Below are 228,592 nucleotides of genomic sequence, written 5' to 3'. Positions count from 1 at the left end.
GCACGGGATAAAAATGGCACAAGCGACGTCAAGGGCACGAGAGGTTGGCACCCCTACAAGCAGCTCGGTGGCGGCGTGAGAGCCTCCGGGACTTGCTCTACCAGCAGAGATAGGGCTTCCATAGCTGGGGGCTGCGATCAGACCTACAGAGGCACCCCACAGTCTTTTGTCTGTATTGTCACATCGGACATGGCGTGGTGCCGGAATTTATTACCATACCTCACGTAGTGCCTTTCAAAGACGCTGCACGAGGTCACATGGTTGTTAGTAGGGCACACGAATAAGCCCCCCATCCTCGACATACGCCAGTGCTATTCGTGTAATAGCTTGAGAATATGAGACCTGAGCATAGTCAGGATCATCAGCTGGAATTTGGATTCTTCTGTAGACAGTAGAGGTACACCCTGGTTGAAATTGAGTCTCTGGCTCATCGAGTCTTGAATGCTTAGTTCTGCTTACATACGAGTAGTTTTAGGCAGGAGCACCAAGCAACCAAAATGTGCATTAGTATTATTTTTGTAGTGTCAGTTTCTGATGTTAGAGTGAAAACAATCTCAGTGCATCACGAGGAATCTGACTAGCGTGTCCATAATATTTTCATAAATCTTGGAAGAACAGTATCTCTTGAATGATAGAGTCATGATCTGGATCCATCAGTAGATGAAACATGATGCCAGCATTAACGGGTTCAAGCAGTAGTAGACCTTATATTTGTAACTGCTCGCAAACTGCACCCATTCCTGTAATCTCTGCGTCATCTTATCTGATGGGTGCACTAGGACCCAAAAAAAATAGTGGCTTTGTGTCCGTCATCAGGTGGAGTTTACCAGTGTAAAAAATGTTTTTATTTTGTTTTGTAAATAATAGCCAATACATCCTTTTCTCCGATTGTAATGGACGTTTGTCATTGTCAGTGTTTTAGACAAATACGCAATAGTTGTTCTGAGCTATTTGACAACTTCTGTGACAGAACAGCGCCAGTCACCAGTTATGAAGTACCTGTCGTCAGCACAGTAAGGTGGCCAGGCAGGGAGCAGACATAAAAAATAAGTTTAGCTTCAAGAAAACATTGTGATATATTGTTGACCTCTGAAATCTGACGCCCCTTTTTAGGATTGATTGAGGCCAACGGTATCTGCACAAAATTCTGTGACAGAACAGCGCCAGTCACCAGTTATGAAGTACCTGTCGTCAGCACAGTAAGGTGGCCAGGCAGGGAGCAGACATAAAAAATAAGTTTAGCTTCAAGAAAACATTGTGATAAATTGTTGACCTCTGAAATCTGACGCCCCTTTTTAGGATTGATTGAGGCCAACGGTATCTGCACAAAATTCGGTAAAAATTCATCATAATGACAGATCTTCCTTAAGAACGAATGGCGATCCAAGTTTCTGTACGCCAGGGAGATTGTCAATTGCACAGACGTGTTCAGCCACAGGCCTGAGATCATTTTGGCTCAGTACGTAGCGAAGGAACTGAACACTTAAGGGAAAAGCTACACTTACTGAATTCGTATTTGAACCAACAACCACGATTAAATAGCTGAACTGATGAAGTGTTCTAACATTCTGCGTGGTGTCTGTTTGTTCTATATCGTGTCTCCCTACCACTTTCGCGCAACGATGCTCTGAGCGTGTTTTTTTTAGGGAATTCACTAGTTTGAACCTGGGACCTTGTGCTGGTAAGGAGACGCCAGACCACACATGACATGTAGAGTTCAGAAGAGTTCAGTGAGACTAGCGATGATATAACCAAATACTTAATGATTTCAGCGTCAGCTCCACTGCACTCCCTGTAAAAGAATCTTAATACTAACTAAATCTAGTGGAAGGGGTTCAAGGCTTTCCTATTTTTAGTTAGCTGGTAAAATAACGTCGAAAAAGCAGTTAAGTTTACCATTGGAAACTTTATTCTACTCACAAAACATTGTTTATAAATTGCACTATTGATAAAAGGAAATGTTTTAATACAGGATGGTAAAAACCAACTGCGTTCAACAAAAATGTGAACGAATATTCCCTGAATGGGTTTCCAAGTTCTACAATGGATCGAAGGATGACCTATGCGATATCACATCTATAATCTAGGTTTAAATTAAGTTTCACAAAAGAGAAAACTATCATAATGGTCTACAGTGACCCTCAGTTATCTTTAATTACTTATCTAACTTGTCGTAAATTACAGTGGCTGACGTGGCTTCTCAATAACTATATAACAGAAAAATCATCGCGTTCAGATTTTTACTTCAAGTGGCAAATGTGAACACCATGAGCTTTAATTGACGATCGACACTAGTATTACGCAAAAAGGGGGTGTACCAGATGAGACTTCTGCAGTTCTGAGTGAAACTTTATGCGCTGTTATGCGGCATTGCGTGCGTGTATTACCTTGTTGGTGTTCGTCAGGGGGTGGCGGACAGCACAGCTCCGCTCAAAAAAAAAAAATGGTTCAAATGGCTCTGAGCACTATGGGACTTAACAGCTGTGGTCATCAGTCCCCTAGAACTTAGACTACTTAAACCTAACTAACCTAAGGACATCACACACATCCATACCCGAGGCAGGATTCGAACCTGCGACCATAGCAGTCGCGTGGTTCCGGACTGCGCGCCTAGAACTGCGAGACCACCGCGGCCGGCACAGCTCCGCTCACTTCGCCGTCTCGGAAGCAACTCTCCCCTAACTTCTCCTTACTATAATTTACTAAAGTTGGTTTAAAAAAAGCTATCTGGCTGTGTTTTCATCTGACCAATCAGGGTCTCAATGTTAACCTTAAGCTCCATCTACAAAAATTCTGTCTATCCAATGAGAAACGTTATACTTTTCGTGATGGGGCAATGTTTTTAAAGTTTGCAACGTAACAGAGACGCGAAAAAGTCTCACGCTAAAGCTTGCAGCTGGTGTGGTCCTTTTTTTTGTGATCGTAAGATCTATACTGTTCTTCTGGAGGGCTCTATCTTTTAACATGGGCTGGGGGGGTGGTCCTGACGTAACAGAGACGCGAAAAAGTCTCACGCTAAAACTTGCGACTGGGGTGGTCCTAGCGGTTAGCTGGAGACGTGGGTGTCCGTCCCTTATCGTAGAGCATTCCATCTTAACACGGTTCTGCTCTCGGCTTCTGTTCTCGTTTCTCCCCTCGGAACTGCGTCTGTCTCACGGTGGGAAGGTATGACATGCATTTAGGCATTCTTGTGTTAGTCTGTGGTATTCCATTTGCTCACTCGTTACTCGTATTACTTTGGTTAATTTAATGTTACGATTTATTCGGAGCTATGTGACATACTACTGGATTTGCGTATCATGTCAAGGTTTTCATGGAAGGTGTTGGATCTGCCTGACACATTACAGTGTTGCTCCAAAGTAGATCTACTGAGTATAACGACCTCTAAAAAGCTTGTAGTTTGTACTAACCACTCTATAAATTTTACCAGAACAGTCGCAACGCCAGAAGGTAATCAGTTATACTGATTACAACGAAACTTTTAAATTCTGCATCTACGTATAATTACAGGCAACTGTCAGCTAAATCTAAAAATGAAATTCATTAATCATCTGGCTGAGGAACTGAATAGACATCTACTTCAGGACCTCATTTATAAATGCTTTAAAATGATAAAAAATCCGGATTTCTACTCACTAAAATGGGTGTCGCCCACTGACTAGATCCAATTAGTTTTACATAAACAATCGAGGAGTACCATAAGCACTAGGTCGCACCCCCCACCACCCCAACGACCACACCCGCCATGACCCATGGACCTGGAGTGTTTCTGAGATACAGGTAGCCTTATCGCAGGTGTAATTACAACGGAAGATACATGTGGACAGACCAGTCTGTGATTCCTGAAGAGGAACAACAGCCTGTTCAGTAATTGCAGGAGCAACGATCTAGAAGACTGACTGATCAGACCTTCTACCATTAACCTACATAGCAATGCTAAGTCTTCTTTTTTTCACGAATTCCTCTCCTGTGCTAACTTCTTGCACAAGGTAGCACTTGCAACCTATGTCCTCAATTATTTTCTGGATGTATTCCAGTATCTATCTTCCTCTACAGTTTTTGCTCTCTACAGTTTTTGCTCTCTACAGATGTCCTATCATCCTGTCCTTTCTCCTTATCAGTGCTTTCCACATGTTTCTTTCCTCTCCGATTCTGCGCAGAACCTCCTCATTCCGTACCTTATCAGTCCACCTAATTTTCAACATTCGTCTGTAGAACAACATTTCAAATGCTTCGATTCTCTTCTGTTGTGGTTTTCCCACAGTCCATGTTCCACTACCATAAAATGCTGTACGCCAGACGTACATCCTCAGAAATTTCTTCCTCAAATTAAGGCCGATATTTGATATTAGTAGACTTCTCTTGGCCAGGAATGCACTTTTTTCCATTGCTGCCATGCTTCTGATGTCCTCCTTGCTCCGTCCGTCATTGGATATTTCACTGTCTAGCTAGCAGAATTCCTGAACTGCATCTACTTCGTGACGATCAGTCCTAATGTTAAGTTTCTCGCTGTTCTCATTTCTACTGCTTCTCATTACCTTCATCTTTGTTCGATTTACTCTCAATCCATACTTTGTACAAATTAGACCGTTTCGTTCAGAAGATAATGTAATTCTTCTTCACTTTCACTCAAGATAGAAATTTCATCAGTGAATCATATCATTGATATCCTTTCACCTTGAATTTTAATTCCACTCCTGAACCTTTCTTTTATTTCTATCACTGCTTCCTCGATGTACAGATTGAACAGTAGAGGTGAAAGGCTACATCCTTGTCTTACACCCATTTTAATACGAGCACTTCGTTCTTGGTCGTCCACTCTAATTATTACATCTTGGCTGTTGTATATATTGTATATGACCCGTCTTCCCCTTTAGCTTACCCATACTTCTTCAGAATTTCGAACATCTTGCACCACTTTACATTATCGAACGCTTTTTCCAGGTCGACAAATCCTATGAACGTGTTTTGATTTTTCATTAGTCACTACCATTGTTAACCGGAATTGCCTCTCTCGTACCTATACGTTTCCTAAAGCCAAACTGATAGTCATTTAGCTCATCCTCAGTTTTCTTTTCCATTCTTCTGTATATTATTCTCGTAAGCAACTTGGATGCATGAGCTGTTAAGTTGATTGTGCGATAATTCTCGCACTTAGCTCTTGCTGTCTTCGGAATTGTGTGGATGATGCTTTTCGGAAAGTCAGATCGTATGTCGCCGGACTCATACATTCTACACACCAGCGTGAATAGTCAAAATGGTTCAAATGGCTCTGAGCACTATGGGCCTTAACTGCTGAGGTCATCAGTCCCCTAGAACTTAGAACTACTTAAACCTAACTAACCTAAGGACATCACACACATCCATGCCCGAGGCAGGATTCGAACCTGCGACCGTAGCGGTCGCGCGGTTTCAGACTGTAGCGCCTAGAACCGCTCGGCCACTTCGGCCGGCCGTGAATAGTCGTCACTTTGTTGCCACTTACCCTAATGATTTTAAAAATTCTGATGGAATGTTATATATCCCTTCGGCCTTATTTGATTTTAAGTCCTTCAAAGCTCTTTTAAATATTGATTCTAATACTAAATCCCTTATCTCTTCTAAATCGAATCCTGTTTCTTCTTCTATCACATCAGACAAATCTCGTAGAGGCTTTCAATGTATTCTTTCCACCTATACGCTCTCTCCTCTGCATTTAACAGTGGAATTGCCGTTGCACTCTTAAAGTTATCACCCTTGCTTTTAATGTCACCGAAGGGTTTTTTTTTTTTTTTTACTTTCTTGTATGCTGAGTCTGTACTTCCAATAATCATTTCATTTTCGATGTCTTCACATTTTTCCTGCAGCCATTTCGTCTTAGCTCCCTGGACTTCTAATTTATTTGATTCCTCAGCGACTTGTATTTCTGTACTCCTGAGTTTCCCGGAACATTTTTGTACTTCCTCCTTCCATCGGCCAATTGAAGTATTTCATGCGTTACCCATGGTTTCTTCTTTGTACCTACGTTTTCCTTCCCAACTTCTGTGATGACCTTTCGTAGAGATGGTCATTTCTCTCCAACTGTACTGCCTACTGAGCTATTCCTTATTGCTCTATCTATAGCCTCAGAAAACATCAACCGTATCTCGTCATTCCTTAGTACTTCCGTATCCCACTTCTTTGCGTGTTGATTCTTCCTGGCCAATGTCTGAAACTTCAGCGTACTCTTAATCACTACTATATTGTAATCTGAGTCTATATCTGATGCTGGGTACGCCTTACAATCCAGTATCTAATTTCGGAATCTCTGTCTGACCATGATGTAATCTAACTGAAATCTTCCCGTATCACGCCTTTTCCAAGTATACCTCCTCCCCTTGCGATTCTTGAACAGAGTGTTCGCTATTACTAGCTGAAACTGGATACAGAACTCAATTAGTCTTTCTCTTCTCTCAGTCCTTGTCCCAAGCCCATATTCTCCCGTAACCTTTTCTTCTACTCCTTCCCCTGCAACTGCATTCCAGTCCCACGTTACTATTAGATTTTCATCCCCCTTTACATACCGTATTACCCTTTCAATATCCACATACACTTTTTCTCTTCATCTTCTGTTTGCGACGTCGGCATGTATACTTGAACTATCGTTTCACTCGTAGAACGCTATCCTTTAGTTGATTATTCAATCTTTTTCTCATGGTAACCTCCCCCTTGGAAGACCTCTCCCGGAGATCCGAATGGGGGACTCTTTTGCCAATGGAGAGATCATCATGGCACTTCGTCAGTTACGGGTCACATGTCCTGTGGATACACGTTACTTGTCTTTAATGCAGTGGTTTTCATTGCCTTCTGCATCCTCATGCTGTTGATCGTTGCTGCTTCTTCCGCCTTTAGGGGCAGTTTCCCACCCCTAGGACAAGAGAGTGCCCTGAATCTCTGTCCGCTCCTTCAGCCTCTTTGACAAGGCTGTTGGCAGAATGAGGGTTTCTTCTTGTGCCGGAAGTCTTGAAAGTTTACCGTCCAATCTCCTTGCCTAGGGACGCCAGACGAAAGTTGATGTCAAGCCCCGAATCAAAATTGCGCAACGGATAACTGGGGAGAGGAGCTTGAGGGCGCTACCTAGAGAGCGTGTTCTTTCTGTACGTTACTAGGCAAGGGGCTGGAGGTCGCACACGCTGATGTGTGGGTCCCTGCATTCTATAACTTTTATTTTAAAAAAATTCCTTTAACTTGACTTCTTTGTGATTTTTAAGGTATGTTAAAGATTGATGACGGTTGATTTCCTATTTATTTTAAGCATTATCACACGCCTTTACACCGATAGCAGCAATTGTTTCAGTTTACAGATATTACAAATTTTCAACTTATAGCTCGGGTATATTATAGACTAATCTGCTCGCATATTTCTACAGGTAAGACGGAATTGCGTTGGCCAAATGTATATCAGCAAAGTCTCCCAACATTTTACATAGGGCATCCACTATGTGAGGAGGATAACGGGCAAACTGGGGACCAGATACACTAACACAGGGGTCAAATTTCCTAAATTAAAGAGATCATTCATTTCCTTACACAATCCGAAGCTGGAAATAAAAGAATTAGTACAAACATTCAAATACCTCTCTTCCATGCGTGAACATTGAGACAGACGCACTGAGGGCACGTCTGCTCACTTACCCGTCTTCTGTAACACTCTTAGAATATCGCGGGCACCCGGAGGTCTTCCTGGGCCCCGGTGGAGGGGGTGGTCGAACCACTTGGCCGTGACCAACCTCTCCACCCGAAATCTTATGACACTGGAAAGTCTTTGACTTTTACCTGCCTGTGCTGTCTCTCTGATCCCCTAGCCAGGAGTAAGGTTGGCACTACTATGCTACAGAACTACCTCCCAACAAAGATTTGGCCACGCTTTACGGAAATGTGTGAGGAGGATTAGTAAAGTTCAAGTGCAGATTCACATTCACGTACAAGAAATGCATAATACACGACACATATAAATACGTATTACGAAGCCTGACACATTTCTTTCCACCCGTCCACATGGGTTCTGTTGTACTCACGGCCGGCCGCGTCGTATAATAAAATTGGCTGCGAGCGAGCAGCGAAACCTACTGCTTATAGAGCGGAAACTACTGTACCGTTTCAGTCTTCGGCGAGGTTCGAACCCGGGACCGAAGTCGTTTTTTTTATTATTAATGAAAGACTTTTTTTTGGTTATTAATCACAGACGCTACGCCTAGACCACGGGTCTCTTGGACAAAGTATTCTGGGGGTAAACAGTGGGAACTACTCAGGAGAATCTTATCATCAGGATAATATTCTATGGATCGGATTGTGGAGCGGTAGAACCCTTAAGCGTGTAGGTATGATAGAGAATTTAAAATGGGTACTGGATAAGTTGAAAACACATACAGTCGAAATCAGTGGAGTTGGGTACGGGAAGTTCAAATGGCTCTGAGCACTATGGGACTTAACAGCTATGGTCATCAGTCCCCTAGAACTTACAACTACTTAAACCTAACTAACCTAAGGATATCACACAACACCCAGTCATCACGAGGCAGAGAAGGTTCGGGAAGAACAGAACCTCCAGTCACGTGAGTAGAGTGACATAAATACGAAATCAAATAGGGATATTGAAGGATTGGGTCTAGTAATGAATGAGGAACTGAGAATGCGGGAAAGCTACTACGAACAGCATATTGACCACATTATAGTAGGCAAAGTGACCAAAATAGACATGAAACCAACACCCAACAGAGTGGCAAAAATGTCTATCATTAAGAAGCTGAAAGAATGTATGATGAGACAGAATTCTACATGGAGTAAAGGGGACGATATTTAATTGTGAAGGTCAATTGATTTCGATAGTAGGAAAAGAAAGAGAAGGATAAACAGTAGGAGAATATGGACTGAGGTAAAGTAATGAGAGGGGAAGACATCCGGCAGAATTTTTAACAGACTGTATTTTAATAATCGCTGACTCTTGGTTGAAGAATCATGAACAAATGTTGGATACAATGGAAAAGACCCGTAGACAACGGAAGGTTCCAGACAACTTATGTATTGGTAAGACAAAAATTTTGAAGCGATTCTACAGTGCGAAACATCTCCAGGGGTAGATATGGATACCGACCATAATTTAATGGTTATGAACAGCAAGTTAAAACTAAATAAAATGAAGAAAGGTAAGAAACTAAAGAGACGGGATTAGAAAAAATCAAAAGAACTAGAATTTGTTCTGGTACATTCAGTTTATTCTGCTACCATTCCCCAAATTGTTGTTAAGAACTTTAAGTGGAGAATTGGGCATCGATTGACGGAAATAGAGAAAAGGAATTAAGTAAAAGACCTTGGGTAGCTTTCTACACGAAATAGTGAAAGCAGCAGAAGATCGAACAGGTAAAAAGGTAAAACCCAGCAGTAATCGTAGGATAATTCCGAGTAACCTTCTTCCTTTGTTGAACTAGCAACACCAGTCGGATATCAAAGAAAATATGCTGCCTCACAGGACTACACAAGAAAAACGTCAGGATAGTTCTGATACCGCTTAGTACCTCGATCCCCAAAGGTTTCTGCTACTATTAAACATCCATATGCAACTGTGACCAAATGGCCATCTGCCATTCTCTATCACCTACCACAACACTACATATGCAGTAAGGTACCAAGCGTAGTCCTACCTAGTTATTGCAACAGTCAAAAATATAAGCATTAAATATCAATCAAAGTCACTTTCGAATCACGTGTCCGTAGCTATATCTCACGAAATTCAAGTGAAACAACAAAAAAAGCCTACTGGGTCAATGACGTTGAAGAATCAACTACAGGATGGTCTTCAACCAGGACACGTAACTTCTTGAGAGACTGTGACAATGGACACATGACTTCTCCTAATATGAGCTCCAAACTCGTAACTAATGCGGAAACACACTCGGAACCCGTCTTTTAACAATTTTGTGATCGTTCTGTTCAGCTCTTCGATACCAGGGACAAATTCCTCCGACTGAGGCTAAGGGGTGTCTCCCCATTAAAACTGCATCTCACTTTGCAGTTTGACAGAAGTATTCCTGTGCCAAGTTTCCAGAGCATTCTAGGCGTCTCGCTTTAGCCCGGCATCGGGAGGGGGGATCTCAGAAATATGGGCACATACGGTATGTAACTGATGTGTGAATAGTTGATCCCCAAACTCTCATGTGGTGCACACACATTTTTCATTACAAATCTCACAAGTATTCTCATAAGTGTTGAAAATTCAGAATCACAAATTTTCAGAATTATCTGTATGGACTATTAGTAATTTTTTTATTTTTTAGTCCGCTTTAAAAACCTGTTACACTAAAAATGTATTTGCACTCACATAATTATTTTCCACTTTTTAGTCTTCTTTTTTTGTTGCAAACCATTGTGATCTAACAAGGACTGGTAACCACTCGAAGAATAGGTGGAGACTGGTAGACCAGCCAGGGACCGTGAATAGCGGTTAGCTGAGCGTGAATAGGCCGGCAAGACGGCAGTGGTCGCGCAAGTCCAGCTCTGTAGAGGCGATACTGGCTCTAGCAGATGTAGCAGTACCGTGTAACGGCTGTCATCAGGTTCCACACAGGCTGTGTGGAACGTTTTTCCGTACTACCCGTTGCAGGGCTGCCCAATACCAGGATTTTCAACGTTTTTCACCCCCATCACTATGCCAGCTAGGTGGATCAGACAGACAGTAAAGCGAGTTAATTGTCATCCAGTTCTGAGCTACGTTTAAAATTTCGGGTCTCTAGCTAGGCGAGAAGACAGTTTTATATCAATTGGAAAATTTATACCAAAACCACAGGCAGACAAGAAAGGTACTTAATAAAAAAAGTATTAAAATTGTATTCGTCTACATATGTTTTTATACGTAGTATCAGCAACAGGCTTTCGATCAAATGACGTTAAGTTGCCCTCAAAGTCAGTGAGGTGGTTCAGCAGTACGTTTCAGCGTTAATCAGGGACATCGAAGCTCCTGTACCCATTCGGAAATCTAGCCCATGTTCCTGATAACCAGTGAGATCATCACTTTGAGCAAAATTGAGGCATAGGCTCACGATGTGAAATGCGGTACTGAGCGTTAGCGTATGCTATCGTCAGCGGTCACAGAAAGCTGTCACATGCCCACGTTTTTTCCAAGCAAAACACGTAGCGTCGCACTGTGGGCAACTCGACGGCAGAGACTGCAGAAAGTGTCGGATTTCCCGATTTTTGCTACTCTTTGCAAACTATTACTATGCTGGGTAAATTACCGCCACTACTACTACTGAAAGTGCAATTTGTGCGAACATGATATCAAATTTTTATTTACCGTACATGGAGGAGAAACCTGTAATTACGTTACCAATCGCTTCATTCGCGCTTTTGTGTTACAATGTTCCGCGACTCCTGATCTCAATTACAGTATGCCTTGGCGAATTATTTAATAGATAAGGACTGTTATATATAGTGTAACTGCTCAAGTGGCCAATTATCGCCACGCGGCAGGTGCAAATCATAGTCTAACCAGGAACTAGACGAACCAACAACAATCCTCATCCAGTTGAAAAGTTCTTGTATTAAATACTATTTTTCAGTAGCAGATCCTTTTCGTTAACAAGGAGACTCAAGGATCATTGTGCATATCGAATATCGAATTCCGTTCGTGGGAAGAAGTTAGTAATTTTAGGGAAAAAGAAATGGTTCAAATGGCTCTGAGCACTATGGGACTTAACATCTATGGTCATCAGTCCCCTAGAACTTAGAACTACTTAAACCTAACTAACCTAAGGACATCACACAACACCCAGCCATCACGAGGCAGAGAAAATCCCTGACCCCGCCGGGAACCGAACCCGGGAACCCGGGCGCGGGAAGCGAGAACTCTACCGCACGACCACGAGCTGCGGGCTTTTAGGAAAAAAAAAAAAAAAAAAAAAGGAAATATCAGTAATCGACATTGTTGGGTAATCTCTGATGGCAAAGTCTTCTTTCATGTAAATTTACAATGAAAATTTCTTCCTAGAAGCCTTTTCCCAATCCATAAGCGTCTAACCAACGGCCCGCAGTTTTAGATCATTGTCTGAACTTCATTAATATAGGTTAAATACCTATGCTCACTGTAGATATGAACCTGTCAGAGATAACACTCACACTAAGAATCGGGTTGATGCACGCTAAAATATCACCTCGATACTTGTTATAGCGAGCTTGAAAGGTGACAATAAACTTCTGTCACAGTTCGGTCGTACAAATTCTTTACCAAAGTCTGACTGTCGTTAACAAGTAAATTCAGATCACTCAGCAGTTCCATGCATTGAATTCGTAAATTCCGTAAAATAATTCTTTGAGGCCTTTTAACTAGTAATTCACTATTAATGATAGTTACATGAGCCTCTGTAGCTCAGAAAACGTTAAAGATCATTGCGTGATGACAAACTGACGTGTTACATAATTCCTAGTGTGTTCTCACTATTAACCGATATTATTTTCAGTTCCCAGCATACGCAATGCGTAATTACATTCCTTGTCATTAAATTTCCATTTAGTTTCTTTAAGATTTCATACGAGCTATGACAATTTCCATTTAAGTTGTTTAGGGAATCTTCCTTCAACCGGAAGCCCTTAAAATTAAATGTCCTCGTATTTCGTATCTCTCCTATCCGAGACAACCGCCATACTTCTTCTGAGGAATTCTTGCGAACATGGAATCGCCATAAGACAAATATTTGATAGAACATAACTTTTCAATTATCACCGTCAGACTTCAGGTGCAACAGTGGTTACAGTTTCATCATTCCATTTATTTACCAAGACATTTCAGTAATTAAAATAAGACTCGGAAATGTCTTCCAAGTCGTCTGCCGCCCGGTAGCCATCGGTTGGACTCCAAACGCTCTCGGTTGGCTTCCACATTGCCGCGTCGTGAGAATAGCGCTGGAACACCTTACCTGGAATCGATCGTAGAGTATGAAATACGGAACAATCTTAGCATTTTTAGTACTATAATTCGCGTAACATCTATAATACAAAATTGTAACACCTTAGGATTGCCAAGCGTCGCTTAAGGGAACATATCAGTGCTTACGAGGATTTATCGCAGACACTACAGTGTCATGGTGTCATGGAATGTACAGATGATGTCGTCCTGCGGTCAGTTGACTTTAGGGAACGGTGTTGTATAGGGTGCGTTTTTGCGACGACAAACTCAGGTTTCAGGTAACTGTGTGAAGAGTCGTGCATAAACTAGACTCAAACTTCCTTGTTGGGAGCTAGACTCGCAACCACATCCCGAAATGAAAATTCCCAGTATAGAATATCGCATCATTGACTAACATCCTGTGCGATGGCTAATTAATAGTCATACAAAGATCTCGGCTTTATCAGTGGTTGTTTTGAGAAATTTCATAGTCAAGTTTTAGTTTATTCTCCTTAATAAGATATTTCAAGTACAAGTACATCCATTTTATTCCGAGAAGTCATTATTTCCAGATATTTCTAGAGAAATAGCGCATTTTTTAAACTATAAATTCCGTCCAAAATTTAATCCTTAAAAATGCATCAGTGGTTATAAAACAGTATTTACTTACAAATTGTCCTCCCCAGTAGCTGGGTGGTAAGTGCGACAGAATGTTAATCCTAAAGGTCCGGGTTCGATTCCCGGCTGGGTCGGAGATTTTCTCTGCTCAGGGACTGGCTGTTGTGTTGTCCTAATCATCATCATTTCATCCCCATAGACGCGCAAGTCGCCGAAGTGACGTCAAATCGAAAGACTTGCACCCGGCGAATGGTCTACCCGTCGGGAGGCCCTAGTCACACGACATTTACATTTTTTTTTACTTAGAAACTGAGTGCACTTAACACAATTTGCCATTGACTTAGCACTGTTCATCTACTGGGCGAGTTAACGAAACATTACAGTGAAACCTCTCAAAAAAATTAAATTGGATGTGAAAGGTTTCTCATACAAAGATTTGATTTGCCAGTTTTTGAAATAATGAAGTATAACAACCTCAAAAATTTATTCAATCTTCGTTGATCCATTATGGACCATGGGACAACCGCTTGCATGTATTTCTTGATGCAGTAATTTACCAACAGCCGTATGTATTGTAGAAATTTATTTTATGAACTTCTTATATGCTACCAGTTTCAGCATTACATTGATGCCATCTTCAGGCCCCACACGTCGTAGTCGTAAAATCGCCATACACGGAAGGAGCCATATAACTGGATCCGTGAACCAAATTGTTATGCTTGGTGGCCATGAGTATCACTTAAATTCACCAAAACAATGGCTAGGGATACAACTTAAGATTTTTTACTTGCTTAAATAATTATTCGCATTTACCTGATTAGCGACAACTTTTGAAGCACATTTGCCTTCAGGATCACGTGTAGGATCGTTATCTGAGTCGTAGCTTTCCACACCATTCTGAGGCTTGTACAAATCGTCCTTGAAAAGCATTTTTCTGACACTAACGGCGCGACGTTACTATTTCTACCAGCCATGTTTATCACACTTACCATTGTTTACGTGGGCACATCCTGACAAATTTGTCATTAGCGAGAACCCGAAATTACCGATAGAACTGGTGTTTTTCGGTTTATCGTAGAACGATCAACTAATACGACTAAAACACACCAAGTACCATGTTTTACGTGTTTTACTGTGTCTTGCCATTGTTTACAGCTGACGTCTTCATATCTCTGGTTTACTTACCCTGACACCGACTGGCAGCCAAGTACGATTGCGCCTCGAAATGAGCGAACAACGAACTACACAAGACGTCGAAGGACAAACTGATCGTTTCTATGAGTGGTCTTAATTTGCGAACCAGTTAGTAAATTTGATTAAGAGAAGACAACAACAAAAGAAAATTAATGTGAGAGTCAGGCGTGTTACTAGCCTTGCAGTGTAGTAGAACATATTTCTCATGTTAAAATCACTTGATAGTGTTGACTGTTTTTCCAAATTCACTTGAAGAACACACTTGACACAGTTATCTCACAGTAGTCATGATCCTTGTCAGGTAGCTAAGTATCATTTTCGGGTATTTATACATGCGTTCTACTCTATTTTTCAGAGGCAAATTCACCTCAGATTGGTAAGAGGGTGCTGATTGACGGTTAGTATTCCTGGGGGAAGCGTCCTGCCTCCCTTTCGCGAAAGTCAAGGAAGAAATATTTTATGTGAGGTTTCTTGAGGGGTGGTACTGTTATAGTATAGTTCGGCTTCCTGTCGTTAGTACTTTGAGATAAATCATTACATTAAACTTCTAGTACATTTATTAAAATGTTAAAAAGTACTTCTGAAAATGCTCTCAATTGATACGTTGCAAAGGATAATGTAGAAATTTATGTTGTGTTAAGTGCCTGTTTTCATTTACGTATCTCGAACCAAGAAGCACGCTTACAGTAGTTTTACGAGCGCTGAAAGCTAATAACTCCATATTTTTCGTACTGTTCTCAGCGTCGGTTGAGGTATTATATGTCATGAACATTACTCGGTCGACTTTTCTGCTTCGCTGATGCAAGTTGAACAATCTGTCGCAAGAGGGCTGGTACTTGTAGCGTGTAACATGGCGGTGTGTAGCGTAAGTAGTGCGGTATGTGAGAAACAGTGCGCTGTAATCGAGTTTGAAACCGCGTAAAACGTGCCTCCGATAGAAATCTATAAAAGAATTAAATTTGTGTGCGGTGATGATTCTATCGACATCAATACTGTGAGATGTTGGGTTGTTTGCGCTCGTAATGAAGGAAACGTTGGTGCTAACGTCAACAGGTTTGACAGGGCTTTGAGTGTTTCGAAAACTTGAAGAACTCTTTCGTGGATTTCACTTTCATAGCGATGAATCGGTGCAGGTTGTGGCTCAGACAACAAAATCGAATATTCTACAGTGACGGTAGGCCTATTAACAAACTGGTCTCTTGTTGGAAGAAACGTATTCGTCGCCAGGGCGATTATGTTGAGAAGTAAATATGTAGACATGAAGAATAAAGATGTAGAATGTTAATAATGTTTGTTTTATTTAAAAAGTTTTAAGAGTTTTCACATAAGAAGTTCAGAGTCATTACGTTTCAGTACGGCCTTGTATTCGTGTAAGCTGTAGTACAGGAAGGATTTCTGCAAACTTCCGAAGAGTTGCCAACAAAGGAAGAGATTTTCATGGACATTCACTGACTTGTTGTTGTTAAGAGAGATGCGCAAAGGTCTTTAAAGTTGCTGTTATTACAACCGCGTGCCCAGAAGCTGTGATTTCCAAACACCCTCGACTGCTCTAGAGGTAATCTTCCCGGTTATATTATTACCATGTGTTACTTCACTTAAGGTGATTTCTTCAGTGAGAAATGATTTCTGATATATATATATATATATATATATATATATATATATATATATATATATATATATATATATATATATATTACGTGCCTGAGATCGTTAGTTGTTACTAGAGACAGATGACGTGGTAAAAACAGGTTGCATGCTCCATGTCAACAACGCAGTATAGCTTGAAAGTCAAAACATTTATTATGTGTTCTCTTTAAACGTACACCAAAACCACGTGACTTGTACAATGCGCACCCATACACAGCATACAAACAGACTGGTAGAAGTCAAGCTCCACTGTATAACGCTACTGGTTATTGCACATTATAGTGATAATGTGAGTTAACATTTATTTCGTTCAACTTGTCTGTCTATTTGGAATCTTGATCTCCCTCCTGGGCATATTGCCTAACCACTTACGGTTAACATGAGTGTAAATAAGCAATGCGTTCATATAATCAAGTATCCAATAACAACTGCAAAAGATCGTCAGAATGAAAAGGTGAGCGTATTTCTAGTGTACTTGAAATTTAAAAGCTAATTGTCATCTTGTAACTCTAGTAGGACAAATTAATTTTTCTAGAAGTCTAGAATCAACTCTAAACCATACTGGTGTAATTTTGTTTGTAGATTTTATAACTGTGCATTCTAATGCACATTAACGATCTGTTTCTTGGTCATTGATTGTGTTCTAATACACCCAAAAGATCTCCAGGCTGACTGCCAAACACAGGCAATTTAGGCTCAACGTAATCAGTAAATACTGAAACGTTACATGCTCTGTAAGTGTGGGTTCTATGACAGTTTGGAGGCGTTGTACGGCGCACAGTCTTACGGTTTGTTTGGACGTCAGTCTGCACACCATTTCGCTGTTTTGACGGTTTATGAATCGCCGCGCCGCCACTGTCACTTCTCTGCGAGTGAGGCTGTTGCTCATACGTGTGCTGTATCAAGGTGGGTGTTTGTAAGAGGCCCTCAAAGCTTACAAAACTAATGCACTGGCAATGAAATTATTCTCCTCATTTAATGTATTGCCAGGCTCCTGTAATCAGTGTATAGAATCGTCAGTTTCTTCCGGTATTGTCAAGAGGTGTCCCTTAGGTTCATTTTGTAGCACTTTTAAATGCATATCAATAGCTGCAACACAATACTTCGATGTTCATCAAACGCGTGCTTTTTGGAATGTATTTCACATTTCCTGCCTATTTGTTTTACAATATTATAACAATAATTTTTACACAATTTTCTTCTTATAATTTTCGCATATAATTCTCTCTTACTATGAGGGTAATCCCACAAGTATAATGTTTTAGCGAGTGTTAATCTGTTAAACTCACGATCACCCCCCTACGCTCCCTTGCAGCTCAAGTCGTCTGTTTAAAACATGGATACACCGATGCACACCACAGTATTCTGATGTGTAGTTCTGATACTGACTCAATGGGTTACTCATACTAGTACATATCTAAATTCAACGTTTATTGACAACATTCTCCTATTTTTGTAAAATAATAGAAAGACATGTTTTACTTAATTTAAAAACAAAAGTAGCAGCTCCCCTTGTTCTTCACAAATATGATGTATTTTCTGTCTATTATATTTATCGACGCAGATTGAATATTAAGTCCTTATATGATACCTAAATTTAGTAATTTTTCTCTCTAAACGTTAATGTGCTTGACTTTTTTATCATTAACTGACAGGGTAGCGAATTTGTGACTTTATGTATTTTCCAGTTTATATTTTAGGTTATTATGAACTTTTTCCTCTTGTTATATTTCTGATATATATCTTGTTAATGGTAGCACGAACTGGTCTGTAAATGTACCATGGTAGCTACAGCTAGATTTAGCTCTCCTCAATTAAGGATTCGCCTAATTTGAATGCCTAACTCCAATTTTACGCATGCTCTTTGTTCACAACAAATTCGAATAAAAAGCCAAATATTTGTTACAAGGAAGAATACAAATGTCATTAATCGTTTGAGATTGCCACGAAGTGGTTCCTTCATCTTCAGAATCAAATCAAAGGCACAAGGACTTAAGTCCAGGGAGTCTGCATATTATGGTATTTCTTCTGTATGATACTATTTTGTAATGTTTTATGCACTATAAATTTAACTACATCTGTCGCTAATCATATGGTAAAACTGAAGTAATTAATATTATATCTGATCTTTACGTTTTTGTGTATTGAATATTGTTATTATTCCATGACGATGAATGCTAGTTAATAGTAATTCCTGTGGCTATCCTCTTTTAAGCGATACATATTTTTCACCCATGTAGTTTTACATGCATTTTGGCCAAAACTGTGGATTTAATAACACGTTAACTGCCTAACATCAAGTCCAGTGATCATGACTGTTTTTCTAGTATCCCTTACCTGTATGTCTTACAGTGTCTTCGTTGTACCTTACGTTATATACAGCTAGCATGCCTGACAGTTTTGTTTATTTCGTTCCATATGGATTTGGATGTGTTTCTGTTTTTAACAGAAATATTTTTCCCTTACATTTTATGTTCTGTTATGAATATTATTTTATGTAATCCATTCCAAATCGTCTCAAAATACACACACTCGACAACCTTCAGTGTCGATACTCATGATCGTTGCCTCAATATTAGGCTCGAATCCGCACATTGAGGTATGCCCTCCAGATGTGTCTGTCATTGTTCGACGTACATTAATTTAGTTTTGTGATTTATGGTAACTTTTATATTTCATTAGTCATGGCTTATTTTGGTATCGCCGTAAGTTTGCTTCATCTTTTATTTCTCTGTTACCACCTCGTTTTGATTCGTCGTCAAAAGAGGAAGAAGAATACAAGAAAAGAAGATAAAAAAGTTTATAAATATGTTTGTAGTTAGAAGTGAGACTGGAAAGATTATGTCCTACGTCTTTGTAAGGATCTATGTAACAAAACGCCTGTCGGCTTCTGTCTCATGTTCTTTGGCTGATGTTTGATGATTTTTCTGATATTTCACTACTATGAGTGGCTGGCATTCCCCCCACACACACAAAAACATTGATAATTGTAATAAAAAAGTATAATTACACAAGTATCATTAATATCTCTACGAAAATTTCAGCTTTGCAGCGAAATAAAACTGTATTATTTCTCAAAATATGCAAGCCATCCAGTCCTCCAAATGTTTTCCATATCCGAATTTCCTATATAACTTATTCATATACAAACAAATCACTTAATCACACTACATAAATAGATTATGGGTTAGCAGACAACAGTAGTTCAGTCTTCGTGCCACACATTAAATTAATCTAAATCGATTGCTAAACAGACGCACATGTGCACTACTGCAGATCTATCTTACAGCCTGAAGTTCGCCGAGAATTGCCAGTGATATATCCACGTCAAAAACTTGTCTAATATCAAAATCAGCCAAAAAAACTGACCCCCACTCCAACCTGAGGTGTTAATTTCATCTTGTAGTTCAAAAGGTTAGTCATATTCTGCTGGCACGAAACGGTACCACAAGCTACTTCGATGAAATAGTACACTGAACAGTCATAACACACATTTGTGTAGGAAGGAAATGATGGTTTCTAAGCTGTGAAAGTCTGTGAAACATTATAATGACTCCAAGCTAGGGCATTAAGTTTATCTTGCAATACAGAGTTTATAATCATCCGCAATTTCACAATGGAGAGTACTTCACGATTCACGCTCCATACAGTACTATGTTACAGTGAAACGTACACCCATGAACTGCCACGTTAAGTGGAACTGTACAAACTGATCGAAAATTGTTACAATACCACGTTAGGTGGAACTGTGCAAACTGACCCACAATTGTAACAAAGTGCCCCAAAATTATTACAAATTGCCTCAGAACTGGGCAACCCATAATTGTAACAGGCATAACAAGTGATCCACATTACAGCGGACAATTGCAACAACTGTTGGTTAATAATTAATCCATCTTATAAAAAACCTGTAAAAATTACCCCAAAATTGTAAGAAATTGACCCAAAATTGAGACAAACTAGAAAATCTGAAAAAGGAAATGCTAAGGCTCAGTCTAAAGTTATAGGTGAAGTGAAATAGAGAGAAGAATAGTGTAACAGGAGTAGGATGCATTCTAAATATGAATATGGGGTGGAGGGCAGGTTACTATGATAGGGATTTCCTCATCAGACTCGACAGTTCACCAGTACTGACAATGATATGTCACATGTACATGTAAAAGTCACGAGCAGCAGATGAAAAGAGAGTGGACGTGTACGAGGATACTGAAGCGTTAATTCAGTGCGTAAAGGGACATGAACATCTTATAGTCATGGGGGCTTTTAACGTTGTTGTAGGGAAAGGAAGAGGAGGAAGGATCATGGGACAATATGGGGTTGGGTTTGGAGAGAGGATAAGACTGAGTTCCGCAATAAATTTAAAATGGTAACAGCGAACAATCTGCATGAAAATCACAAGAGATGTACTGGGGAGGTGCTAGGTGTGTTGCATCTTGGTCAGACAGCGATTTCAAAATCAGAAATTCGAATGTAAGGCGTATCCATGTGGCCTATAGACTCAGATCGCAATTTAGTAATAGTGAAGAGTAGACTGAAGATTAAGAGTATCGTCAGAAAGAATCAATATGTAAGCAAGTGGGATACTCAAGTACTGAGAAATGATGAGATGCGTTTGAAGTTCGATAAGGATGTGGATAAAGAACATCAGAGCAGCAGATCAGTTGAAGAGGAGTGGGCATCTCTGAAAAGGGCAATCACAGATCTTGAAGAGACAAACATTAGTACAAGGAGGGTAGCTCCGAAGAAATCTTGGGTAACAGATGGAATCGATTGACAAAAGAAGATCGTACAGAAATTTTCAGTGAAAGACAGGAACACGGAAATATAAATCACTTAGGGACCAAATAAATTGTAAGTACAGAGCATTCAGGGTGAAAGGGCTGCAGGTACGATGCGAAGAAATCGAAAAAGTAAAGATGGTCGGAAGGACTGTCTCATTTTACTTAATTTTATCCATTGACTGTCTCAGCTTACAGAAAAGTCGAAACAACCTACAGAGAAATTAAAATCAAGGGTGGTAACATTAAGAGTACAATGGGAATACCAGTGATAAACGCAGAGGAGAGAGCGGATAGGTGGTTGAATGCCTCTGTGAGGGGAGTAGTTGTCTGACGATGCGACAGAAGAATTGGGAATACAGTATCCATCGACAAAGTAGTTGAGGGAAGTGGCAACCAAACAGTTGTTCAAGTTGTCGTGTGGATTTATGAGACTGGTGAGGTACCGTCAGAATCTCAGAAATATATCACTCACACAGTTCCGAGCGCAGTAAGACCATATAAGTGCAAAAACTATCGTACAATCAGCTTAACAGCTCATAAACCCTAGCTGCTGACAAGAATAATATACAGAAGAATGGAAAAGAAAACTGAGGTTCAGTTAGATGACGATCTGTATGACTTCAGGAAAGGTAAAGGCTTGAGGGAGGCAGTTCTGATGTTCCGAAGATGTTCCGAACACGCCTCGGAAGGTCCAACGGTACTGACCGACCTCTGTGACATCCTCAGCGCATGCATATATGGTGAGGCTTGTGGTCAGCACACTGCTCTCCCAGCTGTTGTCAGATTTCGTGACCAGAACCGCAACTTCTCAATCAGATAGCTCCTTAATTGGCCTCACAAGGACTGCTTGCACCCCGCTTGCCAAAAGCGCTCGGCAGACCTGTACGGTTACCCATCCAAGATCTAGCCAGGCCCGACAGCACTTAACTTCGGTGACCTGTTGGGAACCGGTGTTACCGCTGTGGCGAGGCTGTTAGCTGACAATGGTAAAAAGGCTGGAGGAAAATCAAGACACGCTCACAGTATTCGTTGACCAAGAAAAAGCGTTCGACAACGTAAAAATGTGAGAAAAATAGGAGTAAGCTATAGAGAAAAAATCAGAACCAAGAGGGAGCAACGAGACTGGAAGATCAATATCGAAGTGCTCGGTTGAAAAAGAGTGTAAGACAGGGATGCAGTCTTTCGCCCCAAATGTTCACTCTATATATAGAAGAAGCAGTGACACAAATAAAAGAAAAGTTCAAGAACGGAATTAAAATTCAGGGTGAAAGGATATTAACGATAAGATTCGCTAATGACGTTTCTATCCTGAGTGAAAGTGAAGAAGAATTAGAGGATCTATTGAATGTTTCAAATGGATCTAAGCACTATGGGACTTAACATCTGAGGTCATCAGTCCCCTAGACCTAGAACTACTTAAGCCTAACCAACCTAAGGACATCACACACATCCATGCCAGAGGCAGGATTCGAATCTGCGACCGTAGCAGCAGCGCGGTTCCGAACTGAAGCGTCTAAAACCTCTCGGCCGCAGCGGCCGGCTCTGTTGAATGGAATGGTCAGTCTAGTGCGTACACAATATGGACTGAGAGTAAACTGGAAAACAACATAGGTAATGAGATGTAGCAGAAATGTGAATAGCGAGAAACTTAGCATCATAATTTGTCGTCACGAAGTAGATGACGTTAAGAAATTCTCCTGCCTTCTAAGCAAAATTACTCATGATAGACTAACCAAGGAGAACATTAAATGAAGAATAGCACATGCAAAGAGGGCTTTCCTGTCTAAGAGAATTTCATTGATATCGAAGATAGATCTTAATTTCAAGAAGAAATTTCTGAAGATGTACGTTTTGAACACAACACTGTATGACAATGAATCATGGACTGTGGGAATTAGGCAGACCCATAACGTAAAGAATGAGGAGGTTCACCGCAGAACTCGCGATGAAAGGAACATATGAAAAACACTGACAGGATAAGGGACAGGATATATGTTACGACACCAGGGAATAACCTCCACGGTACTAGATGGACTGTAGAGGGAAAAACTATAGGAGAACACAGAGATTTGAATACATCCAACAAATAATTGAGGATGTAGGGTGCAAGTGCTACTTTGAGGTGCAGAAGTTAGCGAAGAATAGGAATTTATGATGGGTGCATCAAACCAATAAGAAGACTGCTGACTGAAAGAAAAAAAAGAAAAATAATATCGATCAGTTTCTTTTCTTTAATAGTAACTCATTCCAGTTGTTTAAACAGTAACCTATTCCATTTTTTCCAAAGGTGACCCAGTCTGGTTTCTAAATAGTGACCTACTCCATTTCTTTGACTGGAGGTCTATTAAATGGTCTGTTTCTTGTGTTAACGAATTCCATTTCTGTAAACTTTGACCCATTCAGTTTTCTTACATGGTGACTAGTTCTATTTCCTTTAAACGGCGACGACCAATTCTTTTCATAGTAACCCTTTCTGTTTTCTTAAATTATGACCCATTTCATATTTTAAACGTTGGGCCGTTCTGTTTCTTTCATAACCAGGGGAATGGTATTCATCCTGCAATAGGACTATTATTAGTCACTGATCATCACAGACCATCGACCATCTTGTTTCCACTGACCATCATTGTCCACTTACCATCATTGTCCACTGACCGTCATTGTCCACTGACCATCATTCTCCATCGACCTTCATTCTCCAATGAACATTATTCTCTCCACTGATCGCCTTTCTCCACTGACCCTCATCGCGCACCTGTTAGTATGCAGAGGAATAGCAGTCAGATATTTCCACATCTGCGTTATATACTGTACCATCTCCTCATTAATTTTCATCTTACGTATGCACACATCAAAAAATTGTATGCAGTATTTCTACAACTCCACTGTCATCATTTCTTTGATTTTTACACCGGTAATCTTTCTCTCTCTTTCTGTAATGCTTACTTTAATGAGGCAACAACTTTCAAATATAAGCTGACGAAAACAAAGTTGCAATACCAAAAACATAAGTAATGCAGAATAAAGAAATTTCGAGAATACATTTTTCTAGGTAACATATTTAAGTGATTAACAGTATAAGATCGCAGGTTACTGTAAGCGCGAGGTAAGCCACTGCAGATGCGAAATGCTGGTACATGAATAACAGGTGTAACGACCAGAATATTGAATGCCAGCACGGTATGCATTGTGTTCTACAAGTGCCGCATGTCAGTTTGTGGGCTAGAGCTCCATGCCTGTTGTGCTTGGTTGGTCGATACAGGGACGGTTAATGTTGTTTATGGATGACGGTGGAGTGGCCGTCTGATGTGTCCCATTTATGCTCAACTGGAGACAGATCTGGTGATCGAGCAGGCTAAGACAACAGGAGTGTTGACACTCTATAGAGCACATTGGGTTGCAACAACGGTGTGTGGGCGAGCGTTATCGTGTCGGAAGACACCACCTGGAATGCTGTTTATGAATGACAGAACAACAGGTCGAATAATCAGATTGTCGTACAAATTTGTAGTACTGGTTGCGTGGGATAATTTAGAGAGTGTTGCTGCTGTCATACGAAATCGCATCCCAGACCATAACTCAATCAAGGTTCAGTATGTCTAGCACGCAGATAAGTTGATTGCAGGTCCTCAACTCGCCTCCTTCTAACCAACACACGGCCATAACTGACAGAGAGGCAGAACCAGCTTTCATCAGAAAACACAACTGGCTGGCTCACGTCATGCCGTGTTTTTTTTTTTTTTTATCATTGGTTGCAGTCCGGTGGTGTCTTATTTCTTCTTCGGTAACCGCCATAATGTTGCTGTCTTCTCTCCATGAGCGACGGCAGCAGCGTGTATCGATACTAGTACTGCTGTACTATCTTTTGTGTCGCGGATATACACTCTTGGAAATGGAAAAAAGAACACATTGACACCGGTGTGTCAGACCCACCATACTTGCTCCGGACACTGCGAGAGGGCTGTACAAGCAATGATCACACGCACGGCACAGCGGACACACCAGGAACCACGGTGTTGGCCGTCGAATGGCGCTAGCTGCGCAGCATTTGTGCACCGCCGCCGTCAGTGTCAGCCAGTTTGCCGTGGCATACGGAGCTCCATCGCAGTCTTTAACACTGGTAGCATGCCGCGACAGCGTGGACGTGAACCGTATGTGCAGTTGACGGACTTTGAGCGAGGGCGTATAGTGGGCATGTGGGAGGCCGGGTGGACGTACCGCCGAATTGCTCAACACGTGGGGCGTGAGGTCTCCACAGTACATCGATGTTGTCGCCAGTGGTCGGCGGAAGGTGCACGTGCCCGTCGACCTGGGACCGGACCGCAGCGACGCACGGATGCACGCCAAGACCGTAAGATCCTACGCAGTGCCGTAGGGGACCGCACCGCCACTTCCCAGCAAATTAGGGACACTGTTGCTCCTGGGGTATCGGCGAGGACCATTCGCAACCGTCTCCATGAAGCTGGGCTACGGTCCCGCACACCGTTAGGCCGTCTTCCGCTCACGCCCCAACATCGTGCAGCCCGCCTCCAGTGGTGTCGCGACAGGCGTGAATGGAGGGACGAATGGAGACGTGTCGTCTTCAGCGATGAGAGTCGCTTCTGCCTTGGTGCCAATGATGGTCGTATGCGTGTTTGGCGCCGTGCAGGTGAGCGCCACAATCAGGACTGCATACGACCGAGGCACACAGGGCCAACACCCGGCATCATGGTGTGGGGAGCGATCTCCTACACTGGCCGTACACCACTGGTGATCGTCGAGGGGACACTGAATAGTGCACGGTACATCCAAACCGTCATCGAACCCATCGTTCTACCATTCCTAGACCGGCAAGGGAACTTGCTGTTCCAACAGGACAATGCACGTCCGCATGTATCCCGTGCCACCCAACGTGCTCTAGAAGGTGTAAGTCAACTACCCTGGCCAGCAAGATCTCCGGATCTGTCCCCCATTGAGCATGTTTGGGACTGGATGAAGCGTCGTCTCACGCGGTCTGCACGTCCAGCACGAACGCTGGTCCAACTGAGGCGCCAGGTGGAAATGGCATGGCAAGCCGTTCCACAGGACTACATCCAGCATCTCTACGATCGTCTCCACGGGAGAATAGCAGCCTGCATTGCTGCGAAAGGTGGATATACACTGTACTAGTGCCGACATTGTGCATGCTCTGTTGCCTGTGTCTATGTGCCTGTGGTTCTGTCAGTGTGATCATGTGATGTATCTGACCCCAGGAATGTGTCAATAAAGTTTCCCCTTCCTGGGACAATGAATTCACAGTGTTCTTATTTCAATTTCCAGGAGTGTATTTTCTGGGTGTGCTATGTGTAGCAGTCGGTCGGTTGGGGCAGAGCAGCGAGGAAGTCTCCGTGGCGCGTAGTCAGGCCAGAGACGCTGTCAGCGTGCACGCGCGGTTGGAGTTTGTGAGGCGCTTCTTGCGAGGGTTGCGAAGTTCGTCGCCCACCGATCCTGGACACTAAAATTGAGTGCTCACTTAACCTACTATCAAGCCTCAACTGCTATCACATCTCTTCGTTTGATCCTGGTTGCCGCTTTCTGGGAGTTTCCCGCGAGCAACAATGTGTGTGCATTGAAGTCGTCAAGAATTGCAGCTGTCTTCTTGTGTGGTGTTTAACTTAATTTAATTCATTCCTTCATTAATGATGGGTACCAGCGGCATCTACTGCCTTGTTGCCGTTGACGTTCCGGTTACCAGACCTGGTCGTTGACGTAGTTTTCGGCTCTGTATTTTGCTCGTCGTGCTGATGCTGTCCAACACGGCGTGTAGTTCGACAGCTGAGGTATTGTTGGTAGTTTTGGGCGTTTATTCTGACTTGGCTAGGTTGCGTACCGCCGGCCGCTGTGACAGAGCGGTTCTAGGCGATTTAGTTCAGAACCGCGCTGCTGCTATGTTCGCAGGTTCGAATCCTGCCACGGGCATGGACGTGTGTGATGTTCTTAGGTTAGTTAGGTTTAAGTAGCTATAAGTCTAGGGGGCTGATGACCTCAGATGTTAAGTCCCATAGTGCTTCGAGTTATTTGAACCATTTGATTGGGTACCAGCATACATAACGTTGTACTATTGACATCTTGTTGTCGTTTTGCTGGTCGGGCGGACCAGAACTGATCTTGTTGGTTGGTTCGTTGGCTGGCTTGCGTTTGGGTTGCCTTCCGATTAAGAGGTTGTCGGTGTGGCTGCCTGTCTCACCTAAACGTGTGTTAGTGTTATCTTCCCAGGCCGCTCGTTGGAACCTTCTGATTGCCGCTCCTTGTGTTACATAGTGATTTCCGTTTTAGTCTTAAGTATTCTGTGTGGCCTTCAGCCGAGTTTCAGCCTTTCAAAATTAAAACTGAAAATTCCTTGTGCCTACGCCTTAAGCAGTAAATTGGTTTCAAGTTGGTATGTGAGCTTCAGCCGAGTTTACAGCCTTTTCAAACCAAAAGTTGAAAAATTGTTTCTAGGCATTAATCTTTAAGAAATATTTTCTAGTTTTTATGTGGCCTTCAGCCGACTTTTCCAGCTTAAATTAAAAATTGGAAGTTTGTCAGGGCTTTAAGCCGTGAGACTGTTTCGGTTTCGTATGTGACTTAGGCGAGAGTTATGTGAAGCATTTTAGGATAAAGACTTTAGCCTATTGTATTTGAAATTTAGAAGCTCTTCACTTTAGGCCTTAGGCCGTAAAATTGTTTTCTACATGGTGTGTGACCTTCAGCAGAGTTTCAATGTCTCTTAAATTAAAAATTCAAAATCCTTATCTTGACCAGAAGTCATAATGTTGTTATTCTTTAGTATGAGGCACTCAGCCTTTTCAAATTGAAAGCTCATCTTCCTAGGCCTTAAGCCGTTAAATTGTTTTGTTGATATCCGGCCTTCAGCCGAGTTTTCAGCCTATTTGGATTAAACATTGAAAATCTTTGTCTCGGCCTTAAGCCGTAAAACTGTTCTTGATTAATGCGAGACAGTTCTATGGGAAAAAATTAAGCTAAGGCTTTCAGCCTATTTATATTGAAGATAAAAAAAAGTTCTAAAGAAGTAATACCTCCAGAAGAACTTCCTTGCTTAGGCCTTGTGCCTTGGATTTTCGATGTGGCCTTCAGCCGATCTAAATTAAATCAGAGGAGGTCTTTCGTTAAAACGTTGAGAGATTTTGATTCTTGCTTGTGTGATTGTGTGTCTTAAGAAATGAAGTTTATAATTGACAGTAACTTATTTTGGCCCCTTTCCACAAATATAACCTCATTCGCTCTGTCCTGATAGGCCAGGGATTTCAACAACAGACCTTCACACTGCCCTCCAATGAACATCCGCTTGACACCACTGAATTCGCAAATGGCGGTGGTTGGGGGTCAGTGGAGAACATGCTACAGGTCGTCTGGCTCGGAGCTCTCCTTGAAGTAACCGATTTGTAATAGTTAGTTGTGTCACTGTAATGCCAACAGACGCTGAGGTTGCTGTTGCAGATGCAGTACGATGCACCAGAGCCCGGTCTTCTTGCGACAGTACAGTCTCGCGACTATCGCTGCGAGCAATCATGTGCGGTGACTACATTTCTGCCAAATATTTCTGCGGTATTGCAGAAGGAACAACCAGCTTCTCGTAGCCCTATTACACGCCCTCGTTCAAACTCAACAAGGTGTTGGTAATGGCGTCTTTGTCGCCATAAAGGCATTCATGACTAACAGCAACTCACCACATGCAATCTCAGAAGTAACTAATCCTCACGACCGTTACAGCTCGTGTTAAGCAAACCTCATAGTGGCACTGCTAGCGCCACTCTTATGTGACTGGCGCGAAATTTGAATAGACATCACCTTTTGCAAGTAGAAACACGTCTACAAACTCTAGTTTGTGTTGCACAACTCTTTCTTGGTGCCGAAATTTTTTTCCGCCAGTGTTTATTACAGAGAGAAAGGAAGTCTGTAGTGTTTACTTTAATAAGGAAACAACATCATGACCTAGTGCAGTGGGAGTACAGTTATCACCTTAAGTATCTAATGTATAGCAGCAGAAAATAATGTTTTACATTTGTACTGTGCTGGTAGTAAATATTTTGATCACATTGCTATGCTAAATGAATTCCAAGATGTATGGCGAACTGCTTTTTGCAATGTTGTCCTGCTTTGTTTCGCTAATTCTTGGTGTAAGCTAGGCTGTAAGTTAGAGCTGTAGTGGCATTCATGTTTGCTTTCCAACCAATATTTATGTATTTAAGTGATCGTAATGTTAATACGTAAGCGGAATGGCTTTTAATAAGTCATACAGACAATTTATGTGTGGAGAAATTTGATTTGAAGGTCCATTGGGTTTGCGAAGTGTTGTAGGTATTTCGAAATTTCGGTTTTTCAGACGTTTTTCAGATTGGAGGACAACATTATTTACTTTGCTAATCCTCACCGAGAAGCACATCATAAGCCACAGGTTAGGTCTGCAGTAGCGTTGATGTGACTGATTTACAATCAGTTAACACTCACTTAATGTCTGGTACAAAGATCGAACAACAGTCAACTACTAACCTGTATTTACGTAGTGTCAATAAGAGATCTACATGTATTTTAACAAGTTATACAGACAATTTAAATGTGTAAATATTTAATTTGAACATCCATTCTGTTTGCATAGTGTTTTGATCTTTAAATCTTGGATATTATACGAAATAATTCAGTTTTGTTTTGCTGCGAAGTTCCAATTTTCATAGAGATATGTAATTATATTGGTGTATTATGATAAGCAACCTGCACATGTGTGTGTGTGTGTGTGTGTACGTGTCTGCGTGCGTGGCTTGTGTGTAGGTGTACTGTACTTGATAAATGAACAAAGATTTTTATATTCGAGATATCAACTCTATCGTCGTCTTTGGAGATCTTACGTCTGAGTCAACGTCTTTGATCGTGTTGTGTGTTTGTAAACATAGAAGCTGTCCAGTTCAATGTGAAAGGGATCTGTTAGAGCTCTTTCATATAAAATTTCTCGTTATCGAGTTGTTTCACTGTTTGAGACTGTAGCTACCCAGAGGGAAGGAAAGTAGTCTTCTTCTTTATTTCAGTGTCTATAAAGAGCACCAACATCCATATCCTAGCCCTGCGTTTCACGCTTAATGCATGATAAATTTAAGTGGAATGTATTTCTCACCGGTGACGAGCATTAGTAGTCTGTTAGGCCAGATTCGCCAATCTCTGGTATGCAGCGAATAACCAGATAAGTTTACCTGTGCCAGCAGGGCAGGCTGCTCTCTCCCTCCCATTTGTTCAGGTGAACAGCTGACGTTAGGCTGTTGGGCGGTATGCTTCTTCTTCTGGGTGACAGGAGAGGCAGGTGTGTTTGTAGTTCACCCTGCAGTGCTACGACTTAGGTATTGGAATGCAATTTAATGAGTTAATGTTACAATTAATAATTTTCTTTTTTATCACTGGGATCTAGGTAACGAATTCAGTAGTCAGTTTGAGCACAATTATGTGTATGCACGAATTATTGAGACTTCTGACGGAGATGCTTTGTGGACAAGTTTCAACCGTGTGCCCCTGTAGTGCAAATGGGGAACCATGCCTTTGTTTAATGGTTTTGAGGCCGCGCAGGGTAGCCGCACGGTCTAGGGCACCTTGCAGCGGATCGCACGGTTCTCCCCGTCGGAGGTTCGAGTTCTCCCTCGGGCATGGGTGTGTGTGTGTTTGCGTGTTGTCCTTAGCGTAAGGTAGTTTAAGTTAGATTAAGTAGTGTGTAAGCCTAGGGACCGATGACCTCAGCGGTCTGGTCCCAGTTTTTAATGATTTTGAAAGTAACTTTACTATATATTCATGAATTAAGGAACTTAAAACAGTGTGTCTTTGTGTCGATCTCATGTTCACGCCAACAGTGTTAGAGATCGTATTGTGTGTTCTTAAATCAGTCATAAGTGGATGTATTTTTCATCTTGTGTATTTCGATTTTAATCTAATTTTGTGCTGAAACTGTTAGCATCTCTGTTTCTCAGTTTGCTTATGTCTCTCTGCATGTCCACCAAAATGCGAGTAGGCTTTAATAGTTTTGTTAAATGCAAAGAACTCAACATTCTGAGCCTGGCTAATACCTGGATGCAAGATCAGTTTTTATTCCATCCTAAGATATGAAATTAACTGTTTTTTGCTGAGTTTGTCTATTCCACCATAGTGGATGTAATCGTCAACAGTGTTTCTTAATGAATAGGACTTAACTTTCTGAGTCTATTTAATACCAACTTCCATAGCCAACTTTATTAAAAAATCTTGATTTTTTTGAATTAATTAAATTTCTAGTGGTCTTGGCACCTACCTGAAAATGCAGTCCAGCTTCTCTGTTGAGTATATTGTAGTGTTGTTCTGAGTCCTATTTGTAAAAGAAAACACCCCTTTTTTAGCTCCATTTGTTGAATACAAGTAAGAAAGACAGTTCTTCTTCTGCCAACAGGTATTACATGTGTGCCTATCCTGAGACCCCAGGAGCACTGTGGTAGTGTGAATGATTATGCATAACTAAGAGGTGCAAGTGACCATTGTTACGGAACAGTTGATTATTTCATTCCACGTAGGGACCAATTCAAATTTATATTAACGGCTGTGGTTCGAGTTTCACATTATCTACCTTGTATTCCTTCATACATCTTGTATGGAATATCTCGAATATCTGTCTGTCTTCATGATCCCATACCAGATAGTCTTAAAACGCATTGATTTTACACGCTAGGTGTTCCTAGAAAAGAATGCCAATTCACTGGATGTTGATCAGCGTAGGTCAAAATAAAATGTTTTAGGGCAACACCTTGTCGATGTAAGGTTACTGTGTATGTCGTTATCCATTCTCACTTTTAAATTCGTTAAACATTTATCCTATTAACTGAACTAGGGCGCCCTGTTACTAGTGAACTTGAATTTCGGATATTACAGTCAACCTGTTTGAAGAATTTGACCGCCCGACGCCTCCTGTCTGCCTGCTACTGTCACACTATTTTACATTATTAATTAAGATTTTGGCTACAACATTACTGCGTGCATTTCTGCTCTCCCACGCACCTTCGGCAGGGAGCCACTAATCCACGCCTTCTTATCGGCAGCCGTTACATTTGGTGTCAGAAGAAATGTCGGAGGTTGTAATGGTGGACCAACGAAAGGCAAAACTGGAAAGTATGCATCAGCGACGGTAATCCGCGAAATACTTCAAGTAAATGCCAACTTTAAGTTTTTTAGACCTGTCTGGTTGTGTTTCTTCCTTTCCTTTCTTTTCCATTCGGGTGTAGTGTATGTTTGTAGTGATAGTAGTAAGCAAAATATCTGTTGGTACAAGAGCACCAACCCAGGAGACGATTCAGTATTTGTTTGATGTAGCTGAAGTACAAGATGGTAATAAAGACTTGCATAGGAAAATCATTCATTAAAATGATGAAAGAATGGAACAGTCAACTTCTAGTGTGCCTCCACCCAAACGTTATGCTTGTAATGCTCACTGATAGTCCCATTTTCTGGTTAATCTGGGGAAGATGTTTCTGTCTTTTTTAGTTTGCATACGGCCGCGAAATTATGCAAGTGTAGTAGCGAGCAGCTGTTAAGTGTTGGGTGAATAAAATTTGCGAGGGATGCTAGAACATATTTAATGTGCAGTGGGAAGTTGCAGGATGATCAGTCATTTGCAGACTATCAGAAAGTGTTAGTGGATCGTTACAAAAGAGAGAATACTTCTAGGTATTATCAGGAACAATTTAATGGTATAGTTCAAAAACAAGGGGAATCGGTAGTAAGTTTGTAGATCACATCTGGAAAATCAGTGTTGCTGCATGTGAATTAGTAAAGGATGATCGTACCAACAAGGTCACTTTTCAAAAACCGAACCAAAGGCAGTTTATACGTTTTTGCGGCATCTACAGTCTGAAATGTAGCGTAAAGTGCGCATTTAATCCCCGAAAACCTTTGACAAAGCAGTAGTAAATGTGACTAGGCCGAGTTAGAGGAAAGTAGTTTTTAATACACGGGTTTTGTAGGAAACCAAAGTGTCAGAGGTGAAAACAGATGCGGTACTCTTTTCTATAATGTCCGCAGGCGTGTGGAAGGTGAAATAATGGTAACACTCCGTTCAACGGGACTGGGGGCGATGTAACCATTAGGCATGAGCTACGACTTCATTCTTGGGCTAGACTTCCTGGTTGAATATCGCACCACAGTCGATCTACGACAGTGCGTAGTGGAGCTAGGTGGGAGACTGTTCTGTCTCGGTTAAACTCCATAAAGAACCATCATGTAACCTAGTTATACTGTGCACACGGACTCTTAGACTCGACTTGCCGGATATAACACATGCAGGCTGCTCTGGATGAACAAAGGAGCTGATCCCCAATTCATGCTTTATGCATTGTAGAGTCCTTCCCAAGAACCGAGGAACTGGATCAGACACAATATTTCATATGGAGTAGTTTATCCTTCGTGCAGGAAATTGACACACCCAGGGTAGTGCTCACAGTGTATACAATGTAGGTGCAGAAAATATGAAGCTGTCAAGAGGTGCACCGATAACTAACTTGGAACATCAAGGGGACAGGCGCCGCATCTGACTGATGTGATAGAGTGGATATGGACAGGTTATTGGAGGAATACGCTGAATTATTTAACCTGCCTGGACCCCGTTACTATTGTAGTACAGAATTCCGACTGGGTACAATCTGCCTGTATTCAAAAAATCTTAAGAAGTCCCACACCATTTACAACCAGTAATGGAGCAGCTTATTGATCAACAGCTCCAGGATGGAACTGTAGAAGGAAGCGCTAGTCCCTGGACGGCATCCATAGTCATTGTTCCAAAGAAGTCGCAAATTGTGAGAAGACTTATAGATTGTACTGCGACTATGGATTTTTAGACTAATGGACAGTTACGGATGCTTACTTAACGTGCACAGTACGGAATCCTTGGACAGTCGGAAGCAATGCTGTTATTTTATCACCATGGACTAACGAAGTGGGTACCACCAATTAGATGCAGCACTGGAGGATCGACCTAAAACAGGGTTTTTGGTTCAATTTTGTCATTACCAGTATTTTCGGAGGCCATTCACGGTTAAAAAATGTATTCCAAAAATTTTCAGAGATAGCAAGACCCCTTAAGCATTTATTAAAGAAAGGAACCAAATTCGAATGGACTACAGATTGCGAAGCACTATTTGACTCATCACATTTATTGACCACCGGTCCTGTCCTCACTTCCACTATCAGAAACAGATTATAGTGTCATCTGACTCGAGCAATTATGGTCTAGGCTGTGTTTTCAGCCAAGAAGTAGAAAGAAAAGAATATGCAATAGCCTAGGCTTCCAGACGACTTAATGAGACGAAGAAAAACGATTCAGCTACTGCAAATGATATGCTCTTGCTAATTTTTGGCATAACCTATTTCTGTTGTTATCTGTATGTTTGACATTTTAAGGTCATAGCAGGCCACACAGCTCTGAAATGAGACTAAAAGATCCAACTGGTTGTTTGATGCAATGGTTTTATGGGTACTGGGGTTGTACACCATCCACGGAAATCTCATAGTAACACAGATGGACTTAGTTGAAAAATACACTACATAGAATGTATTGGGGTGAGTACCGAAGAATGGTCCAAAGCTCAAGCTGCTGTCCAGCCTGTCAGCAGTTTGTGAGACAAGCGCAGTTCAATCTGAAGATGTTGTGCTGTACAAGCAGACAAGGAACGTCCACCACTGAGCTGTTCCAGCACATTTACAGAACAAAGTATTGAGGCAGGCTCAAGATTCCATTTTGGCCAAGTATAGTGCGTGATGAGACACCGAGTGCCACGTAGCAGCAAGTTAATGGTGACCAGTGAGGAAGCAAGATGAAGAGCATTTCTTGTGCTCAAAAAGCTGAGCTGAGTCGCCAACGAATGGCATTACAAAGGTTATCTAAAGTGGATGGACCAGTTCAGATTATCACTATAGTCATTCTCGGTCCCTTTGCACGAACACAAGCAGGAAATCGATATATGTTAGTCCTAATTGATTATTTCTCACGTTTCTTGTCCAAGACTGCCATACCAAATCAACAGGCAGAAACGGTGCACAGCTATGGTTGACCAAAAGATAATGAATTTCCTGTCACCAGAGACCATAATAACCGATTAAGGCACGAACTGTATTGCGGAGTTACTGAAGCAGTAGTGTCGACTTTTACTCATAAATAAGTTATTAACTAGTGCACTATGCCCACAAACAAAAGGCAGGGCTGAAAGGATACACCAAACGAAAGGAAAAATGCTATTACATAAACAGCAGCCAAAAGCATTGAGATGCTCAACTACCACATTTAGCACGTGTAGTAGCAGTGTATAATTCGAAGATTCGTGAAAGTATAGGGCTGTCAACAGACAAGGTTGCTTTGGTCCAAAAATGTTCTCCTCTTTCGAATTACTCAAACGTAGCCCAAGAGACGATATTTCCTCCAGATCATTCGTAGATATTTCCTCCATTAGAAATGTTGTCGTAAGGTTAAAAAGTAACTGGTGCCTGGTAAAAATACGAATATAGAAGCTCTAGAATTGCTAGAGGGCACCCACAATAAGAAGGCAAAATTGCCTTTGTACAGTGTCAGGCAGTGGGTAATGTTATATAAGCCTTATTTGCTCAAAGGGAGTCAAGTGGGCAACATGATGTCTACAGTGAACATCAAACTGTAATTTCCGACCCGAAGGATAATGACACGTGTAGAAAGAATTCGTCCGTTTCAGGGTAAACCAGATGCTCTGTCTCAATTGCTGGGAGTTCCAGAGACAGAAGGGAAGTGGTGGGAGACAACACGAGATAGAAATTTAAAACTAAGCAAGTGAAGCAGGATGTACCTGCGGTTATTCTGACCCATCCCTGGACCGTTAGGGCACGAAAAGAACAGGTAAAACTACCAAGGAATTTCCAGTTGGGCGTGGCCCAGACCCAACCCAGGACCGGTTCACAGAGATCAGGAGATGGCCGCTCAAAGTGAGTGCGTGATGATGGAGCACCGGCTCGGTCATGTGAAAAAGACAATGGTCAGAGCATCACCACAGACTCATCATCATAGGAATATCCACATCAATTGCTTGTCTGATTCTGGCAATAATAAGTATTGTCTAAGGGTGTAGAATTTCGAAAGTCCTTTCCTTATCTTCCTTTAACCTCCAGGATGATATTAATCAGTCGGCAACAGTGAAGGATAGAAACTCACTGTGAGAATTAAAGCTTTGCAAGAAGGAAAAAATAGGATCGTAGGTAGAAATTCGGTGAAACTTCCTGGCAGATTAAAACTGTGTTCCGGACCGAGACTGGAACTCGGGACCTTTGCCCTTCGCGGGCAAGTGCTCTACCGACTGAGCTACCCAAGCACGACTCACGCCCCGTCCTCACAGCTTTAATTCCGCCAGTACCTCGTCTGGGGGATGTTTCTAGAATGAAATTTGGAAGGTAGGAGACGAGGTACTGGTGGAATTAGAGCTGTGAGGACAGGGCGTGAGTCGTGCTTGGGTAGCTCAGTCGGTAGAGCACTTGCCCGCGAAAGGCAAAGGTCCCGAGTTTTAGTCTCGGTCCGGCACACAGTTTTAATCTGCCAGCAAGTTTCATATCAACGCACACTCCGCTGTAGAGTGAAAATTTCATTTTAGAAATTCGGTGTTAGAACATTGCAATAGTGGGTTAGTATATATAATGTAATATAAAAAGAGAAGAAAGACACACCAAGAAGAAAATTCATGCAAGAAGTGTTAACTCCGAATTCGTACAGGAGAATGTAAAATAATAGATTTACCAATATCTCTGTTACAGCTAGACTCTTATAAAGTAATCCGGTGAGCCACATTCATCTTACGACAGAATAAATATAGTGGCAGTCCAGATTCATAACTAGAGCGATGTCACAGGAAGACTGTGTCAACGCAACCCTTTGCTGTTGGGCCACTTTCACGTTGACCTCCTTTCTAGCGACAATACTCAGACCTAGAACACCGGCCCATTTCCGGACGTTTCGATGTGACGCAAAAAACCCAGATTCCCTCACATCATCAGTACCAGGTAACTGTACCTCCACCACCAGAGCCAGCTAGAATGACGCTCATCCTGTGCCACTCACTGCTGGACTCACGACACAGCCCCCACTGATTTCTCCAGGATGCAAACAACGAAGTGCTGGCTGATTGCCTGAGATTCTGGTACCCAGCCCTTAGCCATCGCCGCACGGTCCAAGACACGCAATCAGTTCCGGCCTGCTCGCCACTACGCAAGCGTGCAGGGCCCATGTTCAACTTGCGGGGCAGTCCCACCGGGCAAGCCTGCCTATCCCTGGCCACCGGTCGCCGCTCTGCCTTCCTGACATAGCCAGCAGCCACCCAAAACAAAGCAGCGGTGACAAAAGCTGTAGGCTGCCGTCGTCGAGGAACATCTGCGTCAGTGCGTCCGCGTTAGTATCCTCGGATCCGAGTGTTACACCCGCCACCTCCTGCCTGCCTGCTGCAGACATACTGATTTTCATTTGTGTATGAGTGTTAACAGAGGGTTTTAGCAACAAGTCGGCTGTTCATATCATGTTGTTGTTGTTGTGGTCTTCAGTCCTGAGACTGGTTTGATGCATCTCTCCATGCTGCTCTATCCTGTGCAAGCTGCTTCATCTCCCAGTACGTACTGCAGCCTACATCCTTCTGAATCTGCTTAGTGTATTCATCTCTTGGTCTCCCTCTAAGATTTTTACCCTCCACGCTGCCCTCCAATACTAAATTGGTGATCCCTTGATGCCTCAAAACATGTCCTACCAACCGATCCCTTCTTCTAGTTACGTTGTGCCACAAGCCCCTCTTCTCCCCAATTCTATTCAATACCTCCTCATTAGTTATGTGATCTATCCATCTAATCTTCAGCATTCTTCTGTGGCACCACATTTCGAAAGCTTCTATTCTCTTCTTGTCCAAACTACTTATCGTCCATGTTTCACTTCCATACATGGCTACACTCCATACAAATACTTTCAAAATCGACTTCCTGACACTTAAATCTATACTCAATGTTAACAAATTTATCTTCTTCAGAAATGCTTCCTTGCCATTGCCAGTCTACATTTTATATCCTCTCTACTTCGACCATCATCAGTTATTTTGCTCCCCAAATAGCAAAACTCCTTTACTACTTTAAGTGTCTCATTTCCTAATCTAATTCCCTCAGCATCACCCGAGCTAACTCGACTACATTCCATTATCCTCGTTTTGCTTTTGTTGATGTTCATCTTATATCCTCCTTTCAAGACACTGTCCATTCCGTTCAATTGCTCTTCCAAGTCCATTGCTGTCTCTGACAGAATTACAATGTCATCGGCGAACCTTAAAGTTTTTATTTCTTCTCCATGGATTTTAATACCTACTCCGAATTTTTCTTTTGTTTCCTTTACTGCTTGCTCAATATACAGATTGAATAACATCGGGGAGAGGCTACAGCCGTGTCTCACTCCCTTCCCAACCACTGCTTCCTTTTCATGTCCCTCGACTCTGGTAATTACCATTTGGTTTCTGTACGAATTGTAAATAGCCTTTCGCTCCCTGTATTTCACCCCTGCCACCTTCAGAATTTGAAAGAGAGTATTCCAGTCAACATTGTCAAAAGCTTTCTCTAAGTCTACAAATGCTAGAAACGTAGTTTCCCTTTCCTTAATCTAGCTTCTAAGATAAGCCTTAGGGTCAGTACTGCCTCATGTGTTCCAATCCAAACTGATCTTCCCCGAGGTTGGCTTCTAGCAGTTGTTCCATTCGTCTGTTCATATCATAAGCACCTCCATCCACCTCCAGCAGGGAGCCAGTAGCCCACACCTTCCTGTTAACAGCCATAGATGTGAAAAATTCTGAATACATGATTATTAAACCAAGAGATGTCCTAAATAATTACATTCAGAATGTTCATTTATATGTGTTTTTGCGCTATATTTTAGCTAACATTTGTTTTCAGCACGATTAGGTTAGTTTCGATATTTTTTGCTTAATTTGGAACGTCAACTGTCTGTTTCCGTTTTCTTTTGCCTCGTGTGTTTAGACACGAAAATAACATTCAGACATACACTTTAGAGTTCAGAATGATGTTTTAGAACCAATTTTGCATATATGTATGTGGAATATATGTTTGTGATACTTGACATGAACATTGCACTTTTTTCATCACTGACGTATTTTTGCAGGCATTTTAAACGTTGAATTAACATTGCGACATTTGACAAGTATCACAAACCTGGAAAATAATTCACGTGAAGGTCCATTGTGCTAGTAGGGTGTGGCACAGAATCGAACTTTGGGTGTTTACAACTGCATCCATCTGTTGATGACGACAAGTAACAGTAACATAATCTAGCAGCTGACTTTATTTCACGTCTCTGAAATTTCTATGAATTTTGTTTAAGTAAAATTCTTCATTGCCAACAATATATAACTAATTTGTTGATTACATCAGATAATAAAATGTTGGTTTTAATCTATTTATGGATAGCATATTTTACATTCGTGCTAATATTCGATAGTAAATTATACATAGTTCCAATGAAATTTACAAATGCAGCTGGCGAGACAGTCAGTTTCTTTTTTCAGGGATGAAAATGTAGTTGACAATATTTTTGTAATATGGCACCATTTTACACATTTCATTACGTGTTTATAGATAACGAAATGCTGCAACGTAAGTTTCTGATATGTAATTCAGGTCGCTCGGATATTTTTGCGCACAGCCATGATAGGATTACAATGTGATTGTCTGTTTCGCTTTAATGGTGGTTAAAATACTAGGCGCGAATGGAGGTGTGACAAACCACAGCTGGACGAGTTCGACCAAATGCGATTTTGATTTGCTGTTTAATTATAATAGTAGGCTGTGATTCACCAGAGTGCTGAGTGGGAGGATGGAGGGGGAGGATAGAAGGGTGAAGGAGATGGAGGGGGAGGGAAGGGGGAGGGAGAGGGGTGAGTGGTCATGGCTTGACAACACGACTGATAATGATGATGTCACTGATAAGAATGAGTACATCACAAACAAGGAGGGGTTGGACTGTCATGTCATAGTTGTTCATATGATGTTTATGCGATTTCCTTTATGACCTTCACAATATGTTTGAAGTTCAAAGTGGGCGGAAGGCCCCATGGACATATTACTACTGGTATTCTTCATTCCTAATAGCTCATTACATTTTTTATTTTTTTACATCAAAATAACACAGGGTTCTCCATTAGTTCCTCCGACGTTTCAGAAGACAATTACGCAAAAACTTCAAGACAGTCAGGAAACTGCCACATATCAGCGGTCATGGCGTACAATGGTGCGACGCGGAAGGCCCCATGGACATATTACTAGTGGTATTCTTCATTCCTAATAGCTCATTACATTTTTTATTTTTTTCATCCGACGTTTCAGAAGACAATTACGCAAAAACTTCAAGACAGTCAGGAAACTGACACATATCAGCGGTCATGGCGTATAATGGTGCGACGCGTGCGTTTTGCGTCCTTGATTTCGCTAAATGTGAGTCAGTTATAACGGTTCAGCGACGATTTCATACAAAATTATCGGGTAAAAGCCGCAACAGGCAAAACAATCCAAGGGTGGTACAACAAATTCCGTGAAACTGGTTGTTTATTTAGAGTGAAGAAAAGTGGCCGGTTGGGACTGTCAGCAATGAAGGTGGAGCTTAATCCGGAATCGTTCATCAGCTGCACGAGGAAACCGAGGACACTTGTCTGCATTGAGATGCAGATACCGTAGTTAACTCTCTACAGCATCATACGCAAACGTGTGTGTCTAAAACCACACCAGCTGTAGTCGTTATAAACGCAGACTACTAGGGGAAATGAGCTTCGTCCTAACTTTTATAATGACATGCAGTGGCCAAAGGACTTCACAGAAATGGTTTTCAGTGATAAATCCATGTTTCATGTATCTGGAAAAGATAATTGTCATAAGGTGCGTGTTTGGACCACAGAAATTATGGAACGCATCTGTAATTCACTCAAAGTTAATGTATTTCGTGCCATGTTATCTTCAGAATGTAAACGGACCAGTTTTCTTTACAAAGAGAACTGTGACTGGTTTCGTGTACCGATGCTGCTGCGATTGCTTATGCTACAATACAGGAAGACAGTTGATACTCAGTTTTTCATCGAGCTGGTGGTCCATCACAATTTCATTCGGACGTTCGTGATAACTTCAGTGCCGAACTGCCGCAGTGTTGGCTTGCTACCCAGCACGACTCTCCTCACGTCGCGTGGCCCCACCGTCAGCTGTGATGAAGTGACTGCTGCTTACAGCAATATATCTCGGTTCCACTGCCACTGAGTTCCAAGGAAGGATGACTAATGCGGTCGCTGTTGTCGACCATAACGTCTTGGGACGTGTGTGGCAGGGGTTTGACTATCGTACTGACATTCACCGCGTCACAAACGGTGCACATACTGAAGTCTGTAATACGGGTTTACAACTTGGAGACATGCTCTATATGTGTCTGTTCTGAGTATGTGTCGCAGTTACCATGCAGTCATTTTTTGAAGCCACAGTATAACACTGTATACCAAGAGTCATAGACTAAGGGCCATAGGTTACAACTCTGTGTATAACATGAACGTGTAAGGATCATATAGACTCCACCCTAACAAATGAATATACAGTGTTGCTATTTAACTCAGATTGCAGTTCGAATTGAACCCAGCTGTTACACAGTAAACAGCAACCAATAATTATTATTGTATAGTGATTATTATTATTGTATAGTCGCCGGCAGACTACAAAACGACACGGTTGCGCAAAGTCCGTCACATATATGTGGCTCTGGGCTCAAATTATTATTACGGAATTAATATTGTTTAAAGTGTGGTCTGCTGTTTATGTGTATCGTAAGTGAAAGGAAGATATTAATAAATGAAACATCATTGAAGTCTACCTATCATTAACCCCACTCCTGGTCTGAAATTAGCGCCAGTAGCCCAGCGGTGGTGTTACAAAACACCTCTTCACACTTAATGTACACTTCGTGTGGGTAAGTGATTCTGCTTTGTATTAGGACCTCTTGTAGTACGTATACGTAGGCATACTTTGGACATTCACTATCAAATACAGTATTAGGTTATCTGTACGTGCCTGCAGTAACATATACCAGCCATCTGATAGCGAACGCAGCTCCTTAAACGTTAATTACATTTTAAAATTAAAATGCTTCTGTTATTTACCCAACGGAATCTCCTTTTGCAGGTATAATTGGCAAATTATTTTAGAGTTTAAATTAAATTTAAAGAAAGACTTTACCCAATTGTTTCTTGATAGAAATAACAGATAGCCTAAATATTGTGGAACGAGAGTCGATACTCAGTTGCAGTAGTTTAGGCACGAAACGAAGCTCGACATAGAAAACGAAACTTCTGAAACCTGTGAAACAGAAGGAGTAACTCAATTAATTTCATGACATGGTGAATTATGTGGAAGCGAGTTGGTCTAAGGTTCGAGATGCGTAGAGACTCTCATTTTGTGTTATTCGTAGACGAGTACAAGCAGCTGCTTTACGAGTACTCTGAATTGGAAAAAATCGGATTTATAGAAGAATGTTCAACAGTAGAAACTCAAGGATGTCCATATGAAGTGTGGAATGAGTTGACACGTTCAAAGAACTCATCACAAGGTTCCTAACCAAGGTAGGCACAGATAACCACGAATAATACTTTGAATGTGCAGAGATATAAAAGTATCCATCGGGCCTGAAAATTGACTACGATAATAATACAACAGTGTACAAACAACACATTGAAAAGAAAGTACAATTAACTGTGGAATCATAGAACCTGTTGATAAGATTCTGCATTTAGGGCATTTGCAGGCAACTAGATGAACAGGAAAAATAAAGAGAAGAGTTAAAACTGGCAGGCGTGCTTTCTGTAAAGTATGTGGTATGTCTGAGACGGAAAATAAGCAATCAGTCCATGCTTCCATTTCCGACTCACAGCAGAAAGACAAGGACTTTTATTGCGAAAACCATTCAATAAATACATGTTGCTTAGCAGTAGACAGATGTATATATGGGAATAATGGAACAGACAAGGAAATACCGATGGATATTGGAATGGAAGATGTAGTTGTTATTTAAATGAAAATTGCAGCAGCATCGGTACACGAAACCAGTCACAGTTTTCTTTGTAAAGAAAACTGGTCCGTTTACATTCTGAAGATAACATGGCACGAAATACATTAACTTTGAGTGAATTACAGATGCGTTCCATAATTTCTGTGGTCCAAACACGCACCTTATGACAATTATCTTTTCCAGATACATGAAACATGGATTTATCACTGAAAACCATTTCTGTGAAGTCCTTTGGCCACTGCATGTCATTATAAAAGTTAGGACGAAGCTCATTTCCCCTAGTAGTCTGCGTTTATAACGACTACAGCTGGTGTGGTTTTAGACACACACGTTTGCGTATGATGCTGTAGAGAGTTAACTACAGTATCTGCATCTCAATGCAGACAAGTGTCCTCGGTTTCCTCGTGCAGCTGATGAACGATTCTGTTGTTTCAGAATTTTGTGACGTATTTTGGGTTTCATTAATTTGGTAGGTACGTGGGCTGTGCCGATATGGCTTATCTACAGCATTCTCAAACTGAAACGAATGGAATTGACCTCTTCGTCATCATAACATAAATCATCCATCAGGTAGACTCCTTGATTATAAAATCCACAAATCCCAAATTCCATTTCCACCTACTGGGCAAACTCTCTGCCATAGCCTTTGATCACTGTGTCTGCTTGATCCCTCTCGCACCCCATATCCCAGAAAACCTAATCCCACCCACTGCTCTCCGACTCTCACTGGCGTGATCAAAGTGGTTCATCCAAAGATCACTAAAGAGGAATTAGACCGGGAACTGAATTCAGACCCAGACATCTCGACCATAAAATCTCATCGAATCTGCAACCACTTTGCCACCATATTCCTTGCACGCTTTTTCCTGGAAATCCCCTCATCCGTCAGTCACCCATTGCGACCTGATTTTCAGGCTCAGATGCCAAGTAGAACATTCCCAACCCGAAATCTATATTGCTACCAGAATCGTCACATGTGTCTCTCTTCTACAACCAATGACCTTAACCAGGTACATATCCATCTCATTTCCACGTTCTTCGCCACAATTCCTTTCCAAATACTGCTTTACTCATAAATGGGCATAAGATCTCTGAAAACCACCACAAGAACCCTCAATCTTCTTCGCCAGCAGCAAAATAAAAACTTAACGTCAATTCCCACATCAAGGTCACTAGGTTCTGATTAAATCATTTGTTATTATCATTTCTTTGAATATTCTTCTCTCCATGTGTGTCTGAAGAGCAACCATATGGCTGCTGTCAGTCACGCCCCATTGATGAAATGAGATAGTAGTATAGTAAAGAATAATGTGGCAACACAGTCATCAACATACGTAAAATCAGTCATGCCTCCATTGATCTACCAGCCAAAGCACACCTGTCATACGAAGATATGACTATGGTTCTTCTGAAGACGTCAGCAACATAGAGAGCACCGTGGAGCACTGAGGTTTAAGAAAAAATTTCCTTTATAAGCCATGTGTGGTAGCTACAGAGCAAGGCTCCTTGTATAGGTGTTGTCGATGAAACTTTCCTTTACGAGTGGGTATGAGGCTTCCCTTTAAGTAATTCACCATCACAGCCTACACACTGTTGTAAAGTTGTCGGTTAGAGATCTGGAGAGCGACGCTTTGCAACACACTTACCTGCTGCGTGCTTGCAACGACTGTGGGCCCAAGAGCTGATCATTCACTAGTCTGGAAGTCGACTTCACTAATTTCTGAAAGTACTCACATTTTTAAATAATGCTAAGGTGTTTCGGAAGCGTAGAATAACTTTCTGTAAAGCTAAATCATCATTCGTTAATACGAGGTTAATCCCAAAAGTAAGGTCTCCTATTATTTTATAAGTGCATAGACCTGTTTATTTCTACAATAGTTTACATCAGTTTACAGCTTGAACATTTAGCTATTTTTCGACATAATCACCATTTCTGTCAATGCATTTTTGTAGACGCTGTGGCAGTTTTTGTATGCCCATGTCATACCAGCTCGCCGCCATGCTGTTCAGAAAGTTATGAACCTCTTCTTTCACCTCGTCGTCGGAGCTGAATCGCTTTCCGGTCAAATGTGATAGTCACTGGGCGCCAAGTCAGGACTATAGGGTGGGTGGGTGATTATGTCCCACCGAAACTGTTGCAGGAGAGCTATGGTTTGTCGAGCGATGTGTGAGCGAGCGTTGTCATGGAGAATGTGTAGGCCCTTGCTCAATATTACTCTTCTCTGGTTCTAAATTGCCCGTTTGAGTTTCTTCAGAGTCTCACAGTACCTGTCAGCGTTAATTGTGGTTCCAGTGGGGATAAAGTCGACCAACAATACCCCTTTCCGATTCCAAAAAACGGTTGTCATGAGTTTACCGGCAGACTGTGTTTGTCTGAATTTCCGCGACTCTGGCGAAGAAGGATGCCGCCACTGGCGTGATTGTTGCTTTGCCTCAGGTGTAAAGTGGTATGCCCAGGTTTAGTCACCCGTGACAGTTGAGTTGAGAAAGTTGTCCTGTTCGGTTCAATGTTTCCGTTAAAATTCTGTGAGCGGTGCTTCGGGAAACCTCAGGAACCAACTTACAGAGATTATCCAGGGTGATCCGCCGATCTTCACGCATGCTTTGCTCAACCTTCAACACCATCTCCTCATAAACTGACATTCTCCAGCTCCTTTGTTCGTCGTGAATTTCGGTCCGACCAGCTGCAAACTCTCTACATCACTTACGAACATTTTTGACATCCATGCACAACTCACCATACACTTCCGTCAATTGGCGATGGATTTCAATCGGCGACTGCCCGTTGATTTCAGAAACCGAAAAACTGCGCGCAATTCGCACTTGGCGGTAACATCCAACGTGAGCTCCATTCTTAACGGCTGCCGAGCCAAGACTGAGCGCCTCAGCGCAGCGCGCGCATGTTTACACACCGCGCGTGAAGCACTCTTCATAAAAGTGTGACCAACTGCCACACAAACAGCGTTCTGTACTTATAAAAAAAAGTAGGAGACCTTACTTGTGGGATTACCCTCTTACCATTAATAAATGAAATTTTACTTAAATTGGGTTTCATAGAGCTAACTACGTTCTCGGTCATGAATTTCAGTCACTGAGTGCTATAAACATATTTTAATGAAATTAAGCCAACGTGTCTGCTGTATCTTCATGTTCCTATACCATTTTGTCCCTATATCATACAATACTGCATTCAACTTAAATAAATGTTCAACTGATACTTACAAGGAACCCCATTCTGGTTCATTCTCAACTGATACTTACAAGGAACCCCATTCTGGACCATTCTCTATGTGGCTGTCACACAAAAGGGTGTTATATTCCACTTCAACAAGCATTGGCTTCATTTGGCGTTAAGGATTTGTAATTTGTCTGATAATGAATGAATCATTACAGCTCAATTATGACGACAGAAAAGCAATCTCTTCGTTAAATAACTTACTAGGTACGGTCTAGCGATGCCGGCACGGTAGCTCGGCGTGTTCAGTCAGAGGGTTAGTTGCCCTCTGTAATAAAAAAACTGAGTTAAAGGATCGACAATGAACTTGAGCGGGTGTCATAGGACGTTCGCTCCGAACAAATGCAACGAAATTAATGAAAAAATGAGATAAAAAGGTAGCGTTTTTGACTAGTAATCGAAACGTCCTCAGTCACAGGTTCGTACCCCACCACCGCTTAAATTTTGTAAAAAAATAATCAGCAGTGGCACGCGAAGACATCCGTCATAAAAAGTCACCCTCATTCAAAAGGGGGAGGAGTGGACAGAGGTTCAGGGCACCTTCTTGTACTTTGTGTGGGAAACTGCCCCTAAAGGCGGGGAAATCAGCAATGATCAACGAGGCGCAGACATGCAGATGCAGAAGGCAATGGAAACCACTGCATTAAAGACACATAACGCGTATCCACAGGATATGTGGCCTGTAACTAAAAAAAAAATTCGTGATGATCTCTCCATTGGCAAAAGATTCCGGACTAGTCCACCATCTCCGGGAGGGGACTGCCAAGGGGAAGGTGACTATGAGAAATAGACTGAATAACCAACGAATGGATAACGTTCTACGAGTCGGGGAGTGGAATGTCAGATGTTTGAACGCTTAGGAAAGCTAGAAAATATGAAAAGGGAAATGCTGAGGCTCAGTCTGGATACAGTGGGCGTCAGTGAAGTGGAATGGAAAGAAGACAAGGATTTCTGGTCAGATGAGAATAGGGTAATACCAACAGCAGCAGAAAATTGTATAATGTGACTAGGATTCCTTACGAATAGGAAGGCAGGACAAAGTGACTTACAGTGAACAGTTCAGTGATAAAGTTTTTCTCATCAGAACCGAAAGCAAGCAAACACCGCCAGCGATATTTCAGGTATACGTGCCGACGTCGCAGTTTAAGATGAAGAGATGAAGTATATGAGGATACTGAATGGGTTATTGAGTACGTAAATGGAACTCAGAATCTAGTATTCACGCAGGATTGGAATGCGGTTCTAGGGAAGGAATAGGAGAACATGGGCTTGGTACTAAGAATGAGAGACGAGGAAAAGATAATTGAGTTCTGCAGTAAATGTCAGCTCGTAACAGCGAATACACGGTCCAAGAATCACAAGAGGAGGAGGTATACTTGGAGGAGGTATAGTGGGAGAACCGGAAGCTTTCAGTTAGGTTACGTCATGGTCAGGTAGATATTCCTAAATCAGATACTGAATTGCGAGGCATACCCAGGAGCAGACATAGATTCCGATACCAATTTAGTAGTGTTCAAGAGTAGGCTGAAGTTTAAGAGACTAGTCAGAAAGAATCAATACAGAAAGAAGTGGGATACGAAAGTATAGGGAATAAAGTAATATGCCTGAAGTTGTCTAAGGCTATAGATAATGTGGTAATGAATAGCTCGAAAAACATAAGTATAAACAACCTAATTGGTAAGAAATCGTGGATAACACTACAAATACTTCAGTTGATCCATGAAAGAAGGAAGTACATGCATGTTCAGGGAAATTCAGCATTACAGAAATACAAGTCACTTGGGAATGAAATAATTCGGAAGTGCAGAGAAGCTAAAGCGAAATGGCTGAATGTAAAAGAAAAACAAACTGATCGTCGGAACGACTGACCCAACATACAGAAAAGTCAAAACAGCCTTAGGTAAAATTAAAAGCAAGGGAGATAACATTAAGGATGCAACGGGAATTTCACTGTTAAATGCAAAGGAGAGAGCATATAGATGGAATGAGTAGAATGAACGTCTCTCTGAGAGGGCAGACTTGTCTGATGTGACAGTAGAAGAAACAGGAGTCGATTTAGAAGAGGTAGGGGATTCAGTACTAGAATCAGAATGTAAAAGAGGTTTGCAAGACTCGAGATCAAATAAGGCAGAAGGGATAGATAACAGTCAATCGGAATTTCTAAAATCATTGGGGGAAGTGGCAAGGAATTGCAGATTTTATGGGTCTGGTGATATATCTGTGGTGTCACCGCCAGACACCACACTTGCTAGGTGGTAGCCTTTAAATTGGCCGCGGTCCGTTAGTATACGTCGGACCCGCGTGTCGCCACTATCACTGATTGCAGACCGAGCGGCGCCACACGGCAGGTCTAGTCTAGAGAGACTCCCTAGCACTCGCCCCAGTTGTACAGTCGACTTTGCTAGCGATGGTTCACTGTCTACATACGCTCTCATTTCCAGAGACGACAGTTTAGCATAGCCTTCAGCTACGTCATTTGCTACGACCTAGCAAGGCGCCATATTCAGTTACTATGCTTACTATATTCAAGAAAGTATTCTGAACAGATAATGTTGTGAATCATGTACCGTCAAGAGCGACGTTCATCATTAATGGATTAAAGTTAAGTATCAAACTAATTACGTCTGCTTTCTGAATTATCATTCCTTGTCATGTTCCAGACCTCACGTCAGTAGAGTTCTTCCCTCCTCACGCCAGGATGCGTGAGCTAAAACGCGTGCATTTCGGCCTCCACTCGTAACACGGTGTTGGCTCTTCTGCTAACACAAAAATATCATTCACACAAAGAAAAGTTAAACAGTGGGGTAAAATTCAAGGTAAAAGGATATCAGTGATAAGATTTGCTGATAACATTACTATCGTCAGTGAAAGTGAAAAAGAACCTGCTGAATGGAATTAACAACCTAATGAGTACAGAACATGGACTGAGAATAAGCCGAAGAGAGAAGAAAGTAATGAGAAGTAGTGAAATGCAAACAGCGTGAAACTTAATATCACGAAGTAGATGAAGTTACGGAATTCTGCTACCTATGCAGCAAGATAACCCATGACGGACATCAAAAGCAGACTATCAGTGGAAAAAAGGCGTTCTTGGCCAGTAGAAGTCTTCTAGTATCAAACATAGCTCTTAACTTGAGGAAGACATTTCTCAGAATGGAGATGTGGAACAGAACATTGTATGGTAGAGAAACATAGACTGTGGGGAAACCGGAAATGAAGGTGGACTCATAAAGTATGCAATGAGGAGGTTCTCCACTGAATCGGAGGAGAAAGGAATATACGGAGACCAATGATGAGACGAAGGCACATTGCGGTAGGACATTTGTTAAGACGACATGGAATAAGTTCCATCGTACTAGAGGGAGCTGTGGAGAGTAAAAGCTGTAAAGGAAGACAGAGATCGGCATACATCTAGCAAATAACTGAGGTCATAGGTTGCAATTACTACCCTGAGACGAAGAGGTTGGTACAAGAGAGGAACTCGTGGCTGGCCGCATCAAATAAGTCAGAAGACTGATGACTCAAAAAAATAAAAATAAAACGGGACCAAAAAATTATCGTGTTAGATGTAACTTTTTGTAAGCAGTTCCACTGCAGATTTACAAAAAAAACTGTCTTTTTTAGCATAGTGAACAAAATGTAGCGCTGTCAGTTCTAGCTACCCTCTGTTCACACATACATTGATGAATCAAAACATTATAACTACCTGCTTAATAGGTTGTCTGTCCCTCTGTGGAACAAAGTACATCACTGATTCTGCGTATTAGATATCTGACAGTTTGTCGGTAGGTTTGTGGAGGTATGTGGCATTAGATGAGTACGCACAGGTCATGTAATTCGCGTTGGGTCAACATGTGAACACGTAGGGGTAGTCTTCTGCGGAGCTTCATGTTCAACAATATACGATGAACGGTGTGCTCCGAAACACTTGTGCGTGTGCCATTACTGTGCTCTTTCGGCAGAGGTGCCACAGATCACCACTTACCCTACTCTACGAAGCAGACAAACCTTCGAACGCCATGTTCTGTAAAGAGTCGTGGACGTCCAACCATTCATCGCCTAATGGTATTTCACTGTCCTTCTACCTGTCTCCGTAGATGCTCGCGACGGTAGCACGTGAACATTCCACCAGCTCCGCCGTTTTCGATTTTCGTTCACAGGCTCTGCGTAATAATAATCTGCCGTTTGTCAAAGTCGCTTATCTCAGTGGATTTCCTCATTTGCAGCCCATATCTTCTCTAGGTTGACCAACGTCCTTGTGTGCTCCGCTTACGTACTTTCATTACCACGTCACGTGCCCGCAACGTCAACACGTAGCAGCCAATGTTACGGTGGCCAGTGGTCATAGCGTTTTGGCTTATCAGTGTATGCCACCTGCGTGAAACATGACAGATGGTTTCGAGTACATATGGCAATGGAAGGCACACTCTTCCGCACTGTGCGTGACCATGGAACATATTGAAGTATTGTTCTTTCTTCGAAACACACATTTCTAGCTTATTTATTGATCAGAATATGACTGCAAAAATCAAGAAGTACCAGTTAATAAAATAAAATTACGAAACATTGAGTTTTCAGCATTGACACTTTCAAGAATTTTTTGATGGATACATACATTTTTTTATAATTTAGTAAAGTAATTCTAGTGTAATTCACGCTTATTTTATTTGGTAAAGATACAGACGCTCAAAAAAAAATTAAACTAGAGTTGCCGTGCTAGTAGGGGATGAAAGTCTCAAGGATAGACAGTCCTCGATACAAAGTGTCTACCTTCCCTCCTCCTCCTCCTCGTCCCCCGGAATGACATCTGGCCAGATGTGTCCTGTTGCCCTGCAGCACCCCATCACCTTCATGCCCTTCATGGCTCTGATGTCAACCAGCCAGTAACCCTCTGGCGCATTCTCCAGTGGACTTGCATCTAGGAAGGCGTTGTAGCTATGGTATATACCCTGCAACATAAAAAAGGAAGGAATATGAAACTGAGCTACTACTCTAGCGAACACGAGTACCCCCGCTATCCAAAACAAATTATTTCTGAGAGACTAGAAATTTATTTTTAGGCGTTCAAGGGAGATGAAATTTAGCTGTCTAAAGATGCAAATCAAACTCTAGGTCAGAAGCTATTTCACCTTGTCAGAATTATCTTGAAATATGTGCGTACCTAATTGCTAAAGGACACTGAAAGAGCAATTGTTTTCCTGCAGTTGGCTTACTATCATTTGTGATTTTCTGATGAGTTAACAGAAGTAAATGATTGACTTCGAGTCCCTTCATTTTGGCGACTTTCTGCCATCGTTCTTGATGGAACGTACTTTGTGGTCGTCTGTTATAGCATTAGACTCCACCTAAAAAATTTCGAATGTTATTCGGCGATATTTTCTGAGTATTTTGAATTTGATACCAGTGGTCTAGATTGTCACGTTTCATAGCAGTGTACGAGCTCGGCGGTGACCTGGTCAAATTGGCAAGGCTGTGGGCATGTCAATAAATTTAGAAGTGAAATAACTGCTTAGCAATTAACAAAATGGGATATACTGCGTGGTTATAATTAAAGTGTAGTTGCTTACAGAGGTGAAGTGTGGGCTGTAACTATCAGATGGCATTGAAACTTAGTCGATATTCTAATGCGTTAATGCGGAACGGATTTTCACTGGAAGAAAATTATTTCCAATTTTGGTCACCAGGTGTAAATCTGAATCTGTAAACGCAAGAAAGGCTCACAGAAATGTTTTCACATATAATAGATTAGGAAAGGGACGTGGGCAGGAAAGGTCAAACAAGTGAGAAAGGCATAATGTTGATTTTATTATAAACTTCCACTTACACAATTTGTCCAGTATGATCACGCGAGACAGCGACGAGATGTTGCATCCGTAAAGCGAGGTGTTCAACAGTTACTAGCAACAGTTCTGGTGGAATCTGAGCAACGTGCTCCTGTGTATTGCCCTTCAGATCACATACACACTGATCGTCTCCGCGGTGAACGCGTTCTTATAGATACACCAGAGCGAAAATTCACAAGGATACAGATCGGGTGATCTTCCAGACCACCTCTGGATAACCTCTGGAGATAATAGGTTCGTGGAATGTTGCATTAAGCAGATCTTTCATTGAGCGAGCAACATCAGCTGTTGTCCCAACTTGCGTAAAAACAGTGGTTGCGACATAGCAAGGAGGTCACGGTAACGAAAAGACGTAACGGTGCACCTGGCAGCCCCTCTGGGTTTATTCTCTTGAAAGAAGGACGGGCAGAGAATAAAGCTGCTTGTGAATCCAAATCACGCAGCCACATAGAGCGAGTGCAGATGCTCTGTGTGCACAGCACACAGTTTACCGGTACCCAGAATTCTGTTGTTCTTTGTATTCTCTGCACCCTGTAGCGTAAAGTGTGCCCCGTCACTTTGTGCAATATTGGCCGGCCAAATGTCATCAACTTCTATCCGTGCCAGAAACGGAAGAGCAAATTCAGAACTTTGCTGCGGATCTTGAGGTTTCAGTTGCTGCACCGTCTGGATCATGTTCTGGTGCCAGTGTAAAATAGACCGCAAAACTTTCCGTGCTGTTGACGCTGGGACGTGGACAGCTCTCGCGACACGACACGAGCACTAGCACTGCACTCACACGTGCTGCGTTGTCAGTTACAGGAGCAACAACCCATCTAATAACTTCCCATAGCAATAGGACGCCTTCCTCTTACAAGCTCACCCGTGTTTTCGAATTTTATTGTCATCTTCTTTAAACCATTTAACAACAACTGGCCTCTCCTCAGATCTTTCAGTTGACGACTCTCTCAATACTGCGCCGTAATTGCTGCGGTTCACATAAAATACACTACTGGCCATTAAAACAACTACACCACGAAGGCGACGTGCAACAGACGCGAAATTTAACCGACAGGAAGAAGACGCTGTGATATACAAATGATTAGATTTTCAGAGGATTCACTCAAGGTTGGCGCCGGTGCTGACATGAGGAAAGTTTCCAACCGATTTCTCTTACACAAACAGCAGTTAACCGGCGTCGCCTGGTTAAACGTTGTTGTGATGCCTCATGTAAGGAGGAGAAATGCGTACCATCACGTTTCCGACTTTGATAAGGGTCGTATTGTAGCCTATTGCGATTGCGGTTTATCGTATTGCGACACTGCTGCTCGCGTTGGTCGAGATCCAATGATTGTTAGCAGAATATGGAATCGGTAGGTTCAGTCCAGATGACAGGCATCTTATCCGCATAGCTGTAACGGATCGTGCAGCCACGTCTCAATACCTGAGTCAACAGATGGGGACGTTTGCACGACAACAAACATCTGCACGAACAGTTCGATGATGTTTGCAGCAGTATGCACTATCAGCACGGAGACCATGGCTGCGGTTACCCTTGACGCTGCATCACAGACAGGAGCGCCTGCGATGGTGTACTCAACAACGAACCTGGGTGCACGAATAGCAAAACGTCATTTTTTCGGATGAATCCAGGTTCTGTTTACAGCATCATGATGGTCGCATCCATGTTTGGCGGCAAGGCGGTGAACGCACATTGGAAGCGTGTATTCGTCATCGCCATACTGGCTTATCACCCGGCGTGATGGTGTGGGGTGCCATTGGTTACACGTCTCGGTCACCTCTTGTTTGCATTGACAGCACTTGGAACAGTGGACGTTACATTTCAGATGCGTTACGACCCGTGGCTCTACCCTTCATTCGATGCCTACGAAACCCTACATTTCAGCAGGATAATGCACGACCGCATGTTGCAGGTCCTGTACGGGCCTGTCTGGATACAGAAAATGCTCGACTGCTGCCCTAGCCAGCACATTCTCCAGATCTCTCACCAGCTGAAAACGTCTGGTCAATTGTGGCCGAGCAACTGGCTCGTCACAACACGCCAGTCACTACTCTTGATGAACTGTGGTATCGTGTTGAAGCTGCATGGTGTAATGTAATTAACTGTCAGAGATAAACTTTATCTCATGCGAAAAGTACGATGCCCACAGTAGAGAGTTAAGGTAACTTCATTATGTTGCCATACAATGTGTTTAATTTATTTATTTATGAATATTTTCTTTTATGATAAATAATGGATTTGTTTGAGATGTTAAATGTTGTATATTTATACGTATTTATTTATATGTGTCTTTGGAGTGTATTAAGGTCAGAAGACCAAAGAATCTGGAATGCAGGAATGTCTGCAACTTCCGGGCACATGTTCGGTTGCCCGCCACTTCTTTGTCGGTATTGGAGGGAGATGGACGTGTTTAAGTGACCAGTACAGTATAATGCATTTTTAGGGTATCAATGTTCGAAGTGAAAATATTGTAGTTACTAAACAAAGAGTACGAATAAATATTATTTTAGCCGAAAGTAATTCGAATCCGGTAGTGTTTATTTCAAACAAGAAGAAAACCCAGGCCATGCTTGTTAGAGTAATGTTTTGCAGACAAAACCCCTAGACAAACGAGATCTGCAGTGTGTAATCTTTCAGCAGCTACTAATAAATAAGCCTTGCTGAAATTGTGCTGGAACTACTCGTATTATTATCAATTACAAACACGTGGTGCGAATGTGGTCCTACCACAATATACCGCGTAAGTTTCCACATCATTCAGTTATCAAGAAACGAGATAGGTAACAACCAGTACAATATGGGGGCTCGTCCGGGATTATTGAAAATGTTTTCGAAATAAACTACCACCGAGATTGCGAAGAAAACGACAGAATTCGTACATCCTGGATGAAAATGTTAAAGGAAGTCGTATGCTGATACCTTCAAGACAAAGGAAGTCGTATGCTGGTACCTTCAAGACATCGGAATGCAGTTACTGGAGCAAGAATAACGGCGCAATAAGTCAAGAAAGAAGAAAAAAGTGTAAAGTGTTGTGCAACAAAAAAGCAATATTCATATAAGTGTAGTGTTGTGAATTCGATCAAGCACCAATCAACAAAGAAGACCTTATAAGAAAATAAGTAAACTGTGAGTAAGATAGTTGAGTATCCTTTAGAAAAGTTAAATTTGTTGTGCTTTGTTTATTCCTGTGTAAAAAGATGACTGTTGTAAAAGAGGAAGGTATTGACGACGGTGTCGTCAACGCTAGTACAGATGTAAATTTATCATACGAAAGTGAATGCAGCAGTAATAGTCCGAATCCTGTAGACAAAGTTATACGGAAAGACAGAATGAAGTTAAAGACATGCTATCAAAAATAATGAATTATATGGAGGGAAAATTTAAGGCAATTGATGACACTAACAGACAAAACGGACAGTGGTTAGGAAATATTAAAGACAGACTCGATGCTAATGAGATTCGTTTGGATCAAATGGAGCAAAACAACGCTGCTCAGTTAGACCAGACTCTTAAGCTCATGACTGATAAATTTGAAAAACAGTTCAAAGAATATGAAAAGAAAAATGACGATCACTTTCAAAAAGTAGAAGCAAAAATTTCCAGTTTGAGTCGTAATATGGTTAAGATCACTGGTAAGGTCAATTATGTCGGGAGAAAAGTTAAAAATGTAGATGCAAAAGTAAAAAATCTGAAAACTGAAGTTAGTACAGGTAGAGAGAAAATCCATAATGCGTTTAAAGTTGTGCATTCAGATATCAAACATGTAGAAGAAACAGTATCTGAGCGTATTTCTCTTGTAGACGATAAAATTGTTAATGTAGGATGCAAATTTGAACAAAAGATAGGAATTATTACTGAAAAAATAGATGTAAATAATCACATAAACAAAAATGAAGTCAAGAGTTTAGAAAGTAGTATTAATGACATCACTAAGAAACTTGAATGTGTTAGTAACAATATGGTCACCAATAGTTTGCCAAACAATATTGGCACTTTGTGGTACAATATTCCAGTAAAAAACTTTTCAGATGAGAGCAGTATGCATCCGGTAGATTTCCTGCAGCATTGCAAACATAACTTTTTTCCAAATATGAATGATAATTTGAAAATTAAATTTGTGAAAAGATTTCTAGAAGGTGAAGCATTGTCATGGACTAATCATTATTGTATGGAGGGAATGTCTTTTGCAGAGTTCGAGGAGAGGTTCTTAAGTAAATTCTGGTCAGAGACAGAACAGGCAAGAATAAAAAGCGAATTCTTGAATGGACCTGTTTATAAACATGAATTTGGTAGCATGAAGCAATTTTGCAGAAATCAGTTAAGGAAACTCACTCACCTAAGCAAACCTTTTGATGAACTCACTCAAATTGATGCACACAAAAGGAGGCTACCATGTGAACTACAGTGGGAGTTAGCTTATGGTCCAGATGACACAATAGATCAGTTTTTGAAATATGTTGACAAACTAGACAGAATTATTGAGAAAACGGGTAAACCACCACACCATAGTCAAAACCATTTTCAAAAGACAGGGCATACAAATTGGGGAAACACACAACATGATAAAAAGGAAACACACAATTTTGGAAGTAGTGATTCTCATCAGAGAAATCACCAGTACAACTTCAAGGGATCACAAGGACACAATTTCCATTACAAAGGTCAGTATGGAAATAATCATAACCAATTTGGTAACAGACACTTTGGAAATAAACCAAAGGAGTGGAATAGTCATAATGGTATGGGGAGAACTGAACAGGAGTTAAAAAACTGAATGAGGCTCCATTGGCGGTCCGCAAGGTAGGAGCTACTTATACACAAATGGAAAGGGCCAACCCAAAATGTCTAACTAAACAGAAAGATACCTGTGACATAATGAGTAATTATTTTAAAGAGAAGTGTTATCCCATTAATGTAGTATCTGTTACAAACAATATATGTCATACAAATAAACCAGAAACAAAAGGTAAGTTATTTAAAGACACTGATTGCTTAGAAAACTGTGAAGAAGTATACTTAGATTCATTCTATGAGTGGGCTGAGAGGAGCACCTTGCTGGAAAATAGTTGTTCAAATGATCAAAGTGTATTAGGAATTAGAGAACTTATGGAAGAGTCTGGTGGGCTAGGAATGAAAAGAGCACCTAGTAAGGATGATTTAAATGTGTATCTGCATACTGAAGATAAGAGTGCAGAGGATAAAGATGATAATTTTTGTGATGTTGATTGGGAAGAAAAGGAGATTGAGAGTAGTAGTGAAGGTAGAGGTTTTATTGGTGTCAGTGAGGAGTTGGAAGGTTTAGGGATTACTAATATAAAAGAGGATAGTAATGAAATTAGCGAGGTACACATGAACACAGTTGACAATTTGAATGATAAGGATGCCAGAATTTCAGCCAATGAGTTATTTGATCTTGATACCTGGAAGAAAAATGAGAAGGAATTGACAGCAGGTAATCTTAACAGCATTAGGGGAGTAGATGATGAAATGTCAGATAGTGAGCAATTTTTGTTTAACTTATGGTTTAACAGTAGTGCCATTAAGGATGATGAAATTTTCAGAAAGGTAACACTTGATATATGTGAAATTTTGTATCCAGACTGGTGGCATAGAATTAAGTATCACATTGCACAAATGTTAAGAGAGAAATATAAAGGAGAGACACACAATAGCACAAATGAATGTAGTTGGATTAATGAAATATTCAGGAATAGTAATCAGGCCAAAGAAAATGCAATTAGGGTAATAACAGCATATAACTCTGGTAGTAATGATACAGGTAAGGATACTGGAAAGGGATATGGATTCAGTGAAATTGAAGATGACTTATTACATGAGAATATTAACAAAAAATTTGACTTTGATGTAAGCAGTCCGTTTATTGATGTGCAGATAGGATCATGGAAAGGAAAGTGTTTAGTAGACACAGGAAGTCAAGTATCTGGGATATTAGAATCATTAAGTAAAAAACTGAAAACTAATAAGAATTATGTCGAGTTACCTGTGGTAGGAATTAAAATAAGATGTGCTACCGGGAAGCACAGTAAATCAATAAGGATTCAGGCTTTTATTACTTTTGAAATTGAAGGAGTATCATGGTCACATGGGTGTCTCGTCATTCCTGATCTCACAGAGGATTTTATCCTAGGCATGTCTTGGATAACAAAAGTAAGTGCAGCATTTGATTGGGCAGGGCAGAAATTAATGATGACTCTACCAAGTGGTGAAGTCATCACTACGAAACTTCTTCAGTCAAATGTGTTTTGTATGAATAAGACTGTGAACAGTATTGAATTTACAAAAGAAGGTAAGTACATTGAAAGCCATGTCACAGATTTCGATACAGATGAGATAGTGTTTGAAAAGTTAGTAAATGAAAAAGTAGTCGAGGATAGAGAACTAACTGAGAACCAAAAACAAGATTTGAAATCATTTTTGTGGGAATATAGTGATGTATTTAGCAATATACCAGGTAAAGTAATTGGATACCAATGTACCTTACAGTTGAAGCCGCATGAACCTTTCTTTACAAAACCATACAGTATTCCAATTTCGAAAAGGGTAGCAGTGGAGAAAGAATTGCAAAAGATGGAAGTGTGTGAAATCATTGAGAGGAGTATAAGCCCTTATAATAATCCCTTAGTCACTGTAAATAAACCTAATGGACAAGTCAGATTAGTACTAGATTCCAGACAGTTAAACAAATGTTTATACAGAGAAACTGACCATCCAGAGAACATCGATGAGTTGTTATATAAATTTAAAAATATCCAAATTATGTCAAGCCTTGACCTAACTTCAGGTTTTCATCAAGTACCTCTTGCAATTAGTTCTAGAAAGTACACTGCTTTCTTATACAATGGGAGATGTTACCAGTATTGTGTAGTGCCTTTCGGATTAAACTCATCAGTCGCCGAATTTATAAGGGCACTAGACTATGTACTTGGCCAAGAAGTTGTATCAGAATTAACAATTTATGTAGATGATATATTAGTTTCAAATCAAAGTTGGGAGGATCATTTGAAGTCATTGAAAAAGGTGTGTGAGAAACTCAGAAGAGGTGGTATGACATTAAAACTGGAAAAATGTAAATTTGGTGTGTCAGAACTCAAATTTTTAGGTCATGTCATTACTAAGGAAGGGATAAGTGCAGATCCGGAGAAAATAAAATCTATCGTAAACTTTCCATCACCTAGAAACCAGAAACAATTAAAGTCTTTCTACGGACTCTGTGGATTCTATCGAAAATATGTAAATGGACAATGCCTTAATGTAACATGTTTAAGCAACTTACTTAGAAAAAATAGTCCATGGAATTGGTCTGAAGAGTGCCAGAAAGCATTCGATAAAATTAAGAATGAACTTTGTAAGAACAGTCTTTTACACAGACCAGATTTTAGTTTGCCATTTTCTCTTCACACTGACAGTAGTGATTATGGACTAGGAGCAGAACTATTTCAGGAGAAAATTGTGAATGAAAAAAATCTTCATTGTACAATTGCATTTGCCAGCTGAATGTTACTTAAACATGAGAGAACATACACTGTCACAGAAAAAGAATTACTCGCAGTACACTGGGCGTTTACAAAATTTAAAACATACCTGTTAGGACACAAGATAAAAGTCTATTCAGACCACAAAGCTTTAAGTTACTTGCAGGAGTGTAGACTATATCACAGTAGATTAACCAGGTGGGCAATGTTCATGCAACAGTTTGATTACGAAATTGTGTATATTAAGGGATCAGAAAATGTAGTAGCTGATGCTTTATCCAGGTTACCAGTAGGAGGAGATCAGGAAATGTTTGATCAAGAGGAAGAAAAGGAATTTAAAATAAGATACATGAAGGGAATCCAAGATGAAAAGCTCATGAAGACACTTTGTAATAACATCAGGAGGGGACAGAATAACGATCCTAATTGGAAATTGGTTAAGGACTGTTTAGGCAAAAGTGGGTATGATAAACTTGACAAGTACTATAAGGTCTTTGAGGGAACACTCTTTAGAAGAACAGATGTGGACTCTGACAATTGGAAGCTATGTTGGCCAGAGTGCGAGGCAGACAAATTAATAAAGTACACCCATGAGAGTTATGGTCACTGTGGAATACAGAAATGTGTAAAAAAGTTACAAGAAAATATCTACTTTTATAATATGGTAAAGAAGGTGAGGAACGAAATATCAACATGTGACAAATGTCAAAGAGTAAAAGTAAGCAACAGAACATGTCAGGGAGAAATGCAGAACATCATTCCAGATAAGCCATTAGATTTAGTAGCTGTAGACTTTTATGGACCTTTACCTAAAAGCAAAGGTGGCCATTGTTTTATATTCGTCATGGTTGATGTATTTTCCAAACTAATTAAACTTTATTCTGTGCAAAAAGCTGCAAGTAAAGAGATCATTGCAAAAATTGAGAGAGATTACTTCAAGAGTGTAGGGAAACCTAAAGCTATACTATCTGATAATGGTTCACAATTTGTCTCAAAAAACTGGAAAGCATTCATGGAAAAAACTAACACAAAACATATCTTGATATCCGTGTACAACCCATCTTCAAACCCAGCAGAAAGGTACATGAGAGAAATATGGAGACTTTGTAGGACATATTGTAGTCACAAACATCCTAGTTGGTCCGACCATGTAAACAACTTCGAGGATATCATGAACAGCTTGCAGCATAGCTCTACTGGGTTTTCACCATATGAAATTATGTTTCATCTCAGACCAGCAAATCTTATTTCTGAATTAATAGACTTTCCACAACGTAGCTTAATATCAATGAAAGAACGTGAAGAGATTGTAAAGAAAACCATGAAGAAACTAGGTGAAGCTAGGAAAAACAGACATAATAGGAAAATAAAGGCTACCACATTCAGAGCAGGTGACCATGTCTTAGTGAAATCCCATGAACGATCAAAGTTACTAACAGCAGAACTCAAGAAGTTCTTTGACATTTACATTGGGCCATTTGAGATTATTGAGAACCCCCATCCAAATGTGTACCGATTAGTATATCCCAAGTCGAGAAAGCTGTTTGGTCTTAGGAATGTTGTTTCTTTGAAGCCGTATATTGAGAAAAGAGCAAACTGAGCCTAAAAACATGCCTTTAGCTGGAAAGAATTTTACTGGAAGTAAAGAAAGAATGAAAAAAAATACAGTCACCATACTATGCCATGTAACACATCTCATGCAAAACGATGTTGTATCTAGACTGATTGTCACATAATTCTATTATAAGATTAGATTTCATGATTCCTATGTGTTTTTTAAGTAATTTTACAGTATTTAATGAATTGCAAAATATGTAAACTTGATAAATAAGGGATTTTATTTTACTGATGATGCTAGGAGACAAGACATGTCACCCACCCTCACAGTTTGAGAATAGCAAATCTCATAAATTTTGAAATCTTGTTCATTCACTTAAATAGACTATAATGCTAAAAAAATTGTATAGTTAATAGAATATATTTTCTTGTATATGCAAGTGTGCTTTTGTTTTACATCATGCTCACCATAACTGTTTTTATTCAGCTCCGTTTATAACCCCCATAAAGATACTTTGTTGGCTTATTTTGCCTCTTAATTCTGATATCACATAATTTACAAGGCTCATGAGAGAATAGTGTTGTTGAATTGAAATACTTTTGCAAACTCACTGATGATGTAGGAGTTAGTACTATGTTTGTTCTAATATGAGAAAATGTTTTAACTTTAGTATTATTTTATAGTAAATTTCTGGGCAACAAATCGACATATGTATTTATGTTGTGAGACAAAGGAGGAAGTCAATGGTTGATGAAAGAATAAACAGTTTACTACAGTTGTGATAAAAAGTTGTATACAAGCCAAGACAATGATGCAATTTCTGTATCGGACTGACAAGTGGACCAAGGTACACTTGTAAGTCCTGGTGGGCTATTGTAATGTAATTAACTGTCAGAGATAAACTTTATCTCATGCGAAAAGTATGATGCCCACAGTAGAGAGTTAAGGTAACTTCATTATGTTGCCATACAATGTGTTTAATTTATTTATTTATGAATATTTTCTTTTATGATAAATAATGGATTTTTTTGAGATGTTAAATGTTGTATATTTATACGTATTTATTTATATGTGTCTTTGGAGTGTATTAAGGTCAGAAGACCAAAGAATCTGGAATGCAGGAATGTCTGCAACTTCCGGGCACATGTTCGGTTGCCCGCCACTTCTTTGTCGGTATTGGAGGGAGATGGACGTGTTTAAGTGACCAGTACAGTATAATGCATTTTTAGGGTATCAATGTTCGAAGTGAAAATATTGTAGTTACTAAACAAAGAGTACGAATAAATATTATATTAGCCGAAAGTAATTCGAATCCGGTAGTGTTTATTTCAAACAAGAAGAAAACCCAGGCCATGCTTGTTAGAGTAATGTTTTGCAGACAAAACCCCTAGACAAACGAGATCTGCAGTGTGTAATCTTTCAGCAGCTACTAATAAATAAGCCTTGCTGAAATTGTGCTGGAACTACTCGTATTATTATCAATTACAAACACGTGGTGCGAATGTGGTCCTACCACAATATACCGCGTAAGTTTCCACATCATTCAGTTATCAAGAAACGAGATAGGTAACAACCAGTACAATGGGCAGCTGTACCTGTACACGCCATCCAAGCTTTGTTTGACTGAATGCCCAGGCGTATCAAGGCCGTTATTACGGCCAGAGGTGGTTGCTCTGGGTACTGATTTCTCAGGATCTATGCACCGAAATTGCGTGAAAATGTAATCACATGTCAGTTCTAATATAATATATTTGTCCAATGAATAACCGTTTATCATCTGCATTTCTTCTTGGTGTGGCAATTTTAATGGCCAGGGGTGTAGTTTCTCTAACAGCGCACGGTCTCTCTTCTCGATAGCCGTACTGTTCAATCACGTTAAGGCTTGTCAAATGACAGTCTGAATGTCATACTGTCATACAAGCAGTATACAGTTCAAGATTTGCAACTGGAACCAGCTTTCTTCCAGCATAAATCGGTTCCATATTAACGCATTAGCATATCTACAACGTTTTGCTGCCATACGATAATTATATCCCCACACTGCACCTCTGTGATCAGCTGCACTTTAATTAGAACCACCAATTATAATGCGCATGGAATACAGGCGAACTCGCCCACTTCGGTCTGTGAGGCCGTTAACAGTCTTGGCAAGACATGATGTGAGGGGGGTGGTTGTGGTATAGTGTGCATGCCCCTCAGGTGCAAAATTAAAACCCTCGTGATCGCAAAATCGAGTGAAGCTCCCTATTCAATCATGTGAATTTACCTTTAAAAGTTGATGAAGCAAATCGTGCACGGATGGCGTCGTATTAAGTCTCATTTTTACAGGGGTAGGCCCAACTTTCATAAGTTAATAGACATGCTCGAAGTACACAGGTCAGCCACCACACAACATGACATTAAACCTATCAATATGCTATCAGCGGTCGCCGGGCCAAACGGACGACTAGTCCTCCTGTAGGCGCGGCGACTGGAATTACACCAGACTTCGAAAATTTTGCGCTCGGAGATGACGTCACTGATTGACCGCCAAGCGTACATCGAGAACAAGGGGCTCAAGGAGGCAACAGTTCGTGCTATGTAAGTAATGGTTTTGTTAAGAAGGCGTCAGTCTTCGTGCAGCCGCTCGCGCTACAACATTGAACCGCTCACACAGAAGATGCCCCGGTATGTTCATGGCTCCACCAACTTTCTTCGAATTACAAATCTATAAAAGAATTTGGTAGAAATCATCTGCAATGCATTGAAGTCTAATGGAAAAGCACGTGCCTAAAAACCAAGAGAGTGCGGGATCGAATCCCAGTAGGACTCATGAAAACTTATATCTGCCTTTAATGTGTCTTGCACCGTTCAGTGATGTGAGAGGTCGCCATAGAAGACATGTGATTTGGATTCCAAGTTAAACTGTAGCTCCCCTTTCTTTGGTTGGATAATCAGGGAAGATAAGGGGCACGGAAGTCACCGAAGTGGCGTCCAATTGAAAGACTTGCAGCCAGCCATTTACCAAACGCAGTTATTATTACTGCCGACGTACAACTAACACTGCCGGAAAAACAATCCGAAACAGAACCGAACAGTACTGAAAGCAAGTTTTAAATCAAAGGGTAAATTAGATATTACTGTTGTCAACATCAAGTACCGTGACTGAGCAACTTCGATTCCAAGTACACCAAGCAGCCGATACCGTACACATTTGCAATGTCGTTCATGTTGTTTCAGTTCAACACAGATACGAAGATTAATGGGAATAATAAATCAAACACAATGTAAACACTATGTATCACGCTACCAGAGACCACTGTTCCTTATGCCACAGTTTTAAGAAAATATCCCTAATCAAACTCCACAATTTTGTCAGGTAAATTAGGGTTCGTCCTGCACATCTGTGAATTTAATGACTTCATAAACCAGTACATGTTGTCTGTTACACTGTATCTCAAATTCTGAATCTAGACAGGAAAAGTCATCTAAACCGAATATATTGGACATCTAATATTAGCTACGAGAAGTAATATTAACTTGCGATTGCCTTTCTAGAAGATGTCTTAGACAACAATTTCCCCCATTTCCGAAACACTCTAAGGGATAAGCCTACCCTATGACGATAGCATTGTAGCTGTTCACCATTTTTGATGTAACAACTGTACATACAAAAATATGTTACTCACCAGGCTCTTAATGCTTTGCAGATGATTTCCACCAAATTCTTCTGTGGATTTGTAATTCAAAGAAAGCTGGTGGTGCCATGAACAAAGGAAATCAAGGCAAGCTTGATATGTGAGGATATTAATGGGAAGTTTCCACTGCAGTAGTATACGTATCTGCAGACAAACGAAGACCAGCTTCTTACTTTTGGCTGCACTGTGAGACGGTAATTTCTAAAGCAAATACAAAAATCTTTCCTCACTCTTATCCGTGGCTTCAGTAAAACTGTACTTATCAAATGGAGAGCAGGGGATGGAATATTGCAGTAATCTCCAAGTGGTTCGTTCACTGTATTGCTTTTTCCAGACGTTAATGAACCAATCACAGGTCTTTCTGGATATGGTAACACCGTGGCACGGCTGGCCTACAGAATTTCGTGCAGCTCGTAATATGGCAGTGATTTTGAGTCAGTCGCGTTTTTCAGTGATATCTTTCCTTCTTCCCTTACAAGCAATTGCACCCGATGGAATCAAGTTGTTATTTGGCACAATGGTTGCTTTTATGCTTAGATTTTGAAGAATCTACGTGCTAGTCCAGTGTGTGTGTGTGTGTGTGTGTGTGCGTGTGTGTGTGTGTGTGTGTGTGTTTGTGTGTTGTTTGTTGGGGCTTAGGGCGTTCGACGTCGAGGTCAGCAACGCCCTGATACACATTAAAAGAAACGAATGTGGAAAAATTTAGTAGAATAGAAGCATACAAGCAAAGAAAGCGGGAAAAGAAGAAAAATGTTGTATAAAAAAATGAAACGTAAGAAAAATGAGAAAGAAGCGTCAAGGATGCCACAGGAAATTGTCAATGGCTGGCCACTTACGTAAACTATGGGCGAGCCAGTCATCCTGTGAACAAATTAAGACCCTCTCCCTAAAATCTTGGTAAAAACATTGGACAAGTCACAGAACTTTAAATCTTTAGTCCCAAGCATTGAAAGCATTGAAACAATTCGCACTGTTGCCATGTATTCTACCCACTCCTTTCCCCTCCTGCCACCACTTTCACCACTTCTCTATGCCAATTAGGTGAGTCCTATTAGTCACGAAAGCTGGTGTAGCACACATGGTTGCCAGACTAATCTATCTGACGGAGCAACTTCAAGATTTATTGGATAGTATGATTTGTAATTACAGTTACCCTGAGTCTATGACATGTTACACTTTTTCTGTAACTTATTACGCAGTTATTGTCACTATTATCCAAAAATGGCAGGAAATTAAAAAAAGAGTCATCCTATTGCGTAGAGGAGTGAGCGCAACCTACATGGTTGGCAGATAGCTTGCTGATTTTATGTTTTAAAATAAGTCTCTACAGTTACCACTGTCAAACATGAAGCATGTATGCACCAGTATTATGGTACATTACACTCTCAATAATCAAAAATAGTTATTCCAAGTTTTAAACGGCACGAAATTCAAAAACTGCAAGATAGCTAACTGGTTTTATGTTTCTAGAAAAACATGTTTTAGAATGACCACCATCAGACATTGTAACATACCCGTCTACTGGTACTAATGTAAGTGGACATGCATTTTTTGTGTTCAACCCAATCGTGTGATGTATGAAATTTTATAAAATTACAGGGCTGCCACCAACCCAAGCCCTTCTTCATACATTAAAGGTCAGACTGAACTGGAAAGTTTCTTATGATTGGATAATTGGAATTTATATGGTTTAATATAACTCAATCAAACTAAGCAAAATCTGAACATGTAAACACATAATAAAATAAGCAATAAATTAATAAAGTGTGGGCTACGCACTTCAGTGATGAGAGCTCTTTCTCAAATTACGTTTCAGCCGGCTGGGGCGGCCGAGCGGTTCTAGGCGCTTCAGTGTGGAACCGCGCGACCGCTACGGTCGCAGGTTCGAATCCTGCCTCGGGCATGGATGTGTGTGATGTCCTTAGGTTAGTTAGGTTTAAGTAGTTCTAAGTTATAGGGGACTGATGACCTCACATGTTAAGTCCCGTAGTGCTCAGAGCCATTTGAACCATTTTGAAATTACGTTTCATTCCTATCACTGTCCCCTTTATGGAGCTCGGAAAAACAACACTGTAATATCCTGAAGAAACAGTCATTTGCCCAACTGTAGTTTACGATGAAGGTGATGGTGTGGTAAGTTAGAAAGAATACTGCAGTACACGAATTATTAAGTTTTACTGGAAACACATGTTTTTAAATTGAGATAGGATAAATAAGAAAAAGGGGAACATCCTAATCGAAATGTTCGTTGGTGCATGAGCGTTAACAACCCATCAGGACACGTTGAAATAGTACAACTTCGTTCATAGTGACCAGTTATACGAGAAGTGAACGGAGAGAAAGAGGATCGAATAGAGTCATGCACTGAAACTGGACTCAGACATGAAGACAAAGTTATGAAAGAAATTAACCATCACCATAAGAATACAATTCCGGTAAAGAGATTTAGACCCAATGAACAACTGAAACATGTATACGTTACGGAAATTGGGCTCTTCAGTACAGACACGAAAGGGAAAGAACACGTGGGTGAATAAATTACTCACTGAGCGACACCTTGTTGAAAGAGATAAAACTCACGAAATTCAAGAGAAACCAACACACAACTGAGACAGTTAGACTAAATCATGAGGAAACTGCGAACAGATCAATGAGATCAGGAAAGCTGAAGGTCGCACTGATTCATGTAGCACGTGGACCGCACAAACAAAAGAAGTTACTAAAGTCCCACATTATGTAAATTTAGGAGCTCAAGTAGCTGATCATTTAATCTGATTAAGATCACACATTGAAATAACGAAATTCGAACTGAGGGCTCACGGAACGAAGAACATGTGGAAATACGAGGAACAAAGCACATGCGGAAATCGGTACATCTAATCACACATAAAGCTGAGAGACACATAAACTAGAATGGAAAGAAAGACACGCACACGAAGACATAATTACTCTCACATTCACACAAGGTAAAGATCGCTCTAACTCGGCCTAATCATCACTCAGTGGCGAAGATTTCACACCAGAAAGTTCCAAAGAAACAGAGCAAACCTAATTATAGAGTAAATCGATACCTCTAACGTTGGAGAAGCATTCTGTTTTTAATGTAATACAACCTAGCAAGTTTTCGCTTAAGAACTGCGAACCGAACTCACCAACAGCCAGCAGCATAGTGCCTTTCTGGCGATAGCACCCAAAGAATCATCCAGGTGAAACGGAAACACCTTGAGGGGTCGTTTCCGTCATCAACAACAGACAAACAAGACACGTACTGGTTTCAACGTGGTAGCCCTGTACACCACTTCAGACTCACGTGGGCTATCATTAGCAGTAAACAGAAGTTGGGTTTTAGAGGTGGGACTGTATGCATATTAACCCTCCAGTTCACCTTGCTGTCTAAGCGATATTGCTGTTCACGAGTGGTAGAGCTACTAACTCCAAGCTGTAGAACAGTCAAGTTACAACAATAGCGTTACATTTGTGTTTTATACTCAAAATATAATGTAGTTTTTAAAATAACACACACAACTTTTATTTTTGAATGCAGGACTGAATTTCTTTGTATGCAATCAGAGATCTATAATCATAATTACCTGATAGTAGAAGCAATATGTACGGCTGGTTTTTTTTTTTTAACACAGCTTAGCAAGTTTTCGCTTAAGAACTGCGAACCGAACTCACCAACAGCCAGCAGCATAGTGCCTTTCTGGCGGTAGCACCCCTACTGTTTCCAGATTTATCCATAGAATGCATTATTAGCACTTCAACAATTCCAGTATCATTTTATATTCCTCCATTGTGGAAACTGTTTTAGCCGTATATTACAGTTTTCATTTTTTAAGCTGCTTCTATTCCTTTCCCAGTTTTCATTTGGATACACATAAGGCAATCGTCTTTTTTTATTTTTTTTTTTACTTCTAAAGTGATTTGAATGTTCCGTAGCTCAGCCAGTAAGGTAAATGCAGAGGCTTCTACGAAATAGGGTAGTCCCGATACTATCATACCATAGCTGGCTAAGTTTAATGATGTGCATTTTTGATAAGGACTTTAAGAAAGAAAAGAGGGCACATATAATATACTGAGGAAAAATTGTTTCTCTTCTGCCACCTCTACAACCCTCACCGCACAGTTGAAAACAGTTATCTGATAACTGATGATGGGCATTGATCTAACAAGAGAAAATTACGTTTTTTTTTAACAAAAGTGACTTATTTTTCACAGTAACAGTAAAAATAGTACGAAAATATGTATGACATCCTCCATCTCAGTTTAAGTAGTACAGCAAATTGCTGTTATAAAACGCAGTGTTCTCTCTCTGTTCATCTACACTAATATTGCTTACTACGAATGAAAAGTCAAAACTATTTGCCATATTGAATTTATTACTTCATAAATGCTCCCTCTGTTTATGAAACAGGTTTCAAGCAATGGGAGATGCACATTTGATGCAAGAAGCAATATGTCTGCATAGAAGGAACAGCACCCCCACCTCCTCCTGGAAGCAGTTTTTGGACAGTGTCGAAAGCCCTCTGTCACATGCTGTTCTGATGCTGCTTTCGGGATAACAAATTTTTCAGCTTTCAGAAGATGTGATTGAAGATTAATATGTACACCTATATGTTCTGCAAACGTACTTCGCAAGCCACCATGTGGGACATGGCCCAGGACACCGTCGTACCACTATTTGTCATTTCTTCTCCTGTTCATCTCTGATGAACTCTCGCCACTGAGGACAGTATACTGGTTTTTTTTTTTACTTAGGAGATCTGTGAGCCACTCACATATCTGGGAACTTACTCCGTATGCTCGTGCCTTCGTTAACAGTCTGTAGTGGGGCACTGTGTCGAATGTTTTCCGGAAATCTAAGGATGTGGAATCTGCCTGTTGCACTCCATCCATGTTTCACAAAATATCATGTGAGAAAAGGGAAAGCTCAGTTTTGCACGCGTGGTGCTTTCTACCTCTGTAGTGATTTGCAGACTGAAGCTTTTCCCTCTCAAGGACATTTACTATATTCGAACTCAGAGTATGTTACGGAATTCTGCAACAAATCGATGTTAAGGATAGTGGTCTGAAATTTCGCTGGCCATTCTATTACCTTTCTTGTGCACAGGAGTTACGTGCACTTTTTTGCAGTCGCCTGGGAATTTGTGTTAGGGGAGTAGAGATGGGCAAACTCCGTCATCCTTGGGAACTAGTTCACTGCTGATCGTTCTTTTTTGGGAGCCGTTCGTTTTTACTCGTTCACCGTTCATTTGTGCTTGGTATATGGTTCTTATGAAAAACTGGAAACTAGTAGTGTAGGTGACTGAAGGATGGAGGGCACCAAGAGGGGGCACTTGCCTCCCCCCTGGAGTATATTTTATTCATTACAGAATTCTTACACACTTTTAGAAGTAATTTCTGTGATTCTGCAGAACCTCTCGTTAGCCAACTGTAGCCTTGTGTGGCTGATCGCAGGGAAATAATATAGGGTGGCGCACTGAAAAACGGCCCCGAGTACAGACTGCTCGCCAATTATGGACGATGTGTTGCCCGTTACGAGCAGATACAACAAACAGACAAACATGTAATAATTAGGCAGTGAAGAAATAACAAGCTAATGCAAGCAACAATAGCGAAACAATCGATGACGATGTGTAGAGAGCTGGAGAAGAGAACATGAAAATCTCACGCGACGCACATGGGATATAGCTCATGTAGTCTTGTAAACCTGTTGGTGGCTGTTTCCCAACTTAATAGACCACAAGTGTCTTGTATAAAATTCTTGGTTTCGACTTCCACTACATAGCTATGATACGTTGTAAACAATAATTGTTTACACCCTATATATACTTCACGTTGTCTCTGAGTTCGTAGGCGAAGTAGAGACTTTATGGAAGCATAAAATAAAATGTGGATTTCTCATACTTGCGTCACACGCTTAGTAAAAATTAGGTTTTATGTTGCATTATTAAAATTAATGCAGCAATAATAATAATAATTAAGTTCGCAGTAATAAAGTTTTTGGTTTGAAAGCTCCTTCTGAACAAACGTTTTTGAGATAATGAGTAAATACGATTTTATGGCAATCTATCTATTGCCATAAAATCGTATTTACTCATTATCTCAAAAACGTTTGTTCAGAAGGAGCTTTCAAATGGAGAGGCACCGCTTTTCCTACTGAGCCAAAATGACCCACAACCCTCTTTTTTTTTTCAAAGAAACCAAACTAGCAGTAATGCAAATTGGAAACAACCAAACTTCAAAATAATTAGTGCCTTCCTAAATGTAATGTTTTGTATATGAAAGATACATGAAAATCGTTTTATATGAATTTTCTTACACTAAAAATTAAGCAAATTATTTAAAGTTAGCTGCTAAATCAAGTCGATGAAACCAAAAAATATATGAATTACAAAATATCTTGGCTTGTTATAAGTATGTCTTCTGCTGTTCATCGATATAATAAAGTGAGCTGATATGCCCTTTTATTGCCTGAAAAGACGTACTTATTACATACAACGTAATTTCTATGTAATTTACGTAACTATAAAATACAAGTGCAAAAACAGTTTGGAACACTTGTAAAATAGGCGAGCGCAGTGAGCGAAAGGAACAACTGGATACTGAGCTAACTAGGAGCAGTCGGCAGTGGAACTGAGACAGGTGGCGAAGAACGACGAGTGCGGCCGAGGGAGACCGAGACAGACGAGCACGCGACCGAGCCTGGAACGAGAACTGCCGAAGTGACCGCCGCGACCGAAGTGAAGTATGAACCGATCGTTCCTCGTTACCGGGAACTATAAGTAGACCGCCGCGACCGAAGTGAACTATGAACCGATCGTTCCTTGGAATTCGTTCCTCGGTCCTTTCGTTCATCTTGGTGAACCGTTCCTTTGCACCCGTTCGTTCGAGAACTACCAATCTCTTTAGGGGAGGGAGATTTGGGATAAACTCAAGCCAAGTTAGGGCCCAAGTCATAGTGTTTTACGTATTTAGGGTAAGCTAATCCAATATGTCACACATCATGCATTTGACTGCAAAACGGTACTGGCTCAGAAAGTAAATTCAGACGTATTTCCATTCCGTAAGAGCTACAAATGTCATAAAAATATAGTTAGACATGTAACAATTGACTCATCGCAGAACTAATTTCACAGGTTTACTTCCTCACACCTCAGACACCCACTATGTTAGACAGCTCTGCTCTCAAAGCTTCATATATACTGTATAAAGATCGAAGACCATTACGACACTTCGCGTCACATGATCATGACGTTGATTCTGACTATGCCTTCTACATCTACTTGGCTAGTTTCTTTAGCATCCAACCGTGATTCAGGTTCCCCTAGCAGTGTTGGACTCTGTGTTATCGATTTCCGTATAGTTTACAGATAAGTTTTTGACACTTTAGCAAATGAACGATCGTTAAATGAAGTTATTCCATATGTTTTAAACCACTCTTACTGTGGGTTGAAATCAGTTAATTTTGTGTCACAATCAGCGAATTTGAGTCAAAATCATTTATGTTTGTAGATGTTGCTCCATGACCGCCCAATCAAGATGTCATCCAGTTTACTTCCTCACGATCTCATCAGATCTAGAAAAATGGTGATGTGTGGCTTCCTCACACGAAAACAATGCTGCTTCCTTGGCAGTCTCCTCATACACAGAAGGTTTGATTTTAGGTAGGCACACATCGCCATTTTCTTGTTAATAGGACTGAAAGAGATTGCGGGAAAGTAAAATGGATATCACCCCTGTTAAGTGGTCATGGAAGTGTTTCGTGAAAGAATCAATAAGCGTAAAGCTACTTATACAGATGTGAGGAACAGGTAGAAATAATCAAATGAAGCTATAAGGTTCTAAAGACCTTTTCAAGTCTCAAACATTCATGATATGTATAAGCCGAATGTTTGGACCAAGGCTGAGACTCGAACCTGAATCTGGGGGGAATACCAAAGTCGGCTGAAGCGTGAACGGTAATTTGGATTGACGAGAGAGGCGTGCTGCGGCAGTCCGTGTACTTCAGCAAAGCCGTTGTGCCAGGGTACGTAGTGGTTCCCGTATCTGACTAGTCAGAAAGAGACCCGGGCCTGAATCCCGGCTATGGCATAAGTTTTCATTCGTCACTTCAGTCTGCATATATACATCACAGACAGAAAACACAAGACGTCTATCGGATGCGGCGATCAAGACTGCCCTTCGTGTGTGACATCCTTAGATACGCTACAGTATATCATATTGGTCAGACAGTACAGTATGGCGCTGTACCCAAATATGATACACGCGGGCAGTACAGTAAAAAGCATTAGTCAGATGGTGTAGTATAGCGCTGTACACAGATGTGATAACGAGAGAGGATAGTACAGTTCATTAGCCACACAGGATAGTACAATGCATTAGTCGGACTGAATACAGTGCTGTACGCAAATGCGACAGCAGTTTTATGAGTGTGAGAGAGGGTGGGTACTCTCTTACCCTCCCTCCCAAAGACAACTTTCATAGTTCCTCAAACATACCATTTGTTATGTACATCATGTGCTTTTCGAGTATACAAAAAGCTTTGTGCGTACTGAGTCTTACGAAAGTCTCGCTCCGCTAGCACCAAACCAAGGTGACATCCATTTTACTCTCTCACGATCTCTGCCAATACCATTACCAAGAAAAATGGAGATGTATCACTACCTAAGATCAAGCCATGACTTCTGTGTGGAGACTATCAACAGCAGTGTGACTATTCGCCACTGCGAAGACTATCTGAAAGTCTACAAATATCATTGATTTTGACGTAAAATTCGCTGATTTTATCCCGAAAATTCGCTAATTCTGGCGTAAAATTGACTGATGTTGGGCATAAAATTCGACAATTTCGATTACACAGTTCGTTGATTCTGACACAAATCTGATATTTTCCGCATAAAATGTATTGAGTTCAACTCACAATTCGTTGATTTTTGACACAAAATTAGCTGATTTTGAAGAGTAATTGATTGACTTAGACTCAAATTCATTGATTTGGACAAAAAATTTGCTGCTTTCAGCTCGTGGTTTGCGGGTTTAAAACCTATACAATGACTACATTTAACGATCGTGCGTTTGGTGCAGTGTAGAACTTATTTGTAAATTGTATGGAAATCGACAGCATGTACTCCAACGTAACTGTTATACGTATGTGTCACAATGCACTCCTGCGTGACTAGGCTCCAACATATGTATTACACAGAAATGTTACAGCCAGACTTATCTGTAAACGATATGGTAATCGATAACACAAACTAAAACATGCGGCTGGAGTATCTGTATCGTGGTTGGATGACGAAGGAACCTACTAAGCAGACGTACAAAAAGTGGAAACATGGCGAGAAATAAATACTTGCACATAAATACAAATGTTAGCGAGGGCTGTAGGTTGCGCGTCCGCAGCTCTTGGTCGTGCGGTAGCGTTCTTGCTTCCCGCGCCCGGGTTCCCGGGTTCGATTCCCGGTGGGGCCAGGGATTTTCTCTGCCTCGTGATGAGTGGGTGTTGTGTGATGTCCTTAGGTTAGTTAGGTTCGAATCCTGCCTCGGGCATGGACGTACGTGATGTCCTTAGGTTAGTTAGGTTTAAGTAGTTCTAAGTTCTAGGGGAGTGATGACCATAGATGTTAAGTCCCATTTTTTTTTTTTTTTTTTTTTTTTTTTTTTTTTTTTTTTTTTTTTTTTTTTGTAGGTTGCGCTGTTGCATTTGACCACGAACGGCATCTGTCCTCAATACGTTGCAAGAGACAGTCGTGGTCAGGACAAAATGGCTCTGAGCACTATGGGACTTAACATCTGAGGTCATCAGTCCCCTAGAACTTAAAACTACTTAAACCTAACTAACCTAAGGACATCACGCACGTCCATACCCGAGGCAGGATTCGAACCTGCGACCGTAGCGGTCACGCGGTTCCAGACTGAAATGCCTAGAACCGCTCAGCCACACCGGCCGGCAGTGGTCAGGACAGTGTGCTGTGCTGTTGCGAGTGCATTATGTCAGACCTCTTTGTTCGCGTGGGCAAACTGTTGGCGCTCGTACTGTAGGCGCTTCAATAAACAACGTAACCGAACCGTTTAGTGTTTCAAGAACTGGGAAACTGGAAAATCATCATCCACTCAGTAACAAAGTGAACGAAACTGTGTGTTGAGTGATCGTGACAGATGGTCATTGAAGAAGTGATGAAAAAGGAGAGGACGACAGCTGCGAAAGTCACTGCAGAACTGAATGTCGCACTCGCACAAACCCTATCAACAGCAAACAACATTAAGGGAGCTCCACAAGCAGGGAATTTCAGAGTGAGCTGCAATTTCAAAAGCGGCCATCAGTGATGCAAATGCCCGTAACATGACTCCAAACCTGCATTGTGGAACAATGGAAGAATGGCGTCTGGTCGGATGAGCTTTGTTTCATACTGTTCCCAAGTTCTAGCTGAGGTCGCATACGAAGAGTAAAATACGGTGGAGGTTCAGTGATGATTTGGGTAGCCACGTCGTGGTATTTCAAGGGCGCCATGGTTACTCTGCAAGATAATGTTTCTTCCAAAGGTTACGTGACCATTTTGGCTGATCAGGTCCATCCCAACGGTAACGCTGTGTTCGAAAATGAAAGGACGCCTGTTCGTACAGCTCGAATCACCCAGGACTGGTTTTGTGACTACTAGGATGAATTGTTGCGACTTAGCTGGCACCCACAGGCATCAGATCTCAATACTACTGAGCTCTGTGGTCCACCATGGAGAGAAGGGTGCGTGATCCTAAGGCACTTCCATCACCGTTACCTGAACTTGCCACTATTTTGCAGGAATAGTGGTATAAGATGCAAAAACCATGCGATACGTGTTTCCGTTTCTGTCCACACCCTGCAGAAGGCCTAACCAGAGGTGATATCGTGATCAAGTGGACGATTGTGTGTTAGTCATCTTGGCTGTTCAGTGTGTATAAGAAGCTTTGAAAACAGGTCCCTCCAACATCATAGATGTCTAATGTGTGTGGAGATAAACCTAAGAAATTAAGTCTGTTATGAATCAAATGTCAGAATTCCAATTGGTTTTTTTTGTGGAATATTTGCAGTTGGTACAGTAAGGAAAATTGTTTACATTCATCTGCTGAACTAAAACTGTTGTACCGTTCAACGCATAATATGTGAGACATTAGGTTAGCTCATCCTAAGTACAGAACTTTAGCAGTGACGCTAGCATACTTTGATGGCCGATCGTTAGCTATTAAGCAACGTGTTGCCAATTCACGTGAAGCTTGATTCTTTTATAACAGTAACATGATCAGACCGTGTGTTTCTATTGTGCTGATGGGTTGAAGGTTGGGAAGAACCTCTCAATCCAAGGGCTGAACATACTGTGTGGTTCCAAAGTGTGTGTTTGTGATTCTTCCGAAGGGCAAAGATTTTGTAGGAAATATTTGCGAGAGCAAAGATGCAACAATTACTGCAAAAAATGCAGCTAGTATTAAACATCCATTCAGTCTTCGGAAAGCGGAAAAAGTTATTATCCCGAAAGCAGCATCAGAACAGCGTGTGACTGAGAGGGCTTTCGAAAATTCTCGCCTTTGTAAAACTTGCTTTCAGGGAGATATGGGAGTGCTATGCCTTCCATGCAGACATATTGCTGCTTACGTTAAATGTGTACCTCCCCATTCCTTGTACGCTGCGAGTTGGAAACCCGTTTCAGCTAGAGCAGGACCATTTTTGACGTATCGACTATTAGTTTTGATCGGTTGGTTGATTTTGGGGAGGGACCAAACAGAGAGGTCATCGGTACCATCGGATTAGGGAAGGATGAAGAAGGAAGTTGGCTGTGCCCTTTCAAAGGAACTTTGAATTCAGGAATTTTCCTCAAGCTATTTAGGGAAATCACGGAAAACTTAAATCAGGATAGCCGGATCTGGGTTTGAACCGTCATCCTCTCGAATGCGAATCCAGTGTGCTAACATCTGCGCCACCTCGCTCGGTAATAGTTTTGGTAAATGAAATGTTTAGCTGCATTATTAGATTTATTTTCATTTGTATCAAGTAATATTTGTGTACATGAATAAAGTGGAAATTCTACGCTTTGTAGTGGCAGTTTGCTGCATTTCGTAAATTGACTGTGTGTGATAGAGGATGTCATTCGCATTTTTATACTATTTTTATACTGTGTGTTAATACGCATTTTTGATTTTATTAACTGTGAATACGGAGTCACTATTGTTAAATAACAATGTGATTCTCTTTTCGTAAATAGCTCATTATCATTGCTCCATTTTTCAGATATTTATTTTAAACCGTGCTATGAGTGTTGTAGCAGGGGAATAAATAAAATAATTTTTTCTCAATGTGTTGTATGTGTTTTCATCCTTAAAATCCTTACCAAAAATGTGCATTCATTAACTGTAGACAGTTGGAGTATAATACTCCACTTGGTATATGCCTCTGCCTTTACCTTTCTGACTGAGCTACAATGACTGTGCTTCTTTATAAACATTTTTAATGACGCTGGAAGTCAAAAACGACAGTACTATGTTATGCACATGCGAAAGAAAACTGGGAATGGAATAGACTAAGCCGGCCGGAGTGGCCGTGCATTTCTAGGCGCTACAGTCTGGAACCGAGCGACCGCTACGGTCGCAGGTTCGAATCCTGCCTTGGGCATGGATGTGTGTGATGTCCTTAGGTTGGTTAGGTTTAGTTAGTTCTACGTTCTAGGCGACTGATAACTTCAGAAGTTAAGTCGCATAGTGCTCAGAGCCATTTGAACCATTTTTGAATAGACTGAAGAGGAAAAAAATGAAAACTAAAGTATATGGCGAAAACAGTTTCTGCGCTGGAGGAATACAAACTGATACTGGAAAAAGAACAAGCTGTTACACATGTACAAGCAAAGCTTACAAAGCACTTTAAACACACTGTTTGAAATCTGTATACAACAGCATAATACAGAAGATTGCCATTTACTGTAAATAGCAATGGGAAGTGGTCATACGTTTGAGATTCCTCCCCATTTGGGTGTCTTTGTGTGTAGAGTAGCGCTATGTGTTTTTTTAAAAAAATGTTGCTTGTCGTAATAGGTAAACGTCGCTATAAATCCATGACCACAAATGAATAAATGCAATCCTACATCAAAAACTAAAAATGTTCTATATTACATACCAATAATCAGTAATATTTAGAGTATAATACACACATGTGCACTATTGTTGTGATTTAATTGTTCTACAGCAGTAAAAAGATACACACAGCTACAGGTGTAACTTGCAGGTTAAGCAGCACTTGTCCAAAGATTAGTATGTTCTCTCGAGCTGTAATAATAATAATAATGATAGTGTAGAGTTATGTCTCGTATTTAAATGTGCATGGAAATAATATAGTAATATGCGAGATTTTAAATTAAATGTACAGTGTAATTTTTTAAAAAATATTAATTTTAGTACTCTCATATATACAAACCACTTACTAACTGGGCAATGTTCTTTCATCACAACCATTTGCCATGTTGCGATATTTAGCATGTAATTGACTTTGTACATGCTAAATTCTGTGTGTATGTGATAATGCTCACATGCAGCTAAGCAGTCAGGAAATTCAACACCCACACGAACTTTATGTCACATTATGTATTTCATTAGGCTACTGTAGACTTTTTAACACTATCAGGTAATTGGCATAGTCTCTCTCTGATGTGTAATACATGGCATCATATATACTTTGTACATCTGAAACACTTCGCTTTTTTAAACATACGCTATGTGTAGCGTGGCAAACCAGTAGTTTCAGTGCTGTACCACTGAACACTGTTACACTCGAGGCGATAAGATGAGTGCTACTGCTGCTAGTGTTGACGTCTTTGTTGGAGAACACATTGATGTCCACGTAATGTGGGCTGTGGTCTGTGGTGATTTGACGTTCCCTGTATGACAGATTTTCACACATGTACCTCCAGTCTATTTGATCGAGCTGAGAGTTTCTGTGTTGTTGTACACTTTCTAGTTCAGTTACGACAGCAAACTCAAGGTCTGGTGCTATTCCAACATTGATGTTCGCAAGCATTCAAATAAAACTTAACTTGTGATCGCCAACATCGCTTTGAGGGCTAGACGAACTGGTGGGTTTATATACAAACAGTTCCTGTCTACCAGTCATGATTGCCCTCGTCAGCCTATATTGGTGGAGAGGACTACCAAAGTGAAACAAGTCGCTACAGGGCGAACAAGTTGAATGGAGTGCTGTCGAGAGATACTACTTTGAATTTCCTGGGTGTAGGTGCTGTCACAGGAAAGAGACATAAGTCATGTGCTAAAATTATAATTGAAAGTAGGTCATGAATTGTTTTTATATGCAAGGAATCTAGTATTCTGTGGTATGTGTTTCTATAAATGTGCTACGTACTGTTAACATTGTTCTGTAGTCGAAGACTCCACGAAACAAATGTTTTATAACTTGGGTATTTCACCAATCAGTCGATGAACTCTGTGTTGGATCTCAGACATCAAAAAAGTTGCATATAGAGTGGAGTTTTGCAGTTTGTGTCGCTTTACCACGCAAGGAAGCAACACAGCTGTCAGGCTATATTTTAATTCATATACACCTCTAAATCTAATCCATCAGTAAGTGTTGGAGAAGAAAGGATGGAGAAGAAAGGAATGTGTATAAGTCAAACACAGGCTGCTTGTCGTACTATGCAGTGCTGGTCACGGATGGTGCGGCTGCCTGTAAGGAGGTAGTAACACTGGAGGACTATAGCGAATTGCAGAGGTTTGGTGATGAGAGCTGGGGAAAACTGGACGCAGTAAATGTAGGACAAGGAATCCGGTACTGTATAATAGCACTATCGCTGGAGACGGCAATGATCGTAAAAATATCGGAAAGCAACCAACTGGAGGAGCCTAAAGAGGAATGACTACATAAAAAAGAAACAAAATGTATAGAAAGCATCGCTATAAGGGAGGCGTTGTGCGTTATGGGGAGGTTCACTGTTGAAAAATTTGGGGCGTTACGTTTCAGGCTAGATATTACGTCCTCCCCCAAACGCCTTGCAAAATGATCGCGAAAAGAAAGCAGGACTAATAGATAGGTTTACCCGGACATGGATCCAAGTACCCTCCATCACAAACACCGTAAGTTGGCAAGCGGGTGTTATCCATCTAACAGCATCATGTGATAGAGGTAATTTGTAGTGTATTTAACAATTATCTAAATTCTTTTTATGATATCAAGATAAAATTACTATTTTTTCCACGTCGGAACAATGAAGTGACAGTGACAGCTATAGAATATCACTCTACGCTTACTGAAAACGAAGCACGTAAAATGCACAAAATACCATTTTATTGATCAGTTGCCTGCCGGTAAAATTGTTACCAATATATAAAGGAATTTATGTTAATAGGTTTATTTACAAAGCAAATTTCACCACTGGAACCGCATTTAAGTCTCTTTGGAGCTATTACTGATGTAATTTGCAGCTTAAAGTGTGCTTGTCGCTGGAATAATCTGTATAGGTATTTGGACTTGTTGAAATTGGTTTTATGGGTAATATTGAAACTTAGTACTTGAGCCATTCATTGTCCTCTTTCCTGGCCACCAAACGTGTATGATCTGGACACAACTGTGACGCTAGTGAACTTCAACTTTTCGACAAAAATTTGCAGGAATTTTCATAAACATTAGATTCCATATATCTCTTGAAGCTTACCAAAGTTTTGCGTGGTGCAGAACTACCGTATTGTATGCAGACTGTGAATCAACACGCTGTCAAGCACGTCTCGGAGGTTGTCTCCTATGTAACGCCAGAGGATCTAAATACAGTATATTAATATACATGTAAATACATATCGATTAAACGGATATCGCTCTGACTAATTTGGAAACTGCTCTATCGAATAAATACGTAAAATTCCACTTTAAATTTTTTTTTGTTCGTTATGGGAAACAAAGTGAAATTTCCATCGCTTCTGAATCTCGTATCAAAGAAGTGATGAGCAGCATTTGTTGCCCCGAACTACTTACTGCAAAAACTAAACTGCAAATATCTCCCCACACAGCAGGAAAAACGCACTTGGTGATTCTTCAAACAGTGCAATACGTCGTGATATACAAGACTTGTATACATAGTGCTAATATTCAGGTCTGTATGACGTATTTCGGGAAATGAATCCGATTTTCAAAACCGTTTTTCGTGCATTATTCATGATGTTTCCGATGTGTGTTAGGTGCTGCCTGCACATGTATGTCAGAACTCTGTAATAAAATTACACGAATTTATATACGCTTTTAGAAAAAAGTAAACAGAGGAAATAATTGTATTAGCAACGAAAGTGGTGGCGTCATGTATCTGCACTATAATAGAAGTTCACATACGTGTTATACCCGATTGTTTCACAGTTATCAACTGTTCTCACAGTATCATCGGTAGCACATGGGCTGGTGAGCCATCTGGAGCAGCATCGACTATACTGGTGGTGTAGCTAGGTGGAGTCATGTGGTAGCTTCGATTGGATAATGTAGCACTGCGGCGTGGGACGTGAGAGCCTGGAGGCGAAGCGAGTACACGGTCACGCTGTGCGTGATGACAGCGTGTATGGGGATCCCTGGAGTTCCAATCTTAGGTGTTTATAATAAAAGTGTTGTAATTGTTTACAAAAAACATCTCGACGTCCTTCCCTTCCTGTGTAACATCTGCAGTATTCCTGTATATGAGGCTTTGCATGAGACTAGAAGAGGATAAAGAAATTTTATTGCAAAAATCATTCAAATGAAAACTTACAGATCACTTAGTGAATTATAGTGATAGTGTACACTACATAGAAAAATCAGAGGTTGTCCAATCCGCACTGTCTTGTAGCACATGTCTTGGAAAATCATTAAAGTCAAAACAGCGTACAAGCTTCTTGGAAAAATCGTTAAGATGGAGAAATTTGGTGACCCTTTTGATCTTAGAGGCATACGTAAAGTGTTGTGGAAGAGTACAAACTTCTTCTTGTAAAATTATTAAACTGAAAAAATGTGTCAGAGTAATATATGTCAATTCAGAGCTCTAGTCATAGTTGCGGTATCAGGCGTCATTCGGTCGGCTGCACCTTCAAATACGCGCGCTTAGGATTGCCGCGTATGCTGCAGACGCCACCGTGGCAGGAGGGCGCTGCCACGAACGATTACGCTACTGCCAATAAAATGGAGTCCTATCTCCAGAGCTCCTGCTGCGGGTGTACTTGAGTTCGAACATTCATGCACTGAGTGTTTGCCAGTTGAATAACATTACAGACTTCCATAGTGGCCATAGTGTCTTCTGAATAGACATTATATTGAAGAGTAATAGATTTATAAATTTTTTGGTCTCTGTCTCTACATTGAAATATACTGTTAGCAACTGACGCTGCAGCTTCAGCAACAAAGGTATAGCCTATTTTTACTATTTCATATTACTTAAAGAATTAATTAGAACACAAATCTGTGGTCATGAACGGCATCTGTTACTCTTTCCCGTATCCACTAAAGGACCATGCAGCATCCAAAGGACAACATTACAATAGTGGCATGCAATACAGTAAAGTGTGTAATTTCCATTGTCAGTATGAAATTATTTCATTCAGGAGAGTCCTCACCTAGCGTAGGGCAGGCGTTGTTGTGAACTGATTTTTCGGTCACGAGGAGGCAGTGCAGGTGGAAGGGTCCACTGTGCCTCATTCAGTCTTGAGCCCTGAGCTCCGGATGGTGTGCGCTCGCACGCCGGTGGCAAGCTGTAAGTGCTCCCTCACGCTACCTGGCTACCTTCTGCGGAATATACACTATGTGATGAAAAACATCCCGACACGTGGCTGAAAATGACTTACAAGTTCGTGGGGCCCTCCATCGGTAATGGTGGAATTCAATATGGTGTTGGCCCACCCTTAGCCTTGATGACAGCTTCCAATCTAGCAAGCATACGTTCAATTAGGTGATGGAAGGTTTCTTGGGGAATGGCAGGCCATTCTTCGCGGACTGCTGCACTGACGAGAGGTATCGACGTCGGTCGATGAGGCATGGCACGAAGGTGCCGTTCCAAAACTTCCCAAAGGTGTTGTAGAGTGTACAGGCACTTCTGACACCAACTGTAAATGTTTAGGATCCCTGACACCAATGTTAATTTTTATGGTACCACTTCTGGAATACAAGGTTTGGGGAAGGGGGCGAGGGGTGGCGGTTGTTACATTACGGTCGTGAAAAGCAGAGCCAGAGGCTCTGCCTTCCAAAAAGACGTCTGTTCTTCTCGAGGTCTGGATTACAAGAGAGAGAAGCAACTGTGTTCTGCACTGCAGACGACTCCTGCGTCCTCACACGTGATCGGTATCCCGCGCACGCTATTGGCTGAAACCAATGGCGTGAATTCGCTAGCAGTTTCAGCAGAGGGCTGAAGGCGTCTCTTGTCAGCAGCTTTAATGGACAGAACTGCCTCGGTTTTGAAAGACAGGCAACTTGTGTCACGTAGGCATGGCGTAAATAACTCGGGGAGAACCCTTGTAAAGATTTGACTGGGCCTTTGAAGCAAATATTTAAACCAATTTAAACCAAATATCCCTTGACTGATTGCCATCCTGTACAGTGTTCTATAGGATTCAGGTCAAGACGCTGTGCAGGTCAGTCCATTACAGGGATTTTATTGTGTATCTAGTCCGCCACAGGCCGTGCATTATGAAAAGGTGCTCGATCGTGTTGAAAGATGCAATCGCCATCCCCTAATTGCTCTTCAACAGTGGGAAGCAAGATGGTGTATAAAAAATCAATGTAGGCCTGTGCTGTGGTAGTGCTACGCAAAACAAGGGGTGCGAGCACCCTCCATGAAAAACACGACGACACCATAACACCACCGCCTCCGAATTTTACCGTTGACACTACACACGATGGCAGATGATGTTCAACGGGCATTCGCCACGCTCACACCCTGCCATCGGATTGCCACATTGTGTACCATGATTCGTCACTCCACACAACGTTTTCCGACTCTTCAGTCGTCCAATGTTTACGCCCCTTACACCAAGCGAGACGTCGTTTGGCATTTACTGGCGTGATGTGTGGCTTATGAGCAGCCGCTCGACCATGGAATCGAAGTTCTCTCACCTCCCGCCTAACTGACATAGTACTTGCAGTGGATGCGGATTCGGTTTGGAATTCCAATGTGATGGTCTGGATAGATGTCTGCCTATTACGCATTACGACCCTCCTCAACTGTCGGCGGTCTCTGTCAGTCAACAGGTCGGCCTGTACGCTTTTGGGCTGTACGTATCCCTTCACGTTCCCGCTTCAATATCACATCGGAAACAGTGGACCTAGAGATGTTTAGGAGTGTGGAAATCTCGCGTACAGACGTATGACAGAAGTGTCACCCAATCATCTGACCACGTTCGAAGTCTGTGAGTTCCGCGGAGCGCCCCATTCTGCTCTCTCGTTATGTCTAATGACTACTGAGGTCGCTGATATGGAGTACTTGGCAGAAGGTGGCACCAAGCACAATGCACCTAACATGAAAAACGTATGTTTTTGGGGGTGTCCGAATACTTTTGATCACATAGTGTATATGTGACTGGCTAAAGTGAACAACAGTGTTGTTATGTATAATGTAATGGCTTTCGTAACTGTATCCTTCCTTCCCCACATTGTGCTAGAAGGAACCCTAGAGTAACTGTCCATTCCACACCTACGCTCGATGGTACACGCGAAAATAAAACTTCTCTGACCTTGATTATATACACTTTTAATGCGAGTGCAACTGCTCACTACGTTTCGATCTACACAAAGCCTCATGACTCATGTTAAATATCACTGGGCTATCCCTCAACCACGCAGGCTATGCTCATTTCCCTAACCAGTAGGACAATATGCATTTGAATTTGCTGAAATTTTGGGTAATAAATCATAAAACATGATAGGATAATATATCGTAAAAATGGAGCCACAAATCATAAATTCAGTGTAATGGTGCTTATAAGTCACCCTATCCAATACATCTTGATCTTGGTGGTGACGTTGGATTAGTGCGGCAACCACGCAGGCTGCACCAACTTTCCTGACCTGAAGGAGCCACCCAGTTGGCCTAGAGAAGTGGAGAAGAGGGACTGGGTTGATGGGGGAGGGGAGAAACAGGGGGAAGTGGGACAGGATATCTGGCAACAATGAAAACTGCATCAGATCTGGCTCTGCTGCAGTACTGTCCAATCAGCATATTTGGAGTCTATTGTGAGAGCTCCATATGAAGTTATTTTATTTCTGAAAATTATGGAATTTTCGTGTATACTGTCCGACCACTCTTATTCAGCCAGTTATAGATTCTTAGCGTGTTGTTCATTTCACAGTGTTATTTTGTGTTGCTCTTCAGACCCTTAAGTACTCCAGAATAATTAGCATTTATTAATAATACTAGTAATTACCAAATCCTCCACCACTAATAAACACACACACACACACACACACACACACACACACACACACACACACGAGCGCGCGCATGTACAGGGTTTACCATTTATCTTGACTACCCGAAATAACTGTTTGTCCAGATGCAAATTACAAAATGTTTCAGGTTCAAATTGGTTCAAATGGCTCTGAGCACTATGGGACTCAACTGCTGAGGTCATTAGTCCCCTAGAACTTAGAACTAGTTAAACCTAACTAACCTAAGGACATCACAAACATCCATGCCCGAGGCAGGATTCGAACCTGCGACCGTAGCGGTCGTGCGGTTCCAGACTGCAGCGCCTTTAACCGCACGGCCACTTCGGCCGGCCAATGTTTCAGGCAAATGTTCTTTTGCCGTCAGGGGTACATCAATCAGTATGATTGCCTACGTTGTAACTTTGTTTTTTACGGCCGGCCGGTGTGGCTGAGCGGTTCTAGGCGCTTCAGTCTGGAACCGCGCGACCCCTGCGGTCGCAGGTTCGAATCCTGCCTCGGGCATGGATGTGTGTGATGTTCTTAGGTTAGTTAGGTTTAAGTAGTTCTAAATTCTGGGGGACTGATGACCTCAGATGTTAAGTCCCATAGCGCTCAGAGCCATTTGAACCATTTTTTTGTTTTGTTTTTTACAAAGATATGAACATCGGTATGACTTTTTTAAATGGCGGCCTGTATTTTTTATTCGGTAATTCATTACATCTCCTAAAGACCTATTCAAAAATCTATCACAGTGTACCATTTACTGAAACACAACGTTATTAATTACATAACACAACATTGACGTTGACGCTCCCAGCGCTTAGCGCAGGTACTCGGGGTATTGGAACACATCCACTAGCTGACGTTGACAGAGGACAAATGTAAACATAAGTAGAATGCACACCCATCACTCCATCAACAATCGTCAGTCGAAGAGTTGTGTGAGAAGAATGTACACCAACGAAGAGAAGGTAGAAATGCTACTCATCTATTGGGAATGTAAGTTAGCTGAACAGTAATTGCAGTACTGTTTTCATATGTATGGGTAGATTTAGTACAGTAGTTTAGTCCTTTTAAATACTGTTGTGTAGAGCAGCCATACAGTAAAGGCTGTCCTTCCCACAAACTGCATCGACATAACGTTTCTTTTATTGTTGTTGTTGTTGTTGTTGTTGTTGAAGGTAGGCGAAACGCTACGCAGACAGCGGAACTGTACAGAGAGCGATATCCTGACAAAACCTGCCTTCCCGACGTATGTTTTCTCGTCTTGTTGTGACGCTTCAGGACACGGGAAGTTTCAACCCACGACAACGCAATCGTCGTAGCAACCGTACAGACGAAGCTGTTCTCGCTTCCGTTGCTATGAATCCACATGTGAGCACACGCCAACTTGAACACTTGAACTGGGCAATGGTACAGGACAGTCAAAGTCAATTTTGTGTTATGTTTTTACTTGGTTTGCATTTGTTTTCTGACAGCTCCAGCAAGTGGACGAGTTGTGATCACGGGCTCAAACTCAGTGTTGTGTTATGTACTTAATAACGTGTGTTTCAGTGAATGGTACACTGTGATACGTTTTAGAATAGCTCTTTAGGAGATGAAATGCATTACCGAATAAAAAGTACAGGATGCCAGTTAAAAAAGTCATACCGCTGTTAATATCTTTGTAAAAAACAAAGCTTCAACGAAGGCAATCATGCTGATTAATGTCCCCTTGACGGCTAAAGAACATTTGCTTGAAATATTTTGTAGTTTGCATCTGGACAAACAGTTATTTAGGGTAGTCAAAATAAATGGGACACCCTGTATAAATACCTAGGGCAGATTTTAGTCTTGAATAGTGCATTTAATCTCTGTATCGCGTAATGTCTTGCGATTAATCCACATCAGCTCAACAGACAAATTACCACAAATCACACAGTAACGTGTAACAACGCCTCTGTATGAATACTCTGTGTCAGGGGTATTGTGGTATTCAAGCATTCATCATCCAGTTTTTACAAATAACATGAGACAGATCGAGATGTCTCAGACGTTGAATCGCTCGAGTGGCCCACCCTGAAATTATATTTAAGCTTTCTGACAGACTGAAACTGTGTATCGAACAGAACTCAATCCTAACGCCTTGGCCTTCCATAGGCAAGTGGTCTGCCTAGTGAGCTATCCGAGCACAACTGACGACTAACCCTCACAGCCTCTCCTCTGGTAGTACCTCTTCTCTTACCTACGAAACATCACGAAGTATCAAATCAGCGTACACCCCAGCGCAGAGGATTCTTTCCGGAAACAATCCTCTAGGCTGTGGCTGTCATTTCTCCCAGATGCACTAGTCTTACTATCTACATAGGAGGACTTCGGTGAAGTCTAGAAGGTGGGGAAAGGGGCACGAGCAGAAGTAAAGTTGTGAGGGCACGTTCTGAGTCACACCTGCACAGCCCAGTCGATGAAGGACTTGCCTCTAGAAGGCAAATATCCCATATTCGAGTTCCAATCTGGCACAGAGCTATAATCTGCCAAGTAGATTCAAACCATACACACTCCACTAAGGAGTACAAATTCATTCTGCGTTGTAGTATTTGTTTGTAGTCCAGTCAGAGTAGTGCAAGTAGGGGGAGGGCGGGGGGGGGGGGGGGCGCAAGTGCCAAGTGCATGAATCCTAAATCCCCATTCCAGACAAGGCCCTAGTCAACGTGGTCTGCCTTCCTTCGTCTGATCTATTATCAAGTGCCGAGTATGGACGACTATGATGGGTGCTTTTACAGTGTAGCGTTGGGTTTATGTCGTTGTGGACAAAGGAGAGCGAAAAGGTCGAGGCCGGTGCTGGTACATAGCCCATTGCTCTCGAATAGGACCAAGAGGCCTGCCGAGCTAAATGTCCCCATCCAGTGGGTGGATCACAACCAATGGTGCACCGTGCCTCACTTAATCCAGAACACTCAAGCAAAGACTAGTGATTAAAAACTTTAGCCCACTACCTCTCCTCCACTTGTCTGCAGTGAATACTGGCAGTAAAAATTTTTCACTACCACGATTCGAACCAGCTATCTCCTCTACAGAGAAAGGTTTGTATGTCGTAATTTCTAAAAATCTACTTGCATATACACTCCTGGAAATGGAAAAAAGAACACATTGACACCGGTGTGTCAGACCCACCATACTTGCTCCGGACACTGCGAGAGGGCTGTACAAGCAATGATCACACGCACGGCACAGCGGACACACCAGGAACCGCGGTGTTGGCCGTCGAATGGCGCTAGCTGCGCAACATTTGTGCACCGCCGCCGTCAGTGTAAGCCAGTTTGCTGTGGCATACGGAGCTCCATCGCAGTCTTTAACACTGGTAGCATGCCGCGACAGCGTGGACGTGAACCGTATGTGCAGTTGACGGACTTTGAGCGAGGGCGTATAGTGGGCATGCGGGAGGCCGGGTGGACGTACCGCCGAATTGCTCAACACGTGGGGCGTGAGGTCTCCACAGTACATCGATGTTGTCGCCAGTGGTCGGCGGAAGGTGCACGTGCCCGTCGACCTGGGACCGGACCGCAGCGACGCACGGATGCACGCCAAGACCGTAGGATCCTACACAGTGCCGTAGGGGACCGCACCGCCACTTCCCAGCAAATTAGGGACACTGTTGCTCCTGGGGTATCGGCGAGAACCATTTGCAACCGTCTCCATGAAGCTGGGCTACGGTCCCGCACACCGTTAGGCCGTTTTCCGCTCACGCCCCAACATCGTGCAGCCCGCCTCCAGTGGTGTCGCAACAGGCGTGAATGGAGGGACGAATGGAGACGTGTCGTCTTCAGCGATGAGAGTCGCTTCTGCCTTGGTGCCAATGATGGTCGTATGCGTGTTTGGCGCCGTGCAGGTGAGCGCCACAATCAGGACTGCATACGACCGAGGCACACAGGGCCAACACCCGGCATCATGGTGTGGGGAGCGATCTCCTACACTGGCCGTACACCACTGGTGATCGTCGAGGGGACACTGAATAGTGCACGGTACATCCAAACCGTCATCGAACCCATCATTCTACCATTCCTAGACCGGCAAGGGAACTTGCTGTTCCAACAGGACAATGCACGTCCGCATGTATCCCGTGCCACCCAACGTGCTCTAGAAGGTGTAAGTCAACTACCCTGGCCAGCAAGATCTCCGGATCTGTCCCCCATTGAGCATGTTTGGGACTGGATGAAGCGTCGTCTCACGCGGTCTGCACGTCCAGCACGAATGCTGGTCCAACTGAGGCGCCAGGTGGAAATGGCATGGCAAGCCGTTCCACAGGACTACATCCAGCATCTCTACGATCGTCTCCATGGGAGAATAGCAGCCTGCATTGCTGCGAAAGGTGGATATACACTGTACTAGTGCCGACATTGTGCATGCTCTGTTGCCTGTGTCTATGTGCCTGTGGTTCTGTCAGTGTGATCATGTGATGTATCTGACCCCAGGAATGTGTCAATAAAGTTTCCCCTTCCTGGGACAATGAATTCACGGTGTTCTTATTTCAATTTCCAGGAGTGTAGTTTTTATTATTTACTTAATGTCTTATTTATCCTAGTGCTATCAAGGCCGTCTGGCTCTCTCTTGCATCAGAACAGATAACATACAGTTTGTGGAGTCTTCTTCTTTGGTACATCTGTAGTACGACAGGTACTGACGAGACTCCCTTATTTTGCTTTTTCCTTTGCCTCTTCCTTAACTTGCTGCCAACCACTACTCCAAGTCTTGTTTCTTCACCTCCATTTCCTGCGTCCTTGATCGGTCATTGTGATACTCTATTTCTGTGCAATGTACGTCCCAGCTAAGAAACTTTCCTGATTTCGTCATTTCCACCAGTTCTCTTCTCAGCAATACTTCTTCATTCGTCAGTCAGTCAGTGCACTTCAGTTTCAGAAGTTTTTCTCACAATTACACTTCAGAACTATACACGTATCTTCCTAGTCCATCGGCCCCATTAATCAGCGAGCACTGCTTGATCATTTGCACACTTAACGGCCTGCGTCTTTACGCCTCCCACTGTTATGTCTCCTTCTGTTTAATGTTTCGGCACTTTTCTCGGCGTCAAGACTTTATTACACAGGTGAAAAACCCTTCACAGGCTTTGTAGAATGGCATATGGATCAGTTGTCCTACATCTTTATATTGAAGGCATTGTGATTCTTTGGTAGCATGCATATTTTAAACATTTTAGCTGTTGCATGAGAGAATGTAATTTTTTCACTCACTGCAACATCATCATTATTAAGTATTTGTGGATCAATTATAACTTACTAGGAGCTAAGAAAGAGAGCACAAAAAAGAGAATGAAAAAATGGCATCTAAAACGTTGGCTAACAATACCGAGAGCGGAGCACATGACCTACATATATTCAAAGAGAAGTAAAGATAGACCTAAAATCATTAAATTATTTCTAGAAATAAGCCATTGGCGCAACTTTGAATTGGGGAAATTTGTTGCTTTTCGTATGTTAAGGAGTAAGTTATAGCGTATTCTAACGCTTGATATTCGGAGGGACTTAACGCCAAGTCCTTCGGTATGAGGGATGGAGGCAAAAGTAAGGATTTAATGTCCCTTGAAAATTGTTGGTGTTGGAAATCTGTATTTGATATTTGGGTTTTTACGATGGAGTCAAAATTAAACAAAACTATTTCATGTAAATCACGTAAGTGTGGTAGTAGCAGCGTTAAAATACAGGGAGAGAAACATTTTTTACAACTTGTACACAAACCAGACGGCAATCATAAGAGTCAAAGGGAACCAGTGATTGAGAGGCAGTGAGACAGAGTTGTGGCCTATCCCTATTACTATTCAGTCTGTACACTGATTAAGCTGTAAAGCAAAGCAAGGTGAAATTGGGAGTAGGAATTAAATTTCAAGGTGAAGGAAAAAAAACTTACAGTTTGCTGATGACAGTGTAATTCTGTCAGAGACAGCAAACGACTTGGAAATGCAGTTGAATGGAATGGACAGTGTCTTAAAAGGAGCATATAAGAGAAAAATGAGCAAAAACAAAAAAAGTGTAATGGAATTTAGTTGAACTAAATCAGGTGACAGTGATAAAATTAGAGTGGAAAAAGAGACATTAAAAGTAATAAATGAGTTTTGCTATCTGGGCATCAATGTAGACTAGCAATGGCAAGAAAAACGTTTCTGAAGAAGGGAAAATTGTTTTCATCAAACAGCAGAATTAAAACATGGACGATAAAAGTTCAGATAAGAAGAGAACAGAAGCTTTCGAAATGTGGCGCTACGAAAGAATGTTGAAGATTAGATAGATGCGTCATGTAACCAATGAATGCTGCAGAAATGTTGCTATAACATTCTGAAGCACCCTTTAGTTTCCTGATGTAATGTAGCCGATTAGAGTGACTGGAGACTCGCCTGGTTGCTCTTTGGTTTGAAGACACATTATAGAGGGATGTGCATGGCCACATTCCTGTAACGTGTCTTCCTTTACATTTCTATCCTGCAACCCTCCCTGCCCACACACCCCCAACCAACCTGAGAAGATAAATTGTCCCTTAATACAACTCTACTACGATTATATGTGGTACACACATTGAAAATTTATTCTTAACCAATGTTACTTAACATTAAATAAAAATTTATTCCATTAAAACACTCTTCTCACTCATTTATGATACCTGCCATCCACATCCCTTCCCTCCTCATTAGTGTTCTCCTGACATGGAACCCAGTTCCACCTTGCCTTTCCCTCCCCCCCCCCCCACCCCTATCCACTAATCACACCTCTTCCCCCAACCAGTATTCTGCTGACATGGAACCCAGTGCCCCTTTCCATTCCCATCCACCCACTACCACACCACTTTCCCCAGAAGAATCCCCTCCCCCCATTAGCCATCCACACACCTTCTCTCGCTGATCAGTATTCTGCTGACATGGAACCCACTGCATCTTTCCCATTCCCTCCCCCACCCACAATCCAACCCCTTCCCTCCTAATCAGTGTTCTGCTGATATGGACTTCAATGTCTCCTTTCCATTCCCCCCATCCACTCACCAACCACACACATTCCCCTGATAATCAGTATTCTGCTAACAGGGAACCTACTGCCTCCTTCCCATATGCCCCCCCCTCCCTAACCACCTAATCAGTATTCTGCTGACATGAAACCTGTGCCACCTTCCTATGGCCTTCTCTGAACAAACCATTCTTTGCAGTTATTTCCAGAATGACGCCGAGGTTTTCTTTGATGTGGAACAGTGAACAGCTAAAGTTCAGACTTCTATAACCAAGATCCATTGTTGGAGAAAATGAGTGGTGTTAAACAGTAAATAAGTGGAAAAGCCACAACGTTTCATAGCCATAGCCTGATTTTTTCGTCTTCGTAACTAAAACCTTATGACTACCTCTCATATGTTCAGGTTAATAGAAATCAAAATGATGCGTTTTACTCTGTTTCATTCAGACCTGGAACAGAAAGTGAATGATTAACAATGATATTGGTAACCCTCCATCATGTATTGCACTGCTGTTCTCTGTTCTTTCCAGCGATATGGAGGCGATATAAGCATAGACAAGTGAGTTTCTAGTTGTGCATATTTGGGGAGGGATACCCAGTATTGTCTTTGTCTTACAACAAAGGTTACATTTATGCTGGCAAATGCTCCTCACTGCTCGCACGTGGCTTCTCTACAGGGGCCTTCACTCTGTAAATTTTCGCAACACAGTGGATTAGTTGCACCTACGGGAAGCGAAAACGACGTTCTTTGCATCCGTTGGCAATAACGACAGTGATTCGTTCGCCTTAAAAAAGTGGTTATTATAGTGAGAAAGACAAGGAGGTATGGAGTGCGGTTCCCAGCAGCCTATTGCCCTAATGGTGCATCTCATTTACCAATCATAATTTGATTTACTGTAGGCACAATTGCTGATATATATATCAATACATACATCAGAAGAATTTTTTCCTGCTAAAATTGGCCCACTTTACATAAAATTGTCTACTCCACAAATATGTAGATGACACCCTATTACCTGTAAATGGTAACTAAAATTACATACAACTGGTTCACCAAAATTTAATTAGCTTACTCCTTAAAATAAAATTCACAATAGAAGTTGAACAGAGCGAATCAATAAACTTTCGAGACCTAACAATAAGTAATAGCACCCACCACTATAGACCTGACATGTATAGGAAAACTACCACAACATATATTATTATTAACAATCACTCCTGTCACATATATCCACATAAACTTGCATTCTGTAACTCAATGCCCAACCGTACCATGAACTTACCACTTGGCACTGATGCAACACAGAAAGAAATTACGATATGTAGCACAACAGAATGGTTTTAACTGTGCAATAGTACTCGGACTATACGATCAACTCACACAACGAAAAACACAAAACGTAAGCATATTAATAACGCTGATAAAAGAAGAAAAAAATTACAAAAAGCTACTTATGTGACAACACCATGCATTGGCCAAATTTCAGGAGAACTCAATAAAATATCTAAAAAGAAGAAGGTGAGAATGACGTTCCGTACCTAGCAACTGATTAGAAACGAAAATGGAATCGGGAAAAACAAAAATATCAATGTTCTCGAACACAGGAATATTTAAAATCTTATGCATTGGTTGTAACCCATTTTATATTGAACAAACAGATAGGAACATCTCAATTAGACCTAAAGTACACACCTGAAATTGCGAAAGTTACCAAACCACATTTTACCATAAACAAAACGCAGAAAAAATAGAAAATGCAATAATGAATAACCTGGAAGAACACGAAATATGTGTGCCCACAGACGTATATTCAGACAAAATGTTTAAGGACTTGGGTTATTTTTTCATTTCACAGAGAGTTTTGTTTGCTTTTTTCCCTAGACACTTTTTTCTGTGCCGATTTCTTAGGGATTATGAGAATTTTTTTTAATTAATGAAGCTGTTGGAATGTAGTACTACATACATAGTATCAAAAGATACCAGAATCTCATATTTCACCAAATGTGGACTTTGATTGATTTCCACTATACCTTTCATACGTATTGACCCAAGTTAACAAGGAATAGTTTCCTTATTTTCTGCATTGCTTGTAATCGAACTGGTCCTGTTACAATTTGTTATTCATTTATGTCAGCAGGAATGTTTGTAATAAACAGGGATTTCTGTGGAACAGTGTTTGATTTCATTGTTAGATGCACAACCTGTTTGTTATCTTGTTTGAGGTACAGCACCTATGTCTTGTGTTTTCTAGGGCCACCCCTGCCCTGTAAGTTACTTTTTGTGTGACAGCTTCTTCATAAATTCCACACTACTGTATGGAGAGCGCCCCAACTATTGATCAGTCCAACCAGTGCGGATCGTTCTCACACCCACAGGGGTATCTCGAACGCTCAGCTGTAATCTCAGAAGTGAAGCCCATTACATGTAATGTTCACACAGTGGATACTTTCACCAGTTCTATCAACCGCTCCCGAATGCCCTACAAACAGTCGAGTATAATTTTTCATTGAACAAGAAATAATTAAACGGATAAGGATTCAAAGCAACATTGTTAATGCAATTCCTGTGGAAGAGCAGCTGTTACTCCCTCCGAGATAGCACGTCGTCCGTTTTTATCTGCATCTACTGTGTGAACATCTGTTAGATTTTTATCTTGACCCTAAAATCGTGCTATAGATGAAACAAGTTTCACAAAATATTACATCTAATGCTCTCCATTATGAAGCGACTGTTATGATCTGTCTGATCCCAGACTGCTTCTGTTTCAAAAATGCCTGTAATAAGACCCTATTTAAAATAGTCGCTGTAGTTCCTCATTGTTCAAATTATCTGCTAAGCTCATAACGAACAAATGTGGTGGTTCCATTGATTGAGTACCTCAAAAGTTCAGTAAGTCTATAAAGAACATTTCTTAGAAAATACTCATGTGTCCCGTTATAGAGTCTTGTTCAAGTGTGTGGGATCCCTACCAAATAGCAATATCAGCAGATACTGATCACATACAAGGAAGGGCAGCACGAATGGTCACAGGTTTATTTGACCCACAGAAGAGCGTCACGGAGATGGTCAAAAACGTGAAGCTGCATACACTTGGAAAATACACTGATGTGCAAAATTTAAGGTCGGAAGTAACTTTCAGATGTGTCACTATAAGTAAGATTGCTCTATAGAACTTGAACCATACATAGAAAGAACTGTTACAGTATAGTACAGAGGGTAAGTAGAAGAAATATGCAGTGATCAGCAGAAATGATACTTTTATTCAAAGACGATAATTACACTGAAGTAACCGTGATATGTGATGCTCTACTGGATATTACTGAAGATGAGACATGGTTTTTTATGATGCATGATAAGGACGGCAGTACGGGATTGCAACATGGTCCCAAGCTGGCTATGTGGATAGTAAGGAGTCCTTGTTGTAGGTTTTTGGATTTAAGTTGAGGAGACTGGCAGCCCAGTCATTTTACTGAACGTACTGTCGTTGCAACAATTCCTCCGCCTGTGCTTTTCGATATCGTCACGCATCATCATTCATGAAGTGCCGAATATACCCAGTGAAAAGATACACATGGAGAAGGACTATGGTGTCCCAATAATGGTGACTGGGGAATGTACTGTGTTCAGATAATGGAGGTCAGCACACCCAGGCAACATTATGCCTGTCCACACTGTAACACATGGAGCACAAAACCAATCGTGTTCAAAATAGTTGGATGTATCCTAATATGGCGAGAGGAAGCAACACGTAATGCTCCAAAGAACCAAAGAACTCTGCTGACCATGATCGTTTTGGTGGTCCATGTGTTTTGGTTGGGGGGGGGGGGGGGGAATAATGTAGCATGGGCATACTACCCTCCAGAGCTTTGAACATGGTACACTCACCAGTCAACATTGTTGTGACATTGTGTTAGAACAATAATGATTAATATAAAATTATGTAGTCAATATATGAATAAGAATCAAAATTCTCTCGCAGACTCTTACCTCCTTAATTGGGCAGTTAACTGCAGGTTCCGTCTTCTCAATAAAATCTGACCACACTTCACCAGAATCATGAATATGCTCACATAAATCTTCTTTTACCTTTGTCATGAATTGTTTACAAGTGTGAGTCTCATATTTACTCTCGCACCGCTTTAAATCCACTACAACCTACAGCATAATACAAGAGAATAAGTTATTTAGATTTCTTTATTCACTACAAATCATGATATTTTTATTCATTTACAGTTTCTTCTGTTATACAGAAAAATGTTTCCATTTCCTTTTGAGACAGCAAAAAGTTATACCAGGTCTAACATTACTGTTACATCTATACGTATTTTCTGTATAATTAAATAAACAAATGTTTCAGAAATGTAAAACAGATGGTGTACCTTTTCTGAAGAGGTCAATAGCCTAGACCAAAATAAAATAGTACAATAAAGAAGACAATTAGGACTACTTCTTCTTACTACCACCGTCATAACTTACTTTGTTGGTTGCTGGGATGAAATGTTCCACATTTTAAATTTTATACAGAAATTACTGCTACGAAATTACAAAATATTCAGTGACTCCTTTCAAATGGGCCAATGGTCCTATTTATTAATGCATCGTTGAAGCAGCGATGCAACAGCTTTATGTAATTTTGTGACCAATATTCACACATTAACACTAATGCCAGGTACTATAAAAAAGCCAGGAACCATAAAATTTGATGCAGAGGGAAAGAAACAAGCACTGAAGTAATAAGTTCAGTTACATTTAATTATTGAATATAGTACTGGTAATTTGGACTTCCTTACTTAAAGAAAGCACAAAAAGCTTTGGTATATATAATTACAAATCTAATGCAATTGCAAACACAAAATCAATTTATTAAACTGTACAATTTCGTCTGTCCATTTGAGCTCAGTGTTATTGGATGTAAGTTCAGATACAAGGGAAGCTCAAGGCATGTCAAGAGCATCAATGAAATTGTTAGAGCCTCCAAAAGCTGGACAATAACACACTATACGAAATAAATCATAAGTTTGTACCTTACCGAATCAAACATTTATATTCCTTTGTTTTTTGTATGTACTCATGGAATAAACAAAATAATACAATGTATGATACTTTTACACGCATAGATCATATGTTCCCCTAATTTCAACAAATGACAATTGTTCATTGTTCTGTGAAACATAGTGAAACAAAACTATTTGATGATAGGACACTGAAACTGATATCATTGCAACCATCCTGGTTTAACCTTAAATTAACATATAACAGAATAACGTTGTTATATTTGTTTGAAATTACTAAAATCCAAAAATAAATGTGTTATTTTGTCGAAAGCTGACATCTTGAGATCGTGACTGTGTTGAATTATGGCTTAATTGCTACATTAAAATAAAAACAGTAACCATACTACTGTTAATAATGCTATTCATTAGGAACAAATAGAGAACTGTCAAGTCATGTGAATAGGTTCATGTTCAGATGGTGTTTAAATTTGAAATTAAGTTATTCTGTAACTGTGGTGTTCACAGATTTTGGCAGAAGTACCTTGGGATTTTGGTGCCCTACAGCAAAAATTAAAAATGTAAGGAAGAAGGAATATTTTGTTGCAAAAGGACCTAACAATGACTTATAACACTGCAAATACGTTTTTTGGTTTTGTGTTACTTCCTTCGAAAATCCTGTGTCTGTATAATGCATTAATGGCTACTGGTTTTCAGTGTAAGTAAAACAAAACTATACATATCTTTTGTTTAAAATTTGTTTACATTATTATAATTGAACTTTTGGTAGTTTTACAATAAAACTCCTTTTTCTGCTGTAAGGAACCACAAACTCAAGGAATTTTTCTCGAATCAGGGACCATTCTTTGTACACCATTTTGTAACTTCAAGTGTGAGCAACCATCTGAAGATGAACCTGTCACTTCGAAACTGGTAACAGTGCTCTGTATACCTAATAAATGTCATTGTTAATGGTGTCTGGTTACCGATTTATGCAAATAAATACATGTCTTCAAAAAGAAGCTAAGGTTTTATGCCCACAAGGATTGAACCCTATATCATGTACCTGATAAGATTTTGAAAGATAAACTTTAGCTGAAACAGAAACAACTGCACAGAAACGCTTTCAGTGAATATTAACTGCAGTTTTATTCAAAAAGTTTTAAGTGGAGATCGGGAGTATAAAAATAAATTAAATAAAAAATCTACACCAAGCAGTGACATTAATTATGTTACTTAAAATTTCACTCATATGACAACTTCAATTTGAAATTTTATTTAAAGTGATGATGATGATTGTGATGACGACGATGACTATGAGGCCATCACATCCAAGGTCAGTTTGAAAATTCTTCCAGTATGTGGCTTTTCAGAGTTTATAGTTTATTCAGTCATGTGTTATGGGCTCAGTCTTCTCAGGAAACGATCAGAGAATCTAAGAATACTTAAGACTATAAGGTTAATATTGGTTAAAAAAGTAAGGGTAAAGAACATTTTCAAAACTACAAATCTTCCCTTGGTTTATGTAACATTTTTAACTCTCTCTCTGCCTCATCTGTAGATTTTAATGTTTGCTCTCTTGAATGGAAATCAATTATTAGCTTCGTTTACAGACTTCTACACTTTTTTCTTCTAATAATGCTTTTGGCTATGATTGTGTATGAAGTCTCTTTTTTTTACAGATGACTCACCATTAGGTTCGTCGACTTATCTAAATGTATAGGTGATGTATTATCATTATAAATGTATTATTATCCATATTCATTGCTGGAAAGTCGTTAGCTTCACCTAGTTCTTTAGGAATAAGTCTCTGCAACTCCTTTAACACATTTAGCCAGAAATGGTCACAGATTTTCCAACCTAGTTCCACACCATAACTTAAGCATTTACAGTAGCATCAAACCGAATTAATTGTTTAACTTTTTATAAGGAGTGTCCAGACTTAATGCTGTGTGATATTAATTTTCATTTTCTTATCTTTTTAATTTTTTCCCCACTCACTGCAAACCTGTCCCTGCTAAATTGCCATTATCAAGTTATGTTATTTTGTCTAGGTGAATTAAGGTGGTAATTAATTTGTTATGACAGTAAACTGGCAGTTTCGCAAATACACACATCAAAACAAGTCTTGCATCACCTCCATCTCAGAGTTCTGGGACCTGTACAGAAAATTGGGATAGAGATCAACATAAACACCATTTCCGCCCTTTTTATTTACCTGCAAACCACACATTTCATGTTGTAGCACCATACAGCGAGACCCTCAGATGTGGTGGACCAAATTGCAGTACACACCAGTACCTCTAATACCAAGTAGCACGTCCTCTTTCACTAATGCATGTCTGTATTCGTCTTGGCGTACTATCCACAAGGTCATCAAGGCACTGTTGGTCCAGATTGAACCACTCCTCAACGGCGATTCGACGTAGATCCCTAAGAGTGCTTGGTGGGTCACATCATCCATAAACAGCTCTTTTCAATCTATCCCAGGCATCTTCGATAGGGTTCATGTCTGGAGAACATGCTGGCAATGTCGTTATCCTGAAGGAAGTCGTTCACAATATGTGCACCATGAGGGCGCGAATTGTCATCCACAAAGACAAATGCCTCGCCAATATGCTGCCGATATGGTTGCACTGTCGGTTGGAGGATGGCATTCATGTATCATACAGCCTTTATGGCACCTTCCATGACCACCAGCGGCATACGTCGGCCCCACATGAAGCCACCCCAAAACAGTAGGGAACCTCCACCTTGCTGCACTCGCTGGGCAGTGTGTCTAAAGTGTTCAGCCCGACCAGGTTTCCTACAAACGCGTCTCCGACGATTGTCTGGTTGAAGGCATATGCGACACTCATCAGTGAAGAGAACATGATGCCAATCCTGAGCTCTCCATTCGGAAGTTGCTGGGCCCGTCTGTACTGCGCTGCATGGTGTCATGGTTGCAAAGATGGACCTCTGCATGGACATCGGGAGTGAAGGTGCTCATCAGGCAGCCTATTGCGCACAATTTGAGTCGTAACTCGACGTCCTGTGGCTGCACGAAAAGCGTTATTCAATACGTTGGCGTTGCTTTCAGGGTTCCTCCGACCCATAATCTGTAGGTAGCGGTCACCTACTGCAGTAGTATCTCTTGGGCGGCCTGAGCAAGGAATTTCATCGACATTTCCTGTCTCTCGGTATCTCCTCCCTGTCTGAACATCACCACTTTGGTTCACTCCGAGATGACTGGACACTTCCCTTGTTAAGAGCACTTCCTGGCACAAATTAACAATGCGGACGCGATCGAACCGCGGTATTGTGTCTACAGACAACACAACCCATGTACTTTCTTCCTGGTGGAATGACGAACTGATGGGCTGTCCAATCCTCTCCGTCTAATAGGCGCTGCTCATGCATTGTTGTTTACATTTTTGGGCAGGTTTAGTGACATCTCTGAACAGTCAAAGGGACTGTGTCTGTGATACAATATCCACAATGAACGTCTATCTTCAGGAGTTCTGGGAACAGGGGCGATGCAAAACCTTTTTTGATGTGTTTATAAAACATTATCACCATTGTTCATGTACATAATCTGGAAACATGTCAGAGAGTCAATACAAAACATATGATAACGTCATAATTTACATAAAATTGTCGAAAATAGGACTTAACAAAAATATTCACATAAAATACGGAAACGCCTACGCAACACACACCTATAAATTAATAGCACCTATGATCGCTAGAAACATAGACTTCTACTAATATAAAGCAGCGACTGATATATGTACAAACTAATAGTGTATATATCATCTGTATAACAGTGCTTATATTTTGTAAACAAATGATACTGTAGCTCCAAAACTGTCAAATTACTGTCATAACAAATTAACGCCTTAACTCAGCAAATATAGAATGACAGTCATAATACATTTGCCAATGGTGTTAATATATATATATATATATATATATATATATATATATATATATATATATATACAGACAATATATTATGCCTTGACAATAGCAATAAGCTTGAAAACAACAACTAGCCAAAACAGATCTGTAGTCAAATGGAGGAAAGAAAAAGTAATATAATACAGCTAGAAGTCGTGATGCTCTTTACAAATATGTTACTGATGACTCACATGACACTACAGGCCTTATGGAATATAACTACTTAACATTAATAACATTCGGTTGGTGAAACTCCATAAATCAGCTTTTGGATAACTTTTCACATTAAATAAATTTCATGATTTAAAATACCATGGAATTCAATTTTTTCTCTTTTTCTTAGCTTCTGAATCCACTGTCTGTAAATGATAGGAAAGTCTATAAAATACAGTAATCCATGAAAAGGGCACACTAAAGAGCAGACTGTCAAGCTACATAAAATACCTCTGCAGTCTGTTTTTACACTATGTACTGTAGTCTATGCATTAAATATATATATTCTAGCATAATGTTTCATACTGTGCTTACAAAATAAATAGTTTTTAACACATATAAAAAACAGGTTTACCATATTTTGTGCATCAAAAGAAACTAACAGCTCAAGCTACAGTCAATTATCTTCAAACGCCTCTTCAATGGCAATTAATTCATTATTGCTAGTAAATGCCTAATGAATTACCTCATACTTAAGAAATTAAGATCTTCCAGGAAAAGTTGATGGAATAATATCTATAATCACAGCATTCATTCACTAGAATAAATGTTACAACAAAGATTTTACACTTTGTAATTGTAAATAATTGTTTGCAATTTCTAAATAAAATCGGGATTGTGTACTGTATAATTAAAAATTAATACCAATCTCACATTTATTCATCTCCAACCGATATGATATAAAAAAAGACATAAGGTATGGTGTGACATCTGGTGTCCAAGTGGATAAATCAGGGGATTGTAAAATAAATACTTATTTATGTATATTAGCTAATTATTCTTTGAGAAAAATAGCTATATAGTGACAAAATGAAGAATAATTAAAATATGATACATTATTAGCTGTAGCAATACCAGCACATTTTCCATAATGCATAATACCATGGGGAGTAAATTGTGACAGCCAACATAAATTCCGTAAGAAAACAAATTGCCTTCAGTGGGTTTAATTTTTATTAATGAAATACTTTTTAAATAGTGAGTGATGTATATGTACAAAACCTAAAAATATCTTTTAGCACAATCCTAGAAACATCAATGTACTTCCATAATGTTTACACCAAATGAAGAGTACTTTTCGACCACAAATCTTTTTTTAAATATAAATTTCGTGAACTGCCATTAATTTTCATTCACAGTATTCCTTTTAAAATTGTATAGATGTGTAAGAAGGGACCTAACCTTGAAAATATGAATATGGCATTTGCCACAAAAAGTCACATTCACTTACCAACACTTACATTTTTTGTCAAGTTTCACTGAAAATTTTAAAACAATCACCAAATGTGATGTAAGACATCGTTAAAACAATATTTTTTGAATTTTAAAATATAATGGAGACATATTCAGGTTTATAATTACTTAGAAGCGTTGGTGGCCTCAAAGGCTACATTCTATGGATAGAAAATAGTGCAGTGCGAATCTAAAATTCATTTTTAAAATAATATTGTAATTTAACATAGTAATGGGCCAGACAAAAATCAGGACTGCAAGATACCTCCTTAAGAAAATCACCGCCACATAATGGGATTTATCATATTAAAAAAAATTTTACAGTTAAATAACAATTGGGAAAAATTTCTTACAGTTCAGTGTAGAAACAATAACGATTCAGTTGAATGATTTTAAATCCAGAGCTAAATCAGGAGAATATTCATTTAAACGAGTATTGTGGCCAAGTTCGTTCACCTGGAGAATATTTTTATTGAAAGTATGTTAAAATTGTAACAGTGTGGTATCTATTGTTACACTGAATATGTTGTAAGTGAAGGCATTGTGGGTGGCACACTGAATGTTGTAGTAATGAGAAGAGCGAAAAAAACGATTGATCAAAAGAAGTAAATGTAAAGTTAACATTTATCAGTGAAAGGACAGTTGTAAGTAGGCTGTTTAGGTTCTTATATTGGTAACGCCGCTGCCACATAGCGCTCTGTATGAAAATCACTGGCTGTGCTGTGTGCATTCTGTGGCTGATTGGCATTGTTGTAATACTCGCCATTGTACGTTGGGCAGTTGGCCGTTAACAGCGGGTAGCGTTGCGCAGTTGGAGGTGAGCCGCCAGCAGTGGTGGATGTGGGGAAGTGAGATGGCGGATTTTTGGGAATGGATAATCTGGAGGTGTGTCCATCAGAAACAGTACATTTGTAAGAATGGATGTCATTAACTGCTATGTATATTATGACTATTAAGGTAAATACATTGTTTGTTCTCTATTAAAATCTTTCATTTGCTAACTATGCCTATCAGTAGTTAGTGCCTTCCGTAGTTTGAATCTTTTATTTAGCTGGCAGTAGTGGCGCTCGCTGTATTGCAGTAGTTCGAATAATGAAGATTTTTGTGAGGTAAGTGATTTGTGAAAGGTATAGGTTAATGTTAGTCAGGGCCATTCTTTTGTAGGGATTATTGAAAGTCAGATCGCGTTGCGCTAAAAAATATTGTGTGTCTGTTTAAGCACAGTCATGTACAATTTTTCTAAGGGGACGTTTCATATGTCGACCCTTAGCCGATGATACCTCACTGGAATCTTCTGATTTTTTTCTTGTAGTTCGTGTAATTAGTGTAGCTATTGTTTATTGCTAGCGCGTAATTGTAGAGAGAATCTCCTTTGTAGTTGCAGTCTTTCATTGTTGTACAGTAAAACAATTGTGGCATGCATGTAGATCTGCACCAAGTATTTCGCAGTTGCGCTTGCAATTAACTAGATATTATTTTCAGTGCTATGTTAATGTGTTCTCTTATTTTTGCTCTTCAAATTGTGCTTTTCTGTGTTATCGTGTGAAACATTGTGACAATAATGGCGTGTGAAAAACATAACACTAGGCTCCAAAGTAAACTGAGAAATAATAGTGACAACGAGCCTAGCTTATCAGCACCACTGTGTAATGAATTAACAGACATTCGAAGTAGTAATTTGGTAATTGTGCATAGGGAAATGGAGCGGGCGGCAAATAATGGTGTAGACAATGAAACAAGTAGAGAACAGGGAAGCATTATCGATCGATCGGTCGGCAATAGCTCGCCTCAGAAATACGAAATGACAGAACACAATATTGCAAATACTGTAGGCTTAGGTTTTGGGTCCTCGCCGTTTTCTCAGATGAGTCAAGACACATTTTCTGCTTGTCAAAATGTGAATGTTGCCGGTGAAAATGCACTGCCAAAAAGCATAGAGAAACAGGTTCCAGACACAAATACATTATTATTGTAATTAATGCAACAAATGGAACAAAATCAGAGACAAACACAGCAAAAGCTTCAAAAGTTAGACACAATGGAACAAAATCAGAGACAAACACAGCAAAAGCTTCAAAAGTTAGACACAATGCTTGAACAAACACGTTAAGATTTAACTACTGAGTTACATAACATTGAATCGAAATGTCAAAAAGTCTGTAATGACGTAAAAACACAAATTTGTGAGCATTTTCAACCTATTTTTTCGCGGCATGAAAATGCGTTACAGAATCACGAAGCAGCCATAAAAGAACTGCAAACTATTGTTCACGAAAATCATGAGACCTTGCAAGCTAAAATTGACTCAGTTGCATCTATCGATTCGGTTACTCAACCTGCAAAAACTCAGGAAAATTTAAAGGACACAAAAGATACTCTGAAAATTGGTTCAGAGACACACATGGAGGAAATTAGTTCATTATCAGAGAAAGTAGTTAAACTTTCGGATCAGCTAAATAATTTATCTACGAAGGTAGATGATATCTGAATGACACAAAACTGGTAGTCTTTGATGACACAGAAGAGTGCGAACAACTTAGGAAATTCAAACAAAATCAAAATCAAATTAATACACAACACCAAAGAGAAATCCGGGAAGTACAAGATCAGCTGACACAGGTAATACAAGAATTACGTATTTCAGAGGACACTCGCGCTCCAATGCGGGAAGAGGGACATGGAAATACGGAACAGCCATAAAATAATAACACGGGGTACTTCGGAAATTACGCAAGAGATTGGCACGGTACACCGAATTTTGAGATGGAACCACCGAAACGAAGTAACAATGACCGATATGCGACTCGCCGACATGATGATTTTGACTATAAGCTGTTTATTACTACACGTAAATTCAAAACATTTAAGAATTCCGGCAACGACATTCATCCACAAGCGTGGCTTCATCAATTCTCTCATTGTTTTCCTCCCAACTGGTCATTAGAGCACAGATTAGAATTTATGTGTGGCTATTTAGAGAATGAACCAGCTGTAAGAATGCGATCGGTCATTCACGATTGCCACAGTGAAGCAGAATTTTATCATGCCTTCCTCTCAGCATATTGGTCTCAAGCTACACAAGACAGAGTAAAACATAGCATCATAATGATGAAACATTTCGAACAATCTGAATTTTCCAGTCTTGTGAAATATTTTGAAGACATCTTGCACAAGAATCAGTACCTGCCAAACCCATACAGCCCCTCAGAACTCATCCGCATTTGCTTAATCAAATTACCTGAACATTTACGACATATTATTTTGGCAGGACGTTGCAAAGACGACATTGAAGCTTTTCAGGGACTCTTACAAGAATTAGAAATTGACACTGACAATCGCGGAACGCGAAAACAGGAGCACAACAATTATAGGTCACATCCATCACAATTCCGCGATGACAGAAATAATAACTGGACACGACAAGGCTATTATTACAACGTAAATCGTGACCAAAACAGACACCACCCGTATGACAACCGTTGGCAGAGTAATAATTACAGAAAAAGATCGCATTTCCATGGTAATGAATGTGACAGAGACAACCATAAAAACAGACAATGTGGGAACCAAAACTATTATTATGAAGGGAAACAGAATGACTTCAGACACAACGGTCCTCCTTGCAGTTACGACTCAGGGGAAATTCTCCACCACGTGACCGACAAGAAATTAATTACAGAAATTACCGACATGACGACAGACGATGTAATCGTAACGACAGACATGAATTGCATCAGAACTGGCGAGATTCAAACAGGGCAAGGCCATCCCCACAAGGTGAATTTGTAGAAGTTAGGTCTCCTAATCCCAATAACGACGCGCGCCAACAAAGAGACAGACAGTAACTCGCACCACAGGCAGCCACGTGCGCCGGCTGGTTCAGAGAAAAATAACATAGACGCTAACCTTGAGAAAAACTTTAGCATTCCTTACAGACCTACATAACATGATAATTGCGTTAAAGCTGAAACTCTGAGTACTAGGAAGAGTAAAGGTTTACACCACATTTCACATGTAAAACCGTTTATTGAAACATAATCTGTTTTTTAACTTAGTCTTTGCCTTAAAACTTTTCACTTCACGCTACAAGTACAATTTGTCACACTGAGAATCTGTTAACATGCAACAATGTTTGAAGTTAAATATCCAGTCAAGAACCAAGAGAACTTATTTAAACAGAAATTACGAATGCATTGTTATAGTGAACAGAGGACAGGGTGTTATTGTGTGTGTACATTCTTGCTTGTTAATTGCACGATTATGTAACGACTATAAGGCTTACATACTTAAAACATATACTGCTAATGAGATTTTAATGCAACATTTTGGTTTACTTGAAAATACATTATGGATTTAAAGAGCTTTCTGAGAGATACCAGATGACACAGTGGTTAGTTTATGTGACAGCTACACGATTTTATCACGACGCTACTAATGAGTGACCATTTACAATGTTGCTTTTGAGGTGTTTGTGTTTTATATCTGCACAGTTTTTCTGAATTCTTCTGGAAAGTAAAACATGTTTTAGTAGTAACTTTTCTGGTATAGCTGCAATGAGACAGCTTTTTTCGTAGCACAACAATACGTTACATTATAGTACTTTCTTGATCACGGTAAGGTACGTAATTACTGCGATATCTATACGCAAAGTATTTCACTTTCGTTTATGATGAGGTAAGTACCTCGATTTCAGCAGAACTTTGCTTACAGAGGACGATAACTACGACACTTCCACAGAGATTATCTTACAACAAGACGCACAGTTTAGCGCTACAGTACACGTATTTGAGTGATTAATTTTGTACTTAAAACATTTATTTTTATAGGTTTTTGAATTATAATGATACAGAGGTTTCCCGTTATACATTTCATTCCATTGCTGTAATCTGTAACACCTGAGGGTATAATTACATTAATCCTTGGGGGGGGGGGGGTACACGCTTACTTTGTGTACCATGTGTTTGGCAAGCACAAGGAGCCCTAGCTAATATGGTATTTGCTTATACAACTTTACACGTCGGTACCATATTTCTCTAACACTGAATTACACAGCTACCTGATTATTTAACAGAGAAACAAAATTTTTTTTACTATGTCAGTGACACATGTTTACGCAATTACACAGCTGGATAATTTCACACTTATGAAATTGTATTTCGTCTGTGCTTTGTGAACTGTTCATATTTTTTCAGAACCATTGTGATACTATGAGAGCTTTGAATGATGGATTTGGTAAGGGAGCATGATTTTTAAAGTACGTTTGAGGTAGATGACACTATTGAAATGAGCAGAGAATTTTTTTTAGGTTTTGAAATTATTGCAGAAAGCTACGACGATTTTGAGATTTGACTGAGGTGTTATGATTTTATTATTACAACGACAATGTGTATTATGCTGTTGAGGAATGTTTATTGTGCTATGTGTTTATTATGATGAAATATTGAAGAAGTGTCGACGAATATGTATATGTCTAATAAGGTAATGAATAAGGAGTAGTGGTTAGGGACTCTGACTTGTGAAAAAGGATGTTGGAAACCAAGAATCGTACTTTAAGAGGTATGAAATGTTTGTAAATGCATGACTGTATCACAATGTCGGCGAAAACTTTTGGACACTGTTACATTTATAGGATTTTGTTTCTACTCATTTGTAACGCAAATTCTCGACCTGTGAAATTTTATATGAGACTGTCACTGTAGTGCAAACTGGTGTAGTAAATATTTTGGTAAGGAAGGTAGGTCACTGTAAGCACCCAGCTGCGCGACAATCGCCTGGAAAAAAGCCATTACTGTGTGCCTTTCAGAGGCGCAGGTGAAAAAAGAGGCCATTATCATCGCTATTGACATTCTTTGTAGAAAGCATCGCAAATACGACACGCCCAAACTTGAAAACATATAATTACACTGTGGAGCTCTTAATCTATGATATTTACTGATATGAAATGATGAGAAACATTTCACGTCTATTGTCTTGCTAGTTGAAAGATTATTTACTGGATTATGAAACGCCATATGGCTAGTGAAAGACGTTTCACGCCTTGCTTTGCCTATTTTGTTTAATATCTAGTTTCTAGCTGTGCTGCAGCATTGGTTACAATAAAATTTAATGGATGTACTAATATAGATATGTTATGCCTACAGATCCAGTAAATAATAACTTTATGATCTTCTTCAAAAAAATTTCCCCTTCACAGGACTTGCATACATAATTTTCTTTTCAACTACTTGGTAATACTTCTCGTAGAATAAGTTGTGGTGCACCATTTTAATTACATAGACATTAAGATGTGACTAGACATTTCCCTTATCTGCATTGTTGTCTTTAGTGTAATATTTTTTCTGCTTGAGCTTTGTCATGTTTAGGTATAAGTTATAGCATTTGCTGCTGCTGTTTGCCAGGCATACTGTTACTAAATTTCACTTTGTCTTACTCTGTTAAGCCAGTTTTACTACTGATTTATATTTCTTGTTGCTGCACATTGGCTCATATTAGTTTCTTATGTTGCATTTGCTTGGTAATTTAGAGTTACTGTAGCTTGCTTTGCCAATTTCCATTTTTTTGTCATTGCTGCATTGCTGCATTGCCTCGTCCCTTAGTTTAGCATCTGAGCTCCGTAGATTTAAGTTAGCTTAAGAAAGGGTAGGATATATAAGAGAACGAGTTGTCATGAATTGGAAGAAATGCATTGAGAACCTATAAGAAAATGGTTTGGCCAAAAAAGTATTTTGAAAGAGGATATGAACAAAAAAGTAGGGTTTAGAGACAACAGGTTTAGGTAGGATTTTCTTAGAAATAAATGATGAGGTAAGATAATGGAAAATAAATAATGAGGTACGAAATATGTGAACATATAAATACAGAATGCATGCTTGGATAGGATTTTTTTGGTGGAAACAAATGTTGAAATAAGACGAAAGATCTATGGAATGAAGTTTTGGGTTGGACTACAGTACCAAATGTTACACTGTAAACAAATCCTGTCCTTTCCACCTGTGTTATTCTGCTATGTGTTTGTGTACCCTTGTGTATTTGTCTTTTTCCTGTCTTTATGTGTTTAGCTGATGAGAGTTACGTTGTAGATTATTTCTAATAATACGTTATTTACTTTGTCAAGATGTTTAGACATTATTTATCTGTTCTGTCCTGTTGCTCATATGTGAAGCTGATGTTTCAAAAGTTATTCTGATTTTTATGGATGTACTTATGTCATAATTTTTGTAACACTGATGTGCATGTTTATTTCTATTCTTTTGTAAAGCCTGTTTTACTACAAATGTTATCTGTATTGTTATGTTTTTTAATGATGTATTTTGTACCTTTGTTATTGTATTCTTATGTTATAAAATTGTAATTGACACCAGTTCATCAAATTAAGTAACATGTAAGTTACATTGCACTCCACACGTTTCTGTTGGTCATAGTATATAGACAATATGTGAGAAGTAGGGACTGTTTGTGTTTGCACGTGTGTTAATAGTTCAGCAAGGGACTGGTTAACAGCACTGCTGCTTCCAAGGATAATTCCAAAAACTTTGTGAGTGTACAAGTGGTGGTTTATGGACTTGCTATACTCTCCGCAAGACCCTTCGATGGTGATTGTGCACCTGCACAGTCGCAACAGATGGCTGCTAGCCGTCTCTACAAGGACTACAGTGGGTCTGCATCTCTGTTGGCCCACCAATACCATTATTTCTTCAAGGACTGCAGTGGGTCTGCACCTCTGGTGGCCCACCAATAACATAAACTCTACCAGGACTACAGTGGGTCTGCTCTGTGATGACCTACCTACCAATATTCTTCAAAACTTCGACTGACTCTGCTGTGGGTTTGCTCTGTTGTGGCCCATTACCTGTCTGGCTCTGAGCACTATGGGACTTAACAGCTATGGTCATCAGTCTGTCAAGAGTCAGCACTGTCTTTCTGTTGGAAGGACAACACTACTTCAAGACTGCATGGAAATCCACTACTTCCATGTGCATTCTCTTTTACTGCTCAGACTTTGAGTAAGAAAAAAGCACTGCAATTTTACCGTGATGAATGATCAGGACTGTCTTTATGGACTGTGAGAAAATTTTAGCTTTTGACCAACATTGTATCAATAAGTGTGTGCATTTGATATCTTTGTTATTATAATTACGAAAAATTTTATCAAATCATTATTGGCCACTGCCCAAAACAATTTGTAAAATTTTTGTGGGGAGCATGGGGGCTATGTAAGTAGGCTGTTTAGGTTCTTATATTGGTAACGCCGCTGCCACGTAGCGCTCTGTATGAAAATCACTGGCTGTGCTTTGTGCAGTCTGTGGCTGATTGGCATTGTTGTAATACTCGCCATTGTAGCGTTGGGCAGTTGGCTGTTAACAGCGCATAGCGTTGTGCAGTTGGAGGTGAGCCGCCAGCAGTGGTGGATGTGGGGAAATGAGATGGCGGATTTTTGGGAATGGATAATCTGGAGGTGTGTCCATCAGAAACAGCACATTTGTAAGAATGGATGTCAGTAAATGCTATATATATTATGACTATTAAGGTAAATACATTGTTTGTTCTCTATCAAAATCTTTCATTTGCTAACTATGCCTGTCAGTAGTTAGTGCCTTCTGTAGTTTGAATCTTTTATTTAGCTGGCGGTAGTGGCGCTCGCTGTATTGCAGTAGTTCGAGTAACGAAGATTTTTGTGAGGTAAGTGATTTGTGAAAGGTATAGGTTAATGTTAGTCAGGGCCATTCTTTTGTAGGGATTATTGAAAGTCAGATCGCGTTGCGCTAAAAAATATTGTGTGTCAATTTATGCACAGTCATGTATAATTTTAAAAGGGGATGTTTCACAGTAAACATAATACACTGTGGTAGAGTGGACGCCCTTATGTACTGAGGAGAAATGATCCTATTCCTGGAAAGTTGACACCTGCTGCACACTATAAATTCCTTGTTACAGGCCATAGTTTCCTTCCATGTGATTGGTGTTTTGCTCTCATATGGAGGACAATCTTTTTATGTGCACCACCCACGCAATTGGATTCCAGTCATTGACAGTGCCTGAAAAAGCGGATTCCTTGTCTGCAAGGTGGAACAAGAGGGTTTCAGCCCCCTTAGCACTAAACGAAAGGTCCGTTAGAGGCTCATTCCAAATAACTGTGTATGTCTGGCTGTAAATTTCAACTGACAACACTGCAACACTAAGCAGAAGGAAAAGTCATAATATCCTTCCATTGTTGGTTTCTCAAAGTATTAGAAATATGGTGGGACATATGGAAAAAATAAATTTATTGCTGTCTAAAATATCAATTTTTCTATCTTATATGATAAACATTTACCAATAAAAAGTGCCTAGTAGTGAGACTTTCTTGACATGTGTCAGTATATTCCTGCTGAAACTGGGATTTCTATCAGCAGCTACTAAATAAATAGAGTTTCAGCACATAAGTCAAGCAAAAACCATTCACTGGGGATGGAGAAGTAATGCTGAATGAACAGTCGTGCTCAAAAGTATCCGAACGACCTGAATTGCATTTCGCCTGATTCGAATGCCACCCACATAGCGCAGCTGTCTAGCAGGTCCTCTAATCGCCCCTCAGTACAGTCGTTTGACTATTGAAAATGGTTCTAACGAGTCACCACTAGAAAACACTGCACTGCATCGCAATAACTCCAGATGTAGAGTAATACCAAGGTACTACAAATATCAGGGAACATCTTATCACAGATAAGACGGTTCTTCAGGCTTGTAAGTTCACATTTATTACAATACATGACATACATGAAATGTTACCACTCTCATTATTACGTCAGATGGGTAATTCACGTAGTAAGTTCGTCGTATTCATGATTTCCTCTTCAAAATAACATACCGTAGTTATTATTTAACACAAAATGACATTAAAAATTTAAGTTATTCACGAGCAGCTAGTTGAGAATATGTATGAACGTCAAATGACACGACGTACCATCTCGTTCTGCATATGGATTCAAACCCAGGTCATGCAGATTAAGCAAAGACTTCGTGACTGACAGAAACTAACAGGCATTCCTGACTAGGCATACAGAGAGTGATACACCTCGATTTTAGACAGTATCGTTAAGCAAATATCAACTTTAAATTACATAACGTAAACATTGTTAACGGACGCGAATTCCTACCCAGCGTCTATTGTCTTTGTTAACGAACTACGAGAGATGTTAAATATTGCTTCTTCACAAGTAACTTACTTGAAATGCCGTGAGGTAAAGCTTTGTGTTGGACAGGGATTCGAACCCAGAACCTAATTAGATTGTCATCGAAGCACACTCAACTGTGACATATCGGATTTTCTCGGCAGTAGCTAGATGTTTTAACTGAAATGACGAGAGGAAACATTAATTTTTTCTTTCCCAGGATTCCAACCTGGCACCTATCGCTGTTATATTCTATGGGAAACGAACGTTAAAAATGCGTTTGTTGCACCAGTAGCGACATGTGAGCATGTCTGAACTAGAAATAATATGACGAAGAGTTCAGTGCTGCCTGAGAATCGAGCCCCACACATATCGTTGTTGACTGCACACAAAGAGACGTCAGCTACCGAATTTTTCTCCACCTGCAGCTCGGAATAACATCCTTGAATTTACAATGATTTCGCAAACAGTTCTGTGTCTCACTGGGACTCAAAAACGTCAGATACCGTTAGTGTTGACAACAAATGAAAATACATTAAAAATCAAAATTATTACCCACGAGCAGATAGGTGTTCTTATGATAGAGCTTGATAATACATAATGAAAGCTTTAGTGCCGGGCCAGGATTCGAACCCTTTCACGCGCAATATGTGGAGATGTTGAGGAATGTGCAGTTTTGAACAAACAACAAATTGCAGTCGAGCTATATTACCACGAAGGGATCAAATTCCGCACTAAGGGCGGTCTGAGTTGCACTCCCAGATCAGAACCAATTTTATTGACATACAGAAGCTCAAATAAAAGATGGAATAAGTGTCCTGTGACCCTACATAGCGTTTGTTTCGTAGAAATAAAAAACTAGTACAAGAAAGGTTACTGTTGATAGAGTTTCTAAGTGTCGCGACTTCTGACTTTATTGTGGTTCGACCTAACGTCTACTTGGTAGAGAAGGAATATCATGTTTAACATGAATGTCAGACCACAATGACATTAGACCTTCTTCACTTGGCGTAGCCAGAAGAGAACAGCATCTTTCTCTCGTTATCAAAAATCATCAGCAGAAGTTGGAATCGAACCCAGAACCTAAGTATATGAACCTGGCATCAATACAAGAGCCCACCAAACTCTCTTCTCTAGCACTCATTTTTCTATCATGACAATGATGCGCCTCACTGGATGAGAATTCTGACACACAGACTCCCTGTAGTCGTTTGGAGCATGTTGAGTACATTCACTTACTTGGTTGACCGAATCACCATGAACTAGCTTCCTCGGCTACCCGGTGCATACATTCGACTCTATTTTGTAATCACCGAAATAAAATCACGTAACTTACACCTACACAGAACTGCCAACTGTTTAGGATGCAGAAATTTAAACAGGAAGTGTTCCTTTCGACTTGAGCTACTCTATTGCGCTATCTGTTTGTTAAAAACGTCGTGCAGTGCAAAAGAAAAGCTGTAACTGTCTGTCTCTCAGAAGTCTGGATCTGGCCATATGCATTATCTCACAGCACTGTGCAATGCGCAACTTCTGGAAGAATTGTTGTTGAGTATTGTAGCTATGTGCCAGCTGGTAACGTAACGGCACGCGTCGTGCACTGTTGATAAGATGTCGCGAGTTTGGGCACATTCACTGCTACATTTTTTAAAACTCCATACTGCTGTCTGCTGAAGTTATCGATCTAATGGAACTTTGAACATAATTCCCTTCGCTTCTCAACCCAAAATAGTCGCATGTGGAAAAAGGGCTAACTTCGGCGACGTTTTGTTCTTTTCAGGTTTAATAGATGGCCAGGCTGCAGATGCATCTCGAAACTTTTGTATTATGTTTGGGGAGAGCGCATAATGCCAAAATACGTCAGAAAAGTATTTTCTACATTAGCTGTCGTGTGGCAGCGGCATTTTATTCTTCGTAATACCTTGTTTGACAGCTTTAACTCAGAACAAATTGTCTACATGCATGTAATCAATAAACTGCATGTGCGTTGTCAGACTGTGATAGATAACATCAGAGAATTCGCATACATCGTTGATGATTAATTTCTCTCTCATGTTAACTAATCCCGGACGGCGTGGCCGAGCGGGTCTAGGCACTACAGTCTGGAACCGCGTGACCGCTACGGTCCCAGGTTCGAATCCTGCCTCGGGCATGGGTGTGTGTGATATCCTTAGGTTAGTTAGGTTTAAGTAGTTCTAAGTTCTAGGGGACTGATGACCTCAGAAGTTGAGTCCCATAGTGCTCAGAGTCATTTGAACCATTTTTTGTTAACTAATGTTTTAACAACACTAAAAGAAACCGTACGAAAATTGTGCACTGTATTATAAGAAATGAAATAAAACTACCCACGATAACCTTATGACGAAAGTCTGTTTCAATTAAACTGAGTATCTGTACACAAGCGTGCCTCTATCGGCACGAATTAGAAAAATACTAATCACTTAGATTTCGATTGGGTCTGTGTTTGATTGGTATGCTGTGTCATACTCAAGTGGTATGCAAATGTGCCATTTCATAAATAAAGTTATGTATTCCTAGAAACCGAAAATTTGTTTGTCAGCAGCGGAAAGAGGCGATACCTGTTGTGCAGCATTGTAAGTTTTCCGAAAGTATTTTCTTGCGATTTCCTTATCGATGTGTGATCTGAATGCTTGTACTCTTTGACAGAAGGGATAAAAACGTTACATTCAGCAAGACTGGAACAGCAAACCATAGCAGTCGCTTTCTCTCAGGTTCGCACGTTTCCACAGAACTAGGGAAGAGGCATGCTTCTAGGTCTACTCTTACGAGACCAGTAGTGGCTATAACTCGTAAAGCGCTATTTGAAGGACGAGATTAGATGCGATTTTTACATCCAACGACTTTCCTGGGCTGAAAACCGTAAATTTACAATCTTTTGTTACAGCTCAAGCGTTAATAATAACTCAGATTATTCAATGAAAATGACAGGAAAAATCAAGTGAACTTTGAAGCTAAATTCCGTGCACACCAGGAAGTAACTCGTCGATCACATAGTTGCCAAATATACCTTGCCTTGTTGCCAAATCTCATTTACATTACCGGCAGGAAGAAGACGAACCGATGTGATCCTACAGTGGGCTGGAAAGTGGCCATAGCTGACGTCTCAAAGACGCGGCTGCTACGGCCTGGAATACGTGATCCGTTTGATTCACTTTTCTGTTACTTGGTTTGGGGCTGGAGCGTAGTTACTAATAATATTCAGAACTGACTGGAAACTATGCTTCATAAATCAGTAATTCTCATAGTTGTTTTCATATATCTTTCGTAAGTGTACTCAAAACTAAGAAAATCATTGACGATCGTTTTCGTGCCTCGCCGATAGTCGAGCACAACAAGCAAATAATAAAAAAAGACTGTGTGTGTGTGTGTGTGTGTGTGTGTGTGTGTGTGTATGTGTGTGTGACAGAGAGAGAGAGAGAGAGAGAGAGAGAGAGAGAGAGAGAGAGAGAAGAGAGAGAGAGTGGGGGAGAGAGATAAAAATAAAAAAGAAAGAGAGACAGAGAGTAAAATATTGTTGCAAAGAAACTGAATCATGGTATGTAAGGAAATCTTTCATTAAAACGTTCTACATCATTACGAAATGTCGTATTCATGATCTATGGAAGAAGTATTAATGTAATCTAATCCAATCATATCATACAGTTTTTGTAATAAACTGGGACTCCTTTAAAGACCCTTTCGTCCCTGTTAACTAACCACGAAAGATGTGTGATATACCTCTATTCAGAAGGAACAAAGTGTTCATGCATTTAAAGATGAAGCGCATGATGTGAAGTTCTGTGACGGAGATAGGAACCCAGCACGCAATCGGATTGTTAACTAAGTAAAATCAAATGTTACGTATCGGTTTTTCTTACCAGCTGCTAGATATTTGAATCTAAAATAAGGATACAAATTTTTGTGCCTGAGCGACAATCGAACCGCACACCTACCGTCCTTCTTTATCATCCACGAACATAGCTTAAGTAACACTTGCTTACTCACCAACAGTAAGATGTGTGCGTGTTTGACCAGAAATAACGAAACCTATTGCGATTGTTGGCAACACATGAACAGACATTAAAAATGAACGTTAATTTTCACTACCAGACTGGTATGCATGTGATAGGGCTTGAAATGAAATTATGAATATTTTTGTACTAGATCAGGATTCGGACCCACATACTTACCTTTGGAGGAGACCTAGAGAAGATTGCAGTCTTGGGAAAACGAACGAAATGATTGAACTATACTGTTCCTAAGGGTTCACATCCTCGAAAGATGAGATATGAATTCGAATCACATTCCAGCACCAAATTTTTCAACGTGTTTAGTTCAATCAAGTACAAGAAAAATAAGAGATCTGTTCCTTTAAATGGCTACCGTTTCATCAAATAAAATAAAATTTTCTAATGTAAGTATGTTTACTGGAGACAGTATTTCTGTTTACCATGACTTCTGCCTGTGTAATTTCCCAACGTAAACCGGCTCTGCCCAATTGGTAATGAAGGAACGTGATGTTTAATGCGGACTCCGGATTATAACGTCTTTCTCTTGAGGTTACCAGAGGTAAAGTAAATCTGTTTGTGCCTCTTAAAAGTAAATGCCTCAAAACACGCATTGCTCCTGTGATAGTTCGTTCCAACAGACCATTGTGGCCACATTTCCCAGTCCCAGGAGTGTGCTGTAACGGATGATGTGCTTAGCTTACAAAATTAGTCACAGCCTCTATGTAAAGCCATTTTGAAATATTCAGTAATTCAGCAAATATCTTAGTTCGAGAAAATCCACTGTGTAGTGTAAAGTTACCGGGTAATTCGATTATTACCGTCATTGTTACTATCATTTTCTTCATACCGTTGCCGGAACGCATGTGCTTGAAGACCATTTAATGCCTTTTGGTCATTATAGAAGTAGTTGCCCATGAAGAGGTTCTTTCCCTGTCTACGGAGTCCTTTTCATGTTAATATCAAACATCAGCAATTACTCGCAGATTACATTAAAACTAAAGTAATTGATGAAGACGTTACTTGACAACAAAAACGCGCTGGCTTTCTTAATTTACTTGCGCCTAGAAAGGGCTGTCGAATACTGCCAAACCAAAAGCCAAGGGATCTTACTGCCTTCCGTTATATGTCGCTGTCAGTTCTTGCACAAGATTTGGTCGACGTGACCTGTTTCAAGTTCTGTATGACAGAGAACGATTTAGAAAATCAATTGTTTTCCTTTGCAATAAACAGAAAGATTTTCATTGTAAGCTATCAAAGTTAAAAATTTTCGCATTATTAGTTCAGATATAATATTCATTTCTGTAATGTAGGAAAGTATTTCATGGTTGGAAAACCCGCATCCGACTCATTGACCTTATACTTAGTCGCTGACCATAAATTGTAGCTCAGAGTGACACCAGTTTAAGTAACCTAATGTAGCGAAGACTGTTTGCCAGTGCAATTCACTCATTGAGCTCCAATAGTACAGTGTAACAGTAATTTCTGTGTGTATGCAATGCACGCGGATTGTGGAATATAGTGGTGCTCTCTCTTCCACTTCTGTATACAATATGCCTGACCTTACAGGCCCTGGGCAGTGCATCATCATTCTGACAACAGTAATGTGCTTATACTGACAGCCTCACTGTTCGTTTTAGCTGATTTTGTAATCTTTTAAATAAAACAACATGACCTTCCAGTGGGAGACATTTCGTCCCCCTTTTCCTTGTGTGAAATTTGTCAGTAAGCTTTTTGCCTTCCAACCAGCGAAATGCGGCAGCGTACAGCCAGTAAACGATTCACAAACCACGATTTCTTTAAACATTGTCGTAGCTGAAGGTATTTAGTTTCTTATTAAATCGTCTTATGCAGCAACGTTCACAGATATCTCAAATAGGAGAAGCTCTTTATCCAGGTCCGAAGGTTGTGAGACAAACTTCCCACAGTTTGTGTCAGCTTGATCTTTTCGTCTTATAGCACTGCATAAGTATTTTGTCTAAGAGGTATCACAAGTAGTGTTCCTGTAGCTGTGGGAATCATTGGTTGAAAACGAGTTTAACGCCAATGGGTACAGTACTGCCAAATATTCAAAATGATTATCAACCCGTCTGAGTTCATCCACAAACTGAGGCGTATTTATAATTCTGTAGCTATACTGTGCATCCTTGTCTTCTTGGAGTGGGCATTGGAAGACATTTACACACACGTATACAATACTATCAATACTTCAAACGCTCTAGCTATCATAGCCTGTAGGCTTTCGCGGCCGGTGTCTTCAGTAATTAAAACTTCCGGGCTAAGAGGCCGTGGTCCAATAGTAGAAATACTTCTCCCTGACGCTTCGTTGCCAGCTGCGGACAACATCATCTGAGGTGAGTCAACGACTGGCTGCTAGGCCGTGGAGGTCCTGTTTATATAGAGCGCGTAGAGGGCGCCACCACTCGTCACGTGTTGTTAACAGTAAAACTATCTCTGGCTGGCGTCATTACTCTCGATCGAAAGTAATCGATTGTCACATCTTTGGTACAAAGTCGATCGCCATATCTTATCTAACTTCAAGCCTTCTTCTTTCCTGTTAAAATTATTGTGGTGTTTAAAAATCTCTACATCCTCTCTATACACATGTGCATAATAATGCGATGTCTTAGCTAGCACGCTCGTCTCACTAAATTTTATTTCATGGTTACCCGTTTCAAAAACATGCTCCGCTACAGCCGATTTGTCCGTGTGTCCCAGTCAACAGTTCCTTTTATGTTCAGTTACCCGAGTATTGATACTTCTTTTTGCGTTTCCAATGTATACCTTCCCACAACTACACGGAATCTTATACACACCAGAAGTAGCTAAAGGGTATCGTGCATGTTTCGCCGATCTTAAGCATTCACTAATCTTCTTGGTGGGTCTGAAGATTGTTTCAACTCTGAACTTGGCCAGCACTTTCCCGATACGTTCCGTAATATTGTGGATGAATGGAAGAAAAACTTTCCCCGCCGATGGTTGTTGTTGTTGCACGTTTTCGAACATTTTTCTTCTGGGATGGAGTGCTCGATTTATCTCCTTGCCGGCGTACCCACTTTTCTGGAAAGCGGTTCGCAAGTGATTTAGTTCCTCTTGCAAATAAGCTCGCTCACAGATTTTATTAACCCTGTCCACCAATGTCTTGATAATACCTCTCTTCTGCCTGGGATGATGGTTTGAATCCTTATGAAGATAACGATCGGTATGCGTATCTTTTCTGTAGACTTTGTGACCCAGAGTCCCATCTGCTCGTTTAATTACTGAGACGTCCAAAAAATTAATCTGTCCATTACTTTCAGTCTCCATAGTGAATTGTATATTTGAATTGATGCTATTCAAATGCTTCAGAAAACGGTTCAGTTCTTCTTCACCGTGATTCCATATGACAAAAGTGTCGTCCACATACCGATACCACTTCAAAGACCTTTTTCTGGCTGACGGCAGTGCTTACTGTTCAAAAAATTCCATAAAAATATTAGCAACGGCTGGACTTAGAGGGCTACCCATTGCCACTCCATTAATTTGTTCATAGAACTCATTATTGTACTGAAAATAAGTCGTGGAAAGGCAATGTTTAAACAAAGCTACTATATCAGTAGGAAATATGTTAGATATGCAAGCAAGAGCTTCGTTGACAGGAACCATGGTGAACAGAGACACCACATCAAAGCTGACAAGAATATCACTGAGGCTGACGGTAATCTCCTTCAATTTTTCGAAGAGTTTTTAATATTATGATCAGTTTTTCCAATAAACGGTTGTAACAAGGTGGCAAGATGTCTAGCCAGCTCTTGAGTAGGGGATCCAATAGCACTTACTATCGGTCTCAGTGGGACATTAGGTTTTTTGCACCTTAGGTAGCTATCGTTGCTCTCAAATCTAATTTTGGTAGATGGAAGGATACAAAGAAACAATCAGATACATGGGTGTCGACAGAAACTAAAGGGCAGTTTCGGGCACTGTGCAGATCTGCATTTTTTCGTCTTCCGATCTATACAAATAATGTATACAAATCAACGTATGCATTGCTTTCATAATGTTTCCCTCTTGTTTAGTCTTCTAATGATTAAGTGGATCCACACCCATGAGTCTGATTGTTTCTTTGTATCCTTCCATTTACTATCTTTGTGTGTTACTGCTCGGTGTTCAAAAAGCATTAAATTATCCCCGCTCCCACGAGGTATTAGAACGAGGTCTCAAGAAGGCTAACGAATTATGATCAAATACACTGAGAGGCCAGTTTGTCTGTCGTCATGGTGTTAAGTCGGTAGAAATTGTTGGGTATTATTGCCTGCATCACCGGCATCCCATTGCCGTCTTCTCTTTCGTTTGTGTGTTGCGCATGGTGTAAGAAATATTTGTGTTTTGCTTGCTTCAGCCCACTGAATGCGAGCAAGCTCACGAATAGACTGTTAGTAATTGGAATTACACAATAATACACTTTAAATGTCTATTTTTGCATTATGTATCCCGATGAAAATAACTGTAAATAGATTATATGCCTACTTGCTTATTACTCGCGCTTCTCGATGCTTTCCTCAGAAAATAAAAAGAAAAAAAAAGAGAGGGAGAGAGACAGAGAGAGAAAACAGAAATGTGTTTCAAATATCAACTCGGTGACGCCATGTTCGTCTCGTGATGTAAAGCAAGGATAGTTGATTGGTAGTATCTCGTTGTACTAGCGATATGTATGGCTACAGGGGTCTTTCTTTTCTCTCTGCAAACAACCAGAACAGAATTCAGTAAGAAAGAGGTAATAAGACCTATGCAGTGCAACAATTAAACGCTCATTCTTTCTTGGTTATTTTGTTAATCCTAAACAATCGTCTGTAATGCAGTAAACATCTTTGATTACTGATTTTTTATTACTACCATTATCATTGTTATTCGTCACCTCACAACAGATTTCCTATCACTCACTGCTGCCGATGCACGTTACGAATGGATCTGGATGAATGGAATGTGGGATGTTTCGTCACGGAGAATATACACATTTCTCTCAGCGTCTTATGTTCAGGGTAATACGAAAATCTCAGTAAGAGCAGACGACAACGGGATGCCGGTGATACAGGCAATAATATCCAACTATTTCTGTCGACTTAACATCATGACGACAGATAAATTGGCGTCTCGGTGTATTTTGATTATAATTCGTTAGCCTTCTTGCGACCTCGTTCTAATACCACGTGGGAGCAGGCATAATATTTTGCTTTTTGAACACCGAGCAGTAACACACAAAGATAGTAGACGGAAGGATACAAAGAAACAATCAGACTCATGGGTGTGGATCCAGTTCATCATTAGAAGACTAAACAAGAGGGAAACTTCACGAAAGCAATGAATACACTGATTAGTATACATTATTTGTATAGATCGGAAGATGAAAAAGCACAGATCTGCACTTTACTTTCTGTCTTAATGGGCATGATTTTTAGTTTCTTCTCTTCTGAATTTTCAAATGAATTGATTATTACATGGCACAGAATAATTAGTTAACTGTGTTTCTTACAGCTTCCATTCGCACCAACATTTATCACCAGTCTCGTACAATTCAGGAAATTCTACCCGTATGATCACAAGACTGCACATAGATGCAAAAGATTTCGAGGTGCATAGTGTTTGTTATCTTACTTTTTGTGACAGGTGGGCAAAGTTTATTTCCAAAGACTTTTTATTGTACTGAAATAATCTTTTGTCACATAGTAACAGGGTAAGTGTTTTATTTGTATATATTTTGTGGGAAACTTTAATCGTTATGGGAGATTATACACCTAAATGTTTGACGCAACTGATAGGAGAAAACGCTGCATATTAACCAAACCACACGCCTCCTTTCCGTATCCTGCTATGACATGAGCATGGGATTCTCCACACATACCGCTACAGAGCTGTTCCTAGCACAGCTGAGGATTGGCAACACCGTCACAAACATTTGGCAACACTGTGACTGTGCAATCACTTCCACGTATGGTACTGAATTGACTCGCTAAATTCGCTTGATATTCCCTTTCCATTTGAATGACCCCTGCCATATAATCCTCATGTAAACTAAGACACTGAGACTGAAAATTCAATTTTTTGGCTAAAGAAATTCTGTTCTTCACATAAGTGACAACTTTTATTATCTTTCACGATGTGTCATGAGGCTGAGCGACCAATACCATGATGAGAGTGGAGTGCTCGCAGCAGTGTGTCCCGAGCCCCGTGGTGCAGCCCGTGTTTCGTGTCGCAACGGCTCAATGAATCGTCAGTTCTAACCGTGGTAGGAGCCAGCGTGTGCGAGCTGTATTTTCTGGTTTATTTTATGGAGCTATGAATTTCCAGAAAAAAATCTGTAACGAAATCGGAAGAAAAACTTCTACACTTCAAGTCCTCTTGGTAGCTCGACCCAGTAAGTTGTGCTAATGGTCATAGATCTTGGCTTTCTGACTGTCAAGCTGCTTCACAGTGCAAGCGTCTCTGAAGAAATTCGAATCGACCGTCAACGATACAAATTTCAGTCTTGTTCTTCACATAAGACGCACATGTCAGGGTGATAAGTATGAAGGGAATGAACCTCTTGATTACTGTAGGGCCTCTATGCTAAATTTCCACAGTAGGAACTCTCTGCAGACATTTACTAAGAGCGGCTCTAGCGATTTACTTTTTCTCTGGGTAGCTTCAGATATGGGCAATTTTGTCGCCTTAAATCAAACTGAATGTTTTAAATATCACTTCTTACCAGCGTTCACTTCTCCATTAATTAATGTATAGGCCTCAAAACAAGCAATATGCCTGAGTAGCTATGTAGCAGGTTCTGAAAGGTATTGACACTATGTTTTGCATCCATTTACCAGAGGGAATCAAAGAAAGGAACCAAACACGTTACACTGCATTTACTCTCTGTGCCTTGACTAACGCATATGAATCCATGAAAAAAATAAATTATTTGAAGAATCTCTTGTGAAAGGAAAAAGAACAGGATATGACACTTTAATTATAGCGCACTGGATCACTATGAAATTAAATCTGTGCCACACTGATGTATTGCATACTAGTGTAATAAAATACTCACCAAATAAAAACGGTTTTGTGCCTCCGTTGCAACAGAGTGTGAAACACAAATCGTAGTCAGATTTTATGGGTCACCACTCAACAACATTAAAGCATTTCACATCGTCGAGAGTGAGGAGTGGAGCAGACGTTGCCGGCAGAAGGCAGCGCAGTGCCTCAGCCCCCGCCGGTAGGATGCAAACGGGTCACAGAGAACTCAGACGCATGCGGTGATCAGAGGCGGATGGTCGGCCAAGAAATCTCTCGCTAAAATATTGTTGAACCAAACTGTTATTACCAATGTGACGGAAAGCGAAGTATTTTGTAGATTCGCTTGAAATACACTCCTAGCTTCAGCACCGTGAGGAAAGGGGTGATAATAATTATGTCGACGTGTGCTCTCGGTTGCCAGATGTCGTAGTAGCTAGGCCTGCGTTTTACCTCAAGACTACCGTCTACAGTCGGAGTGGAAAATGATCCACTCAGACTGCACTCAAGGCTTCTTCCAGGGAGTGGCGCGGACTACAATGTAGCCAGATCGAGCATATCGAGCCTATCGAGAATTCTGATGGCAGCACGATTGTATTGTCCACCTTACGGACAATTTTTTTGCTTAAGACTGTATTTACAACACATATTGCAAGCTGAACACCTAGAAAAATTAAAAAAACAAAATTATTTTATGAGAGCAACGTCAGCTACAGCGTTCGAAGTATTCATACTATTGTATACGTATGTGTAATGCCCACTCAAGAAAGAGAAGGATACACAGTATAGCTACAGAATTATAAATACGCCTCAGTTTGTGGATGAGCTCAGACAGGTTGATAATCATTTTGAATATTTAGCAGTACTGTACCCATTGGCGTTAAACTCGTTTTCAACCAATGATTCCCACAGCTACAGGAACACTACTTGTGATACCTCTTAGACAAAATACTTATGCAGTGCTATAAGACGAAAAGATCAAGCTGACACAAACTGTGGGAAGTTTGTCTCACAACCTTCGGACCTGGATAAAGAGCTTTTCCTATTTGAGATATCTGTGAACGTTGCTGCATAAGACGATTTAATAAGAAACTAAATACCTTCAGCTACGACAATGTTTAAAGAAATCGTCTTAACGGCACTAAGTCGTGGTTTGTGAATCGTTTACTGGCTGTACTCTGCCGCATTTCGCTGGTTGGAAGGCAAATAGCTTACTGACAAATTTCACACAAGGAAAAGGGGGACGAAATGTCTCCCACTGGAAGGTCATGTTGTTTTATTTAAAAGATTACAAAATCAGCTAAAACGAACAGTGAGGCTGTCAGTATAAGCACATTACTGTTGTCAGAATGATGATGCACTGCCCAGGGCCTGTAAGGTCAGGCATATTGTATACAGAAGTGGAAGAGAGAGCACCACTATATTCCACAATCCGCGTGCATTGCATACACACAGAAATTACTGTTACACTGTACTATTGGAGCTCAATGAGTGAATTGCACTGGCAAACAGTCTTCGCTACATTAGGTTACTTAAACTGGTGTCACTCTGAGCTACAATTTATGGTCAGCGACTAAGTATAAGGTCAATGAGTCGGATGCGGGTTTTCCAACCATGAAATACTTTCCTACATTACAGAAATGAATATTATATCTGAACTAATAATGCGAAAATTTTTAACTTTGATAGCTTACAATGAAAATCTTTCTGTTTATTGCAAAGGAAAACAATTGATTTTCTAAATCGTTCTCTGTCATACAGAACTTGAAACAGGTCACGTCGACCAAATCTTGTGCAAGAACTGACAGCGACATATAACGGAAGGCAGTAAGATCCCTTGGCTTTTGGTTTGGCAGTATTCGACAGCCCTTTCTAGGCGCAAGTAAATTAAGAAAGCCAGCGCGTTTTTGTTGTCAAGTAACGTCTTCATCAATTACTTTAGTTTTAATGTAATCTGCGAGTAATTGCTGATGTTTGATATTAACATGAAAAGGACTCCGTAGACAGGGAAAGAACCTCTTCATGGGCAACTACTTCTATAATGACCAAAAGGCATTAAATGGTCTTCAAGCACATGCGTTCCGGCAACGGTATGAAGAAAATGATAGTAACAATGACGGTAATAATCGAATTACCCGGTAACTTTACACTACACAGTGGATTTTCTCGAACTAAGATATTTGCTGAATTACTGAATATTTCAAAATGGCTTTACATAGAGGCTGTGACTAATTTTGTAAGCTAAGCACATCATCCGTTACAGCACACTCCTGGGACTGGGAAATGTGGCCACAATGGTCTGTTGGAACGAACTATCACAGGAGCAATGCGTGTTTTGAGGCATTTACTTTTAAGAGGCACAAACAGATTTACTTTACCTCTGGTAACCTCAAGAGAAAGACGTTATAATCCGGAGTCCGCATTAAACATCACGTTCCTTCATTACCAATTGGGCAGAGCCGGTTTACGTTGGGAAATTACACAGGCAGAAGTCATGGTAAACAGAAATACTGTCTCCAGTAAACATACTTACATTAGAAAATTTTATTTTATTTGATGAAACGGTAGCCATTTAAAGGAACAGATCTCTTATTTTTCTTGTACTTGATTGAACTAAACACGTTGAAAAATTTGGTGCTGGAATGTGATTCGAATTCATATCTCATCTTTCGAGGATGTGAACCCTTAGGAACAGTATAGTTCAATCATTTCGTTCGTTTTCCCAAGACTGCAATCTTCTCTAGGTCTCCTCCAAAGGTAAGTATGTGGGTCCGAATCCTGATCTAGTACAAAAATATTCATAATTTCGTTCCAAGCCCTATCACATGCATACCAGTCTGGTAGTGAAAATTAACGTTCATTTTTAATGTCTGTTCACGTGTTGCCAACAATCGCAATAGGTTTCGTTATTTCTGGTCAAACACGCACACATCTTACTGTTGGTGAGTAACCAAGTGTTACTTAAGCTATGTTCGTGGATGATAAAGAAGGACGGTAGGTGTGCGGTTCGATTGTCGCTCAGGCACAAAAATTTGTATCCTTATTTTAGATTCAAACATCTAGCAGCTGGTAAGAGAAACCGATACGTAACATTTGATTTTACTTAGTTAACAATCCGATTGCGTGCTGGGTTCCTATCTCCGTCACAGAACTTCACATCATGCGCTTCTTCTTTAAATGCATGAACACTTTGTTCCTTCTGAATAGAGGTATATCACACATCTTTCGTGGTTAGTTAACAGGGACGAAAGGGTCTTTAAAGGAGTCCCAGTTTATTACAAAAACTGTCGTCTTTTTTTTTTTCGAGTTTAGACTTGGTTACTGATATTGGGAAAATTTTTGAAATTCGTGCCTCTTCATGACTAGTCAGCAATATATGATTGGATTAGATTACATTAATACTTCTTCCATAGATCATGAATACGACATTTCGTAATGATGTTGAACGTTTTAATGAAAGATTTCCTTACATACCATGATTCAGTTTCTTTGCAACAATTTTTTACTCTCTGTCTCTCATTCTTTTTTATTTTTACCTCTCTCCCTCACTCTCTCTCTCTTCTCCATCTCTCTCTCTCTCTCTCTCTCTCTCTCTCTATCTCTCTGTCACACACACACACACACACACACACACAGTCTTTTTTTATTATTTGTTTGTTGTGCTCGACTATCGGCGAGGCACGAAAACGTTCGTCAGTGATTTTCTTAGTTTTGAGTACACTTACGAAAGATATATGAAAACAACTATGAGAGTTACTGATTTGTGAAGCATAGGTTGCAGTCAGTTCTGAATATTATTAGTAACTACGCTCCAGTACCAAAATCAAGTAACAGAAATGTGAATCCGACGGATTACGTATCCCAGGCCGTAGCAGCCGCGTCTTTGAGACGTCAGCTATGGTCACTTCCTAGCCCACTCTAGGATCACATCGGTTCGTCTTCTTCCTGCTGGTAATGTAAATGAGATTTGGCAACAAGGTAAGGTATATTTGGCAACTATGTGATCGACGAGTTACTTCCTGGTGTGCACGGAATTAAGCCTCAAAGTTCACTTGATTTTTCCTGTCATTTCCATTGAATAATCTGAGTTATTATTAACGCTTGAGCTGTAACAAAAGATTGTAAATTTACGGTTTTCAGCCCAGGAAAGTCATTGCATGTAAAAATCGTATCTAATCTCGTCCTTCAAATAGCGCTTTACGAGTTACAGCCACTACTAGTCTCGTAAGATTAGACCTAGAAGCATGCCTCTTCCCTAGCTCTGTGGAAATATGCGAACCTGAGAAAAAGCGACTGCTATGGTTTGCGGTTCCAGTCTTGCTGACTGTAACGTTTTTATCCCTTCTGACAAAGAGTACATGCAGTCAGATCACATATCGATAAGGAAATCGCAAGAAAATACTTTCGGAAAACTTACAATGCTGCACAACAGGTAACGCCTCTTTCCGCTGCTGACAAACAAATTTTCGGTTTCTAGGAATACATAACTTTATTTATGAAATGGCACATTTGCATACCACTTGAGTATGACACAGCATATCAAACACAGACCCAATCGAAATCTAAGTGATTAGTATTTTACTAGTTCGTGCCGGTAGAGGCACGCTTGTGTACAGATACTCAGTTTTATTGAAACAGACTTTCGTCGTAAGGTTATCGTGGGTAGTTTTATTTCGTTTCTTATAATACAGTGCACAATTTTCGTATGGTTTCTTTTAGTGTTGTTAAAACATTAGTTAACATGAGAGAGAAATTAATCATCAACGATGTATGCGAATTCTCTGATGTTATCTATAACAGTCTGACAACGCACATGCAGTTTATTGATTACATGCATGCAGACAATTTGTGCTGAGTTAAAGCTGTCAAACAAGGTTTTATGAAGAATAAAATGCCACTGCCACACGACAGATAATGTAGAAAATACTTTTCTGGCGTATTTTGGCATTATGCGCTCTCCCCATACATAATACAAAAGTTTCGAGATGCATCTGCAGCCTGGCCATCTATTAAACCTGAAAAGAACAGAACGTCGCAGAAGTTAGCCCTTCTTCCACAGGCGGCTATTTTGGGTTGAGAAGTGAAGAGAATTATGTTCAAAGTTCCATTAGATCGATAACTTCAGCAGACAGCAGTATGAAGTTTTAAAAAATGTAGCAGTGAATGTGCCCAAATTCGCGACATTTTATCAACAGTGCACGACGCTTGCCGTTACGCTACTTGCTGGCACATAGCTACAGTACCTCGAGAACTCAACAACAATTCCTCCAGAACTTGTGCATTGCACAGTACTGTGAGATAATGCATATGGCCAGATCTAGACTTCTGAGTGACAGACAGTTACAGCTTTTCTTTTGCACTGCACGACGTTTTTAACAAACAGATAGCGCAATAGAGTAGCTCAAGTCGAAAGGAACACTTCCTGTTTAAATTTCTGCGTCCTACACTGTTGGCAGGTCTGTGTAGGTGTAAGGTGTAGGTGTAAGTTACGTGATTACAAAATAGAGTCGAATGTATGCACTGGGTAGCCGAGGAAGCTAGTTCATGGAGATTCGGTCAACCAAGTAAACGAATGTTCTGAACATGCTGCAAACCACTACAGGGAGTCTGTGAGTCAGAATTCTCATCCAGTGAGGCGCAACATTGTCATGATAGAAAAATGAGTGCTAGAGAAGAGAGTTTGGTGGGCTCTTGTATTGATGCTAGATTCATATACTTTGGGTCTGTGTTCGGTTCCAACTTCTGCTGATGACTTTTGATAACGAGAGAAAGATGCTGTTCTCTTCTGGCTACGCCAAGTGAAAAAGGTATAATGTCATTGTGGTCTGACATTCATGTTAAACATGATATTCCTTCTCTACCAAGTAGACGTTAGGTTGAACCACACTAAAGTGAGAAGTCACGACACGTAGAAACTCTGTCAACAGTAACCTTTCTTGTACTAGTTATTTATTTCTAGTGACGAAACAAACGCTATGCAGGGTCACAGGAGACTTATTCCATCTTTTATTTGAGCTTCTGTATGTCGATAAAATTGGTTCTGATCTGGGAATGCAACTCAGACCGCCCTTAATGCGGAATTTGATCCCTTCGTGACAATACAGCTCGACTGCAATTTGTTGTTTGTTCAAAACTGCACATTCCTCAACATCTCCACATATTGCGCGTGAAAGGGTTCGAATCCTGGCCCGGCACTAAAGCTTTCATTATGTATTATCAAGCTCTAGCATAAGAACACCTATCTGCTGGTGGGTAATAATTTTGATTTTTAATGTATTTACATTCGTTGTCAACACTAACGGTATCTGACGTTTTTGAGTCCCAGTGAGACACGGAACTGTTTGCGAAATCATTGTAAATTCAAGGATGTTATTCCGAGCTGCTGGTGGAGAAAAATTCGGTAGCTGACGTCTCTTTGTGTGCAGTCAACAACGATATGTGTTGGGCTGCAGACCGATGGTGGCCGAGCGGTTCTAGGCGCTTCAGTCTGGAACTGCGCGACCGCTAGGGTCGCTGGTTCGAATCCTGTCATGGGCATGGATGTGTGTGATGTCCTTAGGTTAGTTAGGTTTAAGTAGTTCTAAGTGCTAGGGGACTGATGACCTGATATGTTAAGTCCCATAGTGCTCAGAGCCATTTTTTTGTGTGGGGCTCAATTGCCAGTCAGCACTGAACTCTTCGTCATATTATTTCTAGTTCAGACATGCTCACATGTCGCTGCTGGTGTAACAAACCCGTTTTTAACGTTCGTTTCCGATAGGTGCCAGGTTGGAGTCCTGGGAAAGAGAAAATTAATGTTTCGTCTCGTCATTTCAGTTAAAACATCTAGCTACTGCCAAGAAAATCCGATATGTCGCAATTGATTGTGCCTCGATGACAATCCAATTAGTTTCTGGGTTCGAATCCCTGTCCAACACAAAGCTTTACCTCACGGCATTTCAAGTGAGTTACTTGTGAAGAAGCAATATTTAACATCTCTCGTAGTTCGTTAACAAGGACAATAGATGCTGGGTAGGAATTCGCGTCAGTTAACAGTGTTTACGTTATGTAATTTAAAGTTGATATTTGCTAACTGATACCGTCTGAAATCGAGGTATATCACTCTCTGTATGCCTAGTCAGGAATGCCTGTTAGTTTCTGTCAGTCACGAAGTCTTTGCTTAGTCTGCATGTCCTGGGTTTGAATCCATATGCAGAACGAGACGGTACGTCGTGTCATTTGACGTTCATACATATTCTCAACTAGCTGCTCGTGAATAACTTAAATTTTTAATGTCATTTTGTGTTAAATAATAACTACGGTATGTTATTTTGAAGAGGAAATCATGAATACGACGAACTTACTACGTGAATTACCCATCTGACGTAATAATGAGAGTGGCAACATTTCATGTATGTCATTTATTGTAATAAATTTGAACTTACAAGCCTGAAGAACCGTCTTATCTGTGATAAGATGTTCCCTGATATTTGTAGTACCTTGGTATTACTTTTCATCTTGAGTTATTGCGATACAGAGCAGTGTTTTCTAGTGGTGACAAAAATGGTTCAAATGGCTCTGAGCACTATGGGACTTAACAGCTACGGTCGTCAGTCCCCTAGAACTTAGAACTACTTAAACCTAACCAATCTAAAGACATCACACAACACCCAGTCATCACGAGGCAGAGAAAATCCCTGACCTCGCTGGGAATGGAACCCGGGAACCCGGGCGCGGGAAGCGAGAACGCTACCGCACGACCATGAGCTTCGGACTAGTGGTGACTTGTTGGAACCATTTTCAATAGTCAAACGACTGTACCGAGGGGCGAATAAATGACCTGCTAGACTGCTGTGCTATGTGGGTTGCATTCGAATCAGGCGAAATGCAATTCAGGTAGTTCGGATACTTTTGAGCATACTGTACATTGCTGTACACTAGGCTATTATCTTCGACTATAGCTATTCGAAAATAGTCAAGACAGGCGAGTTACTACACTACAAATTCACACAGGCTGGATGCAGTGTTTGTCAGTCACAACACTCGCTGGTATACGCTGAATGTAAATAAATACAACAATAGGTGCATGTGCACTGACCTTCGAAATGTTTACAAACTAGCCTACAGTAGACTGCACAGAAATGGGCGACACCAGCATCGCCACCTGCGGCATGGCTTACCACCAGCATCGCTGAATTCATGGCTCTGTCTTATCCATGTGGATCACATGTCAGCTAACTGCAAAGCAAATATCCATCTGCTAGCCATGTGCTTAAGACGTCACCTGGCCGCTAGGTTCATGGAGCCACGATGGGATCCACTTGCTGTAGGGTTAACAGCTCTGTCTGCAGCACCAAACAAGGAGGATCTACATAGCAACAACACAATGAGCAGCTAGCAGTCATTACTGGAACCACTGCCTTCAGTGACTCAGACCTCATTGAACACTAGCTCCAGGGATGCTGGTTGAACTTAAACATTGTGATGATATCAAGCAATTATCTTCAGCGACAGATCTCCACCCCAACTTACAATAATTCAAGTATTATTCACCAACATGTATGAACCTACGTGTGAACTAGTAACTGCTGTGACTTATTATTTTCTTGTGACTTCTTCTCCTGCAAGACTGTATTGTGGGTGTACATGAGAATTATAAGGACTATGGTCTCCACTCACATTTTATTGTGAAATACTTCCATTCCTTTGGATGTTACAAATGAAATATGTTTTCTTGAATCACTGGGAATGATTATTACTTGCATGTGTGGTCACACTCAGGTCACTACACTCATATATAAATAAATTAAAAAATATGTAAATTTTTTACTGTTTCTGCTGCTTGTTGTGCATAAATTTGCTCCAGTAAACATTATACTTTTTGACATGTTTCTTGTAATTTGTCAAACCAAATTTTGTATTTCTGCAAAGAGTAAAGTGGAAAATACAGCATGTTTCACCAGTAAAACATGTTAACTGAAGATATAAAGCTGTTCGTCCAAGAATATTAAAAATTCGCTATTTTTGCAAAGATATACATGCAGTTGTGTAATAATTGTTACAAAAATTTGTAAAATTGATTTTTACTTCGTATATACTACCTACATCAAGAAATAGCATATACGTAAACATAAAAAAAATTTTGTTCTCCTCTAAAATTTTCTTTTTCTTAATTACAATGTTGTTCAGATGAACGAATCCATTGAAATCGTAGACCAAAAGAGTTGCCCTCAAGGATCGTTTCATTCTGAAAATCTTTTTTTTTTTTACACCCAAGTGATTTTGTTCCTAAATGAAAATGATTTTTGAAGAACGGGACTAATGTAATGTGCTGAAATACGTATTTAGTTAAGATAGGTTGTTTAATCAGTACTTCACGCGTTTTTTTTTTCAGGAGTGTTAGTCCAGTAAAGTAAACTGGAGCTTCTGTTAAGTTTGCAAAGCAAATGTGAGCTGCTGACAGAAGTGAAGATGTGAGGGCGACTTGTGAAACATGCCTGGGTAGCTCAGTGGTTGGTGAGAGCGCTGTCTACAAAAGACAAGGTGGTGGATTCGAGCCCCAATTTGGCACAGAGTTTTCATCTGCAGGAAGCTATGTGAAATGTCTCAGAATTGGTCAAGGCTCAAGCAAGACTGTAAATGGGCTTCCTGTATTTTCTGAACTGTACCAATTTCTGTTGTAGAGTATGTGTTGGCATTGCACTGATATTACAATACAGGTGTTCAACTGAGGTGCAAAAAGCATACGAACATCGATATTCTGGAATATAATAAAACTTAAGTTCAAGTCACAATTCTGTGGGCTGCAAGGGTCGTTTTATTTTGAAAGTCTTTATTTTTACAATGAAGTAATTTGGTAACTAAATGAAAGATGAGGCATGAAAAGAAACTTAGTAAGGTTTTTTGTCTGTTTCCTGGTGTAAAGTGTCCGCAAAGCACTTTTAAAAAAAGCAGTTTTTTTAGAAAGGATTTTTAAATAAACTAACATCACTTTTACACAGATGGAAAATGGCTGAAGTACAACGTCATGCCCAACTTGTCTGACAAAAAGGTGATTGAAAAAATGCTTGTCGATCTAAAAATTGGTCTTGATTGTAAAGAAATAGATAATGCATGTCAAACTAGAATTGCTTATGATGTACCTAACATCCTTAACAAAAAAACGGCCTCTCTTCATAATGTTATGCATAACGATATAAAATTGGTTAATTCCATTAATGATAAACTTAAAGAAGCAGATGCTCTAATAACTAAGTCTGGCAAACGTTGCTCTTTAGTTATTGCTTACAATTCTGAATATATTACCAAAACCTTATATGTTTTTAGCGAGAATAATATTTCGGAACTGCGTGAGGATCCGACTCCTGAATTACAAAAAGAAGTCAGGTCAGCTATCAATAACGCTAAATTTATAATCAAACCTTTTCAGAAGAACATGCTTATTAACATGAACCCTCATCCCCCAAACTTCGGTCTCAATTTAAAATCCATAAACCTCATCATCCCATACGCCCGATATCCAATAGTATGAATAGCGCGTACGATGATTTGGCCAGATTTCTATATGAAACTCTGAAAAAATCATTATTCCATTCCCAATAGTCACGCCTTGGCCCATAAAATAAAAGATTTAGAATACAGTTCAGAAACCAAGTTGTTTTCATTAGACATCAAAAATCTTTATACTAATGTCCCTGTACATGAAACGCTTACTTTCGTAGAACAAAATTTACGTCATTTCAAAAAAGATTTGTCAGACGAACAAATCACTGACTTCATGAATCTCGTCACGGTCGTAGCCAAGTACAACTATTCTGAATGTAATGCACAATTGTACCAGCAATCCGACGGTCTTGCTATGGGAAATCCCTTAGCTGGTATTCTTGCCGATATTCTCATCAACTCTCTAGAAGAAAAGTTTTTAACTGTTTTTTAGCTACATCACTAGGCATTCTCTCCTCTCTCAGAAACGTTGATGATATTTTAGTCAACTACATGGGACCTGGTGATGGCATTGGGCGTATTTATAACCTCTTCAATGAACTTCACGTTAAAGTATCTTTCACCATCGAACTTGAAAACGAGGCCCGCCAGTTAAACTTTGTTGACTTGGCTATTACAATAGAAGGAAATAAAATCTCATTCAATATTTTTCGTAAAGAAACATATACTGATCAGATCGTTCCTGAGTCTTCTGTGCATCCACTGTCTCATAGAAGCACCTTCTTTGACTCTGCTATTCACTGAGCCACTTCCATTCCACTTTCGAAATAAAAGTTCAACGACGAAATCAATTTACTCAAAACGATAGCAGTTAGTAACGAGTATAAACCTGGCATCGTAGACGACATCCTCAGAAAGAAAACTGTTAAAAAGTTACTAACCTCGGCACCACTGTCATTGAATGTAACCCAAAAAAATATTTTCCTTTTCCTTTCTTGGGGTCCATCTCCCATCAGATCCAACGTCTTCTGCGTAATAAATACAACTGCAACGTTGCATTTTCTACCAATAATAATAATAATAACTCGAAAGAAAACTTAATTCATAATTTAAAATCGATTCGTTCCCCTTTAGAAAGTTCTGTCGTCTATAAGATTTTCTTGCCATTTCTTACTACATAGGACGAACAGGACGTGCCTTTACAATCAGATATAAGGAACGCGTGGGACTAGCCCCCAAGATTTTTCTTTCGCTGACCATCTTCTGATTACAGGTGACGCGCCTAAAGCTATTTCCGATATCAACATCTTGCACACCGATAAATAAGGGCGTAGATTAGATATTCTTGTAGAGTTAGAGATTTTTAAACATATTTCTCGAATTAATAGCCGTTACTTGACATTTAATTTCGAGTCTCCTCGTGCAGTTCACCGAAATGGTTTTTTTTTCCATCTAAGTCATCTCATAATTTTTCATTTATTAAAAGGTTTATTGGCTGCATTTCGTGTTATACCGTTTTCTGCAGGCTGTGTCATTCAGCCCTTTCTGTATTTTCTATAATGACGTTTTTATGTTTCAAACTGTACTTCTAAGATCTGATGTAAACAAAATATTACTTTATCCGTCACTGCTGAACAAAATATTGCCTTTTACATTATCCACTGAACAATCTTAATTATAATTTTCGCCTGTCTACGTTTGAATGTTAAGTACCCAAACTGTACCCGCGGCTACTAGATGGCGCTCTCGCTGCACTGTCATGTTCACCTGCCGCACATGTTAACGCGGGCGCCTCAGTCCGTTGCAACCTGTGGCTGTAGAGGTATGAGCAGCCCTTAGAGGCTCGCCTTCACACATCCCTTTTAAATATTTTGTGACTAAAGCCTTCCTGGCCTGTTATTTATTTTATACGTGGCACGTAAGTACTGTCTCTCTATATTGTTAGTCAGTATTTACACTTATTTATATAAAAAAATATTTCCTCCCATAAATGTGTAATTATGTTATTGACCACTTTAAATGTCTTAATTCTGATGAAGGCACTCTTACAAGCGTTGAAACCAGGTTAATAAGACTAAAAGATTGTGACTGAGGGCTCATTTGTTTCAATTTTAAATAAAAGACATTTTGTAATTAAATTGCTATGATGCCAGACGCTAACGTTGAAGAAAATACTGAATCATTGACTATCAAGGATAAATTACGGTGGGAGTTAAGAACTCTCAGTGCAGATATGCATTGCTGGAGAACTTCCTCAGCTAATCAGAATTTCCAACAACCCATGAGTTGTCTAGGCAGGAAATATTGAATAGGACTGAGGTCAGAATAATTGTGGTGGAAGATGGACAAATAACTAGAATAAAACTTGAAAAATGTTTGCAGGAAGATTTAGAAGAAAGAAATATGTTTTGAAACTCAAGTCAAAGCTGTAGAAGACAACTTGTGTTGTCACATTGAGATAATCAGGTGAAAGATGCAACAGAACAATGGCGGCTGCTGCAAGATTTTATTTAGGCAAGGTAGTAACAGAGATCAGGCAGGACCTCATGGATATTAAAGTCGAGTTTAAAGAGTTACAAGAGTTTTGTGTTTCAGATAGTTAACATTTTTTCAGGAGAGTAATGTGAGATGCTTTCCTGGACAGGGAACATCTCGTCACTGATTTCACGTAATGTTCTAGGTAACAATTTCAGAGGTAATTGGCACTCAGAAAATTGAGCTTTCTAAGTGTCTTCTTGACTTGAGTCAACCAATGTAGCTTCTAAAAAAAGAAGGATAATAAGTAACAGAATTAAATTCAGAATGAATTTCTAAATGACACAATTTATGGAGAATAGATGACCAGTTTGAAGGAACTCGTTTACAAATTTTAATTCATTTTGATTGATCTCTTGGAACTTTGGCCAAAACAACCACTCTAAAAATGCTCTTGCCAGAGACTTGTCTTTTTAGCATCCCAAGAAATAACATGGATGTATTATGTTTTGTTAAATACAATAAACTGTTATGTTTTCAGTTATACTTGGACCATGCTGCAGGCACATTCATTAAAACAATTCCGCTTTTGTACACAAACACCAGTTCATTTTTAATGCCCCTGTATCTTGGGATGTCAGAAACATGGGATGTCACAATAACTCTTTGTATTTACTTATTTGTTTAACCCGATCACATTAGGGTCATCTGGCTTTTTCTTGCATCACACCAGAGTTTCACACATACAGTACCTTTTTTGCATCATAGTTTCCTAAGAGACAGCAATTTTAATATGACAAATAGAATTAAGATCATTTGAGCGTCTTAGGTGACAATGTGAGTAAATAATACTGACTGTGAAGTAATAAAGTTAATGCTGCTAGTACTTGTACCACTGCAGTTGCTGCCCCTAATAGTGATAATAGTAATACTAACAACTATAATAATAATAACGATAATGACTGTAAAGACAATAATGATAGTGGCAGATATAAACGGAATCAATAAGTGTGCAAAACATATGTTTCCTGTTCCAGCGAGTTCTGGGGAAAGTAAATTAAGGGAAATCTAAGCACACCTGGAAAAGAGGAAGAAGAATATACAAGAGTAATGTGTGCTACAGAAACAACGGTAATACATATTATTCCTTTAGCAGGTATGTCATATCTTCTGTATTTGGCTACTTTATTCAGTCCTGTAATACAGGAGGTTATTCCAGAGACTGTTTCCTGTTACTGAGCAAGACTTCGAGAACATGGCTGTACAACAGAGTGCTACGGAAAGGATTTTGCTCTGATGGGAATGGGTGTCTCTGTCATGTTGTTTCGACAAGAGGGTTAAGGTCGAGGAGAAATATGATTGGTTGGTTTGGGGATTGAAGGGACCAGACTGCTACAGTCATCGGTCCCTGAGAGTGTTTGTTGATAAGACAGTAGAGAAGACAGAGGGTATGGAAATCTCTGCATTCTGCACGCAGCCAGGATAATCAACGACATGATGATGAAATACAACCAAAGAGTTGAACATCACATATAAACAAGTAACAAAGATAGGTATTCATAACAAGGTCCAGGCGCCCTGAGCTTTCCCGAGAAAGGCGTTGCAGAATAACGTCGCTGTAGTCAATAATTGGAAGTATAAGCATTTGTACAAGTTTCTTTTTCAGCTCAAAAGGGAAATACCTTTTTATATTTTTGTAGGTCAGGTAGAGCCGCTGAATTCTTCTTGCGCATTGCAGTTAAGAACTCAGTTCTATTTAGATCTATTATTACTCCTATACTCTTTGCTCAAAGAGATGAGTTATAGTATTTCCCATTTAGGGTTAAAGATAGTGTGGTGTCACCGCCAGACACCACACTATCCGTTAGTATACGTCGGACCCGCGTGTCGCCACTCTCAGTGATTGCAGACCGAGCGCCGCCACAGGGCAGGTCTAGTCTAGAGAGACTCCCTAGCACTCACCCCAGTTGTACAGCCGACTTTGCTAGCGATGGATCACTGTCTACATACGCTTTCATTCGCCGAGACGACAGTTTAGCATAGCCTTCAGCTACGTCATTTGCTACGACCTAGCAAGGCGCCATATTCAGTTACTATTCTGAACAGATAATATTGTGAATCATGTACCGTCAAGAGCGACGTTCATCATTAATGGATTACAGTTAAGTATGAAACTAATTCCGTCCGCTTTCTGATTTCTAATTCCTTGTCATGTTCCAGACCTCACGTCAGTATAGTTATTCCCTCCTCACGCCAGCCTGCGTGAGCTAAAACGCTTGCATTTTGGCCTCCCCTAGTAACACGGTGTTGGCTTTTCTGCCAACACAACAGATAGTAGGGATCCCAGATATTTTGGGCTAATGAACCAAAACCGACCAACCAGTATCGCTTGGGTTTTCGATGTGTTGTGCTTTAACTTTATATCCTGTGCACATTTTGATAATGTACAAAGGTCAGTATACATGTGGACATGTGGTTATTGCAGTAGAACAAAACTGATGACAAATCATTTATGTACAATGAAACGAGTATACGATGTAACACCGAACCTTGAGGGACACCTGAAAAATAACCTGCCTCCGTTGTGACTTTATGGTGCCAGATGCGATACGTTGGTAGTGAGACGTCAGATATGAACAAAACCATTACATGGGACTTGGCTGCTAAATTTGGCAAATAAAATGTCGAAGTCGACAGTGTCAGGCCATGCTGAAGTCGAAGAAGCTCATAATTGTTACCTCTTGGACATCCACGGCAAGCTTCAGGTCATGTGTTACCTTTACTAAGGCAGGTGTTGTGCTGTGATGTTAATGGAAACCTGATTAATATTCATCTATTAAGTTGCCTGTAGTTAGGTAGTTTATTAGCTAGTCGTGGGCTATATATTGTAAGGTCTCGGACAGTACAGGAAAAATGTCGGTAATCAGAGCATGCCGTGGCAATATACTGTTTAGGTAGTCGCTTAACTAGTCCTTGTATCTAGGATTCAGATAAAACACTTGTGGTTAAGGAGTGGTTGAAAATACCTGTTATAGCGGGCATTTTACGCGCACGAAAACTTAAACAAAGAAGTTACTTCATTATTAATGGGTGGTCTATTGTTCACCACAAATAAATAACGAGAAGTCATATTCTTGACTTATTTTGATTTATTATCTTGTATAGTATTCCAGCATATCTAAGACTCGACCCTCAAGTCAATAGTTCAGTACAATAGAAATGTATTAATACTTTAATGGATGTTATTAGTGGATAAGCCAAAATTTGTGCCCAATAGTTCAGTACAATAGAAATGTATTAATACTTTAATGGATGTTATTAGTGGATAAGCCAAAATTTGTGCCCATGCGCTTAAACTTCCTGATAGGAAGAGAGATGAACTTCCATCCCATAAAAGGTGTGCCAGATGACAGATTCGCATCAGTGATTTGACATTACCTTTTACAAGGATGATAAACTTTCAGAGACCACTGAATTAAGCTAAAAATCAAGCAAATTTATCTAAAAAATAGTGATGGATGGCACCTAATGACAATTGGAATCATCCCACGAATTATTAATCGAGTCATTCTATAATTTGTCACTATCTCCCAGTTCATATCTAATTATAGCAGTGAGAACAAAAGTCGTGGACGAATATCGATAAGTTTTAACCGTCTTGTAGTTACCCAGTTATTCAAAGGTAAAAGAAAATAAATACCTAAGCATTAATCACAGTGACACATAACATTATCTTTTACACTAACGATAAGCTTTCAAACAGAGATCAACTACTTAAGCTAAAAATCGAACAAATCTACTTTTAAAAATGGTGATGGGTGATTGTAACCTTTTAAATGTTGTCATTAAAAAAGGAACGTTTCCTGGATTATTTAGAACAACATGATGATAGAATATTTTTCACAAAGAGATATTTTGAAATTACAGCTCTTTATTTTCAATAGTTACAGGCCAAATGGGAATACTGCAGAATTGGCAGAAAATCTCACTCCACTTAACGTTTACATTTCTGGGAAGATGAAGCATGGTATGGAGAACGAAATCACTATTAAATAGAATAAACCATAGTGCACATTTCCTAACAAACTGGGAAAGAGCTTTCGGTGTATATCCTACAAACATTATAACTGTTAAAGAGGAATCGGTGTAGATCCTACAAATATCATACCTATTACAGAGGAATTTATGAGTCAATAGACCCAACTTAGAAAAGTGAAGAACAGGTAATAAGAGCCGGGGGCTGAAACTTCTTAAGTAATATTACCATCATTTGAGCAAAAGACAGTGCAGTGCAATGAATAAGCGCTTCATGGCACAGCTGGAGTCCCATCCTGCTTGTCAGTTGGCGCCAGCGCTGGTGAGGAGTTGCCGCTATGGCAGAGCACACAGGAAACTGCAGCAGCCGAGCACTGCGCCACAGCGAGGGCAGGAGTGGCCGCACGTGACAGGGGAGAGCGTTCTGGTATGGGGCAAGGAAGCAGTAACATCTTGGAGCCAGCACAGTGAACCACTGGCAGTGTGGACAGCACAAGACTTCGCGTGTGGCACCGGGGCCATGAATGGTGCACCATCCAGTCTTGTTTACCTCTCCAGAGCGTCAGGCTCAGGACGTTGGCCAGCGATTAGAGTTGCCTGGGAGAACGTGTGGTGACCGGCTGGCTGCTGGCAGCCGGTGACAGTGTTCCATGTGTACAGGAGACGGGGCAGCCGCTGTTGTCATATGACTAGAAGCTAGAGGGAGATGTGGATAGTCTGCAGGGGGCCAGCAACCGGGACAGGAAGTGGCAGTAGAAATTGAGCAACAGATTCGCAGAGTTAACAGTGCTGACCAGCCGGCCGAACTGGCCGTGCGGTTAAAGGTGCTGCAGTCTGGAACCGCAAGACCGCTACAGTCGCAGGTTCGAATCCTGCCTCGGGCATGGATGTTTGTGATGTCCTTAGGTTAGTTAGGTTTAACTAGTTCTAAGTTCTAGGGGACTAATGACCTCAGCAGTTGAGTCCCATAGTGCTCAGAGCCATTTGAACCATTTGAACAGTGCTGACCGTGTGGTGGTGCCAGGACCTGAGCTCGCAGCGACTTCTTATCAATACAACGCATTGGTTCCTGTTCTGGGTGAGCAGATGGTGCCTGACATCTTGGCTCCAAAGAAGGCTGTGCTGACGAGTCACAAGCAGAGGTTAACTGTGGTTTGTGCTATGGGGTGGTGGTGCGAAAGAAGAATGCCATACCAGTGATGCTTGGCAGAAACGTCTATTCACCACTGAGGTGACCAAAGTCATGGGATGGAGGTATGTACATATACAGATACCGCTGGTATGGTGTGCGTAAAGTATAAAGGAGCAAAACATTCACGGAGCTGTAATTTGTATTCAAGTGATTCATGTGAAAGTTTTCTGGCGTGACTGTGGCTGCAAGACGGAAATTAAGGAACTTTGAAAGTGGAATGACAATTAACAATAAGAATTAGACATTCCATTTCGGAAATCGTTAGTGAATTAAATATTCCGAGATTATCAGTGTCAAGATTGAGCCGAGAATACCAAATTTCAGGCATTACAAAAAATTCAGCGGCCTTGACTGAACGACCGAGAGCAGTGGCGTTTCCGTAGAATTTTCACTGCTAGCAGACAAGAAACAACACGTGAAATAACCGCAGAAATCAATGTCGGACGTACGACAAACTCATTCGTTGGGACAGTGCGCCGAAATTTGGCGTTAATGGGCTATGGTAGCATACGACTGACGCAAGTGCCTTCGCCAACAGCACGACGTCGCCTGCAGCGCCTCTCCTGGACCAGTGACCATATCGGTTGGACCCTACACGAGTAAAAACCGTGGCCTGGTCAGATGAGTCCAAATTTCAGTTGGTAAGAGCTGGTGGTACGGTATAAGTGTGGCGCAGGCGCTATGGACCTAAATTATCAACAAGGCACTATGCAAGCTGTTAGTGGCTCCATAATGGTGTTGGATGTGATGGAATGGACTGTGTCTTCTGGTGAAACTGAGCCGATAATTGACTGCAAATCGTTTTTTCGGCTATCTGGATATCATTTGCACTCTTTCATGGACATCATGTTCCAAAACAATGATGGTGTTTTTATGGATGACAGTGCGCCATGTCACAGCGCCACAATTGTTCGCGATTGGTTTGAAGAACATTCTGGACAGTTCGAGCGGATGATCTAGCCACTCAGATCGTCCAGCATGAATCCTACCGAATATTTATGGGACATAAGCGAGAGGTCAGTGCGTGCACAAAATACTGCACTGCCAATATTTGCGCAATTATGGACGGCTATAGAGACAGTATGGCTCAATATTTCTGCAGGGGTCTCCAGGGACTTGTTGAGCCCATGCTACGTCGAACTGCTGCACTACGCAGGGCAGAAGGAGGACCCACATGATATTAGGAGGTGTCCCACAACGTCTTTCACTTCAGTGAAGTTATTATGTTGTCTTGATAACAGGACCACTGCAAGACCTAGTGTTGTTATCTAACATATGTTTCAGTTGGAGAAATTCTGTGCAAGTTAAACCCTAAATATGTACATTTTTTATTATCAATTGTGCTTAACTGATTTATCTTTTTCGCTTCTAACTGGCTGGCCTTGTTTCAATTACTGGTCTATTTCATTTTGTCCTTTCGCCAGAATTGTGTAGACTGGTCCCATGTGGTTTAATTATTTGTTTATCATGATCATTTGTTAACACGTTGATTGTCGTGTGGCCTCAAGCGTCCACAGGAGGCAGCTCTGCTACGCCGTTGGTGGCCTCATGGCAGTCAAAGAGTTAATTAACTGAATTGGTATTAGTTCTGGGAATTTTTGGTTTCGGCTATAGTTATTTTATTTTAAGCTATTGCAGCCTTAGATAAGCCTAGCTATTTTACTTTTGTGTCATTCCTCCCAGATGATGTTGCCTATTGTTTTGTGCCCTTCTTGTTATTGTAAAGCTCATTTATTTTAAGGCGCAGGAATTTTTCTGTGTATGATATTAAGTTAAAGAGTATTTGTTAGATGCACTGGTGATTTTTCGTGGTGTTTTGTTTTGTTTATCGTGTCTAATTTTTTCAATTATGTTACTAATAAATGTGTTTAAAACTGGTAAGCGTAGTGAATGCAGTCTCTTCAGTAGATTTGATACAGATTGTAAGTGTTGTGCTAATAAACACTGCAGTGCTGTGACATGCAGGATTACGCATTATACTTCGGACATGGGAAGCATGGGTGACAAGTAGAGGTTTTGGATATTCTGCATAGTTTGCAATAGGTTATAGATGCGTGGTCCCAAATCCTATGTTAGAGATAGCAAAATGCTGTATAATTATACACACCAACGTCTGTTGCAGTGATTGCAAGAGGTACTGCATATGATCTAGTAGTCTGCAGACGCTCACTTAATTGAAATGAAACATCCAAACGCAGGAAACAAACACCCAGTCCTAGAATAAAATGTCAACCCACTTCTCTGTCCTACCGCTCGCAGCGATGGCAGCACTGTAAACGTTTAGATGAAATATTGGGGCATAGACATTCATTATTGGGTAACTATACTATAAAACACCTTGCCAAAAAGAGCATAGTATTAGGCTGCTATTTATGTCTCTTTACTGGTGCTTTTCATTCTAACAAGCCGTGTTTACAGTATGCCCCAGCTATATGCATCTGTTGCGGTGCCAGCTGGCAGACAGCCATTCGTTTGCTAAAGTGATCGAAATTCTAGTGCCACTCAGAAGAATATAGGGGAAATAGTTTCTAACATACACCAAACAAGTTGTGAAGTCTGTCTGCTTATTATTTACTTATTTAATGTGAAAAATCAATTACACAAACTCTGTTTACGATTCAGTAGCCGATTTTACCGATATCTCATACCTATGGTGGAACAGCCTAGAATCTCAACATCAATACTGGCGGCTGGCCTCACCGACCCTTAGAGTTCTATCGCTTTTAGTTTGCATTGTGATATAACACTATAGAGGTAAATGTTAGTAAATGAAATAATATCATTTCCAATCACTTTACTATATCTATTGCAAAGGAAGATTTTATATTTTGGTCAAAAGCATTAATGCAAAATCGAGATACATAAAATGAGGTGCTTATCAAAATAATGCATATATTCAAAGGGATATTTCGTCGACACAGTTTTGGCCCACAGTACCAGAATGTTCAAGGCAAACGTGTTTCTCGCAGTTTTTACAAACATATCTGATTTTTCTGTTTTTTATTTTGCAGTCCACACACCGTCCTCTTGAGCTAGCAGCTGATCCCACTTCAGTACTTTTCACATAACAAAGCTCTCCAGTTCTCTCAGTTACCTTTTTTTGGAAAAGTTTGCGACATTGCCCTTTGCTGAAGATGGTCTTGCAGAAGGGCAAAAGATGTCTGCCTTAAGAAGTATCTTCTTGTCAGTTGTTCTTTCTTTTATTTATGGTGTTGAAAATAATAGCGGAATTTATCACATTTCTGTTTAGGATGCTATAAATTACAAGCATTGGCATTTCTAGGTACATTATATGTTGTACTCATTCCGTCTGTCACATCACCGCCACACCCATTAAGGTTATAGAATATGATAATTTCTAGCTTTCTTTATCATTCCCTTTATCTTCATCAGTACTACTATCGTGACGCATTGTAGACATAAGTAATACCGCTCTATTTCGCTTCGCCACATAGGAGACTAAGGTGCTACATCCTGTAAATCAAACATAGATGACATTTCTTGACAGTTTTTAGTGTTAGTAAGTTCCAAGGGGACTTGTCTCTTTATTGTTCCTCAGAATACCACCGATGGTCGTCTTTGTGTCATCAGTGAATTTGCAAGCCCGTAACTTGTAAATAGTTGTCACAGGTTATTTTGCGCCCTCTATTAGTGATAGGTCAGCAAACTCTCTGAACAAGTTCAGCTGGCCCATTGTCCTACTTGTACAGGCCTTCAGGCTGCTTGCCAAACATACATCTCCATGTAGAATGTGTAAAACATTCTGGCATCTAATGCTGCAAAAACCTGTAGTCAATAGTTGCTTTGACTGTTTGGCAGGTACTGGCGGAATCTGCATATTTCACAGAATGCTTCTACCCTAGCACTTTCTGTCGTAACCTAAGTGAAAGTGCTATTATTACAATATGAGGTACTCCACACCAAACGACTACTGTTATGCTCATTTAAAGGTATTGAGAAAGTAGCTTCTTGGCAGCAGTTGTCAGATGTTATTTTCCCATGGATGTATTTTCCTTGGCCTCAGAGACTACCTGCATGTGCTTATGGGATAAAGTACCATGCCTAAAAACAGTTTACCATATATACCATTGTCAATGTGCAAGCAAAGCTTACAAATTTGACAAAGTATCATATATCGAAAAGATCTGGGTGTGAATGGGGAGTACAAGATATCGGTATTTACTGTAATCGTAAATAGCAATTGGAAGTTGCCGTATGTCGGTGAACTTGTAGAAAATAATGGATTGAGGATTTTTATTACATCAGTCATATACCTCCAGTCATATTTGGATCTGTTGGAAAAGGATCGTTACATTGCCTCTAAATGTGGAGAACTGGACATTGTGCATAAACTCCAACATTGTTTACGATTCAGTAGCCAACTTATAGATGCTCTGACTAAAGGACATGGTACTAAGGTGCTGTTTATAGCTCCCTACTTCGTTGTGCTACAGGAGAACAGTTGTAACAAACTAATCTACTGCCAGTAAAAACTTGGTTAGAACATCTTGCGGTTATTTAGCAGAAAAATACATCTGTTGCAAATTACAATTTGCTCTGTGTTGTGTAGAAACTAAATAGCAAGATATTTCTTACAAAAAAAAGTAAATCAGCATCAACCTCTTTCTTTGAAGAGCCATCAATGACACTGCTCTGTAAATAATAAAGCAGCAATCCTTTATTTATATTCTGGTAACTACATTTCAAATGTGTTACATAGTCCAGGACATGGATCTGTGATCTGGAACTCCTCAGCTTGCACTTTGGAGCTTGGGCATCGTTTGGGGACACTTCGCGTCAGTCAGTGATTCCTGTATGAGTTTATGACTATCAAAAGTGTACCAAATAGAGTGAGGCTTTGCAGTCTGTATCGCATTACTGCATAGGGCCACAATATACCTGTCAAGATACGATAAAAGCGTCATTTTAATACGTATACAACACTAAATTTTCTCCCTAGGTAGGTGTTTTGGGGTGGAGAGTAACGGAATGTATAAAGAGCAGACGAAGGTTGCTCATTATGATATACAAGTATGATTACAGATCTCTGATAGCGAATAAAATCGTGTTACGTGAGTAACTTAGTAGTGGCTCACTTCCCATTATCCAAAGGGTGATATCAGAAGCTCCATGAGATTGGTCATAGGTGATGTGGTTGTCTACAAGAAGACAGCAGAACCAGAAGACAGTAGTGAAGAGGAACGATGATTGATACAGGGACTGGATGTAAATAAATATAACTTACTGCACACATGAAGGAGGAGGAGTTCTGTACTGTACAATCATACTATTCGTGGCAGCATATAATACATAGGTAGGAGTTGTTACGACGTAAAGTCAAGCGCCGACACGCCAGTCGGAAATGACAGGGAAGGGAAAGCTGTGAGAAGAAGTCAGCCAATCTCACGCTGACCGAACTTCCCTACAGGACGACAACGTGACAGCTGCGGCCCCTATGTGAAGAGGACATATGCGCCGCGACCAGCTAGTGACAGCCCAGCTGAATAGCAGCTGCAAGACTAGCGACTTAGATCGAAGAGTCAACACTATTTACTTCGCTTATAATCTATATGTAACACAGACTTAGGATTGTTTGTACTGAAGAAGTTCGATTGTTTTGCATGTCGCCCTTTGCTTGCGACACATCTGTGTAGTTGTAAAAGTATCGTAAATTTCTTTTTGTAATAAAACTCATTAATACTATTTGTTTGAATGTTTGTCTAGCGAACCGAGTATGCAGGCTTCCTAGGCATCACAGGAGTAACCATCTGTACTGACCTAAAGTAGAAAGACTGTGTAAGGGCCGGCCGCGGTGACCGAGCGGTTCTAGGCGCTTTAGTCGGAAACTGCGCGACTGCTACGGTCGCAGGTTCGAATCCTGCCTCGGGCATGGATGTGTGTGATGTCCTTAGTTAGGTTTAAGTAGTTCTAAGTTCTAGGGGACTGATGACCTCAGACGTTAAGTCCCATAGTGCTCAGAGCCATTTGAACCATTTTGAACTATGTAAGGAAACGTAATTCACTAATGGAAGAAGTGGCTAACAAAATGCTTGCCGACCGCTGTGACCGAGCGGTTCTAGGCGCTTCAGTCTGGAACCGCGGTGCTGCTACGGTCGCAGGTTCGAATACTGCCTCGGGCATGGATGTGTGTGATGTCCTTAGGTTAGTTAGGTTTAAGCAGTGCTAAAGCTAGGGAACTGATGACCTCAGATGTTAAGTTCCATAGTGCTTAGAGCTATTTGAACCCTTTGAACAAAATGCTTGTTCGATAGATTTTGGCTTATCAGCTTCAGATCATTTCCAGGTTGGATTAATAGAAGATTTAATGAAGAGAAGCATGCACATAGTTGTATAGTAGGCACGAGATACTAAACAGCCTCAAATGGCAGTCACTGCAAGAGAGACGTTGCGCATCATGTAGCGGTTTGCAGTTGAAAACTCGAGGGAGTATGTTGTGGGCGATACATTACTTCTTCCCACACCTGTATGGTGAATTGATCACAGTGAACTGTCAGAGCAAGTACGAGGGTTCACCATCAATTATTCTATTGTCAGGAATGGAGCAGGGATGAGGGTTAAACGTCGGATGTACACTCCATCACGCTCCATAAGTTGGCTTGTTGATGTCACACATTTCATTTTCAGCATGTACACTAGGAATTTCTTGGAAAGCTTTGCTCTCGTTGACATCCAGAAAGCACAGGAACCGACCAATTTCTTAGCTGGGAAGGGAGTTTGTCACTACAGAAAAATAATGAAGGATTTGTGCGCTGATGGGCAACGGCCAAATTGAGATGTAAAAAATACAGGAAAGGAAGTGCTGGAAAAAACACGCAAACTGCATTTCAAAATCAGAAAGACGAAAATTGGTGATGCATATGCTGTTTACCTCAAAGAATGTAGTTTTAGTGGAACACTTTTTAATGGTGAGAAATAGGGAAAGACAGTTCCACGCAGCAGTACTCTAAAAGGGGACAAACTGTTGTAGTGTTGACAGTCTCTTTGTGGTATAGGTTTGTTGCTGAGAATATCACGAACTCCTTCAAATATATACAATACATGGAGAGATGAGATACCTGCTTGGGAATTATTATGTGGATATCTGAACAACTCTCAGGCCGAACGGCGTGCACCAGGTAAACGGTCATAGATCCCGCCCACATCTCACCTAGAGGCTGTAAACTACAAATCGGGTTCATCTTTGGAAAGAAGTAGTCGGTTTGTTTTTTAATATGCCCATGTAGCCCATATTAATATCCACTAATAAATAGGTGTCGAAATATTTTTTATCCGGTTTGTGTGGCGCTCAACGAAGCGGTTATCATCAGCGCCCATACAATTTTCCAATCTTTCCACTGTCCAGTCTCACCATGATGATGAAATGAAGAGGACAACCCAAACACCCAGTGCCGAGACGGAGAAAATCTCCGACACGGCCGGGAATCGAACCCGCGACCACGTGATCCAGAGGCAGCAACGCTAGCGACTAGACCACGTGCGGACCGCATAATGGAGTTCCATCTACTAGGAAGTTGCACATTTCACTCGAACTGCGTATTTTTGTTAGCTAAACGAATCAATGCAGTCAAGCAAATCGTCAGCTGAAAGGTGTGCTCACATACGCGGAAGAAGATAAGTCACCCCGAGTCTCACATCGTATCCCTAGTACCTTTTATACACTTCTCGATAGTAAAATAATGATTCTCCTTTATTTGAACTTTTTTTCGATGTCTCGAGAAGACGGCGAAGATGCGTGATTTCTTCTTAGTACAGACTTGCTGCAATTTCGAAGTGTTGTGGAAATAAAACGCAGTCAATCCGTCTCCTTTCCATGTGATATCAAATCTGTTGTGGAGGATAACCACGTTATTTCACCCCATTTCTATTTAGAACTCAAAACACGCTGGGCAATGTTTAAATGGGACGGTACTGTTGCATCATGATTAGATTCATAGAGAATATGACGCTACAATAGTTCAAAACGTAACGCTTGAAATACGTCGCAAGTCTCCGTAGCATGTCTCAACCTTGCATAACGATTTTCTTTTTCACTGCGGCATGCAATTCGATCTGTAGACACACCTCATATTAATGTTCACTAGAACGTGTATACAGATTGTACACTGAGCAGCCAAAACTTGTACGACTACTGCCCACCGCGCGATTGGATGCCGCTTCGCGGTAAGGACCTCTCAGGGGGCTCAGCACTCATTTTCGGAGTACGGGTTTGGCGAACCCGAGTTCCCCGAGATGGGGACTGGTGAACATTACCAGTTCTCTGTCACCGTAACCTCTGGGCATGCTTCAACGACAACCGTGTGGAGCAGCGGTGGAATGTTGTGTGTCACTGGGGCCTGGAACCGGAGACCTCTGGGGAACCTGCCGCACCTTAGTTGTACAAAACTTACCCTGGCACGCGGCGCTGTGTCTGGGTGGACATCCGTTCCCTAGTTGCTCGTGGGATAACCATGGAGCCACTTAATTCTTCAAAAACTGCTCCCAGTGGATTGGATGGGCCACTGGTGACCACTATTACCCGTCCCAACAAGAGAACCCATGAGAGTACCTCTCCTAATCGTACTGCTCAGAAATGCAGAACCAGTTACAGTAACAGGCCACATGTGTGTCAAAATGTTTTTGTGATCGTTAAAAGAGTCTATGGCACCTTTGCTAAGGTGTCCCCTTTCTACATCCAGAAAGGTTCAGATGATATTACGAGTGGTCTGAAGACAGTAAAAAGACTTCGAAATGGTACATTATTGGCTGAAACGGCCACTTCAGGGCAAGTGCAGAGACTTCTGCAAGCATCAACACTGGGTGAGTACCCTATTACTGACGAACTGCATAAAACCTTAAATTCCAGCCTTGGGGTGGTAACATGTAAAGACCTCATGGATGAGGGCATCGTTGCCTTAAACGGGAATGGGCAGGCGAAGGTGTTACGGAAGTTCCAAAGGTGAAGAGGAGAGTGAATGGGCAGCTTGAAGCAACACCTACATTCATTCTAACTTAAGACCAGCCCAGCCACACAGATTTCTTACTCTTACCAGTTCACCCTTTTTTTCCCAATCCCAAGCGGTGTTTCAAGTGTCATAGATTTGGTCATACTACCGTTGCACGTAATGGTCATGCTACTTATGGGAACTGCGGCCAAGCAGCTCATGAACCAGGTGTGGAATGTTCGTCTCCATCAGTGTGTGTCAACTGCTCTAGCTCACATCCAGTCTGGAGTAGAGAGAGCCCCATCTATAGGAACGAAAATTTAAGAATTTAAACGTCGTGTGTCATATTCCGAAGCAAAGAAGCTGTTTAAATCCAGTAGCCCCCATCATTCGCTACCCATTTGCATCAGCTGTGAAAAAGCCCGTAGTTAAACTTAATGTGACGACACAAACGGGAGAGGCAAGTGCCGCTGCCAATACATGCTCCTGTTGCTGCACATGTCAACAGCCAGGCTCTGGTAACATTGCGATTGCCAGAGACTCAATCACACATACTTCTCAGACTGACAGTGTGGAGCCATTGCCCCTACAGCAACCGTCCCACCAGCACCGAGTGCTACATTCATTCAAGAACTACCTGTGTTTCAGCCCATCAAGGGAAAGCCGCCACAAAGACCAAGTCAAAGTGCACTGGAACAGTACCGGCAATGAAACCGACTGCTACTACTACTATTGACGATTTGGCACTGGATGTGGTCCCAGTCTGCGACCTACCTAGTCCTACTAGTCCACCACCAATGACCTCGCGTTCCCCGCAAAGGTGGAAAGAGAAAGGGAAGACAAACTTTCCCAATAGATAATTGTTATTCTGCAGTGGAATGTAAATGGCATAAGAGCTCGCCTGGATGAACTAAAATTCCTCATGCAGACCAGACAAGTGCGTGTGTGTGTCTTCACGAAACGCATTTGAAGGAAGTTTAGGTGTTATCGTCTATATTGACAAGATGACCTTCATGGCGACAGAGCTCAGGGAGAACTGTTAGTATTCGTCCATGTTACACTTTGCTTTTCCCCTGTAACCCTATCACCACATCACAGGCAGTTGCTGTGATTGTGCATTTTGTGTCCTTCCACGTAACCTTCTGTTCCCTCTACCTTCCACCACAGGCTTCACTCGATGGCGAGGCACTTTCTGAGCTGATCGACCAGCTACCATCACCGTGTGTGTTCTTAGCGGATTTTAATGACAATAATATTTTTTGGGGTAGTCTTTCCACCTGCCAGAGGAGACGAGTGGTTGAAAATGTATCACGATCTGACACCACATGTCTCCCGATTATGTGCTCCGCGATACATTTTTGCACAGCAGCAGGGATATTCTCCGCCACTGGTTCGACAGTTTACTCTACTGCTCTCCCAGACTGTCAAATTGGAGGTGGAAGACTACTTCCAACTCCAGTGACCACTTTCCTAATGCTCTCCGCGTTTTACAGCGAATTGGGCCTGTGGGAACCCCACCCAAGTGGCTACTATCCAAGGCGAACTAGACGCTTTATGGCCAGCTGGCTGTGCTTAAGCATAGGGACAGCGACCACAATATCACCGATGTAATCCCCGTTGCCGCTGATGCATCTATACCTAAATCGTCAGGCCGTCACAGAAGGTAATCTGTTCCTTGGTGAAACGATCTGTGTCGTTGCGCTGTACGGGACAGGCGGACAGAGCTGTGCAGGTTCACGCGTAGTTCGACAGCAGAGAACCTTCGAGCCTTTCGGTTAGCAAGAGCCGAAGCACGACGGATAGTGATAGAGAGCAAGAAGCAATCATGTTACGAGTTTCTCAAGTCCATTAATCTGTCACCTTCCGCCACTCCAGTATGGGAATCCGTAAATAAAGATATCTGGGAAAAGGATGTCCCATCCATTAGCTATCATAAAGAACAATATAGTCCTGGAAGTAACGCCCGCAGATATCGCTAACACCATGACGCGGTACTTTTACGATGTAACATCGTCCATGAGTCCAGTTCCAGGTTTCCACGCCTATAGCGAAGATCGGGGGAGGAGACGTCTTGCTTTCGTCTCCTATAATGACGACGGCTAATAACCTTCCGTCCTCCATATGGGAATTGGACACAGCATTAGCTGCAGCTCGCACGAACGCTCCTGGGCCAGACTTCATACTTTTTGGTACGCTACAGCACTCTAACCCTGAATCTAAAGACATCTTACCTGCTCTCTTTAATATGAAGAAATGGGGAATATCCTGTCCCTTGGAGGGAATCCATAATGGTCCCCATTCTTAAGCCTAGGCAGCTATCTGAGTGTCGCTCTTGCCAGCTGTTTAGGAAAGACGCTAGAGGGGATGATCAACTCCCGTCTAGTCTGGACTCTGGAATCTCGAAATCTCCTCAATCGTTTCCGGTGTGGATTTAGAAGATATCGTTCCACTCTTGATAACCTCACCCTACTGGAGGTGGCTGTATAGGAGGCATTCCTTTGGAGACAGCATTTAGCATCCATCTCTTTTGACAATTAAAAGGCGTACGACACTGCGTGGAGACACTATATACTTTGTCAGTTACTTGAAAGGGGCTTTCGTGGCCGCCTCCCCATTTTCCTGCGGCGCATTCTTGCTGAACGTTATTTTCGGTACAGAGTCAGGAATACTCTTTCCGAGTGATTTCCTCAGGTTCGTGGTATCCCACAGGAAAGTGTTTTAAGTGTTACTTTGTTCGCAGTTGCGATCAATGGCATATCGTCTGCAGTGAGGATTCCTGTGCAGTGCTCATTGTTTGTGGACGATTTTTCTATTTTCTGTTCCACTTCTAGTTTCATACCTTCCTCTCGTCAGTTACAATTGACACTTAAGCGACTGGAAGACTGGTCTGCTCGGACAGGTTTTGATTTCTACCCAGAGAAAACAGTGTGTATTGATTTTAATCGTGATCGTTCTCTTTTTACACTTCCGAAACTGAGGCTGTGGAGACGGTGTTGTTTTTAGGTCGCTTATTTGATAGCAGCCTTGGCTGCCACATGTCAAGGAGCTCAAAACACAAGCCCTTAAAGCGCTGGGTACGATGAAGTGCTTGAATGAGAAGAAATGGGGTGCAGATAGACCCTGCTTGCTGTAGTTCTGTAAGGGTCTTTTGCGATCACGTCTTGATTATTGTTGCACGGTCTACGATTCGGTACGACCAACATATTTAAATATGCTGCGCTCCGTACACAGGGCTTCAGATTGGCCACAGAAACCTACAGGCTGAGCCCTATTCCGAGTTTGAGCGTAGGGTCAGGGTAGCTGCCATTAGCTGCTCGGTGGCGGTTCCTTGTGGCTAAAAAGGCGCTCAAGCTCCGGTCGTTTCCGACTTCGCTGGCTTTCGCTGCAGCTATTAATATCAGCGAATCCTTAGAAAGTTTGTATTGCACTCGTCCACGAGGGACGAAACAGTTCGATATACGGGAAAAGTAGCTTTCATTTGATCTGGGAGCGTCTCCGCCAAACATCCAGAGGGAGGTTTGGTGCAAAGCTCCACCCCGCTGTTTTTGAGACCTCGAATGATTTCAGATTTGACAGAGTGCAACAAATTGTTCACTCCAGACTACGTTTTTAAGAATAAATTATTACCATTTTAAATGAATACCAAGACTCTAACGTGGTATACACAGATGGGTCAAAAGAGGGGGATGCTGTTGGTTGTTCTGTCATTTTTCCTACCTCTGTCTTTAGGTTCCGTCTGCCTAGGGCGTTTACTATCTTCGACGCCGACGTTTATGAAAATCGCATAAAACGTGAACGTGAATCCAAATTCCTCATATGCTCTGACTCGCTTAGTGCGCTGCAGACAATCCAGTCTATGTATCCAACAGATAGAACTGTCCAGAACATCCACGTCGCCATCCTGTACTTAGAAAGACAAAGTAAGGAGTCTCCTTCTGCTGGGTACCAGGACACGTGAGTATCTGTGGAAATGAGTTGGCCGATACCTCGGTCACGGAGGCATGTACTCTTCCCAACGTAACTGACTGCCCTATCCCTCTGCACACTGCGATGTCTTTGCTGCGAAGATCTGTCACGTGTCTTTATGAGGAAGAGTACCTGGGCGTGACGAAAAATAAGTTACGATCAGTCAAAGAGACTATGAGGCCATGGCGTACCTCCTTCTGGTCAGTTAGAATTGATCGTCTGTTTAACGCGACTTCGAATAGAACACAGTCCCCTGACCCGTGCCTTCCCTGTCAGACGTGAAGAAGCGCCTGTTTTGATGCATGTGGTGCGCGGATTACGGTTCACCACATTTTAACCCACTGTATTTTATAATTACGGGAGGGTTCAAGCTGGCTTACCAACGGACCTGCTCCCCATTTTAGGTGATAGTGTTCTGACTGTGGCACGTTATTTTAGGATTTTTTTCTTCCCTTTTCCCTAAGCTCTTAGGTCGAAGCTTTTAGTATGTTAGAGAACGACTGGCTCATCCAGTTACAATTTTTAAGAAAAATGGTTCAAATGGCTCTGAGCACTATGGGACTTAACATCTGTGGTCATCAGTCCCCTAGAACTTAGAGCTACTTAAACCTAACTAACCTAAGGACATCACACACATCCATACCCGAGGCAGGATTCGAACCTGCGACCGTAGCAGTCGCGCGGTTCCGGACTGAGCGCCTAGAACCGCTAGACCACCGCGACCGGCCAATTTTTAAGATCCACCAATCTTCTGCCTTGACTCGCTTGCTCCGTTGTACCGTTCAGAGGAGTCGTGAGTGTTCGTGTAACAAAGAGTACAAGAGAGTGTGTGTGGCCTTCTATTGTATGTTAGGCTATCCTTATTTTGTGTGCCGTGGCCCAATTGCCTCACACAGTCAGCGTATGGGCACTGATGACCGCGATGATGAGCACCCTGCAAATGCAGCAGCAGCAGCAACAGCAACAACGTGGTAAGAAAAGTACTTAGTCGGAGCAGAGACGGCTGGGGAATCATTCTAGCGAAGATACGGGTCCCAAATTGGGAAATCCATTGAGATAAGTGAGATAAGCTATTCAGCAAAGGGCAGATTGTTATTACCCAGAGCCTGTGGACGAGTATCTCGAAAACGGCGAAGCTGGCCGAATTTTCATGTGCTACAGTCGTGAGCATCTACGGAAAGTGGTAGAGGGGCAGTGAAATTACCACTAGGCACTAAATGGTTGGACGTCCATAACTCTTCACGGAACGTGGGGTTCGGAGGCTTGTTTGCACGGTACCGTAGGCATCTTTGACGAAAGAGCACACTGCTCATGCACGTAGATGTATTACTGAACACACCATCGAGAGCGCATTGTCGAACATTGTGCTTTGCAGCATACGACCCCTAAGTGTTACAATTTTGGCCCGACGACATCGTCAGTTACTATTGCAGTGGACATGGGACCAGCGGGATCAGTAGAAAATGTGCCACCTGGGCGGATGAGTCACGTTTCTGGCTACACTAGGTCGATTGTCGTCTCCGCAAACGCCGAACGGCGGCTCTAAACGTGCACTGTGCCACGAACGCAGACTGGTGGGAGGAATATTATCCTACGATAGACTCTCTTTTGTGCTTGCATGGGACCTGTGTTAGTAATCGAAGACAACATGCCACCTGCGGTCCACCTGCATCTCTTCATACTTGATATCTTCCCTGACGTATGTCATCTCTCAGCAGTATAATTGTCCCTGTCTCGAAGCCAGAATCATGCTACAGAGGTTTTAGGAGCATGACCGTGAAATCACGTTGATGTCTTCAGCACCAAATTCGCCTGATGTGAATCCGATAGAACCCATCTGTGTCACTAACCGGCGCCATCACCGCATACTCAACTCCGTTATTGACGCGAATTACGTGACTTGTGAGTGCACATCTAACACTACGTATCTCCATAAACCTACCAATAAACTGTCGGATCGATAATACGCAGAATCAGTGATGTATTTCGTTCCAGACTGAGAGACAAGCTATCAAACAGGTGGTCCTAATGTTTTGGCTTATCAGTGTAGACTGCACATCACTAAGATAGAAGTATCTCGCACATGTGCACTTCTCGAATAAGTTTTGTAATCAGGCTGGTGGCTGCTGTCTCCCTATGACTGCATCTAGTGATGGGTGTGATAACATTGTTTGTTCCCAGGGTGCAAGGGGTGAGCACTTAATTTATGTTTATGCAGGTGTCCGGCAGTACCTCTCACCTGCCTCTTATCCTCACATCATGCAGCCAGTCGTGCTTTTGAGAATCATTCCACACTTCATCTCCGGCATACTCGGACTAGGCGCTGTTACGGAACAGAGTGCGCGGCACAGCCTTCCCACATTTTGCTTGTCAATGAGAAAGACGTCGTTATTGTTTCTGTCCAGTCTTGTGTGTGACCTGGTGCAGTGCGATGTACACTCTAAGAAAGAAAAAAAAAACGACGCACCACGAAGGAATTATCCAAATGGGACGGAAATCGGTAGATGTGATATTCATGTACAGACAAACAAATCATTACAACTTCAGAAAACTTGGATGATTTATTGAATTCGAAGCTGGACTCATCACTGAAGACAGTGTACTCCAGGCACTCAGATTACAGGCTGAAGACGTGTCCGGAGATGCCCCAGACAGTGTTGGGTTACCAACCTGACTGTTGCCTGCAGTACAGCCCGACAGCAAGAAGTAATAGCCTGGGGTGCCTTACAGCCTAGCGATTCGTCGACAATATCCTACGCCCCGTTTTGTTGCCCTTCATGCCAAGACATCCTGGAATTACATTTCAGTGAGACAATGCCAGCCTGCACACGTTCAGAGTTTCTACTGCCTGTCTTCGTGCTTGCCAAGCACTACCTTGACCAGGAATACCGACGGATCTCCCTCCAGTTGAGAATGTTTGGAGCGTTATGGGCAGACCCCTCCAACCATCACGGAATTTTGACGATCTAACCCGCAAACTGGACAGAATTTGGCGCGGTATATTTCAGGAGGACATCCAGCAACTCTATCAAACTAGGTCAAGTCGAATATGAAACTTCCTGGCAGATTAAAACTGTGTGCCCGAGCGAGACTCGAACTCGGGACCTTTGCCTTTCGCGGGCAAGTGCTCTACCAACTGAGCTACCGAAGCACGACTCACGCCCGGTACTCACAGCTTTACTTCTGCCAGTACCTCGTCTCCTACCTTCCAAACTTTACAGAAGCTCTCCTGCGAACCTTGCAGAACTAGCACTCCTGAAAGAAAGGATATTGCGGAGACATGGCTTAGCCACAGCCTGGCGGAGTCGTGCTTCGGTAGCTCAGTTGGTAGAGCACTTGCCCGCGAAAGGCAAAGGTCCCGAGTTCGAGTCTCGGTCGGGCACACAGTTTTAATCTGCCAGGAAGTTTCATATCAGCGCACACTCCGCTGCAGAGTGAAAATCTCATTCTGGAAGTCGAATAACTGCTTGAATAAGTGCCAGAGGTGGACCAATGCGTTATTGGCTTTCTCCCGAATAAATCATCCAATTATACTGAAATTGTCATCACTTGTTTGTCTGTACATGTACACAACATCTACGGATTTCCGTCCCATTTGGATAATTGCTTCATGGTGCGTCGCTTTTTTTTTTTTTTTTTTGCCTTAGAGTGGATTTTAACATACTGATTGAGAACAAGTTCCTTGCATAAGCTATAATACATCGGAGAGTTCAGTGAAGTGTATATTAACAGAATAATAATGTGTGAACAAGTTCCTTATGTGTTTAAAAAAGCTAGAATTCATTAGTAATTGTGCATTAGCATTGTTTGTGCTGGTGCGTTTTTTTAACATAATACTGGTCCATGCATGCTATATCACATGTCTTTTTGAGTTTCACACATCCACTGTAATGTCATTTTGTTTCTGCGGCCAAGTTTCCTTTGTGACGTCATTTTCTGGTTATAAATTACAGTAATTAAGAAGCGGCAGACATGCAGGCTGTGTCGACCAGTAGGACGAACTCCTTTGATTTTCCCACCAGCCAATTGGTCCAGAGGAGTGGGGCACAGGGAAAATCTTACATGGTCATTTCTGAGTCATAAATTAAAAGGACTTTGTATACATAGAGGCAGAGATTTCTATATTATAAATTATGCTCATTAAGAAAAGGCGAAATACACAGCATGTTAAGATGATGGGTCCTACGTTATAGTAACGAACATGGTAATAAACATTTTCCGGCCATACTGAGTTATAAATTATAGCCATTAAGATAAGGATAAACAACTAGTGGCCATTTTAGTCATGAATTGTAGTAAATAAGACAAGGCTAGACATAGAGGCAGCTATGTTATGATAGTGGGTCATAAATTATAGTAATCAAGGCAACTGGGCCATAAATTACAGCCGTTCGAAACCTGGCAGCCGGCTGGAGTGGTCGAGCGGTTCTAGGCGCTACAGTCTGGAACCGTGCGACCGCTACGGTCGCAGGTTCGAATCCTGCCTCGGGCATGATTGTGTGTGATGTCCTTAGGTTAGTTAGGTTTAAGTAGTTCTAAGTTCTAGGGGACAGATGACCTCGGAAGTCCCATAGTGCTCAGAGCCATTTGAACCTCTTTTGAAATCTGGCACCTATGCAGGATGCAGTAGCCAATAACATAACGCCCCTTCGATTTCCTTGCTATCCAAATGGTCTAGAGACCTTGGGGGGCGGGGACTTTCTGGCAACCATTTTGTTTAAAAATTATAGCAATAAAGATAAGGTACATCACAAAGATAAGGTAAGCCAGCTATTTTATGATAATTGGTCATACATGATAGCCTTTAAGATATCATATTTGTATTAGGTAAATAATGGATAAGAGCACAAGTGATCCGTAGTTTACATAACGAAAACAGTGGGTCCACTGTCAGCATGTGCGCCTAGCCCTACTACTTGTTTCAACAAAATACTTAACTTCACGTTAGTTTTCCCACGTTGTTGTATGCAATACATTCTTTCTTGTTTTTCTATTTGGTCCTTAACGCAGAAAGTTGTTTTATTCCGTAGGCACACTGATACAATGAGTGTTGCGATAAATAAATTAATGTCAAAAGCTACGGTGATAGCGGAACACAGATTATGGAGAACGAATTTATTGGGAAGAGAAACTTATAAACAGGAGTGGAAGGGAAAACTTGGTAAATACATAATGAGGAACACAACACACCGCTCTATGAAAGGAGTTTTTAGTTTTAAAGAAGTTACCCTTTAGAAACACAATTTCAAGGCACTTTAAGACGCCTAGAATGCATACATGCATTAGAAACACCAGTTTTAGGATCAATAAAGGGAAATTAAAAAAACAGAAAAAGGGAAGAATAATAAATCTATGATAATTGGGGCTGAGGTTCTTGGTAGCGTATGTAATTACTTGAAGAAATACAGCAACAAGCCACTTTCTACACAGCTTTGCGTCTAGACACGTTCGAGTTCCGTTTATCTGCAGTTTATGTTATACTAGCTCAGTGCCCGCTGCTTCGCTCGCGCAGACTGTAGGGCCTGCAGAGATTTTTTTTATTTATTCATTCGAATTTTCGTGTTATTCACAAACTGCAACAAAAATGTTCAAATTGTGTGAAATCTTATGGGAGTTAACTGCTAAGGTCATCAGTCCCTAAGCTTACACACTACTTAACCTAAATTATCCTAAGGACAAACACACATACCCATGCCCGATGGAGGACTCGAACCTCCACCGGGAACAGCCGCACAGTCCATGACTGCAGCGCCATAGACCGCTCGGCTAATCCCGTGCGGCAAACTGCAACACCTTCTAAGCTTTTCACGCTAATGAAGGTCATATAATTATTGTCTTTTCCTAATGTACATCTGACCAAAAAGGGATTCAGGTAGCTGGAATCCAAAGCTTTTGTTAATCATGCCTTTTTTCGTTCTTGTGGAGATATTTCTGTAATAACTTTTATCCCCTAACAAATATTTCTTTATATCTAACCGAGAAGCGAAATACCACTTTTAATTAATTTAGATTTAAAATTTTTGTGACGTAAGGAAATATTTTCTTAAAAATTTTTATTCCTTATTGCACTCGTTTGGGAGTTAAATTTCCAGAAACACTGAACCACGTATTTTTTCAATTTCTAACCGAGAAGTCAAATGTCAATTATCATAGACGTAGCCTTAAAAATCATTTAGTAATTATTAATTTTCAAAAAACTTTTGCCCACTATTTTACCTCATTACTGGTTGAATTTTCAAAAATGCTGAAACGAGTATTTTTTATTTACTGACTGAGAAACAAACTACCAGTTTTCTTAGTTCTGTCTTAAAAATTTCCTTAATAGGACATACTTTCAAAAAGCCTTTCATCAGCTATTTCACGCCCTTAGGAGTGGAATTTCGGAGAGTCCCTTCTTCAACGATGCTTACCTTCTAGGTGATGACCGTCTGGCCGTCTCTGCGTGCGGCGTAGTAGGAATACTACCAGAGCACTGAAAAAAGATCTCAGAAGGGCCACTAGAGCCGCTGTGTCACATCAGACTGTAATGAACAGGTTACGAAAAAGAATCTCACGACCCAGACGTCCTGTTGGAGTACCCCACTACATACGACAACTTCTTGCAGATCGCCTTCAGTTGTGCCGTTCCCACGTCAACTGGCAACTTCGTCAATGGACATGAGAGCCCAGATATCTTGTGACGCTAGGTGATGGCCATGTTCTTGTGCGGAGACCCGTGGTGACCGATACGTGCTAAATTTTGTCCAGAAAATCGACAGATTTCCAAGCTTCTGTGATGTAGTGGGGAGGCTTCAGTGTTGATAGTTATATAGATCTTGTCGTTGTGCACGGTCGCCTTACCGCCAGACAGGAAATCGAACAGATCCTGTTGGACCATATGGTGGTTGCTGAACATGGTGATGGCCCTGAATTCCGTCTAATGCCAGGGCCCATGCGGCGGCCGTCAGGAGGGATTTCTTGCGAACCCTGTACACTGAAGTAATGGAAAGGCCGTCGATGACTCCCGAACTAAAACTCATCGTGCCTGTGGGACATGTTTGACAGACGTCTTCGTGGTCTCGCAGCTCCACTAAAGACTCGCCAAGAACTCCCATGGGCTCTCACTGAAGAACGGATACCGCAGGGTAAACTCCGTAGACATGTACGGAGCATACCACGTAGGTGCCAGACGGTGATAAATTCTCGCGGAGGGCATATACGTTATTGAAGCTCTCAAAGTTCAATGAAAAGCACCCAGAATGATGGGATCTACATCTATACCTACATGGATACGCTGCAAATCACATTTAAGTGCCTGGCAGAGGGTTCATCGAGCCACCTTCACAATAATTCTCTGTTATTCCAGTCTAGTACTGAGCGAGGAAAAAACGAAATCTTATATATTTCGGAGCGAGCTCTGATCTCCCTTATTTTATTATGATGATCCCTATGGGGATCGGCGTCATCAAAATATTTTCGCACTGGGAGGAGAAAGTTAGTGATTAAAACTTCGTGAGACAATCCCACCGCAACCAAAAACAGCTTTGTTTTAATGATTTCCACCCCAAATCGTGTATCATGTTCGTGATCCCCAGTCCTTGATAATGCAAAACCTGCTGCCCTTTTTTGAACTTTCTCGTTGTACAAACTGCCTATTGGCTTCTTCGGCCGACATTCATCTAATGATTTTTCTGACGTTTCGCCAGCACGAGTGGCTGGCATTGTCAAAGCTTCACCCTCCATTGGAGGTCAACAAGTGGCCACGAAAGCCTTAACAATTTTGTGTTTCTCGTTGTACTCCGTTAATCCCATCTGGTCAGGATCCCACACCGTGCAGCACTACTCCAAAAGACGACGACGGCAGTCTCTTTAGCTGATCTGTTGCATCTTCTAAGTGGTCTGTCAATAAAACGCAGTCCTTGGCTAGCATTCCCCACAACATTTTCTATGTGTTCCTTCCAGTATAAGTTGTTCGTAATTGTAATTCCTAGGTATTTAGTTGAATTTACGGGCTTTAGATTTGACTCATTTATCGTGCAACCAAAGTTTAATGGATTCCTTTTAGCATTCGCGTCGAGGACATCACACTTATTGTCATTTAGGACCAACTGCCAATTTTCGCACCACACAGATATCTTTTCTGAATCGTTTTGCCATTTCTTTCGATATTCTGATGACTTTACTAGACGATAAATGACAGCGTCATCTGCAAACAACCTAAGACGGCTGCTCAGATTGTCTCCTGAATCGTTTATACAGAAAAGGAACTGCAAAGAGCCAATAACGCTACCTTGGGGAACGCCAGAAATCACTTCTGTTCTGCTCGATGACTTTCCGTCAACTACTACGAACTGCGACCTCTCTGTCAGGAAATCACGTGAGACAATATTCCACAAACACGCAATTCTACTACAAGCCGCTTGTGTGGTACAATGCGAAAAGCCTTCTGAAAATCAATTTTAAATCCCTTGTCAATGGCACTCAAATCTTCGTGTGGCTAAAGAGCTAATTGTGTTTCACAACAACGATGTTTTCTAAATCCGTGTTGACTGTGTGTCAATAGATCGTTTTCTTCGAGGTACTTCATAATACTCGAACACAATATGTATTCCAAAATCCTGCTGCATGTTGACGTTATGGTTTGGGCCTGTAATTTTGTGGATTACTCCTACTACCTTTCTTAAATATTGGTGTGACCTGCGCAAACTTTCCAGTCTTTGGGTACGCATATTTCGTCGAGCGAACGGTTGTATATGATTGTTAAGTATGGAGCTATTGTATCAGCATACTCTGAAAGGAACCTAACTGGTGTACAGTCTGGACCGAAAGCCTTACTTTTGTTAAGTGATTTAAGTTTGCTTCACTACCCCAAAGATATCTACTTCTACGTTACTAATGTTGGTAGCTGTTCTTGATTCGAATTTTGGAACATTTACTTCGTCTTCTTTGGTGATGGAATTTCGGAAGGCTGTGTTTAGTAACTCTACTTTGGCAACATTGTCGTTTATAGTATTTCCATTGGCATCGCGCAGAGAAGGCATTGATTGTATGTTGCAGCTACCATACTTCACATACGACCAGAATCTCTTTGGATTTTCTGCCAGGTTTCGAGACAAAGTTTCGTTGTGGACACTGTTATAAGCATTTCGTACTGAAGTCCGCGTTAAATTTAGGGCTTCTGTAAAAGATCGCCAATCTTGGAAATTTTGCTTCCGTTTAAATTTGGAATGCTTTTTTTTTCGTTGTTTCTGCAACAGTGTTCTGACCCGTTTTGTGTATCAAGGGGATCACATCCGTCGTTTGTTAATTTATTTGGTGTAAATCTCTCAACTGCTGCAAATACTTCTTTGAATTCACGCTTACATTGTTAATTTCGAAGGAGTGGAGATTACCTCTCAGGAAGGAGTCAAGTGAATTTTTATCTGCTTTTTTGAATAGGTATATTTCTCGTTTATTTTTGGAGGATCTGGGTGTTACAATATTCAGTCTCGCTAATACAACACCGTGTTCACTAATACCTGTATCCGCTCTGATGCTCCTTACTAGCTCAGGATTAATTGTTGCTAAGAGATCAAATGTGTTTTGACAACCGTTTACTACTCGCATCGGCTCATAAACTAACTGCTCGACATAATCTGCAGAGAATGCGTTTATCACGATTTCGGATGATGTTTCATGCGGACCACCGCAATTAAACATGTGTTTTCGCCAACATACTGAGGGTAAATTAAAGCTACCACCAACTATAATTGTATGTTTTGGGTACGTATTTGAAATCGAATTCAAGTTTTCTTTGAATCTTTCAGCAATAGTATCATCTGCATTGGGAGGTCGGTAAAAAGATCCAGTTATTACTTTATTCCGGTTGCCAAGAACGACGTCTGCCCATACTAATTCACAGGAGCTACCTACTTCAATTTCGCGACAACCTGAACTACTTCTAACAGCAACAAATACGACACCGCCAACTGTGTTGAACCTAACCTTTCGGTACACCGTTAAGTTCTTCGAAAAAAATCGGGTGAACTGATCTCCGGCTTTAGCCAGCTTTCAGTGCTTATAACGATTTGAGCATCAGTGCTTTCTATTTGCACTTGGAGCTCTGGTAGTTTCCCAACACAGCTACGACAATTTACAACTGTTATACTTCAGTATTTTAAACCTAGCTCCACAACAGCAACGGTTCCACGTAATAAAATTATAAACAGCCGACCAGTTGCAGTGGATAAAGAATTCTTTTCCTAGGTTTCGACAAATATAAATTCGTCTCCTTCAGAAGGTGGCCTAAGGACAATGAACATCATAGATTACATTAGAAAAGTATTAAACTTAAGTCAAGAATTTTTTTTTTTTTACTTTATTGTTATTTTAAAACCTGTACAACAGGCAGGCTGTCAGCAGCACACTACGCTGCTCTTCAGCCATAGAAGACACAAGCAGCAAAAACAGTGAGAAGACACATAAGTCACAGAGCGGTGGGCAATAAAACAGGAGACACATAGAGACAATCACGGAGCCGTTCACACTCGTCGATAATCCACACTGCTAGCTGACGAGACGACGCACAACCACTGAAGATGATGATGGCACTGGTGAACGATGGAGGGGACGGTGAACACTAAACACTAAACACTAAACACACAAAACACTGATGGCGGCGACCTCCGGCGCGCGAATGTCCATGTAACGTGTGCGAGTCCGGGGACCTGCCAAGAGGGGTAGAAGGGGGAGGTGGGGGAGAGGGGAGAAAAAGGATGCCAATGGCTGAGGAGTCGGGGGCAGGAGGAGAGGAACAGGGGAGGGGAGGCCCGGGGGAGGAGGGGGGGAGAAAAGGAGGAGGGAGGGAAAAGGGAGAGGAGGAAGGGAGGGTGCACGGAGGAATAAGTACAGGAGGAGGGTGGGAGGATCAAAGTTGGTAGGAGGGGTAGGTGGAAGGGAGGAGGGCATCATCAGGGAGGGGGAGCTGGCGGAAGCCACCTTGGGAGAGGGTAAGGAGGGTGGAGAGGTGGAGACCGGGTGGGACGTGCGAATACAGGCGCGGCAGCGGGCGGGGGTGGGAGAGGATCGGGGAGACGAGCGGGTGAGGAGGATCGAGTTTGCGGGAGGTGTACAGGATCCGTATCCTTTCAAGGAAAAGGAGGAGGTGGGGGAAGGGGATGAGATCGTAGAGGATCCGCGTGGGGGAGGGGAGACGGATGCGATAGGCGAGGCGGAGAGCATGGCGTTCAAGGATTTGGAGGGATTTATAAAAGGTAGGGGGAGCGGAGATCCATGCTGGATGGGCATAACAAAGGATAGGGCGGATGAGGGATTTATAGGTGTGGAGGATGGTGGAGGGGTCCAGACCCCACGTACGGCTGGAAAGGAGCTTGAGGAGACGGAGGCGGGAATGTGCCTTGGCTTGGATTGTCTGGAGATGGGGAGTCCAGGAGAGGCGACGATCGAGGGTGACGCCAAGGTACTTAAGGGTGGGAGTGAGGGCGATGGGACGGCCATAGACGGTGAGATAGAAATCAAGGAGGCGGAAGGAAGGGGTGGTTTTGCCTACAATGATCGCCTGGGTTTTGGAAGGATTGACCTTGAGCAACCACTGGTTGCACCAAGCGGTGAACCGGTCAAGATGGGACTGGAGAAGGCGTTGGGAGCGCTGTAGGGTGGGGGCAAGGGCAAGGAAGGTGGTGTCATCGGCAAACTGGAGAAGGTGGACGGGGTGTGACGGCGGCGGCATGTCCGCCGTGTACAACAGGTACAGAAGGGGGGAGAGGACGGAGCCTTGGGGCACACCGGCGGAGGGGAAAAAGGTGTAGGAATCGGTGTTATGGATGGTGACATAGGAAGGACGGCGGGAGAGAAAGGAGCCGATCAGACGGACGTAGTTAATGGGAAGGGCGAAGGTTTGGAGCTTGAAGAGGAGACCGGAATGCCATACGCGGTCATATGCACGTTCGAGGTCCAGGGAGAGGAACATTGCGGAGCGACGGGAATTAAGCTGTTCGGAAAGGAGATGAGTGAGGTGAAGGAGAAGGTCGTCGGAAGAGAAGGACGGCCGAAAGCCACACTGGGTGACGGGAAGGAGGTGGTGCTGGCGGAGATGCTGGTGGATGCGACGGGTGAGGATAGATTCCAGGACCTTGCTGAAGACCGAGGTAAGGCTGATGGGACGGTAGGAGGAGACGGCGGACGGCGGTTTCCCAGGTTTAAGGAACATGAGGATACGGGAGGTTTTCCACAGGTCGGGGTAGTAACCGGTGGACAGGACTACATTGTAGAGCCTGGCCAGGGTGGAGAGGAAAGAGACAGGAGCTTCACGAAGGTGACGGTAGGTGACACGATCGTGACCAGGAGCGGTGTTGCGTTTGGTGCGGAGTGTAACAATGAGATCCTGTGTAGTGATAGGGGCATTGAGTTCCGTGTGTGTAATGTTGTCCAAGTACTGGAAACCAGGAGCGAGGGGAGGGACAGAGGTGTCAGTTCGATCGCGGATATCCGGGAAGAGGGAGTAATCGAACTGGGGATCGTCGGGGATGGAGAAGACATCGGAGAGGTAGGAGGCAAAGTGATTGGCCTTACTAAGGGTGTCAGGGAAGGAGTGATCATCGTGGAGAAGAGGATAGTAGGGGGAGGGTTTAGTTCCGGTAAGGCGACGGAAGGCCGTCCAGAACTTGGACGAGTTGATTGGTAGGGTTGCATTTAAACGGGTGCATGTCTGTCGCCAGTCCCGGCGTTTCTTAGCCGCAAGCAAATTACGAACGTGTCGCTGGAGTTGCCGGTGGCGTCGTAGTGTGTCCGGGTCACGCGTGCGGAGGAAGGCACGGTAGAGACGACGGGATTCACGGAGGAGGAGAACGGCCTCTGGGGGTAAGGTAGGACGGTGGGGGTGGATGGCGACAGTAGGAACGTGGGCCTCCACGGCCTCAGACAAGGTCTGCTGGAGAAAGGAGGCGGCATGGGTGACATCGTCAGGGTGGTGGTAGGTGAGAGGGTGGCTATCGACCTGGGTAGAAAGGGTATCCCGGTAGGCATTCCAGTCGGCTCGGGAATAGTCGTGGACATACTTAGGGGGAGGGTCAGTACGAGGGTCGGGGCGAGGGCGACGACCGTCTGAAACGGTGAGGAGGACAGGGAGATGGTCGCTACCAATAGGCTCCAGGACATCCACCGTTATGCGGCCAAGGAGGTTGGGGGAGGAGAGGATAAAGTCAAGAATAGATTTTAACACAAATTAGAGAGCTCTTGCATTACAAAAATATGAGAACGACGACTCGTACTTACAATTTTACATTAGTAAGGACTAATGTACCAGCGCCGTTTTTACAAATGTCGGCATAGATCCATTTGTCAAAATTGAAATATAGCCCTAGAATTACGGTTTGTCACGTAAATATAAATTAGTACATGGATCTTGCAGAGCTCACAACCGACTGAGTGTAATCGGCGAGCGTAGTTACTCTGCGACCAGGGCAGGTGGCGCTCATGGCGCGAACCATGTGCCAATTGGCGTACAAAGGCAACGTGTAAATTATCAGTATTAATAACGTCCTTAGATAAAGTAACAATAAAAAGAAGGAAGGCGTTTAACACTCCCGTTATAACAGTATTGGTACAATTAATGCAGTTATACATCAAAAAGGCAGGTGGAGCTTACGCCGAGAGAATTACGCACAGTGGCATATACAGCAAAAATATAAAAATTACATTACTATGTTAGTGAAGCCCACAAACGGTATATATTTCAGAACTCGACAATAACGGCTCGCGCGCCGGAGATCATCGCCGTCGGTGTCTAGTGTGTGTGCTTCGTTTTGTGTTTCGTGCAGTTACAACTCAACTGTTCACATGTGCCGTCGCAGTTCTCCGTGTTTTGTGCGCCGTGTCAACAAGTGTTAGTGTTTTTATCGTCCAACGTGAACGGCTTCTTGTTTTTTGTTTTTTTGTAACTCCTTTCTTTGCCCGCCATTATTTGTATTTTCTGTGTCACCTATCTCATATTATTGTACCCCATAAGGCTGAAGAGCGGCGTATTAAGCTGCTGCCAGCCCGCCTTGTATGAGGTGCTGAAAATTACAATAAAGGAAAAAAAAAAAAAATGGCTCTTAAGAGAGAATTACGAGCCCTGGTACACAATCCAGTTAATACACATTCGCAGGGAACCAACGTTTTAGAGCCAGACAAAATCACAAAAGGGCCGATGTAGTGGCAACCATACATCGTGAGAAAACCACATTACATAAAGGGTAGTGAGCTTAAAGCATTGAATGTGCATCATAGCTTCCTGAGGAAATAGACCACTAAGGTTACCAGCATCAATGTTATACCATAAACAGTACAGGTTTAAAGCCTTCGAAAAATTGTCTACAAGCAAGGTTCAACTGGTCGTTCAGTATATTACCGTCCTTGAGCTCTAGATGTTTGAAAATTTGTAACTCTTCCCACAGATCTAATCTACGCTCTTTGGCTTCTCTGTGTAGGATAACAGTGTCTTCTAACTGTTTAGGCGTATGGCCAACTATCAAGAGGTGTTCGGCAAAAGTAGAGCTGTGTATATTCGCTCCTTCTTTACCTAATAGGTGTTCTTTATATCTTGTTAATCAACACTATTCAAACTGTCAGATGTACACCTGACACTAGACTGGTTTCCTTTGACATCGTCAGTCTTTATACAAATGTCCCGGTCGATGAAACCATAGCCCTTATAAAATAGAATTTTCTAAAACATAAAAAACTAAGTGAAATTCAGATTGCGGAACTGATTGGTTTGCTTAAAGTCGTTTTAAAATACAATTATTTCACGTTCAATGGGAAAATGTATGTGCAACCAGATGGTTTACCAATGGGTAGCCCCCTCGCCGGCATTTTGGCAGATGTTTTTATCAACGCCCTGGAAATATCGTTCTTCAATTCAAGTTCAGAATTACGTCACAAAATCCGCTATTATGCACGTTATGTTGACGACATTATCATTGCTTTTGACGGTACTGATCATGAGTTAGAGCTTCTCTTCAGTACTTTCAATGGTTTACATGAAAAGATTTCGTTCACAAAAGAACTTCAGAATGAAAAAGCTGAACTTAACTTCCTCGATTTAACAATTTCTATACAGAATAGTTCCTTCAATTTCAATATCTGCCGTAAGGAAATGTATTCATATACTGTCATCCCTGCTGATTCAACTAATCCAAAAGCTCATAAACTGGCGTTTTTTCATTCTGCCATTCAGCGTATGGTAACTACTCCTTTATCACCTGCCGATCAACAAAAAGAATTGAATGTCATCAAAGCGATTGCGGTTAATAATGGGTACAATCAGTATGATTGATTACTTGTTCAGTAAGAAAACTTCCCAAAACTGTTCGACTTTGAGCAACAACCTCCTCACTGATAGCAAAGAAGCTAAAAAATTTATTTCCATTCCTTTCTTGGGTAATATATCGTATAGGATCAAACGTCTTCTAAGGAAAAAATATAACTGTAACGTCTCCTTCTCTACAGATAACAGTTTAAAAAGAAATTTTGTGTGTTCAGTAGAGATTGCCAGCGACTGGTTTTCCAATTCAGGTGTTTACAAACTAACCTATAATAACTGTCCTTCATATTATGTTGGTCAAACAGGCAGAGCTGTGAAAACAAGATATAGAGAACACCTATTAGGTAAAAAAGGAGCGAATATACACAGCTCTACTTTTGCTGAACACCTCTTAATAGCCGGTCATTCGCCTAAACAGTTAGAAGACACTGTTATCCTACACAGAGAAGTCAAAGGGCGTAGATTAGATCTGTGGGAAGAGTTACAAATTTTCAAACATCTAGAGCTCAAGGACGGTAATATACTGAACGACCAGTTGAACCTTGCTTGTAGACAATTTTTCGAAGGCTTTAAACCTGTACTGTTTATGGTATAACATTAATGCTGGTAACCTTAGTGGTCTATTTCCTCAGGAAGCTATGATGCACATTCAATGCTTTAAGCTTACTACCCTTTATGTAATGTGGTTTTCTCACGATGTATGGTTGCCACTACATCGGCCCTTTTGTGATTTTGTCTGGCTCTAAAACGTTGGTTCCCTGCGAATGTGTATTAACTGGATTGTGTACCAGGGCTCGTAATTCTCTCTTAAGGGCCATTATTGTCGAGTTCTGAAATATATACCGTTTGTGGGCTTCACTAACATAGTAATGTAATTTTTATATTTTTGCTGTATATGCCACTGTGCGTAATTCTCTCGGCGTAAGCTCCACCTGCCTTTTTGATGTATAACTGCATTAATTGTACCAATACTGTTATAACGGGAGTGTTAAACGCCTTCCTTCTTTTTATTGTTACTTTATCTAAGGACGTTATTAATACTGATAATTTACACGTTGCCTTTGTACGCCAATTGGCACATGGTTCGCGCCATGAGCGCCACCTGCCCTGGTCGCAGAGTAACTACGCTCGCCGATTACACTCAGTCGGTTGTGAGCTCTGCAAGATCCATGTACTAATTTATATTTACGCGACAAACCGTAATTCTAGGGCTATATTTCAATTTTGACAAATGGATCTATGCCGACATTTGTAAAAACGGCGCTGGTACATTAGTCCTTACTAATGTAAAATTGTAAGTACGAGTCGTCGTTCTCATATTTTTGTAATGCAAGAGCCCTCTAATTTGTGTTAAAATCTATTCTTGACTTAAGTTTCATACTTTTCTAATGTAATCTATGATGTTCATTGTCCTTAGGCCACCTTCTGAAGAAAACGAATTTATATTTGTCGAAACCTAGGAAAAGAATTCTTTATCCACTGCAACTGGTCGGCTGTTTATAATTTTATAACTGTTATCCTGGTGCTTCCTGTATCTATGTTTTTCCTGTATTCGGCCTGCACCCTCTGTAACTGAAGCCCTTTCTGTGTTTTCCCGAGACTCTCTAACCTAAAGAAACGCCCAGTCCACACCACACAGCCCCTGCTACCCGTGTGGCCGTCTCCTGCTTTTAGTGGACTCCTGAAGTATTCAGCAGCACCCGAAATCCAACCACCCTGTGGTGCAAGTCGAGGAATCTCCTGCCCACACTGTCGCAGAACCGTCTGAGCCGCTAATTCAGACCCTTCACTCAGCTCTGTACCAGATATGCTGCAAATGGTGAGCTCTGCTTTCATCTTTCAAGCAAGACTACCAGCCCTTACGACTTCTCTTTGCCACTCGAAACCAGAGAGAATTTATTCGGATCCCAAGTCACACACATCATTGGTACCGACGTGAGCCACCACCTGCTGTTGGTTGCACCGTGTACTTTCCATCGCATCTGGAAGGACCAGTTCCCTACCTCGAATAATTCCACCCAGTACACACGGAGTGCACATTGGCTTTCTTCCGCTTCCTGGCAGCCATGTCCCTAAGGGACCCCATAACACACCTAACATTGGAGCTCCCAACTACCAATAATCCCACCCTGTGTGACTGCCCAGATCTTGCAGTCTAAGAGGTTTCCTCTGAAACAAGGCAGGCGATGGCATCTGGCTGAGTGACAGCGTCAGCCACGGACAGCACCTGGAACCTGTTTGTCAGACTAACTGGGGAGGCGTTAGGTGCAGCTCCATGGGAGCGTAATGGGGCCCCTTAGGGATATGGCAGCAAGAGAGGGGAAGAAAACCAATGTGCACTCCGTGTGCATACCGGGGGGAGTCATTCCAGATGTGGAAAGGGTCCTTCCGGATGCCATGAAGGGTACAGGGTGCACCCATCTGCAGGTGGTCGCTCATGTCGGCACCAATGATGTGTGTCACTATGGATCCGAGGAAATCCTCTCTGGCTTCCGGCGGCTATCTGATTTGGTGAAGACTGCCAGTCTCGCTAGCGGGATGAAAGCAGAGCTCACCATCTGCAGCATCGTCGACAGGACTGACTGCGGACCTTTGGTACAGAGCCGAGTGGAGGGTCTGAATCAGAGGCTGAGACGGTTCTGCGACCGTGTGGGCTGCAGATTCCTCGACTTGCGCCAAGGGTGGTGGGGTTTCAGGTTCCGCTGGATAGGTCAGGAGTCCACTACACGCAACAAGCGGCTACACGGGTAGCAGGGGTTGTGTGGCGTGGGCTGGGCGGTTTTTTAGGTTAGATGGCCTTGGGCAAGTACAGAAAGGGCAACAGCCTCAACGGGTGCAGGGCAAAGTCAGGACATGTGGGGACCAAGCAGCAATCGGTATTGTAATTGTAAACTGTCGAAGCTGCGTTGGTAAAGTACCGGAACTTCAAGCACTGATAGAAAGCACCGAAGCCGAAATCGTTATAGGTACAGAAAGCTGGTTGAAGCCAGAGATAAATTCTGCCGAAATTTTTACAAAGGTACAGACGGTGTTTAGAAAGGATAGATTGCATGCAACCGGTGGTGGAGTGTTCGTCGCTGTTAGTAGTAGTTTATCCTGTAGTGAAATAGAAGTGGATAGTTCCTGTGAATTATTATGGGTGGAGGCTACACTCAACAACCGAGCTAGGTTAATAATTGGCTCCTTTTACCGACCTCCTGACTCAGCAGCATTAGTGGCAGAACAACTGAGAGAAAATTTGGGATACATTTCACATAAATTTTCTCAGCATGTTATAGTCTTAGGTGGAGATTTCAATTTACCAGATATAGACTGGGACACTCAGATGTTTAGGACGGGTGGTAGGGACAGAGCATCGAGTGACATTATACTGAGTGCACTATCCGAAAATTATCTCGAGCAATTAAACAGAGAACCGAGTCGTGGAAATAATATCTTGGACCTACTGATAACAAACAGACCCGAACTTTTCGACTCTGTATGTACAGAACAGGGAATCAGTGATCACAAGGCCGTTGCAGCATCCCTGAATATGGAAGTTAGTAGGAATATAAAAAAAGGGAGGAAGGTTTATCTGTTTAGCAAGAGTAATAGAAGGCAGATTTCAGACTACCTAACAGATTAAAACGAAAATTTCTGTTCCAACACTGACAATGTTGAGTGTTTATGGAAAAAGTTCAAGGCAATCGTAAAATGCGTTTTAGACAGCTACGTGCCGAGTAAAACGGCGAGGGACGGGAAAAACCCACCGTGGTACAGCAACAAAGTTAGGAAACTACTGCGAAAGCAAAGAGAGCTTCACTCTAAGTTTAAACGCAGCCAAAACCTCTGAGACAAACAGAAGCTAAACGATGTCAAAGTTAGCGTAAGGAGGGCTATGCGTGAAGCGTTCAGTGAATTCGAAAGTAAAATTCTATGTACCGACTTGACAGAAAATCCTAGGAAGTTCTGGTCTTACGTTAAATCAGTAAGTGGCTCGAAACAGCATATCCAGACACTCCGGGATGATGATGGCATTGAAACAGAGGATGACACGCGTAAAGCTGAAATACTAAACACCTTTTTCCAAAGCTGTTTCACAGAGGAAGACCGCACTGCAGTTCCTTCTCTAAATCCTCGCACAAACGAAAAAATTGCTGACATCGAAATAAGTGTCCAAGGAATAGAAAAGCAACTGGAATCACTCAACAGAGGAAAGTCCACTGGACCTGACGGGATACCAATTCGATTCTACACAGAGTACGCGAAAGAACTTGCCCCCCTTCTAACAGCCGTGTACCGCAAGTCTCTAGAGGAACGGAATGTTCCAAATGAGTGGAAAAGAGCACAGGTAGTCCCAGTCTTCAAGAAGGGTCGTCGAGCAGATGCGCAGAACTATACACCTATATCTCTGACGTCGATCTGTTGTAGAATTTTAGAACATGTTTTTTGCTCGAGTATCATGTCATTTTTGGAAACCCAGAATCTACTACGTAGGAATCAACATGGATTCCGGAAACAGCGATCGTGTGAGACCCAACTCGCTTTATTTGTTCATGAGACCCAGAAAATATTAGATACAGGATCCCAGGTAGATGCTATTTTTCTTGACTTCCGGAAGGCGTTCGATATAGTTCCGCAATGTCGCCTGATAAACAAAGTAAGAGCCTACGGAATATCAGACCAGCTGTGTGGCTGGATTGAAGAGTTCTTAACAAACAGAATACAGCATGTTGTTATCAATGGAGAGACCCAACTCGCTTTATTTGTTCATGAAACCCAGAAAATATTAGATACAGGCTCCCAGGTAGATGCTATTTTTCTTGACTTCCGGAAGGCGTTCGATGCAGTTCCGCACTGTCGCCTGATCAACAAAGTAAGAGCCTACGGAATATCAGACCAGCTGTGTGGCTGAATTGAAGAGTTCTTAGCAAACAGAACACAGCATGTTGTTATCAATGGAGAGACGTCTACAGACGTTAAAGTAACCTCTGGCGTGCCACAGGGGAGTGTTATCGGACCATTGCTTGTCACAATATATATAAATGACCTAGTAGATAGTGTCGGAAGTCCCATGAGGCTTTTCGCGGATGATGCTGTAGTATACAGAGAAGTTGCAGCATTACAAAATTGTAGCGAAATGCAGGAAGATCTGCAGCGGATAGGCACTTGGTGCAGGGAGTGGCAACTGACCCTTAACATAGACAAATGTAATGTATTGCGAATACATAGAAAGAAGGATCCTTTATTGTATGATTATATGATAGCGGAACAAACACTGGTAGCAGTTACTTCTGTAAAATATCTGGGAGTATGCGTGCGGAACGATTTGAAGTGGAATGATCATATAAAATTAATTGTTGGTAAGGCGGATACCAGGTTGAGATTCATTGGGAGAGTCCTTAGAAAATGTAGTCCATCAACAAAGGAGGTGGCTTACAAAACACTCGTTCGACCTATACTTGAGTATTGCTCATCAGTGTGGGATCCGTACCAGATCGGGTTGATGGAGGAGATAGAGAAGATCCAAAGAAGAGCGGCGCGTTTCGTCACAGGGTTATTTGGTAACCGTGAGAGCGTTACGGAGATGTTTAACAAACTCAAGTGGCAGACTCTGCAAGAGAGGCGCTCTGCATCGCGGTGTAGCTTGCTCGCCAGGTTTCGAGAGGGTGTGTTTCTGGATGAGGTATCAAATATATTGCTTCCCCCTACTTATACCTCCCGAGGAGATCACGAATGTAAAATTAGAGAGATTAGAGCGCGCACGGAGGCTTTCAGACAGTCGTTCTTCCCGCGAACCATACGCGACTGGAACAGGAAAGGGAGGTAATGACAGTGGCACGTAAAGTGACCTCCGCCACACACCGTTGGGTGGCTTGCGGAGTATAAATGTAGATGTAGATGTAGAATTCTTTCGCTGTCTGCCACGCATCAAGGCGACCTTTCACTCGACCACGGGTGCAGGGTTAAGCTCAGCAGTAACTGGGCTGACCACCAGTAAGGACTGATTGGAGGACTCTGACATACTGGTCGTCCTGTGGACCCCACAACCGGCCCACAACAGAGGCGCCCGTCCACTGCAGCTCCAGGCTGTGTAACTGAAGTCATCATAGCCTGGAGCTGACAGCAAAGCGTCACTGACTCAGCTCACATCACCGGCCAGAGTGGCCGTGCGGTTCTAGGTGCTAGAGTCTGGAACCGAGCGACCGATATGGTCGCAGGTTCAAATCCTGCCTTGGGCATGGATGTGTGTGATGTCCTTTGGTTAGTTAGGTTTAATTAGTTCTAAGTTCTAGGCGACTGATGACCTCAGAAGTTAAGTCACATAGTGCTCAGAGCCATTTGAACCATTTTTGGCTCACATCACATCTGCACGCAAGAATCACAGTCCCTATCCATACTAAATTCTGTAGAAAACTACACTACCCAGACGAACGGACTATCGACATGTGCTGCGGAACTCTACTGTAGACCCTGACGAAAACGCAAGAACTGTGTCTAATAAATTAGATTAATACACAGAGATTCAAAAATGAAACTACCGAAGCACTCAGGTGAGACTAAATAATTCTCTTCTTACTAGAATGTCACAAAATCGGTTTACTTTCCGACGCAATCGAAAACGCGAGAACTGTTTCTATTAGTTATTAAATTAACAAGCAGAAACTCAAGAAACAAAACTATCAAAGCACACAGATTAAATTATAAAATTCGTTACTGATTAGGAACTCGTGAAAGTTACAAAATCTCTTACTTCCCTGTTGCTGTTTCTGTCTCAGCCAGTTGCTGCAACCTGACTGGAATCATAGTTTCTTCTTTGTTTTCGAAACCTGTCAGACGTTTCAGTTCCTATTATATAAACGATCGAGGGTGTAATGAAATTTTGCTGTATACTTGATTTGTGAAAGACACAGGTGAAATTTCGTAACAAACCCAATCCTCAATTAGTGCTCAATGGAGTATGGTAAACGTCCAAAGTCATGTTCCCCTAACTCTTTTGAGCAGTATAGTTAGAAGTACTTACCTTTAAGCTGCAACTTGTAGCTCTTTGCTTTGCGTGTACTGGTTGTATCAAAAGATGTCACAAGGCATGGTGGTTGGTGGATGAGTACATTTTGCTAGTATACATATGTTTGAAAATGCTTTGTTCGCGGTCTGGCGTCTCTGAAATGTGCTGGAATACGTCGGCAATTTGGATTACACAACTAGGCAGGGAGTAAATGAGACGTAAACTGCAATCACACCAAGACTTTTGAGGCGCTGGAGCCTCCACGAAATGTGACTGCAGATAAACAAACCAATACAGACAAGCAGCAGAAACATACTGTATGTACTGGTGGGGTTGGAGGGTTTACCAGCGGTAGCGCTTCATTTGTTATATGACAGACACAGTATTCCATGATCTTAAGTAGACAGTAAAATAGTGTACACACAGTACGGTCTTGTTTCCCATAACTTCATACTGTACCCAGTTTTCAGTCATTCGTGTGGCTATCGTAAAACCGGAATAAACAATGTCGTTAGTGTACATAACTGCACACTAAATAGACATGCTTCTCGTGGACGCAGAAGCTCAGAGGTATGCAAGACAAGCTTGCCGGCCATATAAAGAACGTTATCTCAATAGTTGATAGCCAGGCCAAACCACTCTTGTAAGACTGTAGAGGCCTTTATGTGAAACGTGAAACGCTCAGTTCGTTGGACCCCTGCGGAACGCCATACACCACAGTTTGAAGAACCTGTACGTCATTATTTTGCAAGCAACATTCTCCGAGCACCCGAACTGCAGCACACACCATAGTTGTGAACCACATGGTAATGTGGCACATTCTGTACGATGAGCACCTTCAGCCATACAAATTCCAGAAGGCTGATCCAATGACTCAGGAAGACTTTTTTCACAGCGGCTGCTCCAGCAAAGTAGGCAGGATTCTCACTTCCTACGATGCATCCTGTTTTCTAAGGAGTACACCCTTACCAGGGACGGCATATTCAACAACGAAAACAGCCATGTTTCTATGGAAGAACATCCTCACGAGCTGTATATTCGAGACCATCAACGTCGGCTTGATATCAGTCTGTGAGCAGATTTTACTGATGACCATGTTTGTACCTCATTCCAGTGCATTTTTATGGTTCCAGTTCCTTGTATTTCTGCGAGAGGTCTTACTTGGGGTGTTACATATGGTCCCATATGGTTCTAGAAAGATGGTGCTCCAGTACACTTTAGCAATAAGGAATAAGGTCCCATGAATGACACCTTTGGCAACAGGTGGATTGGACGTGGAACCTAGTCGCCTTGCTCACCGGATCTGACACCACTGGAATTTCATTTATGTGGGTACATGAAAACCCTGGTGTATGATAGAACCATGGAGTCACCACACAAGGCACAAAGACAAGTAGCAGCTGCTGTCATCGGTGAAATGCCATAAATTTTTCCATGGGTCCAGCAAGATAACGTATGACAAAGCATATCTATCTACACTCCTGGAAATTGAAAAAAGAACACATTGACACCGGTGTGTCAGACCCACCATACTTGCTCCGGACACTGCGAGAGGGCTGTACAAGCAATGATCACACGCACGGCACAGCGGACACACCAGGAACCGCGGTGTTGGCCGTCGAATGGCGCTAGCTGCGCAGCATTTGTGCACCGCCGCCGTCAGTGTCAGCCAGTTTGCCGTGGCATACGGAGCTCCATCGCAGTCTTTAACACTGGTAGCATGCCGTGACAGCGTGGACGTGAACCGTATGTGTTGTTGACGGACTTTGAGCGAGGGCGTATAGTGGGCATGCGGGAGGCCGGGTGGACGTACCGCCGAATTGCTCAACACGTGGGGCGTGAGGTCTCCACAGTACATCGATGTTGTCGCCAGTGGTCGGCGGAAGGTGCACGCGCCCGTCGACCTGGGACCGGACCGCAGCGACGCACGGATGCACGCCAAGACCGTAGGATCCTACGCAGTGCCGTAGGGGACCGCACCGCCACTTCCCAGCAAATTAGGGACACTGTTGCTCCTGGGGTATCGGCGAGGACCATTCGCAACCGTCTCCATGAAGCTGGGCTACGGTCCCGCACACCGTTAGGCCGTCTTCCGCTCACGCCCCAACATCGTGCAGCCCGCCTCCAGTGGTGTCGCGACAGGCGTGAATGGAGGGACGAATGGAGACGTGTCGTCTTCAGCGATGAGAGTCGCTTCTGCCTTGGTGCCAATGATGGTCGTATGCGTGTTTGGCGCCGTGCAGGTGAGCGCCACAATCAGGACTGCATACGACCGAGGCACACAGGGCCAACACCCGGCATCATGGTGTGGGGAGCGATCTCCTACACTGGCCGTACACCACTGGTGATCGTCGAGGGGACACTGAATAGTGCACGGTACATCCAAACCGTCATCGAACCCATCGTTCTACCATTCCTAGACCGGCAAGAGAACTTGCTGTTCCAACTGGACAATGCACGTCCGCATGTATCCCGTGCCACCCAACGTGCTCTAGAAGGTGTAAGTCAACTACCCTGGCCAGCAAGATCTCCGGATCTGTCCCCCATTGAGCATGTTTCGGACTGGATGAAGCGTCGTCTCACGCGGTCTGCACGTCCAGCACGAGCGCTGGTCCAACTGAGGCGCCAGGTGGAAATGGCATGGCAAGCCGTTCCACAGGACTACATCCAGCATCTCTACGATCGTCTCCATGGGAGAATAGCAGCCTGCATTGCTTCGAAAGGTGGATATACACTGTACTAGTGCCGACATTGTGCATGCTCTGTTGCTTGTGTCTATGTGCCTGTGGGTCTGTCAGTGTGATCATGTGATGTATCTGACCCCAGGAATGTGTCAATAAAGTTTCCCCTTCCTGGGACAATGAATTCACGGTGTTCTTATTTCAATTTCCAGGAGTGTATGTTCGTGGCGGTCATACTAATCACCTTCTACAATGACAGATAAAAAGTCGCAACACCAAGAACGCCATAACGAAAGTTGGCAGGCGTGTTTCTACATCTGAAAGATGGAGGGCAGAGTGGAGATCTGTTGTGTTTTCTGATGAAAACTGATTCTGCCTTGGTGCCAGCTATCTCCGTGTGTTGGTTAGAAGGAGACCTATTGAGGATTTGCAACCAACTTGTCTGCGTGCTAGACAAACTGGACCTACGCTGCAGTTATGATCTGGGTTACGATTGCGTATGACGTCAGGAGTACTCGCATGGTTAACCCACGCAACTTGATTGTAAAACTGTACGTCAGTTTGGTGATCCGAGCTGTTGTGCTGCCATTCATGAACAGCAGTCCAAGGAGTACTTTCCAAAAGTATAACGCTCGTCCGAATACCGCTATTGTAACGCAACTTGCGCTACAGAATATCATCGTATTGCCTTGGCCAGCTCGATCACCAGATCAGTCTGAAATCAAGCGCATATGGGACGTCATAAGACGGCAACTCTAATGTCATCCGTAAACAGCAATAATCGTCCCTGTAGTGACCAACTAAGTGCAACAGCCATGAAACTGCATCCCACAAACTGACATCCGGCAGGTGTACAGCACAATGCATGCACGTTTGCATGCTTGCATTAAACATTCTGGTGGTTACACCGGTTATTAATGTACGAGCATATCACAACGACTTATCTTGCGCTTACATTAACTTATGGTCTTGCAATGTTAATCACTTAAATATGTTACTTAGACAAATGTATTCCTGAAATTACCTGTCTCTACATCAATTACTTTTGATGTTGCGATTTTTTTTACTCTGTGTATGAGTGAATTAAACTGGTGTTTCCTGACAGTAATTTAAATTGCGTCTTTACTTTTTGCCTAGTTTGTGTGGTCCAAACCACTTATGTTCTCCTACGCATTACAGTAACGCTAGCGCGCGAACGAAGCGTTTTCCAACACAAATTTATTACCACGATATGTTCACATGGTACCCACCTACCCACAATCACGCCTTCTAATTTCCCACTAATACACCCTGACATGAATTATACTCGCTCATTTAGTCTCACTGATGCTCTGATGCAGTGCAGAATTCTTTACGTGACCCACTTACGTGTGTCTTTATGTCGCAAATCTACAAACATCAAAAAAAGTTTTGCATCAACTCGGTTTCGAGGATTCTGGAACCTGTACAGAAAACTGGAATACAGATCAACATAAACATCATTTCCGCCCTTTTTACTGCTCATGAAAACCACACATTGCATGTTGTACCACCATACAATGAGACCTTCATAGGTGGTGGTGCAGATACCTGTACACACTGGTACCTCTAATACCCAGTAGCATGTCCTCTTGCATTGATGCATGCCCGTATTCGTCGTGGCATACTACCAACAAGTTTGCCCCATTCCTCAACGTCGATTCAGCGTAGATCCCTCAGAGTGGCCGGTGGGTCACGTCGTCCATAAACATCACTATTCAATCTATCCCAGGCATGTTAGATAGTGTTCATGTCTGGGGAACATGCTGGCCACTCTAGCCGAGCGTTGTCATTATCCTGAAGGAAGTCATCCACAAGATGTGCACGGGGGGGGGGGGGGGGGGGGATCAATTGTCGTCCATGAAGACGAATGCCTCCCCAATACGCTGCCGATGTAGTTGCACAATAGGTCGGAGGATGGCATTCACGTATCGTACGGCCGTTACGGCGCCTTCCATGACCACCAGCAGCGTACATCAGCCCCACACAATGCCACCCCAAAACAGCAGGAAACCTCCACCTTGGTGAACTCGCTGAACAGTGTGTCTAAGGCGTTCAGCCTGACCGGGTTGCCTCCAAACACTTCTCCGACGATTGTCTGGTTGAAGGGAGATGCGACACTCATCGCTGAAGAGAACATGATGCCCATCCTGAGCGGTCCATTCGGCATGTTGTTGGGCCCATCTGTACCGCGCTGCATGGTATCATGGTTGCAAAGATGGACCTCGCCATGGACGTCGGGAGTGAAGTTGCGCATCGTGCAGCCTATTGCGCACAGTTTGAGTCGTAACATGACGTCCTGTGGCTGCGCGAAAAGCATTATTCAATATGGTGGTGTTGCTATTAGGGTTCCTCCGAGCCATAATTCAAAGGTAGCGGCCATCCACTGCAGTAGTAGCCTTTGTGCGGCTTGAGCGAGGCATGTCATCGACAGTTCCTGTCTCTCTGTATCTCCTCCGTGTCCGAACAACGTCGCTTTGGTTCACTCCGAGACACCTGGACACTTCCCTTGTTGAGAGCCCTTTCTAACACAAAGTAACAATGCGGACGCGATCGGAACGCAGTGTTGACCGTCTAGGCATGGTTGAACTACAGGCAACAGGAGCCATGTACCTCCTTCCTGGTGGGATGATTGCAACTGATCCACTGTTGGGATCCTCCGTCTAATAGGTGCTGCTCATTCATGGTTTTTTACGTCTTTGGTCGGGTTTAGTGACATCTATGAACAGTCAAAGGGAATGTGTCTGATACAGTACCCACTGTCAACGTCTATCTTCAGGAGTTCTCGGAGCAGGGGTGATGTAAAATTTTTTTTGATGTGTGTGTATTACTCAACGCCTAAATCGGTCAGACGCTCCTACTCACAGGATGCCTACCTAACGGTTTCCAGGCGCAACAAAAATTTCATTTTCGTTATTTTATGTAATTACTGGCCGAATTTAAAATTTTAAATTGCTGTCATAATCTACTCATTAACAGGTACGATCTTGCTTTACAGGTTTAATACAATAAGTCAAGGATTAAAATTAGAAACTGTGTCTCGAGGAAGAGTAACCCGTGGTGCGTAACTTACCCAGGCTTAAGTCTTCCAGTATATGAAAATCAGAGCATTTAGCGACTTCCAACAAATTTTACACATAATTTCAAATATTTTAGAAGTTTTTTCTCACTGACAGCCCCCACAAAAAATGAAAGGAAAAAATTTATTTGATTACTATATTTTCGAAGGTCCATGCATTAAAATTTCAGCATGAGGCAAAACTTTTTAGTTATTACTTCTTTACTTCTAATTCTTTTCGAAACACATTTTTCACACAGTATCTATTTATCCTACTGAATGTACCTGCAAAATTTGACACTTACTTCACGTGCTATGACTTCATAAACATTTTGTAGCGTGAAAAACTAAGAGGGCGAGCTCTAAAGTAATACCTCCGAATTTTTTATTGGGAATTCTTAAAGTGTTTTGAATAAAACAAAAGTTATTAACATTGAACACCTTTACAGATTTGCAGCCTCCTGCCGCCAGTAATCTCGCAATTGTAGTCCAAAACATGACAGTACGCAATGTAACTATGTCGCTGTGTGAGAGACAGCGTACTGTAATCGAGTTTCGAATTCGAAGAGTTCGTCCACATGTAGAGCACCCTCGCCTTCAGCATGAAATGCCAGACTACACACGAGCACAGTGCCATCTGTAACAATCTGCAGCCTTTGGTTTACTGACATCAATCATCCTCCTTACAGTCCCAACTTGGACCCATCCGATTTTCATCTGTTTCCAAAACATAAAGAACACTTGTGAGGACTTCACTTTGGACGAAGTGAAGCTGTCCAAGTAGGGGTCAGGCTGTGAATCACCGAAAAACATTGTACAGTGATGGTGTTAACAAAATGGTTGCTTGCTGGGAGAAATCTGTTCGTCGCCAGAGTGACTATGTTGAGAAATACATTTGTAGACACATAGAATAAAGATGTAGTATGTTAGCAACTTTTACTTGATTAAATTTGATTTTTCGCATTAAAAATTCGGAGCAAACCCTGGTACCAATAAACCAACCTAAATATTTTACATCCTTAAACATTTAAAACATTATCTGATATTCACTGAAGCGCCAAAGAAACTGATATAGGCACGCATATTCAGATACAGAGATATGTAAACAGGCTGAACACGACGCTGTTGTTGGCCATGCCTAAACAAGACAACAAGTATCTGGCGCAGTTGTTAGATCGGTTACTCCTGCTATAAAGGGAGGTTATCAAGATTTAAGTAAATTTGAATGTGGTGCTATAGTCGGCGAACGAGATATGGGGCATAGCACCTTCCAGGTAGTGAAGAAATGGGGATGTTCACATGCAACCATTTCCCGACTGTATCGTGAATATCAGGAATTCGGTAAAACATCCAATCTCTGACATTGGTGTAGCCGGAAAATGATCCTGCAGGAACAGAACCAATGATGACTGAAAAGAGTAGATCCAACTGGTAAGTTCTGTCTCAGCCCTAGCTCACTAGCTTACTTGTGCCTCATAAGCTAGCAAACTAGAACTTAGGCAGAACCTACTAAATGGATATACTAAGGCCACTCTTCAGGTCTAATTCAATTGATTTCATTTAAATTACTTAGAAAAATTAATAAAGATTAATATTTTTGTTTCACATTCACCAATTTTCAAAAGTAATTATTTTTTCATACAAATGGTGAGTGTACGAAAATAAAGTTTAATATTGTTGTATAAAAGGTGAATGTAAAAAAATAAATAAGATGAATTATGGGGAATATAACATTTTTTAATAACTTGTAATGTCCTTATCATAATGTATCTATTTTATTTTTCAAATGTATCTTTTATCATCATGAGGAAGCAATGCTTTCTTGTTTATTTCAACAGTGTATATTTCGTGTTTTTCACTTTAAATCATATTAATTCTTCTGTACTGTTCTCCATTGTTAAACAAACAACTTTTCTAATCTTCTAAGCTTATTCTATTTTTGACAGTACATTTCTTAACTCCTTTAGAATTTTTTTCTATTTTATCATCAATTTTGTAACTGTATATATTTGCTCTCAAACCACAAAATTCTTCCATTATTTTTCCATTTCATTCATCTTTCATTTTTCCTTCATGATAATCACTAGTATCATTAGTATAAAATTTATCAGCCACATTTCTATTCTTCATAGATAACTTCAGTTTTTATATAGTAGATATAACATGTCATATCTCGATTACACAATACAATATTTTCTCTATATTTCAGTTTCATAATTCTGTAGTGAAAATCATACATAAGTTCTATACATAAATCAAATATACTCATTCCAACATAGACTGGTGTATTAAATGTGATTTTTATCTTATTCATACGAATAGCAGCAAGAGTTTCATTACATATAGTTCTTGATTTGAAGTCTGGCTTTGCTAATAATTTATCATATGGGAAACTAATTTTATATCAACTCTATTTCTAATATTTTACATTGTCTTGCAAAATACCGAATTATTCATAAGATTACAGAAATCTTTCTCAAAATCACTTTTGGCTTTACTTCTCATTTCTGTATTTAAATCTATATACTTCTTTTACCAATCTGATGGTTTAAATTTTAAAATCCTACGTATTTTTGTTAATTTCATTCCTAACGCTAAATACTGTTTAATATTTCTATAATGAATTACATAATGAATTTTGTTTCATAAAGTAGTTACTAATTTGCTTTGATTAGTTTCAGACACAAATTTATTTTTGTAGCTATCATGTAATTCTTTTGGATATGCTAAGCTGCTTCAAAAATATATTCAATTTTAGCAGTATTTGAACTTTCACCTATATTCGTACAATCAGAATTGTTTGGTTCATCCCATTCAGATCCACAATATAGCAAATATTGACTCATAGCATAACTATATAAATCATTCACATCTAAATTTGCTAGATAGTTTTTTAATATAAAATCCTTCATATATATATATATATATATATATATATATATATATATATATATATATATATTCAAAAAGAGATCAAATGAAAACATTAGAAAATTTTTACCAGAGGAGTTATTTAATAAAGTGATCAGAAAAGTGTATATCCACATGCTCATATGGATTCCTGCAAAAAATTTGAAGAGACATAATTGCCAGCAAAGGATGAATTTTACAGTCAAATGAATGACTGTGATATAAGTGATAAAGATTATAAACATGCAAAATGGGTTATATATATCCCAGTCGTTCATTTGACTGTAACATTCATCCTTTGCTGGCAATTATGTCTCTTCAAATTTTTTACAGGAATCCATATGAGCATGTGGATATACACTTTTCTGATCACTTTATTAAATAACTCCTCTGGGAAAAATTTTCTAATGTTCTCATTTGATCTCTTTTTGAATTTGATGAAACTTTATTAAGTCAAGAACCTATAAACTTAAATGTGTCAATAAATCTCATTTTAAAACTTCCTGTTCTCTTACCAAAACTAATATTTTTTTTGTTCATTGGTATTAAATATATTTCTTCTTCAACATAACAACGTTCTTTCACAAATAGATGTGTATCATATCCTGATACTCTATGTAACTAAAAAGTACAAAACTAGATTTTTTAAATGTAAATCACATTTATTACATAATGCATTCATAAATTTTCCTGTTAAATGACCATGATGACGAACATTTTCATTTTTTCGTGAGTAACAACAATTACACAACATACATTTTTTCGATTTTGCAGACCTTGATTGTTCTTAAAGAGATAACAGTTTATTTTTTCCGATTTCTCAACCCTCTTTTTTTATACATTCAATAAATTTTATACGACAATTTGCTCCTCTATGACGAACCGCATCTTTATAGTATCCATTTTCAAGAGAAAACTTTAAAAATCAGCATAAATAAAGAATAGACCTTTCTGTGTACGTTGAAAATTTTTCAGACTTTCTCTGGCTTTTCTATCTTTATTGTTTAGTTAACTACACAACTTTATGTGTGAATATGTAACTTTTCTTTACTAGTGAAATTGAGTAAACATAGATCACAAATAAATTTTACTTCTTCATGGTTATTAATTTGACTCAAAACAAGTCCAGATAAATTTTTCAAATAAAAATAGTGTGAATTATTTTCTTTCTTAAGACAAAGGAGGTTTGCATGTTCCTCTTTCTTACTTTTCATCAAACGAATAAATGTTAATAGCTAGATTAATTTTAATTTCAATTTTTGTAATATGATCAACCAATACAGGAAAATCAATATTTTCAAGTTTCTTATGAAAATCAAGAGCAAGATTTTTATAAATCATAACTCTTCCTAAATTTCTGCAGGATCACAATTTTTAACATTAATACATGCTTTCTTATTTTTTATTACGTCTGGTAATACGACGTAAGATGATCCTCTCAGTGGAACATACGAGTAATTCCGAATTCTAAGCCAATGATTCTATTTAATAACCATCCTCATCCACATTTTTGAAAATCACCCATTCTTGATAAAATATTTTGTTTACCAATCTTAAATTTATTAATTACATCTTTTTCAATTGTTATCATATAGTTTTCTGTCTGGAATGAAATTCCAGAATATTTCAGGTTCTCTGCATTTGGTTCTCACAAAAAAAGTATTAAAGTTATTTTGAATACATGATCTATTCTTAGATTATCTTTCACAGTTTTCATTATTTTCTGTTTTACCACAGTTAAGAAATGATTAGGTTTACTTGAGTTTATATTATTTTCAAAATTTATAGTTTCTAGACTATTTTGAAAAGCAGTATCAATTATATGATCTCCAGCTTTTCTTCTCTTTCTAGGTTTCTCAAATAAATTAGTATAAAAAGAAAATAATGATGCAATATTAGCTCTTTTTTTCAAAAATGCACTGGTAGAAAATGGAAATACTTTTTTGGTTACATTCATTAGTCCTAGTTTCTTGTTTTTGAAAACACATCAATCGAAAACAGAAAATTTTTTCGAACCAAAATTTCCTTCAGTTTCGAAACCATCATCATCATTTTTGATTTTATGGTAAGGTAATTTGTTTCCAAAGAATTCCTTCTTGCAGATTTAAATTTTTGATGTAATGTCATTTAATTAATCTAATTAGATTGGCTTTATTTAATTTACTCATCAGTTATTCCTTTGACAATAATGGAGAAGTTGAACAATAGTGAATCACTCCATTTGGCCTTTCTATTTATCGAAAATAAAACTCATTAATTTGAAAACTTATAATTCAGAATTGATCAGTGAGAAGTCTTGTTTAATAGATATTTAAAACTAGGTATTACATGATTGTCCTTTCTTGTTTTTCGCATATTCTAAAACACATTTTTATAATTACTATTAAAGTTATTATGAGAAAGATTTTTGTAAAAACAATTTAAACTTTTTAACTCTTGACAAATTTTGCATTTCTTTGCTACTGTACCAGTGTCTTTATTTTCTTTATTTTCCATTAACATTTTTTACTGTTCTTGACACGAAATATGCTGTAAATTATTTTTATAATAGCATTTGGAAATATTTTTCAACATACACAAGGATTTCGACTAGCATTATAATTTTTACATGATATTCTTATACACATCGTTCTACAACCATTTTTTGTGTATTTCTGTCTAGTAAAATTATTATTTTACTTCTCAGAATTACAATGTTGTTGAAAATGTATTAGATATGTGAAAAAGTAAAATATTATAATATTAATCTACAACATCACTATCATGATGTTCATCCAATAAAACATGAACATGAGACTGACTTGTAATAGACTTTTCATTAAATGCTTTAATAACTCTTCTACACATGGGACATTTAATTTGTCCTTTTAAACATTCATCAATTCACTCTTTATCAAAAATATGGTTAGAGCTTTTTTATAAATTGATGATTTTTATTCCTAAAGCATACAGGGCATTCACGACCTTCAGTTTGTTCCATTATTTCATGTGGTAGAATGTTTTTTGCATTTTTGGAGAATTTTTATGTATGTGAAGTATGATTCCAATTCAAATCTCTGATAATTTTTGTCTATATTATATTATATTCCAATTTAATTTATTTTGAAATTCTCTCGTAAGTACTTCAAACAAATTTTTTTGTGATATAATGTTTGCATTTACTTTATTCTGATATTCTCTTATAAAATGTTCAGATAAGTTTTCTTTACTTCATATAATATCTCAATTTCACTTATCTTGCAATGCTTTCATGAAACTTTTAGTTAAGTTGTGTTTTAAAACTGTACACCAGTCAATTTTATATTGGAATTCTCTTATTAAATCATCAAATAATGTTTTATATCTTGACAAAATATCCCAGCCCTAAATTTTTCTAATAAAATCTTCATACAAATTTCGTTCAAGTTTTAAAATAGTCTTTCAATCTAATTTATCCTAAAATTCTTTCATAAAAATTCAGATAATTCCTAACATCCTGATATGTATTTCTATACAATTTCACAAAAATGAATCACTATTACTAATATACTCAACGATTTTTTTTTGTTTCAGTTTTTGTCATATACATTTCACAGTTTCTTAAAATGTAATTTTTCAAAGTTAAAAGTAATTAATGCAATGAATTCTTCCCTTTCCATTTTAGAATATGCTTTAATTCCTAGTTATTTTGCTTTAACTTTTAATTCCTTTAGAGTATCATGTTTCACTTCATTGTTGTGGTTATTAATTTCTTCATCAATACCATGAATATTAATAACATCAATTAGTTGATGTATTCTCATTTTAGAATAACCTATAAGCCCTAATTGATCCCAGTATCTACCATGCTAGCGTATTTCATACACTTGTCTCTAGCCAACATATAATCAATTCTTTGCAATTTGTAACACTAGTTTTCACTCACGAGTGCACTAAATGATCTGTGCATCCTCAATGTGCTTTTAAAACATTCTGCTTTTATAATTATGATGATTTTTGTAATTAAGCCTCAAAATATTTATAAAGTGTTCACATGTCCCAATGGCATGAATGAGATGAGTGTATCCTCTCGTCGTTAAATAGGATAAAAAATGGTTAGTCTGCACCCTAAAAAATTTTTTATTACACGTAATGTGTTTCATGGCATTTTGACCTGTTATATAGTGACATAGATTGTATAATTACCACTATTTAAGCACTTCTTGGTTTCAATGTAATATTTTATGTAAATTAAGAAATTTGTATCTCTGATTTCCTACACCAGATAGTGGTTGTTGTGCTACAACAAATTCTGTTATTTTTGATGTCATGTTATTTGTATATTTTTCTTCTATACTAGTCTTGTAATCTGACACTATATAATTTTACCTGTTCATTTTTATTCTTACATGTTTTTTAAGTTGCTTGAAAATAACACGCCAGCATATGTTGGCAATATGTGCATTTCTCCCTTTCTGTTTTGCTAAGAGTTTTTAATGTACAATTTTAAATATTCAGTTAATGATTTGCAAGGGCACTTTGGTATTTTGTGGCAATCTGAGCCAAATAAAGTATTGTTAAGTCTTCATGTGACACACTCCACATAGAGGGTGTTCCAAGGCCCTGTCACACTTAGGTCTGCTGTATAGGTGAATGTAAACAGCGGCTTCGTTATTGTGATCGTTTCTTAGCTTTGGTTAATAATAATAACTTGATACCAGTGCCTATGAGTTTCATTTCTACACCACAGATATGTTCTTTCCAACAGTTGGTTTATACTCAGGTGTAAATGTGGTCTTTTGTTTTTTATTCACTAATCGCTATGTGAAATTTTTAACTTCCAGCACTGAAGATGATCGCTATGTGATTAAAAATCGATTTTTCTATAAATAAACCATCAGTATTATGGCCAATGCTGACCTTTCTTCTAATTTCACATATATGGTCGTTGTGCACACAGTGCTCCATGGAGTCACCAATCAATAAATATTTATAACCTTTATTTATATTTAAAATTCCTTTCAAATTTCCAGAACCCATTTCAACTAAATATGCTTGTCATAAATCACCAATTATAAAATAAATTACATTTGCTCTTTTAAAATTTTTTCTTGTTGTTTTGTATAATTCATTAATAATTGGTTCACGGTATATAGACATTCACCTACAAATTTTATTAACGAATTTACACTTTTTGGATTTATATATAGTACAAAGACCATCGATTCTTTGTAGTTGTCACTCTGTGAGGATTATGTGTTTCAGTAAATTTTTTACCGATTGTTCTGCAAGACTGAGTGTGAAGGATAATTATCCATTTACATTTTAAAAAATGTAATAAGAGTTCAGTTATTTCACCAAATACTATTAACTTTACATCAACTGGAACAGTTTTAACAGAATCTTTCAATCTTACAATTTTAAAAATTGATTTGTCTACAATTAGTTATTGATTATTATTATTTATTTCCTATAGTTTATCGTATATACTTACTGTAATATCAAAATTGTCAAAATATAAGACTTTGATTATATTCTTACCAACAACAATAAATATTTTAAGCCTGCCATCATATTCAAAATTTTTTGTTCATCTCCAATCATAAAAGTAAATTCAATTATTTGTCTATTGCATACTATATTTTCTAAACTATTACACCTACCTAAAGGGTCTGTATGCATGCTTTTCATTTTTCATGAAGACTTGTTATAGTGATAAAATTGTCTTTATGAAACTGTGAAATTTTTTCATTAAACCATTCCAATAAGAAAATCGTATAAAAATGTTTCACTAGTTGGTTTTTATTCAACTTTTTTAACTCCAAATAGTACATCAAAAAATAATAAACTTTAGGTTGACGGAGAAACAATAGAAATTCCTGTTGGTCAATATAGAAAATTTAGAAAAATTTATTCAATCGAAAAAGCCAAATAGTCATATTAAAGGAGATGAAATTTTAAATAGAGTTGAGCTTGAAAGTAATGTAAATTTATACATGGTCATAAAAGAAAATAATATTGCATGTGTGTTAAGATTTGATAGTCAAATTATTGAAGCTAATAAAAAAACTGTTGCTAAAGATGCTCCTAAAATTATTCCATTTGAATTCATTAATATAAATTTTAATATGGATGATGGAATGTTTGTTAAATATACTGATGATTTTCATAGATAAACTAATATTATTGCTCCATTTGAACCAAATACTAAATTTAGAAGACCAATAATAATTAATGAACCACACTATCCCGTAGATATTCCTATTTTCTATCCTATTCATGATTTAGAAATTACTATTAATTACTGATTAAAATTACAATCTGATCGACTTTAATGGTGCTTATGTAACAGTTGCTTTAGAAACGTCCTAATAAATTTTATCCTTAATACATCATGAACAAAATCGAGAATTATCAGTTTTACTCATTCTCCGTGATGAGAAAATTAAAAAAAATTGAAATGCACACAACAAGGATACAGAGATTGAAATCAGTATTGGTGAAGGATGGCTTCATCCAAATCATGCAGAGCTATACATGAATTGTAGCTAATTCAGATGGATCAGAATCAGATTATCCAACATATGATGGAAAATCCAATAAAAATTAATCGATAATTATGTGGCAAAATTGTTTGACTTTGTGACCATAAAAAAGGAAATAGTTTTTTATCTAGAATCGAACATCCTTTTATTTCATCAACAGTTATATTTGACTTCATCTGTTCTATGATAAAATAAGTTTGGAAGGACATATTCTTAATAATGGACAAGTAAAGAGTTAGAAAAACGAACTATCAATGCTTGGTGGATTTTTTAATCATTATAAAGAAATTATGTGGGAAGGAGTTTTAACAGTCATTTCTACTAGATCTACTTTTGATGCAATTCTTAGATGGCCTGATTATAATGATGCCAGTATTTAAATTAAAGATACACTTCCTGGGTAAGGAAAAATTGTAGTAGAATCGAAGGAAATTCGTTTGCCAATTGTTAAATACGGATCAAATTACGAATTACAACAACGAGAAAATATTCTGAAAAATCGAAAAATTTCAGTATCTCTTTATGAACTATGAGCTGTAGAAGTTGCAGGACTGAGTGACAAGAAAAAATTTTCCAACTGGATATCACAAATTACTATGACTTAATGGAATCTGATATGCCATATTTCATATTTGTTACATTTCAGACAAATCGTAAAAATAATCAGTTACTTCGCTCTTCAGTATTCAACCATTTTGATCCACAGGAAATATACTTGAAAACTGGAAGAAACGAAATTTTCGCCCAGAAAATGTGGAATATTAATCCTCCAAATAATTTTCTCGAAGCACATGATGCATTTTTCGATTTTAAACGAGTTACAAAAAAATCAGGCACTGACATAGCTCCATATAATTTCGCAAAGAACTATCTTATCTATGTGATTAACATTACTTGTAGAAAGAATATTCCATCTTAACAGAAAAGGACTATGAAACTTTGTGCTACTTTTAATGAAAAAATTCCTACAGGTACTTTAATGTCCACAAATTGCTGTAGATTTCAATGCTGGGCTGTCAACAAGTTTCAGCGTGGAACATTCAACGAAACATTATCGATGTGGCTTTCAGACCTGAAGGCCCACTCGTGCTCCCTCGATGACTGCTCAACGCAAAACTGAGCCATGGTGCCATTAAGTTAGTAAACTGTTCTGTCTGGCGCCACTAGCTCAAGGGTAGTATCGACTATCCCTCTTACAGCCCAATTGCCAATATCTATGAGGAAGAGTTATTATCTGCGGGTTGTGTCCTTAGAAGGTCTTTGCCCGACGATATATATATATATATATATATATATTTGTGAATGTGTGTGTGTGTGTGTGTGTGTGTGTGTGTGTGTGTGTGTGTGTGTGTGTGTGTGTTCACTGGCGCGAGACGAGGAGTCACAAAGTTTGGGGATTGGCAGTAGTGTCACAACAAGAGGTGGACACGAGGTCCGAGTGGCTGAAGGCACGGGCTACACAAGAGGGGCCTGCACAGAGCGAAGACACCTGAGCACTTCAGCAGGGTCAGCGCCAACTACAAACAGCAGGCAGACATCCCGTTGGCCTGGCTGCCCTCTTTTACCTGGCTTGCATCATCACCACTCAGTATCTGCCCCGATGCACTGTGGATCCATGGAACTGTTTGCTGATAAAGGTGAGTAACATTCTGTAATCCTCGTGGTGATTTGTGTCATTGTCTACCTCCCCTCCTAATTATTTTCTGATTTGTACCCAAGCCTCAGAGTTTTACTCGGTCAGCTCTTTGATCATAAATACAGACCGTAATATTGTTCTAAGACACTAGTTGCCATTTGAAAATTTGTTCCGCTATTATAGTGTCTTTTCTTTCTGGTTTATACTCGATCGTTAATGTTCTAATGAATCAGCTTCCAGTCGTAAATACAGCTGGAACAACTGTACAAGGCACACGCCGCCATTAAACAAAACAGGGGTCTTATGGTTAGATTTAGATTTCAACTGGTTCACTTCCTTGATGGTAATCGCATTAATTGTAATCTGAACGACCTGTTGTACTAAGCTGTGCGTTGCTGTCTTTGAAAAATCAGGTCATTATTGGTGCATTTTAACTGGATCTTGTGGTTCTCCTGAGTGAGTTCTCTTGTAATAAGTGTTCACTAGTAACGTTTTAAGATGTTCCTTCTGAGCGATCATAAATGAAAATCTGTTTAACTTGGAAAATATTAACAGCCAACTGTCATCAGAGCGTTAGTCAAAATAAGATTGTCAAAAGGGACTGGTAGAGATCCAGTCGCACCTTGGTTGTGGTTGCCGATTGTAATTAAGAAGTTGTTTGCTTTGAAGTAAGCCTTATCGTTGTCATATGGTTTCCTAATCTGTTTAAGCTTTAAGCAGAGGTGCGCATCTTAACCCCGAACTCTCGACATACAGCTTTCAAATTAAAAGTTATGTCATCTGTTTTGAGTAATTGAGTGACTCTTGCCATCAATGGCGCTCATATAGCTTTCATGTGTTGCAGAAGGGCGTTTAGTAAGAGAAACTGTGTCCAGTGTGGTAGTAAACACCGCTGATGGGCTACAAGTCCGTTCGTCTTGTAATTATTGTAACATTGTTTACTGTTTTGATTTCTCTTCCAAAAGCTCATTCATTTTACAAATTTGTTCATTTAGCAAGAAAAAAATTTTTTGGTTATATATTGTTAAGTAAACAGGTTGTGTGAAAAAAAAGTTATATTGGTGGGTCCTCCCTTCCACATTTCCCTTAATTCCAGTTACTACCACGTATCAAAAACTTTATTCCTCGCCTTATGCATCAACACCAACATTTGACTGTTGATGACTAGAAACATGTTGCCTGGTCGGACGAGTCTCGTTTGAAATTGTATCGAGCAGATGGACGTGTACTTCGTGAATCCATGGACCCTACATGAGAACAGGGGACTGTTCAAGCTCATCAAGGCTCGGTAATGATGAAGGGCATGTACAGTTGGAGTGATATGGGACCCTTGATACGTTTAGATACGACTCTGACAGGCGACTCTGACAGCTGACAAGTACGTAAACACCCTGTCTGATCACGTCCATCCATTTTTGTCTATTGTGCATTCCGACGGATTTGGGCAATTCCATCAGGACATTGTGACACCCCACACGTCCAGAATTGCTACAGTGTGGCTCCAGGAACAGTCTTCTAAGTTTGAACACTTCCGCTGGCCACCAAACCCCCCAGAGACGGACATTATTGAGCATATCTGGGATGCCTTGTAACGTGCTGTTCAGCAGAGATTCCAGCCCCTCGTACTCTTAACGGATTTATGGACAACCCTGCAGGTTGCATGGTGTGTTTCCTCCAGCACTACTTTAGAAATTAGTCGAGTCCATACCATATCATGTCGCGGCACTCCTGCAAGCTCGGGGGGGCCCTGCACGATATTAGGTAAGTGTACCAGATTTTTGGCTCTTTATTATGTAAAGTAATCAGACTTTGAAACAATTTTATACATGGGAGTTTGAGTCTTTAAAGAATCGGTCGTCGAGAGCAATTACTGGTTTCTTTTAAATCAGTGCAGTGGATTTAAAAGTTTGTGTACTATGCATATAAATGGGGATCCCTTATAGCAAAATAATCAGAATGTGACCCTGAACAGCTTCCGAAATTTTGTCGTCGTCTTTCGGATTCACGTTGGATACTCTAGTCATAAGGTGTTGCAGTTGGCAACTGTATGTATCACACATAATATCTCCATTTATACTTATCTGGTGTGTCAATATATCCTATGTCGCCATTTGAAACAGAAAAAAGTACCATAGCCGCTATAGGTAAGACTGAAAGTGCATTAAGACAGTGCATGCAATCTGTGAAAAAACAGTCTACAATTAGTTAAAAGTAAATGCAAGATTGTACCACAGGGACTCGTCTTAGAGCCGAAAACGCTCGAATCAGTGGAACAATTTGACATACACAAACTGACCGTATAGTCCTCCTTTATCTCTGTTTTGACGTTCAACGTGAGGTTTATGGCTATCGCATTTTTGGACACTCTCTCTACTTCGTGATGTAGAATCTCCATCGCCATATCTTCATTTCCTGGGCACTCCATGAAGTTTTCTATCTTAATGTGCTGCAAAAAGTAAAAAAAAGGTTAGTTGAATGAATAGGAAATAGGTTAACTAGAGTAGGCTACACGTTAAGATGTAAAAATCGTTGAATTGTTTAAATATCACAAAGACTATGGGGTAGTCTGCAAAACTATAATATATGCAGACTCGCATGAGGAAATGTAGATAGCATAAAAGCAGTTGCCAAGAATGTGATTTGTATAAATTCGATGGCCAAGAGAATGACTCCTATTACTTAGCAAAAACTTGGCTATTTGTAAGTATTGTATCAGTGGTCATACTGGAAAAAGGGACTATTGTTTTCCTTATCTCAAGATAAGCCTTGCGGGAACACCCTAACCTACCACGTGGCTAGGTATTCAGCTTGTGCAGTTGTGAAGGCTGGAAAATGAAGATCACCCATCCACATACAAGGACACTAACGATCTAGGTCAACTGCGTGTATTACGTAAGACAAGAAACCCCTCCCCTCCTTTACTACTTGAGCTTCGTTTTGATCTCAGTGTACCTTAGTGAGAGAAAGGACAGGCAGCAGGGAGTCGTCCTACTTAGAACATGGTAGTAAATATCAACATAAATTACAAGGCAATACACTCTGACCATACAGTATTTGACTATAAAATAAAAACGTCATGACATTTAATGTAGGCGCACCCACCTTCCATTGCTACGTGCTATACCGATTTACTCCGAATACCCACACATCTGTTTTCTGATATATGTAAATCACTACTGGAAAAAAATGAGTGCACCTACAAAGGCAACATCGATTTGGTCCTATGACGGCATATGCCGCCTGGGGGTAGTAGATGTACTGATAATAGTTTCAACATCGTCCACCAATAGATAGCGCAGTGGAATAGCTATCAGAGCACCATCTGTGCCTACCCTTTAATACGGAATGCTCACAGCGAGGAGGCTCAGTGTGCCGCAAATGTGTAAAGCAGGCAGGAACCCATGGCACAGAGATGCACTAGTGTTTCCTATAGCCAACTGAGCGAATTCGACAGGCGTCAAATTGTGGTCTTCCGAGTGGTGGTACGATCCTTTCGGAGAATTGACACGCAATTTGGATTCGCTGCGTCAGTTTTGCAACGACGCTGGTATCAGTGGTCACGCGAACATTCTCACACCCTTATACAATTTGCTGGACGTCCACGAAGTACAGACGCCGTCCAGGATCGTCATATTTTATGGGCAGCAGTGGCATATGGTACAACTACCACAGCACAGGTTCAAATGGTTGAAATGGCTCTGAGCACTATGGGACTTAACTTCTGAGGTCATCAGTCCCCTAAAACTTAGAACTACTTAAACCTAACTAACCTAAGGACATCACACACATCCATGCCCGAGGCAGGATTCGAACCTGCGACCGTAGCGGTCGCGCGGTTCCGGACTGTAGCGCCTAGAACCGCTCGGCTACCCCGGCCGGCCACAGCACAGGCAATAACCCCGTCTTACGCTCACGTCAAAGCATCGACGTGCACCGCTCGTCTGGTGGCGTCAGAAGATCACTTGAAAAGAATAGCGCGCCGTGGTCTTCAGCGAATAAAGCAGATTCCTTCTCCACAGAAGCGATGGAAGTTTGCGCGCACGATGTGGACCTGTTGAGTGCTGTCTCGTAGAGTGCATTCGTGCACGACACACTGGCCCAGGCCTTATGGTCTGGAGTGCGATAAGCTGCAGGTGTCTTTCAACTTGGAGGGGACGCTAAGCAGCCCTCGGTACGTGCATAATGTCGATAGACAAGTACTTTCGCCATTTTTGCAACAGAATAATGCTCTCCCACACATTGCCCGTGAAACGCAATGTGTTGTGCAAGACGTGCAGCAACCTCCCTGGTCAGCACTAGTTCCGGACTTGTCTCCAATCGGGCAGTCGAGCACGTGTGGGATACGATGCGACAAGAAGTGACTTGTGCGACTCGTCAACCAACAATTCTTACAGAACTAAGTGAACAGGTCGAGCAGGAATGGCATATATCCTAGGACAGTATTCGCCATCTGTACGATCAACTGGATGCCAGAGTCAAGGACTGCATTGCCGCTCGTGGGTGCTATATCAAGTACTAATATCGGTGTTTCAGCTTTGACGATACTCGATACCACAGAACCGCTTGTGCTATTGATCTGTAAATGTAATCATTTCATCTACTGCATATACACTCGAGGCGTTACTTTCGTTTTGCCTCAGGTTACAATAGGAAGTAATTATGTTTTCTATATCGAGATATAAGTTTTTCTTTGATTGCTAGCAGCTTCAATACTTCGCTGGGTGAAAGGAATATTTGACTTATTTGTTAATTTCTTTTCATCATTTCACAAAGAGGTCACACGCCGTTTATATGTATACTCCTTGTTCCATCCTGTATGAGTGTGCATGGGTATGAATGGAAGTCAAATGTAGCGGGAGCATGGACCAAAGGGAACAGTTTAAGGGAATAGCAGTCATTGCCAACATTACAAGAATAACGGCAGGTAGGCCAGAGCAGCAAGTAAAGATGAAAACAGGCACGAGGGTAGGTTACAAAGTTGGTGCTGGGGTGAGGTGAGTCTCCCCACCACCGCGTATGAATAAGAACGCTGGTTGGATTTTGGCGCGTGGAGAGCTCTGTGGGGCCAGCCATGAGACGGACCGGACGCGGGAGCACAGCAGCTCGCAGATTTGGTGAGATAGAAATGAGGTAATATGGCTAAAAATTCAAGACAGGGTATGCTCATAGCACGCATTCAACATACCTTCATCGGTACAGGTTACAGTTTTAATTTATTTGAAATAGTTTTCTCTGAAATGTGTTTGTGAAATTTTGCTTTGTGGTAGTGAGCATGCAACAGGAACCATCAGTTCATGTAGCTATTTCCCGAGTTATAAGCTTCACTTTTAGCTCAATGAGTGCAGATTGCGTATCGGATGGTAGATCGAGAAATTTCTGTCGCGAAATTTAATTATTTTTGGTACTTTCTTTGTGAGTTCAGTTCGCACTTCATTTTGGCGCCAATAGTACATCATTTTTGCCCAGAGTCTTTTCTCTGATAGAGGTTATCTACCTTCAGCTGTGGCCCACCTTAAATTTCTAGTGGTTTAATTCCTGCATGACGATAAGTGAGTCTTAAAGAATGAATGACGATTTTCCCGCTAAAGACGGTGTGGCCCACTTACGTATTTTTGTGTTATTACGAAATTATGTGTTATATATTTTTTGTGTTATTATGAAATTATGTGTCATATATGAAATTATTCGTGTAGTGTTTTCGTTTTGTCATTGTCCTACCCATGAGAGGTAACGCTAATTCAGACATAAGTTTTGTAACGAAAAAAAAATTGTAATGTGTCGGCTTCTAAAGTTTTCATCAAAGTAGAAAATAAATCTGTTAAATGAGAGACAGCATTTCAGTTAAGAAATATTCCCCCAGTCACCTGACACATGAAATGGGTAGGATGTATCTTACTCAGTTCGATTTTCTAAAGTTAATGAAAGACAGAAATAATCTGCAATGTGAATTTAGATAGGCTACCAGCTGCAATAGTGACGGCTTTAAGTTCAACCACCCCAGAACGTGTTATCTTAGAGAAACTCGCACCAGTTTCCGTTGCGCGCATTTCTAAAATAATTAATTTGTTTATCAAATTAATCAAATAAGGGTCAAAATATACACTCCTGGAAATTCAAATAAGAACACCGTGAATTCATTGTCCCAGGAAGGGGAAACTTTATTGACACATTCCTGGGGTCAGATACATCACATGATCACACTGACAGAACCACAGGCACATAGACACAGGCAACAGAGCATGCACAATGTCGGCACTAGTACAGTGTATATCCACCTTTCGCAGCGATGCAGGCTGCTATTCTCCCATGGAGACGATCGTAGAGATGCTGGATGAAGTCCTGTGGAACGGCTTGCCATGCCATTTCCACCTGGCGCCTCAGTTGGACCAGCGTTCGTGCTGGACGTGCAGACCGCGTGAGACGACGCTTCATCCAGTCCCAAACATGCTCAATGGGGGACAGATCCGGAGAGCTTGCTGGCCAGGGTAGTTGACTTACACCTTCTAGAGCACGTTGGGTGGCACGGGATACATGCGGACGTGCATTGTCCTGTTGAAACAGCAAGTTCCCTTGCCGGTCTAGGAATGGTAGAACGATGGGTTCGATGACGGTTTGGATGTACCGTGCACTATTCAGTGTCCCCTCGACGATCACCAGTGGTGTACGGCCAGTGTAGGAGATCGCTCCCCACACCATGATGCCGGGTGTTGGCCCTGTGTGCCTCGGTCGTATGCAGTCCTGATTGTGGCGCTCACCTGCACGGCGCCAAACACGCATACGACCATCATTGGCACCAAGGCAGAAGCGACTCTCATCGCTGAAGACGACACGTCTCCATTCGTCCCTCCATCCACGCCTGTCGCGACACCACTGGAGGCGGGCTGCACGATGTTGGGGCGTGAGCGGAAGACGGCCTAACGGTGTGCGGGACCGTAGCCCAGCTTCATGGAGACGGTTGCGAATGGTCCTCGCCGATACCCCAGGAGCAACAGTGTCCCTAATTTGCTGGAAAGTGCGGTGCGGTCCCCTACGGCACTGCGTAGGATCCTACGGTCTTGGCGTGCATCCGTGCGTCGCTGCGGTCCGGTCCCAGGTCGACGGGCACGTGCACCTTCCGCCGACCACTGGCGACATCATCGATGTACTGTGGAGACCTCACGCCCCACGTGTTGAGCAATTCGGCGGTACGTCCACCCGGCCTCCCGCATGCCCACTATATGCCCTCGCTCAAAGTCCGTCAACTGCACATACGGTTCACGTCCACGCTGTCGCGGCATGCTACCAGTGTTAAAGACTGCGATGGAGCTCCGTATGCCACGGCAAACTGGCTGACACTGACGGCGGCGGTGCACAAATGCTGCGCAGCTAGCGCCATTCGACGGCCAACACCGCGGTTCCTGGTGTGTCCGCTGTGCCGTGCGTGTGATCATTGCTTGTACAGCCCTCTCGCAGTGTCCGGAGCAAGTATGGTGGGTCTGACACACCGGTGTCAATGTGTTCTTTTTTCCATTTCCAGGAGTGTAGATACCATTTCTTATGGGCCTGGTATATTAGCAGCCAGGACGCAAAATCGAGAAAAACTCTCTCAGGTAACGCGAGGAGATGGTCACACAGGTTCAATATAAATTAAAAATATATAAAGAACCAGCATACAGCCAACCAGCAGTCATATAGCACACTGTTGCAACAGTAAATCTTATGTGAACTGAAGACCTCTAACCTCCACATTACGGTCGGAGGAAGGCAATGGCAAACTACCTCCTCTAGGGCCTTGCCTAGTACGGTGGTGCGGGTCTCCCGCATCGTCCCCTACGCTCCTCGGAGTATGGGACCTCATTATCACCATCATCATCATCATCAACAGGGTGTACTAATTTTTTTTTGCCGGCAGCATATGTGACTGAATAACTAGCACAGTACAATAGTTACACAAAGTGTACTGACGCAGGGCAATAAACGAACAGCACACCCAACATTCCACCAGCTGCCCACCCCTGCTGTACAGACTTCGAATCTGGGGAACACCATCACCTGGCTGGCGGGACACCGCAACCTTCTGTGAAGTACTTCCCCACTTCCCCGCCTGGTGCCACGCCGAAGCAGGGCCACATGTGGTGTCAGCACGCCGAAAAAGGTATACCACTGTTCAGTACCTGAGGAGTTATCGCAGTCTGAACAATCTCCCCGCCATAGGATAGCAACGGTAGAGGCCGAGCGAGGTGGCTCAGTCTTTAACACAGTGATCTGGCCTCTGGGAGGAGGCGTTTCAAATCCGGTCTGGCAATTCAGATTTAGGTTTTCTGTGTGTGGTGTGCATACTGTCAGACCTTCCGTACACACACCATCACATTATTTGACTTGTCGCTCTAACGAAGTAGGCGAGTGTCAGCAATATGTCTAATGGTCTTATTGTGTCGTGTTTATCTTCTGCTGTTAGGTCAGACGATAGAAATGCCACTTGCACGCTTAGAGTAGCAGATTGACGGTGACCAACTTTAAACAGAACTTGATCAGAATGAGATTTTCACTCTGCAGCGGAGTGTGCGCTGATATGAAACTTCCTGGCAGATTAAAACTGTGTGCCGGACCGAGACTCGAACTCGGGACCTTTGCCTTTCGCGGGCAAGTGCTCTACCAACTGAGCTACCGAAGCACGACTCACGTCCGGTACTCACAGCTTTACTTCTGCCAGTACCTCGTCTCCTACCTTCCAAACTTTACAGAAGCTCTCCTGCGAAACATGCAGAACTAGCACTCCTGAAAGAAAGGATATTGCGGAGACATGGCTTAGCCACAGCCTAGGGGATGTTTCCAGAATGAGATTTTCACTCTGCAGCGGAGTGTGCGCTGATATGAAACTTCCTGGCAGATTAAAACTGTGTGCCCGACCGAGACTCGAACTCGGGACCTTTGCCTTTCGCGGGCAAGTGCTCTACCAACTGAGCTACCGAAGCACGACTCACGTCCGGTACTCACAGCTTTACTTCTGCCAGTACCTCGTCTCCTACCTTCCAAACTTTACAGAAGCTCTCCTGCGAAACATGCAGAACTATCACTCCTGAAAGAAAGGATATTGCGGAGACATGGCTTAGCCACAGCCTAGGGGATGTTTCCAGAATGAGATTTTCACTCTGCAGCGGAGTGTGCGCTGATATGAAACTTCCTGGCAGATTAAAACTGTGTGCCCGACCGAGACTCGAACTCGGGACCTTTGCCTTTCGCGGGCAAGTGCTCTACCAACTGAGCTACCGAAGCACGACTCACGTCCGGTACTCACAGCTTTACTTCTGCCAGTACCTCGTCTCCTACCTTCCAAACTTTACAGAAGCTCTCCTGCGAAACATGCAGAACTACCACTCCTGAAAGAAAGGATATTGCGGAGACATGGCTTAGCCACAGCCTAGGGGATGTTTCCAGAATGAGATTTTCACTCTGCAGCGGAGTGTGCGCTGATATGAAACTTCCTGGCAGATTAAAACTGTGTGCCCGACCGAGACTCGAACTCGGGACCTTTGCCTTTCGCGGGCAAGTGCTCTACCAACTGAGCTACCGAAGGACGACTCACGTCCGGTACTCACAGCTTTACTTCTGCCAGTACCTCGTCTCCTACCTTCCAAACTTTACAGAAGCTCTCCTGCGAAACATGCAGAACTAGCACTCCTGAAAGAAAGGATATTGCGGAGACATGGCTTAGCCACAGCCTAGGGGATGTTTCCAGAATGAGATTTTCACTCTGCAGCGGAGTGTGCGCTGATATGAAACTTCCTGGCAGATTAAAACTGTGTGCCCGACCGAGACTCGAACTCGGGACCTTTGCCTTTCGCGGGAAACATCCCCTAGGCTGTGGCTAAGCCATGTCTCCGCAATATCCTTTCTTTCAGGAGTGCTAGTTCTGCATGTTTCGCAGGAGAGCTTCTGTAAAGTTTGGAAGGTAGGAGACGAGGTACTGGCAGAAGTAAAGCTGTGAGTACCGGACGTGAGTCGTGCTTCGGTAGCTCAGTTGGTAGAGCACTTGCCCACGAAAGGCAAAGGTCCCGAGTTCGAGTCTCGGTCGGGCACACAGTTTTAATCTGCCAGGAAGTTTCATATCAGCGCACACTCCGCTGCAGAGTGAAAATCTCATTCTGGAAACATCCCCTAGGCTGTGGCTAAGCCATGTCTCCGCAATATCCTTTCTTTCAGGAGTGATAGTTCTGCATGTTTCGCAGGAGAGCTTCTGTAAAGTTTGGAAGGTAGGAGACGAGGTACTGGCAGAAGTAAAGCTGTGAGTACCGGACGTGAGTCGTGCTTCGGTAGCTCAGTTGGTAGAGCACTTCCCCGCGAAAGGCAAAGGTCCCGAGTTCGAGTCTCGGTCGGGCACACAGTTTTAATCTGCCAGGAAGTTTCATATCAGCGCACACTCCGCTGCAGAGTGAAAATCTCATTCTGGAAACATCCCCTAGGCTGTGGCTAAGCCATGTCTCCGCAATATCCTTTCTTTCAGGAGTGCTAGTTCTGCATGTTTCGCAGGAGAGCTTCTGTAAAGTTTGGAAGGTAGGAGACGAGGTACTGGCAGAAGTAAAGCTGTGAGTACCGGACGTGAGTCGTGCTTCGGTAGCTCAGTTGGTAGAGCACTTGCCCGCGAAAGGCAAAGGTCCCGAGTTCGAGTCTCGGTCGGGCACACAGTTTTAATCTGCCAGGAAGTTTCATATCAACGCACACTCCGCTGCAGAGTGAAAATCTCATTCTGGAAACATCCCCTAGGCTGTGGCTAAGCCATGTCTCCGCAATATCCTTTCTTTCAGGAGTGCTAGTTCTGCATGTTTCGCAGGAGAGCTTCTGTAAAGTTTGGAAGGTAGGAGACGAGGTACTGGCAGAAGTAAAGCTGTGAGTACCGGACGTGAGTCGTGCTTCGGTAGCTCAGTTGGTAGAGCACTTGCCCGCGAAAGGCAAAGGTCCCGAGTTCGAGTCTCGGTCAGGCACACAGTTTTAATCTGCCAGGAAGTTTCATATCAGCGCACACTCCGCTGCAGAGTGAAAATCTCATTCTGGAAACATCCCCTAGGCTGTGGCTAAGCCATGTCTCCGCAATATCCTTTCTTTCAGGAGTGCTAGTTCTGCATGTTTCGCAGGAGAGCTTCTGTAAAGTTTGGAAGGTAGGAGACGAGGTACTGGCAGAAGTAAAGCTGTGAGTACCGGACGTGAGTCGTGCTTCGGTAGCTCAGTTGGTAGAGCACTTGCCCGCGAGAGGCAAAGGTCCCGAGTTCGAGTCTCGGTCGGGCACACAGTTTTAATCTGCCAGGAAGTTTCATATCAGCGCACACTCCGCTGCAGAGTGAAAATCTCATTCTGGAAACATCCCCTAGGCTGTGGCTAAGCCATGTCTCCGCAATATCCTTTCTTTCAGGAGTGCTAGTTCTGCATGTTTCGCAGGAGATCTTCTGTAAAGTTTGGAAGGTAGGAGACGAGGTACTGGCAGAAGTAAAGCTGTGAGTACCGGACGTGAGTCGTGCTTCGGTAGCTCAGTTGGTAGAGCACTTGCCCGCGAAAGGCAAAGGTCCCGAGTTCGAGTCTCGGTCGGGCACACAGTTTTAATCTGCCAGGAAGTTTCAGAACTTGATCAGTTTTCACACACATTTATTAAACTAATAAAAAGCATAGACATTAGGTAACTTGATTCTGGATGCTGTTTACAAATGACAATATGAAGTTCCTTTGGTCTTGGTACGTTAATCTTATTCTCACATGTCCCTCATACTTGACAAAAGTGTCTATACATTTATCTTCATGTATAAGTACGGGAATATGATAATCTCATTAGGCGCAGGCTGAAACTTGACTATAGACTGGTACAGACTAATGCAGACTGGTACAGACTGGTGCAGACAAATGCAGACTGACTAATCGGAGGTCTGTACACTCGTTATAATACCTCGTGCATTCAGGTATCATTGCGTGAGTGCGATCCACGAGGAGAAAAGTTCTACGTTAGCAGCAATCTCATTGGCTGCGTTACATATTAATATGTGGATCGCCAGAAGCAGAATTTGGTCCGTCTCTAAGGCAGCGCCATCTCGTAGTGTGGAGACGGATGAGGGCTGCGCCTGCGCTGTTCTGCTTAGCAGGGCGCGCTCTAGTGGGAAAGTTGTGTACGCGCTGACTACACGGAACTATGTACACAACACTGTGATTTTCCTACTTTGCTCCAGAAAAATGCTAGGATTGTTCCTTTGAAAAACGGGCACATCCGATTTCCTTCCCCATCCTTCTGTAATACGATTTTGTGCTCCGACTCTACGACCGCACTGTCGAAGTGGCATTAAACACTAATCTTCCTTCTTTAAGGAATAGTAGACGAAACACACTTTATTTAAAAAACAAGACAGACTAAAAAAGTGCACATACAATCCTCTTTATGCCAATGCATAACCTACCAGAAAGTCGGCTGTGGCCCGACTGACAACGCCACTCACTATACGCCCCTTCTATCACTCTTATCTTATTCCTATGACCACTATGACAGGTATGTCAGGCGTAAAATCATCACGCAGCCTGCTTCAAATGCACATTCCCCAACATTACCTAGCAGACTTTCACAAGAACTATGTTGTCACTCATCCATGGATGTTTGTACTGCTGTGCAGGTGAGAAACAAGTCCAGGGATTGCCCATTCGTGTATCCAAACAACTGTCGGACTCAACTGTAAAAACAGACAAACGCTCGCAAATCCCGCATTACTCATGTAGGTGTAGATGTGATCATGACGCCACTTACAGTTATGACTCGTAATTTTAGTATACATACTGTCACTACGATACAACCGCTTTACGCTACTGCTTGGTTCATGTTTTCTTCCGTGCCTTAGGATCCTTACTGTTCTAATGATAAAACGCATAATAGTATTTTGTAATACCAGAACCAAAATTATTTTTCACCTGCATGATACGTTTCGGGAAATGATTTTAATTTTCAGGTACTTTACTGTCGAGAGGACTTTGCTAGCAGAAGTGATAACAACGTGCCATTTTCTGGAAGTAACCTAAGATTAGAATTCTGTAATCAAATAAAACATCAGGATTTCGAATATTGCTTATTTTCTAATACTCCCTTGCTGTGTGTTTCTGCTGGTAGAATTTGTCTGCGTTATAGCATTCTCCGCTTCTATGACGTGGAGGGCATGGATAGTCGCTGTCTGACTGGGAGCACGCTGGCAGAATTCTTTCTCTAGCCACTTTCCCGACGGTCACCAGTGGACACTGAGACGGATAAACACATTTATTTTTTAATTCGTTTTTAATAAAGTTCATTTATCTACCATTTCCTTTCCAATGTACTAGACACTGGACTTTATACCTGCCGAGTGGCGCGTGAGCACTGGGACAATTGTACTCACCGTAGGTCTCCTCGTGTTTTTAAGTAATGGTACATTTCCTGTATCATACCTCTTATATTTGTTGAAATATGTCTAACACGTGATGACGTAATTTGTTGAAATAATACACTGCAGTAGTAGTTAAACATTTAAAACAATGTATTTTCGATTACAGGATAACAATGATTAAACTATATGAAGTAAATTTGCCATTAACTTCTAAACGGTTTGCGCTAGAACGTTCAAACTGCACGGTTGGCCACGGGGGCATGATGGGAATTAGTATGCACTGTATGGTTTGGTTTAGCGACGAAGCCCACTTTCACTTGCACAGGTACGTCAATAAACAAAATTGGCGCATTTGGAGCACTGAGAATCTGCATTTCGCGATCGAGAACTCTCTTTGCCCTCAGCAGGTGACTGTGTGGTGTCCAACGTCCAGTTTGGAATAATTGGTGCGATATTCCTTGACGACACGGTGACTGCCGAACTGTACGTGAAGGTTTTGGAAGATGATTTCATCCCCATTATCCAAAGTACACTGATTTCGACAAAATGTGGTTCATGTAAGACGGAGCTTGACCCTATCGAAGCAGAAGAGTTTTTAATGTCCTGGAGGAGCACTTTAGGGACCGAATTCTGGTTCTGGGGTACCCACAGGTCACTGGCATGGGCCTCGATTGGCCGCCATATTCTCCGGATTTTAACAAATACGACTCCTTTCTGTGGGGCTACATTAAAGACAAGGTGTGCAGCAATAACCCCAAAACCATTGCTGAACTGAAGACAGTGATTCAGGAGATCATCGACAGCATCGATGTTCCGACACTTCAACGGGTCATCCAGAATTTCGCTATTCGTCTGAGTCACATCATCGTCAATGATGGCAGGCATATCGAACATTTCATAGCCTAAATCCGAATATCAGCAGTGACGATTGCATGTGCCCTTTGATTGTGGCACCATGTGCCCTTTGATTGTGGCACCATACACAATCATTAACCTGGCTCCAGGGAGGTAGGGTGCCCTTCCCTATTCCTCCACTGGGGTAATTCCTGCCTGCCGCGTCCACGTCGCGGGGGTAGGCATCCTACACTTCAGTAGGCCGCAGTGCTAGGATGGCTGAGTTCAGGCAGGGACCCAATCCCGTGGGGTATAACACGGAACCCATGCCCAGGGTTACGGGTGAAGACCTTAATGGCAGCGACGGCGGAGAAGGAAGACTTCGGAACGGCGTAGCTGGCAGATGAGGCAACCCTCCTTTCTGGGGATTAAATGAGAAGGGAACCACTGCCATGTGGTGGAGGAGAAACTCCAAAGGCTAAGGGAGACAACCCCAACAGAAAATCCTTCCTTGCGTTAGGCCTAGCAAGCCAGTAGGAAAGTCTTCATATATTGCTTTCAAAACACAGACGAGCCTCGGAACGAACCACTCAGGATTTGACCCCACTGCTTCTTCAAGTACTGGTGCAAATGATGGGAGACCTGATGATATTCATCAGTACAAGAAGATGAAACCAACTGTACTAAAAAATAACCTAAATATTGGCGTCCTTAATATATTAACCCTCAATGGAAAAATGGAAGAAATGACAGATGTACTAACAGAGAGGAAGTTAGATATATTGGGATTAAGCGAAACAAAGTGGAAGGGAAAAGGTGAGAAGAATTTGAGAGGAGGAGGAAAACTGTACTGGAGTGGGAATAACAGGTATGGAAGAAATGGTGTGGCAGTGATGGTGAATAAGAATGTACAAAGCTGTATTGAAAATGTGAGATATATATCAGACAGGATCATAATCTTAAACCTGAGATTCCAAAAAGAAACACTAAAAGTAATCCAGATTTATGCACCTCAAGTGGGATGTAGCGAAGAAGAGAAGATGGACTTTGAAAATGTGTTAGAAAACCATATAGAGAGTGCTAATATAGTGATGGGAGATTTTAATGCACAGATAGGCAAAGACAGAAAGGGATTTGAGCAAGTATTGGGATGTTTTGGATATGGAGGCAGAAATGAAGAAGGGGAAAGACTCCTGGATTTGTGCCAGAGGAATGGAATGAAAATAGCAAACAGCTGGTTTATGAAGAGAGAAAGTCATGTTATCACCAGATACAGTTGGGATGGAAGAACGAAGAGTGTAACTGTTTATATTCTAGTAGATAGGGAATGAGGAGAGAAAGTAACAAATGTGAAGGTAATTCCAAGTGTGAGTGCAGATGGAGACCATAGATTACAGGTGGGACAATGGAAAATGAATCAGTGTGTGAAAAATAGAAAACAGAAGAAAGTGATGAGGATACTGGATTGGAAATTGAAGGAGAGTGAATGTGCTGAGAAGTACAGGGAATTAATAACACAAAAATTTCCAAAAGAAGTTGTCTGCGATTTAGAAAAAGAATGGAGTTTATGCAAAGACACTTTAGTCGAAGCAGCACAAAAAGTATGTGCCAGAACATCTGGAAAGGAAAAAATAAGACAGACAAGTTGGTGGGATGATACCACAATCCAAGCAGTTAGAAGAAAAAATGGAGCATGGAGAAAATGGTGGAAAACTAAAAATGATGAAGACCATAAAAGATATATAGAGGAAAAGAAGAAGTGCAAAGAAATAGTGGAAACAGCAAAGAAAAAGGCATGGGAAGAGTTTACAAAAAAACTTGAAGAAGATGTGAAGAGCAATAAGAAAATGTTCTATAAAATGATGAAAAATAAAAGGAAGGCTTCTGAAGTACCAGTAAAGATGGAAACAGAGGACGGTACCATTATTGAAGATCCAGGGAATGTAAAAGATCTCTGGAAAGAACATTTTAAGAAGCTGTTAAACGCTGAGGAGCAGGTACATGAGGAAACAACAAATAATGAAGAAATTGAGAGAAGTTGGGAAGCAGAATTAGGACAAATTACACGGGAAAAAATGGAGAAAGCTGTGAAGAAGATGAATGGGGGAAAAGCCCCAGGACCTGATGAAGTATCAGTGGACATGATAAGAGCAGCAGGCCCAGTGGGAATGCAGTGACTGTATAGAGTACTGTCAAGCGTGTGGAGAAATAGTAAAATACCTGACGATTGGAGAACAGGAGACATTGTTCCCATCTTCAAGAAAGACAATAAAAGATTTTGTAAAAACTACAGAGGAATAGCCCTCATGAGTCATACAGCCAAGATTTTTGAAAGAATTTTACTAAATCGAATAAGTGAAAAGATAGAAAAGGAGCTGAGTGAAGAACAGCATGGGTTTAGGAAAGGAAGGAGCACGATCGACCTGATATTTTCTATCCTTCAACTGATGGAAAAAAGTTGGGAGTATAACAAAAGGGTGATAATGGTTTTTATAGACATAGAAAAGGCATATGACTCAGTTGACAGGGAAAGACTCTGGGAAGAACTGAAGAAGATAGATATAGAAGATGGATACATTAATGTTATAAAGACAATGTACAGAGGCCACAATTGTAGAATAAGAACACCATTGTGGAACTCTGAATACTTCGAAATAAGACAAGGACTTAAGCAAGGAAGTATTCTATCTCCCGCGCTTTTTAATGTTGTGATGGAGGGAATGAATAGGGCAGTTAAAGATATAGTAAAAGAAAAAGACGAAAAGATGATTTTTGCAGATGATATGGTAATATGGGGTGATAAAGAGGTAGATGTGCAGTTACAGCTTGATGCATGGAAGGAAATAATGAAAAGGTATGGATTAAAAATAAATAAAGATAAGAGTGAAGTAACGGTATTTGGAAGGGAGAAAGGAATCAACGGAAATGTTACCTGGAATGGAGAACCCCTCAAAGTGGTAGAAAGTTTCACTTATTTAGGGAGTGAAATATCTAGGGATGGAAGAATAACTAACGAAATTAATAGGAGGTTACAGAAGGTAGGCAATTTCTACCAAACAATAAAACATCTGATTTGGAACAATGAATGTATAAGAATTATTACATCCCTATTGTCACCTATGGTGCAGAAACATGGACAATGACAGAAAGGGACTGGAGCAGACTGCAAGCAGGGGAAATGAAATTTCTCAGAGCAGTTAAGGGAAAAACAAGAATGGACAGAGTAAGGAATGTAGAGAGTAGAAAGGACCTCAAACAAAAAAGTATGAGAGAAGAAATTGAAAGAAAGAGATTAAGATGGTATGGGCATGTTAAGAGGATGCAAGGGTAGAAACACCCCAAAATCATGGAAGAACTAAAGATGGATGGGAAAAGACCTAGAGGGCGCCCAAGAACACGGTGGAAAATGGGAGTGAGAATATCTGTTGAAAGGAGAGGTGTGACCTGGCAGCAAGTGAAGGAAGAAAAGTGGTGGGAGGACCGAGCCAAATGGAGAGGACTCGTCAGCAGCCAGACCCGGCAGTAGCTGGAGCGGGATTCGGATATAGATAGATATAGATAGACGATTACATGTTGAATAATGTGTGTGCACACCGTAGTTTGTAACTAATTTACTTTTTTTTCATATTGTTCGATAATTGTCAACCTGTACCTTACAATGGAAGCGTGAGTATTTGGAAGTAATCTGTAACATAGCAAATAGCTATAGGACGAGGGATTGCTTGCAGTAAATGTCCTGGCGTCTTTAAATTATAGAAATTATAGTTATTCAGTTACATACTGTATTTTTAAAGTGTATTACTTTCTCATTTACGCCACCATTTTCTGATTCCTCTCACTACGGTGTACAGAGCACAAATGACGAGGTTCTAGAAATAAAGAGAAAAGGGGAGGTGTTTCCCAACAATTAATGCGTTCCTATTGGTCTGGAGAGAGAGAGAGAGAGAGAGAAGGCGTTTGTCGTCTTTTTTAACTGAGGCAGTTGCCCTCAGAGGGGTGATATTTTCTACCCGGCCTCTGCTTACCGCTGCCGAAGAGATTATAGTGTGTGTGAGAGGAGCCTTGCGTATTACGAACAGCGGCGTCTTTCTGGCCGCATTCAACTTTTTGGTAGGTCATCCATGGTCACGAAGAGAATTACACGTACGCTTCTGCCGTAAACCTCTATAACAACAGTTTTTAATGGCGAGAATGAAGGCCGAAGTTGATTTACAGTTCTCCAGCGACACGATCAAAGAAAACTTTAATTATGCTATGCTTCGTATAAAAAATACATGATACCAATCTCCCACTAGTGTAAAACATATCCCAACCCTTCCACATGGACACAGCGAAAACCCACCTCCTTTCTTATCTACACCTATCTTGATTAGGAACTTGAACGGCATCCGAAATACAACAGACGATCCCAGTACATACACTCCTGGAAATGGAAAAAAGAACACATTGACACCGGTGTGTCAGACCCACCATACTTGCTCCGGACACTGCGAGAGGGCTGTACAAGCAATGATCACACGCACGGCACAGCGGACACACCAGGAACCGCGGTGTTGGCCGTCGAATGGCGCTAGCTGCGCAGCATTTGTGCACCGCCGCCGTCAGTGTCAGCCAGTTTGCCGTGGCATACGGAGCTCCATCGCAGTCTTTAACACTGGTAGCATGCCGCGACAGCGTGGACGTGAACCGTATGTGCAGTTGACGGACTTTGAGTGAGGGCGTATAGTGGGCATGCGGGAGGCCGGGTGGACGTACCGCCGAATTGCTCAACACGTGGGGCGTGAGGTCTCCACAGTACATCGATGTTGTCGCCAGTGGTCGGCGGAAGGTGCACGTGCCCGTCGACCTGGGACCGGACCGCAGCGACGCACGGATGCACGCCAAGACCGTAGGATCCTACGCAGTGCCGTAGGGGACCGCACCGCCACTTCCCAGCAAATTAGGGACGCTGTTGCTCCTGGGGTATCGGCGAGGACCATTCGCAACCGTCTCCATGAAGCTGGGCTACGGTCCCGCACACCGTTAGGCCGTCTTCCGCTCACGCCCCAACATCGTGCAGCTCGCCTCCAGTGGTGTCGCGACAGGCGTGGATGGAGGGACGAATGGAGACGTGTCGTCTTCAGCGATTAGAGTCGCTTCTGCCTTGGTGCCAATGATGGTCGTATGCGTGTTTGGCGCCGTGCAGGTGAGCGCCACAATCAGGACTGCATACGATCGAGGCACACAGGGCCAACACCCGGCATCATGGTGTGGGGAGCGATCTCCTACACTGGCCGTACACCACTGGTGATCGTCGAGGGGACACTGAATAGTGCACGGTACATCCAAACCGTCATCGAACCCATCGTTCTACCATTCCTAGACCGGCAAGGGAACTTGCTGTTCCAACAGGACAATGCACGTCCGCATGTATCCCGTGCCACCCAACGTGCTCTAGAAGGTGTAAGTCAACTACCCTGGCCAGCAAGATCTCCGGATCTGTCCCCCATTGAGCATGTTTGGGACTGGATGAAGCGTCGTCTCACGCGGTCTGCACGTCCAGCACGAACGCTGGTCCAACTGAGGCGCCAAGTGGAAATGGCATGGCAAGCCGTTCCACAGGACTACATCCAGCATCTCTACGATCGTCTCCATGGGAGAATAGCAGCCTGCATAGCTGCGAAAGGTGGATATACACTGTACTAGTGCCGACATTGTGGATGCTCTGTTGCCTGTGTCTATGTGCCTGTGGTTCTGTCAGTGTGATCATGTGATGTATCTGACCCCAGGAATGTGTCAATAAAGTTTCCCCTTCCTGGGACAATGAATTCACGGTGTTCTTATTTCAATTTCCAGGAGTGTATATTGGGGGACTGTACCACAGCATACACATACCACCTTACGGTTGTGGTGGAGAGTACATTAAGACTCAACATGTTCCATTTGCGTGGAAGTAATAGATGTTAGTAGACGTCCGTTTTGTATTTTAAATAGGGTGCTTGCAGTAAATATCATGGTGTCATTATTTTATAGAGTTCAGTCACACAGTCACTGTAATACCTGGTAGTTTATGGTAATATCTGCTGCCATTTGCTAAGTACGATAACTTCGCTGCCGATGGTCCTTCGTCTCACTCTGATACACAGAGCACAAATAACGAAACTCAGAGAGAAAAGGAGGGGATGGGTTTTCCGCATTTTTAACACACGCGGTTGGGTACATCGTTATCTGTCGTCGTATTGGTACAGTGAATTGGTGGCTTCCATTTTCCAGCCTTCGCTATTGTCCAAGGTACATGCTGGTCACATGCCGTCGTAAGGGGGTTCCCAGTTGTCTTACTTTATATTGAGATGAGAAGAAGAAAGGGCACTTTGCCCAGTATTCAAACTGACACCCTGCTCTTGCGTGCACAAGACTGAAGGAGCTTTGGGAGCATTATGGGCAGGGCTCTCCAACCATCTCGGGACTTTGACTATCTACCGTGCCGGCCGGGCAGAGTTTGGCACGGTATCCCTCATCAGGACAGCTAACAACTCTGTCAATCAATGTCAAGCCGAATAACTGCTTGCATAAGGGGCAGAATTGGACCTAAGCGTTATTGTCTTGCTCAATTTCTGAAGCTCTTTCTCTCTAAGAAATCGTAGGATTCAGAGTATTGTAAGTTGGAAAAATGCTTTAGTAATAGCTATATTCATTTTGTCACAGATCATATTCAGGAATGAAAAATGGAAATTACTAACTGTGTAGCTACTGAATCCAGATTTCCATCTATTGCGAATCGAAAAATCGTTTCAGGCAAAAACAGTATCTCGGCCGCAGAACCGAATTTTCCATTGAAAAACTGGTGTTGTCAGTGGAAAAGTGAGTGTTTATTGTAAGAACTCCTTCTAGCTGAAAACTGATAGTATTATTAAATAGCATATATCTGATACAGACATGTTTACGTGTGATATTTCAGTACGATGTGTACCTTTAGAAAAAATTTTATGAATCGAGTGTACCTCTCTGCATATATGCGAAGCTTCTGACTTTTCCAAGACAGTTCCAGATGTCAAAGCAAGATGTCCTGTAAGAAATAGGACTATAATCTGTGATTAATAATGCATTTATCTATGGTTAACGAACGATTCTTATTCACTGTGTTAGTGAAGCAACAGTGGTTTCGTTTCGGATTCATTTCTGCACCTTGTTAACGGTGTTCGTGAGCACTTGCAAAGTTTCAACAAAGAAACTTTTGATAAAAGTGGCACAGATTGACGAGTCATGTCATTTTCAAATTGACTTCATTAACACAGAAACCTCAGCTATTATGCACACTGTATGAACTACATGTAAGGGATTCTCGACAGATTTATCAGCGGACATTCGTTGCAGCTCAGGGGCAGAAACGCTAGAGCAATGTTTTTATGATCGGTCTGATACCAGGTAGATACTTTTCATGAGTATTATTATGACATCGAGAATGAATCTCTCAATCAGCAGAGGAGTGTGCGCTGGTTTGAAACTTGCTACTAGATTAAAACTGTGAGCTGGTTGGGGACCAATCCCAGATCCAATAGTAATGTGCCCCCCCCTATGACAAGTTTCGAATTCGAGTTCCAATGCAGCTATCAGCGCCCTATCGCCAATCATACAGGAAGACAATCGGTTCGGTTTCAAGAAGGGGAAAGATACCAGAGAAGCAATTGCTCTTAATAATAGAAGACAGATGTTTAAAAAATTGTATTATAGTAGCATATGTTCACCTAGAAAATTACTTCGTCAGTATAATGAGGAACAAGATGTGTGCAATGAGAAGATTGGGTTAAGGCATAGATATACAAATTATCTACACTATCTGATAAAAAATATCAGGACACTTAATACACTAATTTGGGTTACGTCCACCCATTGCTTTTATGATGACTTGAACACTACGGGGGACACATTTAAAGAGACTTTTGAATGTCTGTCTTCCTCATGAGCCGAAAACAGAGAAGATCGTGATGCTGGACGCTGGGGTCTAGAGCGAAGTCGATTTTCTGACTCATCCCAAAGCTGTTCCATTGGGTTCAGATCTACACTCTAGGCAGGCCAGACCATATCAGGAATGTTACTGCCCCTAGACCACGGTCTACAGTTGCTGCGTAAGATGTAATGCATTGTCATGCTGCTAGAAACAGTCATGGTTTCCAAACTGTCCCTCTACTGTGCGCAGTACACAATACTGTAAAATGTGTTCTTATCCTCCCGCATTTACTGTTTTCTTAAGGGCAATAGGGAGACCACGGTCCAACCACGAAAGAAACTTCCTTAGCGTAACATACTTCCCTGTTGGCAGTACACTTGGTGGTATGTAAAGTTCTCAACATTCGTCAAACCCAAGCCCACATAGGGTATAGCGTGATTGATCACTCCACATCCCTTTTTCCAGTCATTCAGAACAGAAGTGTGTGGCTTATGATGAACTGCTGTACAATTTACCCAATTCTTTCTAACTTCTTATCCACAATTACTGAACTAGCTGGACGCTTGGCACCACTTTGGAACTCATGAGTGAGTCCTCCAGTTGGTTCCACAGGCTTTTTTACAACCATTCTCTGCAATGGTCGATGGTCGCTGTTTGTCAGTACACAAGGCCTGCCTGGTATTGATTTAGCTGTGGGTGTTCCTTCACGTTTTTCTTCTCAGTTATATGAACAGTCGATTTGGACAACTCTAGAAGGGTTAAAATGTTCCTGATGCATTTGTTATTCACGAGACATCCAATGACTAGTCGACGTTTGGAGTCACTGAGCTCTCCCAACCAGCCAATTCTGCTGTTACCGCTTCTCTACTGGCACCCCAATGCTCCTTGTCTCCTTTTATACTGGCAGGGCCACCTCGTCTCACATCTAGAAGTCACTTCCGGATACTTCTGATCAGATAATGTACAAGATCCACAGAACACAGAGAGAATATCAGAAAGACAAGTTTGTGTAAAGAAGGATACTAGACAATGATTGTAGCGTACTAGTACGCAAACGAAGCAATGGAGGCAGTGTATGAAACTTCGTGGAGAGGAATAAAACTGCAAGAGGAACATAAACTACCTGACAAAAAAGTGAAGCATACAGAAGGTCAATGTGTGTAGAGTTCTTACAAGGCCTGGTTCGAGAATAAGAGGCATGGGGGGAGCAGCTTCAGTAGTTGAGTGATCGCAGTCGATGGTACAGAGATGCTTCGTACTCGTGTGAGACAGCGTTAACAGCAACTGACAAAGTTTGAAAATGGCCTCATTGTGATTCTCCATTTGGCTGGCTTTTTCGATCTTGCGATACCCAGATTTTTTGAGGCATTTGTAAGCAGCACTGGTCCTTTAGTGGACTGGATGGGGAGCGTGAGGGCAGGCACAGTCGTCGTCAAAGTCCCTATCGGTCATGTGTGAACACCACAAAGGAAGATAGCCGTATTGAGCACATCGTAGCCCCTTCGCATCTGCACCTGCCATCCGAGAGCGTTCTGTGTCATTTCGCGCCACTGGTCGAAGACTGGCACATCCAGACTAGTGAATTACCGTCACATGCATAGGCTGCCGTTAACACCACAACACAAACGACTGCGTTTCGAATGGCGCGGTGGTCGGGAAGTGTGGGCTATTGATGAATGAGGCCGCATTGCATACATCGATGAATCGCAGTTATTTACTACCCAGATGACCATCGTCGGCGGATATGGCGGCGGCCAGGGAGAGAGGTCCCACTCCTCCAATGTTCTGGAGAGAGCCATCGCTGTTATTCCTGGCGGTATACTGTGGGGATCCATGAGGTAAGACTTCAGGTGATGGCTGGTAGAGATTGGGGCAACTCTGACGGCACAATGGTGCACCCTATGTCCTCATGTGTAACCTCTCATGTAACAGTAAGTGCCGTTCTTCGACAGGACAATACTTGTCCACACATGGCACGTGTCTCTATGAACTGTGTGAGCGATGTTGTGATCATCAAGATCCCTAGATCTATTCCCGATAGAACATGTGGGACCAGCTCGGGCATCAACTCTGTCCCAGTACCAGTATCCAGGATATCGAAGACAAGTTACAACAGGTGCCAACTAGCTCCTCAGGAGAGGATACGACGGCTTTGCGGCACCTTCCCCATCCAGTCAGTGCACGCATCCAGGCCAAAAGGGAGTGCAACGTCATACTGGTAAGTGGACTCATAAAGCCAAGTCCTTCGTAAATTTGAATCGATGTTGTAATAATGGAAATAACACCACATAGTGTCACTTCCTTTCCTCTTCCCCTTCTGGTGCTTCACGTTTTCTGTCAATCAGTGTATACTAATACTGATTTTCATATCCCACATAGGCATTTGGCCATATGGAAGGAAGCCCCGTTGAAAGCAATGAACGGCATACTCAGCAGAAAATATGACTAAAGAACAAGCAAAGCAAATACGAAGAGTGGTTGTAAGGAGAAATAGGACATTCTCACAATCAAACCTGCGAGCGACACAAGGTTGCAAGATGTGAAAGAATTCTCCTAATCAGGAAGTAAAACTACACAGAATGACCGAAACAAGAAAGGTATTAGAAGTAAATTAGTACATGCGAAGAAACCTTTTTTAAATAAATGAACTCTACTGCTATCATATATTGATTTTATTGATTGGCGACTGCATGGAGTGCTGTGTGCACAACGACCATATATGTTAAATTAAAAGGAAAGTCAGCGTGCCGGCCGAAGTGGCCGTGCGGTTAAAGGCGCTGCAGTCTGGAACCGCAAGACCGCTACGGTCGCAGGTTCGAATCCTGCCTAGGGCATGGATGTTTGTGATGTCCTTAGGTTAGTTAGGTTTAACTAGTTCTAAGTTCTAGGGGACTAATGACCTCAGCAGTTGAGTCCCATAGTGCTCAGAGCCATTTTGAAAGTCAGCGTTGGCCGCAATATTGATGCCATAAAACATCAATATTACGGCCAACACTGACTTTCCTTTTAATTTAATATATTGATTAATACGACACTGGGGAAGAAGATCCTGGAAGTACATTCGGAGCACAGCATCGTATGAGACTGAAACTTGGAACAGCGGAAATCACGAGAAGAAGTAAGGGGAAACATTTGATATGTGGTGAAAACGAAGAATGTTCAAAGTTAAGTAGACAGCCAACGTACAAAATGTAGAAGTACTGAAAAGAACAGACGAGATAATAAGTCAATTGGTAACCCTTACCAAAAGAAGGGACTGGTTGTGGGGGCTTCTGCTATGGCTTCTGGGAATAGTTACCTTAGCACTGTAAGGAATAGCAGCGGGGATATCAGTATAGGAAAAGGAAGACTAGACAGTGCTGATGTATAAGATATGTAGATGTGGAAACATTACCACAAAACAGGAAAAAAATGGAGAGCGAAACGAAACTAGTCGAAATATTGATAGCTTAAAGAAATATCAGGAACTGTATGCTCCACATGTGCTTAAGTAAATTTGTTTCCATCATCACATGTACTACTGATGAAATATGGAGCAAGTTGAGTGGTACGTACACCAAACCACAATAAAATGAAATAAAAGCAAATTTTATCACAAAAATAGATTGGCGATGACGTTTAGCGCTGTGCAAACAAGGTGTGATTGATCTCTGGGGAGTGAGAAATTTCCACATAGAGATTACCTACAGTGCATGAGACGCTTATCAAATAGTTATGTGTTTAGCTTTCGCATGCCTCTCTAATGGCATCACCGTTTCTTAGTTTATCTTTCTTTGCTGTTTCCGGAAATGAATTTGGTATACATGTTGTGATGGGCTTGGGCTGGTTTTTCAGGTTTCGACTTGCACGACTGATGTTGACGGTGGCTCAAAAATAAGAACCGTATTGGCCCCCGCTCTTTTTAACGTCTATACAAATTATCAGCCACTGTCATAGCACACCTGTAGTTTCCTTTATGTGAATGATATGGCACTGACAACTCAGGCTAACTCTTTGAAGAAGACGGATGCTTTGATGATATTGAGTGTCTACTGCCCAAACCCACTTAAAACTCAACTGTGTGCTTTCATCTTGAACACAGACAGACAAATAGTAAGTGCAGCGTCTCAGGGTAAGTAAACAACTGGCTGCTGCACCAGATCCAAAGAGTGTCACTCTTCCATAACACAAGTTTGAAAGTGGAAGTCAGAAATAATATCCCCAGTCACAAACTCTAATAACAACAACATTATAAATCTACGTCTCTAAGGCATGTGTCTTGTAGGTAAAACTACGCCAAAGAAGTCGACAGGCAACAAATGAAGCGTGCATCCTTATCACTGGATGTCATAGCCGACACCACTTGCGCAAGTACATCATATGGCAGGTACTGCTCCAACAGACATGCATCGTGAGGCAGCTACCAGTGGGGAGAGACAAAACCCGGTCAAAGACCAGCCATCCATTCCATGATTATGAATTAACCGTCCAGAGATTGAACTCAGGGAAAAATCTCCATGAAAACTAGAAACGACCCAATCCAAAGCAATAATAGAAATATGGAAAGCTGGAAACGATCCACTTCGGCCCAGCCATCTGGAAATCTCCTTCCTGATTACCAAGAGAAATGGATTCGATGGAGTTCTCCCATTCGCCTTTACTCTGGAATTGGAAGGTCGGGTCATAGCCTCCAAAAAGGGGAAATTCCAGTCGTCTCTATCAACTGCGACCGCAGAGAATGGCAAACCACAGAAAACTTGCTTTGCTGCCAGCACCAAGGAAGACCTACTTCAGGCAGCCCCAAATCTTCTTGAAGTTGCCTGCTTTTGGACATCCAGCGTGTTATCTTCCACTTACATCAAGCCAGACTTATTTCCTTCAAGTTACTTGTTTTATATATTTACTACTTTCCTTCTGTGCTTATTTGTACTCATGCTTCTGACGCGAATAAAGAAACCGCTGACTATAAGAAAACAATGGTATCATCGTCGATACAAGACATCATGTACAATTATTGAACTACACTTCTCGATGCACCAATTTTAAACTATCGCAGATCTTTGGGATGCCCCAGAACATCGTTTAGAAGTCAAAAGGGGATAAATAAAGTTGATTTCCCGATAGGTAGATCTTTATACGTTTCTAACATTATCTATTGATACCGACAGTAACATATTAAGTATATTTATGGTAAACTATAGCATAATGGCAATTAAAGACATAGAGCTTACAAAGCTGTCCGCGATCACGTTTGGCACTTTATTCACGAATTCACAATAACCTGTTTCGACTTACTGTCACTATCAGATCTTTAGGAGTACATGAGGAAGTGATCTTGAAATGGAGAGTGTTTTAGTTCTTGCCTATTGCACTAGTCAGTGCTGCTTCATCACTTAAATACCGTAAATCCCTCGCTCATTTGCTTGTTTGTCCAAATTATGTGATATTGATAACTGTATAAAAATAATCCTAATGATTCGATAGTGACAGTAAACTGAAACTCGTCATTGTCAACTGTGCCGTAGTGTGCGATCAAGATCGACGTTTAAGAATATAGAGCACAACAGAAATAAAACAAGATGTTACAAGCCATCAAATACATGGATGGCATCTTTGAAAGAACAACAGAGAGTGCCCAGTAATTTTTGACCAACGTAAGTGAAAAGAGACCACTGACTTCAACGGAGTCCATTTCCAGCATTATTTGTAGAGAGCAGCTCTCCCATTCATTTATAATGTGATGCAAAAATTTGTAAACTCCACTCACGGGTTATGTCTTACGTCTGTTCCGACTGGCCGGATTGCAGCCGACAAAGCAGTACGAGCAGCGATCTGCAAGGTGTGTGTGAAGAGTAGTGAGACTGTCAGCACTGCAAGCAATCTGGTAATTTTGCTTTGGTCCACTTGTGTAGACCGTTGTGTTCATCCCTTACAGATGCTCAGTCCAAATTTCAGCTCCGTACAGCCATCATGTGATTTTTGAGAGTTACGTCTTTGTTGGGTGTTACGAAAATGGAACAGCGGAATTTAGAGCAAGGTTATGCAATCACGTTTTGTGTTAAACTTGGGGAATCCGCGTGAGTGACAGATCTATGAGGAACATTTCTCATCTAGAGTACAAGTTTTTCGCTGGCACAAATCGTTTTTGGAAGGCCAAGAAGAAGTTGGTTAACGTCGCTCAGGGAGACCTTCATCTTCAAAAACCGACGAAAACGTCGAACGTATGTGTGCTCTGGTGAGATCAGGCAAACTGTCAACCAAGTGTTAAAGATGTCCCTGAAAGTCTCAGGGGAATGGTGACTCTAGTGAGACCGGACATTGCAGATGAGTGGATATCGCATCATGACAACGCCTCGTGTCACACGGCCACTTCCATCACAGAATTTTTGACCCTAGAAGACATTCCTGTTGTTGTACAGCCTCCACTATTCACCTCATCTGAGCCCTTATGACTTCTTTCTTTTCCATGAATTGAAAAAGTCTTAAATGACCTCATTTTGGGGCTCTGGATAGCACTAAAAAAGAATGTGACCGACTTATTGAGGGTACTATCAATTGAGGCCTTTCAGCTCAGCTACCAAGACAGGGAACATCAACTCCGCCGGTGTCTAGCAGCCGAAGGGTACTATTTTCAAGGGGACAATATTGTTGTTTGAAAAAACAAAGACTTTGGTAAATAAAAAATCAGTCTCATTACTTTTGTCACTGACCTTGTATGATCGTGCAACATGTGATCAGCATGTCGCTAATACCTCCAGCCGTTATTGCCGGTAGATGAATTCTGATGCCGTTGCTTATTTCTTCAAGCAGCTCCTCATTCGGCCTCGCAAGGGCATAGTAGACCGTGTACCAGGCCTGCCTACCTCACAAAAAAAAAATGTAAGGAGGTACCGCGAACCGAACCCGGGTCCTTCCATGCCGATTGCAGTGACACTAATCATTCATCTACTTAGACGTTCTTTGATTATGTATTAGATGATTTTTGGCATTCCAGTGAACTGCTACGAGTGTCATTCCATATGTCGTGGTAACTATAATATATCGTTCGTACACTCTAATTTCAGTAAACGCATTCGAAAGCCCGTAGCAGGTAATATCGAAATCAACCGACAGACTGCGACCGGATGCGAGGGTGGCTCGGTGCCAACTCCAGAGATAGTCAATGCGAGGTTGGCTGTGCCACAAGGTGGATGTAAGCAGAGTGGAATGGCAATTATAAGTGACAATTGCCTTTCTGGCCGGCAGAACTGCTACTCAGCGTTATGCGGAACTACAAACAGCGGTGGGTGACGGCGAAAGCTTCCGGCACTGCTGGATAATGCAATCTCCATAATAACGCCACAACCCACACGACTGACGTCATCAAGAATTGTGTGCAGCGGCAGGGGTGGACAATCCTCCCCCACCCAGCCTCCTCACCACACCCCAATCCGTGCGACTTCGATCTGATTCCACAACTGAAGAAACCCACGTGGGAGGCGCTTTGCAAACAGGGCGGATATCCTCACGGCATTCCGACGACAGATGGCGCATATTCTCGGCAGTGCCGGTGGCATTCAAAGCCTTCCCCATCGCTGGCAGTGCTGTCTGGATCCACTGGGAGACTTCTCTGAAGGACATTTTCTTCCATTTTTGCTCATGCACAATAAATTTACACAGAGTTCCAATGCCTTTGTTCCGTTTCACCCTTCGCCTCGACCTCCTGTACTTGGGTTGTTTTTGGGGAAGGAGACCAGACAGCGAGGTCATCGGTCTCATCGGATTAGGGAAGGACGGGGAAGGAATTCGGCCGTGCCCTTTGAAAGGAATCATCCCGGCATTTGCCTGGAGCGATTTAGGGAAATCACGGAAAACCTAAATCAGGATGGCCGGACGCGGGATTGAACCGTCGTCCTCCCGAATGCGAGTCCAGTGTCTAACCACTGCGCCACCTCGCTCGGTCCTGTACTAGAACCTTAGTTGGCATTCAGATACACACTGCCTTACCGGTTCAAAGCATATAGTGACATTTCTATGTTCTCGCATTATCGTAAGATACACCATAGTTGCCATGACTTATGGAATGAACCCTGTACATGAACTGTCATTACTTCATTGCAACCATAATTTTATGAGGAGTAATGTCGTATGATTCTACAAACATCAAAAATATTCACATGCAGACTTATCGAAATTGTAAGCCTTATTTCATTAGGTCTCCATTTAATATTCTGGGTCGCTTCGCCTGGAAACGAGAATATTGTCATACTCTCTAACTTAATGACAGTGTTGATTCTCGCATCATAATGGCGAACGAGTTCAGAGAAGCGGGCAACTGTTACCTGTACTTCAAAACCAAAACAAAACGTTTGGATCCCCGTCGAGTGGAATAACTTCTGAGGCTTCGACAGCTATAACACTGAAACTGTGAGAGTTGATTGCATAGAGCTCTGCTGATCTCTTTCGTCCCATCAGTAAAGCAACAGCGCACCTACATAAGCAACTGGGTCACTTCCATCACTGTACATAAGTATTTACATTATACTCGGGCGACGACAGCACAACGACAGTCGCGAAGGTGAAGAGTAGACACACGCCAACAGCGTACTGGCCCATGATTGGATCCCGCTAGTCCGGCACTTATCAACAACGTAATGCACCGCACCACCTGGAAACGCCTCCTACCTCTAGTAGCATTTATATGACTGGCGGGGGACTTCCGCCGCTGATAGTTTCGCTCATTTACGAATTTTTCATCCGCGAAGCTGCGTGTGCTATCGCGGCTTCCAACCTCCCGGGCAGTCCTCCAACAATTAACAGCTGACCTAACAACACAGGAAATGGAGACCGCTTTTTGTTCTTGTTTCCTGCACCGCTCCATGTTTCTCCATCGCTTAAATACCGGAAAGCCTTATCACAGCGAACTGTTTACCACGTACTTAGAGCGTCCGAGGACGTAGGGATTTGCGGACTTTCAGATGCAATACAATGTATACCCTACAACTTTCACTTTTGTCACGCTTACAGTGTATCAAGTATTATTGTAGGACAGTTACCACTTTCACACGGCATGACGGATCTACTCTCGCAAACCAAGACTTTGCGAGCAGACCTCCACCCTGGGAAGAATGCACCTAGGTCATGCGGACAGCTCTGGACTCGGTGTAGTGTGATGTGTTGTCTGCTAAGCACACCGGACAAATTATGAGTCACCTCCCACGAGACGTCACACAATGAAACACCACCTCTAGCGCTGGTAATGGTCTCAGTTCGACGCGAAAGAGAGCCCACAAGTTTCTATAGGTATGCCATATCCGACTGAAGCTACTCATTGGCGCATCGATCCTGTAGGGCGTTGATGTTAATTTATCACATTTGCCTGCAATTCCAAATAGTTCCAGTCAGCCATTTCATAGGAGGTAGGTCTATAGTCGAATACCGAAATGTTTCTTGCACAGCCATTTATTTAATAGTACGAAAACTATTCGGGAAGTGAGGTCGATCGCGAAATGGAAACCTCTGTGAAAATCAAAAAGGTTTTATTTACAACTGTTAGCTACATCTTCCACCTACTTCTCTATATGGTCACCGCTTCAACTTAGACAGTTCTCTCCAGTACCATCGTCGTATAAGATAACTGGCTGCGCTTTCCTCCAATTCTCTGTTATGGCCTGCAGCTCGTTGTCTGTGCCAAAATGTTGTCTTCATAGCCAGCGGTTCATGTGAGCAGAAATGAAGATCAGAGGGAGCCACGTCCAGGCTGTATGGTGGGCGAGCAAAGACTTCCCACCGAAAACACTGTAGGAGCGCCTCTGTTGCTCCTGGATTGTCCTGCCAACAATTGTCACGAAGAATGAAATGCATGACAGTTACGTTTTGTGAGCTGCATGAAATCAGGTGACATCTCACAGCAGGCACCCATACCTGTCAGCAGACACTATTTTCTAGGCACCTTTATCCGCTCAGTGTGCACTCTGAACTGACAAGGTCGACGTGACGCGATCCATCAATGTGCATTCTAGAGACTCTGCTCAACACATCTGTGCAAAGCTTCATCTGATTTTCACTATGGTTTCCATTTCGCGACCGATCTGTCCCAACTTTCCAAATAACCTTACTATCAATGTAGACTTCCATCTACTCTAACGTGAACGTTATACCACTTACAATACAGGATTTTAGGGGTAAATGTACAGCTATTGTGATAACTAGTACCTTAACATACTTCTGGCCATTAAAATTGCTACACCACGAAGATGACGTGCTACAAACGCGAAATTTAACCAACAGGAAGAAGATGCTGTGATATGCAAATGATTAGCTTTTAAGAGCATTCACACAAGGTTGCCGCCGGTGGCGACACCTACAACAAACGTGCTGACATGAGGAAAGTTTCCAACCGATTTCTCATACACAAACAGCAGTTGACAGGCGTTGCCTGGTGAACCGTTGTTGTGAAGCCTCGTGTAAGGAGGAGAAATGCGTACCATCACGTTTCCGACTTTGATAAAGGTCGGATTGTAGCCTATCGCGATTGCGGTTTATCGTATCGCGACATTGCTGCTCACGTTGGTCGATATCCAATGACTGTTAGCAGAATATGGAATCGTGGGTTTAGGAGGGTAATACGGAACGCCGTGCTGGATCCCAACGGCCTCGTATCACTAGCAGTCGAGATGACAGGCGTCTTATCCGCATGGCTGTAACGGATCGTGCAGCCACGTCTCGATTCCTGAGTCAACAGATGGGGACGTTTGCAAGACAACAACCATCTGCATGAACAGTTCGACGACGTTTGCAGCAGCATGGACTATCAACTCGGAGACCATGGCTGCGGTTACCCTTGGCGCTGCATCACAGACAGGAACGCTTGCGATGGTGTACTCAACGACAAACCTGGGAGCACGAATGGCAAAACGTCATGTTTTCGGACGAATCTAGGTTCAGTTTACAGCATCATGATGGTCGCATCCGTGTTTGGCGACATCGCGGTGAACGCACATTGGAGGCGTGTATTCGTCATAGCCATACTGGCCTATCACCCGTCGTGATGGTATGGGGCGCCATTGGTTACACGTCTCGGTTACCTCTTGTTCGCATTGACGGCACTTTGAACAGTGGAAACCCTGCGACACCCTACATTTCAGTAGGATAGTGCACGACCGCATGTTGCAGGCCCTGTACGGGCCTTTCTGGGTACAGAAAACGTTCGACTGCTGCCCTGGCCAGCACAGTCTCCAGATCTCTCACCAACTGAAAAAGTCTGGTCAATGGTGGCCGAGCAACTGGCTCGTCACAATACGCCAGTCACTACTCTTGATGACCTGTGTTATCGTGTTGAAACTGCATGGGCAGCTGTTCCTGTACACGCCATCCAAGCTCTGTTTGACTCAATGCCCAGGCGTACCAAGGCCGTTATTACGGCGAGAAGTGGTTGTTCTGGGTACTGATTTCTCAGGATGTATGCACCCAAATTGCGTGAAAATGTAATCTCGTGTCAGTTCTAGTATAATATATTTGTCCAGTGAATACCTGTTTATCATCTGCATTTCTTCTTGGTATAGCAATTTTAATGGCAAGTAGTGTATTTCCATTACTCGTCGTGTATAATCCACACCAATATTTGTATAATGATTTCCTATATTATCATGTTTCCTCCTTTACTTTGGCTGGTACGAAAGAGTGAGGGAGTGTATGGCCAGTAGTGTATGTACCCACTCCAGTGTATTAGCTGGCTTTTTTCCGCTGTGTCGTGCGGTTCTAGACGCTGCAGTCTGGAACCGAGCGACCGCTACGGTCGCAGGTTCGAATCCTGCCCCGGGCATGGATGTGTGTGATGTCCTTAGGTTAGTTAGGTTTAATTAGTTCTAAGTTCCAGGCGACTGATGACCTCAGAAGTTAAGTCGCATAGTGCTCAGAGCCATTTTTTCCTCTGTGTTTAACAGTCTTACCGCAAACACAGCACATAATTTACTCCCTGATGTTATCTGCATGTTCGTAAGTGTGCCACTGAGAAGACTACACCTTACAGTATAGGCAATCCCTTTTGCATCCACGTGACCACACTTCGATACCAACCTGCTGCCCAGAGTAATATAAACATTAATGGCCTGCTTGTGCCACATGTACTTGGAGGTACTAACTAACCTAAAAATATGCTCCTCAAAATAGCTATAATTATTAGTCTGCAAATGAAGTAAATACTGATTTAATGTTATTCAGTACATTTTCTTCAGTCACCTGTAGAAATACCTGCACTTGCACCTCCAACACCCTGCATATTATTGGCCTACGTCCGCCTCCTCAGGTGAGTGATCAGAAAAAGCGACTGGGTTCGACTCCTGCCCAGGGTGGAGATCATTTCCACCCAGAGACTGGGTTTTGTGTTCTCCTCATCATAATTTTATCTTCATCGACACGCAAGTC

General features: G+C 41.4%; 1 protein-coding gene across 1 annotated transcript; it reads right to left on the bottom strand.

Annotated features, from left to right (window-relative positions):
* Nucleotides 1-51,112: 51,112 nt before the first annotated feature.
* Nucleotides 51,113-224,833, bottom strand: LOC124615905. Its single transcript, XM_047144081.1, has 4 exons — nt 224,705-224,833; nt 196,383-196,532; nt 96,411-96,578; nt 51,113-51,418 (listed from the first exon to the last, which is right to left on the bottom strand). The coding sequence occupies exons 1-4, from the start codon at nt 224,780-224,782 to the stop codon at nt 51,236-51,238; spliced, it is 579 nt and encodes a 192-aa protein (XP_047000037.1). The 5' UTR covers nt 224,783-224,833; the 3' UTR covers nt 51,113-51,235.
* Between the last annotated feature and the right edge of the window lie 3,759 nt (nt 224,834-228,592).

The sequence above is a fragment of the Schistocerca americana genome, chromosome 5, assembly GCF_021461395.2.
Source record: "Schistocerca americana isolate TAMUIC-IGC-003095 chromosome 5, iqSchAmer2.1, whole genome shotgun sequence".
Classification (NCBI taxonomy): domain Eukaryota; kingdom Metazoa; phylum Arthropoda; class Insecta; order Orthoptera; family Acrididae; genus Schistocerca; species Schistocerca americana.
This window is presented reverse-complemented; position numbering and strand designations above follow the sequence as displayed.

Excerpts from the sequence above, each read along its gene's own strand:
- LOC124615905 (XM_047144081.1), bottom strand. The coding sequence starts at position 224,782 with ATGGGCCAGTACGCTGTTGGCGTGTGTCTACTCTTCACCTTCGCGACT. Across the intron at positions 96,579-196,382 it reads AGATAAAGGAGGACTATACG|GTTGTAGTGGATTTAAAGCG; the intron begins GTCAGTTTGTGT and ends ATTATGCTGTAG. Across the intron at positions 51,419-96,410 it reads TTAACTGCCCAATTAAGGAG|GGTATATACCATAGCTACAA; the intron begins GTAAGAGTCTGC and ends TTTATGTTGCAG.